Source organism: Tamandua tetradactyla, chromosome 7 (assembly GCF_023851605.1).
Source record: "Tamandua tetradactyla isolate mTamTet1 chromosome 7, mTamTet1.pri, whole genome shotgun sequence".
In the NCBI taxonomy this organism is placed as follows: Eukaryota; Metazoa; Chordata; class Mammalia; order Pilosa; family Myrmecophagidae; genus Tamandua; species Tamandua tetradactyla.
Genome location: NC_135333.1, coordinates 166,220,600 through 166,469,889, shown reverse-complemented (window position 1 = coordinate 166,469,889; position 249,290 = coordinate 166,220,600). Strand labels below are relative to the sequence as shown.

At 41.2% G+C, this 249,290-nt stretch overlaps 2 protein-coding genes, 1 long non-coding RNA gene and 2 pseudogenes across 13 annotated transcripts in view; 3 read left to right on the top strand and 2 right to left on the bottom strand.

Moving 5' to 3' along the window:
• Window positions 1-17,859: 17,859 nt before the first annotated feature.
• On the top strand, window positions 17,860-148,926 carry CDK17 (cyclin dependent kinase 17). Of its 10 annotated transcripts, XR_013155917.1 has the most exons (19): window positions 17,860-17,926; window positions 80,018-80,164; window positions 85,900-86,064; window positions 90,380-90,513; window positions 92,525-92,650; window positions 100,419-100,475; window positions 101,462-101,576; window positions 102,313-102,407; window positions 102,633-102,695; window positions 104,797-104,920; window positions 113,535-113,655; window positions 115,354-115,451; window positions 115,699-115,804; window positions 118,016-118,058; window positions 119,053-119,143; window positions 120,981-121,058; window positions 136,345-136,470; window positions 145,698-145,878; window positions 147,374-147,450. XR_013155917.1 is itself a non-coding variant. In XM_077111702.1 (18 exons), exons 2-18 carry the CDS (start codon window positions 80,047-80,049, stop codon window positions 147,526-147,528), a joined length of 1,815 nt encoding a protein of 604 aa, XP_076967817.1. In that variant the 5' UTR covers window positions 17,860-17,926; window positions 80,018-80,046; the 3' UTR covers window positions 147,529-148,926. The 10 variants fall into 10 exon arrangements, 9 of the variants coding, with proteins under 9 accessions (XP_076967817.1, XP_076967818.1, XP_076967819.1 ...); XM_077111702.1 differs by lacking the exon at window positions 145,698-145,878 and having other exon boundaries at window positions 147,374-148,926; XM_077111709.1 differs by lacking the exons at window positions 17,860-17,926; window positions 80,018-80,164; window positions 145,698-145,878 and adding exons at window positions 80,462-81,150; window positions 81,318-81,712 and having other exon boundaries at window positions 147,374-148,926.
• On the top strand, window positions 18,643-28,661 carry LOC143642831 (lysosomal cobalamin transporter ABCD4 pseudogene; annotated as a pseudogene).
• LOC143643038 (U6 spliceosomal RNA) lies at window positions 21,705-21,795 on the bottom strand (annotated as a pseudogene).
• Window positions 127,439-195,502, bottom strand: ELK3 (ETS transcription factor ELK3). 2 transcript variants are annotated; one of them, XM_077111711.1, is made up of 5 exons: window positions 195,167-195,502; window positions 166,564-166,772; window positions 145,963-146,733; window positions 135,288-135,410; window positions 127,439-130,034 (listed from the first exon to the last, which is right to left on the bottom strand). In XM_077111711.1, the coding sequence occupies exons 2-5, from the start codon at window positions 166,768-166,770 to the stop codon at window positions 129,936-129,938; spliced, it is 1,200 nt and encodes a 399-aa protein (XP_076967826.1). In that variant the 5' UTR covers window positions 166,771-166,772; window positions 195,167-195,502; the 3' UTR covers window positions 127,439-129,935. The 2 variants fall into 2 exon arrangements, with proteins under 2 accessions (XP_076967826.1, XP_076967828.1); XM_077111713.1 differs by lacking the exon at window positions 195,167-195,502 and adding an exon at window positions 178,590-178,668.
• A 33,852-nt stretch (window positions 195,503-229,354) lies between these two features.
• LOC143690301 (uncharacterized) overlaps window positions 229,355-249,290 on the top strand; it is a 20,376-nt gene continuing 440 nt past the window's right edge. Inside the window, exons 1-3 of the long non-coding RNA XR_013179125.1 lie at window positions 229,355-229,439; window positions 236,425-236,480; window positions 249,092-249,290. The exon at window positions 249,092-249,290 is cut by the window's right edge and continues 440 nt beyond it. This is a non-coding gene — a long non-coding RNA (uncharacterized LOC143690301). The remainder of the gene's footprint in view (window positions 229,440-236,424; window positions 236,481-249,091) is intronic.

Sequence of the window (249,290 nt, the reverse complement as noted above, 5' to 3'; positions counted from 1 at the left end):
ATGTACCCTTTACTTTAAAAAGAAAAAAAAATAGAAAAGCTAATTTTAACACTTTTTCATTTTCAATTATATAAACATCTTCTATACTTTTCACATTCAATTCCATAAATTGAAATTTGCATAAGCCAAATGCTTTTTGAGCTCAATAATTTTTTCTTAAATTGTTGCAAGTAAAAGCAACAAAACAGAGGTGAGATTTTGACCTAGTCCCTAGTTCCTGTCTGCTATTTTGAAGAGATGGTAGAGCATTTGAATCGTCTGCTATTAGTATGTGAACAATCATAATAATATTAGCCGTCAGTGTGGTGCTGGGAGCTGTAAAAACATGCCTTAGGTTCTAACAACCAGTCTGCAAAGCAGAAAGTACTATCCTGATCCGCGATCGGGGACGGTCTGAGGGCAGTCTGCCACTTTTCCCTGTGACCCCCAAATAAACCCTGTGCTAGGGATAGCCGTGTTAGGCTGGTCCCCAAGGATGGAACGGGAGCTGCACTCTCGGGGTGCCTCGAGGCAAAGCACGTCACCTGTCAGACGGTAGCTGCTGGTCTTTTGCCCCAGGTAGGTACAAACTGTAAAAGCCTGTACAATTTTATGGCACCTGACTCACCCCTGGCTGGCATAACGCCTGTTATGTCCTTCCCACTACGACACAGGCAGTAGGTGTCTGTAGACCCCCTCTGTATGTCTGCCACGGATGGAGACACACCAGCCACGGAGGACAACGTCTCCTAGCGAAACGGACCTTGCACTGTGTCCACTCTGTGTGACACATGTGCCATCCAGTGCTGGCAGGAATCCTGCTTTTGCTGCCACCTTGACACCTGTAAACCAGAAGCTGGGACAGCTGTTCCCAGAGGCAGCTGTACCCCTGGAGGCGGTAACGGGTGTCTCTGTCTGACTGACAGTTCACAGGAAGGGGCAGGATGCCGACAGTCCCACAGTTTGGCACAGTGAGCAGGATGCCAACACCATCGATGGGGGAGAAAATTGAGGCTCAAAGAAGTTAAGTGACTTGCTAAGTTACTAAGTTGCAGAGCCAGAGTTTGAATCCAGGAATAAACATTGCCTAAAAATCCGTACCAACATTAGGACACACCTTTTTTTAAAAAATGTATTGTGGCAACATACATATAAAATTTGTCATTTTAACCATTTTAAAGTGTACAATTTTCTATGTCAGCTACCGTCACTACCTTGTACTGCTAAACCTTTTCATCACCCAAAACAGAAACTCTTAGATGTGTTAAGCAGTAACAATTCCCCATTCTCCTTTCCCCAAGCCCCTGGTACCCTCTACTCTATTTTCTGTCCTATGAATTTGCTTCTTCCAGATATTTCATAGAAGTGGAATCGTAAACAGCATTTGTCCTTTTGTGCCTGGGTTCTTTCATATTTCATAGTGTTTCCAAGGTTCATCCATGTTGCAGCATGTATCAGCATGTCATTCCTTTTTACAGCTGTATAGTATCCCATGGTATGGACATACCACATTTTGGACACAACCTCTTTGATCACCAAAAAATGAGTGTCATTTAGAGGTGGCTTAGGAAAAAAAGTGTGCCTTCCTTTGGGATTCTGAGAGCCCTAGCTAACCACCAGTCCAATTTCTCCTCCCTGCAAAGCAGAAAAGGCTTAGGTTGGAGCAGCAGTGGGTGAGACCAAGGTTCGTGATTTGAGGAGATAAACGGAATGGAAGTCCTATTTGGGAAGTCCGGAGGCTCCAGGGGAAATGGATACAAGCAGTCTCGGCTTGCCTGACAAGCATGCTGGCAGCTGGAGATGGAGAAGAGGAATTAAAGTTTATAAGTGGTAGCTAACTGGGCAGGAAGGAAATGACACAACCTCCTCTACCCACCTCCCCTCGGTGACTCCCAGGCACGCTTTGGAGAAGACTTTGCTGAGAAACGGGATGCCATGAGACAGTGGTTATAGAATATTAGGGAGCGGATAGAGATGCTAATCATAGAGACTACAGCAAAGGAACAAGTGTTTATGGTAACGGTAAGTGAGAAACGTGGTACAAAATTACCTGTATACCATGATCAAAACATATATGAATATAAACTAAAAAACCAGAAAGAAATAGCCCAAAATGATAAAAGTTACTGTGGTAGGGTTGTGGAGTTACTGGTGATTTTCTTTCATCTCTCTTCTAAACACTTTGCAATATTGTTATACTATAATTTTTTTTTAAATGCTTACCAAAAAAGAGAAAAAAAAGGTAAAATTAATCAGCACTTTAAAATCTATAAGAAAAATAGTTCTCTAAAAACCTTAATGTTTTTTTCTTTTGTCCTTCCTCTGTCACCTTTTCAGTCTGCTCTCAAGATGCTTCTCTTTCCAATCCATTCCCCGTTTGGAATAAAACAGATCGCTACCGCTCAGTGTCAATTATATTATAGTTCGAGCCTGTTGTGTTTTGCTGGCTGGTGTGTCACCTGCATGAGTCACACAGCCTGGACTAAATCTGAGTTGGAAAACAGCTGAGACATCTAGTTTGCTTGCATCAGATACATATGGATGGATGGACAGTGTCTCTCAAGTGAACAAATTGAAAACTTAGATGCCAACCTTAGTGAGGTTGCTTTAGATAGGGAAAACTGGAAATTCATTCTAGGGAGAGAAATAGATCGCTTCACATGTAATGGGCTTGCAACCAACAAAATGCCAAATACATTTCTTAAGATTATTTCAAAATGAAGTTCTTAAGTATATTTATATTTATAGTATGTCTCTTGTGAAATAAAATGCTTGGCCTTTCTAAGAAAAGTTAGTATGCATCTCATTCTTGCCACGCAGAGACACTAGACCCAAATTTTATCTGATCCTGTGGTTATAACTTACATGACACTGGTGGCTTGGAACTGTATGGACTCCAGAAAATCATGTTCTTAAATCTCATCCTTTCCTATGCATGCAAATTTATTGTAAGAGCATCTGATAAAGCTACTTCGGTAAAGGTATGGCCCAAATTGGGTTTTAATCCTTTTACCGGAGTCCTTTATAAATGGAATATGGAGAAAGGGAGAGAGAAAGCCAGGGAAGCAAGAAGCTGAAAGCAAAGAAACCCAGAAGAGAAGGGAGAAACCAGCTGCTCCTGTGCCTTGCCATGTTGGGGAGCAAAGAATTGCCAGCAGCCATTCTTTGGGGCAAAAGCATCACCTGTTGATGCCTTGATGTGGGTCATTTTTCTTAGCCTAGTAACCATAAGCTTGCAAGCTACTAAATTCCTACGGTTAAAAGGCAACCCATTTTATGGTATCTGCTTTCCGCAGCCTAGCAAACTGAAGCAGTTATTAATTCTTTAAACACTATGACATAAGCAGTAACCAAATAGCTAAATTAAATTTTTAGTTTTCAAAATGTTGTCATGCAGCCAAGATTCATAAAAACTGGCATGCCTCATGTACCACTTGGCAAAGGAATAAAGGCCATTTCAAAATGCCCCGAATTTCTTTATTTTTTTCATTATTTATTTATCATACCACTTATATGTCTCTCTATATAGTAGATTCATTATTTTCTGAGATTGAATTACTCTTCATAACTGAACTACTATTAATAAATAATTGACATTTGAAACAACTTAAATATATCGAAAGTTATAGAAAGAGTAGAGGTAGTCTGTCTACCTGGCCAACATCCCACTTCTAGGATATGTTGTGCAATCCATGAGGCCAGACATGACCATTTAAGCTACTTCTGTACTCTCTACAGCATTCAATGCTAGATTCATAATTGGTCACTTTTAAGCTTGCTAGCTGCTGGAACACAATGTATCAGAAATGGAGCAGCTTTAAAAAAAGGGGAATTCGGTAATGTTCTAGTTTGCTAGCTGCCGGAATGCAATATACCAGAAACGGAATGGCTTTTAACAAGGGGAATTTAATAAGTTGCTAGTTTACAGTTCTAAGACCGAGAAAATGTCCCAATTAAAACAAGTCTATAGAAATGTCCAATTTAAGGCATCTGGGGAAAGATACCTTGGTTTAAGGAGGCCAATGACATTCAACGTTTCTCTTTCAGCTGGAAGGGCATATGGCAAACATGGCGGTATCTGCTGGCTTTCATGTGGCTCTACCAAAAAGGACTCTCTCCAAAATGTTTCCTCTTTTAAAGGATTCCAGCAAGTAACTACACCTTCAGTGGGTGGAGACACACACCTCCATGGAAATCATCTAATCAAAAGTTACCACCCACAATTGGGTGGGTCACATCTTCATGGAAACAATCAAAATGTTCCCACCCAGCAATATTGAATGAGCATCAAAGGGCATGACTTTTCTGGGGTCCACCACAGATTTAGACCAGCACAAGTAAGTTGCTAGTTTACAGTTTTAAGGCTGTGACATTGTCCAAATTAAAACAAGTCTATAGAAATGTCCAATCTAAGGCATCCAGGGAAAGATAACTTGGTTTAAGAAGGCCAGTGACGTTCAGAGTTTCTCTCTCAGCTGGAAGGGCACATGGCGAACATGGCAGCATCTGCTAGCTTTCTCTCCAGGCTTCTTTCATGAAGCTCCCTCAGGGGCATTTTCCTTCTTCATCTCCAAAAGTCTCTGGCTGTGTGGGCTCTCGTGGTTCTCTGGCTCTGAAGCCTTTTCCAAAATGTTTCCTCATTTAAAGGATTCCAGTAAACTAATCAAGACCCACCTGGAATGGGTGGAGTCATACCTTCCTCTAATCAAAGGTAATATCCACTATTAGGTGCATCATGTCTCTATGGAGATAACCTAATCAAGTTTCCAACCTATAGGACTGAATAGGCATTAGAAGAAATGGTTGCTCCCACAAGATTGATTAGGATTAAAATATGGCTTTTCTAGGGTATATAAATCCTTTCAAACCAGTACAGTCACCAATAAATATTTATTGACTTGTCTTATGTAAGCAGTGTAGCCTGACTTCCTTGATGCTCTTTTCCCAGCTCGAAGTCCTTCTTGTCTCCTGAGCAGAGTATTTGACTGTTACCTTATGCCCATAGCTCTTTCTGCCAAGTTATGGCCAGTTACCTCTCCTCTGATAAGACAGTAAGTCCTTTGAGGACAGAGCCTCCGCCTGTGTCATTTTTCTTTCCTTCGCCATGCTTAGGACATTGTAGACAAAAACACATGTTGTTTGGGGGTATAGCTGGATGAAATGCATTGACATGTATTAAAATATATTTACTAGTTGAAAAGTAAACATTAAAGGTGGGAGACTTCTAGCTCCTACTCTAAGATTGCTCAAGTATCACTGATAAAATAAATTGGGGTTGATAGTTGTACTTATAAATATAAGGTATGGAAAACAGATAAATAAAAATCTATGCTCATGCAGTTTGTGCCACTTAAAGTAAAATCTGAACAGATCATAAACTACATGTTTTTCTTCATAATAGCTATTACTGACCCGTCCCATTTTGAATCTTAATATGATAAATAATACACTAAGATATAAACATTGCTTTTCTATATGGGGCTGCCAATCTTTCAAGAAAACAATGTTAGTTTTTCTCCATTCTAGTTTTCTAAATATTGTTCCTCTCCTTACAAGATAGATTATTTCCCTTGAGCATTACAAGCTTAGAACCTTGTCTTCCTAGATGTACTGCCATCCGAGAACTTTTCCATGACTTTTATAGTCCTGCTGTGCAGGGAGTGGAAGGGAGCACACTTAACATGTATTCATCGCCCATTCTGGGCCAAATATGTTATACACTTTTCTATTTGTTTTCTCATTGAATCCTCTGAAAAGCCCTGTGAGGTCTGTCCATTTTACATCTGAAAAATCTGTAGTTCAGAAAGGTTAGCTATCTTTCTCAATGCCACACCTCAAATAGCGGCATCAAGATTCAAACCCAGGTTCATTTTACTTCAAATCCTTTAGTTTTCCGACTGTTTCATGCTAACATTTTTGTGACCATTTATGCAAAACAGATGAGGCCTGGAATATTTTACTCCATTATGCCTCACGGTGGAGAGAAAATAGGGAAAGAATAGAAACATATAAGCAAAGAGAATACCGCCTACACAAACAGTGGGTCCATTCATAATGACTTAAATTATCCGAATGTGTAAAATATCTTCAAACACACTATATTACTAAAATTTCAAATCAATATTTTAAAAATGATATTTAAAAATGATATTTAAAATGTCTTTGTATTTCTTGGGGTATGAGCCACTCAATAGTGAAATATTTAGTATTTCTGATACCTTCCACTCAAACTAGAATTCAATGATACTAATTGTTATGAACCCTGGAAAACAATTCTGTGATAAAGCTTTTGTTTATATATTTATCCATTTATTTGTTGCTCAGCATTTGGCTTATTTCCAGTTTTTGCTATTACAAATGTAAAGCCATATGAGCATTCCTATACAAGTCTTTGTGTGAACATAAGCTTTCATTTGGGTGAATGCCTAGAAGTTGAATGGCTGAGTCATTGGTAGGTGTTGGTTTCTATTTTAAGGAATTGGCAAACTATTTTACAAAAGGTTGTTGTATCATGTTACATTGTTATCATTAATGTATGAGAATAGGACCCCATTCTTTTTTATTCATATTTTTTTTTTTTTTTTTTTTAAAGGAAAGACAGAGAGAAGGAAGGAAGGATAGAAGGAAGGAAGAAAGGGAAACATTTTTAAACATTTTCTTGTTTTATTGTATTCTGTTTCTCCGTTTTTGTTACATGGGCTGGGGCCGGGAATCGAACCGAGGTCCTCCGGCATAGCAGGCAAGCACTTTGCCCGCTGAGCCACCACGGCCCGCCCCATTTTTTTATTCATATTTTAATCTTGAAACTGCTTTCAGGTGATCTGGATACTTACCTCCCTTGCCGTAGAGAAAAGGCAGAAACATTTCCATGCCCCAATATTATTATCTTCAAATGGAGATAATGATAGTCTGTCTCTTAAGGTTGTTCTGAGGATTAGTGAAATAATTCATGTAAAGGCACATTATTTGTTCAGAAACCATTTATTGAGGACCTCCTATGTGCCAGCTTTGTTGTAGGTGCTGGGGAATTATCAGTGACAAAACAGACACAACCCCTGCTCTCATGAAGCTTACACTATAGTACAGGAGACAGGCAATGTGCAAATAAACACATAAATGTATCAAATGATGTCAGGTAAAATAAAATAGGCCTGGGGAGAGAAAGGGGATGGGGCACTATTTTAGAGAAGATGGACAATGAAGATGTATTAGGTTTAGGTTCAACTACAAATAACAGAAAAGCCCGAAATAACAGTGTATAAACAAGATAGAAGGTCCTGTATCTCAATCAACATCCAGAGATAAGTAATCCACAGATGGTGCATTGAGTCAATTCCATGAAAACCCAAAGACCAAAGTCCTTCCAGCCTACAGATTTCTTCATGTTCATAGTCCAAGATTAGAGGACGGCAGCAGCAGAATGCAGGAAGAAACAAACAAAACAAAGGCCGAGGGCATGCATGAGTCATATCTTAGTTTAGGAGGATATTATATGAAACTTAAACTTATAAGCCAAGTCTTAGTTTGCCAGAGCTGCTAGCACAAATACTACAATATCGGTTGGCTTAAATAATGGGAATTTATGGTCTCATGGCTCCAGAGGTTGGAAGGCTTGCTTCTTTCCATAGACGGTAGAGTTCTGGTGCTTGCTTACTGCAGTCTCTGGGCTTCTTTGGTTTACATCTCTGCCTCACATCACATGGCCATGTCCTTTCCTTTCTCTTCCAGGTTTCTGCCAACTCCAGCTTCTCCCTTTGGCCTTCTCTGCCCTTGGCTTCTGATTTCTTCTCTTTATAAAGCCTCCAATAATCTGAATTAAGGTCCACCATGCTTCAGTTGGCCACACCTTAACTAGAAATAACATCTTCAAGAAGTCCTATTTACAGTGTCTAAATTGGGGTATATAATTCAATCCATCACAGCCAATTAGCCAGAACTCCATTACATGGCCATACTTAGCTACAAAGAATGATGGGGAATGTAGACGCTATTCTGGCAAGCCATGTTCCAAGATCTATAAGAAAATTAGACTAAACATTGGATACAATTAGCCATCCTTGTCTCTTAAAAGAGATAACATGAGAAAAGGACCCTGAATGAAATGAAATAGCAAGTTATATTATTACCAGGGGGATTAGCATTCCAAGTAGAAGAATCAACAAGGGTTCCTGCCAATCCTAAAGAATACCTAAGGCATTATATAATATTCTACAAAGGTTCCATGCACTAGGGTAACTTTCCAAAACCTATGACCTCTAGATGGGTCCCAGGACCGGATAAGTCCTGAAATGCAGGGGGTCAGCCCTTCCAGAACATCAGTTAGTTCTATCCCCCATCCCATATTATCGACAGCCCCTTCCAACATGAAAAACTTAGAGTGGGCATAGCCCAAATACCCCTAAAGAGTAGGAGAAAGATCAAAGGTGATAGTGGAGTTATATAGAGAATGTCGGGCTTAACAAATGAGTGTAAGTGCTGAATCATTACACTAATGTTTCTTTTAGCCTCCAGTACCTTAAAGCAGCTAGAAATAAAAATCTAAAATTGTGGAATTGCAACCCATATCAAACTCTGAAATCTGTTCTACAACTAATTGTTGAAGTATACTTTGAAATTTATTGCTTTTACAGATAAATATAACTTAAAGAGAAAGAGGAGTATAAATGAGAAGATAGGATTTAACAAATGAGTATGACTGTTGAATCTTTACATTGATATTTCTGTTGGTCTCCAGTGTCTTGGAGCAGCTGGAAGAAAAAACGAAAAATCATGGAACTGTAACCTATACCCAACTTAAAAATCTGTCCTGTAACTCCTTGTTAAAATGGACTTGGAAATTTATTGCTTTTTAATATATATGTTATATTTCACAATTAAAAGAAAAAGTTAAAAAAAAAAAAAAAAAAAGAATCAGCAAGGGCAAAGGCCCTAAAATGGGAATTCAACTTACATGTTGAGCAAAAGCCAAAAGGTTAGTTTGGATGGACTAGGATTTAAGAGGGTGAGAATAAGATATAAGGTTGGTGAGATAGCTGGGGTTCAGGCCATTGGGGCCTTACAGGTCATAGCAAGGACACGATCAGATTTATGTGTTGAGAAAACAATTGACTGCTGAAAGAAATTGACTATATGGGGACAATAGTAAAAACAGGAAGATCATTTAGAAAGTTATTTTAATGACCTAGACTAGAGAGGCCAGTGCCTCAGACTAAGGTGGTAGCGTCACTGCAGTGAGAAGAATTGAATTCAACATATATTTTGCATTTAGAACTATTAAGCCTTGGTGATGGTTTGGATATGGGGTATAGAGATAGAGAGAAAAACCAAGGTTAACTCATAGGTTTCTGAACTGATCAATTATGTGATTGATGATGTCATTTATTGAGTTGGAGAATACTGAAAGAGAAGGAGTAGATTGCGAAGTGAGGAATTGAATTGGGAGCTTGTTTTTAGGCAAACCTATAAAACATCCAAGTAAGCAAATGGACAAGGAGTTCTTGGGAAGAGGTAGATGAGATATACCTTTGAGAACAATCAATAGGCTGGTATGTAAGCTACTGACTGGATGAATTCGCCTAGGGAATGAAGAAAGATAACGAACTGGCCAATGGCTTCAGTCCTGGGGCACTGCAACAAGTAGAAGGTAGAGGACATAGCAAAGAAAACACAGAGTCAATGAGAAGGAAAGAGGAAAAGTGTGGTATTAGGGAAGTGTTTCAAGAGATGGGATTGATCAACAGTGTCAAATGCTTTTCAGGAATGGAGTAAGAAAAGAGTGAGAATTGATTATTGGATTAGGTCACTTTCGGAGGTCATTGGTGACCTTAACCAACAGAGATGTGGGGGTATATTTTGCAACAAATTCAACCTTGGCAGGTTGCTCAAAACCAGCTGTTTGATGTGTTCATAGTTGTTTTTTCTTTAGTGGCAATAATGAGGGAATTATGCCTTTCAACATTATCTATGCCAGCACCTTCTTGGCCACAAGTTTTTGTAGAGGGACTCTGTGGTCCTGATTAGTCGTTAATTAATTCAAGCACTGAAGAAGATCTAGAATTATTTTCTGGAAAACAGTTTGCCTGTGGGTATTTGCTTGATGGATCTCTGAACATTAGCCAGTGAGCCTGAAGAAAGAAGGGATGTTGTCCGACTTTACCTCTGTACCACTAATGCCCACGATAGGCACTTATTAAATATTTACTGAATGAAATGAAGGAACAAATCCATCCAGGCAGAATCTTGAATAAACAACTTAATTTCCACAAATTGTAGTCAAATCCACCACATGTTCTTTTTATTCAGCTAGAGTATAAACTTACCTCATAATCAATAATGTAGATTTTTTTTCTAACCCAGATCCCTTGTCAGAGAACATAACCCCAAATTGTCTGAAGATTACTTTTATCTTTTGAAAAAGTGGTGCCTCTGGAGGATTATTTAAAGAGGCAAATAATATTTTGTCTAGGTGTTAGATCAGACTCAGAAAGCTTTTCAGAGGCTTTATTTTCTTTTATTCTCTTTTTGCTTCTCCTGACTGCCTTACAAAAATTATTTTCTCTTTATTTTCAATTCTGATTATATCCCTGACATTTATCCAGGTTTAGTGGACATCTGCTGCTTTTGGCTGCCTAGCATCCTTTCCCTCTTTCTTCTAATAGCAGCCTCCTGTCCTTTGGACAGCTTCCCCACTCCACGTGGTTCTAGTGGGACCCATTTGATGAGAGACTGGACACATATGATCCAGCATAAATGTCTTTCCCTGGAATTGCCTGCGTTAACTTCCTTTCCCTTGGAAGGGAACTGTTAGGAACTGTGAGGTTGTGATCCCAGAGCATCCAGTAAACTCGTAAACGAACCTGAAAGAATGAGATTGACATCTAGACGGAGCAACCATGATCTGAGGCTGAATTCCTGGATTCAGGTGATGATAAAAACAGCTCAGCCTTGGCTTTCTGCAGTTAAATTAAGGCAAAAATCAATCCCAATTCCTCTCTCTTTCAGCTTTCATTGTTGTTTGGTGACTTGAGAAACCAACAAAATACTGTTGGTTTTTTTGTTGTTGTTGTTGTTAGGATACTGCTGACAACACTGTCCAAGCTCTCAGGTCCATTATACGATGAAACTTGGTGAGATTTTTCTCTTAGATCCAAGTGCTAGGAAAACCCCTGCTTCCTTGGAGTGACTAGTTTGTGGCCGGTGTCATTGTTTTGCCATATGGACATCGGGAACTAGAGAATCTAACTGTTCTTTGATTTCCCTTTGCCCTTTGCATCTAGAGATTCCAGATCAATTCTGTTCCAGCAAGTGTATAAGATTTTAAGGCCTCCTTATCTCCCTTTCCTCCATTAATATTGACCTAATATTTTAATTTTTTTCACACTGCACTGATGGTATACATTTTATTTATAGATTTTACTATTTTAGCTTCTGTATTTCATATAAAACTTCACAAATCCTCTGTAGAATAATTTTGGGATATAAAAAATAAAATAAATGCACAGAATCACAGATCAAATAAGCTTACATGCTTATGGTAGGTATTTTAATCCTCTCTATAGAGAGGTGAACAGAGAATTATCCTCTCCAAGTTTACTCAAATAGATATATAGCCAATGACATATATATATCAATTATATGTAATATAATAACATTATAAATGTTATAATTAAGCATTTATTGAGTCCTGCTAACTATGTGCTGAGCCCTTTTGCGGCCCTTGGTCTTTCTGCCCTGAAATCACTGTCCTCCTTGTGACAAAAGTACCCCCATTTTTTTTCCTCAACACAAAATGGAAGGTGACTAAACCTTGGTGTTTCAGTTTGCTAAAGCTAACAGAATGCAATACACCAGAAATGGATTGGTTTTTGCAAAGGGGTTTTTACAAAATTGTAACATGTATTAAATCACATGTTACAATTCTAAGGCTGTGAAAATGTTGAAACGAAGGCACCAACAAGAGGGTACCTTCTCGGAGGAAAGGTTGCTGGCATCTGGGGTTCCTCTGTCACATTGGTAGGCACATGGTGATGTCTGCTGGCTGTTCTCTGCTGGGCTGGTCTCCAAATGGCTCACTCAGCAACCATGGGTCCTTTTGGCTTCTCCGCAGGTGTTTTCTTTCTCTGTTAGCTTCTCTCTGCTCTGAGTGCTCTCCAAATGTCCCTTCCTTAAAAGACTCCAGCAAGGGGATTCACACCCACCTTGAGTGGGCAGGGTCATATCTCCATGGAAACAACCTAACCAAAAGGTCCCACCCAACCTTAGGGCTGTCCCCACAAGATTGGATTAAAGGAACACAGGCTCTTTGGGGATACACAACACATTCAAACCAGCACACTTGGCTTTAGGGATGGAGTGCATGGCCAAGCTTTAATCACTCACTCAACCACCCTGGCACGGTGACAGTTCTGTGATTCGAGTCAGGCTAATGACAGCTAATGTTTGGGCTACCAGGGATCTGGGCTCCCTCTTTTCTGAAGTACTTGAACTTGGAAGGATAGAACTACAATTGTCGTTGCCACCTTTTGACCTAGTGGGCAGATGAACCATGGCTGCCAAAGGCAGGAGAGAGAGAAGCCAGGTTCTGATGCCACAGTGTGGGCTGTGCCCGAAGTCTGTACTTCCCCTGGACATTTCAGTTATACAAACAACAAATCCCCTTTGTATAAGCTATTTTGAGCTGGAGTTTATGTCAATTGCAACAGAAGCAGTTGCAATACAAGTGTTTTTTATTTGCTATTTCATTTAATCCTTACATCCCGGTAGCTATATTATTATCCCAATTAACATACCGGGAAATTCTTAGTTAATTAACCTGCCAAAAAAATCTCACAGTGGCAAAGCCAGGGCTTCCATCCATTCCAACTGATTACGAAGCCAAATCAACGTGGAATATCACTTCAGGGCTAGAACCCTAGCCTTCTTAGTTTGATGTTTTTTTGTTCTTTCTATTATATGGAGTTTAACACTATTAACACTTGGCTTTCTTATTGCTGAAATAAAAAGATATTTATAAGGCTGAATTCTCTTTCTCCTTCCCTGCTTCCAACCTTTCCTGTCCTCTTTCTTCCCTTCCTCACTTTCTTCTATTTTTCCATTTTTCAAGTGTGAAATATCAAACATTTCATTCCAGGCCTCTCCTCCCAGGTCATATTAGTTCTAAAATGGTCCTGGACTTCAGTGTCCATGAGGGCCAGGCAAAGTTAGCTTATGGAAAACTTTCCCTTCCGAACTAACAGTTATAGACTAGAAGGTTTACATCCACAAATCAGTCTGAGCAACTTCTCTAAAAGCAAATCAGTGGGCCAGATACCAAAGATGACTAAGCAGATGGCCACTGCTACTCCTTCCCTTCTCTCTCTTTAAAAGGGTGAAAAATGTGGTGAGGCCACTAGACCCTGGGAAAATGGCCGATCGCCACGTCGTCCTTCACGTGTTCAGGAGGGCATACCCTTCACTGCCCTAGTTCCCTCTTTCAACAATGTTAAAGAAAAAAAAAAAGGGAGGAATAGGTCAAATCTTAAAGGTGGCTTCATGTTGCGCTTAATTTTTGAGGAAGCTCAAATAAGCTTTAAACCTATTTTGTAGGATTAAGAGCCCCTTTTCTTCAGTATAATTAAGGGCAGTTAATATCCCAAAGTTTTAAAAAGAAAGAAAGAAAAAAAAAAACTCCTACTTAATTGCTTTTTAGTTCTTAATAGAACCTTGCATGTGGTCTTACTGAAGGTCTGAAAACTGAAACTCCCTAAGCATTTTGTCAGCAATGAGAGAACAATCTCATTTTAAAACAAAACACTTGAAAATTACGTCCTCCTCAACTGCCAGGATTGAATGAGGTTTCTGGATTCATTTTCTTTGTAAAGACATGCGATATTTTTCTCCTGAAAAGAATTTAATGCTCTGTGGACTGTGCCAAATATCCTGGATGTTATCAAGTCTCTACAGTTAAACCCCATACCCTGAATCTGAAATTTTAGATATAAACAGGGAAGAAATTTCTCTCTCCAAATTTGTGACTTCTAAGTCTATGGCAATATCCTGATGATAATTTTCTTTTCTTTTCTTTCTTTCTTTTTTCTTTTTTGCATGGGCAGGCTCCGGGAATCAAACCCGGGTGTCCAGCTTGACAAGAGAGAATTCTTTTGCCACTGAGCCACCGTTGCACTGCCCCTGATGATAACTTTAAATAGAGCTGGTTCTTTCAATTCTCTACAGTTAACTCTGAAGTGACAGTCTACCATCCAATCATCCTGTAATGGTATAAAACTTTCGCAAATAGTGGGATAGTACAAGACATTTATGAAAAATAAATGTTAGGGTGAGGCTAGATATTTTGTTTTCAAAGTTGGTAAGTATAACCCTTGACAATACAATTTTTTCACCGATAGTTTCATTTTTACCAAATGCAACAGTATTTTGACCAAATGCTATTAGGGGGAAGACAGTTGACTGTGTCCTTTGTATTATAGTTGCAAAAAAAGACTTATATCCTAGCAAAATAAGGAATTGAGTCAGACAGTAAATATTTGGCATATCAACTAATTTGTTTGAGAACTTTTTACAATTATTAATAAATAATCAGTAATGGCTCAAAACTTCAGACATGGAGAAAAATTGTTTGTAAATATTGAAGTTGTACAGAACAGTGGTTCTCAAACTTCAGTGTGCAGCAGAATTCTAGAGTTAAAATACAGTTAAAATATAGTTTCCTGGACCCCACCCCTGAGTTTCGGATTCAACTGGTACAGGGTGGGATTGATAATTTGCATTTCTAAGAAATTCCCAGGTTATGCAGCTGCTGCTGGTTCAGGACCACAGTTTGAGAATCACTGATAGAGAGCAACTGAAAAACAGCTGAAGTGTTTCTTTTCCGTTTGTAAGTGTATCTTATCTGGTTATGTATCACATTTGTTTCCCAGGCTAAGCCACTCTCAGAGTGTGAATCACAGTAGAGCTTTTCTGGCCCCATCCCTTTCCACTCTGTCCCAAGTTCAAAGGCTTTCACAATCCTTTCTTGTTCAAGGGTCCCCTCTCCCCCAAGCTGGAGGATTAAACACCTAGTCCCACAGGAGATCAGGAAACTGATTGAGAAAACACTGTTTTCTCAATATTTTTATACATGTTCTTTTATAAACCTATTCTATGGAAAAGCATTTTGGGATACCCTGGTTTAACCAGAAAGAAAACTATTTTTTAATCCTGGAATTTCTCAAGTTTTTAATATGTAAATGTGCATTGTGAATTTCCAAAAGGGAGATAAAGTTTGTGTTGTGTCCCAAGTGGATTTGATCTTGGAACTGTTCCTCAAGCCTTCCTTCCATCCTCTACTCCAGTATGGAAAATGCTCTAAGATACCAAAAATATTATGTGTGATGTTTAAGGCAATTTAGGAAACTCATTAAATAAATGCACACAATCATGCTTTCGATTGCTACGTGACCTTTCCTTGATTAAAGTAATAATTTACTAAATGACATAAAGGAAGAACCCTCCGTCCAACATCAGGTCTTTCTGACCTCCTCTAAAGTACTCCCATCACTCTCCCAAATTCTTTTCTATTACTCTTTCATTTTCTTCATAACATTTCTCATGAATATAAATTATCTGATGAACTCTTTAATTGATGTACACATTTATTGCTGGTTTTCACCACTAGAACACAGATCTATGAGGGCAATACCTTGTCTGTCTTGCTCAATTGTCTATCTTCAGAGCAGTGGTTCTCAAACTCTAGAATTCTACAGTTAAAATACAGTTCAGTGTCTAGAACTACTTGGCAAATAATGTTCAGTTTTCAAATATTTCTCAAATTAAAAACTAAATAAATAGATCAATAAAATAATCATCTGAGTTCTAATTATGAAATCTTACTACAGTAATAAAAGACGTAGGAACAGGAGAAGGGTGCTCCTTAGCAGCTTTGGCTGGGGAAATTAGCATCATCTTATGATTTTTAAATGAAGCAGTTCCAATCTAACGCTATAAAAGAGAAATTACTGATGCTGAAACTCAGGGGGCCATTTTGTAGACTCACTTTTATTATTATTTTTATCATACAATTCTAAGCATGCAACTATTTTAAAAATAAGTATGTGAAAATGCTCGGCACATAAGTAGACCCTGTATAAATAGTGTTTTTCTTTCCATCTGATTTTAAGGAATTCTGAAAATGATGCTACTTCTTGCTATAATATAAATTTCTTTGACTTGGGCAAATCTAAAAAGCATCAACATTGCTTTTTTTGTTGATAAAAGCACATTTTTTCTAAAGGAAACATTATATATATTTGTATTCCTATATGATAAACCAGTGTTAAATACATGTAGAGCATAAATGTTGGTAACTTACTGGTAATTTTAGAGGCGTGGAAGAAGTCTGATTGGCATATATTATTGTTGGATATTATAGGAGATATGTTAAATTCTGCCCACCAAAATAAGAGAAATCAGTCAGCAGGTTGTATTCACTCAAGAATCCAAGGAGACAATTGTCAGAAGTTCTTGATTCATAATGTGATTTGAAATTGCCTTAAAAGTGTATTAATTTTACTTCTCAGTATTAAAATAGAAAAATATTTATATTCGCATCACAAGTCCTTTTATGTGGCTTTATATTATCCTCTTGTTTAAGTTGTCTACATCCGGTCCCCATGCTTTTCTTTCTCACGGGTTTATGATTGTTTTTATGTTTTTATCCTCATTAGTGGGAAAAAACGGGGTCAGTATTACTTCACTCTGTCTTCACTTTCAGTGTATTGTTCATTACTGAACTCAGCTTTTGCTCCTGGAAAAGAAGAATAAAGTATTTACAGAAACTGGGCCAACTTCTCCTAGGGGGGCCGGGGGGTACCCCAGCCCAAGAAAACAAAACCTAACCCACTGCAACCGTAGTTCCTCTCTGTTCTCACAGTATCTTGCATTTCCCCTCTCCTAACGCTCAATATTTTATCATATTGTTTGCTGAATATTTTTCATCCCAGCTAGCCTCTTGGCTCTTTGAGGATTCATTATGTCTCCAAGTAGGCACTAATATTTCAGATCTGTAGTTTACAGTGAATAAACGATGCACGCATGAGTGACTAGAATACCGCACCAACCCCGAAAGCGGCCCCACACGGAGGAAAGTCGCAGTCATCGACACGTTAATTTGGGTACTTTGACATCAATTCTCTAGAAAGCCGGTGGGAAACTGGGGCATTGCTATCTTTTACAACAATTACTTGGCTAATTTAAGGACGAGTTTGGGGAAAGGGGGAGGAGGGATGAAGGGGGGCTGCCTAACCTCTCCTCCAGCCGCTCCCACCCTGGGGGCAGAGCTCGGCCCCGGGCCGGGGGTTTCCCGGGGATCCCCCGCCCCGCCCCGCCCCGAGCCGCCGGCAGGGGTCGCGCTGCCCGGCGCGGCGCGCGCGGGGGTGGGGAGCTCCCGCGGCCGGCTCGCCTTCCTCCGCCGCTGCTGGTTGGGTAGTTTCAATAAAAGTCTTTTTGCTCGCTCGCTCGCTCGCTCGCTCTCCTCCGGGAACAGGCGGAGGCGTCCACCCGCAGCCGCCGAGGCAGAGAGCCGCGCGCACGCAGCGAGCGACAGCGGCCGCCCGCCGCCTCCCCGGCTCCTCCGCTCCGGCCCCGGCGCCCGCGCGGAGAAGGAGCAGCGCCCGGCCCGGCCACCTCAGCCCAGCGGCGCCGCCTCCCCGCGCGCCTCGTCGCCGCCCGCGCGCCCCCGGCCCGGGAGCCATGTTGTCCGGGGGGCTCGGTAACGCGTGAGGGACCCGCGGCCCCTCCCGGCGGCCCCGGACTCGCGGCGAGAGCCGGAAGGCGGCGGCGGCGAAGGCCTGCGCCTCGGAGGCGCCTGGGCTGCCGGCCGCCGGGACCCGGACCTGCATCCGGTCGCCGCGGGCGTCGGCCCCGCGGCTCTGCCTCCGCGCCGCGCCTCGGAACGCGGCCCCCGCCCTCGCCGGTGAGTTCGCGGCCCACAGGCCCAGCGGGCAGGGGGTGCGGGGAGGGGGAGGGCGGCCGGGGCGGCGTGAGGGGGGCCCCGCGGGAAGTTCGGCGGGGGGGGGGGGGGCGACGCGGCGCGGGGGTCTCGCGTGCGCCTGTCGCCTGGGGGTCGTCCCGGCCTTTCCCGGGCGTGGGCGGGGGGTGGGGTGGGTGTGTGGCCGGCTCCGCGCGAGGGGCGCCTCAGCCGCCGCCTCCGGTGCTGGCTGCGGGTCTGGTCCCCAGAGGGGGCTGCTCTGCCTCAGAGGAGGGGGCCCGAAGCAGCCAGTCCCCGAGACACAAAGGTCCCCCGGCGGGGGTGGAGGGGCGCCGGGGCTGCGCCGTGCCCGCCGCGCCCGGCAGGGGAAGGAAGGGGCGCGGGGCCGCGAGGTGGGCGAGGAGGCGGCCGCCGCGGCGCTCCAGCTCCTTGGAGACGCGGGGGGAGGCGGAGGCGGCGAGCCCTAGCGCGGAGCCCTCGCGTGGGGAGCCGGCCCACCCACAGATCCGGCGCCGGCCCGCTGGTCGGGAGCGGGGATGGAGGGAATGTGGGAAACCCAGAGAACCAGTCAGCAGGGGAACTGGGGCTGCCGAGTATTGTCTCGGTCGCCGCGGCCTTTCTCAGCGCTTTTGGGTCCGACGCTTCTGCTCCCCGGCGCAGCTGGAGAGCGCCGGCTCCCCTCCCCGCCGTGCCCCGCCGCCGCTGCGCCGCCCCCGTGCCTCGCCCCTCGCGCTCCCCCTGCCTGGCGCCCACTCCTTTTCGGGTAGGCCGTGTTTTGCTCTCAGCTTTGGGGAACGTTTGCAAATGACAGGATGCTGAGCTTGTTTTGACCCTGAACTGCCTTGAACTCCTCTTTCTTCCTCCCACCCTTTCCTTTCTGGGATCTATAGTGTCACGTGGTCATTAACAATTAGCTTTTCTTCTGCAAACATGGTAAAAGCATTTAACGGAGATCCGCTCTTCCTCGGTATTAGATGTCCACCGAAGGTGCAGCGGTGGTCAAGTGTTATCACCTAGTCACGTTAATTTTCTAGGTACAAAAGTGGCAAATTTTGTCTTTTTTTTTTTTTGGCCGCCGGACCTTTCACTTACCAGGAAATGCTTGACTTAAAGACAGAATTCTTTCCTCAAACTTTGCTGTTTCTTTTTCTGAGTCTTTGTTGAAAGTTTTTTTCCCCCCAAAGAAGGCGCTTGTGGAAGAAAGTCAAAGTAACAATTCTGAGTTACAGTATGTTAGACTTGTTTTGTTAACCATTGGGCAGAAGAAAATGAATGAGATTTTAAGACCTTTGCTGTGTCGTGAGTAGATCAAAGCCTCCCTAGAAGCTAGAAATAAGGTTAAAGCAAATTTTAAGATTAGAAAAAAAGTAGTGGAACTATCGTTTGTTTTTTGTTCTTCTATGAGTCTAAGGGATTGACTTATTAAATGTTGGAGTACTGCTTTGTTAATGAAGTCATTTCAGTTTTTTTGATTCTCCCATCTTCATACTTCCGTAAGCAATGAGTTGGAACAAAAGACAAAAAATATGGCTATATTAAAGAAATATCCTTTATGTCCTTTTTTTGAAAGAGGAGAGAACATAAAAGATGTTATCCTTTCATCTACTCAGCCACCTCATGAATGCAGGGCTTCAAAGAAAATTGCTGTCTTTGAATTTAATCTGCTTTAAAATTACTATGCAAATACAATTTCCGTTATTTGATTATTTTAAAAAATGAAAATAAAAATGTCATGGCAATATGAATAGAAATAAAACATTAAGAAAAAACAGTTTGATGTAGGGACCTCAATGTTGATATGACGGTAAGAGCAGTCATATCTTGTTGCTTGTTGCCATTAAAATATTGATACTAAATTATTTCTGAAAGGGATTTCAATTTAGGGATCAGTCTCTGCATTATGGTACTTCCTACTCCACCTCTACCACCTACCACTATTTTAGAGATCTATATGAAACTAACAGGTTATATTAATGGTAATCGATGTTCTATGTAACATTTGTTGAAAGGCTACATTGAAGCTACGTTGACTTTTCCCCCGTATATTTGTTAGTGTCTAATTATATCATCAAAATTTAAGTCTCACTAGCAGGAAATCTACCAACATGTTAACAAAGAGTTCTGGATGATGGCATTTATGAGAGTTTGAAAACAAAACATTTCTTTATTTGCAAATTTTCACATTACCTTTACAATCAGGAAAAAAAATAAATATAATTAAAGTCTTGTTAATATCTTAATTTGCCCAATAGCTATAGGAGTATCTATAAAATGTTTAATTTATTCTTATCTTTGGACTCAGGCCTAATAAAATAACTTTCAAGTTAGGAATTTGAAATAGTGCAGTCTGCCATATACTACCAGAAGGCAAGAGAGAAGGAGGGAGAGAGAGAGATGTGGTAAGGAAAAATGAAATTGGAGGAACGGATTCAATGTATGATAGCTTTGCACACCAGTAATCTTCTCATAAATCATTGGTTTTATATAAAAATAGAAAAGTTAAATTTTCTTTTTTTGGCACCATAGGATTCTCAACATTGACTAAGCGAATTTTAATGTATATGTTTGTTGATAAGTTTAGGTTTCAGGTATTTGTTCAGGCCTAAAACTGGTTGAAAGAGGTGATATATAAAATCCTTCTCTTTATTCCTTTAAAGCTTTTGTTTTTTCCCTTACTTAGAGCATTGTTTTTCTTCTCTGCTTTTATTGATGATATAGTGCTAACAGTGCAGATGTTTTATTGTGAGCAAGAGGCCATAATGGCAACTGAGGTAGATACTGAAGTGAAGATAATATCCTTTAATATTAAAGAAAATATGTGAACCTGAAATTTTTGGTCCACTGTTTTCTTTGTTATTCTGTTCCTTGGTCTTTATATATAATAACAACATCATGTCCTGGCATTCTTTTACATAGCTTTTATACTTCCATGATGGATAATTATTTAGTGAATTTATTACTGTATTGTAAAAAATATATATATATATATGTATGCTGAACTCAACTACAAAAATGTTCTTTAGGGTTATTTTATCTATTTTAAAAATTGTGTCACTTTTTGTACATGAAAAGAAAGATTATAGGTCCTTTTGAATTTTGAATGAGTACTTTTTGCTTAAACTTTTTACTAGGAATAGGTTTTTAAAGTGCATTTTATAATGTGATTAGGATATTTCGTATTTTTAATGCTGAAAATAAACACTAAAACGGTAGGTTTATGACATTTCAATGTGTGCTTTATCTAGTGTTTGTGAGGTAAAAACTGTCTACAGTAGAAAGCCTGGTGTAGTAGACAGCATTCACCCTACCATGTAGGCAGTTTCTTTGAACTGGAGCAGAGAGTATGTAATAGACTGACCCCCCTTTTTTTTTTAATTGCGAAGTGATATTTACAGTATTAAGCCAGTAATGTCATTAGTGGATTCTTTATTTTGCCCCCAGAGTTCTTAGTCAGCAGTAACTTTTAATAACTGCCGAATATTGACCTGGAAAGAGAAATTGCCAAGGGCTAGAAAAATGTATTGAATATATCAGAGTGTAGCTTATCTTTCCCAGCCTGTTTCATTTCCTATTGGCAAACTTGGAAAACCCATAGACATCTAGCAGTAAATCTAACAAGCTGGGTACCCACTATGAATAAATAATGTTTTGTTCTGCAGTAACATGTGATACTGAAAACTGTATATGAGGAAATTAGAGTTACAGATTCATGGCATATTGGAATGAGGTGAAAATTAACTTGTGCCCCAAAGTTTCCTTTTTTTTAAGTATGGAATGCTTCATGAATTTGCCTGTCATCCTTGTCCAGGAACCATGCTAATCTCAATTTTAGTATATGTGTTGATGAAGCAAGCGCGCCAATGTTTCCTTTTTAAAATATTTTTTTATATAAGTTACATGAAAGAAATTAACCTTAATTAAGTGCTCTTATGCTAGGCGCTATGCTCAGTTTTATTTTTCTTGAATCATAAAAGCCTGTGACATGGGTGCCTGTTTATTTTATTTTATATTTGTATTCTGTATGGCAGGGTCACATTTCATTATTTTTCCAAGTGAGTATCTTGTTATTGCAGCACCATTTGTTGAATTTTTTGTTTATTAGTTTATTTTTTGGGAAGCGCATGGACCAGGAATTGAACGTGGGTTTCCCGCATGACGGGAGAATTCTACCAGTGGACTACCCTTGCACCCTCAGTGGTGCCTGCCTGTTCTTGAAATGAGGAAAGAGAGACCTTAAAGTCAAGTAATTATGCTGAAGCTGAGATTCCAGCTTAGGCATTCAAACCACTATATTATACTGCCTCTATGATGATGGCATTTGTAAACAGTGAGTGTTGACCTCTGCTGTAGAGGTCTATGAACAGTGGTAAATTGGGAAAGCTCATTAAAAATTAGATTGATTCCTTTGATTCTTTGAAGATTAGTTTCACTGCATAAAAAATTGAACTATAATAAGATATAAGATAGGACATGTTTATTACTAAAAATTGAGAGTTAAAATCAAGCACCAAAAAGATATTTGTGTATTTATTTATTTATAAAGGCATGGGTAGGCTCCGGGAATCAAATGGGTCTCCGACATGGCAGGCGAGAAATCTGCCACTGAACTACCGCTGTACTGCCATGTGTGTTTATTTTTAATCACTGATTTTTCAGAGCTCTTTGTACATAAAGTAGGAGTGAGTATGGGTTCAGAAGGCAAAACAAAAAATTATACTTATGATACGAGTACATTTATTTTTTACTTTTATATTTATTCATTTACTTTGAGCACGTTAGAACTAGTTTGCACATTTGCCATCGAAGGGAAGATAGCACAGATGCATTCTATGTTGCTTTCATATTGGTGAAAATTTTGCCGTAAGGTAAATATATGTGTCTCTTTCTATTTAAATTGTCTATATAGATAAATATCTAAATAAGTTGTATATATAATTAATTGAAAATTACCTGTTGATTTTTGGTATTGGTATTGCTTATTTTTAATTAAGTGAGGTATAAAATTTAATCTTGTGTTTTTATTATGTGTGGCTTTATATCACTGAAAATGATTAGACCAGTTTGTACCCTTTTGTAATAATTTTATATTGAAAGCTGACCCTTATAATGTAAAAATTGCAAATTAATATTGTTTACATACATCTTACCTACTGTTAGGATTTAAAGAAAAAAATATGTTTTTTTTTTTACCTGAAGGTGGTCCATTGAATGAAAAATGATGAAAAGAAATTTGCTTTCTTTTGTTTTCCATAAAGTTAATTAAATAGTTTTGTCTGTCTTTTAATAGCACATTTTTGATCCTTTCAAATGGATCAAAATTTACACTTTTTATTGTAACTATTGAAAGAGTATTCCAAATTTTACGTGCTTGTTTTGTAAACAATGGGGATAAAAGTACTGAGGATGATTTTTTTTTCTGGCTGTATTCTAGATTAGTCGCTCATTTTGATCTTCTCAGGTCATATATTTAATCCTGCTTTTTCACAATCGATGGTTAATATGTCTTATTAGTACGTGTAAATAAAGTTCAATAAAATAAATAAAAATTGGTAAAAATTGATACTAATATTTGTGGAAAATGACCAGGTGATAACATTGAAAGCTCTTATCACTCCAAATTTAGGGACATTCTCCTTTAACTTAGTTAATATGTCTTTTAACTATTATTTTTAACTTCTTATTGAAGTATGACAATTCTAGATTTTAGTATTTTATATTGCTGGCTTGTATTCCTATTTCTGGTAGAAAGGAAGCTTCTCATTGACTCTGAATTAGATTTTGGATTCCTTCAATAGAATTTAATCCCTTAAATCCATAGATTTCTTAAATTTTAAAGACATGATCCTTTATTTATGGCTTATTTTACTTGATAAGGTTGATCTTTCAGCTAACTCGGGAGTACTGTCAATAAGTGCTTTTAGAGTATTATGTCTTCAGCATTGTAGTAGGAATTGTATGTTTATAAAAGTATAGTTTAACGTGGCTCCTGCCTTTCAATGAGCTTTGGTTGTCTGGGGCTGTATTGTAACATGCGAAGCAGCGGCAACTTTGCTTGTTTGGAATGTTCTGTCCTCCTTCCTTTTCTCATGATTTATATGTTTCTTGTGCGTTCTCATGCATTTATGGCTTTGTTCTCATCACCTATATGCTGATGATCTTGCATCTTTCTTTCCAACCCGGTCCTCTTCTTTCTGAGTTCCATTTCCGTTACCTACCAGAAATTGCCTCTTACTGGCCCCTCACCTAAACAGAACTCACATTCCCTACCGCTATTCCCAGTCTCAGTGAATGAATGGCATCACATCAGCCTCATCACTCCAGAAATCTTCCCCAAATGTTGGCAGCTTCTTTTATCTTTCAATTATGGGCCCCTCCCCTCAGTGCAGTCACACCAAATTCTGTCAGTTTTACTTCCTAAATATTTTTTAGATTTATCTTTTTCTCTGGTCGCTTTGTTAGGTTATGATTTTGGAATGTCTCTCTGAATTATTACTTGCAGTTTTGGCCCATTACTCTTTCTTTGTATCTGTCTGTCTATCCCTCCCTCTTTCCACTCTTCACCGCCTCTGGAGTGCCTGCGGATGCTGTACTGGGCACTGTGCTAGATGGAGGACACCGTAATGAGGAAGCTCACAGATCAATGCTGTGACATTTATATGAAGAAAAATTGTCACGTTTAGGGCCAAATGTCCCTTAATCTGAAGCCTTCACTCTGATAGGGTTATTGTGGTTCTATTATAGCATTTAGATCTACTATAGCACTTAACACATTGGTTGTGATTAGTTGTTCACAGGGCTCTTCCCTTTTGGGCTGGCTTTATGCTCCAGAGGGACTGTTACTTTTTTCATTTCTGTGTTTCCTCCAAATTATATATTACTTAATGGAATGCATGAAGTGATGGGATTAGGAGAAGTGACAATGAAATAGTAAATTAGGGTCGATTATTGATGGCCTAGAAAATATTAAGAATGAATTTTGATATAGTAGAAAACAAAAAGTGATCGCAAATATTGAAAATCGGAACTATGTGGTACAGGTAGTGTTTGTGTGAGAATAATCTGGAAGCAGTTAGTCGGCCAATTTAAAGTGGCAATAACTTGGCATTCTTGAGACTTTGAAATTTACATAGGCTGTACTAACTTGTTAATGAAATTGGAGAGAAAAAGATATAGTCTTCAAAGAATGTGTGACTTTTTTTTTTTTTTTTTTACATGGACAGGACAGGCACCAGGAATCAAACTCTGGCATGGTAGGCGAGAACTTTGCTGAGAGAATATGTGACTTTTTGATAGATTGGAAATATAAAATTTCATATATAGAAAGAAAATAGGCGTTTTTAAAGGTCTAAAAATGTTGGTCAAAGTAAGAGTAAAAAGTTTGGTTTGATAAAATTTTATCCCTGATGAAATCCAGTTCTTTAGACCAAAGTTAAGTACAAAATTGTAGTCAAAAGAATGGAACAAGCTCCGGGGCCCTACCCCTGCTGGGTAGGCCTCTAGCTCCTTGTTGTCTGCCCTGAGCTGACTCCGGGGCAGCTGGGCTCCCCATTCCATGGGAACCTGAGCCACAGCGGTCCCCGGAAATGCTCGCTGGACTGGCGCCAGGGACCAGCACATCAGCCGGAATGTGGATCGTTTCTATTGGCAGCTCAGCAGCATGGCCAGCAAACTGATCGTTGCCCTGTACAGCCTTGTCTGCTCTGCTTATCAGTGCTTCCAAAGGCTGGTTTGGCCCTGTGAGCATCTTTGGGTATTTCATACTGGGAACCATAGTGAACACAATTTTTATGGGCCCCACTATAGCAAAGCTGGCACAGTAGGAGAAACTGGAGGGCCATTTTGGGTTCAAAGAACATGCAGATCTGGGTGAATGCTGAATCTGCTGCCCTCTGCAGAGCTGAACATGGAAAGCGCATGAGGACAGACCACCAGCTGCAGGGGCTCCTTCAGGATCAGAGGGAGCTGATGTCCAAGGAGCTCTGGCTGTACATCGGTGTCAGCACATTTGATTGTTTGGGCAGCATCCTGAGTTACGTGGTGATCACAATCCCCATTTTCAGTGGGGTCTATGGACACCTGAGTCCCACAGAACTTACCCCTTGGTCAGTAAGATTTACTTTGTGTATTTTTACCTGATGAGCTGCTTCACCCAACTCGTTGACAGTGCTTTCAGATGTGGCTGGTTACACACACAGGATTGGGCAGCTGCAGAAGACCCCGCTGGACTTGTCCCTGAAGTCGCAGGAGTATGAGATCCTGGATGAGAACAAGTGGGACTTGAGCAAGCTCAGTGCAGATGCTGACTGACTTTGGGCCCAAGGGACTCAAAGCTTTTCTTCACTAATGGGACCCTTCAGGAGCAGGTGATTTATCTGCTGAAGGAGATTTATCCAGACTCAGGTTCTGCTCATGATGAGAGGTTCATGAGGTTCTTGGAATTGGCAGGTCTGTCCAGTTTAGGGGCAAGGACAGGGGGTCTGGACCAGCCGATTGATTGGAACTGGTATGTTCTGTCCCCAGGGGAGATGCAGAGGTTCCCCTTAGTCTGGCTGTTGTATATGCAGCTGAGGCACACAGTGCTTGATGAAGCCACAGGTGTGCTGACGGAGGCGGTGAAGAGTGAGCTCACACACATCTGCTAGCAGCTGGGAGATGACATTCATCCGCCTGGGACATTGGCATAGCCTTGAGGAGTTTTCATTCTTTGGTTCTGAAAGTCTGTGGATTAGAAAGATGGGAACTGACCAGAATCTAATGGGACAAACTCAAGAACGAGGATGGCTGCTGCGGGAGTCACATTCTAGGTGCACCACCCCCAGTAGGACTGAGGGGCCAGGAGGAGTGCCAGGTTTGCCTCACAGGTCCTGTGCGGGGAGCGCAGACAACAGAGGGCTCCACCCAGGACTGGGCCTCCCTGGGACACTCCATTCTCAACACACTGTTTCCTGCCACTTCCATATAGCTGAAGTGCTGATGACTTACAGGTTACTTCAGATCATGCTTTCTAAGAAAAATCTGAAAGTGTGGGATATGTAAGAAATGAAGGATCAAAGTGGAAAGAGTATTGGACTTGGAGTCAGGAAACCCAAGGATCTCTTACTCTTCAATCAGTGAAATTTTGCAATAGATTTTTAACTTTAATTAATAGAGCATTTACATTTTATAGATTTTTTTAAAAGACACGTTAAAATTTTTTTAAAAATCAGCTTTTCTCTTTTCTCTGTGGCTCAACTATAAAATGATCTTTCCTTTACTGAATATCCAGACCTGTATTTGAGTCTGGGGGGAAGATGTGCCAGTTTGAATCTGTTGTGTACCCCAGAAGAGCCAAGTTCTTTAATCCTGGTTAAGTATTGCTGGGTGGGAGCTTTTTGATTGTTTTCATGGAGATGTGACCCACCCAGTTGTAGGTGGTAACCTTTTGATTATATGGTTTCCATGCAGATTGGTCTCCAGCCATTCAAGGTGGGGTTGCTAACTGGAGCCCTTTAACAGGGAACCGTTTTGGAAAAAGCTTGAGAGCTGCCAAAACTGGCAGAACCCCTGGGAAGCCATTGAAGAGAAAGCTAGCAAATCCTGCCGGGTATTTCCAGCTGCTAGAGAAACCCTGAACGTCATCAACCTTCTTGAACCAAGGTATCTTTCGCTGGATGCCTTAGATTGGACATTTCTGTGGACTTTTACTTGGACATTTTCACAGCCTTAGAACTGTAAACATGCAACTTAATGAAGTCCCCCTTTTAAAAGCTGTTCTGTTTCTGGTATATTGTGTTCTGGCAGCTTGCAAACCAGAACAGAAAGAAACAGCGCTTTGCACTGTCCTGGAATCTTCTGCTTGTGGTTTCCACTTCACTTTCTCTTCCTGTGTGTCAGTTGGATTGCCTGCACCGCTGTCCTTTAGAGCCCTTCTGGTTTTCTTGTCTTGACCAGATGAAAATAAATCCCTTCCCCTTGGTCAACTAAACTAAGACTGGGATTTTCAGATGTAATTTGTACTAGACAATAGTAGAAACAACAAAGTAAACAAGCAAAACCTAGAAAACATAAAAGCATGAGATGAAGTTTTAGAGCCCAAAGGGGTTACTCTAGAACAGTGTTCCCCGAAGTTCAGTTGTCTTTATGCCACCTTCATGATTCTTGTCAGATTCTCATACTGTGATTTCCCTTGAATCAACTCACTTTTAAAATTTAATTTCATTTTTAAAAGTGATTTTACACTTGATACAAATAGAAAGTAACAGTAAAATTAAATACAATGAAAGCCAAAGTGTTATTAATTGTAACTAGACACTGTTGCCTCAAGGGGTTCTGAGCCCGAGTGAGGCCTGCTGTTTTGTTTTGTTTTCATATACCACCCTGTACTAACACCTTGCATAAATGTGGTACATTTGTTGCAGTTGGTGAAAGAACATTTTTATAATTGTATTAATTGTAGCCCATGGTTTACATTGGGGTTTACTGTTGGTGTTGTATAGTGGTTAAAGTATGGGACTGAGTAACAATAAATCTTGTGGTAGATGCTGATTATGATTAACAGTACAAATATAGAAAAATTTCTCCCGTGAACTAGAAAAAATGTATGAAACTGTTACAGGAGGTTAATGATAGAGTGGTGTATGGAAAAAAAAAAGCACACCTACTGCAAACTATGGACTATAGTTAACAGTAGTATCTTAATATTCTCTCATCAACAGTAATAAATGTATCATTCCAATGCTAAGGGTCAGTGATGGGGAGGGTGGGATAAGGGGTTTAAGATGTTTTGGGTTTTCTCTTTTTTTCTTTTTGAAGTAACAAAAATGTTCTAAAATATATTGTGGTGATGAATGTACGCCCATGTGATGAAACGGTGAGCCGTTGATTGTATACTTTGGATGGATTGTATGGTGGGTAAATATAGCTCAAGAAAATTGCATTAAAAAAAAGAAAAGACTACCGTCCATTTAACACCATTCCTGCCACCCCAGTAGTTTCTGTATGTAATTGACCAGGGGCTTTAATTTGTTGTAATTAAATAAAAAGTACCTTATGGCCACTTTAAAAATTAAGGACATTTTATTGAGTTTTAAATTATACCTTTACAGCAATAGGTATGTACTAAGTACTAGATTTGTTAATGTGTTTATGGCCACTTTAAAAATTAAGGACAGAGCGGTGTGACAATGGCTCAGTGGCAGAATTCTCACCTGCCGTGCTGGAGACCCGGCTTCGTTTCCTGGTGCCTGCCCAAGCAAAAAAAAAAATGACATTCTATTGATTTTTAAATTATGCCTCTGCAGCAATAGGTATGTAATAAGTGCTAGGTTTGTTTGTATTAGAAATCAGATATTATGGCTTGATAATATCCTGTTTGGAATGTGACATTTAAAAGTGAATTTTCACAGTTTGTAAGACTTGGTGCTTTTTCAAATTACTCATAGTTATTATATGGTCCTAAAACATTAAACTTTTCATATCAGTTAAATTTTCAAGATGATGGTTTATTTACTTACATCTTATCATTTCAAAAGCATGAAGTCAGCATTGTATTTTTTTTTTGGGGGGGGTGCATGGTCCAGGAATCAAACCCAGGTCTCCCACATGAAAGGCAGGCATTCTAACCACTAAACTACCCGTGGACCCCTAGCATTGTATTTTGTAGTAATTTTTGCCTGCAAGTTTGTGAACATGGATTTTTGTTTTCCTTCCCCATCTCCAAACGTTTTTATTTGAATTTCCATTTTCCTCTGAACCCCTTTTATTCCAAGAAGCTATAAAATGGGTGAAGTATTTTTATTTTAGGTACTGTTTTTGATAATATCTGTAAGTGTATGTTGTAGGGTTTTTTTTTAAATCCTTTGTCTTGTTTTTTTTTAACTCAGCATTTTAATATGTACCTTTGAATATTGAAAATGTTACCTTTTCCTTTTTTAATGCTCAGGTTTTTTCATTTTTTGAAGCTATTTTATAGATTTTTTAGTTTTATTTTTTGCTCTCTTAACAGTAATATAAGCTTCTTTTCTTCTTTTTTAACAGCTCCATTTTTTTAAAACAAAATTATTGTTAACATATATACAACCTGAAATTTCCCCCTTTTGACTCCTTTTAAATATACAATTCAGTGCTGTTAATTACAGTCAGATGTGGTGCTGTTAATCACCAGCATCCATTATCAAAACTTTCCATCACCCCAAAAATAAACTCTGTACAGAATAAGCATTAAGTCCTCATTCCCTACCCGTACCATGGGCCCTGGTAACCTGTATTGTATTTTCTGACTCTGTGAATTTGCATGTTCTAAATAGTTCGTATCAGTGAGTTCACGTATTTTCCTCTTGTGCCTGGCTTATTTCACCCAATATTACATCTTCAAAGTTCATCCTTGTAGCATGCTGCAGAACTTCTATCTTTTTTGCAGCCAGATAGTATTCCATTGTACCATATTTTAATTGCCCATTCATCTGCTGATGAGCATGTAAGTTACTTCCACCTTTTGACCATTGTGGATAATGCCATTCTGAACATCAGTGTGCAAACAATTAATTTGAGTTCCTGCTCTTAATTCACTTGGACGTTATCTTGAAATAGGATTGCTGGGTCATGTGGTAATTTTCTGAGTGGCCACACCATTTTACATTCCCACCAACAATGAATGAGTGTTTCTGTTTTTCCACACTTGTTATTTCCTGATTTTTAAATAGTAGCCCTTCTGGTGGATACTCATTGTGGTTTTGGTTTGCATTTCCTTAATGGCTAATGATGTAGAGTATGTGCTTATTGGCTGTTGGTGTTTCTTTTTTGGAGAAATGCCTACTCAAGTTTTTTGCCCATTTTTTTTTTTAATTTGGTTGGTCTTTTTGATGCTGAGTTGTGAGGGATTTCTTTATATATTATGAATATTAAACTCTGATTGGCTATGTGGTTTCCAAATATTTTTTCCCATTCTGTAGGTTGTCTTTTTGCTTTCATGATGAAGTCCTTTGATGCACAAAAACTTTTAATTTTGGTAATGACACATCTATTTTTCCTTTTGTTGCTTATGATTTTGATGTGAAAAAGAAACTATTAACACTGTCCTGGAAATGTTTTCCCGTTTTTTTCTTCTAAGAATTTTATATTTTGGGTTCTTAAATTTTAGATCTTATCCATTTTGAGTTAATTTTTGCATATGGTGTGAAGTAGGGGTCCAGTTTTATTCTTTTGCATATGGTTAGCCAGTTTTCTAGCAATATTTGCTGAAGAGACTGATCTTTTCCCATTGAATGGACTTGACACCTTTTTTCAAAAATCATTTGGCTAGAGGTGTGAGGTTGATTTCTGAACTCTCCATTCAGTTCTGTTGGTCTGTAAGTCTGTCCTTTTGCCAATATCATGCTGTTTTGATTACTGTAGTTTTGAAATAAGTTTTAAAATCAGGAAGTATGAATGCTCCAACTTTGTTCTTCTCTTCCAAGATGGTTTTGACTGTTTGGACCACTTACCCTTCCATACGAATTTGATTATTGATTTTTGCATTTCTATAAAGAAGACTTGGGATGTTGAGTGGGATTGCAATGAATCTGTAAATTGCTTTGGGTTAAAATGACATTTTAACAGTATTTAGTCTTCCAGTTCATGAACATGAATGTCCTATTTTTCATTTAGGTCTTTAATTTCTTTCAGTAACATTTTGTAGTTTTCCATGTACAAGTCCTTTACTCCTCGTTAAATTTATTCCTAGATATTTGAGTCTTTTAGTTGCTATTGTAAATGGAATTTTTTTCTTCATTTCCTTTTCAGATTGTTCACTACTGGTATATAGATATACCACTGATTGTTGTGTATTGATCTTGTACCATGTCATGTTTGTTGAATGCATTTCTTTTCTTTTTTTTTAAGAAACAGGCTTAAATCATTTTATATAAGACATGGCTGAAGTATCAAACATTTTAAATACCTTTTAAAAGGTACTTAAGGACTGATATAGATAAATATATGAACTGAAAGAAATTTATTTATAAAATTTCTTAAACTGTGGTGGGAACCAAGAAACAATACACCAAAAAACATGTCTTTGTATATACAAAGACATACATTTAATTGGCAGTGTTGTACTTGAAGGCTTAGTTTAGTGACAGCTTCTCGAGTGCTGCCTCCTGACTGGCTGACATAGCTCTTTCACTCCCTTTGTTGGTTTCTTTGTTGGCTTCTTTCTCTTTTTCTCCTCTTTTGTTGACTTTCTCTTTTTCTGTCAGCTCCTTTCTTTCCTCCATTGTCAGCTCTTTTTTTCTCCTTTGTCCTGAGCACTGATGTGAATTGCTTGATTATAGCCTTCCTGGTTTCCAGTAATTTTAGTGGAAAAAAAAATTGTATTCTGGGGCAGAGATGGGATTTTCTTTGGTGTAGTCCTAAGAGCAATCCAGTTGCAGCAGAGTGCCATAGTTGAAGTTGTCTTCTACAATCCCATTAAACTTCAAGCAGAATGGCCTACTCTTTTCATTTCAGATTCTGGCTTGAGCTTGTTTGGGTTCAAAATACATCTGTCCTGAATTTCTCAAAGTTTTCCTGGAACTCAGAGTAGACTTGTCATTGGTGAGTGTAAGAATCTGTGGGTCACCTGATAAAAATCGGTTTGTAGTAGGCTTCAGCATGCTGCATTGCTCTCATAGCTTAAGCTTTCTGATTACCAGGTCAGCCCCAGAGCAGTATCTCATTAGCTCATCAGTTCCACTAGTTGCCTCCATGGTTGTACTCAGAAAGCATGGCTTCACTTCACCTGGAGGTATTGAATTTGTTTCTTAGATTTAGTATCTTTCTGTGAATTTCTTAGGATTGTCCGTTTATCGGATCATGTCATCTGCAAATAGAGAAAGCTTTACTTCTTCCTTTTCAAATCTAGATGGCTTTTATTTCTTCTTGACGAATTGCTTTGGCTAGAGCAGTCAGTATCATATTTCATAATGTTGACACTGTCCATCCTTGTCTTGTTTCTAGAGGGAAAGATTTCAGTCTTTCACCGTTTAGAATGTTAGTTGTAGGTTTTTCATAATATGCCCTTTATCAGGTTGAGGAAGTTTCTATTACTGGCTTATTTAAGTGTTTTATGATCAAGAACGGGTGCTGGACTTTGTCAAATGACTTTTCAGCATCAATTGAGGTGAGTGTGTGGAGTTGTTCCTTCATTTTATTAATGAGGTGTATTATATTAATTGATTTTCCTCATGTTGAACCACCCTTGCATTTGTGGGATAAAACCCACTTGATCATGGTGTATAATTCCTCTAAAGTGCTGTTGGATTAAATTTGCTAGTATTTTATTGAGGATTTTTGCATCTGTATTCATAAGGAATTTTGTTCTATTATTTTCTTTTTTGTGGTATCTTTATCTGTCTTTGGTTTTGGGTGATGCTAGCCTTATAGAATGAATTAGGAAGTATTTCCTCTTCGATTTTTTTTAAAGAGTTTGAACAGAATTGGTATTAGTTCTTGGAAAGTTAGGTAAAATTCACTAGTAAAGCCATCTTGTCCTGGACTTTTCTTTGTTGGGAGTTTGATTACTGATTCAGTCTTTTTACTTGTTATTGGTTTGTTGAGATCTTGTATTTCTTCTCCAGTCAGTATAGATAGTTTGTGTTTTTCTAGGAATTTGTCCATTTCATCTGGGTTATCTTATTTGTTGGCATACAGTTGTTCACGGTATTCTTGTAATACTGTTTCTGTGTTAAGTCCATAATAATGGTTCCCCTTCATCTCTGGTTTTAGTTATTTACCTCTTCTCTCTCTTTATTTCTGTCGTTTAGCTAAAAGTTTGTTGGTTTTATCAATCCTCTCAAAACCAACTTTATGTTTTTTGTCTGTGTTGGCTTTTTCATTTTCTATTTCATTTATCTGTGCTCTAACTTATTTCCTTCTGCTGCTTTAGGTCTAGTTTATTCTTCTGTTTGTTGTTATCCCAGGTGTGAAGTTAGTGCTCTGATATGAGGTCTTTTCTTTTTCAGTGTAACCATGCTATAAATTTCCCTCTCACTACTCCTTTTCTGCATCCTATAAGTTTTGGTGTGTTGGGTTTTCATTTCATTAGCTACAAAATATTTCTTAATTTTCCTTGTGATTTTTTAATTTGACTCAGTGGTTGTTTTAAGAGTGTGTTGTTTAATTTCCACAATTTTTATGGCTTTGCCAATTCTCCTTCTGTTACTGATTTCTAGCTTCATTGCATTATGATCAGAGAAGATACAACATTTGGTTTCACTATTTTTTAATTTATTGAGATCTAACAAAATGTCTGTGCTAGAGAATGATCCATGTGTATTAGATAAGAAATTCTATTCTGCTGTTGTTGGGTAAGTGTTCTATATATGTCTGTTAGGTCTAATTGCTTTATAGTATTGTTCAAGTCTTCTGTTTCCTTATCAATTTTCTATCTAGATGTTCTGCTCATATTCAAAATGGTGTTTGAAGCCCTCTGCTATTAATGTTGTAGAACCATCTATTTCACTTTTCAAATCTGTCAGTATTTGCTTCATTTATTTTGAGGCTCTGCTATTAGGTGCATATCTATTTATAATTATGTCTTATAGTTGAATTGATCCCTTGAGTATTTTAGTGACCTTCTTTGTCCCTTGTAACTGCTTTTGACCTAAAATCTGTTTTACCTGATATTAGTATAGCCTCCCCATCTCTCTTTCGGTTACTGTTTGCATGGTATACTTTTTCTGTCCTTTCACTTTCAACCTACCTGTGTCTTTGCATTTAAGGTAAGTCTCCTATAAACAGCATAATGCTTTTTTTTAAATCCATTCTGCCAATCTCTGCCATTTGACTAGAGACTTTAATCCATTTACTTTTAAAATAACTTTAGTGATAATGCAGGACTTTCTTCTGCCATTTTGGTACATGGTCTTCCTGTGTCCTCTCAGTTCTTATGGCAAGATGTACTTTCATATTTATTTGATTTTTGGAAAATATCATCTTGACTTCCTTCTCATTTCTTTCTGGATATATTTTTCATGTTTTCTTTGTTGTTATGCTAGGTCTTAAATTTAACATCCAAAATTTATAACAATCATGTTTGATATACCAACTTAAAATCACTTGGATACACACACATACTCCTCAACCCCTCCATTCCTCCACCTTTTGGTTATACTTGTTACAAATTTTTCTTTATGCATTGTATGTCTGAAATATAGTTATTACTTTTGTGCATTTGCATTTTCGTACCTGAAAGAAGTGAAAAGTGGAGTTAAATACCCCCAGAATGAAATATGACAGTATTGGCATTTATAATTAATTACCCATATGGTCATATTTATGGAAGATCTTTATTTCTTTATAACACTTCCTTCCACTGTGTGATGCCCTTCATTTCAGTCTGAAGAATTCAGCATTGCTCTGTAGCATTGCTCTTAGGGAAGGTCTAGTGGTGACAGATTCCCTCATCTTTTGTTTATCAGGTTATGTCTTCATTTCGCCCTCATCTTTGACAGAGAATATCACTGGATTTAAATTTTTGGTTGGCAGTTATTTTCTTTCACCACTTTAAATATTTCATCCCACTGCTTTCTTGCCTCTGAGGTTTCTGATAAGAAATAGATTCTTTATCTTATTGGGCTCTCTTGTACATAGACTTTCGTTTTCTCTTGCAACTTTCAGTATTCTTTGAGTTTATCCTTTTGGGGTTTGTTAGGCTTCTTGAATGTGCATATTTATGCCTTTTGTTGAATTTGGGAAGTTTTCTCCCACTATTTCTCTTTCTCTTCTTTTGGAACTCCCATAATGCATATATTGGTATGCTTGATGGTATCCCATAGATCTTTAGGCCCTATTCACTTTGCTTCATTCATTTTTTATTTGCTCCTTAGTCTGAATCATTTTCAGTTATCTTCAAGTTCACAGATTCTTCTGCCAACTCCAGTCTGTTGTTGAAACTCTCTAGAGAATTTTCATTTCTTAGTTGGGGTCTAGAAGTTTAGTATTTCTCTTTGGTTCCTCTTTCAAATTTCTTTTTATTGAGAGTCTCATATTCATCCATTGTTTTGCTGATTTTCTTTAGTTCTTTCTCTGTATTTTCTTTTATCTCCTGGATATTTAGGACCTTTAAAAAAAAAAAAAAGACTATCTGATATATCCAAAGTATAATCTTTTTCACTGATGGCTTCTGGATTTGTATTTTGTTCCTTTGAATGGGCTATCACTTCCTGTTACATGTCTCTTAATCTTTTGCTGTACACTGTACATTTTAATATTTTATAATGTTAACTTTGGACTTTAGTCCCTGAGCTGTTTGTTTCTTAAATTTATATCGAACTTATCATTTGGCAATGATTTCTTGACTGCCAGGAGCAAACAAAAACAAACCAACCGTGCTGGTTTGAAAGGATGTATGAACCCTAGAAAAGCCATGTTTTAATCAAAATCCCATTTCGTAAAAAGTGGCAGAATAATCCCTATTCAATACTGTGTGTTTGAATCTGTAATTAGATCATCTCCCTGAAGATGTCTCAGTTGTTAAGATGGATTAGGGGAGATACGTCCCCACCCATTTGGGTGGGTCTTGATTGGTTTCCTGGAGTCCTATAAAAGAGAAAACATTTTGGAGAATGAGAGATTCGGAGAGAGCAGAGAAGAATGACATGACCACGAGAAGCAGAGTCCATTAACCAGCGACCTTTGGAGATGAAGAAGGAAAACGCCTCCCGGGGAGCTTCATTGAACAGGACGCCAGGGGAGAAAGCTAGCAGATGATGCCATGTTTGCCATGTGCCCTTCCAGCTGAGAGAGAAGCCCTGACTATGTTTGCCATGTGCCTTCTCGCTGGAGAGAGAAACCCTGAACTTCATTGGCCTTCTTGAACCAAGGTGTCTTTCCATGGATGCCTTTGATTGGACATTTCCATAGACTTGCTGTAATTGGGACCTTATCTCGGCCTTAGAACTGTAAACTAGCAACTTATTAAATTCCCCTTTTTAAAAGCCGTTCTGTTTCTGGTATATTGCATTCCGGCAGCTAACAAACTAGAACACCAACATTAAAAAAACACCTTTCACAGTCTTTACAAATTAGCTGATATTCCTTGGTGCTCTTCAGAGTTTCACCCTGTTATCAAGAAGATCATCCTGTGAACCATAGGGTGCTTTCCGTCTTTTCTGAGCCTGTCTTATTCTGTGCTTGTCCCTCGCCTTAGGAATTCCCCCATTTATAAAACTTCCAATGGTTTAATTTCTACTCCATATGAAATAGACTTTTTTCCCTCTCAGTTCCTGGGTTATATGACTTCATGGAGTTAACCTTTTGCTCTAGGCTGCTTTGATTTAACTGTTTCTTACTCTCTTTTAGCTGCCCTAACTTAGTTCTCCTGCAAAGTAAGTTCTAGGAGGGGGATCCAAAGATGTGTTTTCCTGGTTCAGTCTTTCAGGCCGATCCACAATAGATTGGCACCAGCGTAAGCACTTTGTTATGCACAGAGGGATAACTGTGCTCCCTCTCATACTATTCCCAGGAACCCACGATAATAATGCCAGCTGCGCACCATGCTGGGAAGCAGATGGGAAAGGAGCCAGTGCCTGGAGTTTCTTCTACCCATTTTGTAAAGCTGTGTTTTCTTGTTTGGTACTTGCCCAGTTAGGGCAACGTTGAGCTATTTTCAGCGATTCTAAGGAAGATAAGTGTGCCAGGTTTTGATAGTTGTTCAAGGCTTTTGTGAGAGGACAGCACCCTGGAGCAACTTACATTGCCATCTTGGTCAGTTGGAAGCCAGGAGGCCGTTTTCTTGATTCAGCACTCACCCTGTAATTGTGGCCCCTGAAGTGTGTTCTGGAGCTTTAAGAAAGATGTTTCTGCTGGTTCTCCCTGGTTGCTAAAACTCCTCTGGAGGATCAGAGCCCTGGTGTGTCCATTTCCACATATTGACCAGGGCCTGTTTTGTTCCTTTTTAAAGTTTTTACCTTTTTGTTGAGATTGTCATATTGTTCATTAATTGTTTTTTGTACATCTCTCAGTTTTTTCTCTGCTTCCTTCAGTTTTTTGAGCATATTGCAGATTTATTTTTATTTAAGTATGTTTGCTGTGTCCAAAATCTGGTCTCTTTGTTGATAGTTTCTGAAGTTTTATTTTGGTCTTTTGGATGGACCCTCATTTCCTGTTCCTTTGTCTTGTAATCTTTTTTTTGCTTGTTTTTAATCAGGTTTCTTTTGTGCTTGCTTTTTTTTTTATTTAACTTTTTAAATGTATAGCATAACAAATATACAAAGCAAAGAAATAAAAAAACAATAGTTTTCAAAGCACTCTTCAACAAGTAGTTACAGGACAGATTCCAGAGTTTGTCACAGGCTACATATGATCCTCTCACAATTTTCCTTCTTGCTACTCCAGAATATACGAGGCTAGAAGGCTTAAATTTTTTTTTTATCATTACAGTCAAGTTTTTTTCTTTCTTTTTTTGGTGAAAAATAACACACACAAAACAGTAAATTTCAAAGTATAGCATCACAGTCAGTTGTAGAACATTTTTTAGAGTTTGATATGGGTTACAATTCCACAATGTTAGGTTTCTACTTCTAGCTGCTTTCAAATACTGGAGACTAAAAGAGATACCAGTTTAATGATTTGACATTCATATTCATCTGTTAAATCCTGTCTTCTTTGTATAACTCTACCATCACCTTTGATCTTTCCATCCCTTTCTTTAGGGGTGTTTGGGCTATGGCCATTCTAATTTTTTGTGTCTGAAGGGTCTATCATTAATATGGGGTAGGGAGATGGAACTACTTAATGTTCTGGAGAAACTGGGCCCTCTAGGTTTCAGGACTTATCTGGACGAGGGACCTATCTGGAGGTTGTAGGTTTCTAGAAAGTTGCTCTAGTGCATGGATGCCATGTGGAATCTTATATATTGCCCTAGGTGTTCTTTAGGATTGGCTGAAATGGTCCTGGTTGGGGTTGGCAGGTTATGATATGTAGCAAGGCCTAACTGAAGCTTGCTTAAGAGCAACCTCCAGAGTAGCCTCTCTACTCTATTTGAACTCTTTGTGCCACTGATACTTTATTAGTTACACTTTTTTCCCCCTTTTGGTCAAGACAAAATTGTTGATCCCATGGTGCCAGGTCTGGATTCACCCCTGGGAGTCAATGTTGCCAGGGAGACTTTCACCCCTCGATGTCATGACCCATGTAGGGGGGAGGGCAGTGATTTCACTTGCAGAGTTGAAACTCCTCTATTTCAACCTTTATAGTAGTGTCATACATGTGTTCTAGCTCATGAAATAGTTTTTTAATATTTGTACATTTATTTTTTCTTTTTTTTGTGCATTTCTTTCTTTTATTACTCATCTACCCATACACCAGATAAAGGGTCAGTGACAGGTTTTTACAATCACATGGATATGATAAAAGCTATATATAGTTACACAATCATATCAAAGATCAAGGCTGCTGAAATACATTTATTTCAGAAATTTCTCTGAAATTATTATCTTTTTAGAAAACTAAAAAAATATTTATATAGTGAGTCAGTAGTCAATCATTTGTTAAATCCTAATTTCTCGGTTACAGCTCCTCCTTCTCATTTGATCATTCTCTCAGTCTTCAGGAGTATCTGGGCAATGACCACTTCAGCTTTTTCATGCTGGAAAGGGGTATCAGCCTTGCAGCGTAGAGGAATGAAACCAGTTGATGTTCTTGGAGAGATGGGTACCTCCGGGTTTCAGGGATTATCAGGCATAGGAACAATCTGGAGGCTTTAAGTTTCTGAAAAATAAACTTACTAAGTGAAACTTTATTTATAGAGTCTTACATAGAGCCCAGGGTATTCTTTCAGGTTTTCAGGAGTACTTGAACAGGTTTTTTTTTTTTTTTTTTTGCCTGGGCAGGCACTGGGAAACGAACCCGGGTCTCCGGCATGGTAGGCAAGAACTCTGTCTGCTGAGCCACCATGGCCCTACTTGAACTGAATTTTAACAGACATTAGGGGAACAGTCTCATACTGCTATTGTATGTTGACTCCTGGAAAAATTACCACCCAGAATAACCAAAAGAGTATCCTACCTTTACAGAGTCTTGGTAACATCTGGGTAGGGTAGGGGGTGAGTGGAAGGAAGAAAGTTAAGGGTATTTTTAGAGTATTTATGAGGGTTTAGAGTCTATTTTAAGTCAGGTATTTCATTGTGGTGGTGACAGGGTGGGGGAAGGGCTTGATTAGAATTAGGTAAGGATCATGATTATACTAGTTTAGGAACGGCCTTCTGGGGTACAAGAGAGTGGGGAAAAATATAAACCTGCAGAGGAGTGGCCAGAGAGGTTGGAAGAAAAGCAGGATATTGTTATGTTAGAGAAGCAAAGGAAAATGTTTTCAGGGTGATGAGGGACAGTTCAAAACTCATAGGATAGGAATAGGGAAGGAGAGAGGAAGAAACTGGTGTAGGGAAACTGAGGAAGTTTCCACCTAAAGGCTGCTGGTGGAGGTTGGTGTGGTGGTGGTGGCTGGTCAGGGGAGCAGTCATGTAACTGTGGATAGTGGAGATGGCTTGAAATAAGGCATTGGGGAGAGTGGGAGACCAAGTTTAGCAGAGAAATGTATTAGGATTGTTGGCCCTCAGTGAGGCCCATTTAGGTTTGCTGATCAAAACTGCTTTGTTTTGTAAGTTTGTTCAGCAATACTGATGTGAACTTGGTGCAGATATGGAAAAAATCTTGGGTAGATCAGAATTGAGATGCATAAGCATATATTTAAAATAGAAGTAGACCCAAGTACACCTGCTCTCTGTCTTTGAAGTGGCTGCAGCTCTAAGGTTGCTTTGCTGTGCATCTTCATTTGTGTCTGATGAGTGTCTTCTTATGTCCTTCTTACCTTCCCCTAAGCTTGTTACTTTGGTAATCAGCTTGCGTGACCTAACTTAGTTGACTTCTGTGGGGAATTAAATTCATCATTTCTTCTCTGTCCCTGCTCTTCTCGGGAAGAAGTGGTATTTGAACAGAATTTTAAAGTAGTAGTAGGAGTTTGCCAAAAGAATAGAAGTTGGGATGGAGAGGGATAGGGGCTAGGTTGTTCCTGGTAGAGAGTTGTGCACGTGCAAAACAAAGCAGCCTGAGCAAAACATCTGAAGGAAATAGAAACTACAAATAATTTACTCGGGGTGATGAATCACTTACTGGGCATGATCTTGGAGCTGTTGCTGAAAAGGAGCAGGGCCAGAAGAAGCAGCCTTAGATACCCAGGTGGAAAAAGAGCTATAGACCCCAATGATGAATTTTCACTTAACAGTTTTTCTGTTTGTGTACAAAATGTAAGCTGTTGAAGAACAATTCAATCTGTCATGATATTCTTCACACAAACATCGCCTGGTGGGAAATACTCTTTGTAGAGTAATTATTTGAAACTGAGATTATTTCCTTAGAATAATTTACCAATTTAACTCCCACGTTTCATCATAAAAGTTACTTAATCTCTTCTTTTGACTGTGGTTGGGAAAAGGGGTCAGTGTGTGTAGCCTGCAATTTAAATACATAACATACGCGTCATGATTGTGGAAGTGTACACTGGGGGAGTGGGCTTCAAAATCCTTAGCCTCAATATCTGCTCCAAGAAACGGACTTCCTATGTACTATAAGCTCCTCATCACGCAGCCAAAATTTGCATGTAATTAACATTTGTCTCAGCTTTGGAGGATCAAGACTGAACAAGTAGTGAGCAATAATGAAGCAAAGAAGAGAGAATCTAAGGCCAGAGAGACAATCTTTGATTAACTAGAATAGATTTAATTTACAGTTAATGGAGAATTCAGGTAGCCAGAACAATATACTGTTTGTCAGAATTCTGGTAATTCAGGGATTACTGTTTTCATGTGTTTCTGTACCTTTTAACGAGACCTTTCTTTTAATATTCAAAGAAAACAAAGTCTCATTTGTAATGTGTATGCATATTTTGCCCTTTTTTCTTCTTTTTGTGTTAATTTAGTACTTTAATTTTTCTGTATATAATGTTGAAGTTTCCTAAATAAGTAGAATTAATAGAGCAGAAAATGATAGAAATAAAACTTACAACCTTTGGAACAAAGTATGGTGGTGGCTGTGTGGTTTAGTCAGGTACAAATTTTCTTCATAATATTACACTGAAATTATTTGACTTCTATAGCTCTTATGAAGTATACTTGTTAATTGTCTCATTGTTTTGCGCATCTCTCAGAATTGGTATGTGAGCAGTTTCTAAATTTCTATTTAGCAGGTAATGTGATGGAGGATTAGGGCTTTTGTTTTTTATTTTTCCTCTAAAATTACATAAAGGCTTTTCTGAAGGTCATGATAGTTTAAAAGTTTTTAGGTCAGCTAGTATATGATTCAGCCCTGGGAAGAGCCTTCCAGTATTCAAAACTGACTACATAAGAGAATGGTCTTTTTCTTAAACATTTCCTCCCTTCCCCAAAGAAAACCTTTACTAGGAGACTGGAGAGTCCTGGCTTTTCTAATACATTGCCATGTCTTCCATGGTCGCTGAGGACAGTTGGCCACTATCTGGTAGAATTTCTCTTATGAAGTCTTTAATTAAATATTAGTTTTTAAAAAATGTAATAATTATTTTTTCATAAATTACAGAATGACTAAATAGCACATTCAGCTGTCCAGTTCACATGTCTCTTGGAGAGAAAGGCTAGAAGATTGCCTATGCATATTCTGTTTTTTAAACATATGCATATTCTCTTTTTTAAAAGAGTGAATTCATAAAAGAGCATATTAGCCAAGTATGCTGAGAATATTCTCATTGAAACCCACATGAATAATTAGAAAGTAGGAGATTCTGTGAATCTATGAATCTTGTACTTAAAAAACATCTTGTAAAAACAAACATAATAGGGCGGGCCACGGTGGCTCAGCAGGTAAGAGTGCTTGCCTGCCATGCCCGAGGACCCGGGTTCGATTCCTGGTGCCTGCCCATGTTAAAAAAAAAAAACAAAACAAGTATAATATTGTATTTGGTAATTGGAGGTGTTATGTGATTTAAAATTGAAATAACTATTTTTTAAGGGAATTGAAGTTTCTTAGTTGCTGTAAGAATGTGGCCTTTTAAAGATACTCTCTCTATATATGTTTTTACTTAATTTTTCCTATTAAAGAGGTCCCTAAACTTTGATTTCTTACTGTTGGAGTTAGGAGGTGGGTAAAAGGAGAGAGTAGCTGGACCTCATGGGTGTCTTTATGTCCGTGGGATTGTCACTTGTCACCATGTGGAGAAATCTGATCTTCTCAGCTTTGTGGTTGACACTCCTACTCCTCTTCAGTTCACTTTGAGGTGATGTGGGACTGTAAAACTTTTTATGCTGATTGGTGTTTTAATTTAGATACAGTGAGAGACGATCTGGCTTGATTTAACAGATTTTGAGGGGTGTGGGGGGATGTGAGTGATGTGGTGAGGATAGGGTGGGACACAAAGATTTAAAAAATGTCTTTGTCCTTAAGAAGTTTATATTATGATGAAACCCAGGAAGTTTTCATTTAGCCAGACCACTTTGTCCTGGTGGGTAAATCAGTTTAGAAGACCAGGTTTTAAATCTGAGGATTGGTCGAGAATAGTTTTAGAGCAGCAGTTTTCAACCTTTTTAATCTCAGACCTCTTTGTACTCTAAAAGATTATTGAGAAAAAAGAAGTTATTGAGGGCTCTAAAGTGCTTTTGTTTGTGTGGGTTGTATCTTTATTTATTGTATTATAAATTAAAACAAATTTAAATTATTAATTTACTGAAGAATAACATAGGCATTACATGTTAACATAAATAATATGTTTTTTAAGTTAAAAATAGCTATTTTCCAGAAAAATGTGTGGAGAAGACTAGTATTATTTTACATATTCATAAATTTCTTTAATGGTCCAGATTAATAGATGACATTAGAGTCTCACATCAATTTTTGTGTTTCAGTCTATTGCGATATCTTTAATATAGTCTGTGGAAAACTCCTTTAAGCACTTGTTAGAGGAGAGTGAAAAGGGCAGATACTTTTTAGTATTATGAAGCTTTGACTTCAGGAGCCTGTAAAATCCCTAGGCCGCACTTGGAATACTTCTTTAGAGCAGACGAAAGTGGGCCCTAATCAGGCCTTTGGCCCTGCCCTCTCCCTCCTTCGGTTGAGGGTCCCTGCGGGCTGTTTCTATCACGATGTGGTAACTCACCACACTCCATTTCTCTAATCCAGGCCCTGCTATTCTCTACTTATGAATAGCTTTAGAGCTTTAGATTTTAATTTTTCCATTCCCACCAGTTCTTTTTCTTTTTCTTTTTTTAAAGGTCCCCCTTCCTCTCCCCAGTTAGAAATGGTAAGGCTTGCTGGCTGTGTAATCTTGGGCAAATTTTAAAACATTTGTAAGTCTGTTTCCTCATCTGTAAAATGGCCAGAGCAATACCTACTCCTAAGACTTTCATGGGACTCAGATAAGATAATTAAAGTACATATTGCTGCTAATCAAATCTTCCTGTGAGAGGTTAGCGGAAAACATAACATGTCCTAATTTTGTCACATACATTTGGACTAGTTGATTAAAATTGCAAGGTATCTTAAACTCCTAATAAGATTTGTTTCTTCTTGTTTATAAGCTACCCTAGAGAATGACTGTTACTCTAGAGAACAACTGGTTTTTTAAACTGCCCTCCTGTCATCCTGTCCTGTACTTAACTTGGACCTTCTTACAGCCAGGCCCTTCGCTAGCTCATGGAGATTTTCAGACACAAGCAGCAAAACATCCCTTTCCACTCTGGAGGGGTTCATAATCTTGTGGTTTCAACTGATTACAGTTAGGTAGGTGCTGATATGAGAGCATAGTGTAGGGAACACCCAATTCTCTCTGGGTAGAGAAAAAAATAATGAATGAAAGAAGGATTAGTTTGTCCTTATTTCTAAACCACTGATTTTTGATAACTCCTAGTAGAATGAAAACTGTCAAGCGCTCGACTGATTAATATTTATTTAGTGAAATTATGTACTTAGATCCTGTTCTGCATAATATTATGTAGTGGTTAAGGGCTTAAACTCGGACTCCTCTGCTTGCTAGCTATAACCTTGAGTGGGTTTTTTAACTCAAGTGTCTAAGTTTCTTTATATGTAAAATGGGAATAATCTTAGTGACCTTTATAGGGTTATTGTGATAGTTAATGAGTTAATGTGTATAAAGTGCTAGAACAAATTGACACATGATACTACTTTTCCTATTATAAAGTGCATATAAAAGGAAAAACACATTTCCTTTACAATATTAACTTCTGGTAGTCTCACAGAGATCTTATACTATATTTGAAAGTGGATACTGAAAATTATCTATTGTGAAAAAGTTAATTTTGTAACGTTTTATTTTCTTACTATTGTTATTTAAGTACAATGTATTACCTTGTCTTACACAAGGATAGAAAATCAATGAAGACCAGATCTTTTAGTAGTTAGAATGTATATTACCTAAAATCATATTAATGCTTTTTGAAGTATTTTTCCCATGAATTTATAGGAACCTTCTTATGTGTTGCTTCTAGCAAGCAAGTTAGCATCATTTAAATTAAGAGCCATATTAAGGCTTCTGACCTCAGAATAACCTCTCATTTCCTACCTTTGAAAGAAGGAACAGTTCCAATTACTTAACTTCTAACCACAAAATTGTGTGGGAGCATATAGCCACATCTAAGATTATGACCCCTGACTTTCTTTATGTCTTATATAAGTTGATTCACATTAGGATCTTTATGGTTTTCCTTTGGAGTAAAAAAGAGCAATAATCTTCTTACCATATTGTTCTATGTTGAGAAGTAATCACCACTGCCCCTACATAATCATGTTTTCCTTTTGAAATCTTTATAGATCATTTCAGTATATGCTGCACAGATAAAATAGCCCTGGATTATGTTTGTAAACTAACCCTTTTCCTAAAAAAACATATCAGGGCAACAACTCTTACTTAACCTGTGTTAGATAGTATGCCGGTTCTTCTTAATACATACATTTTAAAGCCCATGCTTTCTTTTGATAAACCTAGGCCTCCCATTATTTGAATATTCCTACCAGTCACTAAAAACATTTTTGTTGGGCCGTATTTTTGAAAGATTTCAACTTTTTCTGCTATGACTCATGATAGGATAGATGAATTCACATATGAAAAACTATGAACTACTGTATATATATAAGGGATTAAGAGTTGTGAGCAATTTCCAAATCTGAGCTATAAATTCTCTTCTCTCTTAGTTAAGAAGTTAAGATTTTTGTGAGAGTGATATTATTTGAATAACCTCTAATCTGCTCTCACTCATTAAATATAGCTCACATATTTCTTATTTAAACTGTTAAGTAATAAATTCATATGCTCATAATTTGAGCAAGAAATATTGGTTGAATGAATTAATCACAGAGCTGAGAACTGCTACTTGACTGTAAAAATCTTCCTGGTACCAAAAAAATTACCACCATGCTACAGGTTTTAGTGCTTTGTACAGAAAAACATTTTGAGTTAGAGCGAAATGAAAACGATTAGTAGAACTTGATACAATTGTCATGAAATGAGGAAAGAAAAAAATTAGGCAAAAATTAATTTTTTTATTAGTATTAAATTTTGCTGAGTAATATGGTTAATACCTTTCTAATTAGGAAAAAGAACTCAATATCTAACCAAGGTCACATACTCTTAAATTGTGTTCCTTCCTGATAAGTGATGGCATTGAGTCGTCTATACTCTTGGCAAAATCCTCAGACTACTGATATACATTTACCATTTTGGATTACCCAGAGTTATGAGAAGAGTTATAGGGAAGGGAAATATAGCCAACTACAGCCCCCTCTAGTCTTCATTCTCACCTAAGGGGTTAAAAAAATGTGAGAGAAAAATACTTGTGAGGCTTGTGGGGCTCAGATTCACTAAAAGACGGAGACCCAATCGTAGGAATATAGAACTCTCCCCACCACGCCCACTTACAACCACATCAATAGGCAACAGTATAGGGAATTACCAGGAAAACAAACTGTCACACTCACACCCTATTTGAGAAGGAATCTCTAAGGAAACCCAAAGACAAAGGCAAAACAAAAATAAGGACACCAGAAGAAATTTTAACTTCTGTCACCTTCACCCACAGGAAACAATTAATACAGCCTAACTCCTAGCTAGATAAATATAAAATCCCACACTAAAAGCTTATTTACCTCAATTCTTTTTGCTACACATATCATGTTGCTTTCAGCGAAAAACTACAAGACGTGCTGAATGACAGAAAGCACAGTCTGGAGAGTTAGGGTAAGCATCAGAATCAGACTCAAATATTACAGTTATTTTAGACCTGTCACATTGAGAATTTAAAATAACCATAATGCATATGCTAAAGACTCTAGTGGTAAAAGCAGACATAAGAAACAGGTGGTTAATGTAATGGACACTCTTAAGAAAGAATCAAAAGGAAGTATCTGTAACAGAAATAAAGAATGCCTCAGGCTCATTCTGGATGCACTGAGGAAGGAATCAGTGTGCTTCAAGATATATCAATAGAGACTTCCCAAACTGGAAAGCAAAAAGAAAAGACTGAAGAAAAATAAAACATGAAATAGAATATCTAGGAAATGTGGGACTGTTACAGAAGATGTAGCATAGGTGTAATGGAAATACTAGAAGAAAAGGGAGAGAAAGAAATGGATTAAATATTTCAAATAATAAATGGCTAAGAATTTTCCAAAATTTATGGTAGACACCAAAACACAAATCCAGGAAGCTCAGAGAATATCAAACAGGATAAATATGAAAAAAATCTAAACCTAGGTTTATCATACTCAAAATGCAAAAAATCAAAGACAAACAGAAAATTATGAAAGAAGCCAGAAGAAAAAAATACTTTACCTAAAGAGGAACAAGATAAGAACTACGTTGGATTTCTCGTCAGAAATGATGCAAGCAAGAGGAGAGTGAAGCAAAGTATTTGAGGTGTTGAAAGGAAAAAAACAACCTAGAATACTGTATCTAGTGAAATTATCCTTCAAAAGTGAAAGAGAAATAAAGACATTCTGAGACAAACAAAATTTGAGTGAAGTTGTCACCAGGAGAACAAGAAATGTCATTCAGGAAGGAAATAATAGGGACTAAAACCTGAGTTTACATAAAGAAAGGAAGAGATTTTGAGAGTGAATAAATGAAGGTAAAATAAAAACTCCCTTTGATGATCTAACATGACAGCAAAATAATGATAGCAACAATATATTAGATGAATGTAGCTTATGGTTAAGTGAAAGGTAACAACAGCAGTGTTATGAGGATGAGGAAAAAGGAATTGGAACTATTCTGTTATAAGGTAACATATACAAATAACAATATACCATAAAGTGTATATTGTTATTTGAAAGTGGACTTAGGTTAGTTGTAAATATATATTGCAAACTTAAGGGCAACTACTAAGACTTAAAATTTGCATAATTGATATGTTAAAAGAGAGAAAATGGAATTATATAAAATGCTTAATTAAAGTAAGAGGAGGCAAAAAAAAATGGGAAGACAAAAAAAGAAACAAAGAACAAGAACAATAAGTAGAAAACAGTTGCAAATGTGGTAGATATTAATCAAATTATATCAGTAATCACTTGAAATGTAACAGTTGCAAATATGGTAGATATTAGTTCAGCTATATCAATTATTACTTTTAAAATGAATGGTCTAGGGTGGGCAACAGTGGCTCAGTGGCAGAATTCTTGCCTGTCGTGCTGGAGACCTGAGTTTGATTCCCGGAGCCTGCCAATGCCGAAAAAAAGAAGAAAAAAAACGAATGGTCTGAAGACACCAATTCAAAGACAGAATGCGCTAGCAGTGAGCAATCTGAAAACGAAATTAAGAAAATAATTTCATTTACAATAACGGCTAAAAGATTAAAGTACTAGGAATAAATTAATCAAAAATGTAAAGGACTTTTTACACAGAAAACCGTAAGCCATTACTGAAATTAAACACCTATGTAAATGAAAAGATATTCTGTGCCCATTGATTAGAAGACATAATATTGTTAAGATGTCAGTACTGCCCAAAATAATTTACAGATTTAATGCATTCTTAATCAGAATTTTCACAGCCGTCTTTGCAGAAATGGAAAAGGTAAGCATTGAAATCATATGGAATGGCAATGGGCCCCAACTAATCAAAATTATCTTGAAAAAGAGCAAAGTTAGAGGATTCACACTTTCTGATTTCAAAACTTTTTACAAAGCTGAAGTAATGAAAACATTGTAGTTCTGGCATAAGGACAGATCTGTAGCTCAGTGGGTCAAATTGAGAGGGCAGAAATCAATCCACACACTAATGGCCAATTGAATTTATTTTTAAACTTTTTGAATTGTATAATATAACATATATACAAAGCAAAGAAAGAAAAAAGCAATAGATTTTAAAGCACTCTTCAACAAGTAGTTGCAGTACAGATCCCAGAGTTTGTCATGAACTACCATACCATCATCTCAGAGTTTTCCTTCTAGCTGCTCTAGAACATGAGAGGCTACAAGAAATGTATGTGTTTTTTATCATCACTTTTTTTTCTTTTTTGTGAAAAATAATATATATACAAAACAATAAATTTCAAAGCACAGTGCAACAATTAGTTGTAGAACAAATTTCAGAGTTTGGTATGGGTTACAGTTCCACAATTATAGGTTTTAACTTCTAGCTGCTCTAAGATACTGGAGACTAAAGGAAAATCCAATAGAATGATTCAGTAATCATACCTCATTTGTTAAATCCTGCCTTTTCTGTATAATTTCACCATCATCTTTGATCTTTCTTCCACTCTTTAGCGGTATTTGGGCTATGGTCATTCTGGCTTTTGGCCAATTGAATTTTGACAAGGGAACCAAGTCCACTTGATGAAGAAAGAATAGTCTGTTTTACAAATGGTGCTGGTACCACATGCAGTGAATGAAAATGGACTCCTGCCTCACGTCATGTACAAAAATTAACTCAAAATGAATCAGTGATCTAAGTATGAACACTAAAACTATTAAACTCTTAGAGAAAATAAAAAAATATCTTTAGACCCTTTAAATTAGGCAATTTAAGACTTAGACTTTTTGAAAGCATGAACAACAAAAGAAAAAAAATTGGACTTCATCAAAATGAACTTTTGTGCATCAAAGGACATTATTAAAAAAATGAAAAGACAACCAACAGAATGAGGCAAAATATTTGGAAGATCTATATCTGATATATATATAAAAAGATTTATATCTTAAACCAGTTTTAAAAGGGCCAAAGGAATTGAATAGACATTTCTCAAAGAAGATATACAAATGGCCAATAAGCCCCATGAAAAGATGCTCAACATCATTGGCCATTAGGGAAATGCAGATAAAAATCACAGTGAGGTACCATCAGACACCCACTAGAGTGGCTATTATTTAAAAAAACGCAAAGCATCAAAAATCAAGTGCTAGCAAAAATGCAGAGAAATAGGAACCATAGTACATTATTAGTAGGAATATAAAGTGGTGCAGCTGCTTTGGTAAACAGTTTGATGGGTTCTTAAAAAGTTAAACATAGGACTACCCTATTACCTGGCAATATTACTCCTAATATATACCCAAAATAATTGAAAGCAAAGTTGGATGAATGTTTGTGCACCCATATTTGTGCCAGCATTAATCAAGATAGCCAAAAGATGAAAGCAACTCACATGTCCATCCATAAATGAACGGATAAACAAAATGTGGTATATACATATGTTTTAGTTTCCTAGGCTGCTTTGGTAAATATCATGAGATATGTTGGCTTACACATTACATTGGGAACTTATTAGCTAATGGTTTTGAGACAGAGAAAATGTCCAAATCAAGACATCATTAAGGTGTTGCTTTTTCCCCAGAGACTGGCTACTTTCAATCCTTGACTCCTCTTCCGCATATCAAGGCACATGGTGGTGTCTGCTAGTCTTTCCCTTCTCTTTCGGATTTTGTAGCTTTCAACTTCTTGCCTCCGTGGACTTTTCTTTATCTGTCGGTGTTCATTCTCTTATAAAGGCGTCCAGTAGTAGGATTAAGACCTGTCCTGAATGAAGTGAGTCATACCTTAACCAAAGTAGCCTCAGCAAAAAGTCCTACTTAAAATGGGTTTACACCCACAGGAACGGATTAAATTTAAGAACATGTTTTCTGGAGTACATACAGCTTCATGCCACCATAGTGTACCCTCTGGCCCTCAAAAGACAAGCTCTTTCTATATGCCCAATACATTCATTCCATTATTTCACAAATAATGCCAAGTACAGAGTCTCATCAAAATCAGTTATGGGTGTGGTCCTTCCAGGGGTACAATTCTCCTCCAGCTGTGGACCTGTGAAACTAGAAAACGAATTATCTGCTTCTAATATACAAAGGAGGGACAGGCGTAGGATAAAACATTTGCATCCCCCTAGGGAGAACTTGGAAGGAAGACAGGAGTCATTGTCCCAAACAATTTTGAAACCCTGCAGGGAATACTCCTTTAGCTTTTGAGGTCTTGAGAGTCATCTGTGGAATGACGTTTTGTTCTCCCGGTTTGTCAAAGCGATAGCCACACTCCATCCAAGGCCTTGTGCAGTGACATGGTCCCCAAACATTGGGTAGAAAGTTTCACCCTCTTCAAGCATTGAGTTGATAGCCCAGACTCCTTACAGTTCTCTAAGTATCTGAGAAAACTGGAATGGTGGCACTGTTCCTGAAGCAATGGAGCAGAAAGCCCACCCTTCCCAAGTGCCAGGGCAGACTCAAGGTGGACCTGTCTCTGGCCCTGTGAAGATATCTTTGGTCCAGATCTCAGCTTCCATGGCTCTGCCTTTGAAATGATTTTTGCTTCAGTCTGTCCCTTTTAGTCCAAGCCGGCAATGGTTTTGTTCACACAGATCTCTCTCAAAACAAAACAACAACAACAAACTTGTTAATTTTGCCTGACTATCAGATAGTAGTACTTTCCATAAATTCCTTCTGAATAACTGCACCTCCAGTCCTGACTTTCATGAAATAGTTGACTGGATCTCTGTTCAGTTAAATCTTTATATGGAGCACTATCCTCTGGGGATGTGCTTTCCAGAAACTCAAGAGTTTTCCAGGCTATCCATTTTCCTCTTTTTCTTGCCCAGGAATTCAGTTATCAGCTTATCCATTTCTCTTACATTGTACTGTAAGCTGCAAGGAGAAACCAGGCTGCACTTTCCATATTTTGCTTGTAAGTCTCCTCACCTAAAGTTCATTGCTTTCAAGTTCTGCCTTCCATCTGACATCAGAACTCAATTTTACCTCTGCTTCTTTAAAACAAGAATCACCTTTCTTCCTGTTTCCAATAGCGTGTTCATCATTTCTGTCTAAGGCCTCATCAGAAATACCTTTAGCATCCATATTTCTATGAATAATCTCTTCAAAGCAATCCAGATCTTTTCTATCATGTGTCCCACAATTCTCCCAGACTCTACCCATTATCCAATTCCAAAGCTATTTCCACATTGTTGGTATTTGTAGTAGCAGCACCCCACTCTCTGGTACCAAAATCGGTTTTAGTTTTCTAGGCTTATACCTAGGAAATACTGAAATACCATGAAATGGGGTAGATTTATTAGCTTACAGTTTTGAGGCTGAGAAGATGCTCAAATCAAAGTGGTATTTTTTTCCTCAAGACCAGCTGCTAGTCATCTTTGCCCCTCTGCCACATCATGGCAAGACATATGGTGGCATTTGCTGGTCTCTCCTTTCTCTTCTGGATTGTGTTGCTTTTGCCTTCTTACTTCTGTGTTGTTATTCGCTTATCAAGATCTCCAGCAATAGGATTAAGACCCATCCTGAATGAGGTGGGTCACACTGTAACTGAAGTAGCCTCATCAAAAGATCCTACTACAGTGGGTTTATACCAACAGGAATAGATTCGATTAAGAACATATTTTTCTGGGGTACATAGAACTTCAAACTACCACAGTGCATTCTGAAATACTGCTCAGCCTTTCAAAGGAATGAAGTTCTGATACATCCTGCTACTTAGATGTACCTTGAAGGCATTATGCTGAGTAAAATAAGTCAGACACAAAGGGACATATATTGTATGATTCTATTTATATGAAATAGGTAGAATATGCAAGTTTATAGAGACTGAAAAGAGTACAAGTTAAAGGGTAATGGATAATGGGGGTTTAGTATGTGAAAGGTATAGGTTTTGTTTGGGATGATAGGAAAGTTCTGGTTGTGGATGGTGGTGAGTATAGTACAACATTGTGAATGTTATTAACCCCACTAAATTATATGCGTGGGAGTGTTTTAGGTGGTATAATTTATGTTATGTATGTGTTTCTACACTAAGAAAAAGAAAGAGCAACTAAAGAGACAGTAACAACTAAAGGCAATCCATGATCCTAGATTGGAACTAATAATAGAGGAGTAAAGGTGCAAAAGGTCATTATTGGGATATATGCAAAGACTGGCTATATGCTTGAACTTGATAACTGTGGTTAAGGTGGTGAACTAAGTGAGTTTTTTTGTTCTCAGGAAATGTATGCGGTAATATCAAGTGTTCAAAGAGCATAATGCATGCAACCTGTTCTGAAATGTTTAGAAAATAGCTAGAGAATGGGTAGATAGATGGATAGATGACTAGATAGATAGATAGAATGATATGACAAATGTGGCCAGTGTTAAAAGTTGGCAGATGTAAGTACATGGGTGGGGATAGGGGAGGAGGATATGTTAGCGTTTTCCATATGTTTTGCATCATATTTCCAACTGTTCCATAAGTTTGAAATTTTTTCAAAATTAAAGTTTAAAAGAAACAAATACAGAGACTCTTGGAGTGGGTTAACAAACAGACAAGGATGGTACAACGGTGGCTCAGTGGCAAAATTCTCTCCTGCCATGCCAGAAACTCAGGTTGAATTCCTGGTGCCTGCCCATGTCAAAAAACAAAAAACAAAAAAACCCAGCCAAGACCCAGCTGTGTAAAGGGATAGAGAAAGATACAGCACTCTAACACTAAGCAAATGAAAGCTAGAGTAGCTATATTAATTTCAGATAAAACTAATTTCAAAGCCTGGAAAATTATCAAGATAAAGAAGAGCATTACATAATGATAATAATAATGATAATAAGTTTAATTATTCAAGAAGGTAATTCCACAGAAGTCATGAAAAGAATTAAACAGTCCAGTTTAAATTGAGTTTTGAAACTGAATATTTTAGAATATTATCTTAAATATCTAGAGGTTGTTTTGGCTTGTTAAAGCTGCTGGAATGCAGTATACTTGATATGGAATGGCTTTTAAAAAGGAAATTTATTAGTCCATCCAAAAATTGGGTGACTACATAACCAATTTGCACAAGAAGTGGGCTCTGGATTCTGGTTTGGCAGAATATCTCGTTGACAAGCACACTCTGGGAAGCAGTGATGATAAGAGCTAAGTCTCTTGCTGTCTTTCTCGAAGCCATGGAGTGACTTCTGTGGTCACCACAGCAGTGGATGCATGTTTGGTTTACCTTTACCTTTTCTGTAAGTTGTATCAATATCCACCAAGTTCTTTCATTTGTACCGTTCCTTCAAATAAAATAATTTGGTATCCCTACCCCCCACCAAAAAAATGGGGGGAAATTTATTCCGTTACAAGTTTACAGTTGTACATCCATAAGAATGTCCAAACTAGGGTATCCAGGGAAAGTACCTTGACTCAAGAAAGGCCAGTGGGTCTGGAACACCTCTGTCAGCTGGGAAGGCACGTGGCTGGCGTCGGCTGGCCCTTTGGGTTCTCATTTGACACTTTGCAGGGACGTTATCTTTCTCAATCTCCAAAGTCTGGGTCTCATGTTGGCTCTGTTGACTCTGTCAGCTCTTTCCAAAATGGTTCCCTCTTAAAGGGCTCCAGTAAGTGGCCCCCCTTGAATGAATAGAGACGTTCATTCAATGATGAATGAATTGAATGAATGAATATCTCCATAGAGACCATCTAATCAAAAGGTCCCACCCAGAATTTGGTGGGTCACATCTCCATGGAAATATAATAAAAAAGATCCCTCCCAGCAATATTGATTGAGGATTAAAAAACTTTTTTTTCCTGGGGTACACAGAAAACCAAAGCAGCATAGCTATTGAGCTATTTTTTAGGTTTAAATTCACATTTCTCAACTTTATTTTGTAGTACAGGAACTGGGACCCTACAAACTACATTTTTCTTTTGCCAACTTGCTCCCTGTTATGTTTTGCCGGTAGGAGTACCAGCAGGAGATGGGAAAATAAGAAGAGGGACAAGGTGATTTACTCTTTCTTGCTTGCCTCTTTTTCCTGTCAGTATCTCCACATTAATAGGAACAGTTGATTCTAGGACTGGCAAGTAGTTCCAATTTGCAGTTTGTCTACTAGGCATCCTCAGCTTCCCGTCTCAAAGATACTAGCATCACCTGGCTATTTCCCCTCTCTCTCAGAGATCTCTATCCCAACTTTGCAGGAACCCTCCTCAAATTCTTGGCGCTTAGTGTCCTCTGGAGAGATCTGGGTCCCAGTTTCATAGTTTTTCTTTTCTAAGCCTCTGTGTTTAGTAATTATTCCCTCAGCTCAGGGACTAACAGCTGCCTCTGCAATTGCTGTCTCCTTTATAACCTGTGACTTCCTTTTGCCTTCTGTTTCCCCTTCTTGGTTAATAATTGTTGTTCCGTTTTCTCTGTTAAAATAACTGGTGTATTGTCTTTTTTCTGGCTGAACTGCAACTAATACACTGGTCAAAATAATGGGCCTTTGCACACCAGAGTCTTGAAGATCACCAGGGGCCATTCTTCGTTTAGTAGTTATTGACCCTCTGCAATGCGCTGGGCCTTTCCCTGTTGTCTGTATCCTTTGTCAGGTGTCTGTTTTTGTGGCCTCAGAGCTGTTTGGGCTTATATCCTTACCACACTGTATGCCTGACTGCTTTTCTGTATTTTTCACCTCAAGGCTAGGGTGTCCTTTGTCTTTCTATCCTGAGTTCCTAATATAAGGTTTGTATATACTAAGTGCTCAGTGAGTATTTGAATTAATGAATTATGCTTATAGAGAATGGTGGTAAAGGGCGTAAGTCATGATTAAAGTGATCTGATGAAAGGATAATTTTTGGCATCTAAAGTTCCTCAGATTTTAAGATGTTTAAACCAAGAGCATCAAAGATTATATGATACCCATCCAAAAATCACACATCTGAACTTGATTGATGGCTTGATTGGACCTTTTAGGTTCAATTGTTCTGGATACTCTCAGACGGAATATGCCTCATTTCACCAAACCGTCCTTCTTACCAACTCTTGTGAGACTGTTCTGGAGAACAATCCAAATATATCTATAATATCTTTGAACTTATCGGGCCTCTGCCTATCATAACCTTCCTTTGTTAAGCCTTCAAACTTCACTTTCCTTTCCATCTCTCATGTGCCTGTAGAGTGAACTCTGTTTTCTTCAATGTATTTTCATCAGTTATTTATGTATATATTAGATGTGGCACATTCAGAGGGTTTTCACATCTTCTAGTTACGTTGTTTGCTATAGATTTTTCTCCCCTGTAATTAGTGATGTCTCCTTGGCCAACATCTATCCCACTTCCAGACGTTTCTCCTGTCATCGTGGCACATCTTAGGGACTCGTTTGCATATGCATTGCAATACTGTTTAGTGCAAGCTGCCTCCCCCTCAGTATAATTAAACAAATAATTTAAATATGTAATTACTGTTTTCTAAAATAAGGTATTTGGGGTCATCCCTCTGTCCTTTGTAGTGGAAAACCTGTTGATCACTTAACTATGAGTAACTTGAATGTCTTAGTGTAAGTTACTGTGATTTTGAGGGGAAAGTAAATGTTTCCTTGAAATTTCTTTATATTTATTGAAGGGTGTATCTTATTTGTGTTCTTATCTTTCAGAGTTTTGATGAGGATTTGGTATGCATTTCACCTTCTCTTAAATTTCCTTATTTGAGTTTTTAAGATGTTAAATCTTTTAAAAACCACTTGTCGATTAGTTCTTTCTAATCATGAATTTTAATGCATTGTAGAATGTTAACATGTCATTGGGTTTTTCCCTCCAAATACTAAAACATTGTGAAAATTATTCATATATATTCTCTTTCTCCTTCTGGGAACATAGTAGGAATCCCTGACCCCTTGAAATAGGTGTGGCCATGTGACTTGATATGAACAGTGAAATGTGAGCAGTGGTAGTGTGTGATACTCATAAATGAAAGTTTTAAGAGTTAATATAAGAGTTGTGTTTTGGTTTACTAAACTGATGAAATGCAGTATACCAGAAATGATTGGCTTTTAACAATGGGGATTTATTAGCTTACAAATTTCAGTTCTAAGGTTGTGAAAATGTCCAAATTAAGGCATCAAAAGGATAACACCTTCTCCCCAAAGACCAGCTGTTGGCGAGCTTGGGCTTCTCTGTCAGCAGGGGCACATGGCAATGTCTCCTGGTTCTCTGGCTTCAGTGGCTTCCACTCTCATCTTCACTGGGACTTTTTTTTCCTCTGAGCTTCTTGGGCTTTTTCTGTCTTTATCCTCTTAAAAAGGTAAAAGTAGAGAAGATTAAGACATCTTAACTGAAATAACCTAGTAAGAAGGTTCCTACCACAATAGGTCTGCCTCACAGGAATGGAATAAAAGAATATGATCTGGGGTACATAACAGCTTCAAACCATCACACTTTGCAGCACCCTTCATCCCCCTGCCATGGTGACTTCTCCATCAGCCTAGGGGTCCTTGAAGAAGTGGAACAGAGCCCCCAGTCAACATTCAAGGAACATACAGCATGAAAGAGCATGAGATCTTGGTTATTTTAAGCCACTGAGATTTTGTTTGTATTTGTTACTGTAGTATAAACCTAGTCAAACCTGGCTTAGATAAAAAAAAAAAATTTGTTCTCCCAGTATATGTTTGTTTTTGAAGTTTCAGCCTAAGTTCTAAAAACCAGTGTAAGTTATGAAGAGAATCAGGTGGGATGATTAGCTATAGATGCTTTTTGTGGGCAAAATAGTGACAAGTATTAGATTTGTTGGTGGGCTAGGAAAAGAAGCAAAGCCAAGAGCAGAATTAAATGTTTTCCAAAAAGAAGAGAAAAATTTAGGGTCTTGAGAAAACTAAATATAGGTAATTTGTTTTAGGAAAAAAAAGTTTAAACCCATCTGACCATGGTCAGTTGTGGAAACTAATCTGTTAAATAGACTGCCTTAGATTATGTAATTACTTAGTGTCAGGACAGAGGAGAGAAATCAGTCTTTTTGGCTTCTAGCTCTGTCCTTTTATTATTTAACAGACTTCACTTATTCTCTTAAGATTTTTTAATTCCACACTGAATCTTTAATTATGCTTCTCTTTTCTTAATATTGTTTGTTTCTTAACATTTTTTCAACAATTTGCATAGAATTGTGTTAATCATAATTCCTGACTCATGATTCATTATCCTCACTTGTCTAAGCATGGTCCACTTATCTATATGTATCTATATTTACATGTCAATAAAATAATTAAGATCTGTGAATCCAATTTCTCAAACACCAACAGTAACATATCTATGAGTTCTTGCCTCTCCCTGAATGATAGCCATCATCCTGAATTTTGTATTTTGGTCCTTTGAGTTTTACAGAAGTTTTATTACATACATATACCCCTAAACAATGTTTTATTTGCTTTTTTCTTGGTTTTATTTTAATAACGAGAATATCATACTAAATGTACTTTTCTGGGACTCGCTTTTTTTTTTTTTAACTTTTTAATTGTATGATATAGCATATCTACAAAGCAGAGAAATAAAAAAACAATCGTTTTCAAAGCACTCTTCAACAAGTAGTTACAGGACAGGTCCCAGAGTTTGTCATGGGCTACCATACGATCCTCTCATATTTTTCCTTCTAGCTGCTCCAGAATATAGGAGCCTAGAGGGCTTCAATATTTTTTTATCATCACAATTGACATTTTTCCTTCTTTTTTGTGTGAAAAATAACGTATATACAAAAAAGCTATAAATTTCAACACACGGCACCACAATTAGTTGTTGAACATATTTCAGAATTTGACATGGTTTACAATTCCACAATTTTAGGTTTTTACTTCTAGCTACTCTGAAACATTGGAGACTAAAAGAGACATCAATTTAATGATTCAGCATTCATATTCATATGTTAAATCCTATCTTCTCTGTATACCTCGACCATCACCTTTGATCTTTCCATCCCTCTCTTTAGGGGTGTTTGGACTATGACAATTCTAAATTTTTCATATTGGAAATGTCTGTCATTAATATGGGGGAGGGGGATGAAACTATCTGATGCTCTGGAGCGGCTGGGCTAGGTTTCAGAACTTATCTGGACTAGGGACCCATCTGGAGGTAGTAGTTTTCTGGAAAGTTACTCTAGTGCATGGAACCCTTGTGGAACTTATATATTGCCCTAGGTGTTCTTTAGGATTGGCTGAAGTGGTCCTGGTTGTGGGTTGGCAGGTTATGATAGGTGGCAAGTTCTAACTGAAGCTTGTGTAAAAGCAACCTCCAGAGTAGCCTCTCAACTCTATTTGAACTCTCTCTGCCACTGATGCTTTATTAATTACACTTCTTTTCCCCCTTTTGGTTAGGATGGAATTGTTGATCCCACGGTGCCAGGTCTGGATTCATCCCTGGGAGTCATCTCCCATGTTGCCAGGGAGACTTTCAACCCTGGATGTCATGTGGGACTTGCTTTTCTAATTAAATATTACATTACTAATATCTTACTTATTGCATATGGTTGTAGTTCATTTTTACCACTGTGAATTTTTGTGTTTAGCAAATTTATTGTGTATGCATTATCCTATCTATAGACATTTGGGTGGCTTCTGGCAGTATGGTTTGACAAACATGCTATTGTGTAGATTTCTGTTCATATTTCTTAGTAAATATCAGTTAAAGTTTCTCTTGGATATGTACCCAGGATTGGAATTTCAGAATCAGAGGGTAGGTAAAGTTTAACTTTATAAGATAGTATATAATTAATTTCCACCATGGTTATAATGATGCTGTTTATTATATGGGTTTTTTCCTTGACAGGATTGCAAGAGGTTTATCAATTTTATTAATCATTTCAGAGAACCAGGGAGACTAATTATGAGGCATGTTGTAGTAATTCAGATAATAAATATTCATAACTTAAACTAAGGCTTAGCAGTAGAGAATGGGATGGTGTGCTGAATTGAAGCTGTTATGTGCCCCAGAAAAAGCCATGTTCTTTTAATCCATCCCTGTGGGTGCAAACCTACTGTGGGTGGGACTTTTGATTAAGTTGTTTCAATTGAGACGTGATCACCCTCACGTCTTAAGTTCAAGGTGGGTCTTAATCATTTACTGAAGCCCTTTATGAGAAGATAGAGGACACAGAAAACTCACAGAGAAACACCCAGAGAAGTTTGGAGAGAGCTTGGAGAGAGCAGACGCTGGCCATGTGCCTTCCTATCTGACAGAGGAACCGTGATGCCAGCGGCCTTTCTTCAGAGGAGGTGTCGTCTTGTTGATGCCGTAATTGGGATATTTTCGTTTCCTTAGATCTGTAAATTTGTAAACTAATAAACCCCAATGTAAAAGTCAGTCCATTAGGGTATATTGCATTCGGCAGTTTTAGCAAACCAAACAAATGGGACTGAAAAGTGTGGGGAATATGGAGGCAACAGAATCTTACTTGATAACACCTCAAAGTTTCTGGTCTATAGTTGCAACAGGGTCGTAAATATAATTATTTTTCTGGCCTCATAATTGAAAATTGCCCAGGCCAGTTTTATTTTTCTTTTTGTATCAATTTTTTCTGATTTAAAAATAAGGCTTGCGGGGGCAGGGGGCAGTTGCGGTGCAAGTTCAGTGGTAGTGGTAGAATCTTTGCCTGCCATGTGGGAGACCTGGCTTTGATTCCTAGCCCATGCACTTCCCAAACAAACAAACAAGCAAACACACAAAAAACCAACTAAAAACAAGCAAAAGAAAAAAATCAACAAATGGTGCTGTAATAAGGGGATACTCACATGGAAAGAAAATAAAATGTGACCCCCGCCATACAGCACACAAGGGGAAAAAAAAAAAAAACTTGGACGGTGCAAAGGTGGCTTGGTGACAGAATTCTCTCCTGCATGCCAGAAACCCGGGTTCGATTCCTGGAGCCTGCCTATGCCAAAAATAATAAAATAAGTATAAGTAAATAAATAAAGGTTAATGATAGCAGAATACTTTTTTTCTGTACTAAAGCTCGGGAAACATTTTACATAAATGGCTTTACCTTCCTCAAGAAGAATTTTAAACTGTTTCCTAATATTATTAGTATTGCTAGTTCATTTTCCACCAAATAAAAAAAGCTGGATTGTCCTCAAAGAGAAGATAGGACCTGGGCTATCCAAAGCTATAAAAAATGCTAGTCTTGAAGTATTAAGTAATTTAAGCAATTTGAAGCCTAATATTAGCCTTCCTGTGGTAATATTTTGAGAAATATAGTACTTATATATAAACCCATGATTAAAAAGGATATCTTATTTAACTGAGATATGGAACGATAGTTTGAATTGCCTTCTTTGCTTTTGAAGTACAGTAAAGGAATTTAAATTTCATAGAATAGTGATGTTTTACTAGCCAGCAGAGATGATTAATCTTCATTATAGGAGGTAATTGTCAGAACAACTGTTCTAAAGCAGCTGTTTGTATTTTCACTGAACTGGTGGTTTAACAACTTAATTTAAAGTTTTTTTTTAAAATAGCAGATAGTTTAGTAAAATAAATTTAGCTTCTATAAATAGTTAAAAGAGTGTTTGACCCACTTACAAAATAAAAATTCATGGTCTGTCTTAAATTTTACAGATACCATTTTGTTTCTCAAATCTTTGCTTCTTTGTCAATAGAATTTTTTCTTTCTGTATATGAGCATTTGTGTATCAAAATGAGGCACGACCTCAAGTGGTGACAGTTGCTCTCTTGGTTCTGCTCTGAGTGAGACCATTATTATCAATAGTGTCAGATGACATCTAATAGAAGACTTTCTGAATTCACTGAAGTTGAACAGCTGTTTCAAACAAATGCCCTTTCTCTGGAGATTTATCATCTGCAAATCAATTGATGAAATCATAATGACAGTATCTACATTTTGAGTGATTTTTTAGATCAGATTTTTGTCATATTTTGAATTTTAACTTATTGCCCAGCGTAAAATACATGCAAAAATACAAAATAATTAAAATAATTTTAATGGGATAATATTATTTTCTAAAAGCCAGAAATATTTGAGAGTTCTTTATACGAATGGAGAAATAATCATTTAATAAACCTATTAGTGCTGTTTTGGCAACTGCTTTAGGTTTTAGCTAAGTTTTTATTGACTCGAAGGGATAATGGGTGGGGATGTCATTTCCTGTGCCTGGAGGAGTCTTGATTCCTACAACCTTAATAAAGTTAGCCAAATTAAATTTTACATGTGATTAAGTTGGCGAAACAAAATACATTTTGAGTAAGTATTATATCTATTTGTTATATGAATTATTTGGCCTTTGTAGAGAATTATAAAACATAAAAGTTTACTGATCTATTACATTAAACTGGAATTATAGTCATTGGCATTATTATAATTTCATTATTTTGGAAATATGACATCTTCCCAAGACTAAGTTTCCTGTGGACAGAATTCATTTCTTATTCTTCCCTCAGCCTCCTCCTACACTAACTAGGACCTGGTAGGGCCTTATTTGCTGAATAAATAAGACTTTTAAGCTTACAGGTGTAACCTAAGCAGAGCAATTAGAATGACACAGTGATCCGAAAATTTGTGAGTTAATAGATTGACTTTAGACAAGAAAAATAGCTCAGCTTATTAAAGATGACTGTCTCCTTATTTGCTGCCATTCATTCAACAGATATGAGTGCCAAGTACTGAATGAGTGATGAGTGTTTTTCTAAATGCTGGAGCTAAAGTAGTGGACAGACATATTACGTCCCTACCAAGGAGATTACATTCTAGTACAGGAATCAGCAGTGCATCAGTATTTCTTCTTGTTATATGTCCCTGACTCCAGATATAGGATTTGCTTCCTAAGTCTGGAAATTTGGTACCACAGAAAGAAAACTGAGTTGGGATCTTTAAGATGAAGTTTTAAGATCTGGCCCTCTCACTTGGAGAGACTTGGCCTACTCATTTCTTTTTTGAGCCTCTTTAAGCTCATCCCTCTTAACCATAAAATGAATTCTTGCCCCAAATTGTCTCTAAGGTCCTTTCAGTTGTCACAATTTGTGTTTCTTTCCATTCTTTTTGGAATTGCTTTGAAGACTTCTTCAGCCACTTGTTAATTGTAGGCATTCCTCAAGTTTCTGACTTTCCCTCTTTTTACACTTGTTCTCTTAGTTTTATAGTGAAACTTTCAAATCCACACTTTAAGCTCACTTTTTGCTAAGTTCTAGATTCATTCAGAATTGTTCCAGTACATTCAGTACTAAATTCTTTTTTCCCCTTCAACTTGGTCCTATGCTCAGTAATTGGTAGCTGTGTTACAGTTATTACTAACTGGCCACTAAGCATCTTAATGAATTATAAGTGTGTACTGTTTACTAAGATAGGTTAATTAAAATTAATTTGGGAAACTAATCTAACACGTCTTTAAGTGTGATCCGTGAGAGCCTTTCAGAGGGCCTATACAAGATCAAAACTTAATTTTCCTAACACTGAAACATTTTTTGCCTTTTTTTTCTGTGCTGACATTTGCTCTGGTAGTACAAAAACAGCAGTATATAAAATTGCTACTTTTTTTTTGAACCATGGTGGTATGAAAGTGTACTCATAATCATTGAATTCTTCACCTATATGTACTTGCAGGGGAAAAGTGTCACTTAAGAATATTCTTGATGAAGTGGTAAAATGTATTAATGGTATCACATCTTAACCCTTCAGTACATATCTTTCTAATACTTTGTGTAATGAAACTGGAAGTGTAAGACATTTCTGCTGCATGGTAGAGCCATACAATGGAATATTAAACATCCAATTAAAAGGATGATGTATAGCTACATTCACTTACATAAGTTGCTCTCCATGACATAGTTAAGAGTAAAAAGCTGAAATATAATACTTGGGAAAACAGCCTATGAAACATCACATATGGCTGATTGAATTTATGTGAATTTGTCTTATGGAATGTTAATGTTCTGTAAAGTGTTGAAAGTGTTAATGATATGTGATAAAACACATTTGAAGTATCATAATACTCATTAGTATAATAAAGTCTTTGCAAGGCTTTACAGTTTTTTACTTTGTTTAATGTAACTTTCCAAAATGTACTTGACTCTGGAACTCTTTTTTGTGAATAACATATTTTAGTATCTTGAGGGACACTTGTATTTTCATAGATAATTATATGAACATAATTGACACAAAGAAAGATATGTTTTTTGTTGACCAGACTATTAACATTGGTGTGCTGGGTAGATGACATTGCTTTCTTCTACTTTTTGTTGTTTGAATTTTGTTTACCCCTTATAATATCTTCATAAATGGAAAAACAAATTGTACTCATTACCAGAAATCTGTGTCCAATCCAATTAAGGTACTCCATAAACTCTCATGCTTAAAAAAGTATCCTCTGTTTGCATAGCAAAACAAAAGCCATAATTTGAAACTTGTTACATCTTTGCTACTGATAATGGGTCACATTTCCTGTTTCTTGGTGTGTCTCATTTCCCTTTTGTATCAGACATTGTATGTAAGAAACAGTACAGATGAAGTATTCTGAGATCACTAGTGTTGGGTGCTGAGTAGATCTAATTTGGGTCGGGGCTCTCTTGTGACTTATTTAGATTTAATCACCGCTGTTACCAAACATTTTGGGGGCAGAATCAGGACCTTCTGTCCCTCAAAGGATGGGATCTGAGCACCTGTGAGACACAGGAAATCTCTCTATGCTCTGTGGCTCAGCTAACAACCTGCAGGCCTATAGGAGAGTTCTCTCAGTTTTACAGTCCATTTGCTTGGCATTTTAAGCAGCTAGGATGTTTTCTTTCCCCTCCAGCCCCATCCCTGACCTTCCTCACCACTGGAGAAAGCGCTCGCGCCCTGCCATCTTCCTGTGGGGACACAGCCTTGCACTTGCTGAAGGCCTTCTGTCAACTCTCCTGCCCTGTCCCCAGCGCTTGGCTTGCTCCCCCACCCCCAACCGGTGCGCACGTGTGTGTGTGTGTGTGTGTGTGTGTGTGTGTGTGTGTGGTGTGTGTGTGCGCACGTGTGTGCATGCGCGTGTCATCTAAAACTTTCCGACTCTGTCTTTAGCTTTATGTACTGCTGTGATACTTGGAAAGGGCTCTTTGGGGAAAACTTTGGTCAGCGGGTGCAGATTTGCTTTGTGAATCAGGCTGCTCAGGGTTTTAATCAATTTTGCCAGCACCACCAGCCCACCTGTTATTCAACCCATAAAAATTTATTAGAAGTTGAGATAGTTTCTGCCTTCTACTGCAGATTCACTCTTCCTTTCACCTGAACTCTACCACAAAAACAGCTGTGGGGCTTTTCTTTCCCAGACAGGGCTTGCTCTACTTGTTGGAGTTGTTAAGAAGGTGCCAACAGCAGTTTCTACCTCCTAACCAGAAGCAGTAAACCTAAAATTTACTGTCATGTTCAGCATATTTGATATAGGTTGACCATTCACACTGGAATTATTTAGCCAGTTCTTGCAAAAAAGAAATGGGGTATTGACCTTGTTTAGGCTTGATGAAAAACTGATATTAAGGCCTGATGACGTAGTAGTCTTAAATTGTCCTTCTAAAGTGGTATTTATGAATAGAGGAAAATGTTTCATAGGTTTCTTTTTTCTGGTTTGTGTGTTGAGTAATACTGTCAAAGAAAAAAATCAGCCTAAGATATGAATGCGCAAAGTTTTAAGATTTTAAAGATTTGGGAGAAAAAAACCTATAAGCATGAATGAAATTTTAATTCTTTTCTTCTTAAGTGTTTTTTTTCTATTACTTTGTTTCATACAAATAACAAAGTTGTGTTTCTGAAAAAAAAAACTTAATTTTTAAATGTTAGTTATTCCTCATACCTAAATCTTAGATATTTATCATTTATTTATACTCATTGTAGTCTTAGCCAGCTGTGGAAGGGGTTTATCGTGAACTTGTTCTTTTCTGTTCAAAATATTTTTTGTAAGGCAATATTATAAAAGGAATATGTTGTTGGTTTGGAAGTTTTATCAGGTGACCCTGTTCCCTTTTAACTGATTTTGTAAAATATTCATTCTTCCAGCACAACCAGGATTTGAGGATTTTGGATTAAGATTTTTGTCATCTACACTCTTAGTAAAATTAATATAATTTGTACTATTTTGAGTTACAAACTCTCCTGAAATACTGTCCAAATCCACTATATGAAAGAAGAGTTAAGGTTTGTATGATACTTTTGTCTTCATACCCACTTTAATACCACCAAGATGAATACCAGCATTGTCTGGTAGAAATAGAATGTAAGCCACATATGCAATTAACAAAACATTTTATAAGAGTATTAAGAAAATATGAAAGAGCAATAGGTGAAATTAATTTTAATATATTTTATTTAACCCAATATATCAAATGTACAAGAATGGCTTGCCAGATTCTGAAGTGCTGTCTATAATTGGATAGATATTGGTGACCATGTGGCTTTGTTTGAGAAGGTTGAAATTTGAAAAGTTTGTAGTTGTCAGCTGCTAGCTCTTACGAGTTTTGGTTTGGCTCAAAGAGAGTGGTTCTCTAGAACTACTATCAATTTCAGTGGCTGCTTTTAAAAAGGCTCTCAGAACTCAGAAAAACCATTATACTGGAATATATAGTACAATTTATTACAGGTACAATATATATATATAGGTACGATTTATTACAGTGAATACTACAAATATTACAAAAGCAAAGGGGAAAGGCACTTAAGCCAACTCTAGGAAACCAGGTGTAGGTCTCTGGTTGTACCCTGCCTGAGGAGTTGCAAGGACAGTACTTAATGCCAGCAGCTATGACATGTGAAAGTGTTAGCAACCAGTGAAACTCACCTGAGCCTCGGGTGTTTGTCATCAGTCATGTAGGTGGTGTCTTAGCTACTGCTCAGTCTCTAGCCTCCCCTTAACTACTCAATATCCAGCCTCCTTTGTAAAAGTCAAACTAATACAAGAGCTCCAGGCATCCAAAAATAGGTTTTACCACTAGTCATGTTACCATAAATTGGCTGGCCCAAGGCTTCAGGTATACCAAGGCAGAATAGTCCTAGGGCTCAGAGGTTATTTCCCAGGAGCTGGTTAAAGAATCCTTTCTTTGGAATATGAAAGGTTTAAGCACCCCCAGCCGGCTCAGTTTACCCTTTATTGCAGAGTGATCCATAATTTTGTAAAGAGGAGGTGTCTGTTGTAATGTCTTACAGAAACAAAAGGATAGGTGAAATTGGCAATAACTCAGTTCACCTTAAATAGCTAACAATTTATCTAAAAAACATCTAACAAATATTATACAAATGGTATTGATTACTGTCAATTCTAGAGTTATATAAAAGCTGACTATGAGAAGTAAACTGTCTAGCATGTGAGATAGCCCTGCAGTTTATGGGTTTCTTAGTTGGAATCAACCTCTTATAGTTTATTTACTGCCTCCTATTGATGCCAGACAGACCTGCGTAAGCTGTTCTGTGCACTCAGTGATAGTCTTGAGACATGGGGATTTCAAAGAAATAAGAGTCTTTATTGTGGTTGTGCAAGGCAAGGAGAACAGAGGATAAAATCTCAGCTCTTCCCCTCTCGAATTGGAGAAATTTTGGTTTTTTATGAAATTCAAAGGGAAATCAAGATTGGGAGGTTGGGGTATTAGGAGACATTGATTGATTTGTACAATTGGAAGTGTGTAAACTGGGACCCCAGAGGCTGCTCCTGACAAAAGCCAACTGGGATAAGTATCCTGTTTCAGGATACAACCCAGTTGTAAATTGCTTAATTAACATAAAATGGCAAGTAGAACTTCTAAACTAAATAAAGTAGGCCATTTAGGAACTGACAGAGTCTGGCTAGGGCAATACATATGGTTATAGGTTATAATAGAGTTGTAAGTAATTCAATCCACATAAGATAATAAGTAAGGAGGCTAAACTAAAGGGGTGTAAATCGTTTAATTAACATGAGATAACAAGCGGAGAGTCTAAGCCAAACAAACTGGGCTGTTAAGGACCCTTAGGAACTGACAAAGTCCCACTAGGGTAAGGGACATGAGCTGGGCCAATCAAGAGTTAACTTGTTACAGTCCAAATAAAAGGTAAAGATTATACAGTTAAAAAAAAAAAACAAAACTGGCGGGCCGCGGTGGCTCAGCGGGCAAGAGTGCTTGCCTGCCATGCCGGAGGACCCCGGTTCGATTCCCGGCCCCAGCCCATGTAAAAAACAAACAAACAAACAAAATATAATAAAAATAAGAAAATGTTTAAAGATGTTTCCCTTTCTTCCTCCTTTCCTTCCTTCTATCCTTCCTTCCTTCTCTGTCTTTCTTTAAAAAAAAAAACAAAAAACAAAAAAAAAAAAAACATAGCATCAGCAAGGAAACAACTTAAGTGAATTACAGTAGTTACCCATACTATTTTTTTTTGCATGGGCAGGCATTGGGGATTGAACCCGGGTCTCCGGCATGGCAGATGAGAACTCTGCCACTGAGCCACCACTGCCTGCCCAGCCAGATGCTGCTTTAAAAGGCAAACATACATCAAGGCTGTCAGTTATTTGTTAATTCTTAATATTCAGTTTCACTATAAATTCATCTTGCTTGGTAAAATTGTCTCTTCCAATTCTCATCAAAACCTCCAATTCTACCTATAATGGGACAACTTGTAGCAGAATAAACTCCTGCTGAGAAAAACTGCAGAAGGGGAACAAAATCAGTTTGGAGGCATTAAAGTCAGTTCTGAGTCAGCCAGGACTTGAAGAGTCAAGGTTTGCTCAAGACAAGGGAGACAGGCACACTCTATACTGGGGTTTCTTTTTCAGGGGTTTTCTAATTCCTAAATCGTGTTGGACAAAAGAATCAAAGTTGAATAGGGGAAGAGCAAAAGCAATTGAAGTAGTTGCGTTGAGCTTTCGATAGACGTTTTGGTGCTGGCATAGGTTCATATTTGGAATCCTTATAGGGCTGTACCATGCATGGGGACAAAAGAGATAGTCCTATTTTTACAATGTCTGCATCCCAGTCTCAAGCCAGCCCAGTCTCTGATTAGATTACGGTGATGTGCTTCCTACTCTGTCTGCCAGAAAAAAAATGAAATCCTCTCTGGAGGAAGGTAACATCTCCGGAGCCTCTACATTTTCCATATAGTTAGTCACATACTATATCTGGCATTCAGTCAAAAAATTGCTAGGCATACAACAGCATCAAGAGAAAAAAACAGGCAAAATTTTGGATGCAGATTTTGGAGTTACAAACAAAGGTTTTAAAATAATGTAAGTTACCGAACTGTTAATTTGGTTAATTAACAGTGTGGAGAATTTCAAGATGTCCAGGTGGAGAATTGGCATCTATAACAAAGAATCAAATGAAAATTGTAGTGCTAAACAATATAGTAACTAAAATTAAGTATGTGATAGATGGGTTTAGCTGCACATTGGACACAGCAAAAAGACGATTAGTAAACTGGAAGCTAAGTTAGTAGAAAGTATATAGCAACATGGATTTGTCTTTTTGATATTATGACTAAACCAATCTAAAGAACAGGAGATTTTATTCTGTAAGTTAACCTCATGAAAGAACAACTAATTTTAGAGTTTATGGGTTAAAAGAGTCCTTATTAGTCGCAACTTTTGCTATTTTTAATGTCTTTATATTTTATATTTCTGTTATAGTGATTTCATTTTTAAATCTAGTGAGCCTGTAGTATAAGTGGTAAAATATAAAATTGCTATTACTTTAAAATTTGAACTCCTCCTGACCTTTGAGCAAATAAAAGTTCAAAACTAGTACCTTATGCAGAGGTCACTTGTTCAGCAAACTCACACCACTTAGAATAGAGCCTTAAAGTGAGAAAATGAGCAAAATACTTACTCTAGATCCAAAATAGATACCCTAGAGCTGGATGTTAAACTCATGCATTTGATCTTTGTCCCAGGGGAGCCATAAAACCCTTACACTTGGTGGTTTAATGTGCTTGTTGATGGGGCACCCTTTGTTTTTTCCCCCCACTATCCCACTGTAACATTTTAGTTACATTAAAGTTTCTGTATTGAGAAAAAAAATGTGTGTATATATATATGTGTGTGTGTGCCTGTTTGTGTTTGTTGGTATAGTAAATGAACTTACAACAAGCCAGAAGTAGCAAATTAGAAAGGAAATCATGGGTAAATTGTTGAAAAATTGGTTTTGGCTGCATGTAACTTGCTTGGTCAGTTCTTAAGATTACACTATGAATTGTGCCAATAGTATATGTACCACTAGGAAAAACAAAAGCTTCTGATTACATTATTTTAAAAAAAATTAGTTTGTAATAATTTTAAACTTATAGGAGAGTTGCAAAAATAATACAAACTCCATAGAGAACTCCAACATACCCCCACCCTCCCAGATACCATGATTCTGTCAAAATTTTGACACCATATCATTGAGTCTATCTATAAGTCTGTCTATCTGCCTGTCATCTATTTTCTGATCATTTGAAAGCATCTGGCACACATCATGCTCCTTGACCACAAAATACGGAATTCCATGTACATTTCTTAAGAACAAGGAACACTTATTTACTTAATCACCTTAACTGTAGTGATCAAGTTCAAGAAATTTTACATTGATTTAAAGCTTACATTCTATATTTCAGTTTTTTTCCATGTGTCCCAGTAATGTCCTTTTGAGCCTTTATTTCTCTGTTCTTAGATCCCATACAGGATCATATATTGCATGTAATTGTCATTATCACTTTAGTTGCTATTTATTTATAATTTTTAATTTCTTTATTTTAAAATAAATATGTTTTTGTGAAAAATATCATATATACAAAAAAGCAGTAAGTTTCAAAGCACCGTACAAGAGCTAGTTGTAGAACAGATTTCACAGTTTGGTATGGGTTATAGTTCTGCAATTTTAGGTTTTTACTTCTAGCTGCTCTAAGATACTGGAAACTAAAAGAAATATCAGTTTAACGATTAAGCAATCATATTAGTTTGTTAAACCCTACTTTCTCTGTATACCTCCACCATCACCTTTGATCTTTATATTCCACTCTTTAGGGGTATTTGGGCTATGGCTACTCTAACTTTTTCATGTTGGAACATGTGTCAGTAATATGGAGTAGGGAGATAGAACTAGCTGATGTTCTGGAGAGGCTGGGCCTTCTAGGTTTCAGGACTTATCTGGTCCAGGGACTATTTGGGGCCAGTTTTTAAAAGTTTTGTCTGGGATATCCCAAGTCTGAGCTTCCTCTTTTTGTTTCCTGTTTCTTTGTATTATGACCAGACAAAGGCAGTGAATTCTTTTGCCTGATGTGCTCAAATGACCTATTCCTGAGACACTGGGGTTTCAGCAGGTGAAAAAGTTTATTGCTAGGCATGGAGCAGGAGATCAGATGGCCTCTTCAACCCAAAAATCTGTCTCTCCAAATTGCAGTGATCTGATGGTTTTATGGCATTAAAAGATGGGGAGGTTTTAGGATAATGAGCACAATGACCCCGCATGATATAATTAGGGACAATTTAATTATTGAGCATGTGCACATTGATTACATGCTTAGTCACAGAATGTATGTAAGAAAATAGCATTAATATGATGATGGGTATAATTTTTAGTGTTTTAATAAGGTATAGGTGACTTAAATGTTAAATTCTAAGCTACTACGCATATCAACTGGGCCCATTGTGGTGGGATCCAGTTTTGGTTATCAAGGTGGGTTAGTTCATTATCAGAGATCAAGGCAGCTGGATTACAGTTCAAAGATTTCAGGTATTTCCCTCTGTCTACTCTAATATACTAGAAAGTGAAAAGGAATATCTATATGATAAGTCAGTAGTCATAGTCATCCCTAAAATCCTAACTTCTCGGTTATTAACTCCTGCCTCTCATTTGATAATTTTCTCTCAGTCCTGAGGGCTATTTGGACGACAACTCTTCTAACTTATTTATGACTGAAAAGGGATGGGGGGGTGTAGAGGGACGAAACTGTTGTTTTTGGAGTCTGGTGTTTCTGGGTTTCAGAGCTTATCTGGCATTGGAGCAGTATGAAGACTTTAAATCTTTGAAAATACACTTAAAAAGCAAAACTTTTATAGAGCTCAGGATATCTGTTAGTGTTTCCAGGAATACTGTTGGTTGGGGCTTGCCGTATTGTGACGGTTTGCAGTATCTGGCTGAAAACTTACTAAGAGTAACTTCTAGGATGATCTCTTCATTCAATTTGAAATCTCTTAGTTATTGTCACTTTATTTCTTTCCCTCCTTTTTTGGTAACTGTTCCGTCCAAGCTTGCTCCCGGCTTATCCCAGGGAGTCATGCCCCATGTTGTCAGCACCAGGTGTATCTCTGAAAGTCATGTCCCACTTTGCCAGGGAGATTTATACCTTTGGAAGTCATATCCCACATCAGGGGGAGGTCAGAGTTTGGCTTAGAGAGAGAGACCACATTTGAGTAACAAAAGAGGTTCTCTGGGGATGACTTTTTGGCATTAGTTATAAGTAGGATCAGTTTTGCCATTACAGAAATAAGTTTCATAAGGGCAAGGCTCAAGATTGAGGCCTTGTCTTATTAAATTGAGAGCCCTTACTGCTTAAGAAAATATCAGGGATTTTCCAGGTTGGGAAGTTTAATAGTTCATTTTTTTCCAGTCCGTCAAAGGACTTTGCAAGTACTTTCTCATTTTGTGCCCCAACTACTCTGAAATGCATCATGGTATAACAGTAACTTGTACAGAATATTAAGTTTTTATTCCTTATATTAGTTCCATGTCAAATGAAGCTGAATTAGGTTGTTTAAATAAACTGATTAGACATGTTAAATTTGATAGTGTGCCACAGGAAATTTAAATTTTAGACAAAATAAACATCTTTTCTTTTGGTTTCACACAAAAGTTCAAGTTTTAAAAAATACACAGTATTATCTTTTACCCTGTATTTTGATTTACCTTAGTTTTAACTAGATCAGACTCAGTCACATCTCTAATCAAAGTCTGATCTCTTTTTTAGTTTTCTAACAGTTGCTGTAAGGAGAAAGGTGACTTTCAGAGCCAGTGAACTAACTGAGTCTCAGGTGTCATACAGATACTTAAAGTTCCAGGGAACTACCAGGTTATACAAAGAGCAAAACATTTCAGAATTTAGACATAACACTTAAAGCCCAAGAGTAAATGTGACTGATATAAGAGATTATAATCTGAGCCCTAATTTTCTTATAGACATTTTTAAATGATGCTACTTTCAGAAATAGACATTTAATAGTTGTCTTATATTGACAGACTATAGCAGAGGGTTCTGTTTCACCTTTACACATTTACCAAGTTAATGTTAATTAACAGATAAAATATGTATTTGTCCTGCCTCTCTTTTAAAGTTTTCTCCTTGCTGCAGATGTAATTCTGACCTATAGCTGATCGCATTTACTTTTAGACTTTTTCCCTGATCTGTAGCCTTTTTCTAAGAATAGCTAAAGCCATGTCTAATAACATTATGCATTGTCTAAGATCATATTGGATTAGTATCAGGATATAACATGAACAGTGAGAACACTGTCAAATCTTTAGGAATTTTATACAATCTCTAAATATATGAATAACATTTTACCCATACAATTTTAGCCGGGAGTAAGATATAAAGTCCTGTAACCAGAAAGAAAGTCCCCTTTAACCACTCCCATATACCTCTTATGAAATATGTTAAACTGTTTTAGCACCTCCTTTTACAAGGTGAAAGGACAAATTCTTTGAAACACTTTTTCCTTAAAAATGGAAAGAGTTGTCTTCTGAAATAAAAGATAAGGCCAACATAAACATTAACATGGATATTATTCTGATGTAAAATGTTTGTTTTCTAGACAGGGTACTTGGATGATTAAGAAAAAACTTCTTAAAACTTTTCATTAAGAGCATACTAACAATCCAAATTATTTTAACAGGGAGACAACTAAACTTTAGCTTTGTATAACTAACCAGCTTGACTTTTCTTTTTTTGAAATACATGATAAACAGGCTTATTAAATTTTTGATCCACATTGACTAAGACAGAGTTCATTTTTATAAACTTTTTTTTATAACTTTCCATATTCATTCAGGGCTTGTAGCAACAATGACTGCAACAAACAAAATTCATTTCCTTAAACTTTCTTTCACTTTCCATATCCATTCAGGGCTTTTAGTCAACAATGACTATATAAACAAAACTCACTTCCTCAAACCTTCTACCACTTTCCTTATCCATCCCACCTATAGTCTTTATTTATCCATACCACACATAATCAAAAATAAATTTGATAAATTCACAAAGTTGTTTGAACATACGTACTTCCTTCTAATCACAGTATTTATGAAGGTGAGGAGAAACAGAGATACTACAAAAGAAGGATGAAATTGATGCTTGGGTTTGAAACATAGGCAAGCATTAATATACTTTATACTCACAACACACAAATGATTATTTTACAGTCTGCCTAGAATCTCTCAGTCAAATTTAGTATTACCTTCAAAGATCAGAAAGCCCCAAGTGTGACATATAATCAGCTTTTCAATATTTATGGAATTTGTATCCAGGGAAAAACTCATATTTTTCTCAACATTATTCCCAAATGCTGATAATGCCAGGAATGTCTTAGTTCACAAAATTAAGTTATGGCTTAAAACAAAAAATAGTTTAGAGCTCTGTTTACTCAAATGCTGCTTTCTTATTTAAAGTTTTCATAAGCATCATTTTTCTATGAGGTTTTCTTAGATCATTCTTTATCTGCTTTTTAAATTTGTCCAGCATTTTAATTCTTTTATTACTGTTGTCTTATACTATGCCCTAGTACACATATATTTTAACTGAAATATGAACTCTTTAAATCTAAGAATTAGGTCTTTCCTATTCATGACAGCATTTACTAACGAAAATACACTGATTGACACTAAACAAAGCCATTAAAAATTTAAATTCTTCTACATACTGAGGAAACAAATGGCAAAGTAACAGAAAAGCCAGATTCTTTGAAATCCAGGTAATCCCAGTTATAAAAAAAATTTAATTTTTATTTTCTACTAAACTTAACTGATTTCTTAGATAAGATATATTTGAAGCATCATCGTTATTCTTATTATATTTTATATGTCTCATCATTACCATGTACATTTCTCAGTTCATGTAACCTAATGTCTAGGTAAGCTATTTTAAGAGGAGTTTTGAGAATATACTTATAATACTAGCATATTTTATCAGTAAGCTTATGTAAATACCTAAGCAGAATAAAATTGCATTTTTTTCAATTCAAAAATTTATCATAAAATTCCTTTTATTAAAGGTTAAAAAAAATCTTTGTTTTCATAGTATCCTAAAATTATGACCAATCTTAAAAGTATACCATCAAGTTCTAGAAAATATACACAATTGTTTAATTTGCCCCAAACCTAAATCCAGGGAAATTTTTTCATATCTCTCAAAGACCTTTCATTTTACTTACTGAAATATGCTAATTAGATTTTATTCAGTTACTTCTATCTGAAGGCTACTCATATTTTAACAATGATGTGATTACTATGGTTACTATTGCAAAGGTATTACTGGAAAAACATAATTTTTAACAAACATGGCCTGTTCCACAGCATTTTTTCTATGCCTACCACTTTTAGTCTCCAGGCCCCATAAAAAGAATTCTGAACCACATCTACCCCATCTTTTCCACACCCAGCCCTTCCCCCATAGCTGCCTTGGGTGCTGGGTCCTAGGGGCAGGGACAGAAAGAATTAGACCTGGCTTGTTGGATTTGGATTTAAAAGTTTTAGGTGAAGGCTGTAGAATTTCAGAGTTCCTATGCCTTTCTTTTAATTATTTTCAATTGTTAGATCATTTTAATTAAGACTGTGACCTGAGCAATTGGAAAAGGTCTTTGCCTTTTCCAGTAGCAGCTTCCTGCTGCCTTAGGGAGATTCCAGGGGCAGTTTCTTTTTAATGCTCAGGTTTGTTTACAAAGCTAAGGTTTTGAATCTTGCTGCCCAGAGAGTTCTTTTCCTTTTCTCTGGGACTTCAGGAGTACTAATTAATATATTTATATAAAACCATTTATTTATTTTTAAGCTATTCCAATAGAACTCTTTAAGAACTTTTAAAATTAATTCGTTATTACCATCCGAAGGTATGAGAATATACATTGAATAGGCGAACAGACTCAAACACAAAGTTAGTTACACAAGAAACAGAAACACAGAAGTACTTTTGAGAGGGACAAATAAAAGATTGAATATACATCATCTCATCCCATTTCTGCTCTTTTTTGCAGAATGACTTTAACTGTAATGTCTCTAATTTTAACTGTAATGGTAGTATCTTTCCATAGAGCCATTCTCAGGCCATTTCTCTCCTGATTCTAAATCATATTGAAGCTAGATTATGTTATTAAAATAAACCTTTTTTCTCATACACTTATAACTAAAATCTTCCTAATTCTCAATACAGACCAAAGGTTCCATTTTTAAAGAATTTCCCTAATTAGTAACCAATTAGTAACACGACCAAAAAATGCAGTAGAACACCAACTAACAAATTTAAACATACACTTAACACTTATTATATTTAACGCACCAATTAATAACTAGACCAAAACACACCAACTAACAAACAGGCATTAAATGCTTAAAACACTGATTAACACACAAGCATTAAACAGTTACCTAGGTAACAGGCTGGCTAGCTGTTAAACAGGCCTACTTTAATTTCATTGAATACCGATTAATTGTTGGATTTCTTATTTTCCAGGAGTGTACTTAACAGACAAACTCAGGTCAGCGTTTCAAGTCCAATACAGAATGGTACACAGAAAACAGGAAGGTGTGGAGGCCAGATTTAAGGGGATCATTTTGGAAGTGGGATTGGGCCTTAAAGCCAGGTCTAGAGGACTTGACCTACCATTTTATATAACTCTCTGATTTTATATAAAATGGGATGACCCTCTCAATTAGATGTCCCACAGACTTGAAACTGGAAACAGTTTCTTCTCTTTGAAACTTCTTAAAGTGCCAGAAGGGTGTGGAATGCTGGCAGAATAGATGAAACCTGGTGGCCAAGCTTTTAGACTAAGAACATATAGACTAAATGCATCTAGTGGCCAAAAAAGGCTCGGTTTCTGCTCTTGCCTGTTCTCCAGGGCCCCAGAACCTTGGACAGATGGCTTCCTTGCTTCTTAGGACCTTTTGTCCCTTTGTGGTCACCAAATTTTTAATGGACAAATGCAGTGGATTCTTTTGCCCAGTGTGCTCAAATAACTAATTCCTGATGTTTCTAAGAAAAAATTTATTGCTAAGCACAAAACAGGAGATGAGATGACCTCTCAGTCCTAAAATCTGTTTCTCTGAACTGCGGAATTCTGATAGTTTTATAACATTAAAAGATGGGCAGGTTTTAGGAAAATGAGCACAATGACCCCAGATGATGTGATTAGGGGTGATTTAATTATTGGCCGTGTGCAGATTGATTATATACTTAGTCACAGAGTGTATTTAAGAAAATGGTGGCCTTATTATGATGAGTGTAATTTTTAGTATTTTAGTGAGGTATAAGTGACTTAAAGTTTAAAGTCGAAGCTACTGTGCATGTTGAGCAGGCCCATTTTGGTTAGGGCCAGTTTTGGTTGTCAAGATAACTTTGGACTTAGGTTGGATTAGTTCTGGGCTGACCCAAGACCCTTTATTAGTAAACATTAGGGACTGTCTTTAGGGATCACAAGACTCTAAAGTAAAAAAACTGGACAAATGGGTAAAAGTGAATGTTAGTCACGAGTGTTTTTTTTGTTTGTTTTTTTTTTTGGCTTTTAAAAAAGCGAATTTATTAAGTTGCAAGTTTTTATTTCTAAGGCCGTGAAAATGTCCAAATTAAGGTATTGAGGGAAAGATACCTTAACTCCAAAGGAAAGGCTGATAAAGTTCGGGGTTTCTCTGAGCTGGAAGGGCTCATGTCCACATTGCTGGCTCTCTCTTCATTTCGTAAGGCTTCCCCAGGGGCATTTTCCTGTGCTCCAGCGGTCTCTGTGTAGGTTCTGTTGGTTCTGGTGGCTTTAAAGTTTTTTCCAAAGTAGATCCCTCTTAAAGGGCTCCAATAAGGGCCCCAAATCACAAGGGTTTTACAATCACAGGGGCACAAGATAAAGGCTATACAATCATTATCAGAGATCGGGTAGATTCCAGGTATTTCCATCTGTCTACTCTAATATGCCAGAAAGTAAATGGATAGCTGTATAATAATTCAGTAGTCATAGTCATCTCTGAAATCCTAACTTCTCAATTACAGTATGTTTTCTGATCTTTTGTTGAAATCCAAATGTTTTGATATTTAGTGTATTATTGCTGGAATTTAGGCTCTTGAGTGTCTGTTCTTTAAGCTTGTATCTAACAGGTAGAGTTATAGCCGAGATTTCCTTGAATGCCAGGAGCTAACAAAAAAAAAAGAAGGAAAAAGAGAAAACACCTTTCCCAGTCTTTGCAGATTGGCCTTTGCGAGTGCTCTCCTTCAGGCCTTGCTTGACCGTACAGTGAATTTGAAGAATAGTTCCAGGCAAAGCATAGAGTCATCCTCGTTCCTGTCTATGCATGCCTCGTGTTTTAAGCTTGTTCATGTGGCCCTCAGAGCTCCCTGTTTCCGGGGATATTAACGTCCTGTCCTCCCTAGGAAATACTATCTCCTTATAGTCCCAGAAACCGCACTTTATGTCCCACAGCCTGCAGTTCCTTGATGCACACCTCCATGGCTTGATTGTCTTCCCAAAGTATCCTAGGAGAGCTCCGTGAGCTTCCTGCATACACATGGCAAGCTCTGGTGTGACGAGCCTGTTGTAAGCACCCTGGGTCAGTCCTTCAAACTGCCAAGAGACCAGTGTAAGCAGGCATACATGCTCCCCATACGTGTATGAGAATTACTCTGCGCCTTCAAGGACCGGAACTCAGGACCTGCCCTGGAAGCACCTGCTGGCTTAGGGGCAAGCCAGTGAGTGGATGAGAGAGGGGCCAGCTGTGGATAGTGAGATCCTATACTTTATAAGATGTCTTTTTCTTTAGTTAGTGCATGCCCTCCTACTGCAGTCCTTGAGCTGTTTTTTGGAGCCTTGAGAAAGACTTTTCCACAAGTTCTTGCTGGTTGTTCAAACATTCTGTGGAGAAACAGAGCCCTGGAGGGTCTCACTCTGCTGTCTTGATTACGGCCCCAGTTACATTTTGACATCTCATTATTTGTAAGATGCATCCTGATTTCAGAGATGTAAAATGTGCATGGGGGTGGGGTGGGAGGGAATATGATAAGTTTAGTTTCAGATCTCAGTTCTATAATTTCTTACTTTGCTTAATTGGGTCGGGAAACTTCTGAGCCTCTGTTTCCTGTTTTGTGAAAATGGATAGTAAAGAGTTAGGAAGACAAAATGAACTAGATTTGACAGTGTCTAATTTGAGAGTAGGCATTCAATGCTTGCCAGTTTTCCACTCTTCCTTCTAAAACTTGGCACTGTTAAGATAACAGAAAGAGATCCCTGACAGTCTCCCAAGGAAATAAATAAAACGAAACCCAATATCCCATGTAGCAGCTATATGATAACTTAAAAAAAAAATCCTTGTTGAAACTGTTTAATAAGAGTCAAGCATCATTCATCTCCCCTCTGCCTTCCAACTCTTTCCTTTTATTGTAAGATAACACTGACTGGTTTCAATGTGATGATTGATAATGGTGGAACTTAAACATCAAAATAGAGTTGATATTTTCATTATATTCGTTTTTAAAAAGTGTCTTTCAGGAAAACTTCCAAATCCTTCTAAATTAAGTTGTGGCGCTTAAAGACTCAATCTTTAGTTATGATGATGCCAGATAAAGAAGAGGATGGATTTTGTGATTTTGGCAGGATTGAGAATTCCTTATTATATCCTTATATTCATGAGTCCCAGTCAACCCAGAATGACATTTTTTCTTCCAAATTAAAATAGATATAGCTTTAATTTGTGTTCATTTTATTCTCTTCTTTCAGGATTTTTCAAGCCACATTAAATTGATAGGATGAAAAAATTTAAGAGGAGGCTATCCCTCACACTTCGAGGAAGTCAGACTATTGATGAATCATTGTCTGAATTGGCTGAACAAATGACTATTGAAGAAAGCAGCAGCAAGGATAATGGTAAAAGTTTGGTGGAGGGGGACTTTTTCCCTTTTTGATTACTTCACAGACAGAATTTACTGTCCAGATAAGTTCATAATAGCTTCTTTTGTTTATTTCTGTTTCTCATTCCCTGGTTTCTATGGAAACATTAGAGTATATAACTTTTGCCTGCTTACTTTCTAGAATATTCCATTCTCACTTCAACAGTATTACTGTATCTGGTCTCCAACCCTAATGAATTCTCCTGTCTTATGTATCTTTCATTTTTTCACTAGTTCTTAAGTAAGAATACATCACATAATAATTGTGTATTATTATCTTAATTGTTAATAACTATTTAAAAGTTAACATTTAATATTTTTGTTATTATAATCTAAGTTAATTCAGCTTATAAGTACATAGAAAGTTTGTGAAATTCCTGTGCATCATAGTTTTATAGCATTCTATATGTGTATCAGCTATTCACATAGATGACAAAGTTTATCACGAGTGAATCTTACTATTTTCTTGTTTTGTATTTACTGTAGAGTCTATCCATAGTATTGAGTGCATATAATGTTTCACATATTTGACAATGCTTTTCATAGTGTGAAGTAGTAATGTGTATGTGTTAATATAAAATAAGAAGTGCTTATAAAACTGAATGGATTAAAATCCTGATGAATTTTATAGAACAGCTTTACATGCAAAACAAAATGTCCCTAGGAATGTCACAGTCGTTACCAAGGAGCGTGTGTGACTGGTTGTCAGCCTGTTATGATGAGACGCAGGTTATCTGGCAAGCCTTCCTTGCCTGTAACTATGGGTTGGCATCTGAGCAATACCATTTACTGGTTGTATAACTGAGCTTCAGTTTCCTTATCTTCTTTTCCTCAGAAGGGTCATGATTTACTCAAGAGAACTTGGCTGTTTGTTGTCAGAACCAGTACTTTAGAACCCAAGTTTCTTCACTTCAAAGTGTATAGCATTACATTTGATTTGCCATCCTCTTCCTTTTGTTACGGGTATCTACTATGTTTTTAACTTTGGAGGAAGACAGATAGATAGGCCCAGTAGGAAATTTAAAATATTAACTTGAATATAACTTAATTATATACAGGAGTGAAGAAAATTGTGTTTGGGCCAAATCTCAAAGATGATTTTGTAATGTCTTAAACCTTTATTCCTCCAGCTGTAGGATCTCTGCAGGATACATGGAGCAAGATCTTTCGTTCTCGCTCATTAATCATCTTTCCCCACTGGATTCTTGTCTTATTTAAGCCTGATGTGTCTCCATTCTTAAGATAGAAGCATCTTACCCGTATATTTGCCTGTGAAGTTCAGGGGTAAAATGAGCAAATTTGCATCTTGATGGATGGCTTCTGGGTCATATTTTTAGTGGGTATTTGACTATAACACAAAGCACTCCTTTAAAAGTAAAAGAATATGGATTGAAGAAAATAAGGATACTTTTTGGAGAGCTAAATAATATTTTAGAGTAATTATATTTTTTCTGAAATATCTTATTAATTGGCTGTAGGCCACTTAGTTTAGGAGTATTTTGAAAGGTTGGAATATCTTTTTCAGGTAATATATATACTTTGCTTTATTAAAACTTGGTTTTATTTTAGTAATAATTTTAACAGTAAAAAAGAGAAAACAGGAGCTTGGTTGAGTTTCCTCTTGATATGAGTTACTTGAAACAATACTTGAGGGTGTCATAGTAGGCTTTGATTCCTTTTATGTTATAGAGATTGCTGGTAGCATAGGTTACCTCTGAATTTGCATGACTAAATCCAACTGTGCATGGATTTAGCTAACAACTTTGACAGGGATTCTATACCTTTTTGGATCCCATTCAGTACATTATAACTGGTTCCAATATGTTCTTTCCTTCTGGGGTATATTTTGGAACATAAAAATAAGGAGAACACATCTATAGGGGTAGTTCTGTAAACCTATTTTGGAAAAATTATAATGCATATGATACATTTTATAACTAAATCATACTATGAATGCTTTAGCTCACTTATAAGTGTATAATATAATTCTAATTCACATTAAAGTGCGTGTTCACTTAGGCTAGTTTGTTTAAACATTGATAGGTAAATTGAACCCAGGGAAAGAGGAATCCTAAATTTAAATTCATTATGTTAAAAATAAGTTGGATGTGTGCAAATGTGATTTAACTAAGCATTGTGGTATTAACTGAATACAGCTTTCTTTACGTATATATTTTTACATTTTTGTACAAAATTTTACAAGCTGAGTTGTAAGAATTTTTCCTAGAATACCTACAAGGGGAAAAAAATCTGAGCATATATGCTTTCTTTTTAGTAACTGAGAAGGTGTTTAATATTTATTAAAAAAAACTGTCAAAAACTAACTCAACTTGGTTCCGTATGACCTAGAAGGTCACATATTGTGTGATTCAATTCCATTTTTATGAAATAATCCCGAATAGGTAATCCGCAGAGACAGAAAACAGATCAGTAATGGCATAGGGTCTCCTTTTGGAGTGATGAAAATGTTTTGAAACAGATGTGATGATTGTATAACATTAGCTGTAAAATTAAACTAAGAAAGGTCTTCGGTAGTTCTTCATATAGGTTTCCATTACTTCATAAAACACACAGTGCTGACGTCTTGTTGAGCTGTCTAGTTCATTGCTGTCATGATCTTGAAATGTTAGAATCTTTTTTTTTTACTATCAGGGCCACATTCCCTCCTCTATTCACTCCCCTTGGATGACTTCATCCATTCCTGTGGATTTCAACTTTTTATTCCTAAATCTGTATCTCCAGTTAGGAGAATTTCTCTGGTTTCCAGATATTTATATCTAAGTGCCTACTTGGCTTCGCCACATAAATGTCTAATAGGTATCTCAAACTTGTCTTGTTGCTTAGGTTACTGCAGTGGTTTCCTTCTTTTGCTGTTGATTCCCAATAATCTTTTCTCTAACAGCAACCAGAGTAATTTTTCCTTAAATTTTATTTATTTATTTTTTATATGGGCAGGCACTGGGAATCGAACCCGGGTCCTCTGGCATGGCAGACGAGCATTCTTGCCTGCTGAGCCACCGTGGCCTGCCCTTAAATTTTATTTTTTAATAATTGTAGATTCAAAGGAAGTTGCAAATATAGTACAGAGTATTCCGTTGTACTAGGGTGCCTTCTCCCAGTTTCCACCATTGGTTACATCTTTTGTAACTATAGAACATTATTATCAAACCTAGGAAATTGACATTGGGATAGAGTGAGTATAGTTCTGTCATTTTTATCACATGTGTAGATTCATGTAACTACCATTGCATTCAGATGCAGAATTATCCCATCATCACAAAGATCTTGTACTCCTGTTTTATAGTCATTCCCATTCCCTTACCTCCCGCCATCCCTAGTGCTGCAAAGTGATAGTTTAAAACATGAATTAGATCATATCACTCCCCTGCTTGTAACCTACCTCATTTCCAGTCTTAGAATAAAATTCAGACTCCTCTGGTAATTTACAAAATCCTGCTGCTTTGTTCCCTGTTTAGCTCCCTGACCTTGACTAGTGCTACTCTTTCTCTCACAATGACATACTATAGCTACACTTCCTTTCTTTCTGTTCCTTTAACACAGTGGTTCTCAAAGCGTGGTCCCCTGGACCAACATCATCATCACCTGGGAATTTGCTGGAAATACAAAATTTTTAAATTCTGTGTCAGACCTATTGATAGAAAATCTGCAAGTGGAACCCAGCAATAATCCACCTGCCTGGCTAGGACTCAGGTGGTTCTGACCCTTGCTTAGGTGGGAGGGGTGCTGCTCAAACAAGTCCAACTCTTTGCCATCTGTTGGCTTCTGCAGTTGGCGTCCCTCCCTGTCTGAAATGTCTTCTTACCCACCATTCTCCCACCTTCCCATGACTGCTCTTTCTTATGTTCAGATCTCTGTTAGAAATAACGCAGTCTTTCCCCACTATCCAATGTAAAATCACGTGTTAATTTCCAACACATCATTGTTTTAACGTTTTGCATCTTGCCTAGCATTCTCTGATATTTTTATTTATTAGTTTCTTATCTGTCTCCCTCATTAGACTTTATGCTCTTAAAGAGCGTCTTGTCTGTTTCCTTTGCCTCTTGATGCCCAGCACTCACAATAGTTTACCAAATAGTAGGCATACAATGACTAGCTGTTGAGTGAGTGAATGTACTTATTATCCCTGTTTTTTTAGAACAATCAGAATATCTTTCCCAAGGTAACTTTTAAAAAGCAACTAAAATATTACTTCTTGGAAGAGTGTTTATATGAAAATTTCTTGGACTATTATATGATTATATAGTTCCAGATACTGAATACCATAATTTAGCTTCTGTTAAATATCCCACTATTTGTAACTGTTTATTTATGCTTTTATATCAGATAGCCTTTCCTCATTCATTATTAAATTATTAGTTATTTTAGCTAAGATTAGTTAAGATCCCCAAATCCTTGATCAGCCAGCTACTGCCAAGGGACGCATTCGTCATGGGACACTCACTCAGGCACATCTTCTCCATTTGCCCCTACCTGCAGTCTGGTCTTCTACTCTGATTAGATGGTTTGAACCTTGTGTGAGCATTGAGTGTCCTTTTGCCTCATCTTTCTCCCATGTCGCTTTAGGCAACCAGTATTAGAAGGTACAGGCGAAGTGGCCTTCTTGGCCATTTTGCTAGACCCATATCCTGGTCTTGTTCTGTGGATCTTAACACCCACTTGCAAGGGAAGCTTTTTACTAAAGCTTAGAGCCACCTCCTCTCTGCCAGCTTCTCCTGTTTACCTGATAAACCTTTGAAGAGTAGAGGATATTCTGCGATTAGAAGGTAACCTTAAGCCTGATTGGAGCATATGAGCTCTATAAGAGAAGAATTTGGTTCTGTTTAGAGAAGAAGGTATTCAGAACAGCCAGGTTCTTTTAAAAATTCCTTGACTACCACCAATAAAAACTTAATTTAATTCCTGGTGCCTGCCCATGTAAAAAAACAAAGACTTAATTTAAGTATGAAGGACTAATTGTGTATCACAGAAGACTTTATCGGGGCCTTAACCTTTATTAGAACTCTTTTTATTTGAAAGTTGAAAGGAATTATGAGATTCTCTCTAAATATTACAAAATAAAAATTTTCCCCTTTGTAATTAAATAACTTTTAAGTAACATTAAAGTGTTTCTTCTTAGTAAAGACTCTGTGGTTTAAAAAAGGGAATTTTATATTACAAATCCCAAATTTGGGGAAATAAATTTCAGAACTCTATATTGTTTTATATTTAAGTACTTCTGTTTTATTCCCCAGTTAGCATACCTTTTGAAGGACTAGCAAATAGGGATCTAAGTTCCTTCAGGCCCAAACTATGCCTTTATGTTCTAAACATACTTAATCATAGAGGTAGGCACTTAGTAGGAAGTCAGTACATATGGTACTAGTATGGAAACAACACTAAATATAAAATAAGGAAATTGATAAAAACTCTGTGCATTATATTTTTAGTTTTGTGATTACTAATAATAGTTTTGATTATGTAAGAGATCTGTTATTAGACCAACTTCAAATGTTAAAAACTGTGTATTTGTTTTCTGTAAGAATTTTTCATAGAAATTATTTTAATTCTCGTGCTTTGCTCAGATAATTCAAGAAATGAGAGTAAATGGAATGTTCTCTCTTATAACATCTTGTCTTGTTTTCTCGACCCTCCTCGTGTGATCCTGTGTCTTGGACTGTTGATGGGATGGTGTTTGGATGCTGTGGACCACAGAGCCCATTGTGAGGAATGGCAGGCCTCCGGCGTCTCACAGTGTGCATTCCTTCCTCCACCAGTACACAGGGCCTTTTAAGAAGCCCCCCTTGCGGAGACCACACAGCGTTATTGGAGGAAGCCTTGGCTCCTTCATGGCAATGCCCAGAAATGGAAGCAGACTGGGTAATCTAATTGTCTACTTTCTTAACTTTCTAGTCATAAGTCATTTGTATTTAGGTGTTGGTTGTATCAAGTCAGCCAATCTTATTGTCTTATTTCTCTTGTCAGGTAAACATCAATTTGAGACTAGAAAGGATAACAAAAAGAGGAGGTAGTTCTAGAGAGGCTGTGGTGCTGACACTACAGAGAAATAATATTTGGAAAACTATTCACCTGAAGAAAGCAAAATCCATAAGAGATGGATGCAAGATTTTAAGATAAATGGCAACTTGGGTGGTGTGCAGTTTAGTGTCATACCTTTGTAACCTTGAGATCATTGCCCAGTTACAGCCTAGTACAATAATTAGTGTATGTGATTATCAACTGAGTTATTATTCCTATGTCATTAACCTGTTAAATATCCTGGAAAAATAATTATCTGCAAGTTTCTGTGTATCTCTCTATCTTAGTTTCTATTCTAGTTTGCTAGCTGCTGAAATGCAACACACCAAAGATGGATTGGCCTTCAATAAAAGGGAATTTATTTAGTTAACATATAGTTGAGGAAAGGCAGCTAACTTTCAACTGAGGTTCTTTCTTATGTGGGAGGGTACAGGGTGATCTCTGCTGGCCTTCTCTCCAGGCCTCTGGGTTACAAAAACTTTTCCTGGGGTGATTCCTTTCTGCATCTACAAAAGGCCTTGGCTGAGTGCTGAGATGAGGTATGCTGAGCTGCTTGGGCTGTGCTACGTTGAGCTTCCTCATTTAAGCACCAGCCGATTAAGTCAAACGTCATTTATTGCAGCAGCCACATGTCCTAGCCGACTGCAGATATAATCAGCAACAGTTGAGGTTCACATGCCATTGGCTTATGTCCACAGCAGTAGAACTAGGCACCTTCACCTGTCCAAGTTGATGCTTGAATCAACTACCGCAGTTTCTTATAATGATTTGATTTTAAAAATCATTTTAAGCATAATTATTTTATAGTCTTATTGGATAATTATAGTTCCTGAGGTTCCTGAGGGTTTTATTTTGCTACTTGCTTTATCTGCTTACGCTTGATTTGATAGATTATTTCTTCATGTGTTTCATTAATTTGGGAGTATGACCTTATTGTCAGTGGGGTTTTTATCTGTGAGAATCCTACGTAGCCTGTATTCTTACAGGTTTAACCCTATGGAATGGTGCACTGGAGTCAGCTCACACTGGTTTATGATAGATACTTGTTAAAATTTTCAGGAATGTTTCAAGCTGGTAGGTAAACATAGTGTTATTAAAATTTAAATTACAATTAAGTTAAATTAAAAACAAAGGTAATAAATACTCAAAACTTATCACTTCTTAAATATTTTACCTCACTTAATCTTGGGATTATTTATTCCTGTTGTATTTGTTGGTTAAAATACTGTGTGATGATGTGCTGCTGCATGTTTCTTCCCAACTACATGTTCAGTGATTGGGTCGTGTTGGTAGCTTGCAATTGGCCATGGAAAGAGTATGTATGTACAATACAGAAATCAGAAAACATTACAGATCAGGGCTTGACCTATTGTTTATTGATTGTTTGTTTATTGATTGTTTAGACCAAAGGTTAGCAAACTTTTTCTATCTAAGGGGCTAGATAATATTTTAGGCTTGTGGGCCACATATGTTCTCTGTTGCATATTCTGCTTTAAAAAAAAAAGTTAACCCATTAAAAATGCAAATAAACATCCTTCTTCAATGTGCTTAAAAATATTATGATTCAGCAAAGTTGCTCGTACCATTAACAAATCGAGTGCCGTCCTAACTTAAGCCTTCATTGTTTCACTTTCATCTGGTTAATAGAAATGAAAATATCCACCAGTAGTTATGTTAAAACTAATACTTGTTTGGTAATGACATAAACAATTTATTAGTTTAATTAGATGGCACCCAAGTATTTATTTATAGTGTGAAATTAATAAGCAGCTTTCTTTGTGCAATAGAGCAGGCTTTTTTTTTTGGGTTAAAACAACAGAAATTTATTCTCTCACAGTTTGGGAGGATAGAATTCCGAAATCAAGACATTTGCAGGGCCGTGCTTTCTCTTAAGTCTCTGCTGGCTTCCAGTGTCCCCAGTGTTCTTTGGCTAATTGAGACATCCGCTTCCATTATCAGAGGGCCAGCTTCTCTCTCTGTCTTTCTGTCTATAGCCTAATCTCTCCTTACAAGGACACCACCCATACTGGATTAAGGGCCCATGCTACTTCAGTATGACTTCATGTTAATTTACCATATTCCATCTGTAATAATCCTATTTTCAAATAAGCTTTCCGACCCTATTTCTGAGATGCTGGGGTTCACAATTCAACCCATACAGCCCTGACATCCTGTGTAGAGCAGGCTTTTATGTATACTTATTGAGTAGTGCCTTTATTTGAGAGGGTCTCCCTTCCAGCTCTGTTACAGGGTTTCATCTCTCACTCCAGTGTGGCTGCTAAACCCAGGCACTTTCTTAACCACAATCAGCAACTCCTCCAAAGAAACACAGAGTCAATTTCTGCATAAACAGCTTTAGGTTTTCAGTTCTCTCTTTGTTTTTGCTTACTGGGAATTACCCACACTTTCTTGCAAACTCAGCTATTCATGTGAAAATATTATTAATTTTATCCAGCATTTCCTTGAGGAAGGAAAATTTTCAGATTTTGCTAGACATGGAAGGCGTGGTGAAATTATCTTTAAAAATGTAAAAGGGTGGCAAAAAGTGATACATGGCCTCACATGTTTTAAATACCAAGTTTTAATAGGTTAGGAATCAGTCAGAACCTCATTGACGTTCACTGCCAAGGTAATTTTTTTTCAGAATTCAGCATAAAATTTCTCCAGAAATCTGCATAATTGAAGTATGTTCATTTTACATATTGAGCTATTAAAAACCATTAAAATTTGCAACCACTTATCACTGTGAATGAGAATTTTGTCAATCTTAGATTACCAAGACAAAATACAGAAATAAATTGAATTTGAGACTGATTTGATATGAGATCCTTGAATTCAGTTTTTTTTAACTAAACAGTTGCTCTCTTTATTTTTGTAAGTAAATGTTCTTTAGAAGTTTAGATTTGTGCACATAATAAAATACTTAGATTTATTTTTACATATTGACACTTCATAACGTTTCATTTAAAAGGTCCAGTAATTTAGTCCATTTTTTATTTACTTAGTATTCAATTCATTTGAATATTTGTTGGGCATCTTCTAGGTGCCCCGCACTTTAAGTTCTGCTAATGTAGAAGTGAGTAATGTGGTATAAAAAATCACATGAACCTAAACATGCCTTTTAGTGTGGTAGGTGCGATCATAAATAACTTGTGTCTGAGATTAGAAAAGACTTCATGGAATGATGACACATAAGCACTGTTTTAAAGAATAAATACGACTTTGCTAGACTGATAAATGAGGAAGAGGATCTCTTACAGATAGAAAGTATTTTAAAAGCATGAAACAACATGATGCTTACTGGGGAATGAATACTTGTATACAACATATAGAGAGGAATAGTGACGAGATCTGTTCTAAATCTAACATTTGTTTCTGGTGTATTATTTTTAGATGAATTAGAGGATGAGTGAGAAATGCAAATATATGAGCACCTACAAGTATACAAGTTTGTTTTTAATTTTCCCAGGTGGAATAAATATGTTTTTGCCCCTAGCAGATTATAGAGCAGGTCAGAAACTTGATTTTGTAGGTCTGGTACAAAATAGATGCTCAATGTATAGTTCTTGAATTGTTATGAAATTTTTTGTTTATTTTTAATCCTTTAGTGTGAGGAGAAAAAAGCTGCATTAACAGCTTAAAATTTTAAAAAAAAAGGTATTCAGAGAACGAATTCCATTTGGCACGTAGAAGCAATGACACATTTTTTAATGGAAAGAATACTAAACTAAATAAAAGATAAAAAGGGCCAGATTTCTGTTTCAGCTCTACCTCTGACTCTAGAAAGTTATTTGACTTCTTAAGATTTGAGTTTTCAGATCTGGAATAATGAAGAAGTGACTAAACAATCCTCAAATATTGTCTCCAGTCTATAATTTTATTATTCAACTCTTGATAATGACTTGAATGCTAGAGGGTTTTTTTCATAATTTTTCATAATCTAAGTGTGTAAAGGATTTACTCCTACAGTTGTAAGATGTGAATTATATTTTGGCCTGTTAACTGCACACCTAGGATGTAAAAGATAAAAAAGATTCTTCTATACTCTGATTTTTACATGTCAGCTGTCTGCCTCTTATGTGTAATGATAATAAATTATGTGATATAGTAAGATATACAATCTCTTTTAAGGTAAATGCTTCATTTTCTGATATAGATATTGTTCATGAGAATCTAAAAATGGGATCAGATGGGGAGAGTGACCAAGCTTCTGGGACATCATCTGATGAAGTCCAGTCCCCTACAGGTGTTTGTCTCAGAAATCGAATACATAGACGAATCTCAATGGAAGTAAGTATTTTTAAAATATGAGTATGCATATATGGTGTATGTTTAAATAAACACACTCCTATATCAACTAGAGTAAATGCCTATGAAAGCAAATGACACTTCTGAGAAAGATGTTTCTTTGTATTAGTGAATTGTAGTCCGTAGATAATTTCCTTTTTCTTAAATATCACTATCCCAAGGCAAGAGTACATTCATTGTGTTTGTTCATTTTCTGCAAAACACAATTCAGGTTCTCTCTAAAGGAAACATGAATTTTCAGAAAATCCAGAAGTCTGGAATGCTGCATTAGCAAAGCCTTCTTTTCTGCATTAGCAAAGCCTTCTTTTCAGAAAATAAGATTTTGATAATATTTTTGGAGATTCATATGGGTATTTTGTATTTTATTTCTTATTGGTTTTATTTCAGATTTTAAAAGGTAAAAATAAAACAAGCACCAGTCCCATACTCCCCCCTCCCACTTGTTTTGTGTGTGTTTTTTTCCTTTTTTTTTTTGTACTTTTATTGCGATATCTTCACACGCCATACAAACTGTCCAAAGAATACAATCACTGGCTCACAGTATCATCACATAGTTGCATATACAATCTCCCCCCTTGTTTTATTTTATAAATATGAGAGAATTTCCTCTATGGATCATCAGTACCTACTAATCCCTATAATACATATAAATTATTTCTCTGTGTAAAAGAATGAAAAGTTCATTTCCTTTTCCTTGTCAATATTATGATCTAACCTCAAAGATAGAAGTTGATTATGATGTCACCATTTCATTATAATTTCAGAGTCTATATTGTAGATTCTTTTCTCAAAAAATAAAAGGTTGCTATTTTTTACTCTGTGCTGAGTTGAATCTGCAATAACTAGAGATTCTGTGCTATTGGTTGATTGCATTTTCATAATTAAAAGTTTACTTCTGAATGAGTTATGGAAAACTATCAGTTTTCTAAATATAAGTTGAATATAAGTATTTTCAACTCTTAAGATGGTTCATATCACTATGAAAATCCTTTTTATGTATGATATTGTTTATTATATGTTTAGAAGTTTCATTTAATAGTATTTGGACCTCCTGATTCTTTCAAGGAATTGTACTTGTTTCTCTCCTCTACCCCGAGTGATATTCTCTTGTTATATTCTTTTAATCTTTTAATGGTATATTTTAATATCTGAAAACTTATTTTTTTATACCTCCCCCATACACCATACACTCTTATTTATTTTAGAATGCTCCTAAATATTATTTTGTTTATTTTTCTAGATAGATTTTAGACATTTTGTTTTGTTCCAAGAATCATAGTGGGGTTTGTTTGGAGTTATTATGCAAAATATAAAACTAATACGAGGAGAACCAATATCTTTTCAGTATTTAGTCCTGCCATTTGGGAACATGGTTTGTTTCTATATTTATATTACTCAGTAAATATTTCTATGGTTCTGTACATCTCTATTTCTGTTTAATGATTTGGTTAGCATTATGAATGGGAGGGATTTCTTTTTATAGGATTTATATTTCTTAAAGTTGTGATATGGGGAATATTCCTTTTCATGTTTACCTCTGCTCAGTACAGTGAACTAGGAATGCCTTTTGCTTACTTCTTTCCATTGGCATAACAGTGACTCAGTAATAAAGTATTTCAGTTCTCTTTCACTGTGTTGCAAACAGAATCATACAGAATCTGTACTTAGTTATTTAAACTGTATTTTGTGGTAGTCTTTATTTATTCCTACTATATGGTTATAATAATATCAAAGTAAATTAGAAGTTGGGTTTACCAACAGATGGGCTCAGAAATAACTGGATTGAAGAGGACTGTCTGTAAAGCTGCATGGTATGCCTTTGCTTTCAGTAAATGTTTTTGCATTTTGTGTATTACTTATAATCAATGTAGATAACTGTAACTGTAGTAACACTTTTCAGTTACTTGTCACTAAAAAATTACAGAGCCCGTGTAGAGAGGCCGATTGCCTATATCTATTATATTTGTAATGACCTATAAATCTGTTTTTGCAGGATTTAAATAAGCGGTTATCACTGCCTGCAGATATCAGGATACCTGATGGATATCTTGAGAAGTTACAAATAAACAGCCCACCATTTGACCAGCCAATGAGCCGACGGTCTCGTAGAGCTTCCTTAGTAAGTTTATTAGTCTCCTATGCCTAAGCCGTGAGATCTGCTTGTGTGATTTTGTAGGTATAAACATGTGAAGTTCTTTTAAATTAAATTTTTCGTTAGAGAAGTTGTGAGTTTATAGACCAATCGTGCATAAATATAGGATTCCCATACCCACCCCACCACTGCCACCTTGCATTAGTGTGGAACATTTAGCATTTGTTACAATTGATTATAGCACTTTTTTTGTAATTGTACTAATTTTTTTTAAATAGTAGTTACGTTTTTTACAATTGCTGAAAAAATTAAAATAATACTATTAACTATCACCAAAATATACATTAGGTATATTTTTTCCATGTACCGCTGTATTATTAGCACCTTGTACTAGTGTTGTACAAGTTATAATTCATGAAAGAAAATTCTTATACTTGTGGTAAATTCTAATCTATTGTCTACAGTAGGGTTCACTGTGTTATTCAGTCCTGTTTTATGTTTTACGTTTTTTTCTAATGACATAGATAACCTAGTTTCCCCTTTTTAACCACTTTCACCTTTATAGTTCGGTACCGTTAATTACACTCACAGTAGGGTGCTACCGTCACCACTATCCATTTCCAAACCTTTCCAATTAACCTAAATAGAAATGTTGCACAAAGCATCAACTCCCGGTTCTCTATCCCCTGGTAACCTATATTCTAGATTCTAACTCTGTGAGTTTGCTTATTATAATTAGTTCATATCCATGAGATCATACAATATTTGTCCTATATTGTCTGGTTTATTTCACTTAGTATGAAGCCCTCAGGGTTCATCCGTGTTATTGCATGCATCAGGACTTCATTCCTTTTTGCAATGGAATAATATTCCATTATACATATATACTGCATTTTCTTTATCCATTCATCTATTGCTGGACACTTAGGTTCTTCTATTTAAGTTAATTTTTTATATTTAAGTTTTAAATAGCCAAATTTTATTACATTGTCTTCTGAATAATTGATAATTTTTCATCCTTAAGATTATATTATTTTCATATTATGTTTCAATATTTGGAAAGACTTTATCTGCATTCACATACACATTCTTATTTTATTTAAAAATGTTTTTGATATTCTTTTCTGATTATTCTTAAACTTTTTTAATTTTGTATAATTATGGATATTTAACTATGTTAAAATGTATTTTTTACAGATATATAGTTGATTTATAAAAAATTTGTGTCTTTCTATCTATGCATTAGCAGTATGTATCCCAATAAGTATACATGTTCTTTTTGTTGTTGCCTTCTTTTGCTCAGTGTTCTTGTGAGTTTATTCGTGATGTAGTCAATTTGTTCTCATTGTTACATAGTATTCCATTATGTGAGTTTACTATACTTTATTCTCTTGGCTAGACATTGGGGTTGTTTTCAGTTTTTAGCTATCAAATAGTACTTCTATCACTATTCTTGTACTTTGATTGAATTTCAGTTAACATATGTAATCATTTCTATTAGATGTATACCTAGGTGTGAAATTATTGTCTCACATGGTATGCATGTGTTCAGCTTTCCTAAATACTGTCAAATAGTTTTCCAAAGTGGTTGTACCAATTTACTCTCCTACTAGCAATGTGTGATAGTTCTACTTGCTCTTCTTGCCAGTTATTGATTTTGTTCCCTTTTTAAAAAAATTGTATTTTAACTTTTCTGGTATACATAGTAGTAGTTTTATTTTGCATTTTCCTGATAACTAAATTGAACATCCTTTTATATGTTTATTGGGCTTTTAGATAGCCTCTTTTGTGAAGGAGAACTTTCAAATCTATTGTCTATTTTCTATTGGATTCTCTGCCTTTTTCTTATTGATTTATAGAAGTTCTTTATACCCTGTGGATAAAGGTCCTTGGTCAGTTTTATATCTTGCAAATGTCTTCTCCCAGTCAGCAATTGACCCAGCATCATTTATTGAGAGGGCAACTTTACCTGTAGCAGTGTCACCTTTGGCATATATTCAGGTGATTGCATATGTGAGGATCTCTTTTTGGTCTCATCATTCTATTGCTCAGTTTGTTCATCTTTTCAGCACATCTTATTTTTTATAGTTTTATAATAGGTCTCAATATGTGGTGGTTTAAATCCTCCAGTTTTTTCTTCTTTAAGATTGCCATGGCTATTCTTGGCCCTTTGCATTTCCATATAAATTTTAGAATAAGCATTTTGATTTCCACCAAAACACCACCTAGTACTTTAGGTTTGTATTTATCCATTTATCAATTCAGGGAGAATTAATCCTTTGCAGTATTGAGTCTTCAACCCATTTGTAACTCACCATTTATTTTTATCTCATTTAATTTCTCTCAATATTTTGTAGTTTTCAGTTAGAGGTTTATATCCCTTTTGTTAGAAATTTTCTGATTCAATGGTATTTTAAATTATAACATTCTAAAATTTCACTATTTTTTGATTATGACATGAAATACAATTTGTTCTTTTATGATGACCTTGTATTAAATAACCTTATATTCATGTATTGATTCTAATAGTTGGCTATAGATTTTTTTTTAATTTACTATGAAAATAACCAGTCATCTGCCACTTTGGAATTGGCATCTTGGGTTTTTTGCATCTGTATATAATGAGAGACTTTAAATAATGAATTCAATCTGTAGCTTATAATGAATATTTTTAGGAATAATTCCGTTTCCTTAATATTTGATTATTCATATTTTCTTTTCCTTCTGTGGTTTTGTTAAATTATATTTAATACCATGTAGCTAATAGTTGGCATGGCTTGGATTTGAACTTAAAGCTTTCCTCCAAGTCTGTGCTCTTCTATGCCGTATGGATGCTGTTTTTAAGGATCTCAAGTTCTCGACGAGACATATAATAATATAGTGTAATGATTATAGTCCTATAGTAGAGGTACATATAAAGAAAGTACTGTGGGAAAATAAAAGTGGTGGCAGAAAGTGAAATGCAAAGGAGTTTGGTACTTGAACTGGCCATAGAAGTGTGAATAGGAATTTGTTAGGCCGGCATTGGGTAGAAGGGTGTTACAAACAGAAGAAATTTTGTGTATTAAACTCCAGAGACATTAATGTATGTGTTTTGTTGGGGGATTTATAACTGATGTAAAAGATAAATGTGTAATAATGTAAAAGAAATAGGTCTGGAAAGGATAGAGTGAGTCCAGACTGAAAATGCCATAGATGACTGAGGCCAAGGAGTCTGGACTTCAGTTTTTTTCAAGGATCTCAAATATAAAATTTTAGCCTTGTCTTTCTAAAAGTATAAAACTTTTAAAACATTGTTTTTCTATTTCCCAATAGCAATATATAATAAGTGGTTAAAATAACATAAAACCTTCAGTTGAGTGGGAATTTTAAAAAAAATCATGGAATTTATTTATGCTGGAGAACATCATAGGGTCGGGCTGATTGGTCATCAGCCTCAAATGGGCCCTCAGTACTGTACTCTCAGTTATAGCCATTCTGTTTTTCCCTTCTTTTAATATTGAGGAATTGTCCTTCTATCCCATCTTCTCAGGGTTTGAAGAATACCTATTATCTCTATACGCTCAGTACTATAATCCTCCCTCTCTCAACTAAATCCTTCCATTGACTTTTTATGTAAATAAACCTTTTATTTTAGAATGGTTTTAGATTTAAGGAAAAATTACGGAGGTGTGTAGAGAGATCCCATGTACTGCGTAGCCAGTTTCCTCCATTAGTAACATATTACTTTAGTACATTTGTCACAACTAAGAACTGACATTGGTCGGTTACATTAGCTAAACTCCACACTGTATTCATATTTCATTATTTTTTCACTTATATCCTCTCCCTAGTCTAGGTACGCATCCAGGATGCCACATTATATTTCTTGCCATATCACATGTTAAAAAATATTGACTATTGGGCTGGTTAAGTATGATTTAATATTCATTTATGGTTGATAGGAAATGCTCTAACTCTAAACCTCAAAAGTGTTTCAATTATTTAGTTAAAATTTAGACTAATAGGGAAGACTGTATGCAGATATAGTCAGGATTCATTAGAGCTGTTACATTTTAAATTGTGGCATACCCAGTGGATATTCTGTGAGAATATTAAATGTAATTATAATAAAATGAAAGTCTGTATGTGAAAATTTGCCTAATTATGTTGTAATTACAAGCCATGTGCATTTTAAGAATCTGTTCTGTCCTAAACAATAATAAGTGCTTGGATTCCCTCATTCATGGCTTTGTCAAGAGATACCAAATGTAGTCCTTTCTTATTTCTAGGAGTAAGTAAGAAATAGGGTATCAGGTCTCTTAGAAGTAATAAATATATATGGGGAGTAGAAGTTAGGCTCAAAGTCCACCCACGACTTAATTTAATTTTGATATATTTTATATAGGATTAAGGTAGTGTCATGATGATGATAATTTTCGTAAGACAAAATTGTTGGAATAGATGTTCTTGATGTCTTTTCTGCCTCCCTTCCCCCCAACCCCTGTTCCAACATACCTAAAGAATAGAACACATTTTTATCAATTACAGTGACTTGGTAATTCTCACAAAGAGAGAAATGGGTGTTTGAAAATCCTCCCTTTGGCCCAGTCCTTCTTATACATGCACACACGCTTTTAGAAAGACATCTGTAGATCTCTACTGATCCTTCGTTTGTTTTGAAGCTCAATTAAAACTGCATTGCTAGCGTGTTAATACCTCTTTACAACTTTGATGCCTAAATTCAAAGAAAGTCTCCATAACTCTTGATGCCACTTAAAAGATACTGAATTATAGAAACGCTTTTACAAAGTATTATTTAAGATTTTTTTTGTTGTTTGTTTATTCTTAAACTTCCATGAGATTATGCTGAAAGAAAGCCATCTGAATGGGAATTTACTTGAGACTCTCAATAAACCAGGTAGTCTCTTGGAACAATAAAGTATCAGAAAAAATTATCTTTATTTGTCTGGAAAACAGAATTAGGTTAAATTAAGGGCTTTTTATATTATATTAAAATACAAAGTTTATTGTGCCATTTCAGCTACTATTTCTGTATATATAAAACTTTTAAACTTTTAAAGTATTCTTTAGTAATCTAAGATGAAACCCACTCTGTATTGTGAGCTCATGAAAGAAGGAATCATTTTTATCTTCATCATGGTATTCCTGGCACTTAGCATTGTGCTTGGTAAATGCTGAATAAATGGCTTTGTCTTCTGTGCTCTGAATAATTTTTGTAGGAGAGATGTCAACAAGTTAGTCATTATTTCCATTGTTCATCTTGTCATGTTCAGCAGATAAAATACAAGTAAAAATTTCTAAAAATTCCATTTAGACATTTAGTTGGTAACATTTGGATAATTAATTTTTTAAATCTTTTAAGATTGGAAATTATTAAATTGGGGAGTAGGGAAGTGTGCTTTAGAAAGACAGTTCACTAGTTTAACTGTGCCTTTTGACTGAATTCTCTGCCTGCCTGCATGGGTGGACATCAGTAGCACTGTTTATTTTATAGATTGATTATTCAGATTTAAATTTAGCTTCATAATTATACTGCTATATTTATTTTCTTCTTTTTAAAGCAGACTTTCAGCATATTCATACAATGTTATTAAACTTCATTTTCTGAAGACTTTCTATTAAAATTTCAATACAACCCTTATATACTTTATATGATATGGTGATCTCTATAAACATTTTTATCTTTACAGTTTTTAATCTGCCATCCGTCTACATATTCTTTAAAGCAAACTTCAGCATGTTACCATGGTCAAAGTGTATTTGATGTCTTCAGGACATACTAGTATTTTTTCACTTAAAATAAAAAGATGAATATGAAAATTTGCATGCTGCTAAGAAGAAAGAATTCCATTCAGACAGTCATATTTTCCTGTGTGCATCACATTGTTATGGATTATGACATTTTAATTTTTTAAGATTATTTGCTATTTTGTTCATAATAGTTTCCATTCATTCTCAATATGGTTTTTTTCTTCCATAAAAAAATGTGACCTAAGATATAAAATTCATGGCAAAATTGCAATAGTTCCATATTTGTAAATTTGAGCACCTGAATTCCAGGTAGTTAAAAGAAAATAAACACATTGTATCATTGTCCTGTTAACCTTGGCAATTAGCCTTTTTTTAAAGTATCGTTTATTTAAGATCATGTGTATGTAAAACATATATAAAATAAAAGTTTATTTAGATTCGGGCTGTCATGTACCAGAAAGTGGATTGTTTGCCACATTTTCCGTACTTCAGTTGTGTTTGGAAAGTGTTGTCTGTTTAGTCTAACTTTTCTATTCTTCATAGTCGTTGATGACAGCAGGTAAAGTATGATTGTTCCAAACTTGATTTTTTTATTTCACTCTTTTGTGAACAGAATTCATATATAGAAAAAAATCCGTGCATTGCAAAAGGAAGCAATTTTCTAATTATTCAATAATATCCCCTCTAATCAAAACTTTTATTAGTTTAACAAAATTGAATCAAATAGTGTTTGGCATTTAGTTTTCCCAAATGGCTTTTAATATAGTATATGTGATCATAACAAAAGGATAAAAACAATTCCCTTTGAAAGGCTTCTGCTTCTTTTGGCCGTTCAACTTGGGACATTTTATCCTATTGTTCAAAGTGTTGAGTGATGTATCAAATCATCAAGTATTCTTATTTTCATTTTATTCAACACTTCTAGAAAAATTGCATATTTGGATCTCTGAAGTTTGACTAAAAACAGTTTTTAATGATCCAGTATAATTTATTCATGTTTGAGAACTGAGGTTATGTATAAAATAACTTTTATTCCCTTTCACTGGCTTCTTTTTACTTAAGGGTATCAATCAGCACCATTCTAAGCAAAAGTGAGTATTTCTTTAGATTATTATTGCATTTTCCATGATCTGGAAAGGATTACTAGAAAGCAATTTTAAGAAAATTCTTATACTCCCTCTTCTGTTTACTTTTTTTTTTTTTATTCTCTCAGTCCCTTACTTTCCATATGTATGGGTTTTTTTTTCCTTTTTCCTAAATCTTCTGGGTTAGAGATTTTGTTTTGTTTTATTAGATTTTTGCTTTTAAATATTGACTTTCCATTACATATTTCAGTGTATTCTACATTCCATCTACCTCATTCATTGACTCCATACAAAATAGCAAGCCAGTTCAGGGTTTAAAAGCAATGGATCTGAGAACTCACTTTTAAAACCTTTTATTTAGGAGTGAAAGGGTAGGCAGAGGAGTTGCAGAAATAGACCTAGATTTCTTCTTCTGTGTTTGCCATTTTCTTTATCATAGCAGAATGTGATTTTCAGCTGTCTTTTTCATTGGATTTTGTGTGGAAAACCAGAAACAAATAGTATTTTGTTGCTTGCAGGCCATCCTAGGGAATTTGAAGATTGGTGAGAAATGATATGTAGGAAAATTATTTCTTTTGCAGTTTTATTAAAAAGAAAATCAAAAGCCATCTTTTATAAGATTCTTTACTATCCTAAAATGCTTGTAGTATCTTATAATTAAAAATTTTTTTTTAAATTTTAGATTTAAAATTAAAAAAAACTTTTTTCATGGCAAAATGTTAACTGATCTATATAGAAGATGGGTTGACAATATGAATTGTGAAAGCTGATGGAACCTTTCAATGTTCCAATATAGATTATATTTTAAAACTTTACAAATGTTTAAAAATTTCATTGTAATCAGATTTTTCTATTCTAAGATAATTTTTAGTGTAATTGAGTTTCAGATATTGAGGAAGAGATGACTTGATTTTGAGATTGAATGCTAAATTTCTAATTATCTGTTTTCATTGTAGTCAGAAATTGGGTTTGGCAAAATGGAAACCTACATCAAATTAGAAAAACTTGGAGAGGTAAGAAAATTTTTTCAAAAAAATAACACATTTTTTTTTCTTGCTCATTATCTAAACTCCTCTATTAAGCCATAATTTTTGGCAACCTGGAAAAAAATGTGCACACTGTTTTCTGAAAGATTATTTATTATTTGGAGAAGGCAATAAACAGAAGGGGGAGAAAGAAGTTATCCCATCCACTTGAAAAGAAATAAGCATTTTTTTATAGCTTTATTATCTTGTATCGAAACACAAAGTATCTGTATTTCTACAAAATAGATGTGTACTTGTTAACCTGGCAGTCCGCTGTCTGTACTTTCATATGAGAGAATAGCAGGAGTCCAAACCTGTGAAAAATCAAAATGCTATCTTTAAAGATAAAAACGTATCTCAGTGAATTTTAAGGAAGTTGTTGGCCAATACAACCTTGGAGTGAGAAATGGCAAAAAAAAAAAAAAAAAAGTCATAGCGTTAGTTAACAGACAAGCCTTAAGGAAGATTTTTGGCTACCTGGCAAAGATAGAAGAGACCTCCTGTAGAATGTTTTTTAATGGAAAGTTAATATACAAAGATTCTGAACAGTCTGGGTATATGGGTAAAATTTTTATAGTTTAACAGTACATTAGTTACATTTTCAATTTGTAAATATTATGTTCAGTAAGTTTCTTTCAATCTCCACACACCATCACAGGTAAAGTACCTCTGTATTTAGGACTATTGATCAATTGTTGATCTGAAATAAAGTACAAAAGTAAATTAAATATTCCCCTGTGTTTTCATATTTTGAGGTGCTCTGCAGAGTTATAAGAGCATAGAAGTTGTGCATATGGAACTGAAAGTCCTATTGCCTCTAGGAAACCTAGATTTATCATTGTGGAGGATTTTTTGCAAATTGGAATTTAACATATGCTTAGAACTTAGAAATTCAGTTGGTGCTCTTTATTGTATAAATTATATAGATAGATGCTCATGATACTTTTGATGTATTTTTCAAAAATATTTTACAGGGTACATATGCAACAGTATATAAAGGAAGAAGTAAATTGACAGAGAATTTGGTGGCATTAAAAGAGATCAGATTGGAACACGAGGAGGGTGCACCTTGCACAGCTATACGAGAAGGTATAATGTGATCTTGTGTGAGCAAAGTGTATAATGAATTTTATCTAGAACACTTTAAAAGCAAATCTGCATAAAAGAGTTCAATTTTTATAAACAGAAAACTCAGGTATAGAAACAAAAGATAAAGCTATATTTAAATCTTAATAAAGGTAATTTTTAAAACAAACATCCAACAGAAGGGACTTAAATATATTATTGATTAATTTATAATGAAGTACTATGAAATTATTGAAAATCATTGTTGGAGACAAATATTTGACAAAGGGAAATGTTATAGTTAAGCATGGAGAGAAAGGTAACTGTAAATCAATGCTTACAAGTTAATATGATACCATTTTATAAAGAAAAGATGGATTATTCAGAAACTGGCTTGAGGAAACTGGTTAGCAATTTGAAGGAAAGAAAAGGTACCTTACACTTTACCTCTAAATTAAGCCCAGTTAATCCCAAAAGTTACTGTTTAAGAAGAAATAGAAAATGATAATGGAGAGTATTATTATAGTAACTGTTGCAAGTATTGCATCATTGTAAATAACATCAAACTCAGAACTGTAGAAGAAAAGATTGATAGATTTGATTCCATTAAACTCTTTACTACCAGTCCCCCTGGTGGATTATTGTTTTAAACTTAAAATAATCTTAAGCTAAATCAGATCATGTGTTAAACTTATTCAGGCTCTAACAAAGAGTGACCACTACATATATTAAATAATTGACTTTCTTTTCTGTTTTACAGTTTCACTGTTAAAGGATCTAAAACATGCCAATATAGTTACATTACATGACATTGTTCACACAGATAAATCTTTGACACTGGTCTTTGAATATCTGGTAAGTATACTATAAATAATAAGTATTTAATTTTGCTTTTAAAAATATAGCAAGAAGCTGGACTTTTCAGTGTCCCTAGGGACACTGTTGATAGGTTATTGGTATTTAATAAAAGTATATATGTGTGTATCCAAATGTCTCGAAAAACACTTTAAATACTGTTAAGTGAATTAGCGACGTGTTGTGAAAATTGCGACGCATAATAAAAGTGCTGTGTTTTCTCAGGATAAAGATCTAAAGCAGTACATGGATGACTGTGGGAACATCATGAGTATGCACAATGTAAAGGTATGTTTTAGTAGACAGTTTCACATTTGTTTAAAGCATAGTGAACACTATATGATAAAATGTACCAACTTGACTGTTCTGCTTCAGAATTTTCTCTTAAGTATTTTAAATAAGTTGTTGTTCTGAGAAATAGTTACTTAGAACATCTATTTTAGTACAGTATAGCATTTCTTTAGATGACCAGTCTTGAGAACTGCTTCACCACTTTGTGAAAGTTTTCACTTTTAAAGTATTTTAAAAAATACTTTGACACTTCCTCTTATGTTATAAAATGGATTCTCTTAAGTATAGAATATGTTTATAGATATGTTCTGCTTTAAAAAACATGTCTGTGATATCAAAATCCAGATGTTCACAATAGATACAAATGATGAGCATGTTCTGCAAAAGCCCTCCTTTAAATGAATTCCCCTATAAAAATATTATTTATGTAAAGAAACAACAACTTTTCACGGTATTAATCTAATGGATGAGGCCAGGAACATTTATAGGTATTACAGGTTAGTCATACCAGTCTATAGTGTCAGGAGTAAAAGAAGATGATTGTTATGTTTCTCGTCTATAAACCTGAAAATGCAAATAATGCCAGAGAAGTTTGGTATAGTATGAGTGCCAGTTGAAGTTCAAAATAAACTAATGAATTGAGTAAAAAAATTTGATATAGTTGTGTTTGAAAGTAGGTTTTTTTTGGCCTGAATAATATATTCCTAATTTAGTAAATCCAACAGTTTGTGAGAATCTATTCTTGATATAGGCTGTCCAGCTGTGTGTGAGAGACGTTTCCATTTTTGTAGATAATAATTTAAAATGTACATCTTTTTAAACAAGTTTTGTGAATACAAAGGAAAGCCAGTATGTATTACTAAAAGACCGTTCAGGACATATGGATTAAAACATTGCGAAGAATTTTAGATTAGGGCTTTAAATATAAGTTAATTTCCATATATAGTCTATGACGATTATTTTTATCTTTTTTTTATATTTAGTTTCAAAAGGTGGTATGCATCTCATTTGTATATATTTGTGTTTGTGGGCTTTAGTTTGTTTTTCCTGCTTTCACATTAGCAATAATTCAGAAAGAAAATGAAGTGCTTAATTATCATAATTTGACAAAGGGTTGGGAAATTTGTAATTTTACAGCCAGATCTAGATGGCTTAAGTTAGAAAGCCTTTTGTTGTTTATTTGTGCTTAAATAGTCCATATTTTCCAAATGTAAAAAGTAATGGGAATATATGGAAATAGTAATTTAGAGTTAACAAAACACCTAAATATGAAGGGCTTAGTAGCTCTCTTGCTTAGAATTTATTCAGTCCTATCATTCATCTGTATCCCTGGCTTATTTTCGGGGTTCTCATGCTTCTTTAACCTGTAAGTGAACTGTGGTAGACAGTTGAATTCTCTGAATTTGAAATTCTTTTTTTAAATTTTTAGCCCCAAAGAATCAAGTACCACAATAAAAAGCCTACCATTAGCCTTACAGGAATTGTTTCCCTCAGAGTCATTCAGAGCTCTACAGTGCTAATCTTGCACTGAATCATAGAAGATTTTGAAGGCTGAGTAGGAGGTGCTGAAAGTATCCAGGAGGTGGGTGATAGAAACTGGTTTAGATTATTTTTATAGCATGTAATTTGCCAGAGCTATGGAACACCATTCTTTTTGCATCTTATTTTCATGTCGCCAATTCCAGTGCCTTATGTTAAAGACATTGCCCCAGAAGAGATTGTTGTCTGATTGGTTGGTTGTGTTGCAAGAATTTCATAAGCAAACTATAAACCTTAGGAGCCCTGTAGGTCTATGAGGAAATATGTATTTCAAATCATTTTTTTGTAACAAATGAACCATTACTACTAAGTTTCATTTCACATTATATTTATTTTCATAAATAAAAACTGTTAAACTAAAAAACTGGGCAGATACTTCCAATAGCGTGATAAACTTTAAATGATAGAAAACAGTAACTTGAGGGAAAGTCTTTGAACTAATTAGTTTTTTTTTTCCTTTACTGTTCTAGGCCAGTTGCTTCTCTGCTTACCATAATTTATACTTAAACCAAAGTAGGTCTCTTTACCAGGAAGACTAATTCTTTTTTTTTTTCTGTAGCTGTTTTTATACCAAATTCTGCGTGGTTTGGCATATTGCCACAGAAGAAAGGTGTTGCACCGAGACTTGAAGCCACAGAACCTCCTCATTAATGAGAAAGGAGAATTAAAGCTAGCAGATTTTGGTATGGAATGTATGAAGTAGATTTAAATACTTCTAGTTTGGTTAAGTTTAAATGAAGAACCATTGTCACAATGTGTCATCATTTTTATATGGCTGTAGAAGTATTCTCTACAGCCCACAGAGTAAGTAATTTGATAGGATCTTAGTGGATGAGGTATGTTTGTGCTCATAAGCTTCTTATTAGCAGCAGATACTAAAAAGCACTGATTCTCAAAGTGTGGACCATCGACTTCTAGGGATCCTGAGACTTTCAGGGACTCTCCAAGGTCAAATATACTATCATAATTATAATAATTATACTAAGACATTATTTGCCCCTTTTCACTGTGTCAGTGTTTGCATTGATGTTCCAAAAGCAATAAGGGGTAAAGCCACTGGTGCTTGTACTTAGTAAAGTGATTATATTCTTCACCCATGCTACGCACACTTAAAAGACCTTGATGAAAGAGTAAAATTTATTAATTTTATTAAATCTCTATCCTTGAATACATGTCTTTTTAGCATTGTGTGATGTAATGGGAAACATACATAAGATACATTTGGTGTACACAGAAGTACGACAATTATTTCAAAGAAAAGTGCTTCTGTGATTTTTTTTTTTTACATGGGCAGGTACCGGAAACTGAACCTGGGTCTCCAGCATGGCAGGCAAGAACTCTGCCACTGACATAGATAGTGAGGCTTTGACCCCCCCCCACAGAGCTTTGAACAACCAGCAAAAATTGACTTGCTTTAACTGGGACATTTCCACAGCCTAAAAACTGTTGTTACCTTGCAAATTATTAAATTCCCCTTTTAAAAAGCTGCTCCATTTCTGGTATATTGCAACCTGGCAGCCAGCAAACTAAAAAGGTAGTTTTCAGCAGTTATTTCTTTGTATATTCTCTCTGCCCTTTTTTCTCTTTCTTATCTGTCCGAGATTCCCATGATATATATACTGGTGTGCCTGATGGTGCCCCACAGATTTCTCAGGTTCTGTTCACCTTTCTTCAACCTTTCTCCTTTCTGCTCCTCACACTGGATGATTTTAAATGTCTGGTCTCTGAGTTCACTGATTTTTTTTCTGCCAGCTCCAATCTGCTGTTAAACCCCTGAAGGGAACTGTTTATATCTGTTACTGGTTTTCAGCTCTGTTTGGTTCCTATTCATAATTTCCATCTTGCTCTTGATACAGTTTTTCTCATCTATTGTTTTCCTGATTTCCTGATTTTAGAAGAAACATCTTTCTGAAAGTTCTGTTGCAATTTCTTGACAAGCATCAAATCAAGAAAAAGACCACCTAAAAGTGGGAAGGCTGTCCTGGCACCCGGGGCAGCACCTCCTCCATCCCCTCGCTGGTTCTTTGTGGAACTGGCCACACTCCCAGTGAGGATCCCTGGGCCTGATTCCAGAGGCAGTGGGGTAACCTCTTGCACATACTAGGAGAGTGTTTGTCTGGCCCAGTCTGCCTGAAGGTGACTTTAGGAACTCTCCATCCCAGAAGTTTCCCTAGGGGTGGGGTAGAAGGCGGCTCACAGAGCTCTCCTACAGAATACCATGGAAGACCAGTCAAGTAGGCTACTACGGCAAAAGACTGCTCTCAGAGGACATATGGTGCCATATGGGAAGGTGAGGAAACTTGTTTTCTAGAGACAAGTGGACAGTTATATTCCTGTAAATGGGAGAATTGCTGGGCAAAACAGCACATGGCCAAGACAAACCTCCTGCATAGAAAGAATCAGGAAGGCCCCTGTGATTTGGCCTGGAGCTATTCTCAGAACTCATTGTATGGATTAACTCTGAAGGAGAACATTCACAAAGGACAAGGTGTTTTCTTTTTTTCCTTCTTTCTTTTTTTAAATTTATTTTTGTTAACTCCTGGCATTAAAGGAAAACTCTGTCATAATGCTAGCTGGATACAATCTTAAGGAACATATGCCTCACAGTCTAAAGTCCAATGATAACAACTTAAAATATCAAAATGTCCAGTTTTCAACAAAGATTACAAAGCATGCAAAGGAACATGAAGCAGTGGGCCAGGGAAAGAAGAAACCATTAATATTACTGGACAGAAGCCGTGGATTCTTTTGCCCAAAGCACTCAATAACCAATTCTTGAGACACGGGGATTTCAAAGAGAGAAAGAGTTTATTACAGGCACATAGTAGGAGAGCAGATGGCCCCACAGCCTAAAATCTGTCTCCCAGAACTGCAGTAACTCTGATAGTTTTATTAGAGAAAAAGATGGGCAGGAATTAGGACGATGAGCACAGTGGCTCCAGATGATGTAATTGGAGGTGATGTAATTATTGCATATGTGCAGATTGATTACGTTTAGTCACAGAACGTATGTAAGAAAATGTGGAATGAGTCTAGGTGACTTATAGGTCTAAGTCTAAGCTACAGTGCGTGTCAGGCAGACCCATTTTGGTTGGATCCGGTCTCAGTTATCTATGTATAGATCCTGATTTTTCAGTTGCATTAATGAGGATCAGACCTAGGATCTTTCAAAAAATGGTCCTAAATATACCCAAAGAGCTAAACGAAAACACGTAAAAAAGAACCAAAGGAAATCAGGAAAACAATAGATGAGAAAAACTGTATCAATAGCAAGATGGAAATTATGAATAGGAACCAAACAGAGCTGAAAACCAGTAACAGATATAAACAGTTCCCTTCAGGGGTTTAACAGCAGATTGGAGCTGGCAGAAAAAAAATCAGTGAACTCAGAGACCAGACATTTAAAATCATCCAGTGTGAGGAGCAGAAAGGAGAAAGGTTGAAGAAAGGTGAACAGAACCTGAGAAATCTGTGGGACACCATCAGGCACACCAGTATATATATCATGGGAATCCCGGACAGAGAAGAAAGAGAAAAAAGGGCAGAGAGAATATACAAAGAAATAACTGCTGAAAACTACCTTTTTAGTTTGCTGGCTGCCAGGTTGCAATATACCAGAAATGGAGCAGCTTTTTAAAAGGGGAATTTAATAATTTGCAAGGTAACAACAGTTTTTAGGCTGTGGAAATGTCCCAGTTAAAGCAAGTCAATAGAAATATCCAATCTAAGGCATCCAGGGAAAGATACCTTGATTCAAAAAGGCCGATGAAGTTCAGGGTTTCTCTCTCACGTGGAAAGGCACATGGCGAACATGGTCAGAGTTTCACTCTTATCTGGAAAGGCATGTGGCAAACATGGCATCATCTGCTAGCTTTCTCTCCAGCACCCTAGGAGGCATTTTCCTTCTTCATCTCCGAAAGTCACTGGCTCATGGGCTCTGTGCTTCGTGGTTCTGTGGATTCTCTGCTGTGGCTTTCTTGTGGCTCTGTGGTTCTTCTCTGCTCTCTGAATCTCCAGCTTTCTCCAAAATGCTTCCTCTCTTATAGGATTCCAGTAAAGTAATCAAGACCCACCCTATCCAGTTTAGCACCCACTCTTGAGTAAGTCACATCTCCATGGAGATAATCTAATTAAAGTTTCCAAAATACAGTACTGAATAGGGATTACAAGAAATGGCTGCCTTTACAAAATGGGGTTAAGATTAAACATGGCTTTTCTAGGGTATATACATCCTTTCAAACCAGCACATTCCACCCTCTGGACCCTAAAAAAGACATGTTTTCCCCATATACAAAATACATTCATTCCATTACAATATCAGAGAACCTTAAACCATTTCAGTAGCAATACAAATCAAAGTTAGAAATAGTACAGACTCCTATCAAAGTTAGTTACAGGCATGGTCTAAGGCAAAATTATCCTCTGGCTCTTGTCCTCTGAAACTCAGAACGAATTATTTGCTGCCAACATACAAAGGAGGAACAGTCATAGGATACATACACCCATTTATAGGGAGGAAGAAACACAGGAGTCACCAGACCCATATGAGAGTCACATATCTTCAGAGCTTTAGAAAGCGGCAGTCCCACCATCTCCAAGAACGGACACAGAGGCCTGCCTCTCTGTGAACGCAACCTTGGGGGACATTGGGGAGATTACCTTGTTCTCTGTTCCACCCTCTCCAGGGATCAGGGCTGCACCCAGGCTTTCTGCCATCTCTGGGGCACATGCTCAACCCTTGTGGTAGCCAGGCTCTCCCCAAACCCCAAGGAATATGCTTCACCCTCGCCAAGGCCTGAGGTGGCACAACTCTTCCACTGCAATGAAATGGAAGGCCCACCCTCTGCTTTCAGGGCACACTCACCCTCTCCACGTGCTTGGGTGGGTCTGCTCTCCTGTCCCGAGGCCTCTTGACTTCAGACCCCAGCCCCCTTGGCTTTGCCTCTGAAGTTGTTTTTCCTCCAGTGTGTCCCTTCTCTGTCCCTCTCAGTGTCGACTGGCAGTGGTTCTCTTTATACAGATCCTGCCACACTCCCGTTGGCTTTCTATGGAGTAGCCTTGGATCATGCCCATCAGACATAAGGAGTTTCCACAAATTCTTCCTGGATGACTCCATGTCCAGTCCTGGCTTTCTATGAAATGGCTGACTGGTTACCCATTTGGCTAAATCCTCATGCGGGGTGTTATTCTCTGGGGTCTCCCTTTCTGGAGGCCCAGAACTTTCCAGAACTTCAGTTCTGGTTTCTTTGTACCCAAGAGTTCCGTTCTAAGCTGATCTCTTTCCTGTCACATTTCACTATAAGCTGCAAGGAAAAACCAGGCTTCGCTTTCCACATTTAATTTGGAAATCTCTAATGCTAAATATCCAAGTTCATGGCTTTTAAAATCTGCCTTCCAGCCAAAGCCACTAGTCAGTTTTGCCAGATTAACTGTCATTTTAAAACAAGGCTCACCTTCCTTCCAGTCTGTAATAACATGTGCTTTATCAGAAGTGTCTTTCAAGTCCACATTTCTGCCAACGTCTCTTCAAAGCATTCTAGGCCTTCTCGGTCAGGCTCCTTACAACTCCTCCAAAATCTTCCCCTTATCCATTTAAAAAGCTGTTCCAACATGTTTGGTATCTGCAAACCGCAGTAGCACTCCACTCCTCTGGTACCGAAATCTGTTCAGGTTTGCTAGCTGTCAGAACACAATATACCAGAAATAGAATGGCTTTTAAAAAAGGGAAGAGAAAAGGTTCAAAAGGACATTATGGGGACATATGAAAAAATTGGAATATGGAATATAAGCTTTATATCAGTGTTAAATTTCTTGAACTTTATAACTGCACTTAAGGTTATTACACAAGTTAATATCCTTGTTCTTAGAAATTGTGCATGTAAGTGTTATGTGTTCTGTGTGGTTAAGGAGTATGATGTGTATTTGCCACCTGCTTTCACATGTTCAGAAGATAGGTAGGTAGTTAGAATTGATGGGTAAAGGGTAACTGGGGGTGGGTGGCAGTATATTGGAGTTCTCTGTATGGGGTTTGTGTTATTTTTGCAACACTTCTTTAAAAGAAGTTTGAAATTATTTCAAAATAAAAGGTTAAAAATGACCAACAAATTATAGTTTTTAAGACTTTGGAATTTAACAGATATTTTCATGAAAATGAATGAAGTAACCCTTTCATTCCGAGGAAGCAACAAAGTGTTTCTTGCCAATATGAAAGGAGATGCTTCAAGCAAAACTTAGATTTTGGAAATGTGCATCTGACACTTTGAGCTTAGTAGCTTCCCAGTACCCAAGACTTTTCTAATGATCAGTATTAGCAATGTGATTTTTTTGGATATCTTAAAGAAATTTGTAAATATTTGGGATAGCTGCATAACTCAGGGATACAATACTTTCCAAATGTCTAGTGCATGATATTACAAAATTATGCATGGATGAAAGATCCATTTAAAGTGCAAGACAGGCCAATGAATTTTAATATAACAGTACGAGAAGTTTATTTGTATAGTTTCACATACCACATAACCTTTGAGAAGCCAATTCTTTTCTAGTTGTGAGGTGGTATCAGTGAAGAAAGAATATCTACGATTATCAGAAAAGCCTATTAAAAGTTTTGCCTCTCCTCTTTCCAGTTTTTATCTTGGGGTGGGGTTGGGGGTGGGGATGAGATTTTCTTTCATATATGTCAACCAAAGCAGCGTAGTACAACAGATTGAATGTAGAAGCAGATGTGTGATTGCACCTGTCGTCTATTATGTAAAACAATACCATTCTTACTAATTTTTGTTTTGGAGAATGTATTTCCTAAAATATGTTGTTAATGTTAACATGTAATGAAAGGTCTTTTCATGAGTAAATAAATATTTTAAATTTATTTCAGTTTTAATATCTAATATGCCAAATATCGTAAATACAATCCACATAAGCAAAAGCTCTTTGAATCTTCAGTAATAATAAGTCCAAGGGTCCCAAGATCAAAAAGTTAAGATGCTGATACTGAAAGGGACTTCCTTAATATGCCTGCCACTGTGACTTTATTTACATGCTCAGTAATTTAATTGATGGCTCCTTATCTGCATCTCTTTAGCTAATTATGTTTTAAGAAAGTAGAAAGTGCTTTTTGCTTCTAGGAAGATTAAAATTTTTAATAATTGTCCATACAGAATAAGATCCAAAATATTTTATCTTTTATTAAGCCTTATGAAATATACTATTGGGAACGTGCAAAATAATATTTATTAAACTTTTTTTATTAAAGGAACTCTGCATGGAAGCTTTGAATTTTTATAGTCCGCATTCTAAGAATTTGAATAAGCTGATAGAACTTAATTTTAAAAAGCCCGTGCTTTAGTAGTTTTTACAAATTTATCATTTGTAAATAATAATAAATAATCGTGGTAGCTGTACTTTAGGGGTATTGTTTCGGGTATTACTCTGATAGCAACAGATTGAAAATTCACTGTTAATGAATATAAGATTGTTTTGGAAATTCTTATACTTTTACTCATTTAACACTGTACCATTTGAAAGTTAAGATTGCTATTTACATTTCCTTCCTTAAAAAGGGAATAGGTGGGCTACATGTTTTTAAACAAAAAATTACAAGTTGTTTACATATGTTTACATGGATTATACAATTTCTTATCTGGCATAAGTTTGCTATTTCCCTTAAAATTGTTACTACTCTATCTACATTTCTTTCTCTTCTGTTTTTTTTTGTTTTTTTTTTTTCTGCCAAGCTCCTTTTCCTGCTCCTTATTCCCTAAGCCCAAAATGAAGGGCAGTGATAGAAACCCTGTGTAGCTATTAGGAATGCAAAATGAATGGCAAAGTCCATCAAAAAATCTGCTTTTATCAGGGAATACTTCAAGTACTTTAAATTCTGAGGTGTAGGAACCACTAATATAGACAGACATTTTCATTAATAATAGAAAATGGCTTGTGTAATAATGTTACCTCACATTTAATTAATTTGATTTGAGAGAGCTGATTGTTTCTTGCCAATACTGACTGTGAGCCCGGACTGTGTCTGAACCAGCTCCCTGCTGCAAACTGCTCAGGGCCAGGAGGGTATGGCACTGAGGGAACTGCGACGGGCAGTGAGCCTTGGTTGTAGAGGCTGGAGGAGAAGCAACTTGTGACTGTCTTTTTGCCCCATATAGCCCATAATTAATATCAGTAAGAGAGATTAGAAAACTGTCCCCATCTTGCTATCAACCAAAATTGGTAGAAAAATAATTTGTTGGGCTAATTTCACCAAGGTGAAATGGTAGCGTAAAAGTAATCACGAAACAAAATAGTGTTAACATCGTTCCACTTACACCCTTTGGCATAATACTGAAGTAAAATAGTGTGAGTGCTGCTTATTTCTTTAAATGTCTATGTCGTTTGTGTGACTTTACCAATTTAATAACATATTAAATTATCGTTTGATGTTTTTCTTATTTGATGTTTGAATCAGAAATATAGTTATATAGTAGAAATGTCAGCATAAAATGAATTATTCTTTATTTAAAATAAAACATAATTTAAATACATATTAAGCTAAATTCATGAAATTTTCTTTCTTCAACTGTCTTTTAAAAAAATTGCTTCTTCCTGGTTAGGAATTGGAGACTTAGAGGTAGTTAAAACAACTCTCTTATACCAATGACTCCAGATAAAATGAACCCTGGCCTTTATTTTGGATAATCAGTGAATTCCATATAAAATGGCAAAGGAATGGTACATGTTTTACCTCATTTATGGCAGTTAATACTGTCAAAAAGCAGTGAAGTCCATTTTACTCTAATTAGCATCATGATTCATGGAGAGAAAGAATGTGTCTTACTTAGATTAACCCAGACGTTGTAACAAGTACATTCACATGCATTGAAGTAGCACGATATCTGGTTGTGTGATTATTACTATTTATGTTAATTATATAAGGATTTGATGATCTAGACTAAGGACACTCAAAAAGATATTCACAAAAACAATTTTTTTGAATCAGGAAGCTCTTTTTTTTTCAGTGTTTTAACATAATTGTATTACAGTTAGGTAGTATTGTGTAGGAAGCTCTTCTTAACCAGCTATTTTTTGTTTTGTTTTGTTTTGGAAATACATTTATTATTTTTTCATTAAAAGCATTACTTAAGCTGTAACCAATTTATTATTATTTTTAAATGATTAATACTTTTTTTTTTTTTTTTTAAAGAAGCAACTATATGGTAGCCGTCTCAGGCATCCGTTTGTCTTTGGTGAGGATTAGGCTGGGAAATCTATTATAGCTATTTCTAAATCTGTTTTCTTTTCCCTGTGAAGGACTAGCCAGAGCCAAGTCAGTTCCCACAAAGACCTACTCAAATGAAGTTGTTACATTATGGTACCGGCCTCCTGATGTGCTTCTTGGTTCCTCAGAGTACTCAACACAGATTGACATGTGGTAAATATATGCAGATGTTATTGCCATTTATATTTTGAAAGAACTGTCACTGTTAATGCAGGGCACACTACTAGATACTTGACTCTTAAGGAAGTATTATTTTAAAGAGCCACAATATAGGTGAAAACTTAGATTTAAATGCCAGTTCTTCCACTTGTAACTATATAATAACCTTATCCAGATTACTGGCCTATACTTGGTTCCCTTATTTGAGAAAATTGGGGTCATAGCAATACCTATTTTAATAAAAGCCTCGTCTGTGGATAATAAGACTAAATCACCTAACATATATAAAGCATTTAGAGGGGTGGGTGTCTAGTACATAGTAATTTAAAACAAAATTACAATTTTTATCCATCATTTAATATTTACAAAATCCACCTGCTATGAATTGATGTAAAAACAATAATCTGAATATTGGTTACTCTCTTTCTTCCACATCACTTCGTTCATGACATCCTTCTACCATGTTTCCTCCTCATTCTGACTTACAAAATAAGATACAGTTCCTCAGTGTGCTACTTACAGAGCTCCATAAGAAGTTTCTAAACTACCTTTTCCAACACAATTCAGACTACTCCTCTACCCAAATATTCCTTTTTAGCCAAACGGGCTACACACTGTCCCTCAAAAATAACCTGAACTTTCCCACCCCTAAGCTTATGTTCCCGCCAATCCACTCATCTGGAATGCCTACACTGCTTCCCTAATTGTGGCCTCTACCTAGTAACCTGCAAAACACAACTCTCCATAAATCCTTTCCTAAACACACCCTAGCCTCAGGTGGTAATTTCTCTCCTCTCAATTTGCATTTGATGTCTGTATTCCTCGTGTAATGATAAGTCATACTTCATTCTGTTGTCTCGAACAATAATTTAAAATCATGTTTTATATAATATCTTAATATGTAAAAAATTTATATTACAAGTGCTAGACTGTGAGCCCTTTAATGGAAGAACTGTTTCTTACATTTATGTGTATTTATATGATTCCTAGAAGACAGTATCCATTCACTATACCTCTGTCCCTTTCTCTTCCTTCTCTTACACACCTTTACCTCTACCTCACACCTGCATGTTCTAACCCTGCTTCCAACATAAAAACTCTGAAATTGTTTGCTTCTCTCTATCCCTGTTGCATACTATCTTAAGGCCACTGTATCTCCTAGATTACTGTTACTCTCTTTGATTGATTTTCTTCCTTCTTATCTTGCCCATTTCCAGTCTGTGCTCCACAGAACAGCTAACATAAGAATTCAGCTAAATGTTCCTAACCCATGGTAAGCATTCAGTCATTACTAGCTATTAGTGTTATTCTTCAAGGATCGTGAAGAGCAGCGTTGAACGTTTTAAGTGGAACGATGGATACAGGGAAGTTGAGACAAATAGGGTAGATACTAACAGATTAATTGAATTTTATCTGAAAAATCTCTACAGGAAGTTTTCAAGCAGGCTAGTATGGAAATCCAATCTTAGAAAATAGGTTCTTGAATTTGGTTTTGTTTGTTTTGTTTTGTTTTTACTTTGTTGTTTTTTTTTTGCATGGGCAGGCACCAGAATCAAACCCGGATCTCCAGCATGGCAGGCGAGAACTCTACCTGCTGAGCCACTGTGGCCCACCCAGAAAATAGGTTCTTGAGCTTCATAATATTTAAATGTTTTACTCAGCGTAATTTTTTCCCTATATTTTATTTTAAAGGGGTGTTGGTTGCATTTTCTTTGAAATGGCTTCCGGAAGACCTCTATTTCCAGGATCAACTGTGGAGGATGAATTACACTTAATTTTCCGACTGCTAGGTAACAGAAAACATCTTTTCCCAGTGATTTTGCCCCTGTAGTTGACTAGCTAGATAAGACTTAACTCTAAAAAAAAAAAGCTATTTAAAATTTTGATTCTGAGACTAATGAAATAGCTGTTAATTACAAGAATTTATAGCTATCATAATTATTATCTAAATTGCTCCCTAAGATACTTTATTAGTTCTATGTTATATATATATTTAAAATCTTAATATATGTCGGTAAATTTTTTTTTTTTATTCAGGAACTCCATCTCAGGAAACTTGGCCAGGTGTTTCTTCAAATGATGAGTTCAAGAACTACAGCTTTCCAAAATATAAACCACAGCCTCTAATTAACCATGCACCCAGGTATTTTTTTTTTCAAGTGCAAGGGAAACTCGACATGAATCTTTTCATTTCTTGAAGCATTAGCTACAATAAGGATTAAGGAAACAATATATAATCCACATATACAATTCTTAAATAGTTTAAGGTGCTAATGTAATTAAATTTCTTCCTTCCTTTGGCAAATTCATTTTTTAATTCAATGATCAGGAATCACCAGAGCATGTAAATAGAATTGAGTTGTAAAGAAAATGAATATGAAACATACATATTAGAATTCCAGAGTTTAGATAAGGTAGTTACTTTCCCCAGAAAGAAGACATCAATTGATGCCTTTATCAATCCCTTGAAAGAACATGCTGAAATTTTTTTTGCCTTCTACAGAAATAGTCTATGTTTGCTTGCAAAACCTTAGAAATTATTTTTAAGGAAAATCATGACTCTGATGTGAGATGACCAATTGGTATTTTGTTCCATGTTAATGGCATAATTTGTATTTAAAGATTATAAAATCTATTATTTATTTATTTTTATATTCAGGGATACTTTATTTTTTTTATAGCCTTGCATAATATTTAAATTTTTTAGGGCCATGTTATTTTATATTTCATTTTTTACCCAGCTCCTTCCACTGTAGGTATTTTCAGATTTCAGGTATTTCAAAATGCACTGTAGGTATTTTGAATCCTCTTTTTTTTTTTTTTTGAGATTATATATATATATTTTAATTTTTTTTTTAATTTAAGAAAACAAATAATATACACTTAGACCACCAGCAATGGATATCTTAGTTAGCTTAACGATAGGCATATTTAACTAAAGTATCCATATGATAATTGTAAAGCCTGTGTATAAACTTTTTTTGACCCCTCAGCGAAGTGTAATATTTAAATGCAATTAAAGTTTCTTCTTGTACTTACCCCAGATCAATCTAAGACTCCCATTAAATTTTAGAGCATTTTTACTTAAGGAATATATTACATTTTCATTAAGTAACAGAATAGCTATCCCCTTTACCTATATTTTCCATCTTTCCTTAAAAAAAAAAAAAGTAAAAAGGCACCAAGATACTGAATAAAGCCATGTTCTGTTTTAATCAAAAGCCATCACATTGCTCACAAATAACATACTTATACTTGCTCTGCTTCCATTTATTCTCAAGCGAGGGAAGTTTTAAAGTATTTACGTAAGTTGATGTTCTTATTGTACCGTAGCAACTAGTATCATTCTAACTAAACTTTCTTAGTTAGTTAGAAACTTTCTTCCTAACTTTCTTCTTAAGAAGAAAAATATACGCAGGACTTTGAGGTATCTCCCCTGAGTGGTATAAGACCTATTTTTGTAGTTTATGTATCATTTGCTATTTGTAGTGCTCAGTGTAGAAGGTTGAAGCTCTTCATTGGAGCAGATTCTCCATGGCTGTAGGTGCTAGTTTATCTGAGCCACGGATCTCTTTATACATGCCGGAATGGTAAATTGCAGGGGATTAAAGAGTCTGGAGGCATCTAGGAGGCAGCATCCACTGCACCTCGTAGAGCATTTTGGGGGAAGATATTTCTTATTCATAATTGTGCTTTTGCCACTTAAAGGCACTGCAAGACAGAAAATGTGATATCTGATCTAGAGATTATCCCATTAAGATAATCTCTATTCCCACTACTCCCTGTTTGTTAGTTTCTCCGCTGTAATTATCTTTACTCGCTGTGTCATTGTGACCCTTATTAGTTAAATTTTATGAAGTTACTGTGGCGTATTTAAACTGAACTTTATACCTTCGAATACCCAACACTGGGTGTACTATACTATAAAAATTTGTTGAAGGATTTATGTTTATATTTATCTTGAACCACAGTGATATATTTTGGAGTCGTCTATTGTTTTCACTATATAATAGGAAATTGCCTCTGTACTCTTGACTTCAGTGGAACAATAAGAAAATTGATTCTGTATATTTAAACTTCTCTATAAAAGTGGTTACTTTGTTTTGAGACAGAATGGCGATTTTTTTTTAAGTTCCTTAGTTTTAATACAGTTTACCTCTTGAAAAGTGACAAGATAAAAAATAAATCTTTTAAAAATAAAACAGATCTGAGTCTATTTGAAGGCACAAGAGTGGCATTTTAGAGCACTTAAATTTAGCAGTTTATAACACTTAGAAAATAGTGTTATCTGAAAGTCTTCTATCAACTGAGACAAAAGGAGTAAATTGTCACTTTTTGTTTTTGTTGTTTCTAGGTTAGATTCTGAAGGAATCGAATTGATAACAAAATTTCTTCAGGTAAGTTGCATCTTATAATTGTTAAATGGGTAACTAACTTCTCCTAAACTTTAGTTGTCTCATTTGTAAAATATTTCTTGTAAAGATACCTCTCTCATATATTTCCTGTGATAATTACATTAGATTATTTACAGTAATACCTAGCATTCTCAAGACACATGCCTAGGTTTATTTCAGTTTCTTTTTCTGTTTACCTAGACCACTGAGGTAATCGTCTGCTGGCACTGATCAGCTATGTCAAGGCCATGTTCTCTGCAATTCATGTTCTTGGTCTTTTCCTTATATTTACTGCCTTACAGGCTGCTGCATCCCCCAGGTATCAGAGTAGGAGGAGTGGAGGGTAAGGGCCGTGCCAGCCGCATCAGTCCTATTTTATATGGAAAGTTAAAGCTTTCCCAGAAACCCCTCCTTAGGGGTTTTCCTAAGGGTTCTCCTTGGCCAGAACATTAATTCCCCAAGAGGCCGGAGTTGGAGAGCAGGATTGTCGTTTTTAGCCTAGACTTGGAACAGTCGTGACTCATGATCCATTTGTTGGAGATGGAAGAATTGGCACCGTGAACAAATCCAGGTCCTGTCATCAAGGAAAAAGTGGGAAGTGGGTATTGGATAGGTGATTAATAAGGTCTGCTGTCAAGGCATGGGGTATAATGCCACCAGTCCTTTAGTGTTCATGAAGAAAAGTCACCTCAGAGGTCAGACATTTTAATTTTTCATCCTTCAGAAAATACAAGGAACCCAAACTTTTAGTTAAGATTGAACCTTAACTTGGAAATTTGGAACTGAGATTCAATTATTGTTACTTAATCTCAACATCAACTCAAATTAGAGTGTATCTGGAGTATTGCAAATTGGTACTTAAAAAACAGTCATCATGTTAACTAATCAAGATAAAAAAAATAACAGCTAGTAGCACTGAATGTTAATTGGCTTCTTTTTTTTCCTCATTACACCAATTAGAAAAAAGTTAATGAAGCAGTTCTTTACTTTTTCACAGTATGAATCTAAGAAAAGGGTTTCAGCAGAAGAGGCCATGAAACATGTATACTTTCGGAGTCTGGGACCAAGAATACATGCTTTACCTGAAAGTAAGAAAAATTCCAAAGTGCTTTTTTCCCCCTTTATTTTCATTTATCTAGAGATGGGAAATGGAGTGGATTAGGGGTTTAGGAAGAAATAGCTGTTGGTTTTTAAGTGTAAAATTCTCATGTTTTCTGTAATTAGATCAGAATTCTGTGAATTATATGCTTTATTTATGTTTCAGCTTATCCCTTGAAACAGTACATTGCCACTACTGTAAGAAATCACTAGTACTTTGAAATGGGTCATTGATCCTACTGGAATTCACTGGAAAATGCCATTGTCATCAGGCCTAATCTAGGTTTGATTTAGTTTGTTAAAGTAGATTTCAAGCAAGGCATAATACCAAAATGTGAGATCGTTTTCTTATGAAAGAAGATTTCCATCTTAAGATGAAAAGATGACTTTTTTCACTGGGGTCTGGCTTTACTGTCCACGACAGTGGCAAGCGCATTGTCAGTGACCAAAAGAGGTGATTCCCCATGCCGAAGGAAACTGCTTGAATTTACTCGTGATGTTCTTTTTTTCATTATCATGGTATTTACTCTAAAAATTTGGGTAATTTTAATGGAAAATTGGGAGAATATTTGGGAACTGAGCTGCTGTAAGCTTTGATTAATTCCATTCCTATTTACTAGGCATTACTGATTCATCAGGTTTAAAGTAGCAGTCCGTAATAAAGCTAATTGGAATGAAGAATCCTAAGATTTTGCACTAAGAACTTACTAGATATTTTTAAATGAAAGACTGCCTCTCTGAGAGAGATTGGAAATGAGAAGATAAATTACAAATGTTTTTAGAATGATATATACATCCGTTTCCTGGACAATGCACCCCCCCCCCCAAAAAAAAGATGTTCACGTTTCATTGTAAATTTTAAATTTCATAGTTTGAGATAGGCAGTTGTCATACAAACCTATTTATTCCTTGTTTGTCCTTACAAATCTGAAGGTTTTTTTTGAGGGTCTGTTACTTTAATATCTTTGTGCCATCGTGAGGAGGCAGAGATAAAGAAAGAGAATGTGAACTGAGTAGTACATTTTGATTACTGGCTAATCACCCCCAGTCAGTTCTAGAAAAAGGCAAAGTACATTCCTTTAGATTTCCAGGCTGCTGTGACAAATGCCACACAATTGTTTGATGTAAAAAAAATGGACATTTATTAGGTCATGGTTTTGAGGCTAGGAGACGTCCAAAATTGAGGTGTCAGACACAAAATGCTTTCTCTCCAAAGTTTGCAATGTTCTGGTGCTGGCTGCCAGCGGTCCTTAGGGTCCCTTGGCTTGTTTCCCTGTCTTCCTTCAAATGTCAGATGTCCTCTCCTTTCTTCTCTGCGCTCTGTTGACTTCCAACTTCTGGCTCCCGCCTCTCCCCTTGGTGTTCCCTGACTATGTCTGAACTTCTTCTGCTTATAAAGAACTCCAGTAATTGGCAGTGAAGCCCACCCTGCTTAAGTTGGCCAAATCTTAACTAAAAATAACATTTGTAAGGGAGCCAATATACAATGGGTTCACACCCACAGGAATGTGGGTTAAGAATATGTTTTTTTCTGGGGTTCATAACTCAATCTACCATATTCTCCTAAAGAAATACACACTTGGCAGCATGTTTTAAAGCATTAGTTGGGGGAAGAAAAGTTCTTATGGGGAATTATTTTATTTGGCTATCTTCTCAAAACATTGACACAAAAGGGGAAATATTTAAGCAGAGGCCTTAAACAGGTAAATGTTAGTGTAAATGTTTCATGTTGTATCAATACATGCTTTTTAAAAATAATGCCTGTTGTTGGATTATGTTTTAATAATGCTCAGACCTTTCCTGATAATATTTGTCTATATATTTTAGGTGTATCAATATTCAGTTTGAAAGAGATTCAGTTGCAAAAGGACCCGGGTTTTCGAAATTCTTCTTATCCAGAGACAGGTGTGTTTGTTATAAACCATTTCACATGTCGATCATGAGTTTTTGACTGGAACCAAGCTTTTGGTTTATAAATTGGTCAGTAAAATTATTGATGTAAAAACCAATGTACAGTGCATTCCGCAGCTGTCTATGTTTAGCATTGCACGTACTCACTTTTCTGTATGATGTGGGCAGCTCAGTAAAATCTTCAGAGAGAAATCTGACTCAGTCAAGTCAGAGATCCTGAAGGCTGCAGATGGCACCAAGACCTTTTACAAGTGACTGGCTTGATCACTGAATCCGCCATCCCTGGTACCCGGGGCAGAAGACACATCTTGTGCTTCCCTGGTCATCAGGCTCATCACTTCGAAGCATAGAAGCTGTAGACTGACCCCACCAACAAAAGGGTCATTTAAGACAGTGCTGATCACTCTTCCCGTGGAATTTTAGCTTTTGCTGGTGGGAACATTAGCTTCCTAGAGTCACCAAATACTGTATGTGGGATAAACTGAACCTTGAACTGCCTCATAAAATGACTTTATATTTTAGGACATGGGAAGAACAGAAGACAGAGCATGCTCTTTTAAGTCTGATAACATGGTTTCAAGCCCAGCCCCCCAGCCTTTCTTACCAATCAAGGACTCAGATCTGAAGGCAGTTATTTCTTTTGGTGGACTTGGAATCTCCGTTTGTCTACACTGTCCTCTTCACAGTGGAGTCTTTTTATTTCAGACCTAACGATTGTTTTTATATTTGTTGTCACAGTGTGACAATTTTTTTGTACACTTGGTTTTAAGGTTTCCTCTGCCATTAGAGCCAGTAGGTTACAGCTGTTGATGTAACTGTAGCTGCAGTTTTTGTGCAGAACTGAGAAACACAGTGCATTATTTATTGCGGAATCATTGCTGCTAAATAACTACTGTCTGTTTATTTAACAAAACAGTTGAATGCCTGAAGAAGTTGCAATGGCTTTACTATATGTGAATGCATCTGTTTCTCCTCATGAATTGTTTTTCTGCTGCATTTTTGTTTTTTAAAAAATTAAACTACAGTGTGTCCTGGAATGTAAATATAGCTTTGCTTAACAGTAAAATAAGTGAGCCATCTTGAACACTCTGAGTTCATGATATATAATTTTTTATTGAACATGGGCAAATAGAGTAGTTCAGAGGTTGAAAAGCACATTATGTTTAGGAACGCATGAGATGCAATTGTTGATTCAAGCAAGTGAATACCTGACATTTTGGAGATCCCCACATTAGACACCAGTAAATTAAAACACCCAAATAATTTATTTTTATCTGTTACTTATTACTGGATATTTGTATACTAATATACTTGCCTAATTTTACATTGTGCTTTAATTCAATTAAAACTAAAGCATACAAGTCCAGACAATATGAAAGGTCTTGCTTTTGTTTGTTTTAAATATTTTTTATTAGAAAGGATGCTATTTCATTAGATAGCAATTTATTTTCATTTGGGGTTAGGTGTGTGTTTTAATAGCATTTATTTTGAATCAACAGAAAACTATAATATCTTTTTATAATGAGCCGTGATGAACTTCAGATGAGAGAAAAGAGAACTTAGAGGATTGTTCTAAAGGGTTCTGTTTACCAGCGATAGTAAATATCACAGTTTTGATCATGCATCTCTTTGACCATCATAAACGCCCCTTGGTATTGGTAACGGTGTTTTAAGAGTTTGTTCACTTTTAAGGACTATTTGTTTAGTGCATCTTATAAACTATAAATCTTAATTGGTATATTTTGAAATGGTCATGTAAATTTTTGGCTTATGTATCATGAAAATAGTCATAGCTTGATTTCTTTTTCCTGACATTCACTGTAAAACATTCAGGGGTCCTACCATTTCTCTTCAGGAGCTCTTGTAGTTTATTGTTGTTATTTAACAGTATTAAGTGAATTTTTGTATATTTCACTTTAACTTTATTTGTGAATAGTGATTGTGGCATGTTTGGGGGTGTTGTTTTAATATTTCATGATACTGAACTTCTAATTTTTTAAAAAAATATTTCTGGAAGAAAGAGATTCATGTCTAATGGTGAATATTGGACCACTACTGCTTTTCACATTTGTAAATTGGTTTTATGTTAAACCTTCTAGCCTAACAAACTGCTGTTATTTTTAACTGACAGACATGTATTAATATTGTACTTTGAAGGTTATAAATATTATGTGGAAATTCCTCCATTTTGTTTTGAAATTTATAATAACAAAATCGCCATGTTGTTAAAATGTAGTTTTGAGTCACAGTTCTCTCTCAGGGGAGAAGGCTGTGCAGAAGGGGTCAGGCTCTTGTTACAGATCTCATTCTTAAGACCGTGAAGTCTCACTGTGCCAGTAGTGATATCTAACTTATATTGTGATGGCCATTTGTTCAGTAATCTCTGCTGTGATTTTATAGGATAGCACTCCCAATTATAATGTATGAGATTATTTATCATTTCATAGACTATGTATATATAACATATGGTTGATTTGCTGCAAATTTGACATACATTTATCCCTAAGTTTGATTTTTGCACATGAAGGTAAGGAAATGTAGTCAGTAATTATATAAAAATTCTGCTTCCTAGAAATTCCTAGGAATGCGTGTTCATTTTATTAAGGAATTTAGTAAGCAGATAAGGGCTTGTTGCTGATTAAGCGCCATTCAGATCCTGAAAACATTGCAGTGAGTGGAAATTCTGGTATTTTGAATCTTGAACACTTAGGATTCATCTCAAACTGACAAGGTTCCTAAAGGTAAGAGAAAATGCCTTTTTTTGTTTTTCATGCAAGTGGTGGTGGTAACACACATTGAATGTGTCGTTTTAGGTGTACAGAAGTGACTGCACTCTGTTTTGTGCTTTAGCAGCTTGCGTTTGAAAGACTACTTGTTAACATGTTATAATATTCCATCTTTTAGACTTAAGATAATTCACATGGTTTAAAGAAATTTATCCTAAATGTAATCCCTTTGAACTTATTATTTTTAATGTCAGTGTTTTGGTTTGTTTTTTTTTTTTTTTAATATTCTGGTCTAGTTTCTTACATTGATTCCCTTTTTGATTGACAAGTTCCTCTGTATCAAAATACTAAGTGGAAACCCAATGTTTTGATGAGCTGGCTCAAAATTTCATGAGCAGGTTGCTGAAGAATTTGTAAACATTTATATGCACCAAACTTGAATCTTTACAGCTTTCAGCATATTGCTTGAGACCCAAAGAAAGGCACGTTTTTCCTTCTTGTTCAGTCGCAAAGCTAGCACTTAATTTCTAAAATTAAGTTCAGATTTTATGTTTAGATAGGCAGAAATTTCCCTCCGTTACCATCAGTCCTAGCTGAAGTTAATCACTTCCACCACTGACCCAGAGAAGACCACTGAAATGTTCACATCAACTTTCTATTAAAAGATTAAAACAGGAAGAACATGCCCCAGTGACTGAATAATAAGTTGCTTTGAGTAGAAAAGACCTCACCTTGAGACTTCTCATTGGTGTCTTCTTCCCATGAGAAGTAGGAAAATTCAATCTGTTTGGAAAAATCAACAATCCTCAGAGGTTGCCACTTCAGATCAGAGGCTGTAACCTACACCTTCGTTAAGCACAGCGGGGGTGCGTGTGTGAGAGGCAGTCAGAGAAAGACGGACCGAGGCTGGAGTAGGGATCATGGTGGCTGTTTCTGCTGCTTGCTTCCACCTGAGCCCCGTACTGCCGAAGTGATGCAGAGGTCCCTGAGATGAGATCATACAGATGAGCACGAGGAAGTAGCTGATGCCGCTGATAAAATGCAGCTCTTTCTAGGAAGAAGGAAAGCTCTTGTGTGTTTACAGAAGGGTGGTTCTGTTGGGCTCTGGTTCAGGCAAGGAGTTGCTGTGAGGACAGACTTGGGATCTGTCCAACAGACTCTCGGGGTTCTCTTGAGCCCTTCCTAGAACAGTGCTAGTGGAAACACTGCCATAAAGGCTTCAGCAGTTTTTCCAGCTGTAGTGACAGTACTACATTTTCACAGCCAAAATCGCCATAGGTATCATCTTCTTTGTGTTGTTACTCTCCCTCATGGACGTGTGGGGCTGAGGTGGTTGGTTAATGGAAGGCTGATGTGGTGCTGTTGGGGGCCAGGTAACTGACACTGAAAATCACCCACAGATCGCTCAGGGGCTGTCCTGCCACTACACTCGTCACAGAATTACAGTTCATCACCCTTTCATGAAGCCCTTCCTCTATGTCGAATTTAGCTTTTAAATTCTATTGCTACTAGTTTCTGTATTACTGTCTCATACGATGAACTGTAGGCTTTGTCTCAATGAGGATAAATCTAACCATACTTTGAATTCCTCAAATGTTCTCTTCTTGCCTAACCGCCTCAGGACATCCTTTTTTCTCTGCCTGGACCACTCTTTCCTTCTTTCCCTCTTCTTTTTGCTAACTTTACTCATTCTTCAGGTCAATTATTATTTCTTCTAGAAAGCATTCCTGATCCTCCCCCCATATACCCAGACTCGACCATCAGACCGAGTTAAGTGCCCGGCGGTTTAACTGCCTTTCTCTCCTTGAAGCATTTTTACACTTAACCCTATTAACAGCACATAACCACACTTTGTTTCCCCTCACTACACCATAAGCTCTGTAAGGAAAGGACTGTGTCTTGTCCACCTCTGTATCCATGTGCCTGAATCATTTGATTTAGTACTTGATTAAATTGAAACATATGCGTGAAGCGGTTCTTCTTGTCGCTTCTCCGTGAAAGAATCAAAGACAAGTTGAACAGTTAAAATTTGGTAATAGAGAGCGGGCCCCGGTGGTTCAGCAGGCAGAATTCTCATGTGCCATGCCAGAGACCTGGGTTCGATTCCTGGTGCCTGCCCATGCAAAAAAAAATAATGATGATAATAAAAATTAAAAATTGGTAATAGAAATTTTTTCTTCCTAGCAGGCTAAACTGCGTGACTCTTTAGAAACTTAAGAACCAACATATAATCAAGTGGTTCTCTGTACCCCCCCCCCCCCCGACTGGAGGGTGGGGTAGGGTAGGACGGGACTGGGAGTAAAGTCAATACTGGGGAAGTCTAGGTAGGACCACGGGTATAACGACTAACAATCTGCTCTTCCCGAAACAATGAGAGTAGCAAACATGTATTTAATGTTTATGTGTGCCAGGCGCTAGACTATGTGAAGATGTTTAGTCTAGCTAGTTTAAATTCTTTTGAGGCACTGTAGATTAAGGTCATGGACTGTAGTGTTAAAATGCTCTTTGAAGCCTGGCTAACACTATGGCCTAGAGCAGATTACTTAGCCCCTCTGGACCTCAATTTCCACATCTGTAAAATGGGATATAGTAGTAATCCCCTCGTATGTTGTTGGGAGGGTTGAATAAAGTAATGCATCTAATATCTTTAGAACGGTGTTGCTGGGACATAATAAGTGTTTATAAATGGTTGCTATTATTAACTGAAATTATATCACTTCCTGATGAAATAGTAAATAAAAATGGAGATCTGTTTCATTTGGGAGTGGGTAACTAGACTGTGTCTGCGTCTATGCTGATCTTACAGGCAGGGCCATACAATTGCAGATAACATGACGAAAGGCAGTGTGCACATGTATGAGAGATACCATGTATATTTAAGCATAAAAGGGCATTTTACAAAGCTAGCGTAGTTGAACTCTTGTGTACAGGTCTACTACATAGAGCTAACAATATAGGCTGTTAGCCTTTTGAGAATAGGGACCAGATTTCCATCTTCCATTCCTGAAATGGTATCTGGTTCCTGGATGGTTTTCAGATGTTTCTTCAATAAATGAATGATTTCCTACCACTACCTGCAAGTGTGATATGCCGTATGCTGTTGTGACCTTTTGGCACACTAGTTTTGATACTGAGCATGTTGTCTCGAAGCCTCCATTAGTCTGCTCTTCTCACTGACCTTCCCCTACTCCCCATCTAGTCACACCCATACCAGTCTGTATCAGATCCAAGGTGGAGATACCACTGAGCTCACCCATGAAAACTACAACAGGTCAATGGAGGTGAGACCAGAAGAAACAGTAACTCTTATCACTAAGCCTAGCAGATATATATTCCCCTGTATCAACAAAATGGCTAAAAGCGTAAATGGTAATTTGGTTTCTCCCTTCCTCCTTACCACCCCCATCTGAATATAATTTATAAAAGATCAGGGGAACACTTTCCAAACCCATTCTCTTCACCCCAAGTCAACTTCGATAATTATATTTGATTCCTTACACATCTGAGTTTAAAGTAGATTTTATACACACATGGCATGTTTTGATGTTAGGTGACAGGACTCATTTTCCAACTTGTATCCCATATAGAAAAGTGAAATTTGGGTCATCCCAAGGAAATGGAAGTAAACCAATCCACTTGCCTCCTCAAGCCTTTATCACAAAGTATTTATTGAACAAAAATAATATAACAGTAAAAATGATACATATATGAAAGTGAATGAAGATTTGCTGTCATAAAAAAGATGTGTACAAAGAGACCAACGTTCAGATTATAGTCCTCTAAAACTTCAGCCATAGCAGTTTAAACACTGATCAAACAGACATATAAAAAGAAAAAAAATTAATATGTTCTTCAAAACCTATTTTTGACTATAATACTTCTGTTAAAAACACACACACACACAGAGTGGAACAGTTATAAGGATTATATACTTGAATACCTCCAGTTCTCTATTTGTATTATGGTTTTTGTGTCCATCAAAAATTATAGTATTTTTCTCATTTATAATAAATGGACCAAGAGTATACATTTAATCAGTATTTGGAGGGGGAAAAAAACAATCTGCATGTAGTTATTTTGATTATTTCCAGTCAGCATTTACATTAAAACATATTAATAATTATTTTTTGGATGAGATTTTGCACATTGCCTTCTCCTGAGTTAGTTTTGCTTTAAGAATCTTGCAATTTGGACATGTTCTCTAAAATGAGGAAACAATTTTTTAAAATGCTCTTTCTTGATCTGGTTTTTCCACCTAACAAAGTTTGGGGCCAGGAGTTACTCCTAGCCGGTACCACTCCTTGGTCGGCCTCGGTTAGCTGTGCCAGCTTCCGTGCCCTTATCTGTAGCGCGATGGTGGGCAATGGGCTCCAAGGCCCCGAGCTCTACCGTTTTATGTTTGTTGATTGTCAGATCTCTGGGCCAATTCCTTGTATTTCAATGTAGAATTTTTCTAAGCCTGGGAGGAGGTAACCGTAGTGTTTGTAGATTCTGAGACCAGTCCCATTACTGTATAGTCAAAGTAGTATAGTAAGAGTGTTTGGATTTTTCCCCTCAATAAGGACACAGCTCTCCACACACAAAGAATGCTCGTCTCCAGTTGGAAGTCTCAGAATGTATATGTATTATAACAAAATTTTAGACTTCTGTTTCCATAAGCTTTATTTATTTAAATGTTTTTTTACCTTTTCTCATACTCCACACCATTTAATGCCTGGTTAGGATCAATTATTTAGCTGCATTTCAAATCGGTTTCCATTGCTTATAGTTTAGGATTATAATTAACCTAATCTTGAATTTAAAGCACTGAGCACTTTCCAGTTCTGACCCTGCATTAAAACTTTCCTGCCTCATATATGGAATAGTGCCTTTATACAGTGGTGCCTGCTGATTTTTTGAAGGAACGGAAAAAGTTTCTATTATCACTGTTCTAAACTGTACTGCACAAGAGGATTTACTGCAGTGCTGTAAATTTGCATAAGTAGTTGCTTAAGTTCCACGATAATGAGGTTCCTGAAGAATTTCCCTTTTATCAGATTTCCTTCATCCCCATCATAAATTTAGTAATACCTAAAGCAGACAGAGTACTGTACCAGTTTCCACAAGCAAGGCTATACCTACAAACACGAAGGTACTGGTGTCACAAAATTGTTTCTTGCTTGCTTGTTTGTATTCTTCACCTGTTTTTGAGCCACTTTCAAAATATTAGAACTTTAAATGTTATTCATAGTTCCAGGGGTTCAGAAAAACGCTAAGTCATATTGACACAGTAAATATATCAGATAGTTGGATTCTCTATGGAAAACTAGGGCACTAGGGCGAACTGAAATAAGAATATGTTTACCTAGGGAATATTTTAGGGGCATGAATAGTGACAACGTAGCTTTTCCATCTCAGGTTTTTGTTGGGAGGAATCTAAAACATACTGTAAACAGCTAGGGGGCTAAGCCTTTCAAAGTTAGTTTTTAAAGAAAGGCACTTTATAACATCTTTTATCAATATTTATTTCTAAATATGGCTTAGTTTATTCTTATAAAAAACATTACTTGGACATTGCATTTACTGAATTTCCATTCAAAAGAGGTTCTAAGGAAATTCATATATAATTGAAAGCACAAAAGAAAGAATAATATGAATATGCTTTCATATTGCCCATTTGTGAAAAATAGCAATGTTCTACTGGAGAGCTGTTTGATACCAATTTTTGTCTTTCAAACATTTTCCCTTAATACTAAAAAATATATAAATCATTTACATAAAACTAAATGCAAAGGAAGGCACAGCCGGTTATAGTGATATAAGCACAGTCAGTATATGCAGAATTAAAGGGAAGACAAGCTTCACATCCTTATTAGACACTGAAATCCATTAAGAAAAGTTCTTCACTGTCAACAGTGTTCAACACTTAAGAGCTAAGAAGATATAAAAAACATTAAAATTCATTTAATGCAAAACAGATTTTCATATATACTTGAATATTAAAAAAAAAAACAGTTTTTAAAATGCTAACATAAATCTAGACTATCCATGTTATGAAAAGTGCAAACCAAATAACAGAGGGTTTCACAATGTCCTTCTCATGACACAGGTAAACTAGCCCATGGGGATAAACTGTAAATGAGTCCTTAACTGTGGCCAGACATCATCAGGATTTCTGAGAGTTCGAAGAAAGCAGTACTGGAGAAGCAGCTCTGTCCAGACTGGGGATTGGCACTGGCATGTGGCCGTTAAGCAGTGTTGGGAACTGTAGGGGACAAAAGATTTTTAAATTATTATAAATCTAAGAATGAATAATCAGGAAGTGATAGCAAGATCAAGATTACATAAGCATATAAACAGAATAAGGCCCAGGAAATGCCCCTATTTTACAGGTAATATATTTTACTAGAAAATATATGTACTTCATAATGCTAAAGCATGTTCTGATGCTATTAAATAGATTTGAACTATTTAGAATGCTTATTTGCTTTAAATATTAAGAGAAAAATAAATTCTGAAAACCAGATAGCTGACTTTTTACATGTGAGTTGGTGATTTCTAATACTGTATTTTGAAATTTGCCATCAATTTTCCAAATACTACAAAGATGCTTCTCAGTTGAGGAGTGTTTTCATTTTAAATGATGTGGAATAGCAGCAATATTTATTTTGAAGCTGAGAAAACTCTAATTAAAATACTATCAAAATTATTACACATGCACAAGTGACAAAACTTAGTAAATTAATTTCTGTATTCTTGGTAATGAAGTTTATAAGTAATAAGACAAACGTATATACCTTGATAATGCGTTTTAAGTCTGACATAAATTTGTCAGCTGTATACCCACTGAACAAGAACGATTAAAGGCCTCCTTTTTGTATGTGGCTATTCACAACTAGATTTTCATTGTCTATCATGGTATGTGTCAGAAAGGTTTCCCAGGGTGTCTTCTAGCATACTTAGTACAGGTAAGTGAAATATTAAACTTCAGTTAAACAATAAATTTCACACTTGATAAGTATTAAAAGTGTAATAAATATTTGTAGAACAAATAAATATATTTTTGCAATTTTCAAGTTAGTTCAGTAACTGTTATGTATCTGGGACCTTAGAGTTTATGAGGACTTGTCACTGCATTTGATTTTTGGAGCCTATAAGGTATTGTTATCCTGTTTTAAAAATGACAAGAGTTCAAATATGTTCTAATTGGCCAGGTCACAGGTAGTAAACAGCGAAGCCAAGTTTTAAACTCTGATTGAAAGGTCTTTCTTGTACTTTCCGTACCAAACTGTCCAATTTATTATTCTGGCCAGGGCCAGGGGAGGAGTCTTTAACTATTACTTAAATTTCATTGCTATTGGCATGTCAAGGTTGTTTCTTCTCTGCCACTTTGGAATTTTTAAATTTTTTTCTAAAATTTCATTTGAGTTATAAATCTATTTGCACATAGCTTTTTTTCTTTCATTATCTTTTAATATTGTCTACATGGTCCATGCTTCTAATACTATTTCCACTGACTTAAAACAACAAAGAAGAGTAAGTTTTGAATTTTCACTTTCAGTTCATTGGCATTTTCTCTTCTTTTGATTTTTATCCATTTTAATGGTGTTGGCAAAAGAATCAGCATTTGGTTTGTTAATCTTTTTCATTTTTAAGATACATTATTGGTTTCTACCCTTTTTATTTCTAAACATTCAGCTGTCATAGTTTCTTATGACAAGCCTGGCTTTTCTGGCATGCTCAGTTATCGTTACTGGCCTTTTCCCTATCACAGTCTCCTTTCTTAAATGCAACATTACCCAAACTTTTGTCCTCAGCCTCCCTTCCTCATCTGTTATGCCCTGTACTCAGTCCTTTCCTGATGTCAGTCAATCATCTCCACCAATGTTTCTTCCCTACAAAGCCTGCTCTTGCCAGGCTCCCATCTAAACTTACTTGAATCAGAGCTCTGATTCAAGACTCAGAGGTGTCATCTCGAGTACATGGGGATGGGCTCTTCATCTCTAAACAGAAATACTGGGAGTATTCAATGAGAAGTCATACACAGCGCTCCAAACAGTGGCACACAACAGACCTCAATAAATGTTAAAGCAGCATTTTTAGTCTTTCACTTTCACTTGGTAATTAATATTTGCTTCTTCCTAAGTTTGGCTACTCTTCCTCCTCAAATCCAACTAAGTTTTCTAAGTCCTCTGAACTGTGATCTAAATCTGTCCCTATTCCCACTCATCTAATCTAAATGATGATTCCTTCGTCAGGATTTGGACTAATGTAGTAATTTTCTTATATTTTTATGCCCCTTATACTCTCTTTTCAGTTTTTCCTCCATACTGATTTAAGCAGTTTCTTTTAAAAACAGAGGTCTCATTATGCACTCTCCAGCTTTTAAAAAGACCTCTATGGTCCTCAGCCACAGGTGACAGAGTGGAAACTCTAAAGCATGCTATAAGGCTAAAACTGATTTTCAAACTGATCTCCTACTACCCAGACCATTATGTACGTTCATATCAGAATCATGCAGATCTGTGACTTTAGACTGTGCTTTACTGACCCTTCTTCTCAGTTCATCTCAGGTGCTTCTTCCTTTGGAGCCTTTCCCAGGCCCCAGCTGGAAAAACTTCCCCATCTGTTGGATTCCTGAAGCATTCTGTTTACATATCATAATCTATTATTCACATTTTGTATATTCCCTACAGCCTCTGCCTCAGAGCATTACAAATATTTGCTAGGTTAGATTTGTTGAGTTAAAAATGACAGAAACCAGGGGTGCACGGGTCGTTCAGTGGTTAGAATACCCGCCTTTCATGGGGGAGACCTGGGTTCGGTTCCAGGACCATGCGCCAAAAAAAAAAAAAAAAAAAAAATACAGAAACCATTCTTGACTCTGCCTTGTTTCAAGATGTATCTGTACCTACTAGGTACATTCCAAGTTTGTTCAAAATCTGTTTCAAAAGTTGAGGAACAGATATCCCTATAGACAGGCTCAAAATGCCATGCTGTCCAGTTCAAGCGGAGATACCACTTTATTTGATAAGTGAAAGTTCAGGATTTACATTTAGCACAACCGTCTTTGGCACCCCTCTCTGTACTAAAACATGTCTCAAATACATAGCATACTTCTTCCAGAAAGCTGATATCTTTTTTCTCTTACCCTGAGTCCTTCAGTATCTGCTATAGCCTGCTATAATAATTATGTCAGGGGATCTTGTCTACAGGAACTCGTCAGTGCTATCAACCATCATCCTAAGGATTCTGGTGTGTTTTTTTCTTCTATTCATCACTAGAAGCTCAGCAACATCATTTAAAATTTACTGTATGCCAAGTCTGATGTTTTTCTTCTCCAGCACATTTACAGCATATGTGAAAGAAGTGTTATTTTGAAAGACTTATTTTCATTAGTGTAAAGGGGGCACTGTTGACAGTACTGAATTTTGACAACCCATCATTTGTAATGTCTAGTTTTTAAATCTGAAGGTATTATTCCTCTTACAGTGTTTTGTTCTCCATTTTGAAAATTACTACTTTCAACTTTTACCACGCTAACTGCCCCTTTCATAAGAGTAATATTTAAAAAGGTACAGACTTATTTTTCCTTAGTCTCATGGATTCAACCCCCCAAAGGGCTCCTGGCCATTGTAATCTGGCAGCTGTCCACCCAGGGTTGTAATTTTTTTCAGGGATGTATTTTGAATGGCTCCAGGAGAGAGAGGACAGGTCCATTTGGTGAAATTAAAGTTAAAATTCTCAGCAGATACCCTTTAAATGCAGCAATCTTTTCTTCTGCAGAATTCTAAATGTAAGTTAGGAACCACTGGGCTGCAGTGGTTCTCAAAGTGTGGTTTCTGACCAGCAGCAGCAGCACCTGGAACTTGAAAGAAACGCTATCATCAGGCCCCAGACCTACTGAGTCAAGAACTAGTGGGCTGGGGCCCAGCCATCCGTATCTTTACACACTCATGAGGAGGATTCAATTGCACACTAAATTTGAGGTTTGCAGGCGGTGTTGGGGAGAAGTGTACATCTCCCAGCCCCCGGAGAGCCTGATGTTTAGAAACACTGGGTGTGAACCACTGTTACTGTTAGGAGTCTTCCTCGCCTGTGATGGGCTGGAGGACGCTAGTTATCTGAGGCAAAAAGCTGCCACCAGTAGTTCTCAACGGCTTAGCCGAGGGATCACCAAATAGATGGCAGAGTTCCCAGTAAGAGGGGAAAGTAGGCACCAACATCTCCTGACTCTCTCTGTCCTACTATGCATCAGGTACTGGAGAGTCGACGATTCAAGTAGCATTGCCATCCCTTCTCCCCTGGTTTACTGCAGCCACACCACTTTCTGCTCATTTAGGAGCTCCAATACTAGACAATTGCTATACCAATCTTTCAAGTGAAGCCTTTTAGCTCCCCTCCAGAAGATCAGTATCCCTAATCTAAAAAAAAAGACTGCTTCTAGTTTTTGTTTCACTGCCTGACTTAATAAAATGGTTGAGAACGTGTTTGCTATGCCTGACCACAGCTCAGGTTCCTGTGATGGGATCAAGGGCCAGGGAAGAGAAAGAAACCTAAATGACCCCAGGGATACAGCACGTCATGACACCCTACCCCAGCCCCACCAGGAAACCAGGGAGGCAAGACAGCAAACAAGACCTTAAATCCCGGCAAAGCTGGCACAAAGTAGGTACTCGACAAACAATAACCCTGTCGGGCAAAGTGACCAACTCAGAAAACCATGGAGACTTGATCTTTTTTTTTTTTTAGCACTTACCTTTCTTAGACATCTTTCAAAAATTCTTAGCTATCTCTTTATTTAATTAGTCAATAATCTCAACTACTCAATTAGGTGCCAAGCAATGTGCTATACAGTAGGGGTGCCAGAGTACACAAGACGCAGTTCCCGTCTCTCGAAGGCCCACAGTCTAGTGGGAGAGATTACCAGATAAACAGGCAATCACAGTACAAAGTGGTTTAACAAAGTAAATACAACTAGTTTTGGATGAGCCACACCAGGGGGGCATGGGATTCAAGGTGGAAAAGACAAGGCTAGCATTAGATAAGTTAAAAGGGACCAGAAAATGATGGCTCTTGGCCATCCTTGGCTGAGGAGTTACAGTTGATGATGATTCAAAGCATTATGCAGATAATTTTCCTTATCACAGTATGGATACATTGTTCACTATTTTTATTAACATTTCAATTGATAATTAGTGACATTTTAAAGTCTTAGGAACTTTTATAAAAGTTTTGAGTTGGCCTTTTCCTCAGTTTTCATAGTCCATGAATGTATCCAAAGCTCTTCAAGAACTAATTGTTCCGTTAGAGGCTACCCAACATGAGTAAGCCATTTTTGCCTTAATGAAAACATCTTCATTTGAAGGGTGTGTAAAACCCCATTAATGTGAACTTCCTTTAGAAACATTTTTACGGTTTGGTTAAAACAAACTCACTGTTACCTTTGCAGTATTTATAGGGAAAAAATATCCGATCGTAGTGCCATATTTAAAAGTGTCCATTTCCAAATGCTCACCTGGAACAGCGTGTTTGGGCCTTGCAGTCTGGCAGGACTTAGTGGAGCAACTGGACTGAGGCTGCTCCAGAAATGTATGCTGGACAGCAGTGGACTTGGGGTCAAAAGCAGTCCATTTGGTGTCTGGGGAAGAAAGCAAATAGACAGTCCTTGATACAGGTATCGTCTGACTCCAGCCACAAGCAGCAGTGCCCCAAAGGGTGGTATGACAGCAAAGGACCTTCAAGCCTTACCATCTTAGGAAAATCTGACTTTATTTCTGCACGGTTGTAGCCAGTTTAATTTCCTTAAATGCTAAGTTTTGCTAGCTGTTTTATCAAGGAGAGAGGTACTAACAAGTTACCTTCCTTAAACACTCTAGTGGAAGACAGAAGTCTGCAGCAACTTAGGGCTGCATGGTTTCTTGAACTTGCTCCCATCTCTGTTACCCCTCCCAGGTTTAACAAGAGGGTTTATTATACATGAGTGGCTTTATTTCTTCTTACCTATATTCTCTTATTTTTCCAATATCCATTACTTGGGTTACAAACACACACAAACAGACACACTTTTTTTATGGCCTCCTAAGCATCATTCTCTCTTATCAACTATCAACTAATACTTTAGGATCTGCTGTTAAAATACCCTACAGTAACTTCTTCAGAAGCTGAGTAGTCCAGATTTTGCTAGGGTATAGGGATTGAAGAGACTTCATCTCCCTGGCAATAGTTTGAGGGAAAAAAAATCCATTCTTGTCAGATTGGTTGTACAGCCAAAAATATGGATTTCTCAGGCGAGTGCCAAGGATTACATTTGCATATACACAGCAGGAGCCCTGGCCTGGAAGCCAACTAGAGGGCAAAGAAACAGCCTGCCCCAGCTGGTAAATCTGCATGGCGGTTATTCTCAGTGGAGGCAAACTCCCTGGTGCAGGGTGATTTTGCACCCTTGGTGACTGAAAAGAGCCCCTCAGTGGTTCTGTGATGTCAATAAGGTGCTTTGGGTAACCATAGTAAAGGTGCCAGCATCTCACCGTTGCATCACGCTGGAGGCTAAAGTGTTATTTTTTTTTTTCTAGAATTGGCCTCAGCAGCTTCATTAATTATCACAAGCATTTGGCTTAAACCTAAACTGAAAGGCCTGCTCTGTTCACCAGAATGTCTATACACATCCAAAGGTTTTCAGACGGTGAGCCTGCTGAAAGGTAAACTAATTTATACTCAAGTATCTGAGTCCCTGGTTTCACCGCATTGCCTACATACCGAATGACCTATTTACTAGGATAAATGCATGTTTTGGATAAGCTCCACATTTGCTCTAGCCCAAGGCCATTCCTCAAATGCATGAGGCCAGCTGTTGTAACAAGACAATGGTTAAGCATGGGTTCTGCCAGGATTCCAATCTCAGAAGCTAGATTACCTCAGGCAAGCTATCTGACCTCAGTTTTCTAATCTATAAAATGGGAAGAACAAAAAATGCCTACATTACAGGTCAGAAAGATTAAATAAAATGATTTATGTAAAGTACTTAATGCAGGGCCTGGCACACAGCAAATGCTCAACAAGTGCTAGATACTGTTACGCTAAGTACCTAATAAAGGTGTTTGAATGAAAACGTGAATTAATAATTAAAAGTGTGCCTGATAAATTTTCTAAATGTATTTCATCTCTTCATGGGAGAAATTCTCAAGTGTACATAGAAACAACGTATTCCCTGAAAAAGACGAGTTCAGTCGGTCAGTGGATTCTTCAAGGCTCCTCTCAATTGTGTCAGGCTCAACTCCACACGCCCAGGATCTGAGGACTAATATTTGCATGTTACCCTGGAGCCAGGTTTCAATCACAATATGCCACATCATTTAATACTGTGTGTTCACAGCTCCTCCTTTACCCATCAGTGCAGGTCTCAAAGCTCTAAAGAAAATGAGTCTCCTAAGCCACGCAACAGCTATCTCCCTCACCCCAGCCACAGACATACAGCCATTCCTTTTTAATCCACTGAGCAATACATAAGGTGTAGAATTTATACTTCTTTAATCTAAAATCTGTACCTGTGTCTGGATCTGAGATGTCTGCACATTTTGTTTCTAAGAGATACAGGAAGTACTCAGCAGAGTATAGCCTTCTGTTCCTCCTGTTTAATGTGTCATTTAAATGTCTTCTATAATATATGCAAATAAATATTGTGAAATGATTGCATTCACTCCTCTCCCTCCCCACCCCTGTTCTCTCTGAAGAGAGAAAACGTTAAGGGAAGTTCATATACAGCCTGGCCTGAGTTATCGTCTGTACAGTGCAAGCTTTCGTACCTTTTCCCCAAACGCTCCCTGGAGTCAGGCAGGGTGAAGTGGCCTGAGGTGTCAGGGTTAAGGAAGCTACAGCAAAATGTGGGCTTCCTCTCCCATCACCAAAGAAGGGTTCAGCTGTAAGTCTCAGCAAATGGGCCCTTCTGAATGGCTGAGTCCCTCAACTGCCTGGAAAGGAGATGCCAAGGGCAATGGGCATTCATTTTCAAGACCCTCCTACCAGGAATCTCATTTTGATCTTCCTTCTTGCTCAGTTCTTCCCCTTATTACTGAATCTCCTAAAAAGCGTGCACATCTGAGCTAAACCACGTGAGCTAATGCCTCCCAGGCATGCTTCCATACCCTCGTTCATGCCTCTCTCCTGGGACCGTGCCCTCCGGCCTCCTCTGCCCACTCCACTTCCCCCTGCTTCCCTCTGCTCATCAAAATGCCACCTCCTCGGAGGAGACTTCTTATCCCGACTCAACCAGATGGCATTTCTCTTTCCTGAATCCTCATAATACTTTGTAAGTACTTTTTTTTTCTTAATATTTAACATATTCTGCCTCACAGTATGGTAATTTACATATTTTTCTTAAGCTTCCTTCTGTAGCTTTTAAGGAATCTTGCTCATCTTTATTCCTCCTGCAGCACCAGCTCATAAATACTTGATGAGCTGAGGTGGACTGCAACTTGAGGTCTTCTCCCTTACTGCCTGATGGACACTCCATTTGGAATAAACCACGTATTCCCACTTGACCTCGCTGCCTTTCCAAATCCAGCGTTTCTCATGACTCCGTCATGTCTGTCCACAGGACCACCCTGTATCTATTCACTCAACAAATATGAGTGAGTGTAGAGTATGTATCAGGTGCCAGAGACACGGTGATGAAACAAGACAAGATTCCTGCACCCCCAGCCCCACCTGCCGCCCGGGACGCAGTCCCAGTCACCAAGTGCTTTCCACCTTGCTGCAAACCGTAGGGGTCACCTGGGGATTCTTCCTTGAAATGACCCCTGTCTGTGCCCTCATCTCCAGTCCTGCTGTATCCACCCTATCACCTTACATGTGGCATTCTGTAATAGCCACTAAAACCAGTCCATTTGCCTCTGGTCTCCCTTCCACTCCATGTTCTGCCCACTGCCACAAAATCAATCATCCCAAGATATAATGTCCAATCAAATGTCTTTCATTTCAGAAAAAAAAGGTATAATTCCTTAGTTACAATCTAGCCTTATACATCCCCTATTTTCTCTATATGAACCCTCCTACTTTGCTTGATGTGTCCTGAGCATCTAACATACATAGAGAACCAGAGAACTCTCCATCCTAGCTGACTTTAATACTCGTTTCAGAACTTCCTGGTCACTCAGCTCATACTTCCCTGATTAGACCTTCTAGACAAGTGATCTCATCCACTTCTGTGGTTTTAACCACTCCTTACATGTTGACAACTACCAAGCTTTATCTCCAACTCCAAATTCTCCTTAGCTCTAGTAGCAGCTGGATGTTTCCACCTGAATGTCCTACAGGGCTCTTTAAACTCAGCATCGCCCAAACTGAGCTTGTAACCAGGAGTTTACTCTCCCTCCTATATTCCTTACACTCATCGTTTGGCTCTTTTCGTATCCCCCAACTAATTACCAAGTCCTTCTGATGGCATTCCCTAAATCCCTCTCAGATACATCCCCACTGACTCCGTCCCTCCCTCTCAGACTTAGCTCCTCACTGTGTTTCACCTGGAATATTACAATGCAGTCCTAAGGGGTTCCAGCCTCACCGCTTCCCAATGCCCACGGTCAGGGTGATTTCTAAAACTCAATTCTGACTGTTAGTCATGCCCCTTCAATACTCCCAGCTGCCTCATCTCTCACTACTTCCTTCAGCTTTGGAATTTATCCTCCGACCTTACTGAACTTCCGTATTTCCCCTAATAACACAAAGATACGTCACATCTTTGTGCCTTAGCTCAACGTATCCCCTCTCCTATCGTGCCATTTTCACCCTGTCTGCCAGATAAATGCCTACTGGTCTTTTAACCCCCTGCCCAAGTAAGCTCACCCTCCATGAAGCCCTCTCAACATCCTTCTCCATCCCCAGCAAAGGTAATACTTTCTTACTTGGTACTACTTTTGTACCTTAGTATAACCTGTGTGTTGCATCTGGCATACCATATTAACCTACTTAAGGTAAGTATCAGGGCTTATCTTCTCATGCTTGCAGCCCCAACACCAAGGCCCGTAAGCTTTCACAATAGGTGCTCAGCTCATGTTTGTTGAGTTGAACTAAATGATGCCCCTCCTCTTTGAGTTCCTAAAGTACCTGTTTCCACCGCATATTTGACTCTCGCATGTATTATCTTGCATGGGCATATGCCCTGTTGTTATGGCCAGGTGCCAGGTCATAAAAACAGGGACTTATATTTTTGGTGTCTTTTCTATGACTTGCAGATAATTAATGCTCAATAATTATTGGTGGATGGATTCCAAAATTTTTGTTTCACTTGATTCGTGCCTCTAGCAGGTTAATTTCCCATCCAGACAAGTTAAATTTCTCAGCCAGATTTCAGGGTCCTCTATAACTTCACACTGCCCTAAGTTAAATAATGTCCCATTTTATTTACCTGCTAGACAACAAATTGTACATTCAGGAGAGGAGACCTCCGTCTAGCTCACATCTGTTTTCTTGAGTTCCTAGGAAGTACCTAGCAAATGTTAAATGTTCAGTGAATATGTCCTAAGTGAATTAATTAAAAATGGTAGATAGTCATTACTTGACTAAAAAGGATACAGCTAAGCTGCTCAACAAGTAGTTGCTGTTTTCTTGATTTGGTAATTGAGATACTGGTAAATCATTCAGGCTTTTGAAAGTACTATCCGGATATCCATTTAGCGGGTGTACCAAGGAACTTCTCTAATCTTAATCTCCCAGTGTAAAACCCATGGAATCCATGACAATACCACCTCAGGGTTAAAAGGAAAAAAAAACTTCAAATAAATGTGACCAAATCTCTAGAAACTCCTGGAGTTGTCTGAATTAAAATAAAAACAATTAGTTTTAAGAACTTTTAAAGAGTAGAATCCCACATAAATTGTATAGTGCTGAATTACTAATCTGAAGGAAAGGGGAACCAAGTGGAGAAATCCATATGGGCCCAGGCCAGAGAAGAGATACCAAGTGGTAGGAGGGAAAGAAAAAAAAAAGGCCTCAGGCAGAAACAAGGATGAAGGGGCTGAGCCCTGAAGGAACAACAGAAAAGGGCATGAAGAGGGAAGAGAGGACAGGCCCCAGGATAAGAAGGGGAGAGCTCCTGCGGTTTGTTTATCCCACAGCTCAGGGAACCAAGAACCTCCAGCTGGAGTTGTCAACAAACCTAAAAGTCCCGTTAAGACTCTTAATTCTACCCTTCTTCCTGTCCGTGTTTCCACCTGAAGATAACTGCTTTTGGGAGTTTCCTTCTCAGGGTATTGAGTTATTGCAGCACAACTCCCCTCTCCTCCAGAGCCAACCATTAGGAAAGTATATAGGAGGTGCCCACAGCGAGCCAAATGTTTATCTGCAGAATAACTGCAGTGAAATTATTCTGCTGCAAAGAGCCCCTAAAAGGACATCCTCTTCCCTGTAGTAATGGCTGGTGTGGAGAAAGTTGCAGACAGAACTGGGGAGGAGTAATAGAGAGTGGGAGGAAAATTGGGTTACTCTTAGAAGGGAAAAAAACACAACTTTTTTTTTTTTAAGAGAAAATCTTCATTACCTTGGATATGGCAATGGTTTCTTTTTTTTTTTTTAACTTTTTTTATTAATTAAAAAAAATTAACAAACAAAACATTCAGATATCATTCCATTCTACATATATAAAACACAGCTTTTTCCCTTGGGTGATAATAGCAAAAGAGACAATAAGATGAGAAATGACCCCAGAGCTAGGACAGGATGCAGTATACCCTATTTGCTCCCCACCACACGCATGTATTCCATTCCAAGTTCCCACTTTATGGTACTGGCCCACAGTTGTTACATCAACCATAAATGGAAGAGGGAGGCTATACCATTTCATTCGCCAGCAGGCTGTCTCCACCCAATGAGTGCCAGTCCAAGACTGCAAATATAACATCCTAGGGCCCGCACACTCAGATTCTGGTGGTGAGTTCACGGCTCACGTGGCACATATCTGAGTTCAGCATCTTAAAGATGCCCCTGGAGATGAACAGAGGTCTTGGCATAAATGAGAAGAATGCAATGTGCCAGGCTCCGATTATGAATTCATTTCATGTTGTTAAGAGATAGGAGCAAGAGCCTGAATGGAAGGGACAGATGGAGGGAAGAGGGACAGATGACACCAGTGTGCAAAAGATACAGAGGACCCGGGGTTCCAGCTGGCACCTTTCAGGCCTCCGCAGTGCCCAGCCAGGAACCAGGAGGTTTCAGGTTCTGGGCCTCACCACTGTGTCCCAATCTCCGTCGCTCCTGCCATCAGAGACAACACCCTTCCCTTCCTAGCAAGTGTCAAATGTGACTTCAGTGGCTGAGCTCAACCGCATTATTCCTTGGTACCTAATTGGCTTTTCTCTTCTAGTTTTTCAGTTCCTCATATCCCACGTTTGAGGGGTCTCTGGGTAATCCTCATGTTTGTCTACTTAGTAATCTTTGTTTATGAATTAAAAGCAACTCTAGAACAATAATCTCTCAATTTCACTTTGTGCAATTAGGTCCCAGCAGGTGACACACGTATCTTTGGTGGGAGCAGTGATGATGGCGGGTGCGGGGTGGGCAAGGCTGGTGATTTTGTAAGCACGTCACACTCTAGATGTAAACTTGTGATCTGAATTTGGGCCTACACAAGGTACATGGTTTAACAACATTCTCAGCGGAAATTGTAACCACACGACACTGTGGTCCCGTTAAGACTCTTAATTCTACCCTTCTTCCTGTCTGTGTTTCCGCCTGAAGATAAATGCTCTTGGGAGTTTCATTCTCAGGGTATTGAGTTATTGCAGCACAACTCCCCTCTCCTCCAAAGCCAACCATTAGGAGAATGGAGAGGAGGTGCCCACAGGGAGCCAAATGCTTATCTGAAGAGAGTAACACTGCACACAGCACACCCACAGAGGACACTGGAGTTTCTGTGACAAAAAGAAAGTGCTATGGCAGGAGGGAACAAATGAGCCACGGCAGTGAGGCTTCCATGCTACTGGTGGGAAAAGCCTGCACCCACCTTCAGGGGAAGAACCCCCAGAGTTATCATTCACTCCTGTTCCCCAGGGGCAGTTTTGGGGAATCCAGTAGAAGAGACTGTTGGGCCAGGCAGCACCCTTCAAGGTCATGCTGTTTGGACTGTCCACCGATGGCAGACCTGCAGGCCTGGTGGGTCCGTTTCTAGGGCACCCTCGACACAGCTCCTGGGGGAGGGAACCTCTGAGAATTCAGATCCTACACTGACTCCAGGCCTGTCCTAACCCTAGACCACCAGGGGCTCTAGGCCTGAGTCAAGGTGAAACAGCCCGAACGGCCCATCCGATTTCCGGGAAGCTGCCTGGGTAAGACAGGCCGAGAGTATTCGGCCTTGAACACCACACCCCTGAGTTCTGCCCTGTCTCCCTTCTCTCTGGTTTCTCCTTCGTTAGTTTTTTTTTTTTTCCCTTGTCTGCTGCCCCATCCAGAGCTTACACTTCTGAGACGCTGAGTGAATTTCAAGGTGGGGTGAATCCAGCACCTCACGAAAGTGGCCTGTGATTCATTCAGCTGTGAACAGGTTCACCGTGCCTCCCTCCCTCCTTTGATCCGAAAGCCTGGTCTTGGCCTGGGCTCCCCTACTTCCCCTTGCCTGGCCTGTGTCCTGACTGCTCTGCCCTCCCCTTGGGAAGCCCTGGTAACATTTCTCAGACTTCCTGGAACTAACTTAAACTTCAGGCTCCACCCTCAACTTGGCTGAGGGCTGTTCACTTGACTCTGCCTAAGCCACAGGTTCTCTATGAAAGCATCCTAGCTTTCTCTTGTGTTAGGCTCCTTGTTATTAGGCCATTCTAGAATGTTCTATTTCCTGGTCTTGAGCTTTGCTTCAATTTGTTTTCCTTGGCCTTCTAACTTCATCTCATCTCATGCTGCCTCCTCCCCTGGTTCAGCCATCCCTCAGCCCCACCGAGGAGTCACCCCTAAATTCACAGTAACTAGGTCCCAAACCACTTCCTCTGAGGTGACTACGGGGCTACCGTCTGCCCCAGGAGAGGATGACACACGGCTGGCAGAGAAAGCAGACCTGCAATCGCAAACACCTTGGCTGGGTTTAGACTTCTTCAGACCCCACAGCTGTGAGCACGAAGGGGGCTGGGCGGGAGCTCCTGCGATGGTCCACCCACCCTCGTCACCCAGGCCATGTCAGAGCCGCCTTACTCGAAGTCCTTAGTTCATGGACAGCTTTGCTTTGTTAGAAAATGCCCCATTTAGAGCACACATGCTCAGCCTGACCTGGAGCCAATCCCTTACCCTCCCCCTGCTCCGCCCAACAGCACGTACGAGGCCACCAACCCCAGAACTCAAGCGGGACCCACAACGTCCCTGGACCCCAATCAATCTGGGAGATGCCACGGGGAAGAAAACAGCAAAAAGCTACTTTTGACTGCGTTATAGGCCTAAAAACCCTCCAGCAACCCTGAACTATCATCACCATCAGGGTCAACAGGGTGTTTTCCCAGTGGGAAGGCAAAGAGCAGTCTGGCCTATTGTTTAAGGGGAAGGACCCCAGATGCATTCTGACTGGGTTCAGCTTATTTCACCACGTTTTGGCTGTGCAGCCTAGGACAAGTGACTGCTCTGTGCCCCATCTTCCTCAGCTGGAAGACAGGATAACAATAATATCTATTTCATTGTGAGGCAATGCCCTCGGTGGTAGCTGGGGCTGTATATACCTCCAAAACACCAAGTTCTTAAATGTACTCCATTCCTGTGGGTGTGAACCCCCTGTAAGCAGGGCCTGCTGATGAGGCCACTTCAGGTAAGGTATGGCCTGACCCAGTCAGGATGGTCCAAACGCTCCCACTGGAGGCCTCTACCCGAAAATGAGATGCAGACAGAGGGAGAGAGGGAGCCCCAGGAGCAGCCGGCCCCGGACGTCAGCAGGATGCGGAAGGGAAGGGAGAGGCCAGGAGATGCAGCCGTGTGCCTTCCCGTGTGACAAGCTAAGGGCCAGTTTAACCACCGGCAGCCAGCCCTAGAACACTGGTCTTTGAGAAGAAAGCATCACTTTGACATCTTGATTTGGGTTTTCTCTTTACTTCAAAACCATGAGCCAAGAACCTCCCCTTGTTCAATTCAATCTAGTGCCTGGCATCTGCTCGAGCAGCCAAGGAAACTAAAACACATAATGTGCTTAGAATAGTGCCCGGCACATATGAAGAGCTCAGTGTATGATGATGGTGATGATGGTGATGGCCGCAGAGGCAAGGGCAGAGAGAGTTCCTCCCGGCTGAAAGCATGCCCCACGCTCACGCCACACAGCTCTGTGACAACACCTACCAGCTGCCCATTTACCACGGCCACTATCCCATTTCACCTTTACAACCATCCACTTCACAGAGTGGAAACAGGCTCAGCAAGCAACTGCCCACAGCCGCTATGCGTCTGCTAAACGATGTAGCCAGGAATTGAGTCCAGATCTGTAAAAACCCCAAAGCTCAACTTCTGCCACTAAATGGCATCTACGTTTTCAAGGCAAGCCAAAATATGGTTTCCCGACACCTACTTCACTTTGGTCCTGCAACTGCCATCTGGACAAGAACATGCATCTGCGCATTTTACTTAAAGGAAACGGCTGCTCTCCCACTGGGTAAATAACATGGAGACTCTCTTCCTCCATGAGCTTGCCTTCCTCTCCCATGTGACACAGATCTGGCTTTCCTCAGAGGGGCAAGGAGTCTCTTTCTCACTCTGCAGTGTGGCCCTTACATTTCTTCCTAAAGAACTACAGAACAAGCCCGGCCCCCACCAACGAACAACCCAACGGCAGGTTCAGTGGATGTGCATTTTTCTCACTAACAGAAAACAAACGGTTATTTATTAAGTGCCCCCAGAGAGCAATCTGCCCTAAAAATGTCAAAAAGGCCCCTAAATGTCTTCTGAAATGTAAACTGGCCTGCTCTACCCTTCCTAGGAAATAACGACTTGGCCGATGAGTGTTGCATCGTATGGTCCCTGGAGGTCACTGACAGCAGGAGACCGATGTGGCGTGTCCCGTAACCAAGGTGTAACCAGTATGTCACGCCTTCGCCTGGCGGGTGCCTCCGACCAAAGATGGACAAGCAAATTTCGTTTGTGTTTCCACAGTGCTTCTGGTACGTGGTGCCGGGGATGAGCTTTTGGAGGATAGGAGGGAGTTGCTTTGCCCGCCCTTCCCCTCCCGGGGGGCCGGCTCTTACCTGTGCGGTGAAGAAGGCTGGGGTGAGGGACCCCGAGGGCAGGGCTGGGCTGTTGAGGGCCATGGAGCCGATGTCGGTGCCCGAGTGCACCAGCGGCGGCGCCGAGATCTCCAAGCCTTTGGGTTTTTTGGCCTTTGGGGGCAGAGATGGAGACCTGGTCTTGGAGCCGGACGACAGGTTCAAGGGCTCCAGGGAATCCGAGTCCTGGCAGCCGGCCTCCAGGAAGAGGCCTCTGGGTTCAGAGGGGACGGGGGAGGAGGGGGACAGGGACGGGGACCGGGACGAGGGGGGCGAGGCCGAGGACACGCTGGCGGCGGTGGGTAACATCAGGGAGGAGATCTTGGCCGAGACGGAGGAGGCCAGGAGGGCCGAGGCGGCAGCGGCCTCGGACACGGGCGGCAGGGCCACCACGGGCCTGGTGACGCGCTTGTCGGCCTTGTTGGTCACGAACCGGATGACGGTGGTGACCTCTTCCACGGGGGGACTGCCCTCGGGCTGCTCGTCCAGCTTCTCCGTCTTGACGGTGTGGAAGGACTCGGGCGGGCCGTGCAGGGAGTTGATGGTGAAGGACGAGTAGAGGCCCGAGTGGACGTACTGGTTGCGGGCGGCCAGGCCGTGGCGGGGCAGCGCGGGGGCCGGCGGGCAGTCGCTGTCGGGCAGCAGGAGGCCCTCCCGGCTCACCTCCACCGCCTGCGGGTCCATCTTCAGGATCTCAGGAAAGGACACGAACTTGTACACAAACTTCTGCCCGATCACCTTCTTGATGATGTTCTGTGGACACAAAAGTGGACATTGAAAGCGTGATGACACCCGGAGAAGCGGAGGGGTTCACGAGAAAGGGTGGCTGCCCCTGGCAGGGGCCCCCAGGCCGCCCCGACAGCCACGTCTTTGCAGGCGGGCCGTGGGAGGAGGAGCCAAGGCACGGACGAGGAAGGACCGGTTCTAGGTTCTAGTTCTGCCCGTTCCCAGAGGCGCGACCTCCCGCCAGCAGGATCACGTGCGGTGACCCCGGCTGTGAAGTCAGGATTATCATGCCGAGTGACAGAATAGCAGCTGCTACTTATTAAGCACATAATACTATGTGGCCGATATTCATATATTATCTCATCGAATCTGTGCAGTGATCCCAAGAGGAAGGTCCTGTTTTTCCCATTTTTAAAAACTAGAGGAAATAAGCTTAGAGCACACTTAAATAACCCATACTTATTTAATATTATTTTATGGCTAACCTTTCCTTAGCCATCAAATGGTGCGCTGTCTTACCTGCCTCTGGGAGTTGTGAGAGTTCAATGAAATAATAACGTGAGCATTCTGAGCTGGAAATCATTATAGGAATCTTAAGTTTTTCTCACCAAACACCACAACGTTTCTTAAATCATATGGCCCTTTTTTTTTCCTTTTTAACTTTCAGCCAAAAAAGCCACTGGAGGGAAAAAACGAATCCTGTATCTGGACATCTACGGCGTGAAGACAGCATTGCTGAGTTGCGGGCGCCTCTTTCGGGCCCTCAGATACGGTTCACTGGAGGGAAACAACGAATCCTGTATCTGGATATCTACGGCGTGAAGACGGCATTGCTGAGTTGCGGGCACCTCTCTCGGGCCCTCAGATACGGTTCTCCCCCTGGAAGCGCCTGGACATGAAGGAGAAGCAGTAACCAGAGCGAGGTTTCCACGCTGGCCAGGCGTGTCCACACTGCTTGGGAGCTTTATTCGCTCACCACACTCACGCCACCTGTTAGGGGCTCGCTGTGCCCACCCCAGGGGGCCGCAGGTGCCAGGAGCACGGGAGACAGACATGGTCTCCGTCAAACGCAAAGGACGCGTGCTGTCCTGGCGGCTTGTCTCAGAATATCTCCTTATGCATCTCCTCCTTAAAACTTGGGTTAACATAAAACCACGACAATTTGGAGAAGAGTTTTAGAAGCAGCACGCAGGGAGCCCTAACCTGTGCCCGGTGCCCAAACCGATCTCGTCTGGCCCACAGGCCCAGCCCCCGGAGGGAGGGGGGGACCTGCCCAGGGAACGACCCAGGTCAGCTGTCCCAAAGCCTAAGCATCCTCAGGTGCCACCCAATTTTGTGGGGAAAGGATCAAAGGACCCCCGAGGAGAGACAAAAATGGAATCAAATTTCGATGTTCCTTTTGTGGTTAGAGTTTGGTTCATAAATACATCTTGTAACATTGTAGGATTTCTGATCCATCCCCAGTAGCCACTGTGGGGGGTGGGCGGTGCACTGACCACACCACTGGATGGCCACGGGGGGCTCCTCAGGCTGGCTTCTAGGCTGGGGCACACAGGGTCCCCCTTCAGTGCAGGAAGCCCCAGCAACCCGGATCCCAGTGAAACTTCACCCGGCAGTGGCACACAGGCCTGGGCTGCTCAGGGCACAGCAGGGTCAGGGGGCAGGGCAGTCTTGGGCTGTGCAAGCCCCCTGCCCGGGCACTGGAAGCACTAGCCTGCCCTCACAGGCCACAGCCCAGGATGCCAGCTGCCCTCGTTCCTTCACCGGCAAAACTGAAAACTACTTACAAGCTGGCAGAGAAAGTTGGGAAACCTGAAAGCTCTACTGGGGAAAACAGGGTAGCAGCTCCTCAAAAATTAAACATGGAATCGCCCTTCCACCCGGCAGCTCCAATCCTAGGAGTATGTACCCCAAAGAATGAAAAGCAAGAACTCAAACAGGTACTTGCACACCAATATTCACAGCTGCACCTTTTCTAACAGTCAAATGGTAGAAACAGCACGAAGGGCCATCGACAGGTGACTGCAAACCCAGAATGTGGTAGGACACACGGTGGGTAGTGTTCAGCTGTACAAAGCAACGAAGTGCTGACATCTGCTACAAAGTAGATGAGCCTTGAAAGCGTTACGCTAAGTGAAAGACAGAAAAGGGCAAATATTGTATTGTTTCCGTATATGAAATACCAAGAATGAGCAAATCCTTAGAGACAGAAAGTAAATTAAAGGTTATCGGGCTGGGGGGGGCAGAGGGAATGGGGTTACTGCTTAATGGGTGGAGTGTGTCTATTTGGGGGGATGAAAAAAAGTTTTGGGAATGGAAGTACAGCTGATGGTTCAGCATTGTAGATGCAATTATACCACTGAATTCTACTCTTAAAAATGTTTAAAATGGCAAATTTTATGTTATCTATATAAGATTACCACATTAAAAAAAAAATAGTTTGACCCAGCCATACTGGTAGAGCTCCTGCTGGCAAGCACAGGTCTGGGGAGAGCTTGCTTGGAAAACTCAACTTCCCGCAGGAAAGGATGAAATAAAGTCACTGCTGAACCCACCTGCTCCACAGTGGCTTCCTATTAAAAAGAAAGCTGCTCGCCTGGCTGTCAGTCCTTCCTCTGCTAACATTCTCAGGCACTCTTGTTTGCAGCTCATGATATTTTCTCCCTTGGGGATAACAGTTTGAAGGTTCATCTAAACTGAGTGGATTTTCAGAACCTAAAATATTATCCCATAGAAGAGAAGAAAAGCAGAAAATGTATGGTCGGAATCATTTCTTCCGGCAGGTCTTTATAAATGATGTAACAAAAAAACCCAGCTTTTAATTTTGTTATGGGTATGCAGGGTAGAGTGTGTGAGCCGGGATTACATTCCTGAGTAAACCAGGAGGGAACACGGGACTGAGATAAAAATCCCTTCAAACAGCGGCTGGGCACGGAGAGGCCATGGCAGGGGAGGGCAGGTCCGGCATGTGAGGAACAGGTAGAAAGACCCAAGCAGCCATCGGCTGACGGCTGGAAAAGTAAAATCCAAGCAAAGGAGTTTTATTTGGCAATAAAAAGAAACAAAGCACTGATCTGTGCTTCTGGGGGGTTGGACGCTGGGACACACCGTGCTATGTCCAAGAGGACAAACACAAAAGCCCAAGGACAGTGGTGTGCCTTTTACACGACGCGTCCCGAACAGGCAGGTCCACAGACACACTGAGAGGACAAGGGACGCCTGAGGGGGCCGGGGGTGGCGGGGGGCTTGGGGAGTGACAGCTAAGGGAAGGGCACAGGACTTCTTCCCGGGGATGAAGATGTTCTAAAACTGGCTGTGGTGACGCGGGCAGCACTCCGCACACACGGCCATACAATCGTACCCTCTAAAGGGACGAGGTATATGATACGCAAATTGTACCTCAATAAAGCTGTTGGGGAAAAAAAAAAAAGAACGTGAGAAACCCTAAGTATGTCAGGTGTTTACATGGCAGACGGGGGTGTACTGCTCCATGGCAACTGCCCTTCACGTGCTAAACCCGACTCTGAATTTTAAAATCGGGCCGCGAGAAGGGCAAGGAAGGAGGCCCAGCCAGAAGCGGCGTTCGGCAGCGCGGCCCCTGCGGGCACAGGGGCTGGACGCTCTTTAAGGAAAAGCGACACCGTGACTGGGAAGGGGACGACCCGGTAAGCTGACCGCGGTGGGGGGCGGCAGTCCCGGGAAAGGAGCAGGCGGCCGGGGCAAGTGGGGACGTGCGCGCGGGCGGAGCTGGGCTCGGCGTGGGGGGGGGGGGGGGGTGCGCCGACAGCCCCCTCTTACTCGCCTCCCGGGCAGACCCTGGCAGGGCCTCGAGGAAAAGGCCGTCTTCAAATCCCTCTGGGGTCTCCGAAGGGAGGGGTTTACTGAGGTGACAATGACCGGCAGGATCTGCGGCGCACATGCCATCTGCCACGCTCTGCACGGGGGACTCGGTAAGCACCGATCAGGAGTACTGTCCCGTTTCAGGGGTGACAGGCGGCCACAGGGAGTTGGAGTCATCACGGCCCCAAGCTGGTCCCCTGCGGGGTGCTGGGTGCCGGGCGCTGGGTAGGGAGCGTGGGGTGCTGGGCTTGGGGTCTGGGGCTCTGGGTGCAAGGCGTGGGGCGCTGGGTGCAGGGCACAGGGCACGGGGTGCAGGGTGCGGAATGCAGGGTGCTGGGCGCGGGGCGCTGGGTGCGGGGCGCAGGGCGCTGGGTGCGGGGTGCTGGGTGCGGGGCGCAGGGCGCAGGCCGCCTCCAGAGTGCCCGGCGAGGGGTCTGGTTCTGAGACGTGATGAAGCTGTCCATTTAGAAAAGTCTGGTTTCCACCCCCATTCACTCCCGGGCCCCTGTCCCTGTCACTCCCGGCAACGTGCAAACGCCGCGGTGGGGCGGAGCTGAGCGGCTCTCCCCGAGGCCCCAGAGGCAGGTGCACCTCTGACACGTGGGGCCGCCTCTGTCACTTCCCGCTAAAGGCCTAATGGCAGAAGGGCGCCCTCTTCACCGGGCCTCGTGCGTGGGGTGACAGGGAGCTAGGGCGACACCTTCCGGGGGCAGGGAGCAGCGACGTGCAGCCCAGCCAGCCCGCGTGGCTAAGGCGGAAGGCCAGGTGTCAGAGTCAATCCCCCACGGCGCCTCCGGGAGGGGGTGCTGAGGGGCCGTGGGCACCTTGGGGGAGACTCCGGGCAGACTGGGTAAGGGGCCCTCCCCACCCACTGCCACCGCTGAGAGCCACGAGGGGCCTCAGTCCCGTCACACAGGGCCCTCTGCCCCCACTACGGCCCTAGGTTACAGGCTGAGCTATAAAAAAGGCGAGTCTGTGAGTGTATTTAAGCACGTCCACACGGTCAGCTGTGCCTTCCCCTCCCTCGGGAAAATCCCAAATAGTGGAGAAATGAGATCTAGTTCTATCAAGTATTGTCATTTTAAAAGTAATTATATACAGTGCTGGGTAATGAAGGCTCACTGAATTGAGTTCGCCTTCCTAAGTTATGCGGCTGATATTAAAGCAGCTGATGAAATGCCTGCTGCATGAACAAGTCCAGCGGGCTCGGCGAGGGTGGCCATCGGGGCTAACCCCAGGGCGCTGGGTTTCGGGCTTGGCACCCACACAGACCCCGCGGCCCAGTGAGGTCCTATTCAGCAGATATTGGCTGCATGGGTCTCCTCTCCTTATGGGATCTCGGCTTCCTCCAGTCCTCCCCCCTCCTCCCCATCCCGGCCCTAGGAAGAGCCACTCTTGGGGGTTCCCCATGGTTCCCGCCCTGAGCCCCTTGGGTCTCCACTGTCGGGACCCCGGGAGCTCCAGGCCCTCTGGGCTCTCATTCGGCACCTTTCCTCCCTGTGGCCGTTCACAGAGAGAGACAGAAAGGTCATGCGGAGACACTTCCCAACAAACAACCCAGGTTTTTCTTACCCTGGCCCCAGGGCCGGGTGCCCGCAGCAGAGAGGACTTCTTCAGTAAATGCCCACTTCACCCCACCGGAAGGGCTGCCACTGCAGTAAAAAAGGCCGGTTCCAGAGTCCCTGGCCTGACTCCAAAGGCAAGCCCCAGCTCTTATTGGCCGCGTGCCTCAGTTTCCCCATCTAGAAAATGGCAACAGACCCCTTGCCCACCCTACGGGACTGCGTGAGACAATCCATACACAGACGGCAGCACCGCGCCCGACACATCCCCGCACGCCCACGTATGCCAGGCGTCAGCACCGATACCTGTGCATGCTCACTAACTCAAAGCCAAGAAAACAAACCCCAAACGGCCCTCTCCCAGCTCCAATGACAACAGGCCGTGGACTCATGCATCCGGGGACCCTGTGAGAGGAACTCGGTGGGGTGGGGTGGGGCGGGGGGAAGAGAAGAGGGTAAGAGCGAGCATTTGCGGGCTCCGGGCCCACAGCCTCCTGGTCCCAGCAACCGCCTGCTGTCCCCATTTTGACCATACAGGGGTGGGTTAAACATCAGGCAAACCATACCACCTTTTGCCGTCTTTAAAGATACATTCGGTCAAAAAAAAAGCAGCCTGCATGAGACGACTCCATCCTTTTAATGCAACATTTAAATATATTTAAATAAAAGGAGAAAGAAGAAATAATTCTAGAGCATGTACAATAAAACTTAACAGTGGTAGAATAACCAGTGATTTTATATATGTATTGCTTATCTGTACTTTGAAATAAAAAATGCACTTATTAGGTATTATCAAAACGTCTTTTTTTTTTTTTAAGAGAACCCGGTTCTGAAGGCTTACCCCAAGATAGTGCAGGTGGAGCTGACATTTGACCCTAACGCACCTTAAGTCAAAGCCTAAGCTTTCCACTCACACCCCACACTCTCCGAGGAGCAGCTGCACTGGGCCCCGGGGGCTGCACGCAGCAGGGCGGCGCGGAGTGGGGTCCGTGAGCCGGAGAAGACTAGCGGCTCCTGGGCGGGGCGCGGGGCGCGGGGCGCGGTCCGGGCTCCCGGTCACTCGCGGGCGGGCTCCCCACGCCTCTGTAGAAGCGGACCCGCCTCGGGCCGGCCGCCCGCTCCCCACGAGCCCCAGCCGGGCGCCAGCCCAGCGCTGCACCCCCGGGACCTTAGGAAAGGCCTCGGCCCGCTCGCTTCTGCAAGAGGAGTAAAAGGCACCTCACCGAGCTCTCTTCCTGACGCCCTAGGCCCGGCCACCAGGCTCCTCAAACGCGCACCGGGCCGCGCCCTGTTCGCAGGCCGACCCAACTGGACGGCTTCGCATTTTATTCTGCCTTCAAGGTAGAAGTTCCTTGTCTGGGCACCTCACCCACCCCCGGTGTGCAGAGGGCTTCTCATCGCTCAGCAAGCCCACCACACCCGAGGGCAGGCGGGGTTCCCCCACCGCCCTTGCAACCGAGCCCCGCTTCCGTTCCACTCACCCTTCCCGGACTCGGAACCTGAGCCGCCCCTCCCCAGGGGCAGAGCATGTCCTGGCTCCAAGAGTCGGGCTCAAAACTGGGGGGCCACGGGGGGTCGATGCTGCAGTTCTCTGTCCGGAGTTTACATTATTTTTGTCACTGTCCTGTAAGTTTGAAAGTATTTCAAAATAAACGGCGTTTGTACATTTTGGATGATTCCATGGTATGTGAATATATAGTATATATCAATAGAAATAAATTTTTAAAAAGAGATCAAAGGAGAAGGTGGAATTATAAAGGAGAAGATAGGATTTAACAAATGAGCATGACTGTTGAATCATTATACTGATATTTCTTTTAGTCTCCAGTGTCTTGGGAACTGCTACCCATACCAACTCTGAAATCTGTTCTGGAACTAATTGTTGCATTGTGCTTTGAAAGATACTGCTTTTTTTGTACACATTTTATTTTTCATAATTAAAAACGAAGCACCATGCTCAAAGTTCCTTCTCTTCAATGCACATTCTTCTAACCAATATGAGAGACACGCTCCTATGGAAGGCTCTGTGAGGATAGGAGGGGCGGGAACGGAAGTGCGCTGGCCGCTGGCCCTGAGGCGTCCCTGCCCAGATGGGCAGCAGTAGGTCCCCACCCATTCTCTGCAGGCCGAGCTGGAGGAGCTGCTGTGCAGCTGGCTGGCCTTGCCGGGCTCTGCTGCAAACTGGGGCGTCACGTCTTCACCTCGCACCTGCCAGCCTAAGGAGCGTCTCCGGAAGGGCCTGTGATGGTGAACTCTATGTGTCCATTTGGCCGGGCTATGGCGGCTGACATCTAGCCAAGAAATGGCTCTAGGAGTGTTGTGTACATGAGCTTAGCACCTAACATCAGCTGACGGAAAGGATGCCCTGGATATCTGATTATATGGGTAGGCCTTATTCCTGTCAGTGAAAGGCATTAAGAGAAAAAAACTGAGATTTCCAAGAAAGGAATGAATTTTGCCTCAAAACTACAGCATTACCTCTCGTCTGAGTTTCCAGCTTGTCAGCCTCTCCTACAGATTACAGAGACTTAACACTGTAACAGCACTCTGAGGGTTTCCTGCCTGCCTGCCTGCCCTATAGACTTACCAGCCATGAGCCAATTCCTTAAAATAAATCTCTTAATATATACACAGGCATACCCCAGAGAGATTGTGTGTTCCATTCCAAACCACCGGAATAAAGCAAATATCACGATATAGCAATTCACACGAATTTTTTTTCATTTTCCAGTGCACATAAAAGTTATGCTTACACCATAGTGTAGTCTATTAAGTGTTCAATATCATTATGTCTAATGTACACACCTTATTTTAAAAATCCTTTATTGCTAAAAAAAAAATGCTAACCATTATCTGAGCTTTCAGCAAGCTGTAATTTTTGTGCTAGGGAGGATCTTGTCTCCATGTTGACAGCTCCTAGCCAATCAGGGTGGTGGTTGCTGAAGGTTGGGGCAGCTGTAGCAGTTTCTTAAAAGAAGATGACAACGAAATTGCCACATCAATTGACCCTCCCTTTCACAAAAGATTTCTCCATAACGTAGTATGCTGTTTGACAGCATTTTGCCCACAGTAGAGCTTTTTACAAAATTGGACTCATGCCACTCAAACCCTGCCACTGCTTCATCAACTAAGATTATGTAATATGCTAAATTCTTTGTTGTCATTTCAACAATGTTCACAGCATCTTCACCAGGAGTAGATGCCATCTCAAGAAACCATCTGTAAGAAGCAACTTCTAATCCATTAAGGTTTTATCCTGAGATTACAGCCAGTCATATCTTCGGGCCCTACTTCTAATTATAACTATCTTGCTATTTCCACCACATTTTCAGATACTTCTTCCACTGAAGTCATCCATGAGGGCTGGAATCAACTTCTTCCAAACTTTTGTTGATGTTGGTATTTTGACCTCTTCTCATGAATCATGAATGTTCTTAATGGCATCTAGAATGGTGAATCCTTTCCAGAAGGTTTTCTGTTGACTTTGCCCCAATCCATCAGAGGAATCACTAGCAATGGCAGCAACAGCCTTCAGAAATAGATTTCATAAATAAGACTTGAAGGTTAAAATGATTCCTCGATCCATGGGCTGAAAAAATGGATGTTGTGTTAGCGGGCATGAAGACAACATGAATCTCACTGTACATCTCCATCAGAGCCCTTGGGTGACCAGGTGCATTGTCAATGAGCACTAATTTTTTGAGAGGAATCTTTCTGAGTAGTAGGTCTCAAGAGTGGGCTTAAAATATTCAGTCAACCATGTTGTAAACAGATGTGCTGTCATCCAGGCTTTTTGAAAAAAAAATATTTCTATTGACATATCTTCTTCATACACATACAGTGAAAGTATACAATCAGTGGCACACAAAATCGTCACACAGTTGTGTACTCATCACCATGATCGTTTTTAGAACATCTGCATCATTCCATAAAAAGAAGTAAAAAGACGAAACAAAAGCCAAAAGAAAAAACCATATACCCCATACCTCTTACTCCTTCCTCTCATTAACCACTAGTATTTCAATCTACCCAGTTTTTTGCCCCTTACCCTCCTTGTTATTTATCTTTGTCCTTATTTTTTTACTCATCTGTCCATACTCTGGATAAAAAGAGCATCAGACACAAGGTTTTCACAAAGTCACACTGTAAAAGCTATATAGTTATACAATCATTTTCAAGAATCAAGGCTACTGGAACACAGCTCAACAGTTTCAGGTATTTCCTTCCAGCCACTCCAATACACCATAAACTAAAAAGGGACATCTATGTAATGCATGAGAATAACCTCCAGGACAACCTCTCGACCCTGTCTGAAACCTCTCAGCCACTGAAACTTTATTTTGTCTCATTTCTATCTTCCCCCTTTTGGTCAGGAAGGTTTTCTCATTCCCACAATGTCATCCAGGCTTTGTTGTTTGATTTACAGAGCACAGGCAGAGTAGATTTAACATCGTTCTTAAGAGTCCTTACTATATTTCAGACTGGTAAATGAGCACTGGCTTCAACTTAAAGTCACCAGCTTCATTAGCCCCTAACGAGAGAGGCAGTCCATCCTTTGAAGCTTTGAAGCCAGGCTTTGACTTTTCTCCAGCTCCGAAAGTCCTAGAAGGCATCCTCTTCCAGCAGACGGCTGTGTCTGCACTGAAAACCTGTTATTTAGTGTGGCCACCTTCATCGGAGATCTTAGCTAAGTCATCTGGGCAACTCAGTGCAGCTTCTCCACCAGCACTTGCTGCTTCACTTGCAATTTTAGGTAATAGAGACGGCTTCTGTCCTTAAACCGCATGAACCAACCTCTGCTAGCTTCCAGCTTTCTTTGCAGCTCCATCACCTCTCTCAGCCTTCAGAGAACTGAACACATGAGGGCCTCCTCTGGATTAGGCCTTGGCTTGTGGGAATGTAGTGCCTGGTTTGATCTTCTATCCAGACCACTGAAACTTTCCCTGGACCAAATGTAAGGTTACTTCTCTTTCTGTTTACAACAAGAGACCTGGCTTTCAGCCTATCTCAGCTTTCCACATGCCTTCCTCATGAAGCTTCATCATTTCTAACTTTTGACTTAAAGTGAGAGACGTGACTCTTCTTTCACCTGCACACTTAGAGCCACTGTACGGCCAATGAACTGGCCTTGTTTCAATACTGTTGGGTCTCAGGGAATGGGGAGGCCCAAGCTGAGGGAGGGGGCGGGACAGCTGTCGGTGATCGGCAAAGACACCAGCACACCCCCCACTGATCGATTCGGCCCACCGTCTCACACAGGCGTGGCTCATGGGGCCCAAAACTATTACCATAGGAACATCCAAGATCATTGATCACAAATCACCACAGCAGATACGATAATAGTGTAAAACACTGAAATACTGCAAGAGTTTTACTGACATGAGACCCAGAGATGTGAAGTGAGCACATGCTGTTAGAGAAATTGTGCCTAGACTCACTTGATCAGGGTTGCCACAAACCTGTGTCAGAAACACAGTATCTGTGAAGCACAATAAAGCGAAGTGCAATTAAACAGGGTGTGCCTGTACACGGACCCCGTGGTTCTGTTTCCCTGGAGGACCCCGACTTTGACCCAACAACCTGAGCTGGTTCTAAGTGGGCCAGCCTCCCCATCTCCCAGCCCCCTGCCCTGTGTAAAGCCATCTCTGTTCAGGGGTGGGAAAGCAATTGTTCTGGGTTGAAGCTGTCCTGTACCCCAGAAAAGCCTACATGTTTTAATCCACCCTTGTGGGTGCAGACCTGTTGTGGGTGCAGACCTGTTGTGGGTGCAGACCTGTTGTGGGTGCAGACCTGTTGTTGATGGGACCTTTTGCTTACTCAGGTCGTTTCCACGGAGATGTGACCCCACCCACTCAAGGTGGATCTCAACCCCCTTGCTGGAGTTCTTTATGAGAGGAGAAAAGGCACAGACATTTGGAGAGAGCCACGGAAACCAGAACCCAGGAGAAAAATGCACACAGAAGCTCAGAGACATCTTGGAGAGAAGAACCAGCAGCTGCCACCATGTGACAGAGGAGCCCCAAATGCCAGCAGCCTTTTCCTCAGAGAGGTATTTTCCTCTTGATGCCTTAATTTGGACATTTTCATGACCTTAGGACTGTAAACCTAATAAACTTCCATTAAAAAAGCCAACCCAATCCAGGCATATTTCATTGCAGCAGCTTCAGCAAACTGAAATAGAATGGATGGTGACCCCGCGGCTGGCAGCCCGCACTCCTCGCTGTTGCTTGTTGTCCCAGGCTTGTTGTTCCCCGACTGATGTCCCAGCCAGCTGAGGTCCGTACTGCTGGCTGCCTAAAGCTTAAATTCGGGGAGCACACAATCACACTCGCACACCCACTCACACCCCATTTCAAACATCCACGAATAACATGCTGTTGACGAATGGCTCTAACTCTCAGTCTGACTTGGCTGACCCCACCAACTCCCAGAGGGCGACCTCCTGGCATCTGTGATGAGATTTCTTTATTCTCCGGCGCTGGACAGCCTGACACTGGAGGGCTCCTCACACTTGCCGCCTCGAGTTGGAAAAATGCCTGCGGAGTCTGGGGGACACAGGCAGCGAGAAGTCCTGTCCCGCTGGCCTGGCTGAGCAGCGCGGGACGGTCACAGAATTTATCCCCCCTCCTCCCGGGCCCGCTCTGCATCTCACCACGCTGGGAGGCCAGCTCCCCTCTGGCTCTCTTTCAACCCGTAAGGGTGATTTTTATCCAAAGGCCTCAGAAGTGTTCCCAAAATAAAATGGACCACTAACTCTCAGGTACAATTCTTGCCCCACTCCTTGGGCTGGGAGGGGCGGGGCGCACAGCGACCTTCCCCTCCACCTCCAGCGTGCGGGACACGGAGTGGGGTGGCAGCAGCACAGGGCGGTGTGTCCTCGTCCTGGTTCTGCCATCAATTGTCTTGAAAAGTTACCTCATCTCTTGGGTCCTCAGTTTCCTTGCCTGCCCAAGGAGGGGTTTCCCAAATTAGAAAACAGTCAGTAAATAAAAAAAGGCCTGGCACAGCTGCTGGCTGCAAAACAAATGCTCAATAAATGTTCGCTTCTCCTCCTTACACTCTAGGCTGGGGTGGGAGCTGAGAGCGACCGTGGGCGTGCAGGCAGGAGGTCAGGAGGTGGAGGAGAGGCGGAAGGGAGGAGCTGCTGGGGGCGGTGGACGGTGGGTGGTCAAGGTGAATGCTCCGTCTCTTCCTCCTGCAGCGCGGAGCCCGGGAGCAGGCGCGATCCTGCTGGCAAAGCTGCGCGAGCCGTGGGCCCGCCACAGCCTGGCATCCACGGAACTGGCAGGGCTGCGGGCGCTCTGGCAGCTGCGCCACGAGTGAAGCAGCATCCTCATCAGCACCGACTCCGGGCACTCCCACGACTCTGAGCTCATCCTTGTTTCCTAGCAACTGCCCTATTTGGGGGAACACAGCCTGCCACAGGGAAGCTGGCCTGGAAGCCTGTGTGTGCTGGGCAGCGTCCCCAGTCAACTCGCAGCCGCTGAGCCTCGCTCCCCTCCAGGGGTGATGGGACCAGAAGGGAAGACCTGCACAAGGCAGCTCGGGCACGCCCCCGGTCCCCAGGCAGCCTCCAGGACCAGAGGCCTGCAGAGAAGGAAAGCCCAGTTGCCATCTGTTGTAGCACAAACCATCTGAGGAGCTGATGTGGCACAGAGGGGAGAAAAAGGCATGCAACAAAACACACCAGGCGTCATCACTCAGACCTGGGGCCTGGCACACAGGACGCCTGGAGGCATAAAACACCCTGAATGGAGCCCAACGCAGATGGGTCTTCTATGGAATTCTGCAACCAACAAAGGTGTTCTAGAAAGTTCCGGGATATGAATGCTTGCTGGACCTTTGTTCTTGCTCCACTCTGACAATACACTGTTTTATCTTTGCAAAATTTATTTTGGAGAGTTAAAGAATTCCACCAGAGCCAGGCTTCTTGGCACAGGCAGCTGATCTCAGGCATGTATTATTAAGACCAACATTTTCTTGTCATGATTGCACACTGCATTTAAAGTGAATTATCCAATTAGGTTGTGAAGGTGATACCTTCTCCCTCCAGGAATATGCTGCCGAAGCTCTGCCTTGATTTCTGCCCTAAGCCCTCGCCAGTTAAGTCAAGGTTGTGGGGTGCGCTGTGAGGCTAAGCCAGCACACTGCTGTGCCCATGGTAGCACTCTGCAGCACTGCGCCATTTCCATCTCTTGACGAGAAGGGAGCTGGCAAAGCCTTCACCTCCTCCTGGGATGAACATTCACTGCCAACGACAACAAGGACAAAAGCTGTCGGATGGAAAAGGACCAGGGACGGCATGAGTTTCCAGGTCTCTCTCTGCAGGAGCCTAGAGAGTCCACGGCTTTGGCTTCCTATGTGCAGAGGACAGATGCCCAGCTTATTACCCGAACGCCAGACTCCATCAGGTTCCCTCCCCACCTCAGGCGGCTCCAGAGGGTAGAGGCACAGACGCCAAAAGCGTGACAGGGCCAGCTCATCCAGCAGCCAGAAATGGAGTCCTTGCAACTGGATGAAAGAGATCAGGTAAGGTCGGCATGTAAAATGATCAACGCCATAAAGCAGACTAAGAGGAGAAGATGTTTATTCCTAAAATGCAAATCTGACCATGGCACTGTCTTGCTTACAGCCTTTTACCAGCTCTCCACTGCCCTCTCCATCTCTTTGGCACAGTACCCGAGGCCACATGCTCCACGCACCCACCAATGCGGGGTGGTGGAGAGAGAGGTCTCTTCAGTACCCCTGCCCCTGGGGCAATAATCATCACTATTATTTATCACTCACACCCCCGTCCTCAGTTCTCTCTCATGCTCTAGATTAACACTCTCCGCGGCCCACCCATGTGCGTGACAGTCTAACTCTTCCCCACAGCCCTTTCTCTGCAAATGCTTCCCTTTCTTGGTAAATGGCTTCCCAGCTCATCTCAGCCTGGTGAGCGTGTTCATCCCTAAAGGCCCAGTTCGGGAATCCTGTCCTCTGGAGACCAGCTCTCAACCCGGACTTGCCAACCCCTCCCCAGAAGGTCCAGTCTCGTGGTGGGGCCAGCGCTGGATGCCGAGTCCTAGACTGGTCCTCCCTGTCCACATCCCCAACAGCTGCTGGGATTCTCAGCAAGTGGGGTCAGGGCCTCGGAGGAACGGTTCACTAACTGAAGCAATGGCAGACATGGAAGAAAGCGGCCAGCCCGAGTAGAGAGGGGTATATAACATTGTAGGGGGGACCCCAGAACTTATTCAAGAAGTGCCTTGGCGCCTGGATGCCCGCAGCTCTTCATGCCACTCAGACCCCGGGTGGGGGGGGACCGTGGCCACAGCTGTCAGCGCCCCCGAGAGCCCAGCGCAGTGTCCCCCTGCCCTGCACCACCCTAAGATGAAAGATTTTAAAAGCTAAGTCTGTCTGATCTGGTGACGGAGTGAAAGAGATGGCTAAACCTGTTAATAAATAAAATCTCTGAAAGAAATAAAGACAACCTTTACTATATACCTTCTAGAAGATTCAGTTTAAGCCCAAGGGGGGGAGAAAAAACTTACCCAAAAATTCAAATCATTCTACACTATATTAACAACTTACTTCTTAGGGTTTAAACTGAGACTGAGGAACCTGTTTAGGGGGTGACTCCGAGACCCCTAAACATCCTGCTTGGGTCTCTAGCTGGCTCTGGTTTCTACGAGCCAGGGGCTCAGGGACAGGTGTCACCCAATACCTGCCGCTAAGGGGCCTTTAGTCCATGTCTGGCGACTGAAGCCTGCAGTGCAGCCTCCCGGACTGGGGGGTCACTCCCCCCTCGGAACCCTAACTGGGTTTGCCCAACGACTTCTGCAAAACATCAAGTAGGAGAAATAGATTCCCGGCAGCCTCATCTGCAAAACCCTGATACCCTACAGCCTTCTTTTGGGCTTGCAAAACGGGTCACCTCACCCACGGCAGGGCTTGGCATGGCGGGTCACCCTGGCATCCTGGGGGAGGGGGGGGATGCAGGTTTCATGCCTGTCACTGCATCTAGCTGCTGAGCCTGTCGTGGGCACAGCTTCCCTTTAGGGGATTTTCTGACTCAAATCTTTATCTCCAAGGCTCTTCCCTTATGTGTAATTTTGAAAATCTAAATGAACGTGCAGTAGTGTCTCAAATATATGTCCAAAAATCAAAGACAGTGCCTTTTAATTCTAAGTTTTAGCACCTATATAATGTCAACTTCCGTTATCTAAGTGACTTGCATGTGGGTACTAGATGCTTCGTTATTTTATCCGTTTGCTCATTCATTTCACATTTACTGAGCAACGGATCTGTGCCATGCCCTGTGCACAGCACCAGGACACCAAAAGCAGTTAAGCCAGAAGATAGCAAAGAGTTTTGTGCAGAAGACAGCTGTATATAAACACACGGTTACAATGCCATGCGGTAAGTTTTATAAATACAACAAAAATAACAACAACAAACAAGCACTTAGTGTGTATTTACCAGGTGTCTGATATTGTGCTAAGCATCTTAATACATCATCTCATTTAAAGTTCATGGCATCCTCTGAGGGAAGGTGCTATTACCCTCACTTTCTCGTGGGTGAACCGAGATGCAGAGCCTGAGTAGTAGCTGGGCTCTACTCTCAAAGGCTAGAGCCCACGCTTCAAAGCCCATGCGGCCCCCAAAAGGAGCACAGGGAAGATGGAGACTCTTTCCAGCTGGGGGCCGCACAGCTTGGATTCAGAAGGGTCAAGGAGGAGCCCATTAAATATTAAAATATGTTAGTAGTTAACATTTTGGAACTCTTTAAATACATGTGAAAAGCGCTGACATGCCTAGATCTGGTCCCCTCTGCCTGCAAGCACGTGAAGGATGCACGTTTTCAATTTTCTTCTCTGCACTTGTCTAAATTAAGATCTGCCCTGATTTGTAGTCTGTGTCACGCCTGCTGTGGCCGGGGCACTGTTCTGAGGCCTGCACGGGGTGAGCTGGGTTAACCCACCAGCACCCCACGGTGCAGACCCCACCAATACGCCCGTTTTATGGGCAAGGTCACCGAGACCAGAGATTGGGCGTGCAGCACACCATCTGCCTCCACAGCGCAGGCAAGGACACCTCGGCTACTCTAAGCCAAAAAAATAAAAGCTTTTTTTTTGGCGGGGGGGGGGGACAATCATTAACGTGCCTCCATCCCAAAGTGACACCAATAGCCCCAACACAATTTCCCTCCGATGCCTACCGCAAAGTTTTGCACACACTTCTCACTTTTTTTCTCTATGCCCATTTTTAATATTCTGGGATGGGCTAAAAACAGAACATATAAGGATAATGAGATCCTCGTGTTTATCTACAAAGGCAGGAACATTTCCCTATTAGGACAAACCAAGGCGTGTGTGCCCTCAGCAAGAGCGAAGAGAAGCTAGTCAGCAAGGGACAGAAAAGATCACAGGAAGCAAGAACCTGGTAGCTCGCGCCAGCCAGCTGTTAAGGACTTAACTAATTCATGCCACTAGCAGGGCCGGCTCTGGAGGGGCCTTAGCAGGAGGGGCTGGGGGCAGGGAGAGGGGCGGGGCGGGGAGGGGTAAGGGAGGGGGAGGGGCGGGAAGGAGTAAGGGAAGGGGATGGGGAGGGATAAAGGAGAGGGAGGGGCAGGAAAGGGCGGGAAGGGGGATGGGCGGGGAAGGGGCAGGGAGGGATAAAGGAGGCAGGGTGCTGGAAGGCAGTGGGGGTCAGGCTGAGCCGTGGCAATGGGCCCACCAGGCCCGGGGCTTCGTGCTCACAAACAACCCCCCTCAAGTTTTTCTCTCAGAGGTCGAGGCATATAAAATTGCCCTTTTGGTGGATCAAAAATGGTCAGATGCTGGGTGTTTCATATAGCTCGACTTAACCAGTCTCAGAGTCACACGGGCACAGTGAAAATGTTCCTCATAAGCTATGAAGGGCAGTGTGATTTCTGCATCCCTCTTCGGACACCTCTCCTCCCCGCTCCCTTCTCCCTCCCTCTTTTCCCCTCCCCCCAACACTCCCCTCTCTTTACCCTCCTCTGCCCCCCTCCTCCCTTTTTCTGTCTTCTTTCCATTTTAAAATGTATTGGGCATCTCACGATCACTCTTACTCATCATTTGGGCACACTTCATAAGAAAGATCCAGGCTGCCGAGCGTGCATCATACGCACACGCGCGTGTGTGTGTGTGTGGTGTGTGTCATGTGCGCTGTGTGAGCTGAAATGGGAGCTCAAGAGCAGCTCCCTCTGGAGGATGACACACCTGCAGCTGCGGGGGAAGACTGTGCACGCAGCTGGGCTGCAGGAGGCCGCCACCACCCTTTCCTGCTCAGGTGCAGCTCCCGGTCCCATGGGCTGACCCCACTCGGCCCCAGAGGGTGAGGAAGGAGCAGGTGTGGCCAGCAGGGCCCCTGGATCCCTGGCCCTGCACCCAACTCAATGCATAGCGCTCGCCAAGATTTTTCAACACTGAAGTCCTGGGTAATAAACAACACTTCCTTTCTTTGGAATAGTCTTTGTGCTGCCTGGACCGCGGACCCTCAAAGGCAAAGGAAATGAACGGGCCAGGAGGGAGGCTAGAAACTTGCACGGAGAGCTGGATTCAAATCCTGCCTCTAGCACGTGCTGGCTGCGCGAGCTTGGGCAGGTTTCTTAATCGAAGCCTTTATACCCTCCTTGTCAAGTGTAGCTGAGGAGAGCAGCACTGTCTTATGGGGTTGCTGTAAAGCTTAAAGGAGCTGGGAGAAGGAAATCCTCAGCACAGAGAGGACAAAAACATTCCTACTGTCTAACGGCTACAAGAGGGCTTTCTCCAGGGACCTAAAGAACCTGCCCAGGGAGCCCAGGCAGCAAAAGCTTGGCCAGTCTTCTGGGGAGTCACTTCCAGCCTGTGATTTCCCTTCAGGGGAAATTATTTGCCCCTGAGCCCAGGCCATGGGAAGGTACAGACAGGAAAGCAGCAGGACTTCTTTTCTTTGACACCTTGAATTAAAACAACGAAATTATTATTATTACTATTATTTTAGTCTCAAAGCTGAGCTTTTAGGCAACCTGCCAGCAGGCGAGACAACTGTTTTCCTTCCAGGGCCCCATTCTCACTGTGTAACTTAGAACTTGGTGAAAAATGCAAAACAATAAAGCATCTGGAGGCTTTCAGACAGTGCAATTTGTAAGAAGTGCAGGATTAATTAATTGCTACATTAAAAGGAAAGCACCCAATGCAAGGTGTTAATTATAGGGTGGTATATGGGAATCCTGTATTTTATGCATGATTGTTCTATAACCCAACAACTTCTCTAATTTAAAAAAAAAAGAAAAACACCTTTAGCATTTCAAGGACATAATCGTATTCAGTATGGTCACATAAAGGAACACTTTATAATTAGTGATGTCTCTACTTCCTGAAATATGTAATGCTTATGTCCTGAATTCCTAAGAGGCTGGCAGACAGCGAGAACTAAAGACACACCAGGCCCTAATGTTTAAATCTGGTTTTAATTCATCTTTCAGCATGAGCAATAAAGCCTGAACAAAAGCTTACCATCATTTGGCTCTTTATGTCTGCGAGGCTAAATATTTAGCAACACTTGGTTCAAACAGAAACGGTCAGTAATTCCAGGCCCCTTTACTGGTTGTCCCTAAATAGCAATAATTTGGCCCTAGCAGGCATATTAACTGCTTGCCCAGAAATGCATTAAAACTCATCCCAACTTCTCCTGGGTTTGGCAAGTATATCTAATCGCCACTTCAACAAACCACTCTGTCTGGTTCCTGTGGCTTAAAAACGAAAAACGGTTTTTTCTTCTCATGAGGGAAGTTTCCTAGGAAGTTGCAAACATTCAGCCCATGCACTGTTCGAAGTATGACCGAGTCACAGCTCACCGGGTCTTTGTGACAGTTCAGAGGCACTAGCAGTCCCCATCTGATAAACGAGGCCCCCACTGTCCAATAATCTGCCCAAGTCCCCACCCCCCAGCAGAGGCACATTTGCATGAACTTCAAACGAGTCCACACAAACAGACTTCTAGACTTGGACATCATCTGTCACTCGAGAACTGCACAGGAGGGAGGCCCCAGAACCTCCCTTTACTGCATTTCTATCGGTAGCAAAGCTCTTCAACAACTGCAGTTGAAAACGCAAAGGAGGGCAGGCCATGGTGGCCCAGCGGCAGAGTTCCCGCCTGCCATGCCAGAGACCTGGGTTCGATTCCTGGTACCTGCCCACACACACACACACACACACACACACACACAAACACACACACAAAAATGCAAAGGAAGTAAAATTTCACCCAGAGTAACACCCAATGGGCTTGGGGTGGGGGGGAATCCTTTTACAGCACAGTTTCTCTCAAAAGAATACCAGCACAAGCTGCCTCAGTTTCTTTTTTCTAATTTGAATTCAAACCACCATCTATTCATTTCCATCCAAGCAATCTGAAGCTGCCTCCTACCCCACCCCACCCCACCCCAGGCAGAGTCGGGGTTTACCTTGTCATAGTAGTATCGCAGGGCTCTGCTCAGCTTATCATAGTTCATGTTAGTTTTGTTTTTCCGGAGTCCCCACAGCTTGGCCACCTCTTCGGCCTTGAGGAGCTTGAATTCGCCATCGTTGGAGGTCCAGCAGATCAGGTGCTCGTGCTTCTGGTCCAGCAGCAACTGCAACAGGAACTGCCACAGCGTGATTGCACTCTCCATCCCTGCGCGGAGAGAGGGGCCAGGCCGGGTCAGCAGTGTCGGGCTGACCCCCGCACCCGGGGGGGCTGGAGACCCGCACCCAAGCGCCTCCACCGAGACTCGGCGCTGAGAGCCTCGGAGCACCCCGCCCCCCGCGGGTCCCACCCCTGCCCCAGGTGCTGCTCTCCTCTGGGTGCTTTCTGCTTGCAGAGACACGGGGCAGCCCCGGGACCCTCACACTCACGCCCCTTATCCCCACGCACCACACGCTGGCATGGGGAATAAGGCGACAGAGGGATTCAAGAACTGGCCACGGGTAAAATTTAATCCCATTCGCGCTCCTCCCCACTTAGCACGCGTGTCTCTCTCTGCCCAGCCCCTCAACTTCTTGGTCTTTTCCTTCTCTAGTTATTAGCGGTGAAGTCCTGGACCCCAGTGTTTCATCCCAGGGTGCATTCATACCAGGGTGGGGGGTGGGGATGAAGCTGGGTGTCAGTCAGCATACCTGACCCTTCCTGCTACATAACTGATGGGTTTCCTGGGGAGAGGGTTTGAACTCGCCTCGTGTTCTCAGCACCCTGGTAACCCAGCACCATGCCTGCAGGTAGCGGGTGCTCGGTCAACAGATGTTTATGGAACTGAAGAATGTGGGGTGAACAAACCTTCCCTTTCCCAGTGTTTGTGCTGTTGCAGGTCAAACTTCACTGTCACATGTTCAGAGATGAAAAGCTTTTTTTTCACTATGACAAGAAGGCTTAGAAGCTGTCACTCTTTTTCCTTGGACTCTGGGATGGGCTGTGTTAAGTGCTATTCCTTCTGCCCAAAATGCTGTTCCCTAGTTTTGGAGCCTGGTGAACTCCTACCCATCCACCATAACCCAACTCAAATGGAGCCTTCTCAAGAAAAATCTCCCCTATGCCACCAGACAGTTTCTCAACTTCAGTCATTTGAGGGTTTTCATGGCAGAGGGTGCCATTTATGATTTAAAACAGGGGGAAAAAAGGTGTGTGTTGTACCAATGTTCATTAAATGAGGAAGGGAAAGTGTCCCCGTGGGCCAGTTCAGTCATCTGACACCTGACTGGGTGAGATCCCAGCACCGGGCTGAGGAAGCTGAGACCACCAGAGGGTGGGAAGCTCCCACGTGGCAGGGGCACGTTCCAGGGCCTCGCTGTCCCGCAGGGCCATGTCTGCAGAGCAGAGCCCCCCACCCCATGGCAAGGAAGAAACAATGAAGTCCCAGGGAGCCCTGGGGTGCTGGGAACAAACACGCCAGCAGCAAGAAGGGGGTAGCAAGAAAAAGAAAGGTGCAGGGCTTAGGAGACCTGGAAGCTGCAATAACTGTCTCAGGGAGGGTTGTTTGTATCCATGGATTTTCTCATCTCCACAACTCCTCTCCACCTGCCTTTTATAGGGGCAGCTTTCAAAGATTCTGCCAGTTATTTTTCTCCTTCTCCACCCGGGGGTGTATGTAAAAATATCTAGCCATCCAGTAAGCATTCACTTCCTCACTTCCTTTCCCCCGTTTGGCCAGAAGCAGCCACTGTATTATTCTCCCCTGCAAGGTGGGTTTCTCAGTAAAAGGATAGCTCTCAAAAGCCCCAGGGGGCATTTTATTGAGGGCTCTTTAAAGGAGACCCTTACAGAAATTAATATTCACCACAATGGTCACTCCGCCTGTAGGACACATCTTTTCACCCTGTGTGCATCTCCCGATCAGTGCAAAGCACCGCTGCTGGGACACTCAGCAGCTACAGGCCCCACCTCCTGGCACGATCCACTCTGATTATTTGAGCATGGACCACAAACATTCCTCTCCTCATTGACACGAATAACTGCTAACAGTTGCCTCAAATTCTTTGGGTTTTCTTGACCCAGCATTTCAGACCAGAAGCATTAAAATATCTCTGAACCTCTGAGTGGGCAATCACAGGGACCTGCTCCGCAGGGCAGAGACATGCCACCGGGGCTGGGCATCCGGGTGGGAGGAACTGCTGGGCCTTTGGCTCACGTTCCAGGTAGGAAAGTGGTCAACACCCCCCAATGCCCCCCAGGAACTGACACACACCCCATTGCTCCAAATGGGTCACGAGCACACTGGAAACATGCATCCATGTATCTTACACCAGGTGCTTCCATACACCAGGACCCCTCGGGGCCTCTTGGACCTTCTGGAATCACTTTTCATGAAATGCCAACCCCAGGTGTCAGAGACTGTGTTATCTCTGGGCATATGATCGGACAATTGTCTTGATTCTTCACTCCTTCCCTTAACCAAGTGACAATGCAGCCAGTGCACTAGAGTGGGTGGAATATTTTTTTGCCACCCACGTACATTTTGGCTTGGCCATGTGACGCAATGTGGCCAATGGAGCACTGAGTCAAGGTGACGGCCTGCCAATTCTGAGCCAAGGTCTTAAGAGGTATTGGGTGTTTGCACTGCTCCTCTCCTCCTCCTGTTAATGCACTGAAGCTGCTTCCCTTCCCACCAGGGCCCAGAATGAGGGCCCTGGAGCAGGTCTGAACCTGACCTAAAGTCTGGAGCCAAGTCCCCACAACCTGAGCCTGAATTAAGACCCCTGAAGCAGACCCATGAGTAGGAAAAATAAGTGCTGCCGTTGCAAGCCAATGAATCTGTGAGTGATTTGTTACAAAGCAATACTGCAGCAAAACTGACTATTGCAATACCCAGCATCTTTCTTCCTTCTCTGTGGTGCCAATATCTTTACACTGCAGAGTTTACACTCACTATCATGAGGTATGGCTAGACACGAAAAAGCATCCTACCTGATACTGCAGGACTGGCCTTAACTCGGGACCACAAGCCACAAGTGAGAGCCTTGGGTGTTAGTGACAAGGCCCAATGCAAAGGTGGTGGAATAGAAGAAAAGGGGGAAAGAAAAGAAGGAAAATAAAGGCTGTCCAGCACATAACTCTCTACTGTTCCAAGTCCCAGGTACAGGTGACACAGGACTGGGTCCAAGAACACTTCCTGGACCTTATCATCGTGTCTACAAAGACCTGATGCCCCCCAACACACTTGACAGAAGTCCAAGATACAGGGAGGCCTAAGGCAGCTCGGACCCCACCACCCTCCCTGGCCAGAGGTGTGAGTGGGAATGCAATGGGGGGTGTGGTAAGGAAGCAGGGCCTGGGGGCACAGGCTGGCACCTGCTACTATCCCCATAGCTGCTGTGGCTCCCTCCATTAGAGGGCACTTTGATTTTAATTTCAATGTTAATTTAATTAGTATTTTTGTGCTGCTACAAATCAAAAGACATGCTAAATTAAGTTTCCTGATTTGCAGAGCTGTTTTCACATACAATCACATAGTATCACATCTCATTCAGCTACAAACTACCTACCCAAACTGTGGGAGTGTGGAGCTGTTGTGTACCCCAGAAAAGGCCACATACTTTCAATCCATCCCTGTGGGTGCCAACCTGTTGTTTTGTTTTGTTATGTTTTGTTTTTATGGGCAGGCACCGGGACTCGAACCTGGGTCCTCTGGCATGGCAGGCAAGCATTCTTGCCTGCTGAGCTACCGTGGCCCACCCAGACCTGTTGTGGGTGGGACCTTTTTGGTTAGGTTGTTTCCATGAAGATATGACCCACCCAGCTCAAGATGGGTCTTAATCCTTAAAGGAGCCCTTTATGAGAGTGTAAAAGGCAGAAACAGAAAGAGAGAATTTAAAGGAAAACAATCCTGGAGGTGCAGAGAGGACACACTGAAACTCAGAGAGAAAGCCACTGGGACCAGGAGCCGAAAGCAATGCATCCTGGCAATGAGGGACCGGCAGATGCCAGGCATGTGCCATCACATGAGAAAGAGGAGTCCCGGATGCCAGCAGCCTTTCTTCAGAGAAGGTACCTTCCTCTTGATGCCTTAATTTGGACATGTGCACGGCCTTAGACCTCTATATTTGTAAACTAATAAATCCCCATTGTAAAAGCCAACCCATCTCTGGTATATTGCATTCTGGCACCTTTAGCAAATCAAAACATACCCCAACTTCAAACCCCCCGGACACTGGGACAGAAACAGGTTCTACCACTGTGACTGGAGAACACAGCCTTCCAATAACTGCTAACACTGTGCACGTGTCTCTAGAAATTCATCTAAATGAATACATCTCTTTTGTAAATCTAACATTAATTCCCCGATACCGAGAATCCTTCATGAAGTCCTATATCTTCACATGTAAGTACAATCAAGTCCAATTTATCTGGACATCATTACGAGGAATGTCAGTAATTCAGACAGTATATTACAGTTCTTATTAAATAAAAAGTTCAGGAAACTGTTGATACTTGAGATTTATGTATTTTTTTCAAACAAAGACCTGCTCTAAGTTAAAATGTTTCATCAGCCTAACATCATTTAACTGATTTCCCACAACTCTTAGCTTATAACATGTAGGAAATACCATAATATATCTTTCAAAAATATTCCCCAAATCAAATTTTGCTAATTAGAAAAATGCTTCTCGATCTCCTTTCCGTGACCAGACCTTACTTTGAAAGTATGAAATCTTATCAACTGTTTTAAGGCCCTTATGCGGAGTCAAACCCTGGCACTTCTGCATTTAGGAGGTCAGTCTAATTCTAAATGCGCCACTGCTCTTAGCAGAAGAGGGGGCCGCACAGCACCTGGTATTTCCCATATCCCGCTGACTTCACCCCACACTCACTGCCTGCAGGGCCTCCTGGCCTCTGGACTGTCTCTTCCCAGGTCACTGGAGCTGGTCAAGGACCATGGTCTCCGCGGCAGTCCGGGACCCACTTCCAAGCCCCTCCAAGGAAAAGTGCCACCTCTGCACCCAAACGCTCCTCCTCCTTTGCAGTTTATAGCCTAGATCTTGCCACAGCTATGCATAATGAGATTATTTTAAACAGTTTGTCAAATCTGAATAATATACATACCCCCTTAAAGGACCAAAAAACAGACAAACAAACAAACAAAAAACCTTCGTGGGTTCTCAGTACTGACAAATTATTCTCATTATACTCCCGCTTAAATATGTGCAGACAAAGCTCAGCTAAGCTCTGCAAGGTTTATAAACGTGTGCATAACGAAAAAGATGCAATTAACAGGGAAACGGGAAACGCGCACTGCTCCCCCAAATCCAATGAACAGCGTATCTTACATAGGACAGATGATGTTTTATTGAAACTCAACCACAACTCACAAAAAGGTTATGTCTGGCAGGGCTGTTTCAGCACAGGTTCTTTTGAGTAAGGTGCTGTTTATACCACTAGACCCGATAACAACTCAATCTTGTCCTCGCATCTTTCAACAAATACTTTTGGGGCACCTATTTTATGCCAAAACATAAAAACAGGTTTTATGCCTGGGTATTTGGGATCCATCTATGAACAAACAAGATAAACACTTCTGCCTTCATGGAAGTTACGTTCCAGTGGGCACAGACAGGCCATAAGTAACACACACGTACTAATGGCATCACAGGGCATGTTGGAAGCGAAGTGCTTGGAAAAATGGACCCGGGGTGCCGGGTGTGAGCAGGGTAAGGCTGTAGTACCACAGAAGGGGTCGTGGAAGGTGCTATAGAGAAGACGAGAGTTGAGAAATCACTTTGCTAAAAAAAGGTCAAAACTCAAAATAAAAAGTTTAAAAACACACACAAGATAAAATTATGGCACCCTTACAGATATAAATACGAACGGATGTTAAAGATCATTTATTTTAGTCATTCACCAATGAGGGAGCCAAGCAGATGTGAGAACGAGTTCAAAAAAGAAGCAAAAGCTCAGAAGCATTTATAGATGCATCTTTCCATGGGCGGGCAGCAGAATCAACCGACAGTCTACAGGGTAAGACAGAATCTGCACATTTATTAGTGAGAATTATTTTGCTATGGGTTATCTATAATTAACCAGGTTGCAAAAGAGATTCCAGGAAATCAGAATCAGATCACCTCGAATGGTCTCGAGAGTCCAGGCAATGCACAGCTTGTCACTGAAGCATAGAGTTTCCTCTGCGACGAGAGGCAGATGAGAGAATGAGCCATGTCGGTCTATTTGGGAAGGAGCATAGCGGATAAGAGCAGATCTTGAAGCCATATCCTCTGGGATAAAATGCAAGGTTTGGTCCTTTCTGGCTGAGGGGCTGAGGGTAGATCACTTCTCTATCCTCACGGGTAAAATGGGGATGATGATAAATATCTCCCTTACACGGTGTCAGAATTAGATGAGTTACTAATGATGTACTTAAACTGCACCTGGGACATAATATGTTAACTCCTCTATCTTAAATCGAAGGGAAACCCATTCACAGAGAGGTCATGATGTCATCAGACCTTGACGGCTCAAAGGCATCAATCAGCAATTGTGCATACCTCAATTTTTTCTTCATTAGGCACTGAAATCCTGGGAAAATCTCGTTACATGGTGACTGCTATTTATAAGGCAACTTGGAATATGCTTATGCTTATTTTTTGGACTATTATTTGAAAATGTACTCATAGAATTTTAAAAATTCTTGCAGAGGGCGGGCCACGGTGGTTCAGTGGCAGAGTTGTCACCTGCCATGCTGGAGGCCCAGGCTCGATTCCCTGTACCTGCCTGTGCAAAAAAAAAAAAAAAAAAAATTCTTACAGAAAACTCAAGACTCCTGAGCATATATTCTCTGAACCCTAGGTTAAGAAACTGGTTTAAAATGCTTAGTCCCGGCAGGCTGCCCTTGGATGCCCCCTTTCCCTGGGTTACTCCTACTTCCATCTGTCCTCCTATGCCACCTCCGGGGATCGGTGGGGGACAAGTAGATAAGGGCTACTGGGTCAGAAGGAGAGAAAGGGAAATGTTCCAAAAATAACACCCCGATGGAGTGTGACACCGACACAGCTTCCCATTGCTGGAGACGGAGTCCCTCTCCCCGCATCCTAAAGGCAGGCATGCCTCCACTGGCCGCTCGTGTCTAATGAAGCACAGAGAGGTGAAGCTGCTCCCACTCCATGGGTGGAAAATGGGACCAACGTCCAGGAAACAAGTGGGAGCAAGGAAATGCAGTCGGCACCCAGATAACACGCCAGCTGGCTGAGCTGTAAGTGCAGCAGGCAGGGAGGAGACAGAAGTCCACCCGGATCCTCCTGAATGGATCTGCGCGCGCACACACACACACGCACACGCACATGTGAACACCAGGCCTTCTCCTAGCACCTAGCCACAGTCGGTCTCACCAGTGATAGTCATTAATGAATTAAATTGACTTTCCCAATTATAAGGGCCTTATCTTCATCTTCTCTGTACATGCTGGGTATTATTTATTAAGTGCTTAGTATACCATTTACGTGCATTACCTCATTTAATTCTCCCAAGAGCCATTATAAGTTAGTTACAATTATTATTCCCATCGTGTAGATAAGGGATGTGTGAGTTTGTTAAGCTGCCAGAACTCAATATACCAAAAATGGAACGGCTCTTATAAAGGCCATTTTATAAAGGCTGTATTACAGTTCTAAGGCCATAAAAACATCCAAATTAAGGTACCAACATGAGGTTACCGTCACTCTGACAGCTGGGAAGGCACACGGCTGGCAACTGCTTGTCCCTGTTTCCAGTTCCACTGCTTTCAGCTTCTATGCCAGTGGTTTCCTCTCTAAGCATTCACTTAGCAACTCCGCAACACAACTCTGGTCTGGCTTGCTCAGCATCTCATGAGAAGGCACATGGTGATATCTGCCCGTGTCTAGGCATCTGATCTCTCTGTCATCCCTCCAAGCTCCAAACATCCATGTCTCTGTCAGCTCTGAACCAGCTGTTCTCCAAGGTCTGCATCTGAGGTTTCTTCAAAATGTCTCCCCGTTTAAAGGACTTTAGAAAACTAATCAAGACCCACCTCGAATGGTTGGAGTCACGTCTCCATCTAATCAGAAGGCCACACCCCTCGTCTCCATGGAGTTAATCTAATCAAAAGTTTCCGCCCTACAGTGCTCAATCAGGATTAAAACATGGCTTTTCTGGGGTGCATAATAGTTTCAAACTGGCACAAAGAAATTGAGGCACAAATGTGGGCCTCTAGAACAGTCTATTGACACATGGCCAGCAAAACACTGCAAACCATTGGTCGTAATCTGGATGAGCTAAGTCTAGAAATCGAGAGAAAGTATATAGTGACTTCTATTGCAAGGTGACACTGCGACAATATGCAAATGAGTCATCAGCGGGCTGGGCTTCTGAACCAGTGGTGTGAGCTGTGCGCCAGTCACATACGACAGGGACACACAAAAACGTGATATTTTAAGGTTTTTCAACTGTATCGCAAAAGCGAATAAACATCTAGAATCCACTTATTTCATTAAAAGATGACAAATTTAAACTATCACTTTACAAAACAAATTGTGGGAACTGGCAACTGATGAAGGAATAAAGATGAATTTTTAAATGCAGTAATACCTGCTTCATTTTGGGTAAAAATTAAAAATTCATTTCCTGAGTTTTCTGAAATGGACCTAAAAATCTTTTTCCATTCCCATCAATACACCTCTGTGAGACTGGCTTCTGTCTCGTGAGTATTATTAAAACAAAACACAGAAATAGTTTAAAAGCATCATCGCCTGTAAGTAACTCAGTCATATCCTAGATCAGAGAAGTCAGACAACAAGAAGCTCATTTATGCCACATTAAAAGCAAAATACTGATATAGTATTTTTTAAAGATGTTTACAGACATGTAGGAGGGGATTTCTATTTCACTTACAGCTTTTTTGGTTTGGTTAAAATAACAGAATGACAAAATGTGACAAGCACTGATCTATATAAATCACCTTTACATGCATTTTTTATGAATATGTACAGTTTTATAATTATTTTTCCCCATTTATTTTATGTCTAAGACATGTCTGCTGTCAGACATAATTTTACATCTGTTAAATCTAGTTTTAAAATAGGTGATTGTATCAAGATTTTTTTCATTTTCCTAATTTCTTTTTATTGCATTTTACAATAAAAATTATCCAACAATGTGTTGGAAATGTAAAAGTTTAAAAATCTTGAACAGCCTGTTAGGACTTTTGCTTTGCCTGCTCATGTATCCCTGGCCCTGAGATGAGGGTGTGGGTCAGAGCAGGTGGCCAGTAAATCTCTACCAAATGAATGAATGAATGAATACAAGTGAGGCTGGCAATCCCATGGCAATCCCTTCAACACTGCAACACAGCCTCCCACCAAATAAATGCAGGGACTAGAGCTGAGCAGGTCAGGCTAGGTGCAGAAGGCTTCATGGAGGGGGCTTGAGTACAGGCTTAAACACCTGGCGGGGGGGGGGGGGACAGCACTGAAAGCTGAGGGCAGGGATCACATGGGCACCTGGATGTCACCCAGCCCCAGCCTAGAGAGCAGAAGTCCACCAAGTGCCAGGTTGGTGGGGGCTCCTGAGCTCCCTCAAACTAAGAAGCACCAGCCTCCGGAACTGCCCGGCTGATGGGAGACTTAGCTGGACCCCAGGATTGCCAACTACCCCCCTCACCTGTACCCTGTGCCCTGGGGTGGATTCCGAGGGAAGCATTTAGAAGCTTAGGCATCAGGCACCATCAGTTTGCCCAAGCCCTTCGCTGAGGCCCTGGAAGGACCCTAGAAATATCATAATTGCAATTTTATGTATTTTGCTTACCAAGAGACTTCTTACCCGGAACTGCTTAAAGCTCTGGGTCCCACAAAACATGGCCGTGCCTCTCTGCCCCCTTAGCAGGTGCCTCCTTCCCCCCAGAAGCTGCTTTTCCTCTCCCTGGAGCTGGTTCTGCCCTCTGCCAGCCACCAGGCGTCGCCAGAGTCGCAACGTGAGTTGGGGCTGAGCAGAGCCGTTATGCAAAAAGTAGGTTTTCGCTTCCATTCTTAGAAGTCTAAATGTCCACTTATTCGTTCTCCTTTCTATTGATGGCAACCTAGAAACTTCTCTTTGCATGTTCCTGGTTTCATTTTGTGAGTTACACAGAGAGGGGCTGAGGAGTGAGTAGAATGATCATCTTTACTTTCCTAAAGCTTATATATGCTGTGGGAACTTGAAAACAGCCAGAAATGAGAAAGCGAAAGATTTCTGTGTAAGGAATAAATAGAGTACGTACTCAGCATAGGTCTTTTTGTTTAAAACTTGCATCCTTAGAGAAATGAGGATGAATCTGCATATTTCTTCCCTTAAATTCTCCATTTTCACCCCAATTTGTCCAGAGTGAAAATCTACTAAGTGTTTTTTGTGCCATTATATGATCACTGTCCAAGAGAAAGGGCAGAAACGATTTCATTATATAAAATAGACCACAAACTTGGTCAAAGAATTGGAAAATAACTTTTCGTATTATTTGGAGTCTACCGTAACTCAGCCAGAATAATTTCAAGGCCTTAAGTACATAAAGATAACATTTGGCAAACAGGCAGACATACACAAATTCTGAGGTCTCCATCAGTTTTGTGAGGTGGAACTAAGATTACTAAAATTTATTTTCAAGACATTTTAATTATTGTCACCATTGCAATGAAAAAAAAAAAGCCAACCTGCAAGGCCAAGTTCATATCCCTTAAAATCCTTTCTATCTACCAACAAATACTTGTACTCTCATTCATTCTGTGAACATCCATGATTCCCCATTTTTAAAAGAGTGATGTGAACAGGGAAAGTAGGTAACACTGGGCATATTTATTCACCCTTTAAAATGTGCTGTTTTTCAAATAATACTTCTACCTGAAGAAAGGCAAAGATTTTTTGGGGGAAGCCAACCAAGAGCTCTGTAGTAACAGGCCCGTGTGTGAAGCCCCTCTCTTTCCCAGAAGGTAACACAGTCAGTTCCCAGGTGACTTTTATGCGGGTGAGTCTTTGGAAAACTAGCTGAGAAAACACCCTGGAGCTTCTCCACTTCCTCCCGTATCCATATATCCATGCCCCGTTCCAGTACAGCCTACAGTCAGTCCCTCAACGCAGCCCAATGTCATCCCAGATCCTCAGACTGGGACTTGGCTTGCCACGCTGCCTCTCAGGGGCTCCTCTTTGCTCTCTGCCTTGGCACCTCCTAAGGTTCCTGGGACAGTCTCCCAGGTTCAGGGAAGACAAACAGGCGCCAGGCACACACCAGCTGTCCCAGGCGCACACACCTATTTTTCTGCATTTCAAAGAATTAAGTCAAGTTCGGCGAGGTGGTATATAGAAGAAACCTCAGCCCAGGGTCCGGGTCATTAGACTGTCCCACAAAGGGAGCTATTTGTTATTCGCTGTTATTTCTTTAGTGTCACACAGCAACTGACACACAACAGGCCCCTGATAAAATGTGTGCAATAAATTGCAATATCTTGGGATCTCAAATGCTTCACCCTGAACATGGGGACTGTGATCTGACTTCACAGATTCTTCTAAATCTGGCTGAAAGTCTGGTGGAGAATTTTTTTTTTTTTTTCACTTTTTATGTCTGGAGGGAAAAAAGATGGACTGGTCCCCTTCGTCCTGGGTGTCCCGACCTGCGCGGGCCGGGCTTGCGCTCTACAGCCTTCCCCACGCCTCCGGTCACTCGCTTCTTCGGAAACAACCAGACAAGACCGCTCCTGGGAGACAAAAGCAGCCCCGGGGCCTGCTCACCGCGCTTCCCCACGCGGGGCCGACCTGCCTCTGATCCCCCCTTTCTCCCCCCCGAAACAAGCCAGGGAGATTCCGCACGCGGGGGAAGAGCGCGCCAGGAAGCCACGGTACCCCCCCCCCCCCAGCAGACCCGCCCCCCCGGACCCGGGGCGGCCTCACCGGAGCCCCCCGGGGCCCCCACCCGCAGAGCGGCTCGCGTGCAAGGACGCGCTGCGCCCACAGCGCTTTTTCCTTAAACAGGTGGACGGTTCAGTTCCTCACATTTCGGGGCTACGGCTCCCGCGTTCGCGGTCTTCGGGCTGTTTTCCTGTCGCCCGCGGGAGGCGGCGCGTGCCCTCCCCAGTGCTGCAGCGCGACCCGCCCCGGCCCCGCCCACGGCCCCTCCCCGGCCCCGCCCACGGTCCCCTTCCCTCCGGCCCCGCCCACAGTCCCCTTCCCTCCGACCCCGCCCACGGACCCCTTCCCTCCGGCCCCGCCCACGGGCCCTCCCGGCCCCGCCCACGGGCCCCTCCACCCGGGCCCCGCCCCCCGGCCTGCGCGGGGCGGCCGCGCTTCCGCCTCTCCTGCCTGTTGTGAGGCAGGAAACGGGAAAATGGGCCACAGGAAACCTGGCCTCCTGCATCTGTCCCGCTCGGTAACTGCGGCTCCGGTTTCATTCGGCCTTGTGTGTCGGGTCTGTGTTAACCCTCGGCACGACGGCAAGAAAGGATGCGGCTGTTGTCACGTCCCAAGAAGACCCGAGGCGACTGTCCCCTCCGCTGAGCACTGGGCTCTAGGAATGCAGCCGAAGAAACACCAGGCAGGACCCCCAACCTAAGGGTCGGAAACCGTGGACCCAGAAAAAGGAGTCATCAGATGTCAGTGATTCGTTATTTTGTAATACTGAATACAGCGAGTGATATTTTAGATAAATACGATTACTAACAGTCCAGGGTTGCCTGAAGGATCCTCACTGAGGAGCTGTGCTAAATAAAACGAACAGAAGCTATAACTGCACCTTACGATAATCTGTCATAGGACTGTTTCAAATGCTGTGTCCCAAAAATATCACAACTGTTAGGCTGAACCATTGTGACACTGCCGTTTCTGTAGGTCAAAAACAAATACCAGCAATTTCATATGGACCGCCTAATATACATATAACCACACACAGAGAACAGATACACAAAATCACATCCTTATGTATTTGTTCCATAAACCCATTTGAGAATCTAAAATTCTCTGGTGTCCACACAAAATATAAAAAGTTTCAACAGTGTTTTGAAAACCCTAAAGGTCATTTATGAATCCCAAATTAAAGCCCAGTTCTAAAGGAAATATTAGTTATATCCTCTACCACACACAAAACTGAGATTCCATGAAATTCTCAAAAAAAAAATCCATTCCTTCCCTAAACAGGAGCTTTTCTCTTTATAAACGCTAACATTTGGCGAGCCCTTACTGCAGACCAGGCCTTATCCTGAGCCTGTCATACACGCTAATTTATTACCCTAGGTTTGCCATGGCCATGAGGCAGCCGAGGCTTGAAATGTGAAATAAGACGCTCAGGGCCAAGGGGAAGTGCAGGCAGGCAGACACATCCAGGAGTGCCTGGTCTGAGGTCCAGCACTTAGCAGGCTCACGCATCCGCCCTGGTAGAGGCCTCATTTCTTAAATGCACAGCCTCACTGCTAAGAGAAGAGTCTCATTTTAATTCGGGGGCGATTTAACAGTCCCACTAGGAGTGAAAAGAGGAAATTTCCTTGTTCATTTCCGGTCCTGCCTCATCTGTGACTCCAGCTTGGTTTGGTTTCAAGGAAAAGTCTTGAAAGTCCCCCCATCCCCCCACCCCACTAGTTTTATTGTTGTTTGAATCAATTTCCTTTTTAAAAAGATCTGGATATTGGTTTGGCTAGGCTCTGGGTTCATCCGATGGTAAATACTCGCGTTTGGTTGTGGATTATGAAAACTGGACACTGGAAGCTGTGCATTCCATACAACTCCGCTCCTACACGCACGCCGTGCTTCCACTCTCGGGCAGGTGTGCACTGGATGATGGAACAAGGGGAAGCGTGAGTGCTCCAGTCCGAAGAGAGGCCCGGAAGCACGCACTTCAGGGAACCATGAAAGAAGTCAGGGGCAACCCTTCAAGTGCGAACAGGTGCAGGGTGGGAATTCCACTCATCAGCAGGTACAGTACCTACGCCCGGCAGGTGTTCTAATACGTTTAAAAGAAACTTCTCTAGGGAACTCCTGTTTCAAGTTTTAAGAAAGCAGTCTGTGGGGTTTCTTGGAGAAACACAACATGCATATGAAAAATGATGCTGTTTTGCATTTGTTCAAACTTATTTAAAATCTTGCAAACTGTCCTTAGACTTGAGCTTCAAGTGAATGAGTTCTCTAATTTTCAGGGAGCATTTCCACTCAGATTATTCTTGATTCTTCTACTTCAGAGGCCTCTGCTTGAACAGAAATATTTTACCCAAATTTTCGTACTATTCATATTAATAAAATTCGATCAAATAAAATGTGCTCGGGGAAAAATTTCCGGACATATAAATTCTTGTTGCAACCCAGGCCTTATGTGATCACAGCCAGAGGTTTAAATTCTGTTTCAGCCTCATCAACAGGGAGAAAAAAGGGCAGCCTTGTTTCCATACTCACACAAAAGCTATCAGAGTATAATAAGTTCTTAAACTTAAAAGTATTTGGAAGGTTAAAATATAGGTTATCCTTTTGATCAATACATTCTGCAAATCATCTTTAAAATACATAAAAATAAAATGTCTTAAGGTTCAAATCAAGTCTTAGAATTTGTTTTTAATTCCGCAGTTCTCACATTAGAAAATGCTTATTTAGATAACATGTTGATGGTCTACAAAAATAAAAATACAGGAAATCTTACACTCCACTTTCACAAAAATCAAAACCATCATCTTTCAGATAAATGTGAAAGCTTTTCTGTGCTAAACTAAAGAATAAGATGGTGAAAGTCAAAAGTAGATATTCAGTGAACTGCGAACCCTTCTGCATGACACAAAATGATGGTGGTTTTTCCACATCCAGAAACTGGAACATTTCCTGCCAAAGCATCCTCCAAACTTCTATTGTGTTGAAACTGTAAAATCTTTCTAAATCAGGACTTCCTCCTATTATGCTTTAGAGGCGTCTTTCTGGGAAGGGTAGAGCCGAGGTAAAAGGTAGGAATTCCTGCAGCACCACCCAGTGGAAACATTCGGGAAAAAAAAAAAAGAAAAAACCAGCAAGCTCAAAATTTAATTAAAATATATAAATATGCTTTAACTCTTCTAGTTAAAAATTTGGACACAGCTCTTGCCCACAGACGGCAGCGGGCGATAGCGTTGGCTTAAGTCCGCCGCACAGGGGCCCGCCGACAGCCCCGCGCCCGGCCCCGCACCCGCCCGGCACCCACACACGTGGCGGGGGGGAGGGATTGGTGCAACCCTGGGGAGGGGCCGGGCCAGGTGCGCGCTGCAGCACCATCCCTTCCTCTTGGAAGGGCTCCCGAAGGACCCCGGGGCCCGGGAAGCCCGCACAGCTGCGCCCCGCGTCCCAGCGCTGACGCCAGCACCGGGCGTTTCCCGGTAAAAAGGTAACCGGCGGCGCCCCGGCCCCGCCGCCACCTGCGGGGCGCTTCCCAGCCACTGCTGCCCGGGGGCAGCGACCCCTCTCCTCTCCGCCAGGCTCTGCCCGGCGGTCTGGTCCCCGCCAAGCTTCTCCTGCAGGGCCACCTCCATTTCTGCCCCCACGGCCCACCAGGTCACTGCGTGGCCCGCGGCCTCCCCAGGGGTGGCCTCACTGCCAGGGGGCCGGGACACGCCTCTTTGCCCTGTCGCTGCTGCCCCCGCGCGCAGGACACGTCGGGCTGCCAAGATCCTCAGAACTGGATGAAGCAGTAGCAACCCCTGCCCCTACTTTTCCAGCTTTCCTTCGCAGAAAGCAGGGAGAAACTCTTTTGCCGTCTCAATAGGACTTAATAGAGTAGCATTTCTTCCATCATTTCTGGACGTTCACGTCACTTAAATAAAAAATTCAGCATCCCTGGGAAAGTTATCTTTCTCTCTTCCTGGAGTAAACCCACAGAAAACACTTTAAATATCTTTTTAAAATGATTTACGGAGACAGAAAATGACATGAGTTAGCTGATCTTGACATAAGGTAGAAGCCTATGATACAGCATTCTTGAACTGCTAATAATTTACAAAGAGCTGACAGTATTGGAAATCTTGTTCTTCTTCTGAAATTTAATATTTGTCAAAATGTGCTGGCTCCTGATAATGTCAAGATTTAGCTGGACAAGACTGACCTTAGCTGGTCTTTGGGTCCTACTGTTATACAGTAGCCTTGCAAAAGCAGTTAAAAGTTCTGGGTATTCCAGAGACTGAAGAACCACCAGGGACAACTGCTTAAGAGACTTTTAAGGAGCACAAAGAGCTACTTTACCAGGAAAGTTACCAAAAGCAAGGTTCTGAGCTCTTCCAGGCTTCTAGGTTCAAGCTTCACTGCTTTTCTTTGGCATTCTTCTCAGCAAAGCTCTTTCATGGTTTAGGAAATGCAGGCGCCATGCATAAACATTTGTACATAAATCTGGTATGATAATATATTCACTTTGGAAGGCATCTATAAAAAACAGTGAATCCGCAGTCTTCAAAATATCACCACCTGCTCATGTGGTGGACACGTGTGGGGATGTTAGCTGCATCTACAGCCGCGAAGGTAGGAATGATCCCATTTATAGCTCTCCTCTGTCTGCATGCATATGTTTCTCTCACATTTTTGTGCACGAATTTCAAGTCTGGCTATATACAGAGTCATGGTGCCAAAAGAGGAGGGCTGCTTCTAAATTTAAATAACTTCTAAGATTTAAAGTTCTTTTTAACGTGAAGCAAAAATATAACAGTGTTAAGATAAAACTGGTAGCAAAAAGGAGTCTCTTTTTGCACTGAATGTCCATTTAAAATCAAATCTGACTTGTAGATAAACTGTGGTAAGTGGAACTCATTTAAAATACCTTGGTGTTCCTTGTGAGCAGTTATTTCTAAGAAAACTGTTGTAAAAATAGACAATGAGTGATTTCAAAACTACATAACCTCCTAACAACTCATGCTTAAAACTTTTTTTTAATTAACCCACAAAATGTATTGAGCAAATGAACAAAAGAGCATGAAAAATGTCCTAGATTCAACAAAGTGAATGAACCTTGAGGACATTATGTGGTGCAAAATAAATCAGAAACAAAAGGACAAATATTATAAGGACTCTTTTAGAAAATACCTATAAGAAAATTGGGGCCTAGATTGTAAACTCTTATAGCAGACACATTTAGTCCAGCGCTGTTAATGTTTTTTCTAGATTTTGAGCTGCTGTGCTATTATATATAGCCTGGTCTCTCCCTGGGCACTTTGGGTACTGTGTGACAGCTAAGACTCAGAGTCAGAGTTCTACAGCTATCAAAGTCTGCAGTGCCACATGCAACAACTGTTAAAGAAACCAAAAAAGAGATGAGGCTTCAATTAGAGATAAGATTAAAGCAATTGGGTTGGGATTAAGGTAATTCAGAATACAGGGGTAAGGAGGACATTGTTGGTATTTTAGAACTTCAACTAGTGTATGAAACCAAAGGAAGAGAAGTTTATATTGTTCAGAACCTAAATTTTCTGCAGCACGTAATCTAATTTAGCCTATCTGGATAGCTCATATAAACAATCCAAACACATGGAGCCCAGAATGGGAATGAAGGCTTGTAAATCTATATAGCTTAAGATACATCCCAGACTATGTTGGGCAGTTAATTAAAAAGTTTTGGCAACCCTAAAGAACACCTAGGGCTCTATCTGAGATTCTACAGCAATCCCATGCACTATGATTACTTTCCAGAAACCCCAACCTCCAGATGGGTTCCTAGGCGAGATGAGTCCTGAAACCCAGAGGCGCTATGAACTAGTTCCATCTCCCTATCCCATATCTACAAATAGCCCAAATATACCTAAAGATGGGGAGAAGGATCAAAGGAGAAGGTGAAGTTATAACAGAGAAGATAGGATTTAACAAATGAGTATGAATGCTGCATCATTATACTGATATTTCTTTTAGTCTCCAATGTCTTGGGGTAACTAGAAGGAAAAAATTAAAATTGTGGAACTGTAACCCATACCAAACTCTGAGATCTGTTCTACAACTACTTGTTACAATGTACTTTGAAATTTTTTGCTTTTTTGTATATGTTACATTTCACACACACATACACAAAATTGTTGGCAAAGTCCATTGAGAGACTGGAGAAAAACTATGGTGCTATTAAGTTTTACCATTGGAAAAAGCCCTGATACTGTCTCAAATATTACGGATTCCCAAGTCAATAGGCCAAGCTCTTGATCTTCAGGCTTACTCTTGTGAAGCTTATTTTTGCAGTAGAGAAGTTAAGCCTACTTATAGTTTTGCCTAAGAGTTACTTACACAAAACCTCTTTTATTGCTCAGACGTGGCTCTCACTCTCTAAGTCCAACTCTACAAGTAAAATCATTACCCTCCCCCCTACATGGGACATAACATCAGAGGTGAAAGTTGCCCTGGCAACATGGGACATGACTCCCAGGGATGAGCTTGGCCCTGGCACTGTGGGATCAACAATACCATCCTGACCAAAAGGGGGAAAAGAAGTGTAACTAGTAAGGTATCAGTGGCTGAGAGAGTTCAAATACAGCCAAGAGGCTACTCTGGAGGCTACTCTTTTGCAATCTTCAGCTAAATACTGCTATTTATCATGGTTTGCTAAACCCCAATCAAAACCATTCCTGCCAACCCTAAAGAACACCTAGGGCTTTATCTGAGATTCAACAGAGGTTCCACGCACTATGATTACTTTCCAGAAATCTACAATTCCCAAATGGCTCCTAGGCCAGATAAGTCCTGAAACCTAGAGGGGCCAACCTCTACAGAACATCAACTAGCTCCATTCCCCTATCCCATAATACTGATAGCCCTTTCCAATATGAAAAAGTTAGAATGGGCATAGCCCAAATACCCCTAAAGATTGAGAGAAAGATCAAAGGAGATGGTGGAGTTACAATAGAGAAGATAGGATTTAACAAATGGAAATGATTGCGGCATCATTATATTGATGTTTCTTTTAGTCTCCAGTGTCTTGGAGCAGCTAGAAGGAAAAAAACTAACATTGTGGAACTGTAATCTGTTCCATACCTACTTGTTATAATGTACTTTTAAATATGTTGCTTTTTTGTATGTATGTTATATTTCACAATAAAAAGTCCTTTTAAAAAATGTCCTATGGACAGACCAACAATTCATCCATTCATTTCAGGCTAATGTTGAATTTTCTCCACCAACAGCATCCAATGGAAGACAACAACTGCTGATGGCATTAGCATCAAACAACTGATACATACCCCAAAGCACCCCTGCTGCCCAGGAATTCCCAGTTGCGAATCTGTCCTCCATTAACTTACCTCTGCCCTTTTGAAATGTCCTCATACAACTTGTTACTCTACTCATTCTTCCAATATTTGTTTGATGTGACTATATTAACTGCAACGTAAAAGCCAGATCCTGCTTTAGGTTCTCTTTTTTCCCCCTTGCTAAAATAAAGTAAAGTAAAAACCTAAAGCTGCACTTTCTACCAGATAAAATAGTTTCATCATCTGGTGCATGTATGAACTTTCATGTTTCTGCTGCCTTAAAGGCAAACAACCAAGTCTTAATATTTAGGTTAAAGAAAAACAAAGGATGTGGCAAGGAGGAAGGCAGATGCATCCTTGGGCTGGGCTCTGATTTAAATCACATTTATAGAGGGCAGTGGCCCTCCACCTGGCTGATACCAAAAAAATACGTTTGTAATTAAAGAAATTCACTCTATTCTGTTTTCAGAAATTTTTAATACTCTTTGAAATTATGCCCTTCATCCAAGTGGTATAAATGCAGAGTTGAACGTTGGTGCTAAAGAGACTTGCGAAAGAAATTGTTTTGGTCTCAGTTCTCAAAGAGGGGGTTGGCACCTCTGCATTCCGCTAGGGGTTCACCATGGATGCAACAACATATCCCTGATTGGGGTTTAACCACGTCTAAATGACTCAGAATGTCACTCAAGGCATACGCAAGCATTTGTTCTAAAATGCTTTAAAAAAGGAAAGAAAGAAAAGCACTGCTATACTTTCTAGCTCTCTGGTCTAAGTGGCCAGCATGGGGTCCTTGGGAATTAGAGACATGAGCAGAAATAACGTCCCTACTAACATTAATGAATTCTCAATTCTAGAAGACTTCAAAATGCAAGAATATGCAAGAAAATTGAGGTACTGTATCTCACAGTCTTCCAAATATGGTAATATTTGGGATGGTTTGGCCACTTGTTTGTAGATTCCTAATGAGACTTACTGAAGTTATCAGGAATCTAAGCTTTTTCCTCTCCTACAAATGATATACAGCCAGGTTCTCTCCTGATCTCGCAGTGAAGCAATGATTCTTCAGAGTGGAGAAGTTTCGTAAACATCCCCTTAGGCTTCTACTCTCCATGCACATCTAGGGCTCAAGTCCCACAAGGGCAGTGACTCTGTATAAAGAAGCAAACACTGAGGTCGCTACTCACCATCCGCCTGCGTTCCCGCAAGCGCGCACAGACACACACACAGACAAAGTCATCGACTCCCCTCCCAGTGCTTCTCTCTCATTTTCAAAGGAACTCCACCACGGCCTGCAGGCTATTCTCAAAGGTCAAACTTTCCAAACTCTTTAATAAGGGGATAAAAAGTAGAGAATTTCCAGGTCAGTGGGTACTAACCAGAGACTTGTTCTTAACTTTTAGTGTTACAAAATCATTCGAACACCTACAGTGCTTTACTTGCTTTTAGTTAGTGAAGTAACTTGCTTTACTCGCTTTAGTTAGTAAAGTAGTATGAGGCTGAGAACGCACAGGTGCGGGCAGTGCAAGAAAATTCAAACTCACGCTGCAGTTAGCCTGGAATAAATACCGAGGCTTGTTTCATTGTTGTTGTTGACAATTAAGTGAGATGAGAAAAATTTGCCCAGTCTTGCATTCTGGTTAACCAAGATTTGACTATCAACAAATCGCTCCTTGGCTAAACACCCAGCTGAAATGAACAGCAGATCTAGCCACCTTCGCAAAAACAATTTAGCCACCAAGTCATCCATCCATCATCAAACAGGAGAGAGTCTACTATCTTAAAACTCAGTAAAAACGTCCTTAATTACAAAAAGTCATGAACAAAAGCTACACGCACAGCTTTGGTATAAGGGAAGAAGGACTTGTAACTTTGAATATCGTGGTACTCCAAAACTGGTTACCCGCAGGGAACCATGAAAAGCTGGTCAACTGCAGTCTTTGAGAAAGGACTAATATTGGTTGCTCTAGAATACTTAATGGTAATATGGAGCACACTTCACATTTAGATTATTTTGAGCTGTACTAGCCTATGAATTATTTTACTGTTAACCAACCATTCTCAGTATAATAACTGTGATAGCAACAACAGGACTAACGTTTGTCCTCTCGAGTATGAACAAACTAACCCCAATTTCTGTACATCTTCTATTCCTACAAGTCTGGACAAAAACCTACAGACAATGATAGAGACAATCTTCTTGGCTGTCTTTATGATTTACCAAGAGATTAATGGTATTAATCCCTAGTAATTTACTGCCCACTATTAATCCCTGGTAATTTACTGCCTAAGGAAGAGCTGAATTTATGCATAGCACCCAAAGGGTTTTAATAAGTCCGAAGGCAAAATGGTGAGGGAGGAGGGAAGAGATCTTGACAAGTTTGTTTTCCCTGACTTAGATGGTGTTAATTCATTGAGTGCCAGGTATTGTGCAAAAGGGCTGGGATACATACAAGGATGAGAAAAACAGTTGCAGGCGCAGAGCAGGCTTACAGGCTGATGGGGACAAGACGGTAACGCGTCATGAAATGCACACACACAGAGTCCCTCGCTACCCCAAACAGTGGGTTTGAGGGTTCTGACCTCAACTCCAGGTCGTGATGGCTAACATGCGGTCCAGGCTACCTGGTCCCTGAGTTCTGCATAGAGTATTAATGAGAGTGAGGGACACCAGCCCTATCTGCAGAAATACGTACTTGAAACTACCCAGTGCCCAGGCATGAAGAGCAAAAGTCTGGAAAGATAATGTGCAAATAATGAGCAGATAATAAGGAAACCTGTAGCTGAAATCTGTGGCAAAGGTTCCAAAGGCCCAAACAGTCAATTGTAGCCTTTCTGGGGGACCAAAAAGTCTTCTGCAGGGAAGTGATGGTTGAGCTAAGATCTGAAGGATGTCTACGAGTTAGATAAGGAGGGGTGTGAGAAATAGGTTGGAGTGGGGGGGTGGGGGCAGGGGAAGAGAACTCCAAGAGCAGGGAACAGCACTTGCGAAGGCTCGGTGGCCAGAGGGCCAATTGAGCATTTGAGGAATTGACATCAGGCCAGTGTGGTGGACCCAAACCACAACGTGCGGAATATATTAAGGATTTTGGGTCTTTCTAAACTCAAGCCCCTGGAAGATTTTAAGGAGAGGAGTGACATGGTCAAATCCGGGTTTTAAAGGACTGCACGGGTGCAGAAGGGACTGAAGTGGGACCAGGGAGAGCAAATATGGGGACACTCAGATAGAGCAGTGGCAGATGGAGAGTATTTTGAAAGATTATCCAAAGAAAGTCGAAGGGATTTAATCTGGTGATCAAAATCTTATCTGAGCCGAATCAGCACCCAAACCAGATGTAGCCACTGGACGAAGAGTCGGCAGATCACTGGAAATGAGCGCGGCCTGCTACAAACCTCGAAAGACCAAGGAAGAAAGGCAGTCGTACAACCATGACTGACCTTCCATTGGGGTTTTCCTTATTAAGTGACGGGCCAAAATGGGATTGCAGAGGAAACTTTTGGGGAACCACATTTCTCACCACAAAATAGCAGAATTTGTTTAAATTGCTGTACAAGTCTGAAAGTCAGCTGTTCGGGGGTGACAGCAAAAATCCACCCAACACTTTGACAGCTCTCAGAAGAATTCAAGTTCTTTACTCCAAAAAATTAATACACTAATAAGATTTTTGACCTGGAACAGATTATCCCAGCTTAAATAATTCATCCACTTTGCCAACCAGTTGAGGAAACTGAGGCCCGGGAAGATTTAGTAAGACCCTCTCAACATAATTAGTTTTAAGGGACTAGGTTTTCTCCTACACATTACTTCTGCTTAAGGTAGAAGGGAGTTTTTTCTGATGTTTTACTTTTTATTGAGCACATTAAATAAAACACTGCAGTGTTTTATCAAGGTGTTCTGGGGTTTAACAGTTTACATAGTAGAATCATGAAATTGTCATAATGCAATAAAAAAGGGCTCGGGAACGTTTTGGGGCGATGCTGATATTCTCTGTCTTTTGGGGAGTAGTGAACAGCAGTATATACAATTATACCTACGATCTGTGCATTTTAATATATGTAAATTATATCTCCATTTTAAAAAGTAGACACCAAAGGTTTCAAATTCTCTTTTCTGTTGCTTAAAAGAACTCTCACCTCGCCAGAGGCTACGAGAAGGCATCCAGCTATATGCACCTCATCTGTTTCATATATAAACATAAATAATGATGAATTGTTCATAGATATGGTCACTTTTAAAATATTTATAATGCTATGCACTTTAGAAACTTCCTTTGAGAATGTAGGAGTAAATTCATCTTAGCCCAAATCAAATTAGAACACACTAGTATAGCCATCTTTTAATTTCTTTAAAAATATGCAGGCAAATCTCACAGCCAACTTACAAGTAATCCCTTTAATTATTAGAATAATTTAGTAATTACTTTCCAGGAAATGTAAATGAACACACGTCAAGAGTCAGTGATCTGGGCGGGCCACGGTGGCTCAGCGGCAAGAACATTTGCCTGCCATGCCAGAGGACCTTGGTTCGATTCCTGGTGCCTGCCCATGTTAAAAAAAAAAAGAGTCAGTGATCTCACCCCTGGTTGCAGTCCAAATCCAATTATAATTTACTGAAACGACAAGTTCAAAGTTTTTGTTTAAAATGGCAACATACATGTAAATTTCCAGTAAAGGTTGAAAGGCCATTTTTATTTTGGTTATAGGGAGAAATCATGGGGAGTCAAACTTCTGAATAGAAAAGTTACTTAAAAGACTGAATGAGGCCTGTAAGATGTGCTAACAAAGGTTAAATACACACACCCTGATAATTCAATTTACCAGGGCTGCACTTCAAGTGGCAAAGCCAGAGTTTGCAAGGTCTCAAAGCCATAGTTTCAATGAGAAAGCTGAATGGCCTCGATTCAAACTGGCCACAAGCAAAAGTAATCTTGAGCTACAAATCTCAAAGACCAATTTCAAAGTTTGCAAAGCTCCGGATACAAAATGAAGTGGCAATAAATAAGAACTGTCTAAGCGGACAAGGTGCGCCTTCCTTCCCCCTTTTCAGGTAGAGAAATTTAAGGTGTCTTTTCAGTGTAACCTAGTTTCTCTTCTTTCAACGTTCATTAACATTCTATTTTGATGTGTTGTGTCCTGGACTTCCTGTTACTACATCTTGATATTCAACTGCAAATCATGACTCATTGTTAAATCATACAGAAACTCATCAAAATCCCAAATTTCACAGCACAAATGAATTCAGTCTTTCAAGAGGGCAGCATTCTTAGAATATGACTTGAACCACACAGGACAAAAACACTGTACAAGTCCGTGTAGAAATCATGTCAATCTATTGTTAAGTCAACCCATTTACTAAATTAATAAATGCAAGCTCTCAGTGCGGTAATTTTGCTCACAGTAGCAGATATCAAAATGGGTCACAGGACACATTAAATGATAATAAGTCACAAACAGCTTTATTGTGCGATCTCAAGTAAAAACGGGATGCATGCATTTACACAAACTGGAAAGATATGCAACACGTGAGCAGTGGAAGTACAGGAGTTGTTTATCTTTTTTTTGGTTTGTGGCTTTTTGTATCTTCCAAAACTGATTCAGGTCAATAGTTAACACCTCACTAAGCTGAGCTTTAAAAATACTGTTACGTTAGTGTGGCCTCAGGTATGTTATGAATCAGTTTATGGAGGCAAAGAGAAATAATGGATAACTACGGATCTAAAAACAAACAAACTGGCCTGAAACGCACAGACAAACGAGAGACGTGGTGTCCTTCATTCAGATCACCTGAGTGACCACCCATCCTAGCAGGTGTGCAAAGGGGCCGCCCCTTCCAGAAGGATCTGCAAGCCACAGTGTGGGCTCGCCAACCTGAGCAAGACTAGAGTGGACAAAGAGCCCATTTCTTTCAAAGTTCAGTGAGGACCCGGGTCTGGGAAACATGGAGATGACTGTAATTTCCTAGGCCTGGAAGGCAGCAAGCCACCAATTATTAAGTGGTAATCACTATCAGCAAAAAAGGACTCTCTCCTCCAGAAAGCCATATGCTTGGATCATTTTTTAATATGTTTGGGGTTTGTCAATAGGTTTTGCAGCACTACAACTGATTCTTTGAATCAGCTAGAGAAATATAATTGGACAGCACAGAACACTCAAAATCCAGTATCTGACAGCTAAGAAAGGAATATTTTAATTTACGTACACTGCCTGGAAGTCCTTTAAATCTTTCAGGAAAAGGTTCAAGTTCCAAAAAGTTATTACATATATAAATTTTAATATAGGATCTCAGATTTACATTTGCGGCACATTAGCAGTCTTAAATTATTTAATTACTTTAAATAAGAAAAAGAGAAGGTCTTTAATAAATGTTTAGGAAACTGCAAAATTCAAAATGGGCCAGAAAAATCACAGCTTCCCACCCACCCACCCCCATCTGAACCACTACATTCTGGTCTAAAAAGCATTTGCGCCAAGTGAGTGAAGTGGCTATGCCTGTGGAAGTTCAGAAATGGTCTAATTCAGCTCACCAAGACAGCACCACCATCAGTCCATTCTACTGCATATCACTGACCACAGAGAGAGGAATTCAAGGATACAGTGTGGCAGAAAAGCACAACTGACAACTTGTAATGTTCTATTAGCTGAATGAATACATGTGAAAGAATCTTCATCATCATTATTATTACTTTAAATCAAGTTGTCTCAATCTGAGCACTACTGAAATATGAGGCCAGAAAGTTCTTTGTTAGGAAGGGGTTGCCCTATGGATGTTCAGCAGCACCCTTTCCCTGTATTCTACCAACAAGACCCTAGTAGCACCCACCCCCTCCAGTTATGACAACCAAAAATGTCCCTAGACCAGCCAAATGTCTCCTGGGCAGCAAAACTGCCCCCTGGTTGAGAACCAGAGACACAAGTAAATCTTAAGCACTGCAAATAATAACTTATTAGAATGAAGAACTCTAGTCACCTGTCTTTTATTTTGAAGGAAATGTGCTCTTGAAAAGAAAGCATTTACAACCTCCACGCTTAAGGAACTCTCAGGCAGAATGATGCTAGCTTTTGAAAGGTCCTTTCCTATCTATTATAGTATAAGTCTGGGCATCCTGTGCTGTAGCTTTCAGTGCAAGAATTTAATGAGCATCTACTGTGTGCCGGGCAGAGTGCACTCCTGCCCACTGACTCACAACCTGGTGGGGTGGTTCTGCTGTTTTTAGGACATGCTTTGCCACCTTAAAGGAAATGCCAACACCTTAGAAACCTCAAGAGAAGCAGCGTGTCCTTGTCAATAAATGAGCTGCACAGTTCCAAACAGACTCCTTAATTCTTGACCCTTTTTCACACATTTCTAGGCAACATTCAAAAGTTCAAGAAGTGGGGTGGGTGGGTGGGAGGCCTGTTGTTATATTTAGCACAGAAAGGCCATCACTTTTCATACTCGGGGTTTTGCCACAAGAACATTACTGGAAATTCTAAAAACACTTATGGACAGTATTCTTTACTGTCTGACCCACATGCCCTCCTAATCCAATTTGTAATTTTATAATCCTCATAAATTGAGACTCATATCTAACCTTTCCCAAATAAATGTGTGTCAGAGGGAGGGGGTGGGGAGGGAGAGAGATCAGAGGGTATTTTGTTTGGCAATAAGGCTCAGAAATCGATTTCAGCTCATTAATAGATGCCTGGAACACGTTTGGCTTCTCATCAAGCTCCCCTCCCGACAAAGACTGAAGTCAGACGGGAGAAGATGGGCGTGTTTCAACTGCCTGGGCTGCACAAAGTTCACGCGCACACAGCCACCGCACACCCCTGGTCAAGAAAAACCCGCACGTCCCCGACCCAAAATGGCCCAGGGCGGCTTCCAAGTTCTCAAGACGCTGCACGGAGAAGCCGCCCTTCCACGCGTCTAAACCTCTAAGTAGATAAAGCCGGAGCTTGTCCCCCTCTGCAAAGCGGGGCTCCCCGGGCTGACAGTGGCTGCACAAAACCCCTCCTGTGTGCGGCGGCGGAAACTCCTAATGAGATTAGCTGGTGTGTGTGCAGACATTACTTAGCAATGACTAAAGGGGCTCTCTCTTCCTGCAGCAGCCAGTGGAAAATTCAGGGAACTTTTTCCCCCTGCAGCAGCAGAGTGCGTCCCTCTAACCCTCTCCCCAGCCAACTCAAAAAAACAACCCGGCCTCCCCCCCGCCCCCGCATCCCGGCCCCCGGGCTGCGGAGTTGGGGGGCGGGGGTGGGGCTTAGCGCCCCGGCCAGGGGCTTTGAAGGAGGGGGTGGGTGCGTGGGTGGGAGGGGGCGGCGGGGAGAGTCCCCTCGGAGCACCTCAAAGGAAACTGTAAAAAGGCACGAATGCATAAACCTGAGAAGGAGCAAACCACAGTTTCTTTGTGAGCTCCTCCAGTGAGTCATTTGCAAGATGCTGTCTGCTGCCAGTTTCAAAGCGGAAGCGCATGGCAATTAGTCTTGCCGTTTCCAGACAAGCCAGAAACTCTCCCGACACTCGTGTTTTTTTTTCTTCTAAAAAGCCCCTTTTTGCAGTTTCTGAAATAACATTTCTTGCCCCCACCCCACCCCCACCCGCAGCCTATCCTCAGCATGCTTCGGTTCTGAAAAACCTAAAACCGGGATTTTTTTCTTTTCCTTTTTTTTGCATTACTATTTTTTAAATCACGCCCCCCTGCCCCCTTCCCAGTTAGAGTGGTGTAACATGACCAGCGACCAGACCATCATCTTCTGGCGGGTCCTTCTCCCAAACTGTGTCCAGTAAAGACGCCGCCGGCTTTTCAATGTCCGACTGGGGTGTAAGCCTGGGTGGGTGACTCGGGCGGGGGTCACCCGGCGAGCGACAATGCACGCAGCCCCCAGCCCCGAGTCTTCATCCCACCCACCCCCACCGTCCCCTCCCTCTCCATGTCGTTCCTCTCTCGGCGGAACCGAGCACCGGGGTCCTCCGTCCACCCGGAGCTCCCCCCGGGGGGTCGCCGCGCTCCAGCCTCCACCCCGCGCAGCCCGCCCCGACCACCCCTCTTCCCCGGCACCCAGCGTCGAGCCCCCCACCGCCGCCTGCAACTGTCCCCTTGGCCCCCGACCCCAGCTCCCCGGGGCTCGCGCCCAGGCGACCCTCCTCCCGGCTCGCAGCTCAGCCCGAAGGCGGAGTGTCGCGCAGGGGGTCCCCCGCAGCCCCAGCCCGGGGGCGCACGGCCGCCGCGCGGGATTGGGGGTGCGGGAGGTGGCGGCAGGCGGCGCCGGGCCAGGGGCGTCCCGGCGGCGCCCCCCTCCCCGCCGCCGGCACTCGGCGCCCACCTCCCCCCTCCCCGGCCCGCAGCCCACCCGCCCCACCCCCCACCCGGCCCGAGGAAAGAAAGAGAACAGCCGAAGGGAAACTTTGCAACTGTCCAAGCAACAGGCAGAAGCCCTGTTACCTACCCAGATGTGGGGCAGCGCTCAAGCTCCTTCTCCGGGGCGGGGGGGTTTCTAGGAGGAACCGGGCGAAAGCCCCCGACTTTCCATGCTGACAGACGTCTGCAGACGCTCTGTTGCTCTTGTAATGAGATCCGGATTTTTTCCCCCTTTTTTTTTTTTCTTTCTCTCGCTCCTCTTTTTTTTTTTTTTCCCTCTGGTGTGTGCGAGAGCAGGAAGTTGGAGCAGTCAGGCCGAGCCGGCTCACTTCCTTTACTGCATTATTCCCCAGGCGGTGTGCAGTCTGTGTAAACAGGCTTTTCCGCCCCGCGCCGCGCGCCCCGGCCGCGGCCGAGCGCGGGGGCTGCCAGGCGAGGCCCGCGCATTCCCCGCCGCCCCGGCCCCGCGCGCTCGCCCCGCACCGCGCGCCCCCGCGCCCGGCCCTCCCCGCTTCCTGCTCGGCCACCCCAGGGGAGGAGCCTCCAAACCCGCCGCCGCCTGGAGCGGCGGCTGCCCCTCCCCGTTGGGGGTGGGGGGGAAGGGGGGAGGATTCGGCCGGGAACCCAGAGGAGCCTCCCCCCGGCCGCCCCCCGCCTCCCGGATGCGGTGGGAACGGGGATTCCCCCCCTCAGCTTCCCGGGTGTCCCCGCCGTGGAGATCACACCGGGGACCTTGATGGAGTTGGGCCCCTACCCAGCTGGCCTGCGGAGAGAGACAGCTGCCTGCCAGCTTGGATGGAAGAGTTGGGGGTCATGGGGAGTGGGGTTCAGGGCTTGGTTGCTCTGGGCAAAGGGCTGCTTTTATTGGGGGGCGGAGGAATGAGTGTTTAGGGTGAGAAGCTGTTGGATGTGCAGAAAAGGAGGCACACTTCCTGTCTGAGGATGGACACAGTTCCTGTCTGGGTTTTTTTTAAAAAAAAAAAAAAAGAAAAAGGCCAGCCCTTGGAGTGGGGGCCCACTTTGGGGAAAGGATGGGGAGCCGTGAGCTGGAAGCCGGGGTTCTCCAGTACGAGACTTCTCCGGCCCTTCAGTCTGGCCCACCACAGGGCGCCCCGGGCGGAAAGGAGCCGGGGCCACCGAGCCCGGCCCCCGAGGCTTTGGGGGTAGGCTCTGCGCCCTGGGGACCGCAGGACACCGCCGCCGAGGCCGCGGTCCCACCCCGGAGGCTCAGACTGGGCAGTTGGTCCAGGGCCCTGAGGCTGCGGCCCGGGAGGAGGGCGCCCACCGGGGAGCCCCTGGCCGAGGGCTGTTCTCTGAGCCCGGCTGCTCACCTCCCCGAGCCCTGGGCGCTCAGCCCTGCCTGCTTAGCACCCCGCACCGCGGGGCCTCAGAATTGAGCCCGCACCCGGATTGCTGCGGGGCTCCTCCAGCAGCTCGCGGCTCAGCGGGCCCGGGGTAGGGCTGCGGGAAGGCCCAGGCGTACCACGTGTCCAGGTGACGCCGAGGCAGCTGCTCCCGCCGCCGCACCGCTTAGAATCACCTGGGGATTCGACCCCATGGAGAGCTGTATTCAACCCAGGCCATTAAATCGGAAGCTCTGGGCGCAGGGCCTGGGCGCCAGGCTTGCAAAGAACCGCCGTGGAAGAGTTTCTCCACTTCATTCATTTAGTCACTCTATTTTTTGGTAACCTCTCCAAAAGGGTGTCTGTTCAGGAACCTCGCACTACTCAAGGGCAAGGATTACATTTTACTAAGATTAGTAGCACCCTCTGACCCCACCCCCAAGTGCCTATGGGAATGGCTGACTCACAGGGCCTTCTCTTCCCGGCATCTGCTCAGGGCCAGGTGGATCCTCACTGAGAGGTGGGAAGAGGCCGCCCGACCTGTGAGGAGGGATAAGACGTGGGACGACATGGTGGTTTAGGGGAGAGGGAGGCAAAGGAGGAGAGCAGAGCGAGAGGAGAAGGTATGGGGAAGAGGACTGTTTATTACTTCCTGATTTTCCACAGCTAATTTTCCACTTCGGGGATTATCGTTTTAATCCCTCGTCCGCTTCTCCTGTCACTCAGCAGAGTTCATGCTGTGTCCCTGGATGATCCAGCTGCCTGGGGACCCAGAGGATGCAAACTGATTTTATCATCCTTCTCAGGGACGAAAAAACAGAAACAACTAAACACCTCACACGTTGCCATTAGGAACTACTTGTTGCTTTATTTTAAAAAGTAGAAAACACACCAAAACCAAACATAAGTATAGTGTAAATCAGTAGCACTCATACTTCTTATTTTAAGTAAGGGAGAAAAGCTACATGTTCTCATCAGTTTGTTTTAAAGCGTGTCTTGTCTGAAACACGCCGGAACCACTTTTGTGTGCTGTGCCTTAGGTTGTATGTTTTCTGGTGTTTTGGATTCTCCACACCACTACTTATAGCTCTTTGTATGAACGAATAATTCAGAGCTGATTCTGCTCTTTCTTGAAGCATAGAGGAGAACCTACCTTCAGGTGTCTGCAGCTTCTCCCTTTTGCATTCTAAGGCAAACTGTTTTTTGTGCTTTTCGTCCCACTATCAGAAAGCACAGCTAAGAGGTATGAAACTTCATATCACATGATCCTCACCCTCTTATTATGAATTTACCGTGAAATGGACAGTCTGGATTGGGATTGTGGGAGCTGTTCCTGAATAAGATTTCTTCAGGAGCCCTTATAGCAGGTGACAGGGGCACGGGGTCAGACAGTTCTCCCAGCCAGGGAAGAGTGAGTTTCTCAGCTAAGATAAGAACAGCTGATATCTTACCAGAGATAATGCACAGCATCTTGCATGTTTGAGGAATGAGAGTTAGTCAGTGTCATGTGTTGGAGAGTGCACAAGGACAGGGGCACGCAGGGACAGGCAGGGACAGGCAGGGGCAGCCCAACTAAAGCCTGTGGATGGGTTTAGTACAGGAGGGCTGGGTCCCCAAAAGAAAATCAAAGGTCTGGTTCCCTTAGAAGGGGTGTATTAGTCAGCTCTGACTGGAATAATGCTTTGTAATAAACAAGCCCAAAACTCAGCGGCATTCAGGAGCAGATGAGTCTGTGTTGGCTGGGCTTGGCTGGGCTCAGGTCTGCTTCACTTGTCTTCTCATTCAAAGGCATAGGCTGAAAGAATAGGCCCTACCTGGGACATGTGGTTTTCAAAGAGGGCAGGAGCTCAAGAGTGATTGGAAACACATGATGTCTTTTAAAACCTCTGGTTAGGGCTAGCACACTCTCACTTCTACTCACATTCCATTAGATAAAGCAAATCGTATGGCTGAATCTAAATTCAGTGGGGTGGAGAGAAGGAAGAATGCTGAATAAATAATACAATGTACCACAGGAGAAAATGGATGCTGGGTATTCAAAACCAACTAATCTCTCAGGCCCCTCATAACCTAACATCCCATAATGTATGATATAATGGGAGCATAAGAACAGAATGGAATGCTATGAAAGGGGAAAAAATATATAGAAGAATAAGAAAGCAGACTTTTAGGGTAGGAGAAGAAAATGAGTTTTAGAATTAATCAAACTATAATATTCTAGAACAGAGCAAAACAAATAATATTTGAAACTTATGAATTGGAAGGTTTTTGGTAGATACTCAAAAGCAGTTTGGCATCTGTACTTTAAAATTGCCTCAGTATGGCAGGGAGGGAGTAGCCACTGGGCATGGACAGGCAGAGCCTGATGGGAAGGCAGCCCACACTGGTGGAAACTACACATTTGGTATCAGGGATTTGGGGATCCGGGCCCATTCCCGACTTGTTCTAACTCTCCTGCCTTAAAGTCACTCAGCTTCTCTGAGCCTAAACAGCATGTTTTTACCCTCATGCCAATTTTATGTTAAAACAACCCGTATTATGGACGAGGACTAAAAAGTGTTCATGAGCTTCATTTAAAGAATTTTGTAGGCTTTCAGGCACGTTCCCGTGGGGTCTGCATTCTCCTTTTTGTGTTGTATGAGATTTTTAAGTAGAGAGTTTGGGGAAGCACTAATCTCTGCTATCTTCTTGGACATCTATAGGTTAGATGGTTGGAAACAAATCAAAAAAAGATCTCATAAGATGTGAAAATTACATGAAACACACAGAGTAACAAAAGAAAAAAAATTATGTGGACCTCATCAAAATTAAAAACTTCTTACCTAAAACTGTAGAGCTGTGTTCCAGTAGCCATGATTCTTGAAGATGACTGCATAATGATACAGCTTTTACAGTGTGACTGTGTGATTGTGAAAACTTTCTGTCCTTTTATCTACGGCATGGAAAGATGTGTAAAAAATATGCATAAAAATAAACAAATAATAGGGAAAACAATGTTAAAATGAACTGAATAGATTGAGATACTTGTGGTCAGTGAGAGGGAGAGGTGAGGGGGATGGTATGTATGAGTTTTTTCTTTTTCCTTTTTTTGTTTCTTTTGCTGGAGTGATGCAAACGTTCAAAAAAATGATCATGGTGATGAATACACAACTATGTGATGATACTGTGAGCCACTGATGGTACACAATGTACGGAATGTTTGTATAACAAGAATGTATGTTTGTATGTGGTGTACAATAAAAATATTTTTTAAAAAATTAAAACTTCTGTGCATCAAAGCTATCATCAAGAAAGTAAAGGCAAGTTACAGATGAAAGAAAATATTTGGAAACCATATATGTGATGTGTTTAATATCCAGAATATATAAAGAACTCCTACAACTCAACAACAAAAAGACAAACAACCCAATTTAAAAATGGGCAACGAACTTGAATAGACATTTCTCCAAAGACATGCAAGTGGCCAATGAGGACATGAAAAGAGGCTCAACCGCTTCAGCCTTTAGGGAAATACAAATCAGAACCATGACAAGATGCCACCAGACACTCACTAGGATGGCTATTAATTAAAAAAAAAAAGGAAAATAGCAAGGGTTGGTGAAGATGTGGAGAAACTGAGACTTTGATGCACTCCTGGTACACTGCTATAGAAAGCAGTTTGGCAGTTTCTCAAAAAGTTAAACATAGAATTACAATATGACTCGGAAATTCCACTTTCAAAAGAATGGAAAGCAGGGACTTGAACAGATATTTGTGCACCAGTGTTCATAGCACCAATATTCACAACAGACAAATGATGGAAATAATCCAACTGTCCATGGTAGATGAATGGATAGACAAAACATGGTATATACATACAATGGAATATTATACAGCTGAAAAAAGAGTAAAATTCTGATACATGCTACAACATGGGTCAACTCTGAAGAAATCATGTTATGTGAAATAAGCCAGGCCCAAAAGGACAGATATTGTGTGACTCCACTTATATAAAATAACTAAAGTATACAAATTCATAGAGATAGAAAGTAGAGTACAGGTTACTGGACATGGGGAAAGGAGGATTGAGGAGTTAACACATAATGGGTGCAGGGTTTCTGTTTGGGGTGATGAGAAAGGGTTGATAATGGATGATGGCGATGATGGTGATGATGGTACAACGTTGTGTGATTAATGCCACTGAATTGTGTGCTTGGGAGTGATTGAGATGGGAAATTTTGTGCTGAACATATGTTATCACAACCACAAAAAAAGAAGAGACTAAAGAGACAATGGCAATTCAACTTAATATGTGATCCCAGATTGGATCGACTAATGGAGGGGAAAATGCTCAAAAGGACATTATGGGGGCAATTGAAAATATTGGAATATAGACTATACGCTTTATATCAATGTTAAATTTCTCAAACTTGATAACTTTACTTAACACAGTTACCTAAATAAATAAACTTGTTCTTAGATAAGATATGGGGAAACATCAAGTAGTAAAGAAGCATGATATCTGAATTGTACTCTCAAAGGGTAGAATGATAGAATGATGTAACAGATGTGGCAAAATGTTAGAAGCTGATAAATCTGGGTATCTGAATATATTGGAGTTCTTGGTGTTACCTTCATATTATTTTTGCAACCTTCCTGTAAGTTTGAAATTACTTCAAAATAAATTTTTTTTAATTACATGAAATTAAAATTTCAGTGTCCATTATTAAAGCTTTATTAGATTGCAGCCACACTCACTCATTTATGTGTTGTCTGTGACTGCTTTTGCCCTGCAACAGCAGAGTGGAGTGTTTTTTTGGGGGGAGGGGGGTGCATGGGCAGGCACTGGGAATCAAACCTAGGTCTCTGGCATGGCAGGCGACAGCTCTGCTGCTGAGCCACTGTTACACCACCCAGAGCTAAGTGGTTTTGACAGAGAACATATGGCCTGCAAAGCCAAAAAAAAAATTTACTTTCTGTGCCTTTACTGAAAGAGTTTGTCAATCACCAGCATAGACCATCTGAGACAAATGAGTTCTTTCCTGTCTATTTGGTTGTAAATGCATTTTCTTTATTGTTACAGAGGCCCTTCCTTGCCATATCAGGTGAAAAACTCAGTGTTACATCCAGGAATTTCATCTTCTGAGAACACTAATTCCTCAGACTTCAGTTGATGCCTTTTATTTGGTCTTCTGAAGAGATGAAGAGCTGGCCCCCACTGCCCCAGCCCCTGAGATGGCCATTCCAGCCTGTCTCTGCTCCCTGAACATACTTAGGCTTCTTCCTCTCTGAGCCTTTGTTCCAGATGATTCCCAACCATGGGTAGACATCAGAGCCACACGTGCCAGGACCTTGCCCAGGAATCTATATTTCTCCAGTGCCCTCTGGTTTGGAAACCCAGGTGACTTCTCTCCCTGTGAAACCCTGTAGACACTTTACCCATTGTTTAGACTTGGCTTACCTCGCACCTCCTCCGAGAAGTCCTCCACGATGCATCAGATGAAGTGACTGGCCCATTTCTCCCACACTCCCACGGCATGTATTTGAACGTATGGCTTAGGGTCAACTAGATGCGTGTCCCTCCTCCAGGGATCCTCCAACACCTAGAGTAAAGAGAGCTTACCATTTTTTATGGAATCAACCAATCAGTCCATTAGTTGACAATAAAAGGAATGATATACAATAAAGGCTTGTTATGCTATTTGTTGTATAGTAGTAATCAAGACATGTGTACAATCACCCGCCAGGAGGGAGTGCAACCGATGGAATTCTGAAGGAATTAAAACTGATTCCTAGTTTCAGATTTTTAAATTTCAAAACTGATTGCAATGCATTAACACCTCATCGTGCACCACCCCCCACCACACATCCACAGTCTGTCATTAGAAGGAAAGGAGAAGTAAATACGTGGTGATAGGGTGTCACGTCTCCAAAGCCTGTGCGTCACTGCCATAATTCCCAAGATGAATAGACAGCTGAGAAACTGCCCTGCCCGGTGGCTGGTGGAAAGCATTTCCTACATGATGCAAATCTGATATGTCCACAAAGGTGCAAGCGATCTTGGCCTTTTCCCTTTCATGGATGCTGAGTTCCTGTGTGAAGAATTGTTTTGGATTCTAATTTGTAGATGAAGAGAAAAAAAAAAAAGGGTATTTAATCTTTTGTTTTGATCCTAGAAGGTGCTGGACAAGGGCTACTGTAGGAAGCTGCGGTCTTTTTTTTTTTTTTTTTTAATCAAGCCCCAGGCAGTCAGCGGAAGCCCCGGCAGGATGTCAGGCTGGCGACGGTAGGGGAGGTGGCGAGGGGGTGGTCAAGGGGTTTCGAGCCCACCCCTGCAAGGGTGGGAAAAGCTAAGGAACTGGAGGTTGATAATCACGCTTTAAAAATCCCCGAAAACAATAGGTACACTTTTCCCCATATGCCCCTCTATTATTCAATCCCTGGTAATAGTGTCGTACATTTGTTCCAGTTCATGAAGGCTCTTTATGTTTTTTATGCTTGCACAGTTAATCACAGTCACCATACACCACAAGATTCACTGCGTTATGCATGCCCGAGTTTTAACCTCTGACTTTCCTTCTGGTGAAATCCATGACTCTGAACTTCCCCTTCCCACCACACTCACACTCCATTCAGTACTGTTAATTACTCTCACAGTCACGTGCTCCCGTCACCTCTCCCCATTGCCCAATGTTTAAGCTCAACCTATTGCAAACTATGGGCTAAAGTTGGCAGCAATATTTTAATGTTCTTCCCTCAACAGTAGCAGATGTACCACACCAATGCTAGGGGGCAACAATAGTGGGGAGGAGGGTGAGGGGCATGGGAAGATTTGGGGTTTATTTTTTATTCTTATTTCTTTTCTGGAGTAAAAAGTATTCTAAGATTGATCAGGAGGATGGCATAGCTATGTGATGATACTGTGAGCCATTGACTGTATTCTTTGGATGGTTTGTATGGTATGTGTACATCTCAATAAAATTGCAAAAAAAAAATTTTTTTAATCCCTGGAACCAAAATGGGAAGAATAATTTGAGAGCAGCAAAGAAAGACCTTGGCCATGAGTTGGCCTATAGGGCAGTCTAGGGAAACTCCGTGGAATAATCTTAGCGGTTAAATCTTTTCTCCTTTACATGGATTAAAAGGCTTTGGTTGTGGAGGCTGTAGCCAAGGGGAAGTTTTGGTGCAAAATAAGAAGTTTCAGGTAAAACTTGAGGATATCGTGAACCCAAGCACTTCTCCTCGGGCCCAGAACAGGACATTTTCCCCACATTGGCATTGAACCTGGTCTCCGTAGCAGTTAGGAGGAGGCCTCTGAACAAGTAAGCCAAAGAACAGAGAGAGCTTGCGTAGACATGCTCCTGGAACAGAGAGCATGAGCAGACACGCTCCTGGAACAGAGAGCGCGAGCAGACACACTCCTGGAACAGAGAGCGCGAGCAGACACGCTCCTGGAACAGAGAGCGTGAGCAGACACGCTCCTGGAACAGAGAGCGTGAACAGACATGCTCCCAGGGCACAGGGGAAGCCCTTAGTCCCCATTCATGTTTCTGTTTGGAGGGCATTCTCTGACCGGCAAGTTTAGGAGAAGAAACCAGCTTGTCCCAGGAACACAGGTCTCTGTTCTCTATGCTAAGGGGGTGCCTGCAGTTTTCCAACTCGGCTTTTGTCAGGTGCCTAAGCTTAATCTGGGGGTGACATGACAACTAGCCCACTGGGCCCACATATCTCAAATCCAGATTTCAGAAGTTATAAGATTATTATTTCGATCCCTACAATTCTGGCTTCTGTATGCATCCCTCAGTTGGTTCTGCACATGGATAAGGAAGAGAGGTGTCATTCATTGGACTTCTAAAGCCCCAACAAACCCTTGTGAGACGTCACCTTTGGAATTCTGAGAAGCATCTGGAGAAGACAGGGGGTGGGGTAGGGGAGTCCCCATGTGAGCAAGTAGAGGCTAAGCAATGTCATAGTTGGGGTATCCATTGTCACTCGGCCTCATGAGTCCCCACAGGTGGGCAGGGCTACAAATGTAACCCAAGGTGGGGAAGGGACGCACCATTCTGCCAGCTGCTGCCCAGAGCCATCCACCATGACCTGGGGCTAAGGGGAGCTGGGGCGATGTCATATGATTGCAGTAGCTTCCATCAACCAACTTCTGTAGACCCCGAGAGGACTCTGAGGATAGAGGAGATGCTGGGATGACATGAAGGAGAGAAGCACCCACTGTCTGGAAAGTGTCTCTGAGCCCCCACAGGAAAGGGTGAGGCTTGATAATATTAAACTCATGCCCCCCCTTTTTTAATGGGGAGGCAATAATTTTTATTTTAATATCAGAGATAGCCACTGAAAGATTACAAAACTGGTCTGAATATATATACCTAAATATAGGAAAGATCAGCGTTTGTATGCCATTAAGCAAACAGGCACACAGAATGATAAAAGGAAACATTGATAAACAAGGTACAATCACACTTTTTCAAATATATTTACAAAATCAAACAACTGAAGTAGACTGTCACACCCCTTTATCCCCACCGAAATACCTATCTCTTGAATAAATGCCATGGATACTCCAGGAGCAAAGATAATCATTACTAGAAAATGTACATAATACTTCACAGTCTAAAAAGGGCTGTTATATAGCCACTCAATTAACCCCTAATATTAATCCTGTTTGACATTTGATACAACTGAAGAGCAGAGATATTAGGCGGTTTATGCGCTCAGGGTCACACTCTTAGCAAGTAATAAAGGTTGAGACTAAAATTCAAGTTTTCTGACTTAAATCCAAATCCTTTTTGCTATTCTTTGCTGTATTACAATAGATGACCCCAGAAAATAAAAATAAAGGATGTTGGAAGGGAAGCCAAGAAAGCTGCATCAGAGACCGGGTTCTAGCACTAACATGTAATCCCCTTTCTTAGATTCCACCTCTTTATCTGCAAAGCTGCCAACTGAGCCCACTGGACCAAACAGTGGCTAAGACTGTGACATGCTGGGACGGTCCCTGGTGAGTCTCAGGATTAGCCCACATCCCTCCACAGTTGTCCTTTTTTTTTTTTTTGGCTTCACAAGGGAATTCTATCAAACATTCCAAAAAGGAACTATCAGCACTCCTGCTCAAACTTTTCCCAAAAAAAGACGAGGAAAATGAACTTTAGGTAGAAGTAAATAACTCATTTTATGAAGCTAATATCATTTTAACACCAAAACTAGGTAAAGATGCTATAAGAAAGGAAAACTACAGGCCAATATCCCTAATGAACAGAGATACAAAATTTTCAACAAAATAAAAGCAAATTAAATCCAACACATTAAAAGAATTATGCACTGTTCTAGTTTGCTAGCTGCCAGAATGCAATATACCAGAAATGGAATGGCTTTTAACAAGGGGAATTTAATGAGTTGCTAGTTTACAGTTCTAAGGACAAGAAAATGCCCCAATTAAAACAAGTCTGTAGAAATGTCCAATCAAAGGCATCCAGGGAAAGATACCTTGGTTCAAGAAGGCTGATGAAGTTCAGGGTTTCTCTCTCAAGTGAGAAGGCACATGGCAAACACAGTCAGGGCTTCTCTCTTGGCTGGAAGGGCACATGGCGAATATGGCGTCATCTGCTAGCTTTCTCTCCTGGCTTCCTGTTTCATGAAGCTCCCTGGGAGGCATTTTCCTTCTTCATCTCCAAAGGTAACTGACTGGTGGACTCTCTGCTTCATACTGTTGCTCTCTCTTCTCTCTCCGAATCTCTCATTCTCCAAAATATTTCCTCTTTTATAGGACTCCAATAAACCAATCAAGACCCACCCAAACAGGTGGAGACATGTCATCACCTAATCCAGTTTAACAACCATTCTTGACTAAATCACATCATCCAGGGAGATGATCTCATTACAGTTTCAAACATAGAGTATTGAATAGAGATTATTCTACCTTTGTGAAATGGGATTTATATTAAAACATGGCTTTTCTTAGGGGGTATACTTCCTTTCAAACCAGCACATTCCATGCTCTGGCCCCTAAAAAAGACATGTTTTTCCCATATACAAAATATATTAATTTCATAACAGTATTAAAAAACCTTAAACCTTTCAGTAGCAATACAATGAAGTACAAAATTAGAGACAGTATAAAATCTCATCAAGTCAGTTACAGGCATGGTCTGTCCTAAGGCAAAATTCTCTCCATTTGCTCTGGGCCTTTGAAAACTCATAACAAGTTATATGCTGCCAATATACAAAGGAGGAACATTCATAGGATACATATACACATTTCCATAGGGAGGAAGGAATGCAGGGTTCACTGGACCCATACAGTTTCGAAAACCTGCAGGGCAAAGTCCATTAAATTTCAAAGTCTGAGACTCATTTATCCTCAGGGCTTTAGAAAGTGACAGTCCCACCCTTTCCAAAGGCCTGCACAGAAGCCTGCCTCTCTTCAAACGCAACCTTGGAGGATATTGGGGAGATCACCTTTCTCTTGGCTCCACCCTCTCCAAGCATTGGGGCCGCACCCAGGCTGTCTGCCATCTCTGGGGCACATGCTCAACCCCTCCATGTGGTGGCAGCCAGGCTCTCCCCAACCCCCCAGGAATGTGCTTCACCCTCACCAAGGCCTGAGGTGGCATGACTCTTCCACTGTAATGAGGTGGAAGGCCCATCGTCTGCCTTTGGGGCAAACTCACACTCTCCACGGGCTTGGGTGGGTCTGCTATCCTGGCCTGAGGCTTCTTGACTTCAGACCTCAGCCTCTATGGTTTTGCCTCTGAAGTTATTTTTCCTCCAATGTGTCCGTTCTCTGAACCCCCCAGTCCAGAATGGCAGCAGCTCTGTTTATACAGGTCCCACAGCACTCTCATTGGCTTTCTATGCAGTAGCCTTGGGTCATGCCCATCAGACATAAGGAGTTTCCACAAATCCTTCCTGGATAACTCTATGTCCGATCCTGACTTTATGTGGGGCACTATTCTCTGGGTCTCCCTTTCTGTAGGCCCAGAATTTTCCGGGACCTCAATTTCTGGTTTCTTTTTACTCAAGAGTTCATTTCTACACTCTTCTCCACACCTCTCTCTTCTGTCTTCTTATCTGTCTCTAGTGTTTCCTTTAGTATTTCTTGCAGAGCTGGTCTCTTGGTCACAAATTCTCTCAGTGATTTTTTGTCTGAAAATGTTTTAATTTCTCCCTCATTTTTGAAGGACAATTTTGCTGGATATAGAATTCTTGGTTGGCAGTTTTTCTCTTTTAATAACTTAAATATATTATCCCACTGTCTTCTCACCTCCATGGTTTCTGCTGAGAGATCTGTGCATAGTCTTATTGGGCTTCCCTTGTATGTGATACATTGCTTTTCTCTTGCTGCTTTCAAGATCCTCTCTTTCTCTTTGACCTCTGATATTCTGATTGTTAAATGTCTTGGAGTATGTCTATTTGGATCTATTCTCTTTGGGGGATGCTGCACTTCTTGGATCCGTAATTTTAAGTCTTCCATAAGAGTAGGGAAATTTTCAGTGATAATTTCCTCCATTAGTTTTTCTCCTCCTTTTCCCTTCTCTTCTCCTTCTGGGACACCCACAACACGTATATTCGAGCGCTTCATATTGTCTTTCAATTCCCTGAGTCCCTGCTCATATTTTTCCATTTTTTCCCCTATACTTTCTGTTCCTTGTCGGATTTCAGATGTTCCGTCCTCCAGTTTAGAAAGAAACCCTATGTTCTGTCTCTCGAAATCTACCATTGTAGGTTTCCATTGTTTTTTTCATCTCTTCTACTGTGTCTTTCATTCCCATAAATTCTGTGATTTGTTTTTTCAGACTTTCAGTTTCTTCTTTTGTTCTTTCCTTGCCTTCTTTATATCCTCCCTCAATTCATTGATTTGATTTTTGATGAAGTTTTCCATGTCTGTTTGTACATTCTGAATTAATTGTTTCAGCTCCTGTATGTCATTTGAATTGTTGGTTTGTTCCTTTGACTGGGCCATATCTTCAATTTTCCTAGTGTGATTTGTTATTTTTTGCTGGCGTCTAGGCATTTATTACCCTAATTAGTTTATTCTGGAGATTGCTTTCACTTCTTTTATCTAGGGTTTTCTTGCTGAATGCATTTGTTGTCTATCTGTTCTTTGACATTCTGTTCAGCTTTATCTGGACCTTTAGTTTAAGTTTTGTTTAACAGAGGAGAATTTTTCAGTTCTTGTTTTCTTGTTTCTTGCCCTGCTTATGTGGTGCCTACCCCCTCCCCCCACACTCAGGAGGGTCTACTTAGATATTATAGACCCCAGCCAGATTTTCCCAGACCAAACTGGCCTCCTATCAGGAGGAAAGAGTCACCTGCGTTAGTTTTCCCTGAGGCTGAGACCCAGCAGGTTGAAAGACTTCCTGTGAAGTCTCCGGACTCTGTTTTTCTTATCCTGCCCTGTGTGTGGCGCTTGTCTGACTGCAGGTCCCACCCGCATAAGATGAAGCGGTACCTTTAACTTTGGCAGACTCTCCCTGCTGGGGGCATGGTGGAGACAGAGGAGAGGTCGTAGGCTGGTTTTAATGGCTTCAAATTACCAAGCCCTGGGGTCTGAATTCCTTGATGGAGGGATTCCACCTGGGTGGGGCTTCAGCCTTCCCCTGGGGAAGGCACAGGCTCCAGATAAGCCCCCAAAAGAGCTCACTCCTGCCTATGCCTGGGGCAGTTGCAGCCTGAAAAGGCCTGCCGCTGTATCCAGAGGCAGTCAAGCCTTTGTAGATACACAGCCACAAAAACCTCTGTTTCCTTCTTTTTTTTCCCCTTTTTCTGTCAGTCCTGCGCCCTTGGTGCCGGGGCAAAAATGAGCAACCTCCACTTTGATCAGGTTCACCTAAGCTGGGGGTCTATTTTTAGTAGTCAGAATTTGTTAATTAGTTCCACAATTGGCGTTTGATTGTGCCCAGTCCCTACTGCTGGTAAAGTCCTTTCCTTTTCCCTCTGGGAAGCGGCCTGTGGGGGAGGGGCGCTGGCCGCCGCAGTTTTGGGGACTCACAGTTTGGGGGGTGCTCGCAGCTGGTCCAGCTGGTCCAGACTGGGGTACGCTGTGTGTCTGGTCAGTATCATGGCTCTGGGAGCTGTTCTGTACTGTTTCTGGTTATTTAGTAGTTGTTCTGGAGGACGAACTAAAATGCACATGTTGTTAAGCTGCCATCTTGACCCGGAAGTGATCTACTCAAGAGTTCAGTTTTCAGCTTATCTCTTTCCTGTCACATTTCACTATAAGCTGCAAGGAGAAACCAGACTGCACTTTCTACATTTAATCTGGAGATCTCTTCTGCTAAATATCCAAGTTCATGGCATTTAAAATCTGCCTTCCAGCCAAAGCCACTGGCCAATTTTGCAAGATTATCTGCCATTTTAATACAAGGCTCTTCTTCTTTCCAGCCTGCAATAATATGTACCTCATCTCTGTCTAAAGCCTGGCCAGAGGTATCTTTAGAGCCCACATTTCTACCAACAGGCTCTTCAAAACATTCTAGGCCTTCTCTATCAAGCATCTCACAACTCCTCTAGATTCTTCCCCTTATCCATTTAAAAAGCTGTTTCAACATGTGTGGTATTTGCAAACTGCAGCAGCAGCACCCTACTCTCTGGTACCAAAATCTGTTCTGGTTTGCTAGCTGCTGGAATGCAATATACCAGAAACGGAATGGCTTATAACAAGGGGAATTTAATGAGTTGCTAGTTTACAGTCCTAAGGCCAAGAAACGCCCCAATTAAAACAAGTCTATAGAAATGTCCAATCAAAGGCATCCAGGGAAAGGTTCAAGAAGGCCGATGAAGTTCAGGGTCTCTCTATCAAGTGAGAAGGCACATGACGAACACAGTCAGGGCTTCTCTCTTAGCTGGAAGGGCACATGGCGAATATGGCGTCATCTGCTAGCTTTCTCTCCTGGCTTCTGGTTTCATGAAGCTCCCCAGGAGGCATTTTCCCTCTTCATCTTCAAAGGTCACTGGCTGGTGTACTCTCTGCTCTCTCTGAATCTCCACAGTTGTTCTTACCAATTTTCCTTAGGAAGCCCATGGTCACAGACTCTGCTCTGGGGAAGGCTGGGGCATTTTAACCTGCCACCTACAGCAGTGGATTGAACCCTTTAACTCCAACCCACGGCAGGAGATGAAGTTTACATCCAAAGTCAGAACACATATATACGTAGCTGTAACAAACCTTTCACAAAACAAAAGGTTTTTCGTCTTTTGTTTTTTTGTTTTTTACTTCTACCGTGTGTGGTATATTCTGATATTTTCTCATTTTATTTCTTTAGAAATAAAAAATATTGTAACTCACCAATTTTATTTCATGAGCCATTAACAGTTTGAGATGCAGTTTGAAAAGTTGACTACTGAGGCTTAGCTGTGGAATAGAACATGGAAAAATGGGTAGAGGGACCACAGAAGCCAGATGAAGCAAACTGGGAGAACTGGGCTGACTCTAAATGGGGGAACGTCGGGCTGTGAGTGTGAGTCTTCCCAACACCCTCCCTCCAACACACTTGCATTTCCCCATCACTTACCACTTCAGCAAGGGCCTTCCTGCCGCTGCCATGGGGCTGTCTTCCCAAAACGGAATGTTTAAAAGATACTTTTGGACGTCCTAGCTTTGTTTATCACTGGCTTGATGTATCAGCCAATCGGCCAATGAATCTTGACGCTCACGCAATGCAGTCGGGGTTGGCTGCCGATCCTAAAACGGTGACATGACAGTGTCACTGAGAGAAGGCTGATGTGGCTGGCGGCCCATGGCCATGGCTGACAGGTTTAGAAGGCAAGTGGGACCGGCACCTCTCAACGGAGCCATCTGGTCTTGGGTCTCACACTCACAAGACCTCATGTTTAGATCTGACATTATCTCCAAAAGTGTTATCCCCGCAATCACGGGGGGATCCCTATTACAGGGATAGCCTGACAAGACTTCAAGGAGAAGGCGCTCATCATACATTATTTAAGCTTACATCTCATCATCCAACCACACTGCTTTGAGTGCACTAAGAACTGAGACTTTTGTAGCTCCTGCAATTATATTGTCACTCGCACAACGACATCACATTGCATTTTGTAGTTAAAGGCATCAATTTGTTCAATGTAAACACTTAAAATATACCACTTTTATAACCTTTTTTAAGCATTTGTTCAATTTTCAGCATACCCAGAACCTCTCAAGTCATGGAGGTGGCCTGTACATCTCTCAACTTGGAAAGCCCCACCCTGACCCCAATCAAGGAAGACTGGATTTTGGTGACAAGATTTTCTTGGGACAGATGCAAGTGAATTGGTTTATAATGCAGAATAGTCCTTTCCAAAAGTGACTGAAAGACTCGGGTCTCCCGCCCAGAGTACTGACCAGTAACCAGGGAGCCAGATTAACACTGGAGAGTTAGTCGCTTAGTGATCAACAATTAAAGCTCCATGAGGTGAATATCTTGAGAGCTGTTTCCTTCAGGTCATGATGAGGCTGGATGCGCCCCTGTCAGAAGGTCCTCTCCAGTAACCAAGAAGCATCCATTTCCCACTCACAGTGCCCCTCACTCAACATCTACTGGACAGTCAAGTCAAAGACGGCCTCTCTGTTTTGGCTCTATTTCTGACTATACCCTCTTCTGTCAGAACATTCTTTCATTAAACATTAAACTCTAGTCAAGTAGTCTTGTCAGGAGACCAAGATGATAACTATTTTTTACCATAGCATGTGCATTTGATTTGTTTTAATTCTTGGCCAGAAGATGTATTTCCAAGCCCCATGTCAGACCTTCCTATTGGCTCCATGAACCCCCAACATGATGTGGTACAAAGAAGACACCTGGCTGGCTTTGTGGAGTTTATCAATCTGAAAATGGGAGGTTCAACCAAGAAATCTGTCCTAAACAGATAAATTGGAGGCAGAGTGGTATGACAAAGAGAATGATAATTCATGCCAGGCTTCTTAGTGTGACTTTGAGAAAAACATTTAGCCTCTGTCTTAAAAACAGTGGGGCAGGGATGGGGAACAGTTCAGAAAAATTTCTTATTAATTCATTTATTCATTCATTCATCAGATATGTATTAGCACCTACTACACATCGGAGGTTGTACCCCACATCTAAATGACTGTCCTTTACAGTGTTCTCCAGGCCAAGCCCTAAGAGGGTGGGAAAGTGTCAAAGAGCTGAAGCTCTAGGGGGTCCATGTGCAGTAAAGGCTCAAGGGAAAACTCTTCAAGGTCAAAGATTGGGAAGACGGAGAGGAAATGAAACAGCCACTTAACATTAGTTTGAGTTACTGCAACAAACCCTAACACTCACAAGGTCATATAGCTTGATTCCTTTTTAAAAACAATAAAATCTGTTTCTAGAATGTCAACTATGAAAGGGGCTGCATCAGTTATACTTTCTGGGTAACAACCCACCATTTAGTGGGTTAAGGCCATGACCATTTTATTCACTCACGATCCTGTGGGTCAGCAGTTTTGGCTGGGCTCAGCAAAGTGGTTCTTCTACTGATCTTGCACAGGATCATTCATGTGACTGCATCCATTAGGTGACTTACGATTGGGTTTTCGAAGATGGCCTCACTCACATGTCTCATGGTTAGAGCTGGCTACTGGCCAAGCCTCTCTTCCCACTCAGTCTTTCAAGATCCTGAAGGTTCCTAGCCCAGGGTTGTTTACCCAGCCACAGTATCATTCCAAGACAGTGACAGTAGAAACTGCAAGGTCTCTTAGGGCTTAAGTTCAAATATAATGTCTCTTCTGCATTCCATTGGTCAAAGAGAGCTACAGGGCTAGCCAGATTCCACCTCTTGTTGGGAGAAAAAGCTAAATTACATTGCAAAGGGGCAAACACACAAGGGTGGGTGAAATTGTGGTCATCTTTGCAAACTGTCTACTGCAGAGGCCTTAAGACTCATCCAGTCCTCTCATTCTGCAGATGAGAAGCCTGAAGCACACAGATTAAGTGTCTTGGCCAAGTTCATAAAGAGAGTTGGTGGCATATCCAGAATGGAAAACACTGGATGGGGAGGCATCCCAATGTTTTCACTCTTTCCAGGGCCTCTTTCATCTGCAGTCTCTACCCTTCTTTTCCAAACCTAATGACAGAACCAATCTTTTGAGCCACCCCACTTTTCAGACTTCTTCCTTTGGATTAGCTGATCAAATTAATTACATACTTAGGAACAAACACCAGAACCCAATCTCCAAGGCAAGACTACAGCTGTCTTAGGTCTCTAAGTCTCCTCAATAGGAAAGGAGATTCCACACCACCTTCTGGCCCCTTGGATACCTGCCAGGTTCCCAGGGCATAGCTCGATTTGACAGTAAAATCTCATTTCACTGGGTTCTTTTATAGTCATTTAACAAAACAGTGCCTTGTAGTTGCTGTTGCTTTTAAGGCAATATGTCTCTTGTATATCTTGGAAGGGTAGCAAACCAATCTGTTAGACAGATGCTTCCATGTTCAAGGCCACAGAACAAGTGTGCATGTCTTGGAAAGGAGGAAAATTACTTCTTCTTTAGGTGTAGGGAAGAAATTGAAAGGATTCAGTTTGACTTCAGAGTCCGTGTTCTCCCACTGCCCAAGTTGCCTCTCTCTTTTACATTCTGTCATTGCCCTGGCCACCTCACGGAGCAGGGAAGCCAATACCATACTAACTCCCTCTTCCAGAATCTGTATCCATCAGTTATATCTATCTTCTCAGTGCCTTTCCTCCATTTCCATCATTCCTTCCTCTTAGCCTACAAGCATATTGAAGTTTTCTCTAACATTAAAAGAAAAAATACCTTCCCTTGTTCCAACTTCCCTCCAGCTCCTATCCCATATCTCACCTTCCATTCACCAGTAATTGGTTTTCTCCTTCTTTTATAATGTAAAGTTTTTACTTATTCATCTTTTATATTTTCTTTTTTAACATCTTTAATTAAGAGATATTATTCACACATCGTGAAATTCACACTTTAAAACTGCACAATTAAATTATTTCTATCATATTCACAGAGTTGTACATCTATCAACACTACATAAATTTAGAATATTTTCATTATCTCAGAAAGAAACCTATACGCTTTAATAATTGCTTCCCATCCCATGCCACACTCCTGGCCTGGCAACCATTGATCTACTGTCTGTCTTTGTGGATTTACCTATTCTGGATGTTTCATATTAGTGGTATCACACAATATGTGGTCTTTCATGGCTGGCTTCTTTCACTTACCATAATGTTTTCAAGGATTACCCATGTTGCAACAGTTCCTCATTTGTGCTGCTGAATAATTCTCCATTGCATGGACATACCACATTTTGTTTAGCCATTCATCAGTCGATGGGACATTTGGGTTGTTTCCACTTTTGGGTTATTATGTATAATACTGCTATGGATATTTGTGAATGAGTTTTTGAATCGACATATGTCTTCATTTCTCTTAGATATATTCCTAGGGGAGGTATTGCTGGGTCATGGTATCCCCATATTTAACCTTTTGAAGAACTTCCAGGCTGTTTTCTTCAGTGGCTGCACATTTTTACATTCCTGCCAGCAATGTATGAAGGTCCGACTTCTCTAAAACCTCACCACGACTTGTTATTATCCATCTTTTTAAAATTATAGCAATCCTAGTGGATCTGAAGTAGTATCTCATTGTGGATTTGACTTGTGTTTCCCTAATGGCCTATGATATTGAGCATCTTTTCATGTGCTTATTGGCAATTTGTAAATCTTGTTTGGAAAAAATTCTATTCAAATTTTTGCCTGATTTTTACTGGGGCTAGTTGTCTTGTAACTGTTGAGATATAAGTGTTCTTTATATATTCTGGATACAAGATCTTCATGTTTTGCAAACATTTTCTCTCATTTTGACAGCTGTCTTTTTACTTTTTTGATGGTGTCCTTTGAAGCACAAAGTTTTTAAACTTTAATGAAGTCCAATTCATCTATTTTTAAAATTCAATTGTTTGTGCATTTGATGTCATATCTAACAATCATTGCATATACAAAGGTCATGAGATTTATTCCTATGTTTTCTTCAAAGTTTTGTAGATTTGACTCTTACATTTATGCCAAGGACTCATTTTTAGTTAATTTTTGTATATGGTATGAAATGGAGGTCCAACTTTATTCTTTCATAGATGGATGTCCAGTTGCCTGAGCAATCTTTATTGAAAAGACTATTGTTTTCCTATTTAGTCTTGACACTTTTTCAAAAATCAATTGACCATGAATGTGTAGGTTTATTTCTGAACTCTCAATTTTATTACACTGTTCTGTATGTCTGTCCTTATGTCAGTATCACACAGTCTTGATGACTCTAGCTTTGTAGTAGATTTTGAAATCAGGAATTGTGAGTCCTCCAACATTGCTCTTTTTCAGGATTTTAGCAGTTAGATTTGGTCTCTTACATTTCCATGTGAATTTTGGATCAGCTTACCATATTCTGCAAAAAACTGCCTGGAATTTTAATAAGGATTCTGTTGAATCTGCAGATAAAATCTGGAATATCTTAACAATATTAGATCTTCCAATCCATGCATTGGGATGTCTTTCTATTTATTTGGATCTTTAATTTCTTTTGGCAATATCTTGTAGTTTTCATGTAGAAGTCGTGCATATCTTTTGTTAAGTTTATTTCTAAGTATTTTATTCTTTTTGATGCTCTTATAAATGAAATGATTTCCTTAATTTATTTTCAGATTGTTCATTGCCATGTAAAGAAATGCAATTGATTTTTAAAATGTTTTTTATCATGAAATATAACATATATACAAAAAAAGCAAAACATTTTGAGGTACATTTTAACAAGCAGTTATAAGGCAGATTTCAAAGTTTGGTATGGGTTGCAGTTCCATAATTTCAGGGTTTTTCTTCTAGCTGTTCCAAGACACTGGAGACAAATGAAATATCAGTATAATGATTCAGCAGTCATACTCATTTGTTAAATCCTTTCTTCTCTAATTCTTCCTTCTCTTTTCATCCTTCTCCCAATCATTAGGGGTACGCCATTCCAACTGTTTCATGTTGAAACGGGGTGTCGACAATATAGAATAGGGAGATGGAACTAGCTGATGTTCTTGGAAAGGCTGGCTTCTCTGGGTTTCAGGACTTACCTGGCCTAGGAACCATCTGGTGGTTATTGGTTTCTGGAAAATAAAAAACGCATAGAACTTTTGTAGGATCTCAGTAGAGCCTAGGTGTTCTTTAGGGTTTACAGGAATGATGTTGGTGGGGGGTTGGCAAACAGTGGCAATTATTTGTTTCTAGCTGAAGCTTCTATAAGAGTAGCCTCCAAAGTACCTTTTGAGTCTATTTGAATTGTCTTAGCCACTGATACCTTATTTTATTACACTTATTTTCCCTCTTTTGGTTAGGAAGGCATTGTTGATCCCACAGTGCCAGGGCCAGGCTCATCCCCGGGTGTCATGTCCCCAATTGTCGGGGAGACTTTCACCCCTGGATATCACTCCCACGTAGAGGGGAGGGTAATGATTTTCCTTGTAGAGTTGGGCTTAGAGAGAGTGAGGCCACATATAAGCAACAAAAGAGGTTCTCTGGAAGCAACTCTTAGGCATAATTATACGTAGGCTTAGCTTCTCTGCTATGAAATAAATTTCATAAAAGCAAGCCTCAAGTTGAAGGGTTTGGCCTATTAAGTTGAGAATCCCTAATATTTGAGAAAGTATTGGGGTTTCCCAGGTGTGAAAGTTTAATAGTTCCATAATTTTTCTCCAGTCCCTCAAGGGACTTTGCCAATACTTTTTAAATTACCTGCCCAACACACTCTGGGATATATCTGATATTACATTAAGCTAAAGAGAATTACAAGCCCTTGTTACCAATCTGGGCGCCATGTGTTTGGGTTGCTTAAACGACCTATCCAGGCAGGTTGAGTTAGATTGTGTACTACAGAAAATTTAGGTTTTTGAACAAAATGAGCATCTCTTCCTTTGGTCTCATATAATTAGCAAAGCTCTAAATACAGACAAAAAATACAATTGATTTTTGGATATTTACATTAAATCCTTCAACCTTGCTGAACTTGTTTATTGGTTCTAATATAGTTTGTGTGTGTGTATGTTCCTAAGGATTTTCCATACACAAGATCATGTCATCTGCAAATAAAGATAGTTTTACTTCTTACTACCTAATCTGGATGTCTTTCCTTTCTTTTTCTTACCTCATTGCTCTGGCTAGAACCTCCAACGTTGAATAGTACTGGTAGTAACAGATTTCCTTGTCTTATTCCTGCTCTTAAGGGGATAACATTCAGTTTCTCTTCATGAAGAATAGTGTTAGCCATGGTTCCTCTCTCTCTCTCTCTCTCTCTCTCTCTCTCTCTCTCTCTCTGTCTCTCTCTCTCTCTCTCTTTTTTGTGGATGTCCTTTATCAAGTTGAGGACATTTCCTCCTATTCCTAGTTTGTTGAGTGTTTATTGTTGTTATTGTTATTATCAAGAAAAGATGTGGATTTTGTTAAATGAATTTTCTGCATCTATTGAGGTGATCATGTGATTTTTGCCCTTTATTCTATTTATATGTTATATTACACTGGTTGATTTTCAGGTTAAACCAACCTTGCATTATGGGGATGGATCCCACTTCGTCGTGGTGTATAACCTTTTTTATATGTTGCTAGAACCAATTATTTCATCAAAGAATAATATAAAACGAGCTGCTACTTCTACTTCCTCCCCAAATACTCACTCCTTAGGCCCATACACTCTGGTTTCCTCTATGATTCCACTCCTAAAACTGGCCTCTCAAATGTCATCTTTGTGCTCAAGTGCTAAATCCAAGGTCTTTTACACAATCTTTGGCTTGTCAACTCTCTGCATAATTTGAAGATATTCATTCATTCGTGCATGCATGCATGCATTCTACTAGATCACAGGACCTGATGCAGGTGGAGGGGTATATGAGTCAGAAATATCTCATGGACCTTCCTTTCTAGCGGGATGGATGGAGAACGAACAATTTAGTAGCCAACATGATGGGCGGGGGCAGGGTAGCCCTCTGAAAAGGTGATTCTTTATTCTCTTGGTTTCTGGTCATTGGAATTCTCCAGATTCTAGTTCCTATTTTCTGACTACTACTTTGCTGAATTCTCTTTCTCTGTATGCCCTTTAAGTCCTGGCGTTTGCCAGCCGGTGTTTCTGCTTCAGCCGTCATCTCTGGCTCCGCCTAGGGTTTGGATTGTTTAATCTTCTCTCTGACTTTATAGGTTTTATTTGGAAGCTCTCCTTTGATCCATGGCTTCAACACTTGCTGAGATTCCCAAACTTTGCTTTCCAGTCATGTCACATTTCCAGCTTCCTCCAGGATGTTATAATCAACACGACCAGAATCACACCTTGGCCATTCATGCCTCCTTGTTGATATTTTTAATTCTGTCTTCATTTCTCCTCGCTTTTCAGCCTGCTAAGATCCTGCTTACCTTAGGGGTGTCTCCTCTGGAAAACCTGTCCTACCCTCTTCACAAGAAGCCAGTAGCTTCTTCCTCTGAAGTCTTCTGCACATTGTCCCTTGGCTACTCCCATCTTGAAATCTACCACCTTAGAGAATAATTAGCTCTTTCTGTGTCTATCTCCACTGCTAGGCTGGGTGCTCCCTGAGGGCAGGCACGAGGTCTTGTTGAACTCCACAGCGCACAGCAGGAAATGCCAATCTTCATCATCCAGGTGCTATGGCAAATGTCCCACTGCGAGTTCACTGAATCAACAGGCATGTCTTAGTTCCCAGTTTCAGAGGTCTGAAGTCCAAAATCAAGGCATTAGCAAGACCTCGCTTTCCCCGCAAAGCCCGTAGCGTGCTGGTGTTGGCTTGCTGCCCTCCCTGGGGAGCCCTGGCTGGCATCTCTGCCTCCCGTCACATGGCGATACTCTTGAGCTCCTCCTGGACCTGCTCTTCTGGTTTCTGCTGACTTCCGGCTTCTTCCCGTGTGACCTTCTCTGATTGCCTGTGTCTGAATTTCTTCTGCTTACTAAGGACTCCAGTCATATGCATTAGGTCCTCCTTGCGCATTTGGGCCATACATAAATGGACTCACACCCATGGAATGCGGATTAGGATTAAGAACAGGTCTTTGCTGGGTGCATAATTCAATTGATCACAATGGCCAAGTAGTGTTCACTGAACGGTTGGAACTGAATGTAGATGTGGGAAACGTCTTCAATTCCCCCTGTCAAAAGCAGCACTTTTTTTTCTTTTTACAAGTTTATTTTCCTTTCTTTTTTTAAAAAGTACAAGTACATATTACTGAGTTTAGATAACAGGCATTACAATTGATCAATCTACAGTAGACATGAACCAGAATATCAAACAAAGTTGGCTGTGTTGGGAGTCTTTTTCTGAAACACTCATTTTAGAAAATGCAAGAAAAGTTTAACATCAAGGATAAAAGTTAGGAGACTGAAAGTAAAACCTAAATGGAAAAAAAAAGTATTAGTAATCCGAATATTTTCTTCCTTCATGTCACAAACATGTTTATTTTTCTTATTTTACATACCTCGTGATACGTTAACATGAGTTACAAATACACTGCAGGAAGAAGACAAACCTATCTTTTTATCTGCTTGTTTTGTTTTTCAAGTACATGATAAAAAAAATTAAAAAGCAGCACTTTTTCATGAGGCTACAGCACTGCTTTCAGAGTTTCTCTTGGGGTTAGTTGTACTTGAATCATTATGGATTTTAATCTCTGCGGGCACAAAACCACAGAATTGCTTCTTATCCATCCACATCCCCCAACCTCCCAGCCAGTGACCTCCAAGCTCACTCCATTACCTTTATCCATCCTTGCTCAAGACCCCACTCATTAATTAATTCATTTATTCATATTCTTATTTAACTAGTACTTATTGAGTGCCTTCTTTGTGTCAGGAACTGTTTGAGGCACAGGTTCTCAAGGAATTTAAGTTTTAGCAAAGGTAATCGACAGTAAACAAGCAAACAAATAAATACACAAGAACGCAGATGGATATGTGCTATGGAAGAAATAAAGGAGTGGTGAGAGTGTGGCTGGGAGAGGGGCCATTTTAGGTGGGCTGCACAGCAAAGGCCTCCCTGGGAGGCAACATTTGTGCTGAGACTTGAAAAAGGACAGGAGCTAGGCAAACAGGTCTGGAAGAGATTCCAGGAAGGGTACGGAAAAGGCCAAGGCAGAAATCAGCATATCTGAAAAACCAAATTGAGTACAACAGGCACGGAGTGAAGTGAACAAGTGGAACGAGACGACATCAGAGAGGCCAGCAGGACCCAGTCTCGTGGGGTCTCAAAGCTCTGCAAAGATTTGATTTATATCAAGTAAAAGGAGGAGCCAGCAAGCGTTCTGTGAAGGGCCATTCACCTTCTCAGCTCGCTGAGTAATTTGAAAATACTCATTCATGGATGCATGCATGCATTCTACTAAACATCATTCCAGTGATTTTTCTCTGTAAAAAGAGCTTTCTAAAAAGAATGGGGTGGGGGTCGGCGGGCGCTCAGACGGTGGCTCAGTGGCAGGGTTCTCGCCTGCCATGCCGGGGACCGGGGTTCCATTCCCGGTGCCTGCCCATGCAAAAAAAAAAAAAAAAAAAAAGATACATGGGAATGAATGCAGGGAGGATGGCGCCGGGGCAGGAAGACCAGTTCAGAGATTATTGCAATGGTGCAGCTGAGTGGACCGTACTCAGAGCCTCGTTGGCTGAGAGGGAGAGGAGGTGGCAGCGTCTCCGTACCCCTGTCCCGCACCACTCTCATCACCTGCCCAGCCAGGACAGTCTCAGCGCTGCCGCTGGGTGCCCGGGGCCCATGAGAATCCAGAAGCAGCCGGCGGGAGTCACACAGAGCAGGCAGGCCCCTCCGTCCCCTTGTCTCTTACTGTCATCTCGGGTCCTTTTTCCGGGCTCAGCACCCCTCCAGGGAGAGCCCCCCACTTTTGTGGCAGCCTTCCAGGGGCCCGGAGCGGCGGGCGGGGCACGGGGGCTGCGGCGGCAGGAGTCGGCGGGTCTGGGCCCAGCAGCCTGCGAGCACGTCTGCATCCGACCCTCCGACCCAGTGGAAGTATCTTCACTTTCCTCCAAATGCGTCCTGCAATTGGGGATTGCCGTTACTGCTGTCACTCACAATGGAGAAGCATTTTTACATCCATTAACCCGAGCTGAAGTGGGCTAGAAACCCTCTAAGAGAACTAACATGTTCTCCATCACCAGCCTCCCCTACCCCCGCACCCCAATCCCCACCCCCCAACCCCTCCACCCCTCCACTCCCCCCACCCCTCCCCAGCCCCCACCCTCCACCTCCACCCTCACCCCCCTACCCCCCACCCCTCCACCCGACCCACATCCACCCCCCAACCCTCTATCTCACCCCCCAACCCTCCACCCAACCCACCCCTCCACCCCCCAACCTTCCATCCCCCCCACTCTCTCGCTAGGCCCCGCCCTCCAGCCCCGCTAATCTCGCCCCCCCACAGGTGGACCTGCCCCTTTGCCCCCATCCCCGGGACGGCTGTCCCTGCGAGTCTAACCCCCCCAGTCTCAGCTCTAACACTTCCTGCTAGGGGCGCCCCTGGGGGCCACCTGGCAGCCCCGCCCTGTGCCCGCCTGACGAAATGCACCCAGAGCCCTGGCACGGTTTCCTCACCCGACGCCTGAGAATTACAATTCCATAGTTGCCCAGCAGGGTGGGAATATCTACTCTCTAGCTCAGGGCTTTTTCAACAGGCGTCTTGATTTTTTAATTTTTATAATTATTGGTCCCACTGCTGCGGATGGTGGTGGGAGGGGAACACCCCAAAACTTGTGGATAAAAGCTAACTCTGCCTCTTCCGGTTTAAAACAATGTTTCCTCCAAATAATCAGTTAACTCAGAGTTGGAACTTCTATCAGGGTTTTCCTTCCGGTTCTCAAGCGCTCTCTCTGCCCCGTCCTACTTGCCAGGTGGGGTCTGGGTGCAGGGGCGGGGTGGGGGGTGGCAGGGTCGGGGTGCCGCACAGGCTGGGGCCGGCGCGCGTCCTCCGGCGGGCACGGGTGACCCCTCTTGGGCTGCTGCCCTGGCCCCAGGTAGCCCGGGACTGCCGGGGCCGCCACTGCACCCCTGGGAGCCGGCTCAGCACTGCCCTCCAGCAGATGTGGAGGCTTCATGGCCACGTCTCAGCTTGCTGGGGGGGCCCCACCAGTTCAACAGCCCACATCCTCAGCTGCCTTCAGGGTATGCATTGGGGTTTTCTGGGCCCCCTGCCCGCCTCACACTCAGGCCATGAGGAAGTTGGGGGGGGGGGGCAGCGATTACATGCCCCTTTCTGCAGACACGTGCCCAGCCCATTTGGACCCACTGTGGCTGCCCGATTCTGGGGGGGCTCTGAGAGAGGATTTCCTCTGCAGTCTGAGAAGCAAGCAGAGCTGCTCCTTCTCTGCTCTGACCCCCCTCGGCTGACCTGGCCCCTTCCACAGTCTGCCGTTTGTGCTTGAGACCAACCCACACACATGAGACTAATGCATAGAATTTGCTGCATGATTTAAGTAAGCTGCTTGAGTTTCAAATAATCACGAAATATCAAAATTCTCTGGGACCTTAGAGATCATTTAGTCTGATCCCTTTATTTTAGAAGAAGGAACCTAGACTCAGAGACTAAATTTATTTTTCAAAGTCACACAAATAATGGCAAGAGTGGGTCCTGAGTCCCTTATCTTTTTATTCCTAGTTTAGTTCTGTTTTCCAATTGTCCAACTGCCTTTATGTGGGATCTCGTTTCCTGCATCTTGTTAACCAAAATTAGGTAGTTTCGTAGAGGACTAGTTGCCTCAATAGATTCATTTTGGAACAGATCCTGTTCCCCTCCTTGTTTCCTTCATCTGACAGATAGATATATGGACATGTCATTTTCAGAATGGAAATAGTTTAATTTTCCTGAAAACAAAAATCATTTATTTTCATTGTATTGTAAAACTATAAAGCAGTCTTTACATTGTATCCTTAGCTTTTATTATAGTACCTGGTAAGCACTGAATTCTCCTTGACAGAATATTAAACAAAGAAAATAAAAATCCTTTGTAATCCTATTTCCCAGAAATAATTCATTTACATTTCTGTGTATATCCTTTGTATTTATACACCTATGCACACGTTTTAGAAAAATAGAATTACACATTTATTATTCTCTAATGGATTATTTAAACACACTCAAACAAGTATGTCCAAATAAGTAATTTCCCATTCAAGGAAGTCACCTGGGCAGGTTCTATTCTTATTCCAATGATGTTATTGTTGCTAAAATATTTATGGGATTGCCTTCCAAGATTTTTGCTCATTATTTTACTCACAGTATGAATAAATACCCATCCTTTGAGGGTGGATTTTATTGTGAAACAGGAATATCATTTGGGTAATTGTGATGGGGTAGGTGTTACCGTTCAGATCAAAAACAAGATATGGAGATAAAATAATAGATTGATTTGTCCTATACGGCCGGTGGCAGGTTGGATTATGTAGCCCATACCATGTTCTTAAACCCAATCCCTGTGCCTGTGGGTGGGACCTCATTGTAAATAGGGCCTCCGGAGGTGTGATTTTGAGTTAAGGTGGGGCCCAGTTGAATGAGGGCAGGCGTTAATCCAGAATCCTGGGGCGCAGGATGGGAAAGCCACAGGAGGCGCTGGAGCGGAAACCAGCAGAGAAGGGAGAGGACTCCCTAAGTGACAAGAAAGTCAGCCAGCACCACGGCCTTGAGGACAAAGCAAGCCTTGATGAGATCTCAATTTTGGACTTCTAGCCTCAAAACTGTGAGCCAGTAAAGTCCTGTTGTGAAAACCCAAACCAATTTGTGGTATTTGTGATAGTAGCTCAGGCAAACTAAGACACGCCTCATAAACTGGCTTTGAAGATTTCCCCCACAAGGAGTCCCAAAAATATTTACTGCAGGGGCATCATGGAAAAGGGTGCCCACCTTCAATGGCAGATGACAGTTTGCATCTGAATGCAAAAATTTCAGTAGATGAGTTTTGAAAGTGGTTTACTGTAATAATTCAGGCACTATAGGACATTTATAGAAAACTTTTTTTAATTAGAGGAAATTTTGTTTAAGGACAAAGTTTAGTTTTATTTCCAAGTAGAAAGTTTAGGTCTGAATGATTTGGGCCTCAAGGGATGAGTGATTTTCTTCCCAGTTGATACAAGCTTCCTCCAGGAGTTATCTGAATTTGTCCCTCATTGCCTTGTTTCTCTCCTCAATATTCTTTAATTTGTTGGTACTCGGTAAAAGCTCACAAGCAAACTGAGTCTCCTTCTTGCTTCTAGGCTTCTGAATATATGTATTGTCAGAACAGCAGTGACAACAGTTCACCTTTCTAAGGAAATGCAATTATTAGGATGGTTTTCAAAGCTAGGTTTTTCTTCTAACTTCAACCCTAAATGCATGCTGTCTTTGGCGTCTAATTGAAGGTTCAAAAACGTCTACAGGGGACAGGCAGGTAACATAAATGAGCAAAGAGGGACTGATGATAAAAAGCAACAGTGAAAACTTGGTAATAAATGGCAAATGTCAGCAGCACTTTGGAAGGCAATAGGGAATGCTGGGGATTGGGGTAAGTCAGAGAACACAGCCCCATGGGGGTGTGCAGGTTCAGGGTTATTAGAGTTTCTGATTTTCTTATCCCTCTTAATTTTTAAGTATCATCAAACAATTCAGACATATGAGAGAGGCAGAGGAGTATGAGTGTTGAGAGCTTGTACCCCATAGCCAAACTTCTTGGGTTCAAATTATGCCTCTGTCATTTATTAACTGTTCCACGTCAGGGAAGTTATTCAACTTCTCTGCACCTTTCTTCATCTGTAAATAGAGATGGTTTTAATAGCCCCTGCTTCATAGGTTTGATATGAGGAGTAGGTGAGTTAATATGCATATGCACAATATATACAAAGCATATACATTCTTGGTCTATATTAGTGCTATGGAAACGTTAGCTTTTATTATTTAAAAGAAGCCACTGTATGGGATAAATAAAACTCATCCACTGGCTGAATTTGGCCCTTAAGCTTCCATTTTATATGCTGGTCTAAATCAGGAATAAAAGCTTCTGGTAAGCTAAGACAGTTTGGATGGAATTACAGTCACCATCTTGGCATACTCTGGCTTTTTTTTTTTGCACGGGCAGGCACTGGGAATCGAACCCAGGTCTCCAACATGGCAGGCAAGAACTCTGCTATTGAGCCACCGTGGCCCATCCCACCCTGTGGCTTTTGCAGACACTGTGAAAGTCTATCTGTCCTGCCAAGCTGCAGGAGAAGCTATTCCACCTCACCCGGGGAAGGCCCTGCAGGTACGGCTGTCCGGGCTGCCACCACCTCCATCCTCAGAGAGAAGCGACACTGTTCTAGCCAAAACCCTGGGCGACTGGGCTAGTGCGGCCGTCCCAGCCTTCTGAGAGCGGCCCCTGCCCCCCAGCCCCTGGCTGGCATCATTTCGGGTAGGTCAGCTCCCACACTGCACCAGTTCTTAACCGCTTTGTTTAACATGCCTGTTCTCGGTGCCGCCGAGCCAAGCAAGTGGCAGGTTCATCCACTTAAAGAGGGTTTTCTCCTCTTAAAACTTATTTAACCTCCCTGAACTTTAGTGTCCTTATTTACAAAATGGTAACTACTTCTTGAGTTGTAGTGAGAAATTGAAGAATCGATACTTAGCATAGTGCACGAAGCAATGCAAACCCACCCGAGACACGCTGCTGTGGTATTCATTTAGCTACTCTAACTCCACGTAAGGGTGGTGCTTGCATCTTCTTTACTGCCAGGAAGACTAAATCTGGTTCAGATGGATTCACTATTGAAGGCGCATGGATTTAACATTATATATGTTCAATGTTTTTCTAACCATGAAAGGATTCTTCATTGGAACAATTAAACACCAAGGATAGTAATAAAATTACATTTTGTTTATAATTGTAGATCACAGAAGCATGGAAAATACGATGAATAATTTGGACAAGTAAAGAAAATGGAAATCATACTCTACTCACCAATCTAGATCACCTAGTTAGTGTATTTAATTATGATTATTTAAGAAGAAACTTTAAAGTGAAATGAGTATAACTTGACATCTTTCTATCATTGGACTGGACATTAACCCTCAGAAGACAAGGTCACGCAATTTGGTGTCGTTTCCTAGGCTGCTCATTCCATGCAAAGAGATGGCGTAAGCAGTGGGAACTGCAGGGCTCAGTTTAGAGGATAAGAGAAACCTCAAACCTTGGTCCTGGGATCCCCCATCACATGGTAAGGCACACGGGGCCCCTCCTGGCCTCTCTGTTCTCTTCCAGGCTCCACTGAATTTCAGCTTCTTACTTCCCGTGACTTTCTCTCTGAATTTCATTCCACTTATAAAGGTCTCCAGTAAGAGGGTTAAGACCCGCCCTAACTGAGGTGGGTCACACCTTACCCGAAGTGGCCTCATCAAAAGATCCTACTTACAAGAGTTCACACCCACAGGAATGGATTAAGTTTAAGAACATGTTTTTCTGAGGTTCGTACAGCTCCAAACCACCCTACGATTATAGTCGCCACTGTATATCCAGCAGTGATCCAGCGGCTGGCCATGGTAGGTGTTCAATAAGTATGCACCGGATGAATGCATGAGTGACGAATGAATGAAGGAATGACGGCAGCGGGCACTGGGAAGAAGGAGCCCAGGACACTAGCGCTCGGAGGAGAGCAGGCGGAGGGGCGCTCACCAGGAGCTGGCTGGTAGGGGACGAGAGCCAGAGTCCTGTTTCTGGGAAGCTCAAGGAACAAAGTTGAGGAATCAAAGTCTGTGCATCCACATGGGGAAAGAAGAAAACAAGATCTCAGTCTTAGGTGAGAAGTCCCAGCCTCGAGACAGAAGTTTAGAAGGAAGTCACCCTGCTGAGCTGTGGGACACCCCTGCTCTGCGGGCCATGGGGTGTGGCAGGCTGACTCCCAGGCGGACGCTGCCAGGTGAGACACACCTCGTCCTTCACATCGCCTCATCTGCTCGCTCAGGCTCCACCCGGCCCTTGACCAGAAGGGAAGTAAGACCTTCTGGGGCTTATGAAGGACGTTAGACTCGGGTCAGCGTGAGTCTCAAAGGCCCCTGCAGCATATCTCCCGGTGACTAGCTCGTATTTAAGAGGAGCAGGCCCTAGGCTGTTGGCTTTTGGAGATCAGGGATTGTGCTTTGCACATTCAGAGCTCCTCTCCAGCGGGCATGCACCAACCCAGCAGTCGTGATTACTAAAACACTGACGTGCACCAGGCAGCTGAAGAGCTACCACCCGGCACACAGGAGGGGGATGGGGTCCTTCAGCAGTGAGTCCAGCAGGGTCTCTGGCAGCCCTGCCTGCCTGGTCAATGTCGACATCTGACTATACCCTTAAAATGTAACCCGGAACCTGGCACGTTATTATATGAGTGAAAAAATGAATGAATGAATGAATGTATATAGCAGCAACCATTCAATAAATCTATGTCATGAACTATTTTTGGAAACTGCAGGTATCCCTTATGCAAAGCAGAGCATTCTAAGTACCTCTTAGACAGCATTTTAAACTGGTTTCAGAATTCAAGTCACCCTCTTCCTGCTACCTGGGTGTTTATATCACACGTTCCAGTCGTTCATCCGGGGCAGCCAGCAGAAAAGCTTTCTGTGCTGAGTAACACATCCAGAGCAAAAGACATGTTTTGCTTTACATACCTAAGTGAAGAATTGGTCCCTGGCCGAATGTAATGGAAGCCATTTGTTCTGGAAAGAGCAATTCAAAAGAAGATATCACCTAAAAATCGGTTTACTCCAATTCTGTCCTTTGATTGACTATGAAAGATATTTGGGTGTAAGAGTTTTGGGCACTGGCGGTGGGGGAGCTTTAATTTCCCATGCCGGTGGCCTCTGGGAAGTCTGTCTGGTAACTGTAACCATTTGCTCCTGACACGTGTGACAGACCCATCTGAGTGGTAACGATGCTTCTTGTAGTGTCTGGCAGCCCCCATTAGAGTCCCCTTTGGAAGTGGCTCCCACAATGTTTAGCCAGAGTTGTAAGGGTTTTAATCAGTGAGAAAAGTGGAGAAAAACTCCTTACATCTCCTCTAGAAGATGCATACCCTTGAGTCCCCACCAGGGCATCTGGCAACATTTTTCCTTTTTTTCTTCACCTATCTCTGCAGCTTGAGGCAAAGGGGAGCCATCTTGGTTTTCGTACTAGGCACTGGGGAAGGTGGCCCCCCGAAACTGCCCTCTTCTTTTGTCATGGTTTCTTTCGTTTAGATTGAGCCAGGGAATTGTTTCTCCCTCTTGGAACTCTGATTTTTCCTAACTCAACCCTAAAACCAGAGCCATGTGACCTCGGGGGGGGAGGGGCGGCAGAGATTGGGGGGGCAGTTTCTTCTTGGGCAGCGGGAGGAGGGCAGTGGGGCGGTGGGGAGGGACAATCCCAGCCCCTGCAGGTCATGGGGAGCGAAGTGGGGCTCCAATGCCTCTCACATCCCTGATGAGTGAGCTTCTTGAGGCGTGTTTCTAAACAGAACTAAGGGGCTGAACCCCAACCCTTGCCTTCTTGTGAGAAGCAGTGGGCGGGGTGGGCAGGGGCGAGTGTCAACCTTTGTTCAAACCCTTGTAAAGGGGGCCGCCCGGCCTACCCGGGGCTGAAGGGGAGCCCACACCCTGCCCAGAAATGACAAATGGAAAAGACAGAACGGATTCCGGCCAGGCCAGAATTCAGCTTCTGGAAAGGGGTTGTTTTGTCGCCAATGCCATAGAAAACACATCCTCTTAATGTATTAAGTAGGGAAACAGCACAGTCACACATGCTGGAGGTTACCAAGGGAAATGGGAGCCAAGATTAAAATCTGCCAGCCCAGTGGCTCGTGGAAGCATGGAAGGTCCAAAGAGGAAATCTAGCTCGCTGTTGGTAAATTTTTTTTGGATGCTGTTTATGTTTGAACTTTTCTCTGTTTTCCTGTAGAAACTTCCGTACCCTCTTCCTGTGTCCCTACAGAGGCCCGGACACCGCAGCCCCAGCACTGCCACAGCACATGGGCTGGGCTCCCCTTCCTCCTTCCTGCAGGGACATCCTTTCCTATAGAAGAGGTAAGAATGCACAGTTCATGTGAAAATGTTATTATATTCCTTATCTCGGTCATTTCGTGATTTGCTGCTTGGCGACAATGTCAGCCTGGCCACGCTCACCAAGAGAGGTGGCCCCAGTTCCTAGCAGTGGCTTGTGCTGTTTTCTCAGCTGAAGAGGGCAAATGGCTGTTAAAAATGCTGCTTGTTTTCCAGGATCTTATCAAGGGTTCACGTCTAAGGCCAGGACGAGAAGGGAGGGCTCCAGTTTTTTTCTCTCCCTCCTCATTGTTTCCCACTGAACTGGCAGGAAACGGGGGTCCTCTACCTGTCCCTCTGGGGAGCAGGACCGATTCAATTCCCTTTTTCAGATGTATCCGTTACCACCAGAAGCTGGGGATATTTCCGCTCACCCCTAAACTTACACAAATGGCGTCTCCCGGGGTTGGGACTGAATCCAGTGTGAGTGGGGGGCTGTGGGGTTGGCAATGGCCAGGACGCGCCTCACAGGGCCCCAAGTTGGTTTTGTCTCATCACTACCCCTCGTGAAGGGCCTTTGGGGGCTGTGGACCTTGATTGGCTCCAAGTTTGCGTGAATGTGGTGTGTGTTCAAGTTTGTGTGTGTGTGTGGTGTGTGTGATATATGTGTGTGAATAACGTCAGGGGTTTCACGTAAACCAAAACAGTCCATTGAAACAGCTGCCCCCTGGCCTGTGCTCCAGATGGTAACGCGGGATCAGAAGAGGGTAGGTCAGTTCCGCAGGACGCATGGCGTGGCGTGGCTGGCCCACTGTTCTCCACTCAAACCTGCTCAGTTAATTCATTGAGTTTAGAGAAAAATCAGAGTCTGTGTAGGTGCTTCAGTCCTTATCAGATCAACCCCAGATGGCTACATTTGGAAGGAACTGGTCTTTTTACTGCCTGCGGATAAAGCTTGAACATGGAATTATATAAGCCACAGCGCTCCATAAACAGGACGATGTCAACACCTCACATTGGAGCTTTGGCTCAGATCCTGCACGCTCACTAGTCGTCACCAAACAATCCTTTTCCAACCCACCTCAAGAGCTCAAGTGTGAGAAAAAGCCCTTGAAGTCCACTCTGAGGGGCTCCTGGCTGTCCCGCGGTCTCAGTTCTGGCCTCCATCCAGCTCCCCAGGCCCCCCATACCTCCTGGGAGCTACTTGTACTTTTTCTTTGCCTAAGTTTGGACATTTGCAGGTAGAGAAAAAGTCTCTAGACTCCTCCTTCCCTGTGGGTCCTGGATGGCCCCTGGGTGGCTCCTGCTCCCAGAACTGCCTTCTCTGTGGCCCCCCATGTCTGGGTCTGCGGTGAGCCTCGCTGCCCTGTGCTCAGCCTGGGGGACCCACCTGATGTTCCCAATACAAATGTCTCACAGATCTGCCAAGAGCCACTCCGTAGAAGGTACTTCTAAGTAAGACGAACAACTTGAAATCAGCCTCTTAGGAATTTGATCTGTGGGAGAAAAACATCCTAGCGTCTCTATATTATAATAACCAACGCTCCCCCCATCCCATCATCCCCTTTCTCTCCTTGATACTTCACCTTCTTCTCTTTGAAGCAATTGGGCTTTTCTGTGCTGACTGCCTTGGAGAAGGGAAGTCACAATGGAAAACAGGAAGAGAAAAAGAGATCCTTCCTGACTTTTGGGTTTTAAAAACTTAGGCCATGGGGGAAGTGGAAAAGCCCCACAGAGAGGGCAGAAGATTAGGAGGAGATATCATAAGTGAGAGCGAAATGCCTGTCCGGCCCTACCATCTGACTGCAGGAATTGGGGACAGCCGGAGGGGAAAGAAAACTTAGTGGGGCTGGGGAGAAGAGGGCCAGATCTGAGGGCCCCATGTGGATATGCGCACACTCAGCGTCCACAGAGCACCCAGTCAGGGCCATGCCCATGGGGAAATTTTACCTGGAATGAGCCGAGGTATCGCCTTATTAGAGCCAGGTGGGGCTCACTCACAGGAGCCATGCGCATCTCCCCTGCCCATCTCATTGCCTTGTCCTTTGGCATACTATGAGGACTTCCCTTGGACAGTGGCTGGCATTTTGCTCACTGACCACTTAGTAGGAATAACACCTGTCTGTGTCCCAAACTTGACTGTGTCCTACTTTGACTCATCCCACATGGCCAACCCAACATGCAATATTTCAGGATACTGTAAGCACTAGGAAGGAAGATGGGGCCCTTGAACATCTGGCAAGATAGCATTAGAGAAGGAGAAGTCCATTATATCCACAAGTTGAGAGGCTGAGTATAATCAGCTCAAGATGTTCCACGAACAAAAGCAATGGCTAAATCCCGCAGCCCCTCCCACTTATATGGCTCTCTGGCCTTAGAAAGGGAGCCACATCGCTCTTTGTGTTTGAAGAACTGTCAGTAGTTTCCCACAGCTGGGCCAAGGGTCCATTTCAGTGATTCTATCCTGTGTCGCTCTCCTAGTCTCTGATCTAACCTTGGTCCTGACCCTGTTGGCTGGATCTCCAGTTTCTCATGTCCCTCACTGTAGGTCCCTCCCCTCCCCAGCGCTGAGGACAGAATTTATGGCAGCCTGCATCTTCCCTTTTTTGCTAGGGTGTCAGTCCAGCCACCCTTCTTCTCATGGGCATATTGGTCACATACCTAGGGGTACCCTAACTTCCCAGGAACCCTCAAGACTCTCTACCTTCTAAGATAGAAGAGCTCTGCTGTGGGTTACAGGTAAAATGGGGTCCTCAGGGCCGCACCCAGGGGGTGGATGTTAACCTGGAATGGGCCAAGGTATTATGTTATCAGAAGAAGTTTGGGCTAGTGGCCTGCCTGGATCCCTTCTCATCAGCACGGAGTCCCTGCTTCACTCTCCTTCTTCCCATGTGCCTGGTGAGGTCAGACCATCCTGAGGACTTGCCAGCTGGAGGAGGGTGTCTCAGGCAGACTCTGCTCCAGGACCTAAGGAAAAGGCAGTCCAGCGGTAAGAGCCAGAGGGTCATACGATGGGCCCGGAGGGCAGGTGCCAGGAGCTGGGGCTGGAAATTAGAGGAAAGGGGGTGGAGGGAAAACGGATCGGTTTTCAACCATAAAGTTCTCTGATCACATCTAAATTGAAGAGATGAAAATGGAAAACATAAAGTGCTTTACATACTTAGGTGACATATCAAAGGGCTTCCTTGTCACATCCTTGACATATTCTTTATTTTCATCTTTGCCCCTCGCCCCCTTCCCTGCTCCACAGAAGCATTTTAGACTTAATTAATGCTTATAAAGTGTTCTACAGTCTCAGGTGAAAGTTATTATACACACGCAAGACCAGTCCTCATCATGGAACCCTCATCTGATGAGAAGTTCTGTTAAGCCTCAAGTCAAGTGAATATTAACAAGATGTAAAGATGTTAGTGCATCTTTCAAAGTCTGCCACTACCTGTGGTGGGAAGAAATGCACCACGAAAGATTTTTCATGGTGAAGTTATAATAGTATTCAGAATAAGAAAAGAAAAAGAAAGAAGCAAACATCAAGGGTTTGAGTACCCAAGAGAGCAGACCAGTTAGCAGACATAAAACAGGCCCTCAACTAAGGTGAGAGCGTGACTGATTTTTAGGTAAGGTTTTCAGGTCAAGTCCATTAAAGGAACTGTTGGGTGCATAAGCTTTCATTGTGATGCCTTTTCTCTGAACTAAATGCCGGCTGAAATTAATGGGACATGGGGTGGGGCTTGGAAATGTTTATTAACAAACAGAGATTCTCGTGGAAATTCTGAAAGTTCAGGATTTGAGGCTGGGAGAGGGAGGATGTTCTAGAACACTTCTTTTACCAATTGCCTTGGCAATCATATCCATCTTTGGCCTGGAAGCCTCAACATCGCAGATGGTGGCTGTTCCAATCAGTCTGGGGCCCGCCAAATCACCCCCCCTCTTCCTCCTTTTCCAACAGATCTCCAGTGGACAGGTCATGTGCATGAGAAATAAACCTTTATTGTTCAAATTCACCCTTGGGGGAGGGGCAGTATTTGTTACTGCAGTACAACCTAATCCATTCTAACGGAAACGCAATGCTTTTAGCATAAGAAACTACTTATATATTGAAGTAGGGAATTATAGCAATGGAAATCCATCCTGAGTCCACTTAAAATACCTCTTTTGTTGTGTGATTCATTCTATAGCCTGGTAGAAGACCCCAGCTCCTTGGTTCGGCTCTTCTGTCTCGAATTTGACTTTCTGTTGTGCCTCCCGTGGCTCCCATAAATAGATCAGCTCCTCAACTTAGACTGGACTCTTTGCCGCAGACTCTCCACAAAGCCTTATTTATTTATTCCCACTCCCCAGAGTGTTCCAACTGCCTCCCTAACAAGAGCAGCTCCTCCTACTGTTTTCTACCTATTTAAGTCTTATACTTTGAGTGTAATGGTTACTGCATTTCTGGAAATCAACTAGGAAACAACCATGAAATTGTAAAGCAAGATTATTGTGTTAACTGTCAAACACAGATAAACAAATAAAATACAAGAGGGCCATGTAAGAACCAATGATGTCAGCAAGAGATATGCCAAGGGTTATGATTCTGGGCAACTGGGTTTCTTGCACATTGGTGTGAATGTCCTTTACTGCCACAGTGACATACCTAGGACTTCATCCTGCAGCTGCACTAGCACCAGTGTGCAAAGATGCACACCCAGGCTACTCACTGCAGTGTTTATAATGGTGAGAAATTGGAAACGACCTAAATGGCCACCCATATGGCACTGACTAAATTAATCATCATAGACCCATAAACTGAAACCCTAGGCAGGTGTTAGAAAAGGATTACTTAGAACAGTGTGTGTATTAACCCAGACAGATAAGCAACTTGCAGAACAGTATACATGATATGATTCCATGTATATTACTAAATATACTTTATATTCAGAACGTCTCTGGAAATTATTCACTAAACCAACAGGGGAGGCTGCATCTGTGTGATATGATGGCTGGGGTGGGGGTAGAGGACTTTTCCACTTTTAATGCTTTTTGATAATATAGCCTTGGCTATCATACACTGAGAACTTTTGACAGGCTGGGCCCACCACTAGATTCATGTGACGATCCTCACATTATAATCCATGAGGAAAGTATTTTTATTATCCTCAATGGGTAAGGAAACTGGGGGACCCAGTGGGTAAGTAACTTGCCCAAAATCACAGACCTAGTAAGTGGCAGAATCAAGATTTGAAAATCAGGCAGTTCTGCTACACGATATGTGCTCTTAACCACTGCATGACAATCAAAGTAAATAATAACAATCTTTGAAGCCTGTTCTCCCTTAAGACCTTCAAAGCTGTTGCTTAATGGGAAATGAGATCCTATTAAAAGAACTTTTCTTTCTATGATGCCATCTCTGACCACATCAGGCCATTCATTTATTAAATGAAATATCTACTATGGGCAAAGGGCCTGTTTTGGATGGTGCAAAATACTATACGTAAGTCAAATAAATCATCATCTCTGCCAACTATGAGTTTGCTGTCTAGCAGAGGAGATAAAATGACCCCAAAAACTAAGAATGGGAGGGGCCACAAGACAACAGCTAAGTCCTTTGAGTTCAGAGAAGCACTCTGGGAGGCAAAGTCCAGCTTGGAAGGCAAGAAGAGCGTCAAAAAAAGCAAATCATTTTGCTTGACCTGAGTGGAGTGGAGGATTAGATGGGGGAAGGACTTGAAAGCCTAATAAGGTGTGCGGTCTTTGTTTAGTCGGAAATAAGATTCCATGTAAAAAAATATTTGAAGAAGCCACTGACAGGATCAGATAAGCAACTTAATGATAACAGCAAATATTTATAAAGTGTCAGACAAGTACTAAGTACTTTCACATTTATTAAATCATTTAATCCTCAAAGCAACTTTAAGAGGAAGGCAACATTGTATCACTTTCCCAGCTTCACAGATGGGGCTCCTGAGTCACAGAGAGCTGCAGTAACTGGCTAATTAGGTAAAGGAGCTGCAACCTGAACCCCAGCATTCTGGCTCCGAAGTCCACTCCTTAACTGCTTCACTAGATCTTCTTTGGTCACAGAAATGTCTCTGTACATGGGTGGCTTGGGGAGGAGAGAGCCTGAGGAATGGCAGTGGAGGAGGCAAACTGGGGCTTAGGAATATTATAATACTCAAGCCACCATCCCAAACTCCTAGAAGGTTTCGTTCCAACCACTCATTTGTCCTTCACTCTACTGTTTCCTTTTCACACGTGTGTTTGCGTTCTCTTCCCTCATAGAGGGGAAACAACCCAAAGCAGGGGCCTTCTATGGCAGGTGTAAGACATAGCAAGCACACACATATCATGTAAGGGTTTGGCTTAGTTTCTAATATTCTGTCATCTTCTGATTCCTCAGGGAGTAGATCTTGGCAGTAATGATTGTAACCAACTACACTGCCTGGAACGTCACCCTTTCATCTTTTCCTACAGACAGCATTGCAACTCTAAGCTGCAGAGCAGTCTCCTAGGGTGAATAAGGCAGGCATTCTCATCTTCATGCCAAGTGCCCTGCCAAACTCACAGAGCTCCTAGGCCCTAGAAACTAGGTCTTCGATTTCCAGTCTGATGCTCTTTCTAAAGCTGAAGAAAATTCCATGGTTCGCTATGACAGTGCTCTCCTAAAAACACAACTCACCTCTATATGTTCAGCTTTGCCTCTGAGAAGCTCAGTGTTTCTGGTCATCTTTCCAGCATACACACATGTGGGCAGGTGTGACCAAAGCTCCTTTCAAGGTGGGGGGACATTAGCAGGAGTTACCTGTTTGGTGGTAGGCCACTTGCTATCAGTGCTAGAGAGGGAGGGAGCTGGAGGCCAGCCTCCCGTGGGATGCCCCCCCACCCATCACATCCCTTTATGTCACAATTTCCTGCACCATCCATTTTAAAGTCGCATTAATTTCGTTGTCCTTGTGTTCGTCCCTAAACACTTTGATGTGGACTTGGCCATGAAGTCACACTCTCTGACTCACTTCTACATCAAAGAAACTAATTATGAATGAACTTACCCTAGGTTACAGCCGGAATATCAGAATCCTGGAAGTCATTGACTATCCCAGCTAATTTGAGGTAAGAAACCTTTCTGGGCACGATTACCTGGAATAGTGTGTGTGAAAGTGTCTCATACAGTGTCAGGCACGTGTCAGCCGTTCCATAGCAGATCATTTCTAAGCACCTTCTTCGAGCAGGCTCTGTTCTAGGTTCTAGGGAATAGAGCAGTGATCAAAACAGGTGAGAGTCCTGTTCTTGAGGAGCCAAGTTGGAGGAGACAGAATAATCAAGTAAATAAAGAAGAGGGTGAAAATGCCACAGAGAAAACAAAACAGGTGACATGGTGGAGGGCGACGGGGAAGTTATATTGGATGGGTAGTTGGGGAAGGTCTCTCCAAGGAGGTGTCTTCTAAGGCCATCTGAAGGCCTGTGGATGCATCATTTGTTCAGCAGTGAACATAGGCTTAGCCAAAGGAACCAAGGAAGACCGGATGGCTGGAATATGAGCAAGAGGAAGGTCAAGACAGAGTCCTGGAAAGGTGTGATGACCAGACCACAGAGGGCTACTGTAGACCGGGAAAGGAGACTAGATTCTAATCCAAGTGTGATGGGAAGCCACTGGCAAGATTAAGGCAGAAACCTGATCAAAGCTGGGTGGAGAAGAAGAGAGAACAAGGAGGTAGCTGCAGATGTCCAGGTGAGATAGGTGGGGCCTAAACTGGGATCGCCTAATAAAGATGGAGAGACATGTTTGGGTCGTCCTTTAAAATTGGAGCCCTTAAGACCAGCCCTGTTTGGGTTTGCTAATGCTGCCAGAATGCAATATACCAGAAATGGATCGGTTTTTTCAAAGGGGATTTATTATGTTACAAATTTACAGTCCTAATGCCATGAAAATGTCCAAAGTATGGCATCTCGAGAAAGATATGTTGACTGTGAAGAAAGGCCAATGGCGTCTGGGGTTCCTCTGTCACATGGAAAGGCCATGGTGATGTCATGACAGCTCCTTCTCTCCGTGCTTCTGGTTTCAAATGGCTGTCTCAGCACCTGTTCCTGTTAGCTTTCCTTCTAAGCATCTGTGGATCCTAACTTAGCTTCTCCAGGGCAGACCCTGGGTTTCATCTCTTAGCTCAGCATCTTCATATGTCTGTGCCTTGGTTTATCTCTCTGCTCTCTGTGTTCTCTGAGTTCTCCCTCATAAAATGCTCCAGGAAATGATTAAGACTCACCTTGAATGGGCTGGGTGACATTTCCATGGAAACAACGTAATCAAGAGGTCCATCCCACAATAGGTCTGCCCTGACAAGACTGGATTAAAAGAACACGGCTCTTCCGAGGTACATAACAGCTTCAGACCAGCATGGGCCCCCAATAAATGTTTCCTCCGGTGTTTTCTTTTCTCCCTTCCCTCTCTTCCTCCCTTGCAACAGCCCTTCTTCATTTAATTTGTTAAGCTTTGGCATAAGGTATTTTTTAGATAATTTACATCTTTTTATTTAAATGACTAGATCATACTTGTATCCAGGCCAAGCAGATTCAAGTTAATTCAACAAAACTTTGTCGAGAAGAGAGTGTGTAGCGTGGGAAACACTGGGCCTTCTCATTTCAGATGTGCCTTCTACTCACTTTAAGTCATTTCCGCAATCGGTTTTGATGGGTGGTTATGAGCCCAGCGCTATGATAGGTTCTGGCAGAAAAGTCACAGCCCAGCTTTCAAAAATCTCACAGCACAATAGTGGAGAAAGAAGGATAAGGAAACAAATGCCAATATGGGGAGATGAGGGAAATACAAGTCATAGAGAAGTGGTAGGGTGCAGAGAGAGGTGGGCTGGGGGCGGGTAACTCTGGGAGAAAGGAAGAGGAGAAGGCTTCTCAGAACAGTGCCTGCTGCCCTGTAATGAATAGTTCCCGGGTGGCAGGAGAGGAGGGTGTTCTTAGCGGGGTGGGTAGAGCATAAGCACATACAAGGAGGAGCGAGATGGCATGGTTTCCTTGAGGAACCGTCAGGCGTTCAGCACTGCTGGGGCAAGCATAGCAAGGCAGGGAGGGGAGCCTGTTCCCGTGGGCAGGACGCAGCTCTCAGGGGCCTCGTTTATCATTATTAATGAGCTTGGATTATATCCTGCATGTGATGGGGCATCTGAAAAGGGAGAGACCATCAGATTTCCCTCTCGGCTTTCGAGTCACTTTAAAACCCACACACGCACGTTGTACGAGACTATTTACAAAGGTATATGAATGAGGGACTTTGAAAACATGTGGCTCCAAAGAAATTATATAACTTGGAAAGGGCAGGGATTGAGGAGAGGAAAAATCACAGTGGCTCAAGGAGGGATTCTTGGCCCCCTTCCAGCCCCTGGGAAAGAAAGTCTGGCCACGGGAAAAGCGCCCCATCTGTGATGTCTGAGGCAAGCGCGGCCCCTCCACAGAACGGGGTGATTCATGCAGAATGTGGAGATGAGACCTGCCCATTTTCCAAGAGCTGCGATGCCAATTCCAGCTGCAGTGAGAAGGTGACAGGAGCCGGGAGGCCGGGTTGTGCCAAGGTCCACGCTGCCAGCGGGTGCCCCGTTGCAGCAGCTCGTGAAAACTCCCGCTTGTGCTCGGGGCGCTTTCACTGGCTGGGCGGCGTGGCCACGGACACGGGACGTGCAGCTCCCAGGCCCGGCTGAGTGCACCATCTCGGAGGGCCCCGGGGGACGGTGTGAACGTCTGCACCAGCGCACAAACGCAAAGCCCATTTTAATTCCACTCTGATAGGTGTTCTTTAGAGGCCACATAAAGCCAGGATAACGGGGTGTTACAAACAGAAGTCACGGGTGGTGTCGCCACGCTGACATTTCTCCTGTGCAGAATGAACTGGGAATGTAAAAGCTTTGACTTGGGGACCCACCCCCACTCCCCGCCAAGGCTTCCAAGCGTTGTTGTTGGCTGTTTGGCTTCTGGTCGCAACGCTGAGATGCGGCCCAGTCTTTGCAGTGTGCGCAGAAGCCAAACCGGGCCCAGGGCACGGCTGGGAAACGCAATGGGAATCACTCTATTTTTTGGAATGAAAATGCTCACGCCTTCTCTGTGGCCAGCTGCTACAAAAATCTCACAGGCCTGCTCAATGGGGAAGTCAATAGATACTTGGCTATTTGGGCTTAAAATAAAACTAATTAAAATTAAATATAATTAAAAATACAATTAATCAATTGCGTCAGCCACATTTGAAGTTCTCAGTAGCCATGTGTGACTTCTGGCTACCATGTTGGACAGAGCAGATCGAGCACATTTCCATCACGGCAGAAGGTTCTGTTGGATGGTGCTATTTTCAACCACCAGCTACTTGGTGCCTTTTTCTGAGACCAGAGACTCGGAGTGCCGCTTCCCATAGGGCTGTCATGAGAGTGGTAATCACATGAATGATAATAAAGGTGATGGTCAACTTTATTGAGCTCTCACCCTGCTAGGCGCATGCTAAAGTCATGAGTGACAGGTTAATTTATTAAGAAGTTGATTTTTCTTTTCCATTGTATTTTCCCTTTTCAACCCCCAAACCCCAGAAGGAAGTGGCCATTAGCCCTTGGGTAAGGAGAGGTTGGTGTTGCAGCGACAGAAGTCAAAGCCACAATTGTCATGAAAAATGCACAGCTATATGACGACGTTGTGAACCCTTGACTGTACACTTTGCATGAGTACATAGTATGTGAATGTATCATATATATCAGTACAAAAAAAAAGTCAAATTCAACTGAAGACTTACCCACTTGTCTTTGGCGAAAATACTAAACTTTTGGAGGAGAGAGTACCGGGTCTCCTGGAAGAGGAGAGGAGGGAGGGAGAGAAACGCAGGAGAGAAGGAGGATGGAGACGGTCCCCGGAGTGCAAAGGGGATGAAGTTTCAGCTGCGAAAGTCCTTTATGTAGTGGAAATAAATCCCAGTCCCCTGAGAGCCCGACTGTTGCTGAGATTCCCAGGAGGGAATGGGCGTCCGTGCGCCCAGAAGGCTGGGCCCGGGCAGAGGGGGACCCCACTCTTGCAGAGGTCCCTGTGTCCCTAGCATGGCTTCAGACTGGGCTTTAAGGGTCCCCAAGCCGGGCCACCACCAGCGCATACGATCCCTTTGCACAAGTTGGAAAAAGGCGCCCTCTTCCTCAGGTACAATGATTTATTTTTAAGGGAGTAGCTTACCATGCTCCCTGAACAGCTGTCTCTGGCGAGTCCTTCCAGAGCCCCTGAGGGTAGCAATGCCGGCCTCAGGCCCACACCTGTAGACTCTCTCCCGTTCATGACATTCTGTGCACCTGGGCCCGTGGGCGGCTGGCAGGTGAAGAGACCCTGTTAGGTGGGAGGGAGGGACACCTGGCAGCGGAGCCCTGAGGGCCATGGGCAGGAGAGAGAAGCAACTGCTGGAGTGAAACGGGGCCAGGTACGGTCCCATGCACAGTGAGTGTGCATGCGGGCTCCCCCTGCGTGCGCACCGCGGGGCCGCCTCCCTGCTCAGTGCCCGGCCCTAGGCCCTGGGTCTCCGCACCAGCCCCTGCACCCCCCACGCCCTGTGGCCTTCCTGGGAGGCAAATCGAGTTTTCTGCTATTTCAGCGTGACTGGCCTAGCACACTTAAGTTTGTGAAATAAGTCATGCTTTATGCATGGTTGAGAAGAGAGTCCCAGAAGGAAACTGGTGGTGGCTTGAATGGAGCAACTGGAGAGGGATTAACGGAACTGTTGGTAAAGGGGTCACCAGGGTTAAGAGAAACCAGTGGGAGCAGGGAGAAATGGGGAGCTAGCACAGCTGGGCGCAGAGCTCCCTGGACTGAAGGGGGCAGGGACAGAGCAACTCCTGGAGGCTGGAGGACGAGGCCCCGTGGCCGGGGCGTGGTGAGGAAAGCAGCCACTGCCCACCCCAAGCCAAGGCAGCCGGGGAATAAGTACCCCAGCCCCAGTTTCCAGCACCCCTCTCTCCACCAGCGCTTCTCACAGCTGAACCCAGAGTGCGAGCCTGTGTCATACACTCCTTGCTGGTCAGTTCCCAGGTGATGGGGAGCGGAACTAGGACAAACAGAAAAATCTAGAACATCTTCTAGAAATGCATTATTTTATCTGGTTCTCCAGTGGCCCTACAAGTTAAAGCCCAATTGTTGTCCCCATTTTCTAGACATAAAAGCTTAGGTTTGGGGAGGAGCTTCAGTAATTTGTCTTATTAGATTCTACATGTAAGCTCCATGAGGGCAGTGACCCTGTTTACCTTTATCCACTCATATCCCCCTAGTAAAGTATCTGGCATGTAGTAAGTACTCACCAAATGTTTGTTGAATGACTGAATGAGTGAACTCCTCCAAGGTCACCCAGCTACTGCGTGGCAGTGCAGGATTTGAACCAAGACTGTCTGATGCCAAAGCTCATGGGCCTAACAGTTTCATCAATGTCTCTAAACTATAATCTGTAGATCCCTCTAGGTCTGAGAGTATGCAGAGATAATCTAAAATTTTGTATTCCTCTCAGTGATGGTCTTAAAATGTTAGCATATCTAGATCACCTGGACGATCGTCTGTCTAGAAATAGGTTGTGAGATTTGTAGCCCCTGCCATGTTGGCGCTAAGTGGTACTACTGTAATCAATTGAGCTAATCAGAAAGGAACATGGGTGGACTTCATTCCTGAGTGATTCCTAAGTGAGGCCAGTGGAGGTCAGATGATGTCATGGAATGCCGTACAAACCAGAAAAGTGGGGGGCCACGCAAAATAGAACTTGGCACTGGGGGGCTGGAGGCAAAGCCTCCTTGTGGTCAGTGATTTAGTTTAATCCAACACCATCTACCACCTGTCATGTGATTATGGCTACTCTGAGTTTTACTGGTTTTGCAGAAATCTTCTTTTTGTTTTGTTATTGTAAATCCAGTTGGCATTACAGTTGCATAGGAGGAGTTTAGATATAATTTCTGCTTATATAGTTTGGGGTGAAGAATAATTTAAATAATGCTTTTTTACGTTAGCTTTTTTTAAATTGTGCCCAGGCATTACTCAAGTGTAGGGAATATTTGTGCTGTGCTACAAAAGACAGTATGAACCACGAAAGGAACTTCCCAGAAGCAGCCCAGACCTAAGCAGAGGTGATGGGGAGACCAGGAAGAGATTAATTCTTTTTTGCCAAAGCTGGAAATATTTACTTATTGAGCACCTGTCAGTCACTGCACTGAGTTCTTTACATGTGTCAAGTCCTCCTAATAACTCTGCAGTGGAAATATTTATGTCCCCATTTCACAGATGGGGAAACCGAGGCTCAGGGATGTGAGTAACTTGCCCAAAGCAAACAAACTAGAAAGTCAAGCACAAGCCCTCAAGCCCTGTCCATCTGCCCTTAACAATGTTTCTCTCTGAGGATAGTTCTTCCTGGCATCGAACTAATTTCTGAAACCACAGAAGGATGGCAGAACACTCTTTGATGTGTATTCCATTTTACAGTACGTAAGTGATTTCATAAAAACGAATAAAGGTTTACGGATTTTGAAAACCCCTCCACCTTCTAAGTCCTTATGAATAGATGACAAAGAGCTATTCCTGCCCCCTGCAGTGAATTTCCTGCTATTCGTACTGGCAGCAAAACGGCCTATTCCCTCCTGGATTCTGGCTACAAAGGGTCCTCAATCTTGGAACTGACATGTGAGCCATTTGTTGCTTATGTGGGTGTTAAGTAGGGAGCCGCTGATGCCTTAGCTCTAATTGTTATAAATTTTGAGCATCTTTGAACCTGACTCCCCTTCCCACAGAAAAACATTCCTGTGTGGACAGGAAATTATGTCCACTGAAAGTCACCTGGAATCCCATGGCTAAAGCTGTGGGAAGGATCTCTGAGGGCTCAGGGGCAGCACTGGGGCTGCTCTGGCTTCCCTAACCCCTGGGCAGCTTCCCTAACCCCTGGGCGGCTTCCCAGACCAACGGCATCGCCTCCGGGAGTGCCGAGGTGCCACGGAGACGCTCTGCTTGGGAATACAGGGCTTCGGGGGCCACAGAGAAGTGCCATCCGCCAGCTCGTTCACGCGCCGCCACCCGTCCTCACCGCAAATCTGAGATGAGAAAACGGAGCCTCAGAAAGTTTCGATGATTTGTTGGGGTTTTGAATCCAGGTCTTTGGACCCCAACCTCGCCCTCATGTATATTATTCCAGTAATTCCCCCAACCCCCTCAGAGGCCACGGTGTGCTCGGAAAGGAAATCCTCACCAGCACACACTTGGATTGCTAGAAATGTGAACTCTGCCAGGCGGGCATTCTCCAGGTGAAGAGCTGAGGTTCTAGGCCTGGATTGCTGGGTTCAAATCCCAGCTCCAGCACTGACTGACTGTGTGACTTGGGAGAAAGACCTTAACCTCTCTGTGCCCTTCTTTCCTCATTTTTAAAATGGGACTAATAATAGCATATAATAAATGGGATATAATAATAGCATCTAATGCTATTATTAGTGTTTTGAAGAATAAATTAATACACATAAAATCTTGAACACAATGCTTGGCACATAGAAAGTACTAAATATATTAATCATAATTATTTTGTTCACTGCCAAATTATTCAGCATTTAGAATAGTGCTTGATACATAGTGTGTCCTCAAATACTTGTTGAGTGAATTAAGTGAATATGTTTTATCAGATGATGCCAAAAATAATATCATGGAGAAGGAATCCTCAAAACATTTTTTATTCTGGTGAATATTTATCGTATTTACAGGAAGTACCTCTCAGTGACAGTGACATCTAACCTGACATTTACAACATTTCTAGGTGACTTTAATTATCTCAAAGAAAATTATTTTTAGTCACTTTGGCGTTTAAACAATAAATTCACACCAATGGTTAATACAACTGGCTGGTATGCAACAGGCACTCAATAAATATCGGAGGTTGTTGATAAGCACAACATTTTGCATTTGTTTTTGGAGAGGGACAGAGGACAGGAGAGCAGCATCAATTCCAGAAACCAATTTCTGCAGAGACCGGCAAAAGGGACACTCAGAGCTGGTCTCAAAACAACAGATATGGTTTGAATTCTTCTTGTGTTAGGAGACGCGAGCTCTACTCCTGAGGGTGGGATTTCAGTAGGGTTTTCTTCCTTTCCTGGATCAAGGACCTCGGCTTTTCTGTAAGTTGAGAATCAGCAGATTGGCAGCAGGGACAGTTTCACCCAGGCAAGAGGCAGGGGCTGGGCGCACAGCGCACCTGCTCATCGCTGTGCATCAGTTTCTCCAAAAAGTGCTTCAGCTCCAGCGCACATCCCCCAGTGATGACCGGAGTGCTGGACATCAGTGATCACAGGTGCAGATGGCCAGCCAGCAGGCTGCTGGTATCTGTGCGATTTTTCTAATATCAGGAAATTTTACTGCTTGGTGTTTTTATTATTATTTCTACTTTGCAATCAACTTTCCTTTTCCTATTAGATGTTTGTGGGTTTTGGGCATTTACTTTCAGAGCCATTGGAGTCCCTCCTTCCGGGACGGATTGGGCCCTCTTGCTCCCTCTGGAGATCCCTGAGGTGGGCTTGTGAAAACCGCTCAGCCTTTTTTGCAGCATGGCTCACATGGCACGGTCATTTGTCTTCCACTCAGAATTCACCTCCATTGAGCCAGGAACCAACGAAAGGTGACAGAAGCTTGCAACTTCAGGCAGGAAGGTCTGCCCCTTTGCCCTGGGAAACGAAGAGGAAGGTGAGGAGGAAGATGATAAAAAAAACAAAAACAGAGTTAAATTGAGACATGTGCCTCTCACACCTTTCCGGCTTCCCCAGGAGAAGTTTTGAGGGTGGAGGCAGACTTTTTTTTTTTTTTTAATTAATTAACGGAAAAAAAGAAATTAACCCAACATTTAGAAATCATACCATTCTACATATGCAATCAGTAATTCTTAACATCATCACATAGATGCATGATCATCGTTTCTTAGTACATTTGCATCAGTTTAGAAGAACTAGCAACACAACAGAAAAAGATATAGAATGTTAATATAGAGAAAAAAATAAAAGTAATAATAATAGTAAAAAAAAAAAAAACCTATAGCTCAGATGCAGCTTCATTCAGTGTTTTAACATGATTACTTTACAATTAGGTATTATTGTGCTGTCCATTTTTGAGTTTTTGTATCTAGTCCTGTTGCACAGTCTGTATCCCTTCAGCTACAATTACCCATTATCTTACCCTGTTTCTAACTCCTGCTGGACTCTGTTACCAATGACATATTCCAAGTTTATTCTCGAATGTCGGTTCACATCAGTGGGACCATACAGTATTTGTCCTTTAGTTTTTGGCTAGACTCACTCAGCATAATGTTCTCTAGGTCCATCCATGTTATTACATGCTTCATAAGTTTATCCTGTCTTAAAGCTGCATAATATTCCATCGTATGTATATACCACAGTTTGTTTAGTCACTCGTCTGTTGATGGACATTTTGGCTGTTTCCATCTCTTTGCAATTGTAAATAACGCTGCTATAAACATTGGTGTGCAAATGTCCGTTTGTGTCTTTGCCCTTAAGTCCTTTGAGTAGATACCCAGCAATGGTATTGCTGGGTCGTATGGCAATTCTATATTCAGCTTTTTGAGGAACTGCCAAACTGCCTTCCACAGTGGTTGCACCATTTGACATTCCCACCAACAGTGGATAAGTGTGCCTCTTTCTCCGCATCCTCTCCAGCACTTGTCATTTTCTGTTTTGTTGATAATGGCCATTTTGGTGGGTGTGAGATGATATCTCATTGTGGTTTTGATTTGCATTTCTCTAATGGCCAGGGACATTGAGCATCTCTTCATGTGCCTTTTGGCCATTTGTATTTCCTCTTCTGATAGGTGTCTGTTCAAGTCTTTTTCCCATTTTGTAATTGGGTTGGCTGTCTTTTTGTTGTTGTTGAGTTGAACAACCTGTTTATAAATTCTGGATACTAGACCTTTATCTGATATGTCATTTCCAAATATTGTCTCCCATTGTGTAGGCTGTCTTTCTACTTTCTTGATGAAGTTCTTTGATGCACAAAAGTGTTTAATTTTGAGGAGCTCCCATTGGAGGCAGACTTTTTGAAGACCATTGCTGGGCATCACGATGGCTGTGAGACACCTAGGGGGTCCTCCTAATAAAATCCTGTTTGCTCAGGTATAACTAAGGCAAGTGGTTCTAAGAGAGGAGGTGGGAAAGGGCCCTTGCAAAGAACTGTGTGCAGAGACCCACCCTGCACACTCACATCGCCAATCCCCCATCTTACCTCTCCTCCTTCTCATTGTCTCTTCTCCCTCCCCACTGGGTTCTCTTGCCTCTTGTCTATTTCTGCCCTACTGTAAACCTGCTCTCAACTTCAATTCTTAAAGCATCCTTCCTCCTTCTGCTCAACCCCAGCCCCCTCCCCAAAACAACTCCTCTTAATTTAAACCATGTTGGTCACACCTCTTTAATTTCTACTTGTTATTCACAGAAGGACAGTGTCTCCTTCTTGTGTGCATGAGCAGATGCTGCTTTACAGATTGTGCTTTGGTAGATCTGGAGGTTTCACGTCTCCAGGCAAATGTTCACTGACACTCGGGACTCCACCAGGTGAAACTAACTCCATCATCTGCATCTCCGAGCCCACCCACTCCCACTGCTGACCCTCTGGCCCCCCTTTGCCTCATCCACCTGGTCACCCCCAAACTAGATTCCCCTCTGCCTCTTCCCTCAAGGCCTATGATATCATTGCACCAGCTCGCAAAGCTTTTATCTTCCTCTCTGTTTCCATTGTCCTGGTTCAAGCTTTCATTGCCTCCCAGTCCTGCTCAGGCACCTTCAGTTCCTCCCCTTTCCCACCAGACTTAGCTCTCTGAAACACAGACCTGAGCTCATGACTTCCCTTCCGTGGCTCCCCATTGTCTAAGGGCAAGTCCAGTTTCCCACAGAAAGACACTCAAGGCTTTTTACCACGAGGCTCAACCCAACTTTTCCGGCCCCATATTCCCCCACTGCACGGCCACGTAGCCTACACCAGAGGTATTCTAGGGCCCTGCAAACAGGATGCACAGTCGTCACGTGTTGAACAAAAGAATGCATTTCGCCTTTGCATACTTCGCAAGGGTTGCACAGTGCAATCCCACAGCAGGTTCTCGGTCACTGTGCATTGAATGAAAAGTGCTTTGTCTTAAGCTGTTTTGTTCCATGATTATAGCAGCTAGGGTTCAATACCAGGCCCATAAACTGAAAATGCACTGACTCCCGATGCCCGGAGTTACGCAGTCTTTACCCTGTCCTAATACTAACTAGTTGTGTGACTTGTGGCCAGTCCCTTGGTCACTTCACTTTTTGAATCTTGGGGTGGCTCATTAATGTCACAGGCCTGATGACCTCAAAGTTCTCCTCCAGCAGGAAAGAATGGTGGATAAGATTCTCCAAGCCAGAATTCCTGGGTTCTGGTAGCTTGCTGCCTTACCCGGGTCCTAGCTCTGGCCTCTCGGTTGTGTCTGTCTGAAGCCATCAGCTCATTCAGGGTGGAGATCACACCTGGGGAGAAGTGACTCAGACAAGTCAGATCTGTAACCAGAAAGCTCACTTATTAATAAGCAGTAGCCAGAAAACTTCCATCTGCCATCCAGAGCACCTGTTCCCTAGGTCAGTCTTACATGTGTGTTAATATATTATCTAGACTTTTTTTTCCTGGGCAAATTAAATAGGCTCTTGAGAGATTGTTTGGGCACTTGGATTCAGAGCAAGAGGAGCTCATAATTCAGAGGCAGATATTTCTAGGCTGTAACGGGGCCTGATGCCTTCGTTTTATTCTATGATCTGTTAAGAGTGTGTGGCTGTAGCAACAGAAACCTACCCTGGCTATGAGAAACAAGGAAGGAGGATCGTGAGTAGCCCATGGAGGTTTCCCCTGACCATCCTATCTGAGCTACTCTCCCCAGCCTGCATCTCTCACATCACCCTGCTTGTTTCCTCAGAGCACTTGTCCAGTCTGCAATTATCTTGTTTGCTTGTTAGTCATCTGTTTTCCACATTAGACTGCAAGCTCTTTGGGACAGAAACCGTGTCTTTCTTGTTAGTTCCTTCATCACCAGAACCTCTAGAATAGTGCCTGGCACACACGGTGTGGTAGCCATGGTTCTCTAGGGAAACAGAGCAGTCAGGAGATATCTGTAAATATTATGAGGTTTTATAAAACTGACTTGCACAGCTGTGGGGATGCAGAAGCCCAAATTCCATCGGACAGGCTGCAAGCTGGAGACTCTGATAAAGGTTTCTCATGAATTTTCCTGGAGAAGCTAGCTTGCTGACGTAGAGATGGAAATTCTTACTTCTGACTGCTGAAATGAACACTTCTCTCTGTAAAGCCTTCAACTGACTGGATGAAACATCCCTCATCGCTGAAGACAATCTCCTCAGTTGAATGAACTTACTGGTGATTTGAGTCTACAAAATCTCCTCACAGTAACAATTAAGCCAGTGCTTGCTTGACCAAACAACCGGACACGATCGCCTGGCCAAGCTGACACATGAAGCTAAGCATCACACATGGTGTGCTCAAAAAATATTTGTGGGGTGAAGAAATGGATAGAAAGGAAGAGCTAAAAATTGAAGTCCTGGGAATTACTGGAGATGGGGAAGACTTAGGAATACCTGTAGCAGGAACTTCTGAATCTTCCTTTTAGCATTGCCATCTGATGACTTAACTCCAAAAGCCTTTGTTCCTCTCTGTTTATGCTCCAGGTGGAGTCTCAGGATTGGCTGTAGAGCAGAACCTCACATGGAAGGCAGGAGGGTAGATCCTCAGGGAAAGGCCTACCACGCAGAGGCCCACTGCATTCCACCAGAGAGAAGACCCTTCTAGAGACCTGCCAGTTGGGTACAACCATTCTTTTCCCTAGAAATGTCTCCCTAAAAGCTTGTTCACCAACAGTCAATTCTT

Bases quoted from the DNA above. Each gene is read 5' to 3' on its own strand.
- ELK3 (XM_077111711.1), bottom strand. From the start codon at position 166,770: ATGGAGAGTGCAATCACGCTGTGGCAGTTCCTGTTGCAGTTGCTGCTG. The intron at 135,411-145,962 runs GTAAGAGCCGGC...TTTCTTCCCCAG, and splicing joins CAGCCTTCTTCACCGCACAG to ACACCAAATGGACTGCTTTT. The intron at 130,035-135,287 runs GTGAGCATTTGG...TGTCCCCTACAG, and splicing joins GCCCAAACACGCTGTTCCAG to TTCCCAACACTGCTTAACGG.
- CDK17 (XM_077111702.1), top strand. From the start codon at position 80,047: ATGAAAAAATTTAAGAGGAGGCTATCCCTCACACTTCGAGGAAGTCAG. The intron at 102,696-104,796 runs GTATGTTTTAGT...TTTTTTCTGTAG, and splicing joins TGAGTATGCACAATGTAAAG to CTGTTTTTATACCAAATTCT. The intron at 118,059-119,052 runs GTAAGTTGCATC...ACTTTTTCACAG, and splicing joins TGATAACAAAATTTCTTCAG to TATGAATCTAAGAAAAGGGT.